General features: G+C 31.9%; 9 protein-coding genes across 44 annotated transcripts; 5 read left to right on the top strand and 4 right to left on the bottom strand.

Annotated features, from left to right (window-relative positions):
- Window positions 1–11,039: 11,039 nt before the first annotated feature.
- LOC139490705 (putative uncharacterized protein DDB_G0285119) lies at window positions 11,040–18,430 on the bottom strand. Of its 2 annotated transcripts, none has more exons than XM_071277633.1 (4): window positions 18,394–18,430; window positions 12,509–15,090; window positions 11,756–11,802; window positions 11,040–11,251 (listed from the first exon to the last, which is right to left on the bottom strand). In XM_071277633.1, exons 2-4 carry the CDS (start codon window positions 15,083–15,085, stop codon window positions 11,170–11,172), a joined length of 2,706 nt encoding a protein of 901 aa, XP_071133734.1. In that variant the 5' UTR covers window positions 15,086–15,090; window positions 18,394–18,430; the 3' UTR covers window positions 11,040–11,169. The 2 variants fall into 2 exon arrangements, with proteins under 2 accessions (XP_071133734.1, XP_071133733.1); XM_071277632.1 differs by lacking the exon at window positions 18,394–18,430 and adding an exon at window positions 16,830–17,036.
- LOC139490706 (BTB/POZ domain-containing protein 17-like) lies at window positions 18,431–27,322 on the top strand. Of its 3 annotated transcripts, none has more exons than XM_071277634.1 (4): window positions 18,431–18,548; window positions 22,654–22,915; window positions 24,063–24,161; window positions 26,133–27,322. In XM_071277634.1, the coding sequence occupies exons 1-4, from the start codon at window positions 18,524–18,526 to the stop codon at window positions 27,241–27,243; spliced, it is 1,497 nt and encodes a 498-aa protein (XP_071133735.1). In that variant the 5' UTR covers window positions 18,431–18,523; the 3' UTR covers window positions 27,244–27,322. The 3 variants fall into 3 exon arrangements, with proteins under 3 accessions (XP_071133735.1, XP_071133736.1, XP_071133737.1); XM_071277635.1 differs by lacking the exon at window positions 18,431–18,548 and adding an exon at window positions 21,995–22,077 and having other exon boundaries at window positions 22,658–22,915; XM_071277636.1 differs by lacking the exon at window positions 18,431–18,548 and adding an exon at window positions 21,995–22,077.
- A 2,875-nt stretch (window positions 27,323–30,197) lies between these two features.
- Window positions 30,198–40,102, top strand: LOC139490693 (uncharacterized). The gene is made up of 9 exons (XM_071277618.1): window positions 30,198–30,380; window positions 32,044–32,181; window positions 32,637–32,716; window positions 33,851–33,922; window positions 36,137–36,269; window positions 37,120–37,299; window positions 37,823–37,896; window positions 38,788–38,859; window positions 39,911–40,102. Exons 1-9 carry the CDS (start codon window positions 30,341–30,343, stop codon window positions 40,058–40,060), a joined length of 939 nt encoding a protein of 312 aa, XP_071133719.1. The 5' UTR covers window positions 30,198–30,340; the 3' UTR covers window positions 40,061–40,102.
- Window positions 40,103–50,080: 9,978 nt separating this feature from the next.
- Window positions 50,081–52,456, bottom strand: LOC139492388 (piggyBac transposable element-derived protein 4-like). The gene is made up of 2 exons (XM_071280594.1): window positions 52,035–52,456; window positions 50,081–51,449 (listed from the first exon to the last, which is right to left on the bottom strand). The coding sequence occupies exons 1-2, from the start codon at window positions 52,328–52,330 to the stop codon at window positions 50,129–50,131; spliced, it is 1,617 nt and encodes a 538-aa protein (XP_071136695.1). The 5' UTR covers window positions 52,331–52,456; the 3' UTR covers window positions 50,081–50,128.
- A 1,830-nt stretch (window positions 52,457–54,286) lies between these two features.
- LOC139490704 (uncharacterized) lies at window positions 54,287–63,672 on the top strand. The gene is made up of 9 exons (XM_071277631.1): window positions 54,287–54,356; window positions 55,228–55,365; window positions 56,445–56,524; window positions 57,746–57,817; window positions 58,465–58,606; window positions 60,263–60,451; window positions 61,018–61,091; window positions 62,810–62,881; window positions 63,474–63,672. The coding sequence occupies exons 1-9, from the start codon at window positions 54,317–54,319 to the stop codon at window positions 63,612–63,614; spliced, it is 948 nt and encodes a 315-aa protein (XP_071133732.1). The 5' UTR covers window positions 54,287–54,316; the 3' UTR covers window positions 63,615–63,672.
- A 4,455-nt stretch (window positions 63,673–68,127) lies between these two features.
- LOC139490703 (interferon-induced helicase C domain-containing protein 1-like) lies at window positions 68,128–108,748 on the bottom strand. Its single transcript, XM_071277630.1, has 15 exons — window positions 108,634–108,748; window positions 107,152–107,488; window positions 106,624–106,770; window positions 96,433–96,566; window positions 94,329–94,428; window positions 91,275–91,469; window positions 89,192–89,274; window positions 88,212–88,484; window positions 87,049–87,211; window positions 86,446–86,541; window positions 73,739–73,938; window positions 73,369–73,513; window positions 71,491–71,706; window positions 70,208–70,375; window positions 68,128–68,793 (listed from the first exon to the last, which is right to left on the bottom strand). The coding sequence occupies exons 2-15, from the start codon at window positions 107,480–107,482 to the stop codon at window positions 68,174–68,176; spliced, it is 2,871 nt and encodes a 956-aa protein (XP_071133731.1). The 5' UTR covers window positions 107,483–107,488; window positions 108,634–108,748; the 3' UTR covers window positions 68,128–68,173.
- Window positions 108,749–119,495: 10,747 nt separating this feature from the next.
- On the top strand, window positions 119,496–141,871 carry LOC139490692 (uncharacterized). 4 transcript variants are annotated; one of them, XM_071277614.1, is made up of 12 exons: window positions 119,496–119,568; window positions 123,628–123,764; window positions 124,615–124,752; window positions 125,621–125,761; window positions 128,118–128,215; window positions 130,615–130,756; window positions 131,938–132,002; window positions 132,508–132,542; window positions 133,664–133,708; window positions 134,569–134,673; window positions 135,687–136,152; window positions 136,238–137,441. In XM_071277614.1, the coding sequence occupies exons 2-11, from the start codon at window positions 123,649–123,651 to the stop codon at window positions 135,972–135,974; spliced, it is 1,173 nt and encodes a 390-aa protein (XP_071133715.1). In that variant the 5' UTR covers window positions 119,496–119,568; window positions 123,628–123,648; the 3' UTR covers window positions 135,975–136,152; window positions 136,238–137,441. The 4 variants fall into 4 exon arrangements, with proteins under 4 accessions (XP_071133715.1, XP_071133713.1, XP_071133714.1 ...); XM_071277612.1 differs by adding an exon at window positions 139,628–141,871 and having other exon boundaries at window positions 119,518–119,579; window positions 135,687–139,185; XM_071277613.1 differs by adding an exon at window positions 139,628–141,871 and having other exon boundaries at window positions 119,518–119,729; window positions 135,687–139,185.
- Window positions 141,872–147,265: 5,394 nt separating this feature from the next.
- On the bottom strand, window positions 147,266–249,997 carry LOC139490725 (transcription initiation protein SPT3 homolog). 25 transcript variants are annotated; one of them, XM_071277674.1, is made up of 18 exons: window positions 247,362–247,436; window positions 240,817–240,905; window positions 232,529–232,628; window positions 230,334–230,395; window positions 229,903–229,952; window positions 188,673–188,757; window positions 181,689–181,775; window positions 181,004–181,100; window positions 178,048–178,116; window positions 172,973–173,037; window positions 172,095–172,170; window positions 164,912–165,033; window positions 159,407–159,580; window positions 152,617–152,679; window positions 151,902–151,964; window positions 148,839–148,940; window positions 148,338–148,451; window positions 147,266–147,750 (listed from the first exon to the last, which is right to left on the bottom strand). In XM_071277674.1, exons 4-18 carry the CDS (start codon window positions 230,376–230,378, stop codon window positions 147,706–147,708), a joined length of 1,257 nt encoding a protein of 418 aa, XP_071133775.1. In that variant the 5' UTR covers window positions 230,379–230,395; window positions 232,529–232,628; window positions 240,817–240,905; window positions 247,362–247,436; the 3' UTR covers window positions 147,266–147,705. The 25 variants fall into 25 exon arrangements, with proteins under 25 accessions (XP_071133775.1, XP_071133784.1, XP_071133779.1 ...); XM_071277683.1 differs by lacking the exons at window positions 151,902–151,964; window positions 232,529–232,628 and adding an exon at window positions 249,904–249,997 and having other exon boundaries at window positions 247,362–247,430; XM_071277678.1 differs by lacking the exons at window positions 151,902–151,964; window positions 229,903–229,952; window positions 232,529–232,628 and adding exons at window positions 228,002–228,051; window positions 249,904–249,997 and having other exon boundaries at window positions 247,362–247,430.
- LOC139490723 (runt-related transcription factor 1-like) lies at window positions 205,353–257,838 on the top strand. 6 transcript variants are annotated; one of them, XM_071277660.1, is made up of 6 exons: window positions 205,353–206,043; window positions 249,317–249,664; window positions 251,817–251,930; window positions 253,685–253,894; window positions 255,407–255,511; window positions 255,823–257,838. In XM_071277660.1, the coding sequence occupies exons 1-6, from the start codon at window positions 206,004–206,006 to the stop codon at window positions 256,671–256,673; spliced, it is 1,668 nt and encodes a 555-aa protein (XP_071133761.1). In that variant the 5' UTR covers window positions 205,353–206,003; the 3' UTR covers window positions 256,674–257,838. The 6 variants fall into 6 exon arrangements, with proteins under 6 accessions (XP_071133761.1, XP_071133764.1, XP_071133763.1 ...); XM_071277663.1 differs by having other exon boundaries at window positions 205,409–206,043; window positions 251,817–251,921; XM_071277662.1 differs by lacking the exon at window positions 205,353–206,043 and adding an exon at window positions 241,121–241,239.
- Window positions 257,839–267,560: the final 9,722 nt, after the last annotated feature.

Raw genomic sequence — 267,560 nt, 5'->3', positions numbered from 1 at the left:
AAATGAGCATCCGCGCTTCATACAAAATATACTTCGGTCAACGCTTTTTCATCCCAATAAATTAACAGAAAGAAGCATTCAATTCGTAATATATTATCCCCTAGTCCAATTTTGTAATTAGATGTAGCTTTACCAAATTTTGTAAGCTGTAGATACAAACAATACATTATATTAATATCATGGTTTTGGGGTTTGAGTGATCCAAATGGAGGTGAACCTAAAACAAAACAGCATCAGAGGCACCAAATTTATATAGTTTTATTTTTCATTTTTAAGTTATTAATCCAGCATAATATCTTGTTTTTAATTATGGATTTGGAACTAGTGTTTTTCCTTAGGGAAAAAAATGAGGAAATTTGTTTTGATGTTTTATGTTTATAGTTATAACTATTTTGACATTTAAGCCTCTTCGTATTACATTGGAAGCCTTTATTTGTTTATCCCGAAATCGTCACATTTTCAAATTTGTCTTTCTGGATGATTCACATAAAACTGAGTCTTAAAAGCGTAGGCTTACTTTTTGTTTTATAAATTAAAAGATTTAATGTGATCAAATCCCATAATGCTATAACTGAAGCGAAAGTTTCTATTAAAGCATAGAGAACCCACAATCTACTTGAACATCTTTTTAAAATGAATTTGCATCTGCTTGGAATCTTTTCGTGTAGTGCATCCTAAATTTTGATATTGATGATATCTTTTCGATGAATGTTTGCAAATTTGCTTGAGTTGGTTTTCCAAGTTACAAATTTGATTTATTTTCAAAACGGCAAATAGATAAACAAAAATTGAGTTTGTCAAAATTCATTTTGTCAATTCAAATAGCATGCAGCTTGCTTTGTAAGCTATCATGATAACTGATTTGATAAATACGCTTTTATCTACCAAATGTTCTAAAAATTACTTTAAAATGTAATGTCACGGAATAAAAAAACATTAAAAAGACATTTGGATACATTTTTTACAAAATATTTTATTATGTGATCAAATGCAATAAGATAGGCCTTTATTTTTATTCATTAGACATATCAACTATTTTTAACTACATCAAAGAATTTACAATGGCGTTTATTTTATCACCATAGAAATTTATATTAAAATATAGTTTAAAAGACCACTCCAGGAATTGTTTTATAATGAATTTAAATTTTTCCAAACTTCATATTTATTGGTTACATGTAGCTCTTACTTATTTTGATCTGAGCGTCACTGTTGAGTCTGATGTGGACAAAACGCGCGTCTAGCGTATCAAATTATTTATGAGTTTGACTGTCCCTCTGGTATCTTTCGCCCCTCCTTTTTAAGCCTGGTACCTTTGCTTATTTACTTAAAAGTTGTTGATGCAAAACTGTAGTATTTGTATCATGATATTACGTAGTAATATAACACGTAATAATCCCCATTAATCCTTCAAAAACTGTTATTTATTGTATGATTAATAAAAAATATACATCACATAATTCTACAATAATAGCTCCTTGTAGAGTATTTTTACATTAAATAAATGGTATAAACCGTCAGATTATTAACAGAACTATTGACGCCTTGATCTGATGTTGTTCTCATACATACCTCAAACGAACTTGATGTAGTTCATTTGGTATAAAGGAACAAAAAATAAATGAACAAAAAATGTAAATTTTACATTCTGAATGATGTCTTTCTAACTTCTTCGAATTATTCACGTGTTAAGTTAAGAATAACTATATGCAAATTGCTCAGGAATTCTAAAATAACATATCCTGTTGTAGTAATTTGTTTTCATTTTTTTCGCTGTTTATTTTTTAATAAGTGATACATCGACATTCACTCCCTGAATGTGATTTTAATGACAAAGAAGTTATGCAAATTGTTTCAATAGGTTTTCGTGTGATTTTTTTTTTTTTTTTTTTTTGTTATTTGGGTATCGTAACTCAGAATAAATTATAGTTTTATAATTTTGTATGTTCACTCTGTTAAAAGAAAAGAAATGGCGAAAGTTGAGAGAACCAGACAACGCTTTGGCAATAAACGAAAAACGACGCATAAACAAACAAGTTTACACAATACTACATAATTGAATGCTGAGCAACACCAATCCCACCAAATGTTGGTTGATCTGAGCTTTTGATTTCGCAATTTGAATAGGGACATTTCTTTTTGAAAATTTCTCTGAGTTCAGTATTTTTGTGACTTTACTTTTTTTTTTAAAGTGATGGTAGATATTGCTCAGCAACTGATGAGCAAAGACAGATACAAATCAAACAACATAGTGGTAAACTTTTATTTAAAGGGTTACACTATATCTTTAAAACTTCACTTGAGAATTTGAAAAACAAACTAGGTAGTAGGTCGTCAGATGGGACAAACGTCTGATCATTTTGGATATAATATGGAAGAATACCTATTTTTCATTTTATACAAAAAGTCTTACAAGAGAACAAATGACGGGGTCGTTATACCAACAAACAGAAAATAACCAAAGTCAACCAAGATATTCCGTAAAGGTCACAATGTCGTGATGCGAATACCTTTGATAGATATGCAATGTGTTTGAAACTGGATAATTTATTTTCATGTATTGGTGTTAATTGTTAACCCCTATTTGCCAAAGGACAAGGTTCACTTATGGCACAATATGGCCTAAAATATCAACTTTTATCATAAAACCCCAAAAAGGTAACAATTTGATGCGTAAATGGGTCTATTTCAAAGACCTAATGCTAAATAAATCAGTTCTTTTCATAAAAGTACATGATATTCTCTAAAGTAGGCCCATTTTTTGACATTTTGTTAAAATATGGCAACTTTGTTCAATTTCCAGACCTAAAAGCTTTAGGAAAACATTGGCCGCCACCTACGATCCAAAATGTTTTGAAGCCAAAAGATTTGAATTTTGATGTAGAATTCATCAGTATAAAGACTTTTTGGATCGTGGATGGAGGCCAAGATTAATTATTCCAAAAACAATTAAAATTGTGGAAAAATTTGACCAAAATTGACCAAAAATACAAATAATGTATATTTCAGGGGTCATAGCTTCATAAATTTTAAAGGAAGGTACCAATAAAATATATTTTTATATTGATATTATTGTCACAAGTATTTCTATGCAAAATTTGTAATTTATTGACCCGATTTTAAAAACGTCAAAAATTTAGGGCCAATTTTAACCCTTCGTGAACCTTCTCCTTTATTTATAATTTATCTATAGTAGTATTCGTCCGTTTAATGACTTAGTTCTTTAACCTCATATTTATTTATAATGTCATGTCGCACAAAAAATTAAATTTTACCGAGTCTTTGTATCTCAAATATCCCAATATACCTGACATAATGGATACTTTGTATTTAATCAAGTTGAACTTCATATTTAGATTTTTTTTATTATTAAATTGACACATACTAACTATTTCAAAGAAGAAACTATGGAAAGGAAAACTGATTGAAGAATGTCTTTATTAATTTAATCAGCCAAGAAAGGCTGTTCTAAATGAAGCTCCTCAAGGAATTTAAAAGATTGCATGGAAAAAAACGAATGCATTATTTAAACCAAAATGAAACAGAAGCTTGATTTGCTTGTACTATCTTATTAAGCAATTAAAAAACGCATGAAAATACAAATAAAACACGGTTTGATTAATGTTTTATCATTTGATTGTGAATATAGCTTCTGCATTGTTATGAAGTTCAAATTGCAATTATGTGTTCCGAACTTCCAATACTAAGATATCTCGATAAACAAGTGTTCCAAGTAAAATGTGTTTGCATTTTTCCTCATATGCAAAAAATTGTGAACTGAGAAAAGTTTTTAAGAAGACATTTGTATTTAATCTTAAAATGGAAGGCCAAATTAACAGTAATTTACTTAAGTCAATTCACATAAATTGATTTGGACAAAAACAAATTTGAAAAGAAAATATTACCAACAAGACTGTATGCATTCGGTCCTCTTTTTTTTTTTTTTTATCAATTTCAATTGAAAATTCAATTTCCTTAGAATAATCATTCTGCAACAAAACAAGTGAATGATTGTTATGACAATACCAAATTAAAATTTAAAAAAAATCTTGACATAATTGACTGATTTATATGTGTGACCTTTTTGATTGACAAGCTATATATATTCCAACAAGTTTTGTATTTTGAAACATTTTGGCATAGTGCATCACTGAACAGATTTTTGTCGTCAAAATACATATCTGTGGCAGAAAATATTGTATTGTTAATTTTAGTAGAAATATCAAATTTCAGCCTTCAAGGTTCTGTGTCTATTTATAGAAGCTTTCCATCTGTTTGTCCCACATTGCTGTCTAACCTAAATTTAATGTGTCTATGACGTGTAGTAAACATCTTTTTATTCGGTCTTATTGGCAGGAATATAAAAAAAAACTAGTATGTGATAGTTTTCAACATCCTTGTCTCTCATAACTACTGACAAAAAAAGGCTTCGTGGGTTTTCAAGATGAATTAATCCAATTCTGCTAATATATTCAATACTATCTTGTCAAAATTACGATAACTGTTAGAAAACCGTTGATTTTTAGCGTGATTTGATCTGAAAGCCATACTAAAGTACATATTGAATTACATAACATCTACTTTGTGCGGCTTTTCTAGAAATAAAAATTATATTTGTAGATTGTGCATATTTTTGATTACTTTAGTATATTGCAGTTTATAATATTCGATTCACTTTAACTGTATTGATATCATCAGTATATCTTTCCATATATCCCATGGCTTATACAATATTCATGAACATTTAATATAAATAAAATGTTGTTTTAATTAATTCAACGTTTTTCTCTTTGGTCTCATTTGTTTCTGCAATTTGTTAGTCCTTTTATGAAAGGTTTAAAACAGAAAATTGCTATTGTCATAGAAAGTCATCAATTGACTATTTCAATATTTTATCAAATATTTCGGAATTTCCATATTTGTGGTGGTATGTAATGCACTAAATTAAATCTTTTAAACCCAAATGGTTTTAAGTCTTATTCTGTTTGGTGTTTCTGCATTTATTAGTTTTCAGGTAGAACGGAAGTCTCCAGCAATTGTTAAAAAAGCAAAGTACATTTGATGTAAATCTTAAATCAAAAATGCTAATGTTTTGAGAAGAACTTAATTCATTCGCTAGGCCTGTCAACTAAAAAGTTAACATGTGTTTAATTATATTTTTTCCAAATGAGTACGAAATAGTTTTCATTTGATCTACTTTGTTTCATCTCTGCCATATAACAAGGGACGATAAGTCTAGTATTGTAACTTTGATAAAGGAATGTTTTATAAATTAACCTTCTTTGTTTTGTTGCATGAAAACCAGTCCCAATAACCCAATTTTTGTTCTCCATGTTCTGAAAGCACATGATGAGAGCTATCTTTTCAATCTCCTCTTGAAATTCTATCATTCAAATTTCTTTTCATCACAACGAATTGGGTGGTCCTTTTTTTGAAAATATATGATTGTTCATACATAAGTGCGTCACTGTTTGTGGTGTCCTGTGGTATCTGTAATTGATGGAAGATGTTCTGTCATTCTGTCGTTGTATTTGTGTCGACTTTTATATCATTTGTTTATGCGTTTTTTTGTGATGAATGTTCTTGTGTGTGTTTTTGTTGTACTTCTGTCACGTAATGTTGTCATTTTATCGATATTTCTTAACATTGTCAAATCAGCGCGAGGTTTGGGAAGCCATAAAACCAGGTTCAACCTATCGTGGTTTTTTATTAAATGTCATGAACCACGTCAGGAATATTGCAAATGTTATAAATTTGTTCGTATCTATGTATGTTGGCATTTGTTGTTGTTGAACTTCGTTGTTCCTGATGTTCCTCTGTTTCCCCCTTAAATTTTTCTAGGGTTTTAGTTTGTAAATCGGATTTGTATTTATATTATAATGATTGACATATGTTTAATTAACACGGAGAAATGAACTACCTCAATCGACTTATTGTTAATAGACAACAACAAAAAAATATACATATGCGACCAATTGTTCTTATTATCTTCACTAAATGTATTTTTTTAGTCGAGTTTTTAAATTTTTTTACTCTATTTCAGTGTTTTTCGTACATGCAAGAATGTAATCCAGATAAAAACGAATGCTGTGGAGACCTTAAATGCCTCAACTATTTACAAGGCTACTGTTTATACCCTCTTGAAAACTGTTGGTGTACTACAGGACGAATGTATAACACAGATAACGCTTAACAACATGCGCCTGCCATAATGCAAAAACAAGTTCACACATTAAATCAATTTCATCATTATGGTTTTATGGTTTCAGAGATTAAGTTGAATTTTAAATTTTGAAATGATGGATATTAGAAACATTTTAGTACTTGCTATCATGCAAATGTTTTTTTATTGCTGTAATGCCTATCATGGGATTAAAATTCATTTAATATTTTATGATAAAATTACTGTGGAATTCTTGGATCAAATCATTGTAAAGTGCTAAGCTTACTTCGGGAATGTCAATATATTTCGTTACTTTAATCGGATAGTGAAATTAGAAAATATTTAGAAGCCATCAAAATTATATCTTACAAATATGTTTGAATAAATGATCATACGATTTTCGTTGACCGTACATTCTTAAGTTATCATCGTCTTATTACGTTTGTAAACAATAATCCATTTGCTTGTTTTAACTTAAAAGGGATTATAACAGATAGAAAATTGAGATAGGGCATAGGCCATAGAAAGGTTCACACTTGTGAAAAATGTTAATTAAAATGATAAAACTAATTAATTGTTCTTTATCGAAATAAAAACCAGAGTGATTCTTGTCATATTCCTTACTTGGCACAGGCATTTTCTTATGTAGAAAATGTTGAATTTAACCTGGTTTTATAGCTAGCTTAATAACCTCTCACTTGTATGACAGTCGCATCAAATTCATTTATATTTACAACGATGCGTGAACAAAATAAACATTCACCATATGTAAAAATGTCAAAAATAGGGGTACAGCAGTCAACATTGTGCTATAATCATAATCGCTATAAAAACAAACAAATTACAAAGAAACACAAAAAAGGCATACATCAAAATAAGTACTGAGACCGAATCCTTACCATGACACCCACGTGGTTAGATTAACATTAACTCTGACGTGGAATCGCACGTTTGACGTCACAAAGAGACCATGTGTGAACATTACTTCATATATTTTATAGAGTCTAACAATTCAATCTAAACAAACAACTAACTTCATATATGTACAACACCAGGAGATCGTTTATCGCACGTTAAGTGGTATTGAAGAGGCAAAGTTCCAAAAAAGACAATGAAAATCATAAGTCGAAGAATAACTCCACAACACCATGACAAAATGTATAAACGACGTAGATACATAAAACAGTAAACAAAACGTTACATTGAATGCTAAACACTGCAAAATACGAACACCATAAAAAAATGTAACTGTTCTTTATACGCTTTTTGCGCTGTTTTGAATATTGCTGGATAGATAGGTAGAATAAGTATGTTGTATTAATATAGTAATGTTTTCTGGTTGAAAATAACTGGATCCTTTTGTTGGACGTCGCTCCCTTATATGCATAAAAATCCCTATGTTATCTAGAAAGGAGGAACGGTTTACATTTATAAGCTATACATTGTTTTTCAGGGCTACAAATTGTCATTGTTGCTTTAATCTTAAATAAAAAAAATCATTGGCACATTAATCTGTAATATCTGTTTCAGTTTTATATCAAATATTGACAATACAATGGAATTATAAACAACTGTCATCTATAAACTGTAGGTTTAACTATATTAAAATCACAAAAATACTAAACTCCAAGGAAAATTCAAAAAGAAAAGTCCCTAATCAAATCCCAATATCGTTTCTACAGCGTAATGCTCTTCAACTGCGTACTTTATTATGGTCTTCATCCCTCTCTTTTATTCGAGTGTCACTGATGAGTCTTTTGTACACGAAACGTGCGTCTGGTGCAAATACTTAATGTCAAATCTGCCATCTATGCTGGTTTTATTCAAAACCAGTTGCAACTTAGTGTATCACAAATTAATTGGTGAAAATTGACAGTACCGAGTCAAGAATATGACGTCGTTTTCCATTCGTTCAAGTTTTGGTTAATTCCTACCTTTGATTTTCTCAGTTATATGGGCTTCCATGAGTTTGGATTTACATAAAGAATTAGATATTTTGGTGTCTGTTTTACTTTTTCATATGAGTTTATGTAATTGATTTCATTTTATTTCTTGGATTACGTTTATTGAAATTTTATAAGTATAATGTTCAATCTTTTTTTATTAATAATTTAACTGACATCAACGCATTTCAAAATGTCTGATCAATTTTTAAAATAGAACATGTAACCATATCATACGTCAAATACATAAAATCAAAAGTATTTTCTTTATACATTGGATTAATTGGATTCAAAAATATCCATTACCATTCCTCATCTAATAAATAGTTTACTGAATATAATGGCATTTAACTGACAGTACACGACAACACATCTACGCATTAAGACATTTGCTTTAAATAATTAGTCAACTGAGTCTCAAATTACTACTAAAAGTTCCTGATAAATGTTATCACAAGAGGCAGATGTCATTGCTGCAATAACGTTGTTTTGTGAAAATTATATTATTTTTTAAAACATTTTGACAGTGCAGTTTTCCTTAACAAATATATTGTTAACAAAAAAAAAGCATTTGTGAGATTACTCATAATATTTTTTTTATAATTAATAAATATGGCTAGTGCAGATTGTTGTTTTATTTTATATGTTACTGAAGAATTTTTTTTTGGTAAACTCCAAAACAAATGCATAAATTCCTATGGATGCACAATACAACTTCACAGGAATTAATTAGACTACATTGATACTAAGAGCATGAGCACTCGTCATTGAAAAAACAAGATCAAAGTCTGATAGTTATGCACTAATAAATGCAACACAAACAATGCTACCATTTAGTATCATCAGTGGCAATAACCCTTGGTATATCGAATGATAAAACATTTATAGACAGTAAATTTACGAATATGATGAATCAAGGACATTTCATGTAAGCACCATAGGAAACGCAACATCCATCACCATCTGAATCAACCAATTGGCTGTGCAAAAACTCATTTAAACTCACAGGTGTATATTATTTTGATCAACACACAGTACCTAGATGTCAAATCTTTGTCTGACTTTTATGGGAAAAAGAATGAATGTGCCTAATAGTATACACATACACAATATATAAGAATTATGTTTGCTTTAGTCATTGTGAATAAAATAGTAAATTTATAACACGTGAATGTATTCCTATTCATCTCTGTTTGTTTTGCGATGCATTTTCGTCCCCATTTATTTCATTTACGACTTGAAAACATCCGAAGTTGTTCCACTTGCAAATACTTCCACATTCAACATTCTACATTGGAAATTGGATGACCCCTAGTGACTAAAACACTTGGTTTTGATCGTTATGTGTTTTCCAGCTTTTCGAAAAATATGAAGAAAGATAAAACTGTACAGGGCAAAATTAATTAGCCATATAAGATATACTCAAATGCCAAACAACTATAACCCTGTGTTGATATACTAAGGGGTTATTGTACTTTACAAAAATAACTCGTTTTATTAATTTTCATGTTTGTGTATGTTATCTCTGAAAACTCCAATAGGTTAAAACTATAAACAAAATATATATCAGCAATACAAAGATAATTCTTATAAACAATGGAGTTGGAGCCATCACATGACATTTTCATACAATTTTGTATATACTTGCCAATTATTTTAAAAGTATGATAGATAAAGTATGATAGATAGGTAGAAACTGTAAAGAGCAAAGTTGATCTGCCATACAAAAGCCAGAAACATGACAAACAACTGCAACCATTGAGAGATATCATCATACTTTGATGAGTGATATTCCTTAGATGACTTTTTTTTTTGTCAATATCAATTTTCCAATTGTCTGTACAATTATAGGATGAAACGGTTAAAAGAATTCAAAATAATCAATATCTACAAAAAGCCTAAAATGGTCTTATCCAATGGATGACTACTTTTAAAAAACAATACGATAAAATTCCGATTTTGTCCCCCAAAAAAAATATCGAAGTATTTCCAAAAGGATTTGCTTGCATCATTTAAACTAATTGTCAATGAAATAATCTAAAAATATATTTCGCTTACATTTGTACATCTTCCTGTGTAACTTAAACACTGCATGATTCACGCCACTTAAATGTATAATTGCATTATAAATATTTGGATTTGGCCTGTCTTTTTTAGATGAAATTTAATTAAAGTAAATTATAAATAACCACCGTTTTTTTTTTGTGGGGTTCGTGTTCCTCAGTCTTAATTTGTCTTTGTTGATTTTTTTGTATACTGTTTGCCTTTTGTTTTTTTGGGTTTTTTTTCCTTGGCGTTTTCACTTTATTATGATCGTATTTAAATAAGTTAATGAGTTTGAATGAATTTCACCTCTCTTTATGACAAAAGAAAATATGGTATGATTGCCAATGAAACAACTCTCCACAAGAAACCAAATGACATAGAAACAAAACATTTATATAATGGAGTATGTAGACAGCTTTCTCACAAGCTAAAGTCCCTAACTGTATAATATAAAGGACGCGCACAACATTCACGGGGAAACATTCTTATGCGTCCACACAAAACGAGTAACGGACCCTGCAGTATATATGAAAACAAGAATGTGTCCAAAGTACACGGATGCCTCACTCGCACTATCCTTTTCCATGTTCCATCGACCATGAAATTGGGTAATAATCTAATTTGGCATTAAAATTAGAACGGTTATACTATAGAGAAGATATGTACTAAGTTTCAAGTTGATTGGACTTCAGCTTCATCAAAAACTACCTTGACCAAAAACTTTAACCTGAACGGACGCACGGACGGACGAAAGGATGGACGGACGAACGAACGGAAGCACAGACCAGAAAACATAATGCCCCTCTACTATCGTAGGTGGGGCATAAAAATAATAAAGATAAAATAAAAAAATAAGCATTTGTTTTTACCTTATGTAAAACCAGTAAACCAATAGATTTTTATTCTGATATACTTATGTTTATTTTTAATATTTCTAGTTGTCCATAGCATTTTCCTGCTACTCATTAATCTTAAATTCCTGAATACTCATAAATCCTCTATGCTATCCATAATCCTTTATTTCGTCATTTTTCCGGTTGTAAGTAAACCTAAACATCCTGCTACAATAATATTTGACACACCTTTTATATTGAAGACGCTGAAACGAGAAAAAAATAATATGATTAGAATTTCAAATAAACACAACGTGCATACAAAGTTATTTATTAACTTGCAACATTACCTATCAAAAAGTTGTTTATGGAAATATTATTAATATCTTGACGTAGATTGAATCGTTACTTTTGATAATTTCATAATTATTTTATCTAAAAGTCAAACTATTAAAGGGAAAAACTGTTAAATGGAATTGTTTGTTTCCAAAAAAAAAAAACGAAAAAAGCTTAAGTCTGACGTATCGACCATTATCCTTTTTGGCGAATGTTACCATAAAATTTACACATGTTTAGTTTTGAGAGAATGCCACGTGTTTGGTATATAACTTCTACGTCATACCGATCGATAAAACGACCCTCGACACTACATTTACACTTTCAAAAGCAGCGCAAAGGTTTTCTATAAATTCAAACGATTGACAGACAAAGAGACAATTTGTTTCTACAACATGACAACTTTAATGCTAGATAGTGTGTACAAAACTTACTTCAGTTCACTGTCTTGTGTCATATCTGTCGTCGCTTTTCTTTCATTCTGCAATGAAAATTTAAACTCAACAAGTAAATCTATAGTTATCAAAATCTTAACTGACTTTCTCCATTCCGGATGTTTGTTCTTTTTAGTAAGAAGAGGGACATATAATGTATATTGTAAGTTCAGAAATTATTGCGTCAGTCTATTATTGCGATTTTCTCATTTAAAACTCAAATTCGATGTTAATTTTTGCGATGTAAGAAAAATCCGGTTTAATTCACACAAAAAATCAAAATGGAAGTTTATAACCCTGTCGCATTTTTCGCAACAATAAAAACAGCGCAATGATGTCTGAATTTACATTATATGTACTCCAAACAAGTGGCAACTCTACGACAGATCCATCCATAAGATCACCATTGAAGGTGACACAAATGTTTGTTCTTTCCTCGCCAGGACTGTACAAGATATATAAGGCATTAAGATGGAATTGATTGCCGATTTCTGCGAATCTACGATACTAGTAGATAATTTGGCTAATCTCCAATCAGTTTTGTGGCTTTTGAGTTTGTCCAATATTTTGAATTCATTGTGATGTTTTTTAATTGTTTTTTTTATTAGTTTCAGGTTTGGCATTGTGTATTCATTGGAGTTATGGTTTTTGACGAACACCGTATCTAGTATCTTCTCTCATTTTTTAAAACTGTAAGAAATTATATAGTAAAGTGCGTTACTACAAGATTATTTGTTCTCATTAGAGATGTACCTGCTTATTTATGTCGATATCGGCCATTTTCCACCATGTCCATTTGTTAATTCCGTCCGCTGTATCCTCGTATGTTTCATCTAGTTTCCCTTTAGAAGGAAAATCACTGTTAGATAGTGCGTCATTGGTTAACATACATGTATATGTGTTCTTAGACAAAACTATTGCTGGAGAAAACATAAAACTGCTTGTGCTGTTTCTGCTGAATATTGGCTGGATAAACGTTCTGTTATTGTGAGATTTGACATTTCTTTGCTGACAAACATTTACTTCTTCCATCTTGTCATTTCGTCTAATCGGTCGCGACATCAGCTTGTTTTGTCTTTCTAATTTGTCGTTTTTTCTTGTGTTTAATGTGTTCGGTCTGTTCTGTAATCTGTTTTGCTTGATGTTTAATGTGTTCTTTCTATTAGGTATGTTGTTTTGTCTGATGTTCTGTCTGGTATGTAAGCTTTTCTGTTTAAAGGTCTGTCTGGTATGTACGTTCTTTTGTCTTGTGTTCTGTCTTGTACTTAAGGGCCTTTGTCTAGTGTGCTGTCTTGTACTTAATAAGTTTTGTTTTGTGTTCTGTCTTGTACTTACGATGTTAAGTCCAGTGTTCTGTCTTGTACTTACGATGTTAAGTCCAGTGTTCTGTCTTGTTATAGCGTTGTTTTGTCTGGTGTTATGTCTTGTGCTAGATGTGTTTTGTCTTGTTTTGCGTCCGATAAGCGAGTTGTTTCGTATGGTGTTCTGTCTTGTGCCTAATGTGTTTTGTCTAGTGTTATGCATTGTACTTAATGTGTTCTGTCTGGTGTTCTGTCTGGTGTTCTGTCTTAAACTTAATGTGTTCTGTCTGGTGTTCTGTTTTTTACTTACTTTGATTTGTCTGGTGTTCCGTCTAGTATGCAAGTTGTTTTTTTCGGTGTTCTGCCTTGAGCTAAATGTGTTTTGTCTAGTGTTCCGCCTGGTATGCAAGTTGCTTTTTCTGATGCTCTGTCTTGAGCTTAATGTGTTTTGTCTAGAGATTCTTCTTGTATCTAAGTTGTTTTGTTTGGTGTTTTGTCTTGTACTCCAGAGGTGTTGTCTGATGTTCTGTGTTGTACTTACTGTGTTCTGTCTGGTGTTTTGTCTTGTACTTAACGTGTTCTGTCTTGTGTTTTGTCTTGTACTTAATGTGTTCTGTCTAGTGTTTTGTCTTGTACTTAAGATGTTTTGTCGGGTGTTCTGTCTTGTACTTAATTTTTTCTGTCTGGTATTCTGTCTTGTACTTAACGTGTTCTGTCTTGTGTTCTGTCTTGTACTTAATGTGTTCCGTATAGTGTTCTGTCTTGTACTTAATGTGTTCTGGCTGGTGTTTTGTCTTGTACTTAATTTTTTCTGTCTGGTATTCTGTCTTGTACTTAAGAGGTTTTGTCTTGTGTTCTGTCTTGTACTTAATGTGTTCTGTCTGGTGTTTTGTCTTATACTAAATGTGTTCTGTCTGGTGTTCTGTCTTGTACTTACTTTGTTTTGTCTGGTGTTCCGCCTGGTATCCAAGTTGTTTTGCGTGCTTAATGTGTTCTGTTTGTTATTCTGTCTTGTGCTTTTCTTCCTGCTATCTAAGCTGCTGTGTCTGGTTTGTAAAGTGTTTTGTCTGGTATTTAATTTGTTCTGACTTACTGCATTCGCTGTAGATAAACGTTTAGATTGTGTTCGTCCTTGGTGTCGGTTTGTTTGCCTGTTTAATTGCCTAATTGTTTTAATTGGCCTGATATTCCGTTTATTTAGAGTATTGCGCTGTCTGTTTTGTCTTTTCACATTTGATATCGCATCTCTTGATGTCACCGTTAGCCGATCTTCATGTCTGACTTCTCTTGCTAATTGTCTTGTATTTCTCCTGTTGTCGACTTTCCCTTTTATTCTATATGTCACTCTACCTTGTCTGTCATGCAGTCTTGGTTGAATATTCCGTCTTCTAATAGATGTGTCCAATCTTGCAAACTTGTCTTGTCCGTCTTTTTTTATGATTTGCTGTCCCGTTTGTCGTATTGTAACTCTTCCTATATATCTCTTACTTCTGTTGAGTAGTCTTACTTGTCTACCTGACGGTGTTTCACGAACAGAAAGCCTACTTTCTCGTGTTTCAAGTCTTGTTTCTCGTGATGCTCTGTTTTGTCGGTCAGTTATTCTTACTCCCCTTGTTAATTGTCTATTAGCTCTTCTGTCGCTGTTTATGTTTTCCGGAATATCACTAGCCTCAATCTGGTGTACAGTTATTAATTGTGATTCACATTGGCTTTTTATACTTCGGCAATGAGATTGCCCTTCTGATGATACGGGAAATGTTTTCGTGGCGATAGTTACCTTTTCATTTCGAACTACATTTTGTTGAATATCATCCTTTAATGAAAATTGATTGTTTGCCTTACAAGTGGTTAATGTTTTGTTTCCTAGTAAACAATCCCTATCTATGACAATATTTATATTTGTTTCATCTTGTGTAATACCAGGAATGTCTTGAACTGAACTACAAAATGTGTGTTCTGAGCTGTTCCCTTGTAGTAGTATTAGAGTCGATGACGCCAACAATATGAAAAAGTGAGTTGTTTTTCTCATTTTGTCTGTAATAAATAAGCATATTCACTAAACTAGTACACAATTTTAGTAAGGGGCCAGCTGAGGATCACCTTCGGATACGGGATTTTCTTGCTGCGTTGAAGATCCCTTGGTGCATGGCCTTCAGCTGCTGTCTGCTATTTGGTCGGGTTGTTGTCTCTTTGACATTTTCCCAATTTTAATTCTCAATTTTATTTTTAAAAAATGGTTTTTTTTATGGACAAAGGTTCAAGTTCTTTTTGTTTTTGCAAGTATTCTAAACTTATAAGTAAAATAGAAAGCATTTGTAAAAATGGTTGTCACACTTCTAAGTTTGTAAAATACAAGAGGAGCATGCAGATACCGTGATTTACGATACGAGAATCAGCTCTTACTATAATACGCTTACAAATTGTTATGTGATTTGAAGAATAGTTTTGGAGACCTAACTATGGGAAGCCACAGAGGCGGAGTAAGAGTGAGACCAAAGGTGTCCGTGCTCCTCTTTGTTGGGAAAATTTGCTTAATTATAAAGGAATCACTTAAGCGTGTATGGGTCGGGCCTCCTCGTACGCAGTCATTATGCACCCCTTATGTAAGTCAGCCATTCGGGCAAAGCTAAACAAAATTTAGCTTTTAAAAACTAAGGCTTTTCTACTTCAGGAATAGATTACCTTAGCTGTATTTGGCAAAACTTTTAGGATTTTTTTGTTCTCACTGCTCTTCAACTTCGTACTTTATTTGGCCTATTTAATTAAACATTTTTTGATTCGAGTGTTACTGATGAGTCTTTTGTAGACGAAACGCGCGTCTGGCGTAAATATAAATGTTTTATCCTGGTATATCCATGATGAGTGTATTTTCAGCCATAAACAGAGTTCTAATGCGAAAACAGAATTTTTAATCATAAAATTTAAAACGTTCAAAAGCAATAAAACAAAAACAGATAAAATACAAGAACTTACAGGTGTCGCCATTGCAAATGCGGGACAACTCGGCCAAAAAGGCCAATGGGTCTCATTGGGGTCTAAGCGTGACGCGGGATTGCCGATTTTTCGTAAGCGTGACACGGGAAAGTCAAATTATTGTGCCGTGAAAACGGGAATTAAGGTCTAGCAGGACACGGGAAATTACAAAAAGATGAGAATTGCTTAGATACATAGTATAAGCGGGATACGAAAATCTGACAAAACAGTAAGCGGCATCCGGGATCAGAACCCCCCCCCCCCCCCCCCCCCCTTCCCCCATTGAGACCCCAGGCAACTCTGACCGTGCGTAATGATAGCTCAGATAAAGTACTTAAAGTGGATTTTAACTGTTTATCTTTGAACCACGTATAATAAAAATTAATTCAAGCCAAAAATCTTTTGTTAATTTTTCATCTTTTTATCCTAAAAGCTAAAATATTAGCAAAAACAAACAAATCAAACATTTTTTTAACTGTTTTCGTTTTATTTGTCGCACTCATGAGTTGGTCAATTTACATTATTTCTTAATTTGTGTGTCAATGGTCATCTGTGTCCTCAAAGAATACTTTTTAAAAAAAAAGTATATGCAGTTTGCAATAGGTGTATATTTGAAATATCTCCGATGCTTCTTTTTTTTTTTAATTTTCAAATAATTTCGAACAACGAAAGTCGAAATTGTCAAACACTATTTCATAATCTGAACAATGAAACTACCATACAATATACAGTGCATTCTTTTGTCGATAAAATATGAAGATTTTAACTGTATATATAATATATGCAAATAACAAACTTACCTTGAAAATAGCTGCTGCATTAGAGAAAGCGGTTGAGTTTTGAAATAGTTCGGCAATGTAATTGTTTTATACCAGTGTGAGAGGTTTATCTAAGTAATGGTCGAATTGTCATATAAATGACAATTTCCTCATTCCATTTATTTTAGTCCATTCAATCAGAAATTCAATTAATTATGTGCATGAAGTGAAAAATCTGTAATACCTGATTATATTTTTCGATGATGATTTTGGAAAATGAATTAATGATAAACAACTGCGGTGTAAAGATGTGATTTAAAATGTATTTATTCTTATTTGGCATTTTTATGCGGAAAGATTATGGTAGTATGGGTAGTTCTGACGTTGGTGACGTCTGGCTTATCGCATTCAGTTTCGACTTTTGTTCTCAAAAAGCTTTCAAATCCTTCAATTTCATAAATATGTTGTAACAAAAGACAAAAAGAATAAGGCTAAGCCCATTTATCTATGTAAAAGAGAGGCGAAAGATACCACTGGGTCATTCAGACTCATAAGTCGTAAATGAATTGACAACGGCTCAAAATGAGAAGAAGAAAAGAAACGGACAAATAAAAGTACATAAAATATAACATAAAAAACTATAGTATAAGCCACACGAACCCCATCAAAAACTGGGGTGGTCACATGTGCTCCTGAAGGGTTAGCAGATCCTGTTCCACATGTGGCACCTGTCGTGTTGCTAATGGTAGTAAAAACCAGCTTATAATTATAACTTTCAATGAGTCATGTTTAGGAAAAGAGGACGGGATTGTAGTATCGACAATAGGAACTTGTCCGTTGCCTTCTGCGAAATTGATATTCCATAACGGTCAACCAACTCGTGACTGGATCCGTAGAACTTACGATTTTAACTTCGCTCCTCGGAACTTTGGCTTAATATCTTCCTTGTCAGCAGCAAGCCTCTATCAAGGAAATACAAGCCCTGGAATATTGTATCAACTTGGATATATATACTCCGTAATCAGGCGCTGCTGGAATGCTGCTACATAGAAATGAAAAGTTAACAATTGAGACTTTGTATGTTAAGAATACTCAAGTCCGTGCTCACCAATATTGTCAACGCCATGATAGTGTTTTGTTTATATCCAGCAGAACATTGTTAATAGTAGAGTTTCGTCACATTATTTTGTTAATTGCTTTAATTTGACACTACAAATCAGTACATTGTTTTCCATTGTGATAATAATTGGCCATCTACATGTAGATGATAAACAAATACAGTCTTTTATATGCAGTGTCGTTGGATTGCTGTCTCATTTACGTTTTCCTTACATCTTCTTTTATCCATGTGTTTCAATAATCAAATGTATTCTGTTTTCTTCGAAGGTTGCCCACATAATGTAAAGCAACTAGAAAAGAAAATGAGTAGTCGAAAACAGAAAATATTTTCACATAAACAGAATATCATATATAATTTTGAAAGCCTTGATGTTCAACATGGAATTTAGATAATTTGAATTACAACACTAATTTGGATTCATCTAAAAAATAAAGTGATTTCTTACTTATGTACGTACTCCCGGCGTTTTTTAGTACTTGTACTTACCTTCTCATTCGTTTGATGTTGTACGTGTGTTTGTTTATTGTGACGTCTAGTGTATCGAGGTAACGCTGTTGACGTTAACTGTTATAACAGACAAAATATTTCACGGACTTCGTAGAAACATTGAGATAAAATGTCTATAACCAATTCACATAGAGGTAAGATATCTTAATTTGTGTTCATTTCATCGACTTAAGCAGTTGGTTTAAAGTTTTCATGCAACATGTATTATTTAATTGTAATGATACGCTTATACTCCCAAACGCGGAGTTCTTGCAACATTAAAGAATGCAATTATTGTTCAAAGTTCATACAAAGACTGCATGCATTGGGAATTCTTCTTCTTTGGTTAAATAAAGTTCTCTCTTTTAAGTACCAAGTTTTATTGATTTACATTACTAAAACGATTAACACACATTTCATATATATTCTTCGTATTTCTGAAAGCTCGGTGTAATTTATGGAATATGTGCATGCTAGTCGAATACCATGGCTTCATTTAGACGATGCGTTTTCCGTAATTCCCCCCTGATGAATTCTTTCAATCGTATGGGTATAGAGTTCGTGTCAGAAATCACGTCAAGTAATTAACAATAAAAAAAGAGGTAAAAGCAAACGTATAAGGTACAGCAAAGTTTCAAACTGACCATTCAGCTTTGAAATAATTCATCTGTCAATGTTAAGACTGTCACGGAATAGAAGTTCCTTCATAAAATAAGTTCCAAAAGGAATAGATATATTATGACAATGTTTATAACAAAGTTTCCATTGGACTTCTGTTAGGCGGAACAAATATACGTTGACAAGACAACAAACCGTTTTAAATGGCTTAATATACGTGGGTTCATAGAAAAATCCAGTCTATTATACTTTTTAAAAGTAGTTCCCGTACTGTTGTGATTATTAAAAAAACAGTTCTTATATTGGTCGGTGGTTTTCCAGTTGTTGCCATAACTTTTGTCTTCCCATCGGAATGAAATATATTTCTTGTTTTAAAAATTATTTGTGTCTAATTTGGTCGATTATCGTTTGGTAAAGAAATCAAAGAATTATTTAGCTAGCAATACAACCATAATTACTCAAAGTTACTAAACACAAAACTGGCCTAGTCTAAGAGTGGATCGAGAAATTGATTTTCAGTTATCAACCGTTATAATGTAAAAAGACCTACTAGATAAAAAATGATATGGGGGTCATACTTCAAAGATTCCGCTGCAATTCTATTAACACGGTCCTTACCAAACTGTGTTGATTTTACATGGGCAATATCTAGTATATATATGTCGTGTACAAGTTGTAATTTTGTACATGTTATAACATGTACAAAAATGTTGTACATGGTATAACTTGTATAATGCAAAAATACAAGTTAAGACATGTACAATTGTACCTCATACATGTTATAACCTGTACAAAATAATGCTTAAAAATTGTTTTAACTTGTACAAAATTTAAGATAAATCTTTATGAAGTAAAATATACATTTAAATTCACCAATGCATAAAGAACGACAATAAATAGGCCAGAACGTGTCTTTTTCTGTAGAGGACACTGATCACAAAGTTTCAGAAATATATGTTTCATGACTTATGTTGGCAAAATGTGTTTTCATGTAGTTGTATGTTTTATGCAGTCCATCATGGCTTAAGGTGGTACCTAACACTACAGGGAGATAACTCTGTAAAGTCAGCTAAACGCTTTAATTACGTTGTGTTGTAAAAGGAATATTAAGCTTCTCAATGATCAAAATTGGTGGTTGTCAAATTGCTATATAACCAGTGTAATATTTCTGACAAAACGGTTGGTTCAAAATTTTTGAACTTTTTATATTTTTGTAAAAGGGTCAAAGTAAATACTTTGTCAAAATTTTAAGAAAATTAAACGAGCCAAATTAATTTTAGTTGAAGTGTTGGGTACCACCTTAAATAAGTGTGACACTATTTACTAAAAGCTTGCATTTCCCCAATGACAATTACGTTAGATACTAGATACTTAATTCTTCCAAAAAATTTAAGAACAATGCCTAATGATTTTGGGTAATACTTCTCCCTCTAATTTTAAAGCATGCAAAGACTAAAACAATTTCTCATATGCTTACTCTATAAAAGCAAGAGAGAGCTGAAATAGTGTTCATTGGACCACGCTTCATTATCAATATCTTTGGATCTACTCTTCAACATTTTTGGCCTTCAGCATGACTTATAAAACTTATAAACTATAAGATCATTGCATGAGGCGAATGTCATTTTGATGTTTTAAATATATATCCTCTACTTTCAAAGCATGTATGTGTGGCCTTTGGACGTTGTCTGCTCCATGGGCGGGTTGTTGTCTTTAAGACACAAACCCCATTTCCATTCCCAATTTTATTTGTAGCCACATCTATCCTGGCTATCCTTTTATGTCTTGTAGTGTCAACTAGAATGAAAGTATTTTACTATTGCCTTCAAAGTGGACACTCACAATTATAATTCATCAAATAAAGATATGTCTATAGATAGTCATAAGATATGTCCTAAGATATATCTTATGACAGGTCTTAGGAATGCTTCGTAATACCGACCCCTGGACATTAACTGTATCAAAAAAGGACAAAACACACTAACATGAAGGAATAATAAAAAAGTTATGAAAATATTATTGAGGTAAATAATATCTGTTGCGATGATAGAAACATAATTATCCTTATTGTACGATTTGTACAAGTTGAAACCATTTTTATGCAATATTTTGTACAGGATATAACATGTATGAGGTACTTTTGTACATGTTATAACTTGTATTTTTGCATTATGCAAGTTATAACATGTACAATATTTTTGTACATGTTATAACCTTACAAAATCGCAAATGTACACAACATATATCATGATTACTAAATATGTTATATCCAGAAGTCATGCCATGATTATTTTGTCTTTTATAATCTAAAAAAAAACACCTTTTCTTCCACATGTTACAATATTAATTTTCAATATAATTTGCTTATGTCCTATTGAACTTGTATCGTTTGTGATAATTTCACTGGACTCAAAAATATCGCTCTGGAAAATGTGCATTAAAAGTTAGTAAAATATTTCAATGTTTCAGTCAAGTTGAAAAGGAGGATGTAAAATAATAAAATAGATTGCTTTTGAATTAAGAATCATATCCAAAATCTGGGACTTGTATAGCTAACGTAACTAAAGTATAATAGTCCCAGCTAAATGAGGGCCCTCATGGGGTTTTTGATTATGTGATTACTTGGCCGTTTTTTTAATGATTATTTGATTATTAAGCCAAATATTTCATGATTATTTGATTACCTAGGACAGAGACATATATATGTCTCTGCCTAGGACTGTATTTTTAGTTTATGATTATTTGATTACTAAAGATAAGCAAATATTTAATGATTATGTGATTATATTGGCAAAAAAATGGTGATTATGTGATTACTAGGACCCCCCCCCCCCCATGAGGGGCCTCCTAAATCAAGGATTTGTAGTCTTACTATATAATACAAATCCTTGGCTAAATCAATCAGACCGTGAATGCACAGAGTTGCCGTTCTTGATTCTACATGATATTTAGATCATAGGTGCGCTTATAAAAAATGTAAACAATGCAGGACTTCACCTGTTTACCTCGCATGCATCTTTAGTTTATGCCCTTTAGCATGTTTAGCTTTGATAAAGTACTGTAAACGTAAGTAAAGCTAACACACTTAAATTACAGAGAATACACGGGATGCTTATTGTTTATAATCAGAAAAGCTTCTAAACACTTGGGGTGAACGGATCATAATCGATTAACAATAACACTTATACATTGTAGATCAATCAGCTGTTAATCTGTTGTAAACATTAGACTTAGCCAAACAAATGATTTATATATGTACATTTGTATCCCAGTTTCCTGATTTGTCATTAATAGCAACAAGATTAATCAATTATTATTTGAACATCTGCTTGCAAATTAGATTTGTATGTGTATTGTTTATGACTCAGTGGACCTACCATTGGCCTACAAAATGTGAATGAGTGGCTTATACATGTATATGGTGAATTTGAACATTTTTTTTGGCATGTATTATTGTATATGCACAACTGATATGATTATTATAGAAAATCATTGACTAAAAAAACTGAAATGATACATTGTTGTCACAATTTCTATCTGTCTAATTTTGTGCAAGTTTTATTTACTTAAAATAGCCAAAAAATACTGTTAGATTATTCAGGCTGCACAAAGAATTTAAAACATGTATCATGTTTATCATAGACAGTTTTCTGAAAGTTTGGTCATCTTGGAAGAACCAAAGAAAGATGGCTGAAAAGTTGATGCGTACACCAGGAAGTGGAGATACATCCACATCCCTGTCTAAGAATGCTTCGACAGAATCCATCAATGACAAAGAGTACTTCATCAACAGATTCAAAAACTTATACAACAATCAGATGTTAAGTGATGTTATTCTTAAAGTTGGAGATATAACTTACTATGCACACAAAATTATGTTGGTGACAGCCAGTGAAGTATTTGAGTAAGTAAAAATGTACAGCAGACAGCTGTAGTAATATATGTATCTCATTCATACATTTTTTAAGGATTTTTGTATTAAATGAAAAGGATCATAAGAAGAACCTCAAAATATTGGATTGACCAGCATATCTTTTCAGATACATGTATTACAATGTACATGTAAAACATAAAAAAAAAAAGGATTTATAGATAAAATGATAATACATCTGTATACCCTTTCAGATTAAATTATACATGTAACTTAATTCCTGCAAAATATAGTACATGTGATTTAGTGCAGATACCTGTTAAAGAAATATATGAAAGATTTAACATTTGATTAAAATTCTGTGAAGGATGTTTATTTATGTACAGTTTAGTAAGCTCTCAGTCAAGCAATACATGTATACATGTACATCCTTGATTTTGTGCATTACAATGCAAATAACAATATATCATACATGTAGTTGACTGCAAAAACTTTTATAAGGATGTTGAATGTGAGGCTTGTCAAATGATATACCGGACTCAATGTCATTTTACCATCTCAGAAAAAATAAAACTTGCAATTGGTATATGTATATTTGAAAAATGGAATCAGTTAACGTTCAAGATTAAATTTTGGATACAATTTGAAAAAAAATAGAGCAAAACCCTTGATATAAACATTCCAGTGGCAGATCCATAACTTTTGATAAGGGGCAGGTGAGGGCGGGGGAGGGGGGAGGCAACTGACTGCTATTAGAGTGGATACGCTACAGTTATGCTTCAATGATGCCATATATAATCAACTAATTTTTTTCCCACAAAAGAGTCATTTTAGCTATCACTGTCAAAATAAGAGTACACTGTATATATATTGGGTAAACATCTCACCAATTTTAAAAGAAAGCAACCAGACATAGCGAAAAAGATAAGTCGTCATTTTAACACTTCTCAGATAAAAAATTTACTAAAAAAATGATTAAATTATATACATGTATGAAGAATGATTATGCAGTTAGAGCTGCCGACCATACAGTACAAAATGTATGTGTTTTTCTCATTGTTGAAGGCTGTACATGTATGTTGCATATAATTGCTAACATCCATGCCACTTCATTTGAACTTTGTTGGATAGTTATCTCATCATACAAAATTTCCTTATTTTTATACTATTTATTTCACAGAGCCATGTTAAGTGAAGACAGATGGAAGGAAGCCACTGAATCTGTAGTTTCTCTAACAGAAGAAGAGTGTTGTGTTCCTGTTTTTGATATGTTCCTTAAGTATGACTAATAATACTCTAAAATATATAGTTGTGAGATGTGTCAATTCTTAAATGCTACACTTGAATCCATGATATCTCGGCCTATAACAAAATCGGACTATAACAAACTCAGACTATATATATAACAAACTCGGCCTCCCAAAATCGGACTATAACAAACTCAGACTATACCAAACTCGGACTACTATAAGAATATAAGTATAATGTTGATTGTTGCTGTCATTTGAAATTAATTTTCAATTCTTAATTTAAAATGAATTTTTATCTACAATTAATTAAATAATTTATTTTTGAACATTTTTGAAGGGGATAAAAAAAAAATACGTTAACAAGATATATATATCGTCTAAACATCAACCCAACAATGTTAGATCTGTAAATTTATTTCCGCAAATTTTTGGTTCTTCCCTCGCCGGGATTCGAACCCATGCTACTGTGATATCGTGACACCAAATCGCCTGCACTGCAGCCGTCCCGCTAGACCAAATATATATAAAGAAAAGTACAAAAAAACTTCTATTTGAAGTTGATATATTGAAAATTTACCGCTGATTTGTCATTCCAGTATTATTATTTGTAATCAATACACACAATACATCACAATGATATTTCAAATGAAAGTTGATTATCCTCATTTAAACATATCAAATTCAACTCATATAACAAATATTTAATACATTTCTATATATGGTCTTTTTTTCAAAAATATTCATTATAATCTCATAAATTCGTATATAATTTTAATATGTAAAGTGTTTTTTTTTATTAAAGTAAAAAAAAAACCATCTACTAATCGTAGTCCGAGTTTGTTCAATATATTTCTTCATATAAATAATGGTAGGCCGAGTTTGTTATAGTCCGAGTTTGTTATAGTCCGATTTTGTTTTAGTCCGAGTTATCCAGCAGCGCTACACTTGGTAGTAAATAAATTACTACATGTATGTTTCTATTTGGGTTTTTACTTACAGCATTTATCCTGTGAGTGTCACCTTTGTGATATCACATTAGCAATGGCTAAAAAACAAGTGTTTAACTATTATTTTTTAAATCTATTTATGATGAATGTTTTCATGTTTAAGTTAGACCTACTAAATTAGTGACTCATATTATAGTAAGTCATTACTTTGTTTGAAATTCATGACAAAGACATCATCTAACTGGAACTGTGTAGTAAATATTAATTCTTATTTCACAGTACTCACTTCATACTAACAACCTTTCACTTGAGCAATCTGCTAAAATATTTTACCAGTTGATCAGTTTGTTGGAGAAGATTTCCAACTGCAATTTGGTAAACTGTTTTAGCCATTGCTATTGTGATACCACAAAGGTGACAGGATAAGCACAGTAACAACTACAACATCTATACATTATTTGCTAAAGGGGTGTTTAAAGGCAAAGAATTGATAATATATCTACATGTAATTTGGTTAAATGCATATATATATATATGGATGTCATTGTAAAATGAATGTCACATGTTAAGAAATTACTTGGATCACCACAGCCTATTTTTAAGGTCAAGTCTTTTCACCTTTGATATTCTAGCACAATGCATTAATGATTTCATCTGGTCTTTGGTCTATTTTGACTGAAAAATCCAGTGGAAAGAGGATTCATAATCTTCTTAAATGACAAAATTTTATTTCTTGAATATTTTTGGAAAGTCACAGCAGTAAAATTAATTAGGGTTTGTTAGAACTACTGGGGAGGCACAAACATATATATGATATATATTGGTTTGCTGTGTAAAATATTGTCTGATATGATTAAAGTGACTGAGTACTGGCTTGTTTTTTAGAAATTTAAAATGGTTTGTAAAAGTCAAATTTTGAAAGTACTAGTATTTTCTAAGTGTGTAGCATCTACATTTATATAAAAGAAAAAGAAAAAAAAAATCATGTTTACTTTTGTTCTCTGATCATATTTTGCTTGATCTAGCTAAGTTATATTTAATATTATTTTGCAGGTATTTATACTGTGGATCAGTTGAGGTTAACACAGAAACAGTACTCCCTGTGCTATTACTGGCAGATAAATATGGCATTAAAAGACTATGTGATTCCTGTGTTGACTACATGATGCAGCATATTGTTGAGTCACCTGACTCTAATAGAACACTCTCCTGGTACCAGTATGCAAAGATGACTGGTAACCAGGTCTTGCAAGAGAAGTGTCAAGCTTTTATTTTGTCGAATTTCTCTATTGTCCAAAAGGCATCTGATTGGATGGCAGTATCGGTAAATGAATTAACAGAGTTTCTATCCAGTTCAGAAATTGTGGTGACCTCAGAATATGAACTTTGGCAGGAAGTGGAAAGATGGCTTTTATGCAAACATAACAGAGATCATTTGGTAGAGAATTTAAAAGGAGTTATGCCTCTGATACGATTTTCTCTAATGACACCATGTCAGCTTTCACTCGTTGAAGAATCTCCTCTGTATCATGAATACAAAGACATATTTGGGGATAAAATTTGGTCAGCTTATAGAAGGCACTCTCTAATGTATGAGGACATTATTGCTTCCCGTGAACCATACAGGAACTACAACTGCAAGAACCAGTATGCTGTATATTGTGATCTGACCTTAAAGAAATATACATCTAAACAGAAAGTGGATAGTAAAATAACGGTGGAAAATTTAAAGATTCCTGCCAATTTTATGCCTGTACCTTTACAGTCACAATCCAAACAATTCACTTTTTTGGTTGACTTTTTTCCAATGGGATTTTTTATTCCACATGTTCTCTATGCCCAGTACATAGGTCGACATAATGATGACACTACCCTGAAAATAAGACGTTGTAATCCTTCAACCCCAACACAGCAGAGTACACCCTTACCAGACATGAGAGCTGAAATTACATTGATTATTTATGGAATGAAAGGGACCATCAGATATGCTGCACACACATTCAGGGCCAAGCATACATTTTCAGCAGAAGCCAGCAAGTTTGAAGTGCCCAGTGTTATACATATATCAAAACTGAAGGAAGCTAAATCAAATTATCTAGTCAATGGAGACTTTGAAGCAAGACTTTTCTTGAAAATACAGGAAATAATAGATAAAAAAAGTTGAAAGAATAATTGATTTCTATCTATATGTTAAATTTTATGTTGTTCCAGATTTAGATCTCTTTATAAAATGTTTACCAATAGTTTATATATCAATAATTTAATATATAATAGATATACACCTTTCAGTATATAAATTCACAAAAAACCAATGTTTCTATATTTATTTATGTATAGTTATGGATAAAATTTAGAATGGAGATGGGAGAAGAGACAACAACCCAATCAAAAAGGTGATAAAATGTTTTGTGTTGGTATTGAATGAAAAAGGTGTACTAGACCCTTTTTTTAACCCTGAAATTATATGAATTATTTAATCTATTTGTACGGATAAATAAATGGGAAGAATTTATCTGAACTTTTGAAATCAGAAAAGTTAGTTGTGATGGCACATACTGTAATATATAAAACAAATAATAAGTTGTATCATGATGCCAATGAGAGTCATCAGTGAAGTGTCTGTGGATGCAAGCAACTACTATGTACATGTAAAGGTCACCTTCTGCCTTCAACAATGAGCAAAACCTGCACAGTGTAGTGATCAATATTAAAAGGCTCCTGCATCAAAAATGTGAAAATCAACAACTGAATTTATACTAAAACAAAGACCACCACTAATTTATAGGCTATTAACTTGGGACAGGCATATAAATAGCAGAGTGGAACATGTTTGTAAGCATTCACCCTCCCTTAACCCAGAACATTGGTTTAACCGGAGATTACTATAACACATATGCTATAGTAATCTCATGTTTACAGTACGTTCTAGAAATCAGTTGAAAAGGACCTATCTCATTTACCATAGGCACAAATATTTATATAATAAAAAGATAAAATGACACAAAGTCCGGTTCTAAGAGCACTCATCCTTACTAAAATTGAAAGCTTCATGTAGCTATATATGTAGTTTGTCCAGAATGACCAATAAGATCTGACCATAAAGGTAAACAAGGTGTTACAATTATTTACCGATTAGTTGAGCAGGTGGATGTAGTTAATGCCAACCATGCCCGATTGTCCCACTTTTTTAAATTTTAGAGTTCTGATTGTCCCACATGAAAAGTTCTGATTATCCCACATTATTTTATGAAGTAAAATGTTCTTAGATAAAATAACTGTTGTTTGTTTTGCTAAATAAACAAGAATTAATTATTGCACATTAAATATTTATTTTATAAAAGTATTAAAAAAAAAGGTCTATTGCATCAGGGACTTTCTATACGTTAGTATAGTCCCTGATTGCATCATTAGATTTATGAAATACATAACACTGTTACGTTATTTATAGAAAAAAATGTCAATACCTTAATTTTATTTACATTTTCTATATAGTTTTGAAATAAATTTAGAAATAATGCATGCTATTTTAAAAAAAAGGTATTAACTCATTTACATTCTACACTACACGAACTTGTTGATGGAGAGATGTTTCCATGTACTAAATTTGCAATTTTATATATACAAAAAGAAGATGTGATATGATTGCCAATGAGACAACTCTCCAGTGTCTCCACAGGAAACCAAATGACACAGAAATTAACAACTATAGGTCTCTGTACGGGATTCAACAATGAGCTAAGTCCATACCCAAATGATAAATGTAAAACAATTCAAACGAGAAAAATTAACGGCCTGATTTATGTACAAAATATGAACGAACCACTCTCCTGACTTGGGACAGGCACATGTATACAGAATGTGGCGGGGTTAAACATGTTAGCAGAATCCCAACCCTCCAACTAACATGGAACAGTGGTGTAACAGTACAACATAAGAACAAACTATAAAGATCAGTTGAAAAGACTCATCAGATGAATACATATAGATATACATCTAGCAAAAACACAAGAGTGGACGTGGCTGGGTACTTGTATCCAAACAAGAACAAAAACACAAGTACTGCATGATCTGAGAGTACTCGCAGTTACTGACAGCTAGTTCAAAGCCACTAATAACTACTAGTAATAAACAATCATGAATCTAAGACTAAATTATCAATCACTACACATTTAATGGATTTAGTTTAAAGACGTCATAAACAGTTAGAGAAAATCATGACCTTGTGCAATGCCAAAATACAGGTATCGACAGATTTTAGATACATAAATGTGTGTATGTATATAACAATAATATTTAGTTTGCTTTTGATTTACTGATAACAAAATCGATATTAATGCCAATAAAACGATGTTCAATGATCTAATGACAGTATTGAATGTACGACTTGCTAGAACTTTCATACAATTTAAAGTGTGAAGACTTTAAATCGAAAGATCAGTTATTCAAAGTGAATTAGTATAAAATACCTGTCACGTAATAAAATATCAAATACTTATAAACAAAATTTGTGAAAAGTTTTATGCTAAGTCACAATATATATAAGCTTATCCACATTACAAATCTGTAAAACAAGTCCCTTAATAGATAAGATTTTTGTTTACCGGTTTAGAATAACTAAATGTCAGTAAAAAAATCACAAAATGATTAAGTCATTTTGCAGTTATGCATTATTCAAACCCATGATGGGGCAATTGAGCACCCAAAATTCCGAAAGGTTTCGCCAAATACAACTAAGCTAATATGTTTCTGGGGAAGAAAATCCTTAATAACTCGAAATCAAAGTTTTGTTAACAGTTAATTCATATAGTCAGGCCATATCAATGATAATCCATGTCTAGGCAGTGAGCTGGATTGAATGTGAAAGTTTGGAGCCCTAAAGCAAAATATCATAAGACAAACTCCCGGATTATAAATTCTGATACATGACCGACTTACATGTACGTCTGCCCACGCGAAGAATGGCACTTGATAGATTTGCAAAAATTTCAATTTCAAAAGGTCAAAACCCTTTTTATTATGCAGTCTTTTACTTCAGAACAGCATATTTTTGATTGTTCTTGCGTCATTAGTTTTCCCTGTACTATGTATTTAATGTTAAACTGTACATTATTTATTTGCTTTATTGTCATTCATTTCATTTAAGCTGGCACTGTCTAATCGTGATAAAGAGAAAGGCCAGATATCATTCTAGGTACATGTAGGCTTATCATATCTGAGCCAAGGTTCATGATCAGTATTATCTGGAACAAACCACTTTTATAATGGAAAACATTTTAGGATTAGTAATTTTATTTGGGACCGGTAAGGAATTTTCTTGATTCACTCTTTTGATTTGCATTATATTTTGTTATTTGTTGTTTACATATTTCAGGACATTATTTATATCCCGTCTAAAACAATGTGGTTGTTTCAATAATATCAAAGGCATATAATACATTTGTATTAACGAGGAAGATAATGTGTACTGACTGACTACTTCCGTAATAATATAAACTGTAACTTCCAATCGGTAATATCTAATCTACATGTAGGCCTAAGCATGCAAGACATTGCAAGTGCCAGAACACATAACTGTACAGACTCAGTACTATACGAGTAATGAAGCTCGCAAATTAAAGGTGCACTGACTGAGTGAAATATAGTTTATATATACTTTATTACCTTAAGCTTTACATCATCGGTGTAAACAAGATTTAACAAATTATAATTGCAATAAAACATGTAGACATAGAATCTTGACTATTTTGTAAAATACTGTCCCTCATTGTATTCATAGCTTATAAGGTAAATAATTTCGAGTATACAAAATTGTGATTTCTGATTTATATACCAATATTCATAATGCACATTAATTCTATCTACTGTATGGGGTAGGACCTAACCTTGATAACATAGGCTTTGATAAAGGAGTAGGTCCGGTAAGGATCAATTTTGGCCCCAAATTTCAAGTTCATCTGACGAATGAATTTGACCTCTTTCTAAACACTTAAGTGTCTATTTCATTTGAATCAATTAGTTTATGTGAAAGATTTTAACTGATTTAGTCACTGAAAACGATCCGATTCACTTTTTTAGATATTTTTTGTCAAAAATGAAAGTGGCCGCATCCGTGTTCATCCAAAATCTTTATATATGTTATGTATTATCATAAAAAACAACTTACATTTCAATATTAAGGATGAACACGAATGCGGCCACTATCGTTTTACACGAAGACCGTCTAAAATTTAGCTAAAATGATAGAATTGTGAAGATTTCAGTAATTTAGCGTGACTTAATGGTGCTAGTACTCGATATATGTGCATTGTATTGCCAAAACAACCAATATTTATGTAGCAGAAGCATTCTACTGTCCAATATATATTTAAAAGTTTACATTTTAACAATTTTGTAAAACTGCTATATTTTGGGGCCAAAAAGGGTTCTTACTGGACCTACTCCTTTGTTGGTTTAATCGGAATTCCAGAAATCACCAAACTACAAATCACACAAATATCGAACAATGCAACGACAACAAAGTTTACTACCATCCAAATCCTACGAAAATTTACAGCGGGAAAGCAAGTTTTATGTGCAAATAAATATTTCTCTTTGGTTTTTGTCGTTTTTAAACAGTAAAACCCACCATCAAAAACACACCTGTCCAGTAATCAGTATGAGTAGAAAGTTAGTTTTGAAAAATCGTCAGACCATCGGAAAAAGAACCATTTTTTTTTAGTTAGCATGTCACACCCCGAGCTTTTAATTTTCAATGTCTAACCTCATACACGACATTACAATATAGGAAGCATAGTGACAGGGATATACTATCATCTCGAAAAAAATATATATTTAGAGACGTGATGCACTTTATATTTATTTATGTGTAACGATATTTACTTCAAGATACCAAAAAGGGGGCGTCATTTTAGTTGCCTATTATGCATCTTTATCTATATATGTTGTATATTTAATCTCGACTTAGTGTTCCTAGGAGGAAATGCACAGAATTACTGCCAAGATGTAGATCAAACAGCATGTGGAGTATTCAAAACTGCAGACCCTAAAATGTGCGACAATCCGTGTTTGGCAGATCTCTGTAAAGACACATGTGGATTCTGTCGTAAGATTATTAATACTTCATCGGATTAAAATATACGACTACACATTTAGCTGCACGTACAGTAATATAATTTAGTTTGTTTTACAAAATTATGCGTTTGTGTAGTAAACATAATAAATATCAAGGAATGAAGTTAATCCCCCTCCCCGCAAAAAAATAATGGGTTGATAGTTGATACCAAGGGAAAAATCATACACTAAGTTTAGGAAAGACAGACAACTCAATAACCAAAAGAAAGAAAGTACAACATTTTAATACATCAGAAATAGTTAACAACGGTATGAAAATACAAGTTTTCTCACCATTTAGTAATTAATCTCTTAATAGGTGCATTTCATATCATTTAACTTAAAGACCAGCTACACTTTTCTATACTTTTTTGTACTTTTAAAACAAAAAAACAAGTAAAAAAAAACAAGTAACATTCATCCGCTTTATGTGTTTATTTCTCTTAGCATTAATGTGTTACCACTGTGATAGTGTTGCCAAACCAGAAGACTGCAGTATCAAAGTCCAATGCAGTTCAACTACAGAGGTATCTACCATTTCAGTTTTTGTTTTTTTGTTTTTTTAAAGTTTTTTTTTAAATGAATCTAAAAATTGAGAATGGTAATGGGGAATGTATCGAGACAATAACCCTACCATAGAGCAGAAAACCACTAATGGGTCTTCAACACAGCGAGAAAATTTTAAAATATTTCGTATTGCATTTTCTTATTGATTATTTTGTCTTTTTCATGCCGAAGTTCATTATCCTATTATATGACATGCTATCGTACTAAGATCAGTTTATCTCCAAAGGTTGTACGTACATCCGGGGTAGTGTAAAGATAAGCTATGTAAGATATTAGGCTAGAGTACGTTGTATACTAAAATAAAACTGCAAAAAATCTCTGTCACATATACAGAATAAATATTTTTCTTAAATTTTATTTATAAATTTGCTAATGTACATTTCTACTCTTAAGTTTTATCAGGAACATATAATGTTAGATATACTGTTCCCAGGTTTTATAGTTTCATACGGAAAAGTCATTTAAGATTTTTAATTCTGTAGTATCTCATGTGGTGTATATATGAGTATGTTTTGATGTTTGACCGTGTGCACAGTGACAGCCAACATGTACCAAACACTAAACATAGCAGCGTATTTTATTCAATATTGAGTTTTAATGTTCAAGACTGTCACAAAGGAGACACTACTTTAAATCAGTGCCGACCGTTCATAGATTTTATACATAAAATAAAATCCTCATCTCTTCCATTTCTTATTGATAGTGATATGGGGATAAGCTTCATAATATGCGATCAGACTGGAATGGCTATCATGGTTGTTTTTGAAACGATAAACAAGTTATTTGCTAGGCTTTATGACTTTTGAAAGGCAGTTTGAATTCATCAATTCAAATATTAGACGCACTCTCAATTAATCTTAAATATATTTATAATATTATTAAAATACTGTTAATAACAAGCTTTAAGAAATTTCCCATTGTCCGGAAAAAAAAACACCAAAAAAAAAAAAACAAGAACGGACTAAACGAAACCAACACACATGAGTTAATAAAATCTTTAAATGTTAACAGGAAATCTGCAAATACGTTTTGTCTATTTCATTGCTTCATACACTAACAGATACCTTCTAAATGTCAGTTATTCTTTCCTTCAGATATGCATTGCAACCCAGAGATTTAACACCCAACTTCAGCCAGTCTTTTCTTCTGGGTGTGTTAACAAAGCGGTAAGAATATATAAAGCTGTTTAATATTATTAGTCTAGTAGTTAAAGAGGTTCGGGAAATGTTAGCCAGCCCAATTTGCCAACAAAATCGGATTTCCTGCTGGTGCTCTAATTTTGGATTTTAGCTGACAAATATGCTGAAATCGTTCGGATTTATTCTCCAACTAATATTGCATCTAAAAGATGATATAGGGTAAGAGAAGATATGTATATTCAAAATTATTGTCCCGTGATAAACAAAGTAATTGAAGTTTTTGCGTTTATTTTGACATCCCTGAACCAAATGGCTGCTTATTACTTATCATTATTCAATATTCAGATCCTTTAAATGTTGGAAGATCTTTTCTTATTTTCATTTTCTACTGTCAAAATGGTTGCTTATATTTAATCATTTTATATTTGAGTGATGAAAAGACAACTATTTCTTTGTCTTTTATTCAACTCTACGGCTGAATTGCTATTGGAAAAACATATCAAAGATACAAGGCTTATAATTTTGTATACCAGACGCGCGTTTCATCAAAATAATACTCATCAGTGACGAAAATTCCGAAAAGTTGTGACAAATACGGCAAAGAAAATCTATTTCTGTGAGTAGAAAAAACCTTATGGTTTCCAATAGCTCAACATCTCTGGGACACCATCGGGGACGAAATTCCAACAATAGTTGCATCAACACAGTCGAATTAAACTTGGTCTTCTTGGAAAATCTGTTTTTCACTATAAAAATTATCATGTATCTAAATGTATTTTTTTTTTCGTATTTTTCAAAAGAATCACTGTATTTAAGTTTTCTTTTAATGCTTGATATACAAATAAGAAGATATTGTATGATTGCAAAGGGGTCAACTATCGACTAGAGACTAATACACTCGTATGAAACATTGAAACATTGAAACATTGAAACATTTTATTTCACTAAAGGCCTCACATGAGGCATGATAGTACAACAATATAACAAACATATTTACAAATGCATGAATAAATGGGAAGGTAAATATCATTTGTAAATTGACATTACAATTTTACAGAACTTGGCTAAGCCAATAAGAACAAATTTATCTTTGCTATTCATTAAATTAGAGAAGCTCATAGTATTTTTAATTTTACAAATATCTGCAGGCAAAAATTTCAGCCTTTCAGCATTAAAGAAAGTACAATCATATATATAATGAAATTCATCTCCTAACACATTGCTGTTACATAAATCACATATTCTTTCTGATCTATCAATGCTATAAAATCTACCACATTCAATAGGTAACCTATGACTACTGCATCTATATTTACACAAATTTATTCAAAGATCAAAAGGCAATGTAGTTAAATAATCTTCAAAACCAAACTCAGACTTATACATTCTATAATTTAAACATTTTGAGGTATTAAATATCTGAGCCTTCCATTCATTTACAAACAAATTGTGGTAATAGTGTTTCACATTTTTAGACAACTGACAATTTGTATCTATATATTGATTATTCCAGGCATTAATAAAACCACATTCAGATATAATATCTTTTACACAATTCAACCACTTAGAGTGGTAAACATTACCAGAATCAAGTTTATATAGCATTTCATACAATGTACGAGAAATTTTCTCTTTTTTGCCAGTAACAATACGTTTCCAAAAACCAACAATTCTTGCTTTAATATTAACAGACATTGGTACTCTACCTAGTTCACCATATACAATGCAATTAGGTGTACATTTTTTAACTTTCATTATATATTTACAAAATTCTAAGTGCAGTGATTCAATAACATCATTTTTCTCATACCCCCAAACTTCTGCACCGTACATTAATATAGGGGCAACCATAGCATCAAAAAGTTGTAATAATACATCTATAGGTAAATACAATTTTCTTGCCTTACGTAATACATAAAACATTGCTTTTCTGGCTTGTTGAACCAGTCTAGATTTATTAACATGAAAAGTACCTTTTCTAGAAAATACAATACCTAAATATTGAAATTCATCAATAACAGATAAACGGTCATTATTATATGTAAAATGAACATTATCAGCCTGTCGGCTTTTAGAAAATATAACAACATTGGTTTTTTCAGTATTAACTTTGAGATTCCATGTTTCACAATATAAATACATTGCATTCAATTAGGACCTTTACTTGAATTTGAAAGTGTATTATCGCCCTTTTCTCCATGATCAAATGCTAAAGTTGTAACACACAATAATATTTTACAGGTTTGTGCGACATTATTTAACTACGGTGGTACAACGGGGAAACGTGCTTACACATTACACGGTGGATGTTGCGCTACAGATCTGTGTAACGTGCATGATCCCGATGGTAACTTTACATCATCTGATACAGAATGTAAGTGTATAAAACTGTCCCTTTTGGTCAGATAGTTCTCAACATGTATACGTATTAAACACCGTTGACTTTTAAATGTTAAAGTTTGCGCACTCTCGATTGAGTTTAATTTTAAAATGCTTCGGACCCACGGAATTAATAATGTATTATTTTTTGTTAACATCACATATGGAAATGTACATATAACATATGGAATTAAAGTATTATGACATATTACAATGGAATACCATTTTCTGCATTACAATCCCTGTGGACAGCTAAATAGACTGACAAATACAGTAAATGGTACGCCGCCGCCACTGTACCCATATAAAGGTAACGTTAAAGTGTAATACCAAAAGTTCCTATCTACCAAATTACTAGAAACCGGGAACACACACACACTAAATAGTGAGCAGATGGATGAATTATGTAATTCTGACATTGTACTAACCTGATTAAGATACCAGACAGGGGCTTCAGTAATCACAAAAACTATGTATTCCCACATAGTAATGGTCAGTGAGACTTGCTAGAGTCTATCGTTGTAAGCAGTAAGCAGATTATATGTAGCAAATGTAGCCTACTTTTTTTAATCATTCAATACTTATCTAGAAACGAGACAAATTAGAATTTGGTAGTTGTTGTTTTGATGTCTAAATGTTGCCCCTTTTTTGTTTTGTTTTGTTTTGTTTTGTTTTGATTCATGATATTGTATTTCATTAGCGTATGCAAGTTACCTTACATCTGCATTTATTCATTTTAAATGAAAACCTATTCAGATTTTTGGAAATCAGCCTTTTTCTATCAAAGATGAATCTGGTAAACTGACCAAGACCTTGCGGTAAATATGATGATTGTTTAATTTAAGTTGATGCTGATGATGAACTAGACCATGTTGTCCAAGAAGATGCCAATAGTGACCCAGATACATGTGAAGATTTTGACCGTAACAATATTGCTTGTGGTATACTTCATAAACAAGATCCTGCTATTTGTAAGAAAGACTGTATCGCTAGAAAGATATGTCCAGAAACATGTGGTACATGTGGTGAGTTGGTTATTTATTTATTTTTTTCATTATTTTTGAGTTTATACGATTCCCCCAATTTTTCTTTTTGCACTTCGATTTTTATCTTTATAGTGGATCTTAAGATTTGAACATCTGCAAACTTCTGCGGACCCTTAATAACGCTAGTCAAATTCATAAGATTCTTTACATTTGATGTTTTTCAAAGAATATAATACATTGATTTATATCATATTACAAATTTTAATGAAAAATGTATACATTGCAACGTAATTATTCTTTATAAGAGTTTTGGTTCTTGTAAGCATGTTACCATTTACAAAACCTCTAACCATGTACGAGAAAGCATGCAAAGAATCAAACTCATTGTTATAATGCAGCTTACGTATTATTTTTTGTTTTTTTGTTTTTAAAACCACGTGTTTCTATATGAATTTAACATTCATCTTTAGTCATATTCAGAACTCATCTTTTAATTAATGGTATGATCTGATGTTTGAATGTCCAATGCATTATATAATTATGTTTGTAATGAACATTTTAGTTCGCTGCAAAACGTGTCCAGAAGTTGATGATCCAGCCCAATGTAATAACATAACAATTTGTAAGAAATCACAGGTCAGTGTTTTTCCTTTGTTTTTTTTTGTGTTTTTTTTTTGGTTTTTTTTACTTATGTTTGACAATGTTTTTCATAGGCTGTTTTGCTATGGATTTTATGTCCCTTTATTAAGTTCTTAATTCATATTTGAAAACTTTTTTTTTCATTATATGATTATTCCCTGTTGACATGAGTCTAAGAACCTACAAAACTTCTTTAAAAAGCAAAATTTTCTATATCTACGTATTGTTGATTTAAATGTCACAAGTCGTCTTGTAATATTAATATTATAGACAGTTAACTAGCATATTAAGAAATGATATATATTTGTACAATTATGTGTTCATATTGGATGTATAAGAAACTGCTTATATTACTTTTTGATTAATTTAGAAATCATGCTGTATCATTTTGGAAGACTCTTGAACGACAAAGATACATTGAAATGATTTGAAAGTTTTGGTTTGGTATAAATAAGAAGATGTGGTATGCATGCCAATGAGACAACTCTCCGTCCAAGTCGCAATGTATAAAAAGTTAACAATTATAGGTCTAAGTACGGCCTTCAACACAGAGCCTTTGGTTCACACCGAACAGCAAATTATAAACGACCTCAAAGTAACTATTATAAAACAATTCAAGCAGGACAACCAACGGTTGGATCTACATAAAAAGAAAACGAGAATCGAGAAACATTCCTGAACAACAACAGACGACTGAACAGCAGGTTTTGACATGGTTTATATCTTCTTAATCAATCTACAAGATATGAACATCGTAAAATTCTTATTGCTTTAATTTATAATTTGTTTTATATATATAAACTAGATATTACTCTTTTTTAGTTTTTTCTTTCTTTTTGACACATTCCCCCATTTTCCATTCTCAATTTTATTACTTTATAATTGCAGTCCTGTTTTTCTCGTAACAAATTGCGAAGCGATTTTACCTTGGCACACGAACTTGCCTGTATGGATGATTTTGTAAGTACAGTAATTTAGGTTGTAGGTACAAATATTTGCTCTTTTTGTGCGTGCACATCGATTTCGAATGATTATACTATGATTCACTCTAAGCATAATAAGAAATTGTATATTTAAGGACAATATATACACATAGAAACAAATATCAATAAGAAGACAGTTGCAATGCTGTTATGTTGTAGATTATTTTTTCTATTAACGTTTTATGATAATCATGTTTTACTCTAGGGCTTCTTTTCCATTTTTTTTTATTTCTAATCATACTGCTCAAACAGATAATTCGTCATTTTTCATTTTCTTCCTATAGCTCCTGTATTGTATGAACTTCAAAATGATTAATTATGTCATATCTTGAAATTCTAAAGCTATTAGTAAGGTATGATTATTGATCAGTTAACGGCATTTTCGAAATTTTCTAAATTTCAAAAGATATATCAAATTGGTGTTGAAAGGTAGCTATCTGCATCAACCACTAGACTCTTCACATTGGTTGAATATGAAGTCAGGCATCCAATTTTCCCCACTTTTTTCTATAGTGTATTTTGGTTGTAAGTTACAACGAGCAAAACTACCATAGTAGTGAACTCATGACAAGTTAGGTCTGAGGTATAATGCTTTGTTCGACAAAAAACTATTATACAACCAACACTTTTACAAGCTTAACTTATGAGAAAAGGAAAAGAAAACATCCTCTCAACCAATTTCATTCTAAACGTAAGACACTGTTCGTACATCTGACAAACATGATGCCTTCTGTTTAAGAAGAAAATAAGAGCAAAACAAAATGAATTACTCCAAACACATAGACGTATTTGGTAAAAGAGAGGCAACAGATACCAGAGGGACCTTTAAACTCCTAAGTCGAAAATAAACAGACAACGCCATCTCCAAAAAATAAAAAAGACCAACAGGCAAACAATAGTACACAAATCACAACATATTAAAATGAGACTAAACAACACTAACCCCACCAAAAACTGGGATTGACATGTTTAATAAATCTGGAATGCTTACAATTGATATAGTATCCTTTTGATGTTTCTCATTTCAGATATGTCATGCCTATTTCGGTGGAATAGTTGATGTTAAAATGGGTAGAAGACAGCTTGGTGGAAATATTAGGATTGGAGGGCAGTGTTGTAAATCTAATGTATGTAATGCTAATGGGATGGTATCGCCAACAGGACCGACAATTGGTTAAAATCTACAAACTCGGATAATATTGATAATAAATTTGTAAATTGAAATTTAATGTTATCATTATGTGTACAAGCCAGCCAAAGTATAATAAGCATTGTAAGAAAACAATCGTCCAGACATTTTCCAAAAAAAAGACAGGAGTTTTTTAGTTAAAATATCGAAGATGAGAAGGCATTTTTTTCTTCATTTTCTAAGTAAATGTGAAATTGTAAGAAAATCTAGTTGCAGGTAATTTAAAAAGTAATTATTTTTTTGTTAGGAAAATTAATATAAGACAGGTTTCTATTCAATCCAAAAGTGATTTATTAATATTTTAAAGATCATATGTTTGAAACTGAAAACGCATGAGCATTGATATTAAAACAAAACAGTCAAATTCCCCAATGGTCACCTTAACATGAGAGACTCCAACCTAAGCTCTATATCAATTGAAAATTTAACTAGAACTTCAAAAACGGAATGTATAATTAAATCATAAGGATGCGAAAATACTGTCTACTAGACAGATACTAAACTCCAATCGTCGAAAGATATTTCTGAAATAAACTTCACCTAACTCGCTACAACGAAAATTTTAGAAAAGTGAAAATAGAATTTCGAGAAGCCAAGTCCGTCAAAGTTTGAATCCGTATAAGGGAGTTCTAACTTTATTTGTAGGACGATAACATAAAGTGGCGGAAGAGCTTTAGCAAAAAGCACAAAATGAAGAAGAGCGGTTTGAAAATTGTTAGAGTATAAAAATAAAGGGCTAAACAACCTGAATGCTTAAAATTGTCACCTCTGGTCACATTATTGAATTGAATACGGGTGTTGCAGGTACAAATTATCATGTCTACATTATCATGATTTAACCACACTTACCATTTTCTATTCGTTTATTTAGTTTATATGGTTATCCTTGAATAAAAAGTAAAGTCACAAATATACTGAACTCCGAGGAATATTAAAAAAAGGAAAGTCCCTAATCAGATGGCAAAATCAAAATCTCAAACACATCAAACGAATAGACAACAACTGTCATATTCTTGACTTGTTGCAGAATAGACATTTTCTTACGAAGAAAATGAAAGATACACGTCATATGTATCAAAAAATCACAAAAAGGCATATATAAAAATTATATAAGGAAAAATGAAATAGCAATACAAAAAATATCATAGAACAATAACTTATTGACGGGATGTATACATAGAGGGCCATGTCATATGCAAAAAAGAATAATATAATAAAACAATACGAATATAAACACGAATAAACGTTCGATTGGTAATTCATATTTTGAAATACTGAGATTGCTTTATGTTCGTAATTGATGGACTTATACTTTAAATATTGAAATATTTAATTTGTATCTGTAATAAATTTATAACATTTGAATATAATTGGCAAAAAAAATCAGTGCAAGGTAAAGTCACAAAAAAATCGAATTCCGAGGAAAATTAAAAAAGGGAAGTCCCTAATCAAATGGCAAAATCAAAAGGTCAAACACATCAAACGAATGCATAACTACTATCGTATTCCTGACTTGGTACAAGCATTTCTTAAAGACCAAACAGCCTATTCATTTCTACCAGTGATTTTTCCTTAAAATTTTGTGTGAAGGTATTTCATGATTTGAGGAACAAAATATGATGAAAAAAATTGGGGGTCACCGACTTAGTTTTGTCGCTATAGCAACCTAAGTTTCGTGTTTTCCCGAATATTAACATAATGTGTGCTTGTTATATAAACTCTCCAAAAAATACTTTATATCAAACCTACAAGCATAATTCTTGTTTCACGTTAAACAGTAGATTTGTATCTATCAAATACAGGTTCAAGAGTTTTAGACTCGTATTGTTTTGATCTTTAAAAATATGATTTATTTCATTCCCGCCAAAAATAAAACGTAAAAATGAAAAACGTTTCCAGTATTAAAAAATATCTACCAGTGATTTCTTCATAATAATTTCAAGAAGGAAAGTGCCATGTATACTCTTCAAAATAAAGCAATAAAAAGCGTATGTCACCGACCTTTCAAAAAAGTTATAAGTAATTTTCATGTTTTTTTCTCGTTCATTTTGGAGAAAAGAGGTGTCTTTCTTCAGACCATTGCATCTGACGTCATAGTACAAACTTTCCTTGCTGGCGCACTATTTGAAAAAAAATCGCAAATTGGACGTTTGAAACCCACATTTAAATTTCCAAGAATGACAACTATATTCACCTACTTTATTATCCAGTAATACAATAGATTAAATGCATGTGTCAGTATCAGATCTTACGATGTTTCCGCACAATATTAACCTTCAGAAACACCATCCGTCGGAATGGAAAATTGTTTAAAATAACCTTTCACGCCGCTTTTGTTAGGAAAGTCTGTCTTTGTCCTCTGTCCCACATAAGCAAAATGATTGAAAATAAAAAAAGAAATGAAAGATGACACTGGTTAACTTACAGAGTATTTGTCTATACCAGACTAGATTTGCTTGTTTCTTTTTCGCGTCAATTTCAGAAGATTGCCGTAACGAACTCATTCGGTACTGTTGAAAGACGGACATACAAAAGCATGGGCGGAGTTCTTTATACCATTATTTTTGCCGACCTAGGACGAACGTTTAGAAATTATTGCATCGAGTTTGTCAATTCATTATTTTAGAATATTTAAGATATTAGGGAATTAAAATTATAGGTATAATATATGAATGAAAGTTTTGATTCTAAAACGTTATACATCTATCTTAAAATACAATCCTTTTATTACTACCTCATGTGTTTTCAATAAACGAGACAGTAAATATAAAATACAAAAAGTTTTTGATTCAAAAATTAATTTAGAAATAATTTAACGTTGAAAACTACAAAGTAAGATTTCTCCAACAGGATAAAATATAATAAATCTAAATTGCTCATTTTGGAAATTAAAACAAAGAAAAGGTTGTTGCCGGCATTGAAAATCGAAACTTGTTTTAAATCTTCACGGTCACAGTTGTAGCTAAATGAAAGGGAGCGATTTTATTTCAGATATTATTCTTGGAGCAATTGTTTTTGTCATAAGTTAAACTTACAACAATTTAGTTTTAAACACCGAAAATTTTGATTTTAATTCACATTCACATTCGCTGAGTATTAGTTTTATTAATACTTTTTGCCTTACAGCTAATTTCCTAATGCATGTAGGGTGAAACTTTGGTTGGCTTCCTTAATCAATGTTTACTCAAGTTCTGTTATTAAGATTGACATCTTTATATATAGGTTTGTAAACCTGTATACATGCTATTTAATTGAATTGGACGTTATCAAAATATAATTATACAAAATATACAAACAAAGCAAGCAGGCAAACCAAAGTGCTGACAAGGCCGTAGCTAGGCAAATTTATTTTAGTGAGGCAAAATAAATGAGCCGAGCGAAGCGAGGCGAAAATTTTTTTTGGAGGGTTTGAAATGAATGGTGCAAAATCCTGCATTCTAGGCATTTTTAGAGAGTTTGATAATGTTTTGAATTTGGACACTATTAATTTTTTTTCACAAATGATATCGGATATGTTCCTTACGTCGTAACTACAATCCCCTTCCCTTTCATGAATATGACCTACCGAATTAGACTATTTACCGGATTTGTAATCACATAAGCAACACGACGGGTGCCACATGTGGAGCAGGATCTGCTTACCCTTCCGGAGCACCTGAGATCACCCCTTGTTTTTGGTGGGGTTCGTGTTGTTTATTCTTTAGTTTTCTATGTTGTGTCGTGTGTACTATTGTTTTTCTGTTTGTCTTTTTCATTTTTAGCCATGGAGTTGTCAGTTTGTTTTAGATTTATGAGTTTGACTGTCCCTTTGGTATCTTTCGTCCCTCTTTTATATAAATTTTTCATATTTTAAGACTTTTACTAACACCAAATTTTTAACAACTTTATTTAAATTTATATGTAAGATAATCATCCAAATATCATTGATTTGAGTCTGCTGCCAGAACATAGAACAAATATTGATTCAGTAAAGTTTTCCAAATTTTTCTATGGCCGGTTCAGTCAAATCGTTTCAGAATCATAATTTGGTCTGCTGATATCCTTATCGCGATGAACATGGAGCATGACAAGACCGTACAATCTTTCGCCACTCATGCATGCTCTTTTCCAAGTTTTCAGTTTGTGTCAGGACAGTCTGTGTTTCTAAAGGTAGCACATCATCATCAACACAATGATCAATGTCTTCTTCCAATTCCTTCTCCATCAGCAATTCGATAGCAGCATCGGTAGTAACAGTTTTATTTGCAAAAGGGAATTAAGCTTTCCTGTGAGCACCATTATACAGTCGCAGTTACAAAATATTAAACTCGCTTTTATGCTGACAAAGAGTAGACAAACTAGGGATAGAATGAGATAAGATACATGTATATGATTCTATCTATAGAGTAAGTATATATGGGTACAGGGGAATTGGAATGGAGTTTTTGACGTTTGAACATGTAGTTCCGTAATTTCAAATTATTTCTGGAAATAGTTGGTGGTATTTTAGTTCCAGAATCTATAAAGTTAGGGGTTAGGGTTTGGAGGTGTCCGATTCCGAAACCCCGAATATAAAGAAACGAAATTCCGTAGTCCCGAATAATTAAAGACAAAATCCTGTGTTAAAGGTTCAACCATTCCTCAATAATATCAAATTGGAATATGGGATATTCTTTCAATTTTTAAGGTTAAAGAAACATGGATAAAAACTAATCCATGCATTCATGTTTAATATTATTCATATTTCATTTATCTGTAAAGAGAAAGTTTAAAGTTCGTGAAATGAATACGCAGACACGACTGCCCCCTTGCGATGCCCAGTACTTGATATGTCAAAAGTTGGTGAAACGGAGAAATGAGTACGCAGACAGGACTGCCCCCTTCCGAAGACCAGTACTTTATTTGTCAGTCTACTTATCGTTTTTTTATTGTTCTAATGAAGTTATATGCAATACTCAGACTCTGTTCACAAAAAAACTAGTTTACTAGAATTATTCCTTCTTTACCTTCAGTGTCGCTTTTCCTTTTTTTGCAAGAGCCTGTTTTTAACTAAAGATCCATGATGATTATTGTTACTAGGTTAATGTAATCGAGAAACATCACCCGTTGAGATGCTGAGTTATATTCAGGAAGATTAGTTTAAAAGGAAGGATGACAAGTTATAGAAATTAAGGTTGAGACAGAACAACAAATGACTATTATATTTATATATATGTATAAAAAAAAATTAATCAGTGTCGAAATTTTAGTGAGGCAATTGCCTCACTTGCTTCAAGGGTAGCTACGGCCTTGGCTGATCTACATACATTAGAAAATTAGCTGTAAGCTTCAGTGAGATTAGACAATATGTTTATCATTTCTCCTTAAGACAATTTGAAATGAAACAAATGACAAGCAAAAATGACCCTTTGTTATCATTTTATTTTTACTATAAGATTTTGTCAAATAAGCAGTATAAATAAATTTTAACTTCATTGCAAGATCGGACATTATTTTACGAGAATCATCCAGACATCAGTTACATGCACATGTTGCCAGTATGTCAAAACTTTTAGGAATATTTGATTATGGGCCTAACCTTGTGAATAATCTTTTTTTTTTAATTTTTGAAAAATTGACACTAAAATTAAAAGGATCATTGCATAAGGAACATGTTTACTAAGTTGTAAGTTGATAGGACTTCAACTTCGTCAAAAACTACCTTGACCAAAAACTGTAACCAAAAACTTTAACCTGAAGTGGGACAGACGGACGGACGAACGAACGGACGCACAGACCAGAAAACATAATGCCCATAAATCGGGGAAAAAAAAACTTACCTGTACACAATCGGCGCAAACGAAAGACAAAATCTACGCAAGTGAAGAAGAAAAAAAATGAAATAAAATTGAGAAAGGAAATGGTGAATATGTCAAAGCGACAACCACCCGACCATAGAGCAAACAACAGCCGAAGGCAACCAATGGGTCTTCAATGTAGCGAGAATTCCCGCACCCGTAGGTGTCCTTCAGCTGGCCCCTAAAATATGCATAATAGTACAGTGATAATGGACGTCATACTAAACTCCGAATTATACACAAGAAACTAAAATTTAAAATCATACAAGACTAACAAAGGCCAGAGGCTCCTGACTTGGGACAGGCGCAAAATTGCGGCGGGGTTAAACATGTTTATGAGATCTCAACCCTCCCCCTATACCTCTAGCCAATGTAGAAAAGTAAAAGAATAACAATACGCACATTAAAATTCAGTTCAAGAGAAGTCCGAGTCTGATGTCAAAAGATGTAACAAAAGAAAATAAATAAAATGACAATAATACATAAATAACAACAGACTACTAGCAGTTAACTAACATGCCAGCTCCAGACCTCAATTAAACTGATTGAAAGATTATGTCTTCATCATATGAATATCAGGTACAATCCCTCCCGTTAGGGGTTTAGTATCATACTATCATAAAATATATGAGAAGAACATAACCCGTGTCATGCCAACAACTGTTTTTTTAGAAATAAATGTGTTTAGTTCCGATGCAAAGACCCTATCAGTGAATCAATGTTAAATCCAAAATATGCAATCTTTAATGACCTGACAACAGTATCGTAACTATATCCCCTTTTAATAAGTCTATTTAAAGGTTTTGTTAGTTTCTGAGGAGAATACTGACATTTTTGTGCTTTATAAAGAATATTTCCATAAAATTTTGGATGTGAAATACCTGAACGTATAAGATGTCTGCATGTTGAGTTATATTTACGAATTATTTCCTTATACCGGTGGTAAAATTTAGTAAATGTTTTGACCAGTTTGTGATATCGAAAACCCTGGTGTAATAATTTTTCAGTAATACATAAATTTCTCTCGCTAAAATCTAATACATTGTTACATACACGAGCGAATCGTACAAGTTGAGATATATAAACACCATAAGATGGTGACAAGGGAACGTCACCATCTAAAAATGGATAATTAACAATAGGAAATGAAAAATCATCTCTTTTATCATAAATTTTTGTATTAAGCTTCCCGTTTATGATATAGATATCAAGATCGAGGAAAGGGCAGTGGTCATTGTTATCATTAGCTTTATTTAAAGTAAGTTCTACAGGATAAATTTCTTTAGTATACATACTGAAGTCGTCATTATTTAGAGCCAATATATCATCCAAATATCTAAAAGTATTGTTAAATTTTTGTATCAAATGTTGTTTTGATGGGTCTTTGCTAATTTTAGTCATAAATTGTAACTCATAACAATACAAAAACAGGTCCGCAATAAGTGGTGCACAGTTGGTCCCCATTGGAATTCCAATAACTTGACGATATACGGAATCTCCAAAGCGAACAAAAATGTTATCAAGTAAAAATTCAAGTGCATAAATAGTATCAAAGCATGTCCAATTGACATAGTTCTTTTGTTTATTGCTACTAAAAAATGATCTAAAAGAGTTTGAACATATGTACTCGCATTCCGACTTTTTAAATGCCCAGTTAATTAGGGATGTGAATTTTTTCTTAATAAGAATATGAGGCAAAGTGGTATATAGGGTAGAAAAATCAAAACTTTGAACAGATTCAAAATCACCAATATATGCATGCAATTTATCAAGTACTTCCAACGAGTTTTTGACACTCCAAAAGTAATTAATTCCACTATTTTCAAAGGCCTTATTTGAACAATTTATTATCAGGTTTTTTATTGTACCAAGTGTACTAGTAAGTAAAACAGACAATTTAGTAGTTGAATGCAGATCGACGCAAATATAAGACAAAATCTACGCATGTGAAAGAATAAAAAAAAGGAAATGCAGAACGGCGCAAATGCGATCAAAATTTATATTTTATTATTTTTATTAGAACGAAGGTTAAATATAGTGTAGTATCTTATGTGTCCATTTGTGTTAAATCTCCACAGGATATTAAAGTAGCGCGACGCATAATAGTTCCTCTTTTCTTGGGAGACGTAGCGTACCTACGTAGCGTACACCATGTTGGAATCCGTTGGAAAACGCGAAATAGGACGTTATAATTTGACGTTTTTTCATTGCAAGAAACAACGTCATAGAGCTTTTATGTCACTACCAAGTTGCGTTAGCTGATGCGCATAAACAATAGGCTGTTTGGTCTTTAAGAAAAAAATGGTGGATTAAACCTGGTTTTAAAGCTAACTAAACGTCTCACTTGCATCACAGTCGCATCAAATTCCATTATTTTGACAACGATGTGTGACATAATAGGTAAAAATGTCACAAATAGGGCTACAGCAGTCAACATTGTGTTATAATCTTTAATAACTATTAAAAACAAACAATTATGTAATAAAGATGCACAAAATGGCATTTAGACCATGCATAATCCCCTTCCCTTTCATGAATGTGACCTACCGAATTAGACTATCTACCGGATTTGTTATCACATAAGCAACACGACGGGTGCCGCATGTGGAGCAGGATCTGCTTACCCTTCCGGAGCACCTGAGATCACCCCTAGTTTTTTGGTGGGGTTCGTGTTGTTTATTCTTTAGTTTTCTATGTTGTGTCGTGTGTGCTGTTGTTTGTTTGTCTTTTTCATTTTTAGCCATGGCGTTGTCAGTTTGTTTTAGATTTATGAGTTTGACTGTCCCTTTGGTATCTTTCGTCCCTCTTTTAGCAATATTTAAAGACGAGAATACACAAATTTACCACAGTACAATAACACAATGACTGGATGTAAAAGTACAGAGCCACGTCATATATGTATCAGTGAAACATAAATGTGTAAAAGTGTTATAAGCCTTGAGAATTTTGATAGAAAGAACTTTCTTCGAAGATGAATATGTGTTGTCCTTTTAACCATCATTGTGCCATGGGCCACTTTTGGGCCATTTTTTTCGTACTACGTTCAGTGCCAAGGGGCCACTTTTGGGCCATTGTTTTTTTTTACTCTGATGCTGTAAAATGTACTGTGACGTAACGTCATTGTTCTGGCTCCTTTAAAATACACAAAGCGCGCCAAATTGTTTAATTTTTTAAAAATTATGATAGTGCGTGTAAATCATAATTTATTACTAAATACGCATTTGATGACTAGTGTTTCCCTAAAATAGTATATTTTTATAATAAATCCATTAATTGAAGATTAAGGGATTTCTTTACAAGTTGTTACAGTATAGACATGATTTTTTGACAGCTACCTTTGAATTTTTCGGGTCACATCTATCTCTGAATTGGTAGGTTACACTCCCATGCATATTGACGATGATATGTGAATATATACCTGATTTTGTACTAGCGGAAAAGCAAATACCAATTTTCAAGTTCTGGTTTAACCAGGCCAGATCACTTTTATTTGTATTGTGCCTTTAAACATATTTCTGACATCAGACTCGGACTTCTCTTGAACTGAATTTTAATGTGCGTATTGTTATACGTTTACTTTTCTACATTGGTTAGAGGTATAGGGGGAGGGTTGAGATCTCACAAACATGTTTAACCCCGCCGCATTTTTGCGCCTGTCCCAAGTCAGGAGCCTCTGGCCTTTGTTAGTCTTGTATTATTTTAATTTTAGTTTCTTGTGTACAATTTGGAAATTAGTATGGCGTTCATTATCACTGGACTAGTATATATTTGTTTAGGAGCCAGCTGAAGGACGCCTCCGGGTGCGGGAATTTCTCGCTACATTGAAGACCCGTTGGTGACCTTCTGCTGTTGTTTTTTATTTGGTCGGGTTGTTGTCTCTTTGACACATTCCCCATTTCCATTCTCAATTTTACTTTTTAAAACTTAAAAACTTATCTTATATCAGAATACACGCAACAGCGGGAACATGTATAGCAGTACCTGCTTCCCTTTCTGTGTGTTCTCAGTTCAAGTAAAGATATTGTTACTCAATCTTCAGTTCTATACACATCTTGTAGACTCATAGTTTGACTTTTTATAGCCTGTTTTAAACAATTTTTTGTAATGACGTTACCAGTCAATCTGTGGTATTTTCTGTCATCCTGTAAATTGTTTATTTAGTTATTGACATTAAATAGACAAAACAAAACAAAAACGTTGGCAATATAATAATATTTAAGAGAAAATATGACATGATTGATTTATTCTTCAATACACACATGATTATTCATACAATCTTTGTGTAAGCCTTTGTAACAGTTTCTACACACCGTTTTTGTTCGATGACGACCGCCAAATCCGTCTCTATCCGAACACACGGAGCAATCCTTATACTTGCCAATTTTCCGCAAGCGTGTTGTCTTTGGTCTGCCTGGATTAGCTTGTGCATTCATTTCACGAGATAGCAGATAATCGCATGAAAGATCTTCTATAATTGATTGTATAAACTGTAGTCTACTCTTGACTGGTCGATCAGACGTGTTTTTGCAATACAAGATATATGCATTAATTACAATGCGCTGCAAGAAATTAAATGCAACCTTCTTCCATACCTTAAAAGTTTTCCTATTGTCATTATAATGCGTTACCATCATGTCTGCCAGATCGACCCCGCCCATGTTTTTATTATAGAATTCAAGTATTTTTGGTTTATTGTCATTATTTTGGGTAGCCTTTTCGTACGACGATAAAATACGGACGGATTTCCTTCTAGCCCTTTCACGATAGACACACATGAGAATAGGTCCCTGTCTTGCGTATTTAAATACGCGTTCCGTTAATATGGCATGTTTGATCATGTTTGGCATGTTTCTGTTCTGTCGAATTGTTCCGGTAAAATAAGTATCTAGTTGAAAAAGCTGTTTAGCTAGCGCGATGTAAGTGAAAAAGCTGTCGCACACGACATGATATTTTTTACGAAGTAACCCAGCTCTTTCTAACAAGTTATTTACAACGTAGGAACCCTGGGTTAGTCCTGGTGGTGTTGGGTCATATGTCTTTCCTCTATAAATTATGGCGTGGATGATGTATCCTGTTACTGCCTCAACCAGCATCCAAACTTTTACCCCGAACTTTGAGCTTTTTGATGGTATGTATTGAAGCATGCATGTTCTGCCCCGTGTCCCTATCAAACTTTCATCAATACTTAAATTTTGTTCCGGTTTGTAATGAAATTGCGACTGTCTATTAAATAAATCAATAAGGCACTGAAATTTTGCTGTTGGACTGTAATTTGGGTCGTTTCTGCCGGGTATGTTATTGTTGTTAGTTAGATGAAAAAATTTGAAAACAAGTTGAAATCTGTTTCGACTAAACATTTTCCTAAACCATGATGTGTCTTGACTAGGCAATTTACAATTCCAATATTCAGCAATAGTCGCTTTTCTAACCAAACCCATATTAAGAATGACGGCAAAGAATCCTTTTATTTCAGTTAATGTAGTTTCTCCAACTTTAGGCCAATCATGTAGCCTTGAGAAGCGTCTAATCCTTTCTCGACTGGCTATGAAATCTCTAGCGTACCTACAAGAATATCGAAAATGTTATTCCCTTTAAAAAACGAATTTTCAAAGGTATAGAAAAGAAATAAGTCTGAGATTCGATAATTATATTTTTTGGGGGCTTTTGATATATCTTGCTTTGCATCATGAGCTCTTGCTCAGCGTTGAAAACCTTACGATTATCAGTATTGTTCCTTGTATCAGTCACATTTGTTCTCTAGTAGAAAGTTTTTGGGCAATTAAACCACATCTTTTAATTCTTATTTAATTTTTTTTTTATGAAGAGTTACAATTTAACATCGTTATATAAGAGTTGTATCAAATTTCAGTTTCTGACAGTCGTGTATATAAGATTGATACATTGTTATAAATGCCAAATCAACACTTTCCAAGCTGTTTCTGCTCTTTGGAAGGGTTGCTGTCTCTTTGATATATTCCCAATTCCCGATCCAAATTTAAGTACTATTTATGTATAATGTGCTAACTAACAAGAATAGAGATACCGTAAATTGGCATTGTTATTTTGTTTACTCCATATGTAATTTTGTCTAAAATTCATTTGATATATTTATAAATATCGTTACGACTATAGCTTTTAAATAAATACCTATTAGTTTCCTGGACAATTTGCTGTAAGAAGTTTAATGTCATCAGTAGGTAGAAATAGGCTATAGGTTTCGAATTTCGGTTTGGCATATTCTGTGGTCCAACAGTTTCCTGAAAGTCTGGCTGGCGACGCTCTTCTTCGGGTGGAAATATCCGAAACCAGGGTTGAAGCACCTGCTCGTCATTTCTATCATTTTCTTCTTCTCCTTCTTCACCTTCTTCACCTTCGTCACTATCATATTCAGTTTCTAGGTCACTTTGGTCAGATTCGGAAAAAGATTCATCTGAATCGTCCATGTTTTCGCTGAAGATTTTTTTATGATGACGTCATTGATTTCAATGACGTTGACGTTCCAACACCATAATTCCCGCAAAATTAAGACAAAACTTGTTAGTTTTGATAAAAAAAAAAACAATATTGCACTTACAGTAAGTGCTTTTAGTATGTATCATACAAGTAAAGGAGATACAATTTTCTTTTATTACAAGATTTTACGGACATTCATGCTGAAGCGCTATAATTGGCATTAAAAAGTTATCGTAAAATAACGGAACTCTAGTTTTCGCTGTTAATTATTTGTCCAATTTCTACATCAACTATCATGTAGGTGTATATGATCGGATTATAATAATTTACATTCTCTGTCAGTTGTTTATAATGCCTTTTCAATTGTGATTAAAAAAATCAGTAATTGCATTTCAGCAATGTATGGAAAAGCTGTCGGTCAATTCATATGTTTTTTTTTTTTTTTTTGATACGGGAAGACAATACAATTCATTATAAAGGTTTAAATATAATTGTCTTAGGTCAAACTCAAAAAAACCAAGTCTATGTATGATCAGGTATGCGTCTTTTATTAGAAAAAAAAACAACAGCTACTTAGGCTAAACAAATCCATATACACAAGTTTTAAATAAGAAGAAATAATGTATTTATGCATATAACATGTATAAAATACAATACAAATTATGCTTATTTATATAAAAAAAAATCAATTTTCCAGTAAATTTTCATTTTACCCGCGGTTTTTACCTAACACTTTCTTGCAGTAAGCCTACACTATGACGTTAGGGTACAGTAACGTCATAATGCACAACCAGTCTGGATGGAAAAACAAGCCTTGGCACTGAACGTATATTTCTAAGATTTCGCTATGGCACCGAAAGGGTTAAATTATGTTGATATCGTGTCAACAAATTGCATGCACTTCGAATAAGTAGACATAATTATTTATCATTGCTAGGATATTACATTTTTTATTTTAAAAAGCTACGTGACGTTTTATACAAAAATATGCATGAAAAATTAATTTATAAATGTTTGCTATGGTTATGTCTTTTCTGTTTTAATCTGAACGTAAAGACAGGTGTAAAACCAGTATTTATTGAAATTGGATTAGTTTTTTTTTATTTTGTACTTTTACAATTGAAAATTTTCAAATATTTTTTTAACTGAATATTTCGATTTTTATTCACTATTTAATTTCTAGGAGGTGAAGCATTTCTAATTACTTTTTAAGTATAAAAAAGAAGATGTGGTATGATTGCCAATGAGACAACTATCCACAAAAGACCAAAAATGACATAGACGTTAACAACTATAGGTCACCGTACGGCCTTCAACAATAAGCAAAGCCCATACCGCATAGTCAGCTATAAAAGGCCCTGATAAGACAATGTAAAACAATTCAAACGAGAAAACTAACGGCCTTATTTATGTAAAAAAACAAATGAACGAAAAACAAATATGTTACACATAAACAAACGACAACCACTGAATTACAGGCTCCTGACTTGGGACAGGCACATACATAAATAATGTGGCGGGGTTAAACATGTTAGCGGGATCCCAACCCTCTCCCTAACCTGGGACAGTGGTATAACTGTACAACATAAGGACGAACTATAAAAATCAGTTGAAAAAGGATTAACTCATCAGAATCACCAAAATACAAGTGGACGTGACCCGGTACTTATACATCCCGACACAAAAAGACACAATGAATAGATCTGAGAGTACTCGCAGTTATCTGAAAGCTAGTTAAAAGCCACTAACAACTAATAAAAAATCATGCAACTAAGACTAAAGGTTTAAGGTTTTGGTATTAAATATATTTTTCTTTTATCTGATTTCAAGGACAGTTGATAATCAAAATCATCTTTTTTTGATATAAGACAACTATCAGTCAAATGTCTATTTAAATATATATTTAACTGATATCAGAATGATTATGAATTCATATGTAGTGCTATCTTAGATTATAATAAATCTCGAAGACCATCATGAGAAAAACCTTGGCATTGTTTCTTGCAATAGGGACAGGTAGGAATTTAGTTTAACCCAATTGACATACTCAATATACAATATTTACTATTTACCAGGTGTTTTATAGTGCATTTGTTATGTTGATGTGTAGTTTGTATAGATATAATAGTTTTGTTGTTTACAAGAAGGATAACGACACATCATAATCCTAAATTGTGTTTGTTCAAGAAACTTGTTCGTCAGATGGAAAGTTAAGATTCTAGAAAATTATTCTTTCCGAATGAATTTTCCTCGGGGTTCGATATTTTTGTGATTTTACTTTTTTCTTTATACTGAACAGGTTTATAACATGCATCTTAATCATCAATGACGGGTCAAATTAAGTTGACATACAATTAAAAGTATCTGTCAATGAGACAAAGTTATTTTCAAAAAAAATTATGTTATTAAGTGGTATTTCGGAAAAAGATACTTCGTATATGTAAACACTATTGATGCTGTTAGTTTTGCATAATATCGTATTTGTTTCTTTTGAGTTAAATAGTCGTTTGTGACTTTACTCTCGTACAGCAATTGTAAAATTAAATAGACAAACCACGTGATACAGTCATGTGTCTGAAGCGCTTTTCTGGATTTACATTCGTCAGAAACGATCAACGTTTCCTTCTTTCCAAGTAAGCTTTTCGTTTTGTTCTTTTGAGCTTCACCATCTCTTCAATGTTGTTATAAGATTCGGTTTCTATTTTGTCCTCATTGCTATAACTTGTGCTCAATCCTTTTGCTACTTTTGGACAAACAAATTAAAACTGAACACTAATGAATCATGTATTGTCAAAATGCGTCCCAAGAGAAGTATAGTTAGTAATGTTAACGTTATTATTCATAAAACCAGTATAACAATTGCGTGTGTCTGTTTCTTTATATTTAGCTTTACTTCCACCCGAAGTACATGGACATTGTAATGATGTTGACAAAACAGCCTGTGGCATGTTACTTGCTGCTGACACCAACATGTGCCAAAATCCCTGTCTGGCACAAATCTGTAAAGAAACGTGTCGTGCCTGCTGTAAGTATGTTTGATTTGCAAAATTGTATTCCTGACTGTGATGCACGATAGAAAACAATTGCGAATTTCTGAAACATTTTACGCATGGGTTTTATTTTACCTTGCAATGATCTGTTTGTATGAAATATTTAGAAAAGGTTTATATCAAAAGATGCTATTATAGAATTGCTTTTCAATATTGACACTAATCAAAATTACAGATTTGTTTTAAGTAACTTCTGTATTGATTTTATAATGTTATCTGAATCTTTCCTCCTCTTCATAGTAATCACAATTCAAGTTGGTTTACTGTTTACAAATTCATTTCTGGATACTTTCTCTAAAATGTAAGGCGATAAAGTGTTATTTCAAATTGACACTTGTGAGGTTACTCATTTTTTTGTTCTCTAAAATTCATGCGTTAATTTTTCAGTCACTATATCGAAATCACTACATTTGTATTGGCTTGATTGTCCGAGTAAAAGTAGAATGTAGAATATACAGATTAGATCTAACTTTGGTTTGCTGCTCATAAATGTTAAACTTTCATTTGTTTATGGAACACTGAAAATGCATACAATTTCAATAAAAAGAAAAACTGCCTATTAAAAAACCAGGAAGATTTTCTTTAATAAATGACAATTTTAGGGACGACAACAAAAGTTCAATGTAGGATAAAAAAAAAACATAATTCACATAGTTTTTCACTGACTCCCTTTCCCCCTCCTTAACTGAATTGGGTAAAAAACGATTGACTAATAAGGATACATGTAGAATCGATGCCAATTAAACAGAACTTGCAGCAATTTTGACCCCAACCCCCAAACTATTTGAATTAAGTTTTTTTGTTAATCCTACATTGAACTTTTGATGTCGTCCCTTACTGTCAAAAGAAACCAACTGGTATAGGAACTCCCTGATTTAACGCAAAATTAAAAATATATTATAGCATACTTTTAATATTGATGATTTTAAAGAGATATATATATATAATAGTATACATTGAGTTTTGGAACAATTATATGGTCTTGCGACTGAATTATACTGTTCTTAGTTTTAATGTGTAAGAAAACTTTTCAATCGGTTTTATATAATTTCAGCATTAGATTGTTTCTTTTGTGACAGTGTGTTGCACCAAAAGGAGTGCTATGCAACAGTTGAATGTAAACTACAATCAGAGGTATGGGTGTTTGTTTTTTTTTATCTTATGTTGGATGTTGTGCCCACGACTGCTGGTGAACCGTTTGACTTGTAGACGATATGTCCCTGAACAACAGTCACTCTGATATAGAAGAATAAACTTGAATTGATAAGTCATTCAGTTGATTTCATTGGGTTTATATATAAGATAATATATTATTACTATTGACAACATTAATGGTGAACCCTATGACACCGTTTTTTGGGCTGTATTCTAATGAAGTATGTCGCCTAAATATATAAATATACCTGATAAGAAATATTAGTGAAATTATTATGAAAACAACAAGAGTTAGGAAGCAAAATTTATACTATGAAACGAAAACAAAACATTTTGTTATCGTCAACGGAAATCACCAAGATGACTGATATTCTATTTTAAATTAAAAACATATTTGTAACATTTTGCGGATGAGTTTTATATAATTATATACTTTTTGAATTTTTATGAGGAAGACCTCATGCATGGTCTTTCAAAAAGAAATACCCATATTAATACACTTAAACTTCACAATCAAATATATATATATGCTATCCTTTCATTGAATAGTTGGATCCGATATTCAATGCTAACATATCTGTCAGGAAATCCTTGGTGCATGAAAAACCATATTGAACCAAGGCAATTTACTGCTTAAGTTGGGGTCGTTTGTTACGGATAGATATGTAACTCTTAATTATATTATGATCAAAAATCGGTGTTACTGATTATGATGTGAACATCAGTCTTAATGATGACCACGAACATTTTCCCTTTAATTGATCAGTTTTGTGCTCTTTCTGTACACAACGTATATGACTAATACCTTGGTGTTTACCTGTTATAAGCAGTTCCAACATAGAGTTTATATATATTGCATATGTGATTTATTTCGCCCTGTTGTTTTAATATCATAAAAACCAATCAATTGAAATGACAAACCTTGTTCTTTGGTCTTTGATGATGTGAAGTTCCAATACGATTCACGGATCTCCTTATTTACGTAATAAAAATATATTTCAAACGAGCAAACAAACATACCCACACTTCTTAAAGGACAGAAACTTAAATTGTATTAACTTTTGGTGAAAAAAATGTTATATTCATTTTGGTGAAAATACCATTATGACTTTGTATTGCTCCTGTGACACCTAACTGACGAATATTCAGATCCTTACACAAAACACGTATAACTGATGTTTGCACTTATTGTATTTTTAGCTTTGCATTGCCACCAAAAGGTTATCAATTGATCAGCAATATCTGTTTTCTTCTGGCTGTGCAAGTAAAGAGGTAAGACAGATACTAACATTCAGTAATGTATTCGGGAGTGATGTTAGTTATTAAGAGTTACGTTTGAAAACAATGTTCCATTCTTAGTATTTAAAAGCTTTGCATGTTAATTATACAGAAAAGTCTTTAAAAGTCGAGTCTTCATAGACGACCTTGTAGTGTGTTTTTTCATATTGTTATGAACGATGTGTTAACATTAACCTTAATCTGTTAAAGTGTTGTTAGTGTGGGGTATTGAATATGAGGCCGATTGTTAACCCAATTTAACTCAAGAAAACACCATTAATAATAAAAAAAAAACATGGTGTCCTTGTACTGATATTGTTTCTGAATCATACTTTTTTGTTTTTGCTAGATTCAGGTCGATGTGGAAATTGGATATAGACTCTAATGATGAAGACCAGAAATATTAATATCTTTTTTAGTTTTGTGAAATTTGGTTGCTTGTTCCTAGATTGTATATCCTATTTCACTTCATTTGAAAAAAATCAATTAGGCTCGGGTCTTTTTATAATTTTACAATCGAAGGACAAAACAGAAAAGAAAAAAAAACAGAATTCGCGGTAGACAGTTTGTTATTTCATTCAAGTAAATATCTTAGTTTTAATATTTATCATAAAACTATGTAAATCATTTTTGAATTACAGATTTGCAACACGTTGTTCAGTGACAACAGTAGTATCTCACTGAATCATGGTCATACAGTTACAGTATTTAATGGTGTGTGTTGTGGTACAGACCAGTGCAATAAAGACCCAGATGCTAATAAACCAGTTTCTGATGTAGTGGGTGAGTATTTTGTTTTGTTTATGTATAAATAAGGCAACAGTAGTATACTGCTGTTCGCTGTTCGAAATTCATAAATCGATTGAGAAAAAAACAAATGTAGGTTACCAACTAAAACAGAAAAATATAAGAGAAGAACTACGACACAACAGAAACACAACACTAAAATGTATCACACACAGGAACGAACTATAATATAACAATGGTCAATAATAATTGCATTACATTATGCAAAGCTTATTTTTGTCTTCAGTACACATTATCAGAAAAGTAAATTATTCACAACTATATTTAAATTTAAGCAGGTAGCCACTATTAACTATTAAAATTTTTATAAATATTTACTATTAGGTAAATTAAACTATGGCATTGATCAAATAATTTATCATATACTTAGACTAAATAACATATGATTTTTACCGTATGATAGTAGCATTAAATTAACGTATATTCCATATTTTTCGAATTGGTGCTTAGCGGGCTGATATGAAAAGTTTATCACATGCTTCGATTGTTATCACATGCCTTTCCGTAACGTTATTGCATGGCATTCCGGTGATACTCGGCAAATTCCGGAAAATACACATCAATGCTACGTTTTCAGTGAAAAACATTACGAAGTAGTGTACTAAACAATTATTTGGATACTGGAAAGTATATTGTGTACAATAATAAAAAAAAATAAAAATAAAAAAATTATCAAATAAATGCATTTTTTTAAAGTTTCAAACATAATTTAGAAAGTTTCCTTAAAAAAAAATTGACTTTTTCAAACAATGTTCATTAAGTTTATATTGTTGAATTATTTTTTTGTCGATTCGTCCATATTAAAATGTGTTTTTCTCTGTTGAGGCATATGATAGAAAGATTTTATTTCAAATGCATCAAATTTGGGGTCCGACGTCCGTGAACTTTTCACTCTTTGAACTTCTTTTCGGGAACCACGTAAAAGGATCAATATATGAATCTGTTATTTTTCTCTACTGTTGAAGCATATGATAAAAAGATCATAACATGTCATTTTTCATATCGCATGTATTATCAGCCCTCGGTCAATATCAGCCCTCGAGCCATGCGGCTCTTGAGCTGATTTTGAACCTAGGGCTGATAATACATGCGATATGAACAATTCCATGTAATAATCTGATAATATAAGTTACAGTCAATTACTCCGATAAACTGCGACTACAAAGGTAAGTCTTAGGTTAACACGCTCATAGATAATAGATATCATAGACAGAGATATCTTCAAAAGAGGCACTATATCATAATCAAAAAATCAAACAGTAGTATATCGCTGTTCGGAAGTTATAAATTGATTGAGAGAAAACAAAGCCGGGTAACAAGTAAAACTGAGAGAAACACGTCAACAATAAGATGAAAACAAAGGAATTACAGAAATACAGAAGTGCAACAAAAACAAATGCAATCATACATAGAAACGAATTATTTGATAACAACAGTCCACTTCCTAAGTATGTTGGTGGTTTCAATCCTGGTATCTATGATGAGTTTATTAATATATAAAAAAAATACATTATTCATCAACTGCATTATTTAGAAAAAGCAATAATTGCAATTATGTACCTTCAGTGCAGACACAGTAACATTAAATCTTACTGAAAATGAAAGTAACAATGTCAAAATTTATTATTCTAGATCGTTCTGTAGATGATCAAATCAACGACAAGATTGTTGTTCGAAAAGCCGATAATCTGTTAGAAGGCTATTGCTCTGATTTCGATGTAAATTCAGTGGCTTGTTCAAGACTGTATAATGCTGATCCTGCAATTTGCCAGAAAGATTGCATCGGAAGAGAGCTTTGTCCCGAAACTTGTGGAACATGTGGTGAGTTCTACGGACAAAAGATGACCGACTGATATTCATCTATTTATGAGAAACGTAACATGTGTGTTGTGACTTTGAAGTAGCTGTCTGTGTATACACTTACGGATTAAAAGGAATAAAACAGAAGAGATAAATATATATATGCATCATGTCAGATTTTGTTTTATCTATTTAAAATGCACAATTAATTCAAGTCAGAAAAATTACATTACAAGAACTATGTTAACTGCACAATCAAGGTAGGAAATTCGAATATATTTTTGTGATTTAAATTTACATAACGCTAACCATTGTCTCTTTATTTTCCAACTGCTTTTTTTACAAATACATGAAAAACACGTAGTCAGTAAACAAATAGCTATCAATAGAACAGTTAGATTGTTTGAGTTGTTAATATTTGAAAAATTGAATAATGAATGGAATATATACTATAATATAAAGGATTTGTACACAACTCTTTGCACTCAATAGTATATTGCATACCTTCGATTGGGATGATGTTGACTTTGTAAATATAAAGAATACATTTTCTGACAACTCCTCATTTGTCGTTCATTTATTTGAAGTTCGCTGCAAAACCTGTAAACACATTGCTGATCCAGCCCTGTGTAACAATATAACTCTTTGTGCGAAATCAGAGGTAAGTATTTTGTGGTAGTGAACGAAATATATTTATAAAAAGGTTAATTAGATAATAGTAGAAGAACTAAAAAATCAGGAATTTATTATTTAAATAATCAGCAGATATACATGTCATAAAAAGCCTAAACAAGCAAGAAAAACCATTTGAAATAGGTTTATCATATAAAAAGTAAATATACTGTGAATGATTAGACACTTCACACTTATACATGTTATATAAGAGAGTGCAAAATTAACCAAATTGTCATATACGTTGGCATGTGACAGAATATAAGTTCCCCCTATAATATGTGTTCCAAAGAACTCTCAACATATACCAAAAGTTCCATAGAGAACATACCTTATGTAATATTTTATCCAATGATATAAGAAAATTTCCTTCACAATAGATAAAATATTACATAAGGAAAGTTCCCATTTAAACTTTTGTTAAATCCTAAAAGCTCTCTGGAATAAATGGTATAGACAATGTTTTATATACGTGTATTATAATAAAAGTTCCAGAAATATATGTTATATGATAAAAGTTCCAGGAAAATTTGTTATATTATAAAAAGTTACAAGAATATTTGTTTTGTAATAAAATTTCTAGGAATATTTGTTATATTATAAAAAGATTCAAAGAATATTTGTTTTATAATAAAAGTTCCAGGAATAGTTATCATGGTTATTAGACAATTGAAGTTCCAGAAATATTTATTATATGGTCAAAGCTCTAGGAATATATACTACAATATCCAAATTTTTTTTTTTTTTTTTGTAATGTGTTTATTGACAAAGAACTACATATATATTTATCATATGGTCAAAGCTCTAGGAATATATTCTACAATATCCAAAATTATTAATTTTTTTTTTGTAATGTGTTAATTCCAAAGATTAGATGTGATAAAATCATATTCGTTCTTAATAACTACTTTGGTTTGTAGTTCAGTCCAAGCATTAAAAACCTCCTGCCAAAAAGGATTTCTTACTTGTGTTCTTGGACCTACCAAGAATAATTCATTTAATTCAATTTTTTCAGCACAAGTTAGTAACTTACAATAATTATTAGTTTGTTTGATTATTCTTCTTATCCAAGTTAGTTTTAATCCTTTGATGTATTGTTTTAGATTTAACATGTTAAGTCCACCCAGTTCATATATTTGAGCAATTGTTTCTCTTTTAATTTTGTCTGGTTTACCATCCCAAATAAAATCAAATAATTTTTTTATGAATTGATTTAGTAATCCATTATTAAGATTTGGTAAGTTAGAAATAGGTGATTGAGCTTTGAAATTATAAGACTTTTAATTATAGTAATTTTTCCAATTGGGGATAAGCATTTGTTAGACCAGCTTTTCATCCAAAATTATATTGCTTTGAACTTTAATTCTGTAACTGCGAATACTGTTTGATAGGTATTTTTGGGGGTTGTCTCTTTGTAATTAGTTTTGCGCTCTGTATCGAACTAGTGAATCAAGTCATTGCAAGCAGATTTTGTTCGGGGCCTATGTGGCTGAATTTTCTAAGTAGTCGAACTACTGTATATCTAGCCTGTCAACACTGAGGTTGTGAGTTCGAGTTCCGAACTTTACAAAACTATCTATGAACAAAAGTGTATCTGGTATTAAACATTGAACTGATTTTGATATAATCATTGTTAAATATTACTTTCATTTTCTACTTACATTTGATAACTCATGCATACTTTAAACTATAATTACTACATTTCAGTCCTGTTTTTCTAAAGCGAGTCTAAATGCTGCTTTTACGATATCATATGACTTGGGCTGTATGAATGATGTAGTAAGTTAATATTTATCTTATATAAATCAAATATTCCTGCAACATACATCATGTACATACACCTTTAATTTACAGGGAATCCGAAAGATACATTACAATATACGTTATATATATATATATATATATATATAAATCATATCGGGTAGAGAATCGTATAGTCATAAAAACATAAAAATATCTTGAAAGTCCTGTGAAGGATGAAAACGTTTAAAAAATGATGCTAGAATTTAGGTTCTACTTACCCCTTTTTTTCGATTTTTATGCATATAAATATCTATCAAATATTTTTTGCTGCTGGGTCTAAATTATTGGGAAAGTTTGTCTAAAATGTATGTACTGTCAGACATATTGCAGTTGTTCTCTTTGTTCTATTGGTTGTTAAAGTCATATTTTATTTCCATTGCTGGTATGTAGTCTAATTTGAAAATTCAGCAGCTGTACTTATGATATAATTAACTTAATGTCCTATTTTTCAACCTCATAAAAGCGTTTCGCGATATTGAACTAAGTTTTAATTTTTAGTATTTGTTTTAGTAAAATGGTTTGTCACAAACAAATCTGTATTTTTTGTATCTTGCATATTTGCTTTCAGATCTGTCATGTCTATTTTGGTGGAATACCCGATAGTGACATAACAAAGACACAAGTGTCATTCGGCGGAAGCGGGAAATGCTGTAAAAGTAATTTATGTAATGCTAAAGGACTTGTATTGAAAACCCCGGCAGTTGGATGATTTAGAAAAAAAAAATTATTTAAATCTGAATAATATTATCTGCTTTGCTTAATAAAATTAACGGTACCAATTTTCTTGCACCAGATGCGCATTTCGACAATACATGTCTCTTCAGTGATGCTCGTGGCCAAAATATTTGAAATCCAAAGCTTATATAAAAGATGAAAAGCTATAATCCAAAAGGTCCAAAAAGTATAGCCAAATCCGTGAAAGGAATCAGAGCTTTGCATTCCTTAATTTATAGTAATTTCTATCATTTTGTAACAGCAAATTTTTATAACACAATAAATCCGTATTTAAAGTGTATGTATATGGAATTTGCATGGCCTAAAGTGTATGTTTATGTATCCACAATTGGTTTTGTATCGGTATTTTTTAATTGATAAATAGAAGGTTATGATGCCTAACAAAATTGTCCCAAAGCAGAAACTTGGTTAAAAATTTAACACGTGCTTGTCATCTAATATGGATAGTAAGAGGATAATGTCACTTCCACGATTATGTTAATGCATCTCATAATTATATTCAAACTGCCTTAAATACATTGTATATTGTACATGAAAGTTAAACTCACATAAATCACGCCCAACATTATTAATATGTATCGCTGTTAGATATAACTATGAAAACTAACAGATATCCTATTTGTTTTGTTATCGAATTAACTTTTGATAAAAAATGAATAGGGTCTGTTAAATAAAGGCGACAGTAGTTTACCGCTGTTCAAACTCGTAAATCAAAAAAACAAAATCTGGGTAACAAACCAAAACTGAAGAAAACGCATTAAATATAAGAGGAGAACAACGACATAACAATTAAAATGTAACACACACAGAAACGGACTAAGCATTAGACAAAATCCGATGAGAATAACAAATTTAACATCAAAACCATATACATGAATTTGGGGTAGAAAAGTACCGTGACACACAAATTGAATAGTTTATGGTGAAAATTGAAGGCAACAATTCATATGGAAAATATTTACAAGTCCCCTTCACGACAAACTTCTCAACCCTATTTTATATTTGAATGATTAATGAACTAGTGGAAAGGAGTAAATTCGGTAAGGGTCATATTTGGCCCCAATTATAAAGTTCATTACTAAATGTTTATGTTGACTTAAAGACATAAGAGAAAGTTCTAGAAAACATTTTTTGTCATAGTTTTATTCTACAGTTTGCCCATTTTCATTGTTTTTTAGTGGAAAATCAAAATAAGAACTATTTGCGACGTCATGAACAAACGCTGGAACGTAAATTTACAACAAAAAGACTTATTTCCTATCTAGTCAACGTATTACCTATTATTCGTTGTTATATTGGTCATTTAATTCCAATTTAATATTTAGACTTAAAAAGGAGGCCATTAAAGGACCTTATCGAACCTACTACTTTGTTTCAAATTTGACGGAATCTATTGAAAAAGAGATGGCGTTAATTTGGTAAATGGAAATAATATGTGTTATTTTTTATTATTGTCGAACTCACATTTTGTTATTGGTATTGGAATGCGTCATTCAAATTTCAACCGGAGAATTTCGGAAAGTTACTTCTGACTAAGAATGCTGAAAGGGTAACAGAAAGACAGACTATATATACTCAAAAGGAACTTTAAAACTCAATATTCGAAAATTAACTAAACGCCATTGCAAAAAAAGAACAACTACCAAACGTTTAACAACGCTACACAAAACGCAACATAGAAAAACTATAGACTAAACAACACGAACCCCACCAATGATATAGACAAACAAAATGTTCATAGCTGTATAACAATACATATAATCAGTTCTGTTTTATATTTTTTGGAAACTAAGAAAATGTTAGTAAGTATAACTCATGCTCTAACATAACATAGATCGGATTTATTTTCTTCTCCAAGACTACTATGTATTTCTCATCAAAGATAAATTTCATTGACCATAGCGTTGCAAAAATACTTATTGTTTGTCTTTTTCGTTTATAGCCATGGCATTGTCATTTTATTTTCGACTTATGTGTTTAAAAGTTTCTCTGGTACCTTTCGAATCTCTTTAATTCTCACATCTTTAAATACAGTTTCAGGATTCTAACGTTTAATTCGATTTATTATTTTTGTTTTAATGCTGTTTTTATCTTTTTGCAATTTAACTATTCATTCATAGATTATCATGTGTTACATGTTGTTTTATTCGATAACGGATTCGTGTATAGTGATTTCTTCAAACGTATGTACTTCTCCTGGATTGCAGTTAAACATTTCAAATGATAATTTTTGCAAATATAAACCAAATCGGTGAGGCTTGTCTACTTGGTCGACAATAAATTTGTATTGAAAAGAGGATAAGTATGCTAAAGGGAGCCAGAAAATTTTGTGCTTTTTGCAAATCGTAAATTTTGAATAGGCTTCTGAATGCAAGATCGAAAAGCTATGCTCAATTCAGACAGAGTGTGCAGTGTTGATTCATCGGTCTTACTCTTTTGTTTGCCAACGTCCTCAAAATTTAGAACTGCTCTCTATTTCGGTAGGTTGCTTAGTTTTATTCAATGGATCGTGGAAATGTATGCACGATTTTATGCCATCGATGGACATTTTCATTTCTTCAAAGAGAAAAGTGTATCAATTTTATAGTTTATATTTGTGTTCGTTTTCTCTACAGTAATATTTAGTGACTAATTCTTAATACATTGTATATTATAAGTGAAAACAAATATCATCAGAAATTACAGACATATTGACAAATATACATTCGTTCAATATGACATGCACTGTTGTCTACGTTCTTGAATGTAATTAAATTTAATACAAAGTGATAATAAATAAAGGCAACAGTAGTATACTACTGTTCGAAAGTGATACATCGATTGACAGAAAACAAATCCGGATTACAAACTTAAACTGAGGGAAACACATCAAATATAAGAAGAAAACAGCAAAAAAACAGAAACACAAAAGTGCAATAAAAAAAACCAAACAACAATGCAACACAAACAGAAACGAACTATAAGATAACAATTTCTATTTTCCTGACTTGGTACAGGACATTTTAAGAAGAAATAGTGGGTTGAACCTGTGTGTGTGGCTAGCCAAATCCCCCGTTGTTATGGCATTGTTAAAAATGACAACATTACATGACAGGACTACAATAAAAATAAATTGAAGAACATTCAGGACAGAGAAATACAAAAATTAACAATACAAAAGAACATTACGGCATGCTACTAGTTATTAAAGGTACCAGGTTAAATTGAGAATGGAAATGGGGAATGTATCAATGAGACAACAACTCGACCAAAGAAAATAAAAACAGTCCAAGGCAACGAATGGGTCCTCAAATCAAAACTGTGTGATGGTCAGTAAAAATTGACGTTTTACTAAACTCCAAAAGATATCAATGAAATGAAATAAAACAAAACATACAAGACTAATAAAGGTCAGAGTTTCCTGCCTAGGGACAGGCGCAAAAAGCGTCGGGGTTAATTATGTTTTGTGAAATCTCAAACCTCCCATATACATGTATCTCTGGCCATTGTAAAATAAACAATCACATAGCAATAAGTCTTTTTAATATACCAATGCTACACTAGTTTACAAATGTTTGAACCTCGTAAATTGATTCAGAGGAGACAAATCAAGGTGGCCAACAGAAACCGAGGGAGTCACATAATCTTTATACGACTCTTCCATCATAAGAATTAACAAATTAAAATATGAATATTCGGGAATTGGACACGATCTGTTAACCCCTAGTTTTTGGTGGGGTTCGTGTTGTTTTTCTGTTAGTTTTCTATGTTGTGTCATGTGTAATATTGTTTGTCTGTTTGTCTTTTTCATTTGTAGCCATGGCGTTGCCACTTTATTTTCGATTTCTGAGTTTGACTGTCCCTCTGGTATCTTCGTCCCTCTTTTACAGATTAAAACGGAATTTAAAAAGACTACGAAAACTTGTCGTCAGTGAGTTGAGACATAGAAATGTCGTATCTGACAAACAATTTGTGGTGGTGATTGTAAAAATTATCTATGATGTATTATATACAAGACGGATTATACGTGCCGGTAACAGCAATTCGTGTATCAATAAAATATCATGTCAAAATGTACACACAACTGACCTTACTTTCACTTTAACAATTGATGTTTCACGAAATGAAGGTGACAGACCAACATTTTAATATCCTTCATATTTCAGACGTACTTTACCACCGGAATAGCTTAATTTTGAAGAGAATACGTATTTAAAAAAAATAATCTTAGAACAGTTCTTCAACACGTTTTGTCTGCCCAGTTTTCATTTATTTGGTCAGATAAACTGAAAATGAAACAATATTCATATTACATACAGGTATGACTGCCGTCTCACTCATGACCAATAAAATGTTTATAGATATAGGAAGATGTGGTGTGAGTGCCAATGAGACAACTCTCCATACAAATAACAATTTAAAAAGTAAACCATTATAGGTTAAAGTACGGCCTTCAACACGGCTTTATATTTGTTTCGATAATATTGATTTGTTTCCACATTTTTGTGTAAGTTCAAAATCATAATAACTACACCATGAAAAGTTTTCCGTAGTCTAGATTAATTTTACCGATTTTTTATAGTTCAGAAATTCTTCCTCTGTCATTTCATCGACCTCAAAGGGAAATTCTATCCATTTGCGGAAGTTTTTTTCATATTTATTTTCTGTTGTGTTGTAAACTTTGATATCATCTTGTGAAAGACATAACATGTCCACATCATCTTTGGCTAGAATAACTCCCCAGTCGTGGCAACATGGACCTTCCACTTTGTATTTCTTTACAAGACCATCAAAGAACCTGGCTTTCTTTTTTAAAGGTTTTTTTTTTATCCTATCCATTAATTCAATGTCAATAACAACACGATGACATTCAAGTAATGTCCGTAGAAAATTTCCTTTGCATATAAACATAAAACATTTACGACAATGCAAATCAAATTGTGCATTTTTTTTGGATATTACATTCCTTGTAATTCGTTTCATTTCTTCCTTTTTCAGAGTATCTGTTTGGAGTTTGTCAAGTTCTTTAGCAAGAGCTTGGTTGTCGTTATTGTTAACTATCATTTCTACAGATTTATTCATTATGTATTGTCGTTCGATATTAAGTGTTTCCTTGTGATATTGCTTAAAAGTGCCCATAATCAACTCTTTCCCTTCTTTCCTTCGTATCCTTCCTGCAATAAAAAAACACATGTTTCAACTATACAAAATACCATATGAGCACACACACATCGGGATTCTCTATAAATGTGAAACTGAAAACTAAAAAATGCTATATTGAATATTGATATTGTTATGTTTAAATTAAAAATATACCAGCGAGAAATTACAACGGTAAGGTCAAATGTAAAAAATGAATGTATTTTCTGTAGAATGGAAATAATCCCATAAGTGATGCGATTAAGTATTTGCAATTATATTCAATAAAGTGCACCGCATTTGCAAAAATATCAATCACACTGTGTACTGTGGAATACAGTCACTCGATGTTGGTAAGCTTCGGTAAATTGTCTGAGAGGTTTAACTTTCGCAAAGTATCATTGTGTTGTGATAGTAAGAAGAAATATCAACATCCCAATAATTCATGCAAGAATTGTCTGATTAATATGACAGTTTAAAATGGTAAAATACACATAAAGAGACACAATCCTACCAAGTTTGAATAATTTCTTGGTATCTCTCTCACAGAAGTTGTATTTACAATATATCACTATATAAAAGTAAAAGAAATCGTCCAATCCCCTTTTCCTGACTATAGTGAAAGCCTAAAACTATGATATTAACTTAGGAAATGAATGATGAAAAAGAGTGGTGTAGTCTATAGCTAAGCTAGTATCGCCTTTGTGCAAGGTTGCCCACATAAACTAAAAGTATGTTTATACATGATAGGTGTTTTGTCGTGGAGCTTGAATAGTTTTGTTTAAAAAAATATTTAGTCTACAGTGTACATGAAATTCCATCAAAAGTCCAACTATCATACGTTTTCTTTTCTAACTTCAAATATTACATGTACAGAAGCATGCACTGTTTGTGATATACTTAAAATTGCATGTTTTAGTTCTCTATTTGATTAGCAGTATTGTGTCTTCGATAGTTCATCAACAGGATAAAGTGCTTGATAAATAGTCCTTAAAGGTAAAGACAGTACTGACGCAGACAACTGAACTCCCGAGAGCCTCAGAAACTCACAGTTTAGGTTAAGGCACAATTCAATTCGTTGATCCTTATAAAATTGAAAGAAGAGAAAAACTATGAAGTGCTCTGGTACATGGAATATCCGCATTTGAAGACTATGTGCTGTTTTTATCTTCTTGACGTTAAGTACCATATGATATATATTATAATTGTAAAAAAAAAACGCTTATGATATATATTCGCAATGGAAGGATAAAATTGATTGAACTGGAGTTCCAATGGAAGGATAAAATCGATTGAAGTGGGACTGTTAACTTGTTACTTATTTTACTAATTATCTGAATCTATAAATATTTTGATCTATTTTTTGTTGTATTTTAATCCAGAAAGTTTGTTTTAATTTTGTCCATGTATACTACATGAACTTTATATAAATAAAACTGATGTAATTACCTCTCATTTGTAGACTTGTGATAACGTTAGCATCTAACTTATAACGAATTGTCATGTTACAATCTGGAATATCTATTCCTTCAAATGCAACAGAAGTGGCTACGATGCACTTGTGCATTCCAATACGAAATCTCTCAATTATGTCGTTTTGTTCATCAACTGACAATCCTGAAATATATAGAAATCACAATGTCAAAATGTTCTTATCCATACTGAATCATTTTGATGGTATAACAAAAAAATGTACATTTTGATATTGATCGGACAACTTGATATTTTTAGATCATGGACCGGACTTGATACTCGAGAATATAATGCAATGATGTTATGCATCATGCAGGTTAGTAACGCCATATACTCAAGTCTTTCCGCGTCAATTTATCAATGGAATGTGTGCGATTGCATTGATACAACAAAACAACCATCCAAACGTTTTGACGCGCAAAAGTAGCTTTACCTACTTTTTCATTTCACTTTATATTCTCAACCAAAACACATTCAGTTAGGGATTTGTCATGATTTGTAATTTTTGTCAGATTTTTCGAAATCCTCTTATTTTAATCCATTTGAATGCCTTAAAATATTTGCCTATTGATCCCCATTTTTCTTTTTATATATCGTTTACATGTATGTTTATAAGATAGCTGTAAAAAACCTTATCAAATCTTTCTTATTTTTTAATGGTTTTTGGGAACTCAAACTGGTCCATGATAAAGCTATGAACAAAAAAGAAAGAACATTTTCCTGTAAAATTTAAATTGCTAAAATCTCGAAAACAAGCACATTGATCTATGTATTTTGTTGGCTTTTTGGTTCCTTTAATAATTCATTATTAAGATATACTAGTGTTATGAAAAGCTTGTTATTTGAATCTGAGTAGTGAACCTCCTTAATTCAACTTGTGTTGTTTATGATAAAGAAAAATAGTTGAATATCAAATATAAACTGACAAATCTGCTTTCCTCGTTTCTTAATGGTTGTGAACAATTGCAAATTTCGATGTGAGAGAATCATGCAAGACTTCAAATTAAATTTTAAATCATTCTCAGTGTAGACTTTTATATATGAGCCTCTGCAACGGGTTATATATAAATAAAAATGTTAAAAAGCTTATAAAGTATACAATAATTTAGGAAAATATATCAATCAATTTTCAGGTTTATTTTATAACCAAGTGATTTACGTTGTAATTGCATGTGTAGACTTTTTGTGATTTGTGATTACTGTTGAGATTGATACCACACACACGTATTCTAAACTGTCTTAATCTTTAATGTGTGTACCTCCCTGTTCTTCTGAAATATAACTTCCAGTTAAATGGTGACTATGTAAAAAATCTGGTAGTTTGTCCGCAAGTTTTATTGCTGTCATTCTCCGTTTCACAAAAATAAGAAATCTTGACTTGCTGCCTCGTTCTTCGTACTCATGTTCCAACACTTTTATCACTTTGTTAATATCAGGATTCGATTTTTGATCTTCAGGAATTCCGTTTATTACTTCTAAATACAGTAAAAACAATATTTGCAAAGCGGTATACTACTGCAGTTTTTATTTATGGTATACATTCCTTTCTTTATTGACAATTTTTACATACTTGTAACTTGGGATAGATATTGTGTGTTACTTCCAGCAGATCAACAGAAATAAACACTTAAGACATATAGATTGATACAACTGTTATGTTAGGGTTGCTTTGATTACTGTATATTGTTATTAATGGTTTCGTATGTTATGCTCCTTGTATATTGAACACTATTTCTAGTACATCAGAAAAACTTTGCATCGATACAAAGCCATACTTTGCCTGTAGTAATTTAATTACTAGTATAAAATTGAGAATGGAAATGGGGAATGTGTCAAAGAGACAACAACCCGACCAAATAAAAAACAACAGCAGAGGGTCACCAACAGGTCATCAATGTAGCGAGAAATTCTCGCACCCGGAGGCGTCCTTCAGCTGGCTCCTAAACAAATATATACTAGTCCAGTGATAATGAACGCCATACCAATTTCCAAATTGTACACAAGAAACTAAAATTAAAATAATACAAGACTAACAAAGGCCTGAGGCTCCTAACTTGGGACAGGCGCAAAAATGCGGCGGGGTTAAACATGTTTGTGAGATCTCAACCCTCCCCCTATACCTCTAACCAATGTAGAAAAGTAAACGTATAACAATACGCACATTAAAATTCAGTTCAAGAGAAGTCCCAGTCTGATGTCAGAAGATGTAACCAAAGAAAATAAACAAAATGACAATAATACATAAATAACAACAGACTACTAGCAGTTAACTGACATGCCAGCTCCAGACTTCAATTAAACTGACTGAAAGATTATGATTTCATCATATGAACATCAGGCACAATCCTTCCCGTTAGGGGTTTAGTATCATACCATCATAACATATATGAGAAGAACATAACCCGTGTCATGCCAACAACTGTTCTTAGAATAAATGTGTTTAGTTCCGATGCAAAGACCTTATCAGTGACTCAATATTAACGCCAAAATATGCAATCTTTAATGACTTGACAACAGTATCGTAATTATATCCCTTCTTAATAAGTCTATTCAAAGGTTTTGTAAGTTTCTGAGGTGAATATTGACACCTTTGTGCTTTATAAAGAATATTTCCATAAAAAATTGGATGTGAAATACCTGAACGTATTAGAAGTTGAGCTATATTTACGAAGGATGTCTTTATATCGATGATAAAATTTAGTAATTTAGTATGTCTGTTTAGTCAAAATACAATTTTTTTAGATACACTCAGAGGTAATCCATTTTTGTACTTAAATGTGCAACACATCGTGTGCCAAATTTGGAGAAGGATTTGATTACTTTTCCAGAGCACATTAGATCACCCCCGTTTTTAAGGGGTTCGTGTCGGTCAGTCTTGAGTATTCCAGTTTGTTTAACAGCAATGTTCCATTTCAGGGAGCTTGGGAGCTCTCACTGCTAAAATATAACAAGATTTTGTATGGGAGATGCTTATGATGGATTTAATTAGACTATGAAAAAGGGAAAAGTAGGTAAACAAAATATACTTATTCTATCAAAAGAAAAGGGCCAGCGGAGTTCAAATAATGTGCTCACACAGTAAATTCGGAAGTCTTAATACTTAATTGATGTTTAAAATATACAAAAGATATATTTACCTTGCATAATTGTTACTAATTCTTTCTCCTGCTCATGACAATCTGTTTGGCTTTCATGCTCAAACGATTCGCATTCTTTTTGCAATTCTTCCTTCACATCTTTATATTCGAGAGTTTCGTTTGTAGCATAGGCTTCCAAATAAACCTGTCAGTAAACAAATAAGACCTTAATATTGGTGAAAATTAGCGGTATCCCTAGCACACTGCATGGTCATGTAAACTTCCAATCATCCTTCCTTTTTCATCATCTTTGAACTTCATAATGTCGTATCTGGGTTTATAGGTCAGGTAATTAATTTATAAAGGAACCATCTTACCTTCTCTAATTCAGTACAAAGTTTTATTCCTTTTCCTAAATAAAGGTACTAACCTCTATATTCCTAAAACAGGCATGAAGGAAACGTTTTATTTTATAAGCCGTGCTTTCAGTCTCCATAGAGGAATAATTAGTGTCTTCTAGTTTCTGTTTAGTTCTGTGCAACCAACTTGAGTACCTCATTGACGAACGATCTGGTGGTGGGGTGTTTATATCTTTCCATACAGTGTCCTTTATATTAAAATGATGTTTTACTGAAAATTAAGTAAATACTTGTATTTGTTATAAATATATATTTATGGTATAATAAATATAAAGATTTGTGTGGATTTAAACATATACAAACTAGAGGATTCAAAGAGCCTGTGTCGCTCACCTCGGTCTATGTGCATAGTAAACAAAGGACACAGATGGATTTATGACAGAATTGTGTTTTGGTGTTGGTGATGTGTTTGTAGACTTTACTTTACTAAACAATATTGCTGCTTACAATTATCTTTACTTATAATGAACTTGGCCCAGAAGTAACAGAGGAAAATATTTTGAAAAAATTACAAAAATTTACAAACTTTATGAAAATTGTAAAAAAATTGACTATAAAGGGCAATAACTACTTAAAGGGTCATGTTCACTTAGTTGTAGCTCTTATTTTGCTGTACATTATTGCTGTATACAGTTTATCTCTACATATGATAATATTCAAGATAATAACCAAAAGCTTCAAAATTTTTCTTAAATTACCAATTCAGGGGCAGCAACCCAAAAAAAGAATGCCCGATTGGTCTGAAAATTTCAAGGCAGATAAATCTTGACATAATAAAAATTTTATTTGCAGCAGATTTGCTCTAAATGCTTTGGTTTCAGAGAAGATATTAGCCAAAAACTGCATTTTACCCTATGTACTATTTTTAGACATGTTCGCCATCTTGGTTCGCGGGCGGGGTGATCGGACACATTTTTTAAACTAAGATACATTAATGATGATTGAGGACAAGTTTGGTTAAATTTGTCCTTGTTGTTTCAAAGAAGATTTTTGTAAATGATTACAAAAAATTACAAAAAAATGTTAAAAATTGACTATAAAGGGCAATTACTTCTTTAGGGGTCAACTGACCATTTTGATTTATTCGTAGATCTTACTTTGCTGTACATTATTGCTGTATACAGTTTATCTCTACATATGACAATATTCAAGATAATAACCATAGCTGCAAAATTTTCTTAAAATTACCAATTCAGGGGCAGCAACCCAAAAAAAGGTTGCCCGATTGGTCTGAAAATTTCAGGGCAGATGAGTCTTGACCTAATAAAAATTTTAACGGCAGCAGTTTTTCTCAAATGCTTTGGTTTCAAAGAAGATATTAGCCAAAAACTGCATTTTACCCTATGTACTATTTTTAGACATGTCCGCCATCTTGGTTGAGGACAAGTTTGGTTAAATTTGTCCTTGTTGTTTCAGAGAAGAGTTTTGTAAAAGATTACAAAAAATTACAAAAAAATGTTAAATATTGACTATAAAAGGCAATTACTCCTTTAGGGGTCAACTGACCATTTTGATTTATTTGTAGATCTTACTTTTCTGAACATTATTGCTGTTTACAGTTTTTCTCTATCTATAATAATATTCAAGATAACCAAAAACGGCAAAATTTCCTTAAAATTACCAATTTATGGGCAGCAACCCAACAACGGTTTATCCGATTCATCTGAAAATTTCAGGACAGATACATATAGACCTGAGTAACAATTTTACCCCATGTCAGATTTGCTCTAAATGCTTTGGTTTCAGAAATATAAGGCAAAATCTACATTTTACCCTTATGTTCTATTTTTAGCCATGGTGGCATTCTTGGTTGGTTGGCCGGGTCACCGGACACGATTACTTCATGCCACATCTTTATGGCGTATCAAAAGGGTCAAAAGTATATTTTGTTGCAAAAGCTATATCTTCAATTGCAAATGCTATATTAAATACTGCAAATGCTATATAATTAGTGCAAATGCTATAATAAATACTGCAAATGCTGTAATTGTTATAGCCAAAGGTATTTTACCTGTATTTGTAGCAAATGCTGTATACTTACGTATCAAAAGGCTCAAAAGTATATAATGGTGCATTTGCCATCACAAATGTAGCATTTGGACTTATGAGTATAGCATTTGCACTAATAGTTTTAGCATTTGCCATCATAGATGTAGCATTTGGACTAATAAGTATAGCATTTGCACTAATATTTATAGCATTTGCACTAATTAAAATACCATTTGCACTAATATTCAGTTACCATTTGCAGTTTATAAATATAGCATTTGCAATAGTTCAAATTATTTCAATTTTCAAGAATTATGGAAACGCCTTGTTATTTCTTTTTACTTGAGACTCCACCTATTTCTAAATTTACCTCAGCCTCTTTTAATTACATGTTTGACATGGCAGAATAAGAACTCTTCTGACATTATTCCTGTAAAATTGGTAAACTTCTACAACATGTGCAGCGTTTTTTCGTTAATGGCGTATACAAATAATTTGCACGGATTTCTGAGCGTATTTCAAAACATTGTTAATGACGTGACAATGACGATGCTTCCTTTAATTTTCTGGATGATGCATTGAACTGGGTAATTGCATTGTAAATAAAATTTTCAAAACATCTTTTTGAACAAGTAAAATACATACAAACTACTCATTGAAGTATAATTACTTCGAAAAGGAGTTATAACAGCTTGAATTTTAAAATTAAAAGGTCTATAGTAGAGGGTTAAGTATGTTTTTATTTTTTAAATATAACGTCCATAGTAGGGGTTTCAATGTAAAATACGGGGGTCGCCCCGATATTCCGACACCTCATTAGTCCGACACTCCAAATTAGTCCGACAAAGTTTAATAACTATACAGTAATAGAAAATCTTCTTCATGAGGGTGTGGATGGTGTTAACGGAACAGAGAATAATGGGTGAACAGATACAGAATAGAGAAAAAAGGACAAAGAAATAAAGAAAAGCATTTATTAAGATGCTAAAATATAAATAAAAATGTACATACAAATTAAAGTATACAGAAATGTATGACCCCCCTTCAAATCAAGACCCTCCTTCGTAGAATCGTTGTTGACATGGTATTTGAACTACTCTTTTTTATATTAGTATACCACAACAGATACATGTAATACCATACCATCTATCTGGTATTACTATGAAAGATATACCATGACTCGAGAACCTTGCAAGTTTTGATAAACCATAGGCGGATTTAGGAGGGGGGCCCAGGGGGCCCGGGCCCCCCCTTTTTGGGAAAAAAATTGGTTGCTTATATAGGGAATCACTGAAGCGTGACTGGAGCGGGCCCCCTCTTAGGTCAGTCAGTGGGCCCCCACTTATGAAAATTTCTGGATCCGCCACTGTAAACATATACAAAATGTGATCTATATGGGAACACGTTGTACTAATCTAAGGATATGTCATCAGATGTGGAGTTAATTAATAATACGCTCAAAAATAGGCAAGTTTAAGTTTAAACTGTGACATCGATAGTAAAATTATCAGTCGGTGACAATTTTTCTATACAAACAAGTGTGGACACAGATCAGTGTGAATAGTACGTTTGGATGTTTGACAGTGTTTTCTGACAAAAAGAGTTTTCTGGTTGTCCGCATTGGGTTCTATGTTGAACTGTTGTGCCCAGTGACAGTCAACCTGTACCAAACACTAAAAATGATAGTCGTACATTCAATATTGTGTTTTACCGTGATCAATATATATAAGAAGATGTGGTATGAGTGTCAATGAGACAACTGTTACTCTCCATCCAAGTCACACTTTGTAAAAGTAAACCATTATCAGGTAAAGCAAGCCTGTCACGAAGGAGACACTACTTTAATCAGTGCTGACCGTTCATATATTTTATTTAGCTAGACATTGCTTTTAAATCTACATATTTGGAAGAGATATATAGCTGCGTTTTTTCATGTTAGTTATTCGACAAAACTTCACAAATAGATATAGGAAAATGTGGTATGAGTGCCAATGAGACAACTTTCCATACAACTAAAAATGTATAACAGTTATAGCTCAAGGGACGACCTTCAACACGGAGCCTTGGCTCACACCGAACAGCAAGCTATAAAGGGTCCCCAAAATTACTGGTGTAAAAACCAACGGTCTAATCTATATAAAAACCAGAAACGAGAAACAATTATGAACCACATAAACAGACGACAACCATTGATTCACAAAGTGTGTTCGCTACTCCGCATCTCAATTATTCTATATCATGTATTAAACGTTGTTTGAGTAAATATATCCCACTATTTTCACTAATACATATCTACCAACCAACATTGATAATATCAGATTATTACATGGCATTTTTCATATCGCATGTATTATCAGCCCTAGGTTCAATATCAGCCCAAGAGCCGCATGGCTCGAGGGCTGATATTGACCGAGGGCTGATAATACATGCGATATGAAAAATGACATGTTATGATCTTTTTATCATATGCTTCAACAGTAGAGAAAAATAACAGATTCATATATTGATCTTTCTACGTGGTTCCCGAAAAGAAGTTGAAAGAGTAAAAAGTTCACGGACGTCGGACCAAAAATTTGATACATTCAATATGAAATCTTTCTATCAAATGCCTCAACAGAGAAAAAATCATTTAAATATTGACGAATTGACAAAAAATAATTCAACAATATGCATCATGAACATTGTTTGGAAAAGTCAACTTTTTTAAAGTAACTTTCTAAATTATGTTTCAGAAAAACTTAAAAACTGCATTTATTTAATATATATTTTTTTTTAATTTAATTTAATCATTTTACACAATATACTTTCCACTATTCAAATAATTGTTTTGTACACTACTTTGTAATGTTTTTCACTGAAAACGTAGCATTGAGGTGTATTTTCCGGAATTTGCCGAGTATCACCAGAATGCCATGTGATAACGTTACGGAAAGGCATGTGATAACAATCGAAGCATGTGATAAACTTTTCATATCAGCCCGCTAAGCACCAATTCGGAAAATATGGAAAATACTTTAATTAAATGCTATTATCATACGGTAAAAATCATATGTTATTTAGTCTAAGTATATGATAAATTGCATTATCTGTTCTTAGTCATTCGATGGACAAGTTCAAGTGATTTTAATATATATTTACAATGCAAGTGGATATAGAAATATGATCATTTGGTCTTCTTCCGAATGGCAGTAAACCCTTGCCAAAGTTGGACGTCCGTTTGGTTGTGCGAGATGCAACAACAAATGTCATGCAGAGTGGTGTATATAGAGAGTAACACGCTCTCTGCAGGTTTAGAACCATTGCAACAACTTCTTGAGGGGCTGTCGGTGATTTTTGTCTGAGTATATTGGAGTTGATACACATACTTATTGCAACTGCTCAGTTATCCTTGTTCTTCTTTCGTTGTTTGTGTGTCCACTGTCCTTCTGTGGAGTTCTAGTTCGATGGGTTTTTTTTTTTTGTCTTGATCTATTTTCTTTTTACTAGATCTTCGGTTTCCACCTTTCGTTTCAAGGGATTGATTCATCACTATTAACTACACAAATAAAAATATTCGAGTTGGATAACTCTATGTACCCGCCTTCTTTGGTCGTATCATTTTCTACCCCTTGTACATGTATCACTCATCTGAGTTTTATCTAATTTTGTGGCGAACATTAGCGACTAATGTAGCGTGAGCGAAAAATGATAAAATCAGGAGACAAATTCAAACCCAGGACCTTAAAAATTAGAGTGGACGAAATATGTGCTCCAAAAAGATGAGCGATTCCAGATTATGTCAATTTATTAAGACACCCAACCGTGCGATTTGATGAATATCGTGGTGACCAATCAGACATAAATGACGATACTCATAGGGGTTCCGATTTTATATCGCGAGCTTATTTTAAAATTCCCCAAAACATGCTACTTTTATACTGGTTGGGGGAGGGGCAAGGCTGATAAAATATAATAAAACAAGTTACAAAATACAAGTATGACAGACATGAACCAACGACAACCACTTAACTACCAGCTATACTGACTTGGGACAGGCGCTTTAAGAATGTGGCGGGGTAAGTTATTTGAAGGCACCCTACCCAAACCTGGGAAAATGGTGTAACAGCACAACATCCTGAAAACAAACTATATCAAGAATGTGTCCATAGTACACGGATGCCGAAATCACACTATCATTTTCAACTTAATAAAAAAAACTACCTTCACCAAAAACTTCAACCTGAAGCGGGACAGACGGACGGACGGACAGACAGAGGTAAAACAGTATACCCACACAGAGGGTATAGATTGGGTCAACATTAAGATCAATCTAATTAAATTGCATTAAGATATTACAATACTAGTATAATATAGTCATTATTATATCACCATAAGCCTCAGTCAGAGTCGGAGCCAAAACAAAATAGAAATAACAACTAACATATTCGTGTATCAAAGACAGTGACGAAATGTCATCATTTCTTAATTGCGATAATGGAGTTCGGCAAGGAGAAAACCTTTCACCTTGCAGTGTATTTATAAAAAAGAAGATGTGGTATGATTGCCAATGAGACAAGTGTCAACAAGAGACCAAAATGCTACAGACATTTTACAACTGTAGGTCACCGCACGGCCGTCAATGATCTTGGAGACTTATTTTTAGAGAACGATGTTACCCACTTGCAATGTCATAAGACAATTGTCTATGATCTATCAAAGCTCTGTTAGCATTTAAATTTTTTTGTCTAAATGTTGTGCCATACAATGTTCAAATCGAACGAATCCGAATTGCATAAGTTTAAATGGATTGAACATGTTTAATCCATAGTTGACAATACTGGATTTAGCTTCATATGAAACACTCAATCATTTTTGTAAGGTTTTGACGGTCGTTGTTCTTATTACTTAAAAAAAAAAAACATAATTTTTAGCTGAAAACTATCCCCTTTTTATCTCACCTGCCCCAAAGGGCCAATTTAGCTTTTCTCTTGGCCACAATCATCATTTGGGTATCTAGTTTAAAGAAGTGTCCGGTGACCCGGCCAACCACCCAAGATGGCCGCCATGGCAAAAAAAAAGAACATAGTGGTAAATGCAGTTTTTGGCTTATAACTCAAAAACTAAAGCATTTAGAGCAAATCTGACAAGGGGTAAAATTATTAATCAGGTCAAAATCTATCTGCCCTAACATTGTCAGATGAATAGGTCAACCCGTTGTTGGGTTGCTGCCCCTAAATTGGTAATTTTAAGGAAATTTTGCTGCTTTTGATTATTATCTCGAATACTATTATAGATAGAGATGAACTGTAAACAGCAATAATGTTCAGCAAAGTAAGATCTACAAATAAGTTAACATGACCGAAATAGTCAGTTGACCCCTTTAGGAGTTATTGGCCTTTATAGTCAAATTTAAACAATTTTTCGTAAATCTTAGTTATCTTTTACAAAAATCTTCTTCTCTAAAACAACCGGGCCAAATTAATCCAAACTTAGCCACAATCATTTTTGGGATATCTAGTTTAAAAAATGTGTCCGGTGACCCGGACATCCAACCAAGATGTTCGCCACAGCTAAAAATAGAACAAAGGGGTAAAATGCAGTTTTTGGCCTATAACTCGAAGACCAAAGCATTTAGAGCAAATCTGACTGAGGTTTAATTGTTTATCACGACAAGATCTATCTGCACTGAAATTTACAGATTGATCGGACAACCTGTTGCTGGGTTGCTGCACCTGAATTGGTAATTTTAAGGAAATTTTGCAGTTTTTGGTTATTATTTTGAATATTATTATAGATAGAGATAAGCTGTAAACAGCAATAATGTACAGCAAAGTAAGACCTAAAAATAGGTGAACATGACCAAAATAGTCAATCGATCCCTTAAGTAGTTATTGTCCTTTATAGTCAATTTTTTTACAATTTTCATAAAATTTGTTAATTTTCACTAATATTTTCCACTAAAACTACTGGACCAAGTTCATTATAGATAGAGATAATTGTAAGCAGCAAGAATGTTCCGTAAAGTAAGTTGTAGAAACACATCACCATCACCAAAACACAATTTTGCCTTGAATCCATAGATGCATCCTTTGTTAATATTCACATAGACCAAGGTGAGCGACACAGGCTCTTTAGAGCTTCAAGTTGTAAAGTCGCATACGCGTAGTCGAAAAAATCATTTACTGATATAGATTTCCACTTTTTGGATGAAAAAGGAGGAAAACAGATTCAATTTGTCAATCGTTCTTCAGTAAAAAGGGTATTTATTCAAATTGGAATTAGATATTCAATTTTGTTTTTCCTTGAAAACGGCATGCGACCTTTTATCTTGATTTTTGAAGTACTGCACCATATTATCTATTGACGACCAAAATAATCTCACAGTGTTGTTTTTTTTATTATTATCAGATGTAAATGCTGTATGTGTGTGCACCAAAACCGGTCATATGATTTTTAAAAGGCGTAAAACTTCTATATATTAATTGAAGTTGCGAAATTAAGGTTCACATTAGCCATAATTATATATATTGATATATCCATGGCTATATGTATCAAAATTATATGATCTATAAGATATTTATTCAGTCATTTTTTTATATATATATATATCTTCATTATTATTATCAACTTTTATAATCATATATATTGTGTGTTTCTCGTCATTAAAGATTTTCTTTATATACTGTAAATAGTATTTTATTTCATATCATTTAGGGGACGACCATTTGATATTCTGGGGGGGGGGTGGGGGCAGGATGATTTGTTTTTGATCATTTATTTATATTCTTAAACTAAGAGGGAAGACTATTCATTTTCTGCACTGTTGAAGCCAGATTTTTCAGTTTCATTAAAGCAAGGGACTGATTATTCATTTTCACAACTATATTTATGATATGCAAAATCATACAACTTTTAAAAGATTTGTTTATTATAAATAATACATGTATAGTCAAGTCATTATGTATCATTTAATCAGAATTAATCATCATTCTCTGCAGAAATGAATCTTTCATATCCCCAACTGCATATTACATGTACTGCATACATACATAGTATTAAAGTTTGGTGTAACTAGCCTCTTGTAAAAGTCTTGGAAAACATATTTTGCCGTGCGGAGCGAGGACATTTTTTTAAGGGTTTTGGAGTCACTGAAGGCCCAAGAAGCTTTTAGAACAAATGATGCAAAATCCTGCTTTCTGAGTGTTCAGAAGAAATATTCATAACTTTGAAAATGCAAAGTTTTGTTTTAATCATTTTTTTTTACAATATTTTGGTCTCAAAGCAAAATGTATAAATTTAGTTTAAGACTTAAGTTTCTAGGGACAACATCAAAAGACCAATGTGCATGATAAAGTAAAGAAGGAAATTCACATAGTTAAGTCTGTGGCTGCTGGTTTTTTTTAAACTCATGATCAAGTTTATAACAAAATTACTAGATTACAAAAAGAATGCGACATTAACAGAATACAGAAGGTCAATGAACAAAAGACAAATAAATAAGAAACATTGATCCCGAAAAATCAGGGTTACATCTGAGGGAAAAGAATTGCTTCTTGCAAGGCACTCACTTTGAACACAATTTGATATGGAGACAATTAGCATTTGGTTTTGAAATTTCCTACATGAGGCATTTGCCTCAATGTAGTTACGGCCCTGTTAAAATAAAAGCGAGGTAAGGTTTCCTGAGACAATATATCTCAAGTTAAATGAAACCAATTTTAAGACATTTCAAGTATTTTTAAATAATATTTTTACTTTCATTATAAAATAAAATTGTGATGTGTTTCCCGATTTGTTTTGGAAAAAAAATGAATTGATGAAGGAATCTGGTGCCTTCTCATACTTCGATTAGACCTGCTGAGTTATTTATTTTCAATACATTGCAAGTCAAGTAATTTATTTTCAAATTACCACATAACAAACCATTTATTTTTGTTGTTATCAAGGCTGAGTTATTTATTTTCAGAATCCCCCCCCCCCCCCGAAATATCAAATGGTCGTCCCCTTAGTATATTTTTTTTTATTAAAAAATGTTTAAAAGTGAGTTCTCACTCAAAAAATGTCTTATCATCTCAACTAAAATCAATATTTGTCAAAAGAATAATTTGAAATACCTGCATGACTGATTTATAATATCTTGTGGTACTTATTTTATATATTATGAAATGAATAACATAATATGTAGAAATGTTTGAAGTTTAATTGACCTGACGGGTTAAAATGCACACATAATATACACATGTTACAAGAAACATAAATACATGCACTTGTTAAAATAATTATATCATTAAAGGGCAACTAAAAAAATCACTAAAGACTGCGATTGGGCATCTTTGTTAATACATGTATTACATAAATAAGGCCGTTAGTTTTCTCGTTTCACATACCGCATAGTCAGCTATAAAAAGGTTGAATTGTTTTACATTGTCTTATCGGGGCCTTTTATAGCTGACTATGCGGTTGAATTGTTTTACATTGTTTTATCGGGGCCTTTTATAGCTGACTATGCGGTATGGGCTTTGCTCATTGTTGAAGGCCGTATGGTGACCTATAGTTGTTAAAAAAAGAGGGACGAAAGATACCAAAGGGACAGTCAAACTCACAAATCCAAAACAAACCGACAACGCCATGGCTAAAAATGAAAAAGACAAACAGAAAAACAATAGTACACATGACACAACATAGAAAACTAAAGAATAAACAACACGAACCCCATCAAAAACTAGGGGTGATCTCAGGTGCTCCGGAAGGGTAAGCAGATCCTGCTCCACATGCGGCACCCGTCGTGTTGCTTATGTGATTACAAATCCGGTAAATAGTCTAATTCGGTAGGTCAAATTCATGAAAGGGAAGGGGATTGTAGTTACGACGTGAGGAACATATCCGATATCATTTGTGAAATGGTTATTCCATAACGGTCAACCAACTCGTGATGGCGTCCGTAAAATTTACGAAGGGATGATTTCAACTTCACCATTTGGAACTCTTGATTTAATAGCTTCCTTGTGAGCAGTAACCCTCTATCAAGAAAATCATGATAGGAAATGCAAGCACGGGAATATCGTATCAATTGAGAGATATATACCCCGTATGCAGGTGCTGCTGGAATGTTGCTACTTAGAAATGGAAAGTTCACAATTGGAAAGCTGAAATCATCTCTTTTGTCGTAAAGTTTTGTCTTCAACCGACCCTCATTGTCAATTTCTAGATGTAAGTCAAGATATGAAGCTGACTTAACTGTATCTGTAGTATCCTTTATCTCCAATTCGATGGGATAGATGCGTTCCACATAGTCACCAAATTTTGAATTGTTTAGTGAAAGAACGTCATCTATATAGCGGAAAGTAGAGTTAAAGGATATTGCTAACTTCTGTTAATGTTTGTTTCATTTTGGTCTTTTGTGGATAGTTGTCTCATTGGCAATCATACCTCATCTTCTTTTTTTTTTATATTATCTTAAGATTGTCTTAAGATACCTTGAAGGCTTCGATGCACATGCAGTCTGAGATATATCATAAGACTGTCTTAGGTTTGTCCTATAAGTTGTTCTAAGATAATTTTATGACAAATCTTAGGACACTTTTGATGTCACAGCCCGGACCCCATTTCTCAGTCCCAGTATAACTGTATATTATGTTTCATAAATAAAAATTGTGTTTATTAGTTTTATTACTGAAATATTTTTCCTTCACCAATAACTAGATTCCAAATTTATTGAATCGAGAAAAGGGTTAAAAGCCGACCCCCCCCCCCCCCCCCCCCAAACCAACCCGGTAAAAAGGAAAACATAAATGGTCGGTGTCTGATATTAACAAAGTGTTAAAAAAAGTTCTTGAATCTCTTGAACTTTGGCTAGTTTCGGGTATCATTCTGCAATTATTGACACTGCAAAGATGACTGACTAACACACCTGCATTATAGAATTTTATAATTGGCATGAATGTATAATAAAACTAATTCATTGTAATATGTATTATTCATTCATGCCATATTTCACCATTTCATAAAATAAGGTGGATTATATATTCAAATTTATTCTAATAAGATATAATCATTTAGCAAAAAGTAGGAGGACCTATTGAAGATTAACCCATTTATTCTGAATGCATTTGCGAAATGCAATTGCGAATGGTGCAAATGCTACAATTTGTTGCTTTTGCAGTAATTTACTTTTGACCCTTTTGATACGTGAGATAATAGCAAATGCTACATTTAAAACAAAAATGGCATTTGCAGTTTTAATTTTTGCATTTGGACTTACAATTGTCGCATTTGCATTTACAATTGTCGCATTTGCTGTTACAATTTGTCGCATTTGCAGTTACAATTACCGCATTTGCAGTATAATTTATAGCATTTGCTATATCTATTAGAGCATTTGCAGTATTTAATATAGCATTTGCAACAAAATATACTTTTGACCCTAATGATACGCCATACATCTTAGCTTATAAGGAAATGTGGCATGAAGTATTAGTAAGTAATTATACACAACTGTACGATATGGTAAATGAAGTATTGATAAGCAGTAACAGGCCACCGCATATGCTTTTTGTACCATAAACAGTCCATTTTGCAGTAATATGTTACAATTATCGTCTTGATTGTTTGGGTTTTTCTTTTGTTAGCTCCAAATGGAATTTTGTTTTATAATTGTTCTTCCCTGGCCGGAATTCGAACTCATGCATGAACTTGAGTCCCCGCCAGGGCTGCCAAAAAGACAGGCTTATATCATAAAGAAAAGACTAACCACTGTCAGCTTGCATTTTCCTTTCTACCTGCTTTATTGCAGAGATGATATTTTGCTGTACAGGGTCATCATCTCTCGAAGCTACTGGAAGATTTTCTAAAAGGATATAGTATATCAACGAAACAAAAAGTTATGATATGAAAACTTAGAAAGATAGCACAAATTGTCACAAGCTTTCTTTTGCTACTCTATGAAAGAATGATCATTATTGACTATCGTATTTTTTGTTTAATATGAACTTGTTTTTGTAGAATACTCTTCTTGCACTGGTCTAATACAGTTGTTGGTTGACTTTTAGTCAACAGAGGTGTCATCAGATTGGCAGTAAGTGTTTCTGTACTTTTCTCAAATTCTTTTTTGATGAACTAACAAATTTTGATAAAATTAAGGTTCCAACACTCTCGGGTTAGTTAACTTTGGATGAATTTCGCTATGATTTGTTATGATTTCTCTAATCGTTTTGTCACAAAGCTGTACTTTCGTTGTATTCAGACATCCTGACTTTCATAATTTGAGTTAGAGAGTTCCTGTTGAAGTTTATTTCAGAAAAGCGCAATGTTATAGTTAGGTTATCCGATATAAATACATAGAAAAGAAACTTACCATTTGTTGGTGTGTCAAAACGTTGTTCATAATCCTCTTTTTCTTTTATTACAGTAGACAGTTTAACTACATCGAGGTTTGCCATTAGCATTTTTACATGTTCCACAGCGTCAGCTTCTGTTCTTGATATATAAATATTTGGAGAAGCTGTCAATCCGAGGGTCTGATTGAAAGATTAGAATGATTTTTTTTTACCAAACAATTATTCTAAAACATAAGTTTGTTTTCAACTTATCAGTTTACAAAATATCTTTTTGAGCATCTTTCTTCTTTCTGCTTTAACAACAAAAGACAACCACTAAATAACAATCTCTTGGGCAATAGTGTAAGAACAAACCTTAACAATCAGTTGAACTATGTTTCATATATGGCATATTCTTAAACTATGAATTAACTTTATGTTCTGGGAATTGTATCATAAAGAATATACATCCTAAATCAAAGATTTTGTAAAATGAGATATTGCCGGTAGCAGAAATGATATTTTAATTTATTTTTAAATAGCTTTTAAACCTGATGCCTTTTGTTATCTGTTGTTCCTGTGTTTCTGATACGTTCTCTTATTTGTTTGTATTGTGGTCCTGTATTATTATGTTGTCATTTTGATGTTATATTTAACAATGCCATGAAAGTGCGAGGTTTGGCATGCCACAAAACCAGATTCAACCCACCATTTTTTTCTTTAAAAGTGTCATGTACCAAGTCAGGAAAATGGCCATTGTTATATCATAGTTCGTTTCTGTGTGTGTAACATTTTTACGTTGTGTTTTCGTTATGTCGTTTGTTTTCTCCTATATTTGAGTGTGAATTCACATTACTATAAGACGTGTAACGGTACTTTTCTATCCCAAATTCATGTATTTGGTTTTGATGTTATATTGGTTATTCTAATCGGATTTTGTCTAATGCTTAGTCCGTTGCTGTGTGTGTTACATTTTAATGTTGTGTCATTGTTCTCCTCTAATATTTAATGCGTTTCCCTCAGTTTAAGTTTGTTACCCCGATTTTGTTTTTTGTCCATAGATTTATGAGTTTTGAACAGCGGTATACTACTGTTGCCTTTATTTACGAACCCCTGTAAGTCAGACTTTCATTAGGGGGGAAAGTATTTGTTAAAATGAAATTTCTCAAAAGTTGATCATGAATGTTACATCATTACTTACTTGAGGCAGGACCGGATTTGATGTGGCACTGTGGAACTTTTTAAGGCGATAAAATGCCATAACACTGTTGTATGCATCAAATCCCATTGTATGATGACACTCATCGAATACAAGAAGAGTAAAATCGTCAATATTGACTTTCAAATCATCATTTCTCCTAAGGTTATTCACAAATAACTGTGGAGTCATAAAGAACACATTGTATACTTTCATTACATTAGAAAATGTGTAATCTGTTCTATCTTCATAGGCTGTCAAACAAAATACGTCTATCTGAAATTAGAAATTGATAAAAAAAAAAAAAAAAAAACATGATTTGTTTATGTAAGCGTCTGTTGTTCAAGTACAATTATGTTCAACTTGAAATACCATATTTTTCTTATATCAATAGTTGCGTTGACTTAGTTGTGTTTATACCTTACGAGTTTGAGCATATTTCAAACTGAAACTTGTACCATTTAATAAATCCATATGGCTTGGCTAATATAACTGTGATTTTTATCTATTACCGTAGTTTTTGTTTTACTAATCCAATTGTCATATAAAAATCAAAAATACTTCACTCCGAAAAGACAACTATAGTGAAAACTATACATTTGTCACTGTCCTTTGAGTTGTTAATTTTTAATATACTAACATAAAATATTACGAATATCCTTCACCAGTCGTCGTAACTACAATTCTATCCTCGTGTGTGACATCACCGACTACTAATCGTCGGAATTGTATTATTATTAAGAACACGACGGTTGTCATATGTGAAGCACAATCTGTTTATAAAAAATGATGATCTTAATGAGTCCTTTCGTTACATTAACCTGAACATATCGCAAATATAATGGTTTTCATATTTCACTTCGTCTGTTCATGTTACAGGGCTTAATATTCAGTTTACCTTATTGAATCATGAGTGAATTGGCAAGTGCTTTCATTGAATGGTCATGATTCATAATGCAATAATCAATTTAAAAGTTACGTACCTTTTTATTACTAAAACGTTCTTGTGCTCTTTCAAACTGTTGATGGAGCAACAAATTCGTTCTTGCAGTAAATAAAACTTTACCTAAAACGACATGTTTATGACAGCAAAATAAAATGATTTTTTTACAATTGTAAAGGTTGCACTAGAGCTGTTTCTCAAACCACAAATCTTTTGGGGAGATATGTAATATTTATAGACAACTTGATTTGTTTACGTACTGGTTTTCGAATATAATCTGTATGTTTCATCTCATTGGGACATAACTATGGACTGTAACCACTATAAAAACATACTATTGCGGTGAAAATTTAGTTCTGAAGTAGGCAAAAGTGGAGGTGGGCGTAGTACAGAATTTTAGTATAAGTTTTAACTCTTACAAGATCAGGGCATATATATGTTGAAAATATGCAGCACTGCCCTGTGTTTTGATCTTTAAATAAGGTGTAATGCATATCAGCTTTCCATTCAAGGATATATATTTTTTAAGAAACTTTATAGTAAAAGTGGCACAGTTTTAGCCGCAAATGGAGTATCTTTAGGGAAATTGCATTGTCTTTTTTTACAGAAATGCAATCTATCAAAACTCGAATGTGGCTTGGTAGTGCTCAGCGATATTAATATGTAGATTTAAAATATTCTTCTATTCCAACAAAAAAATACTTCAGTAGAAGGTAAAGATAAAGTCTATGGAAATATTAACGATGCACCAAAGAACTGTACGAATGCTTTTTATCTTTTTTATTATAATAATATTTATCAGTGTGTTGGGTTTTTGTAAAAATGCGTTCATTCTGTACATGCATATTACCTATTTGCGTATGGAGTGAATTCGTAATTATTCGCGGGATACCAATTTTCGTAAAAAAATAATCTTGATATACGTAAATTGCAAATTTAAGTGTTCAACGAAGTATTCACAAAATGGAATTTAAGTAAATAGACTTAAATTCAGTTATCGCTGGGGCCACTGACGGTTTGTGTTTCATGCTTTTAGATTTACCTAACATGAATGACGTTATATATTGTGACGTAATTTAGTCCTTTTTAGAATTTCATCGCAGCAAGCTGTTTAAATTTCGTAAGCAGAAAAATTCAAAACCCGCCCTCCCACTCCTTTTTTTTTTTTTTTTTTTTTTTTTTGTACGAGATACTGCTCTCTTGTATTTATTTTTCAGGTTTGTGTCGGTGACAGTGGTGATACAGATTTGACTGATGGTGTTAACTTGTTCGCGATTGAGAAAAGTGACTTTTATTTGAACTTTGAGCATCATAAATAGATTCCCGTAAATGGCAGAATTCGCTGCATAGAATCTTAATGTTAACTATGAAATTTTAGGCTTTTGGATAATACAGACTACACTTGTGTATCCCACGGTGTTTTCTAAATTTAAAGCACCAGTGTTTCCAACGGTGCATCTTTACATTTTCATATATATCTATCTACATCTTTACATTTTCATATATATCTATCTATCTACCTGGTTGCCATATTATCTTCGGGTAACCGACCATAGATCTATCTACATACATGTATACATCATTCTATGGTCTATCTATATATATATATATATTATATATCATATGAATCTATCATATTATGAATAAAAGCTGTGGCCAGATATCGCCAAACCATATATGTATTTTGTTTTAATTGCACCATCTGAGATAATCAGATATCATCAAAGGTACAACTGTTTTTGCTCTCTCCTTCATACACACGCACACACAAAAGAATATAGTTATGAATGATTTGTTATTGTTCCAGTTTGTACTTGCTGCCAATTTTATGTTTTTTAATAACAAAAATCCGTTATCCATATTTGTAATAGTAGAGTCGAAGTATGTCTTCGAAAATTTTATATAGACCAACATGACTTCGACAAGGATGAAATTGTTCTACTTTCAATCCTCACAATCTGATCTTACTTTGTTGTTTATGACGTATCATCTTTGACATATGATTGCTTAACACCTACTTTGCATCTTCTTATTTTGTGTGGTTTAAATAATGACCTCAATTTGTACAATATTGAGACGTGCTTATTTTTATCAGTACATTAATTAAAATTCAATTATTTTACCTTTAGGGTTTTTTTCAAGATGGTCTGCAATTACATTAAATGCTATCAAAGTTTTCCCAGCGTTGGTTCGTGCATATACTATTGTATTTTTCCCCGAAAGAGGTATTTCCAATAGTTCTCGTTGGAACGGATAGAGCTGCTGTGAATTCAAAACCGTCGTTGATTGATTTGAAAAAATAGAGGATTTTGCATTTTCTGAAAAAAAATCAATGATAATACGTTCAAGGCTCTATTTTTCTGTATATATTTGTAGGACTCTATAAAGTGCAATGTTACTCTAAAGTGCGATGGTCATGCTAAAGAACGATGGTCTACTCTTAAGTACGATGGTGTCTCACGCTAAAGTGCGATGGTATATCACGCTAAAGTGCGATGGTTGTTAGTTCGCGTAAGTACGATGGTATATCACGTTAAAGTGCGATGGTTGTGAGTTCGCTAATATAAGTTATATGGTTCGCTACTGACCCCCTACGGATCCATAGAGGGTTAGTAAAATCCATAGGGGGTGAGGTCGGAGGCCAAGTCCCCTATGAATTTTATTCACCCTCTATGGATCCGTAGGGGGTCAGTAGTTAACCGTATAACGAATTTATCGGACGCTGGACATTTTCTGCGGCGTTTTGTTGAAAATTAAACAATGAAACACAACAACATTAATAGATGACGTCGCCATTAACGCGTCATGAACCACATATGAAACTTACTAACCCCATACGGTCTCATAGGGGGTCACCACGTGACGGCGTTTAACCAATCACAACGTGATAATTCATCTGTGGTCCGATAATATTAGTTACACAGTGTGCAATTGTCCTAATACGAGAATTTATCGGGTCAATAAAATTCATATCGGGTGAGGCGAAGCCAAACCCGATATGAATTTTATTGGCCCGATAAATTTCGTATTCGTATTAGGACAATTGAACACTGTGTAACGAATTTATCCTGATTTTGTTATTTTACATATAATTATATTTAAATTCAATTTTAGGACAATATCAACCAAATTTGTTATAGATTTTTAATCTGAAACTGAAAAATTTAAAACATTTGGACTATAAAACAACTCATTTTTTTTAGGTCAATGGTATAAGGGAGATAATTCCAATTGACATAATAAGAAATTGTACTGAAATTTATTAGGACAATATCAGCCAATCAAATCGAGAGAAATTACTCTGAATCAGGAAAAAGTACGATGGTATATCACGCTAAAGTTCGATGGTTGTAAGTTCACTAAAGTACGATGGTACATCACGCTAAAGTGCGATGGTTGTTAGTTCACTAAAGTACGATGGTATATCACGCTAAAGTGCGATAGACCAAAAGTGTAACATAAAAGGGCTGAAAAACGTGAAAGTTCATGGATTTATAATTTCTTTTTGCAAAAGTTAGTAGCTAAAGTATTAATATGTGATATGATTTATAATTAACCGGTAGGCTTCAGTGATTGTTTTTAAATTTTTGAAGATCGACTAAATTTTTTTTTATTGCTAATATGGTCATTTAGGTGTAACTAATTACTATATTTCCTGGAAATGATTTTTTAACAACCCGGACGTATCAAATATTTGAATCATTGATGTAGCTTACCGTTCATACAGTCTATTAATAATGTGAGCACCTCCCCTTTGAGTCGTTATTGTGAATTACAAATACAAAAGTCGTTTCGGAATGTGTAACATTCTTTGTATAAGCTTTAATTCAAATGTGAGAGAAGGGACATGGTGTCAGAGTTTTCTCCATTTTCGTAGCGAGTACAATTACATGTTCTATTTTCTTACAATGTAGTGTTTTAGCGGACAATCTTATAATTTACTGCTGAGAACATGTACCTTTATTTTACAGACGTAACTTTTCCATAAAATCCACAACATATTAACCGCGGGGACCGCAAAGTAATTTATAAAACTTCAATTAACGTAAAAATTATTTAAATGTATCAGTTTGCTTCGAATAAAAGTCGGATACAAGATACTTATGAGTACATGTATAAAATAACTGCAGATTCTAGCACCCGAAAAAAAAACCACACATATGCTTCAGCTGACAAAGCACTCTTTGGTTTTAATTTATTTAAGTCATGGACACTTGCTTTCCGACTGCTTGGTTTATAAGTTGTTAATGAATCATATCTTTCAACATTTACATTTTTAGTTTGTATAAATGACTGTTAACGTCATAATCCAACTACGTTTCGTACATCTATACTTTCGCAGACCATCGCACTTTAGCGTATGGAGGCATCGGACTATAGCGCATACCATCGCACTTTAGTGTGACCATCGTACTTTAGCGTGACCATCGTACTTTAGCGTCCCCATCGCACTATAGGGTCCTACATATTTACGTCAGGTCAATTTTTTTAAATATCTGTCAATCTTTTCAAATTAGCGGTATATTAGCTTCTTTATGTTGTTTTGATGTTCTAAAACATAAATCAAGTGTTTTAGTAACACAATTTTAAGGCAATAATTGAAAAACAAAGAAAACAAACAGAAGATGCAAGGTTTTCACTTTACCAGTATAGTTATAAAATAAACTCATATATCATGCTACAAGTCTTTACATTATACTTATTTTTCAAACTAGTGTTCCTGGTATCGACTTTTGATTGGTTCATCAGGTTCACTTTGTAAGGGAACGTTTAACATATGGTACTTATGTAACACATTTTACTTATGATATCTGTTCTACGATTGTAAACAATAGTTTTCCATATCAACCTTTAGACGATTTTTTATAACTGTTGTGTGGTTTTCAATTTTCTATAAAACTTGAATGCAGAGTAAGATAAAAAAAAAATATTACAAAACGTCGTTTTCAAAAGCCAAAGTGAATAGAAATTATATGCACATTGTAATTAAGGTTTGTAATTTTTATATTGCATGTATCTTGTTGCTATATATGCCATTGTCAGTTTGTTTTCGACTAATGACTGAATATTTCGTTGGTATCTTTCGCCTCTCTAGTAAAATTGATATAAAATAACAGCAAATAGTTCCATGTGTTCGATCTAATAAATTTGCATGTAGTACAAAGACATATAGTTACCTTCAATGTACTTCATAATTTTTGACTTAGGACCTATTTTGTTAATCCCCATTTGCTCTAAATCCTCCGCCTTCAATGTCCAAAAACTATCTATGTCAATCTTCAAGTATTATACAACATATTGTTTAACTATTTGGTGTCTTTGTGCTAGACAGAATATAATAAGACTAATACAAGACCTCAAAAATACACAATGTTGTCAATTAAGGATGTACTTAGGTAAGGTTAGGTGAAAATTAATAAATCAAGAATTTAAAATTGATACTATAAACTGGTTACAACAGCATTCTTTAAGGATAAAAATAAGCCAAAAATATTGATAGGTCATGGACCTCCTTTTCGAGATATTTGAGATTTAAAATATGGCGGAAAAAAGGCTGACTCGGACTTTTACCTTATGTTTGCATTGGTGTTATTTGTGTCCCAAACAAAGAAAGAAAATTAAGAATCTTGTAAAATTTTGGTAAATGACCTTTCATGAGCTATTTAGTCTTATATGAAAAAATAAATGGGTGTTATGAGGCAAAATATTTTACCTTCTTTTATATGGAAAAACACCAAGGAGTCCGAAAATTTGACACGAATTCCAAAACCTCATCTAAGTAAATCCTTAAAGAACAATATTCATGTCTTATACAAATATAATATAATATGTATAATTGACACAAACATTGCAATTACAGAAATAACATTTAAGGTGGTATAGGATTCTGAATTAGAATGATAGAATTTGTGCATACTTTGCAAACACGTATAGTATATATTGATATATGATCAAAATTATAATAAAAATGATAGGTCACCGCGCATTTTTTCAAGCTACAGGTTGTTACAAAATGACACAATTTCTACCTCAGGCATAGATTACCTTAGATGTATTTGGCAAAACATTCAGGAATTTTGGTTCTCAAAGCTCTTAATAGTCGTACTTTATTTGGCCTTTTTAACTTTTTTGGATTCGAGCGTCACTGATGAGTCTTTTGTAGAAGAAACGCGCGTCTAGCGTATATACTAAATTTATTCCTGGTATCTATGATGAGTTTATTTGTATGGGTTATACAGGAAAAAACATTATCATGTTATAAGAATCTGAACTAAATGATAGAATTGTAAAATAAATTTAAAGGAGATAGATTTTAGAAAAAGCTTGCAGAATATCAAAAGAAAAGATAGGGTCACCGTAGGTTTTTTTTCCCGGCTAAAATAGAAAATAGAAAAATCCCATGTAGATTTCCTCAGAACATGCAATATTTCAGAGTTACCTGCCCTTAAAATGCTAATTTGAAAAAAAATGAAAATGAAGCAAAATTATCTTCAATTGTAAAAATAATAATATCCAAAGTTATAAGCTTATAAATATGTTCTTTTAAATGAAAATTCACATTAGCTAACTGGATTCCTGCATAAAATTTTGCTAACTTAATTGAAATATGAACCTGAGGTTCTGTTTATTACAATCCAAGATGGCGAAAGACACCCATACCACCTTAAAGCATTCATATTGTTGCAACAGCCAGGGAAACAGATGTATGCGTAACTTAAGTTACCAGCATCTTAACATAGAATATGAGGGAATCTGTGAATAATATGATATATGAAAGATAAGCTTATCTGGACTTTTGAGATGCTCAGGACTGTAGTTGGTTGTTAAAAACTGTTGTGTCCTTTCTAATCAGAGTTCGTAAATGACTTTACATTTTCTCTGTTAAATTGTATTTTTAAACAGAATTTGATATATATGCATTTGTGAATAATGTAAAACATTAAAATCATTACTGTTAATGACATGCTGTGTATTTCTGTTTCAGTTGTAACCTCAAAGATGCGCAAAAATGCAAAGAATGCAGAAGTAAGCAGATAGTGGACAAGGAATGTATCATTTTAAAGTAGTACATCTCCGAAGAACATTAGAACCAAAACATTCAACAGGTTATTTAAGAAAAGTAAATTAGTTTAAACATATTTTATTTTTGCACGTATATCTTACTTGACACGAGACTATTTCCAAATATGTATGAATTCAGTTTCAAACACAGATGGGCTTAACACGGATGAAAGCCAACAAAGAACTTATAAATAAATAAAATTAAAAAATTTTACAAACCTCCTGATCTTCAAATTCCTTTATGTATTTCTCAACTCCTAAAAATCGCAAAATCGCCCCAACACTATTTATTTCGTTGGGTGTTTTTGAATCACTTTTACAAGACGGAACCTGTTTGGTGGATGTCGATTCACCTAAATCATAAAAAAATAAAATGCTTCGTAAAATGATACGACGGCAGCGGTAGAACCCCGAACAGTTGGTGCCAGTTTGGACACAGTATTCAAGCTTGATACTGTCTGAATTTGGATTGACGTGATTAAATTTTTGACATAACATAGGTTTCTGACACAAAATGAATGTGGTGAAAGATCTTAAAATTTTAAAATGGGTTTCTATTTATTTTCTATAGAAGATCTCTTGCTATTGCACAATACTGTGCAATAAAAGATTTCTTGCTTTGGTGTAATATTGTGCTATTGCACAATACTGTGAAATTGAAGATGTCTTGCAATTGCGCAATACTTTGCAATTGATTTGAGGATTTCTTGCTGTATATTAATTTACAAATCATATTTGGAGCTTATCTCCTGTCATATCAGTATTTTTTCCTTTAATATACAAATAACAACTATATATCAATGGAAAAATGAAAAATTTTAATTAAAAAAAAGAAAGATCAATACACTAACAAACAAGTTATTGTCTGGAAAATAGAAACATTCTTATTTTGACCCCTTTTGGGCCCCTTGTTCCTAAACTGTTGGGACTATAACCCCCAAAATCGATCCCGACCTTTCTTTAGTAGTTATAATAAACTTTGTAATAAACTTTTATTGATTTCTATTTACATATACTAAAGTTATTATCCGGAAACCATTTGTCTTCGGACGACGTCAACGACGACAACGTGATAAAAATATACGACCAATTTGTTTTTAATTTTTGTGGTCGTATAAAAATGTGTTCACATATCAAATAAAGGCAACAGTAGTATACCGCTGTTCAAAACTGGTAAATCTATGGACAAAAAAACAAAATCGGGGCAACAAACCAAAATCAAGGGAACGCATTAAATACAAGAGGAGAACAACGACACAACATTAAAATGTAACACACACAGAAACGGAATAAGCACTAGACAAAATCCTATGAGAATAACAAATATAACATCAAAACCAAATACATGAACCAGGGATAGAAAAGTACCATGACACGTCTTATAGTAATGTGAATTCACACTAAAATATAAGAGAAAACAAACGACACAAGGGAAACACAACGTAAAAATGTTACACACACAGAAACGAACTATGATATAACAATGGCTATTTTCCTGACTTAGTACAGGACATTTTGAAAGACAAAAATGGTGGGTTGAACCTGGTTTTGTGTCATGCCAAACCTCCCTCTTTTATGGCCATGTGGAATATAACCTTAAAATGACAACACAACATTACAGGACTACAATATAAATAAATAGAAGAACACAATTGACAAAGAAACACACGAATAATAGCTACCGAAAGGCAACAAGTTTAGATTTTTTTAATACGCCAGAAGTGCATTTTGTCCACACAAGACTTGCTAATGACGACCAGATACAAAAGTTTGAAAGCCGAAACAAGTACAAAGTTGAACAGCATGGAGGACCAAAAGTTCAAAAAAGGTTTGCCAAAAAGGGCCAGGGTTTTCTGTTAGGTACCAGAGCATCCCTATTATTTAAAATAATTTATACTTTTGCAACACAGTAAATTTTATAAAATGATTATACATAAAAGCAACAGTAGTATACCGCTGTTCAAAACTCATAAATCCATGGACAAAAAACAAAATCGGGGTAACAAACTAAAACTGAGGGAAACGCATTCAATATAAGAGGAGAACAACGACACAACATTAAAATGTACCACACACACAGAAACGGACTAATCAAAATCCTATGAGAATATCAAATATAACATCAAAACCAAATACATGAATTTGGGATAGATAAGTACCGTGACACGTCTTAAAGTAAAGTGAAATCACACTCACAAATATGAGAAAACAAACGAAACAACGGAAACACACTATAATATAACAATGGCCATATTCCTGACTTGGTACAGGACATTTGTAAAGGAAAAAATGGTGGGTTGAACCTGGTTTTGTGGCATGCTCTTTAATGGCAATGTTAAATATAACATTAAAATGACAACATAATATTACAGGACTACAATACAAATAAAAGGAGATTGTATAAGGCAAAGAAACACATGAATAATAGATAACAAAAGGCATCAGATTTAAAATACAATACGCCAAAAAAGCGCCTCGTCCACAAAAGACTTACCAGTGACGCTTATATATAAAAGTTCGAAAGTCAAAGAAAGAACAAAATTGTACAGCACTGAGGATCAAAAGTTGAAAATGGCTGTGCCAAATACGGCTAGGGTTTTCTGCTTTGGATAAGAACATCCTTATTATTTGGAACAATTTATGCTATTGCAAACAGTAAATTTTATCAAATGAATATTAAAGATTTACATGATAAAACTGATAACACTGAAGTCTTAATTAATTACAGATAACAAAACCCGAATGCATAATACAAAGACAAAAAAATACAGAAAAAAGACACACCCGACTTAGGCCTCAACGTAAAAAATTATAAAAATGACGTCACATACGAAGTGGTGAAAAGGCACAAAAATTACGTCACATTTAAATTTCTGAAACAGCACAACAATGACGTTACATTTGAAAAACTATATCTCAAATAAGATAGAAGTAAGGTTGATTTAAGATTATAATAGAACTAGATACTGATATTACATTTAAACACAATGCACATTGCAATACTTTTTAATAGCAATTAACTATATTATATATATGTCCGGTTTGTTTTGAATCTAACTTCAAACGTAAAACATCGTTCAGATTATGTTGAACAAAATCAAATCTAATAAATGAAGGCGGTGATTAATTTTCTTTACCATAACACATGAATATAATAGAAAAGACGTCAACAAATTTGACAAAATCCGATGAGAATTACAAATATAACATCAAACTAAATACATAAATTTGATATAGATAAGTACCGTAACACGTCTTATAGTAATGCGAATTCACACTCAGCAAAACAGTCACAATCGGGAATAAGTCACGTTCGGTAATAAAAAGAGATTATACGACGTAATGACAAACCAGAATCTACCATGTGGTAAAAATGTCCTTAGCTAGTTTGGCCAAAGACACATCGTATGGATCAACTAATTCGTGATGGTGTCCATAAAATTTACGGAGTGTCAATTTTAATCTGTCCTCCTTATAACTTTGTTGGTGCAGTTTCTGTGTAAGGAGCACACTTATGTATATGAAGTCCGTATAGTGTGAACAAGCACGAGAATAACGTATCAATTGTGATATGTAAACACCATACGAAGGGGCAGAGGGTACTGCTGAGAAATGGGAAATTGATAATTGGGAAGTTGAAATCGTCCCGTTTATCATAGATTTTCGTGTGAAGTCATCCGTCTGCGTCAATATTAAGGAAAAGATCAAGGTATGAAGCAGTCCTTCTAGTATCAGTAGTATCCTCAATTTTCAAGTTCGCTGGGATATATGAGATGTATGTTTTGGCTGAAATATGGGGTATTCAATGATACAACATCATCATTATATCGGAAATTAAAATCAAAGAATTTCGCAAGGTGCTTTTTTTCTTTTTGTCTTTTAGAAGGTTCTGAATGAATTCTACTTCATACGAGTACAAAAACAAATCGGCCAGCAGGGGTGCACAATTAGTACCCATTGGAATACCGACCGTCTGTTGAAATATAAATCCTCCAAACTCAACAAATATATTGTCGATCAAAAAGTCCAGCATTTTGATAATATCATCTTCAGTATATTTTCTGGAAGATTCACAAAATATGAATTATTGTAACCCAAAACAAGAAATTTGTATCTACGATTACCATTGTTATGATATTGTAATTATTGTATTTATTTATGTTGGCCTGATTTGCATTGTGTGGCCTGATAGTTGTTTACAGAATAATTTTAGAATTGTGCAGTTTAGAAATCTCTGGAACAATTACAGAATGATTGGAACTTTCCAGAATGATCCTAATAAAAGATGCATTATATAAACTTCTACATTTTACTAGAAACTTCTGTTGTAACTTTCTAGGATGTTCCATTATAGACTGTTCTAGAATCTTCCATGACAAATATATATATATATATACAGACACTAAAGTTAAACTCACTCTAGGACTTACTCTTGAACTTGGACTTAGACATCGATAGACATTAATATTCATAGCATTTGGATTGACACTTTTTTCTACAAACAACATCATACTGGATTGTGACCGTAATATTCAGATTGGATTCCGAAAGATAACTGGATACAGACAAAGATAAAAGATTGGACTCATATTTTGACAGTTAAGTTGACAGTAATATTTGTGTAATACTTCTTGTAAACTTTTGTATAATAAATATTGTTAAATTTTATTATTGATTTGTGTCTTTTGTTGGCTACAATTTAAAGGCGATTTCTGGCCGTAACAGAAATTTGGGGCTCGTCCCGGAGACTGAAAATATATTATTCAAAATTTGTTTAGTAATTTTTATTATAACTAGCCAACAAAATTCTACAAAATGGCATTTGATGCTGGTAATTTTTTGAAAACGCCAGACCTGGAGGGGTTTGATAATTTAAAGAAAGAGGAATTAGTGTTGTTTGCTAAACATCTGAAATTAAATATTAAAGTATCTATGAGAAAACAAATTATAAAAAATTTAGTTATAGACAAATTAGTTGACGCAGAAATTTTAGGTGAAGAGGCTCTTGAACTTAAGGTCGAAAATGTAGATGCCTTTAAATTAAAACAGCTTGAATTAGAATATGAATTTAAATTAAAACAAGCAGAACTGGAAATGAAGGAAAGTTAGAAATGGAAAAGAAAGAAAAAGAAGATGAATTTAAATTAAAAGAACTTGAAATGAGAGAAAGGCTAGAGATGGAAAAACTGAAAATTGAAATGGTCAAAGAAGAAAGCAACACTAAAGTCCAGTCAAAATCAGATTATTTTGATGCAGCAAAAAATATACGTTTGGTTTCCAGATTTTGTGAAAAAACAGTCGATAAATATTTTCCACAGTTTGAGAAAATTGCTCGTAATTTGAATTGGCCAAAGTCGTATTGGACTACAATGCTACAAAGTGTTTTTGAGGGTAAAGCCGCTGAAATATACTCCGCACTTCCATCAGAAAAAAGTTCCGATTATGACACGGTGAAACAAGAAGTTTTGAAAGCTTATGAGCTAGTACCAGAAGCATATAGACAGAAATTTAGATCTTATAAAAAGTTTGATTCGCAAACCTATGTGGAATTTGCTCGGGAAAAAGAGGATCTATTTGATAAATGGCTCACTTCAAAGAAAACAGATAACAATTTTGATAACCTAAGACAATTGATGTTATTAGAAGAGTTCAAACAATGTGTTCATTTAGACTTAAAAACACATTTAGACGACAAAACTGTTGGGACAATACATGATGCAGCTGTAATTTCAGATAATTATACCCTTTCACATAAAAGAAGTTTCAAGGGTCAAAATGTTAATACTTCAAGTGGAAATTACAAAAATCAAAGTACTGAGCGTACTGATAGTAAGCCTGTTGCACAGAATAAGAGTCAGTCCAATTATAATATGTCTAGTCCAAAATACTTTTGAGAAGAAGTCACTGATTTGTGCTTATTGTAAGAAAATTGGTCACCTGATGGCTGATTGTTTTAGACTCCAGAAAAAGAATGAACCAGATAATAAGCCGAAGTCCAGTGCTTGTACGACACCTTATATTTCCAGTACGTTGGAATGTCCTGCGAGTCAGGCTTTTAAGTCCAGTTTTTGTGATTACATGGAGGAATATAAGCCCTTTATGTCTGATAGGTTTATTTCTATTGTTGATGATACCACTCTTCAGCCTATTAAGATTTTACGGGACACTGGAGCTTCTCAGTCTTTATTGTTAGAAGGTGTGTTGCCTTTGTCCGAGAAGACTTCTGTTGGTGCCTCCGTTTTGTTACAAGGTGTAGAGTTAGGTTGTATAGATGTTCCTCTCCATCGTATTTATCTGAAGTCAGATTTGATCACTGGACCAGTTATTGTGGGTGTTCGTCTTAATCTCCCTGTTGAGGGTGTTACGTTATTGCTAGGAAATGATCTAGCTAGGAACAAAGTGGTTGCTGAACCAATTGTTACCAGTAAACCGGTTGTGGATGTTAAATTACCTGAAGATGATGCTGAATTGTATCCAGCTTGTGTTGTAACAAGAATGTAATTATGCCATGGCCAGACGTAAACAGTCATTCATTAAACAGAAAGAACTTTTTGGAAGAACAAAATAACGACCCTGAGGTTCTTCAGCTCTGCAAGAGGGCTCAACCACAGGAGGAAGCAGACAAAGTGGCTGAATGCTATTTCCATCAGGACGGTATTTTAATGAGGAAATGGAGGCATCCTGATGCTACTCCAGAGGAGGAATGGAGAGTGGTATACCAAGTGGTGGTGCCTAAAGTTTATAGGCAAGAAATTATTGGTCTTGCCCATGACACCCCCTTGGCTGGACACTTAGGTATAAGGAAGACTTGCCTTAAGATCTTGCAGCATTTCTACTGGCCAAGACTTAGAAATGATGTTGCAGAATACTGCAAATCATGTCATATATGCCAGGTTGTTGGTAAGCCTAATCAGAAAATACCAACAGCACCACTTCTGCCTATTCCAGCCTTTGACGAACCTTTCAGCAGAGTTCTAATTGACTGCGTTGGACCTTTACCAAAGACCAAAACTGGAAATGCGTATTTATTGACAATCATGTGTACATCCACTCGCTTTCCTGAGGCTATTCCGCTAAGAAATATCAAGACACCTACTATTGTCAAAGCTCTTATCAAATTCTTCACGTTAGTAGGACTTCCTAAGTCTATACAGTCCGACCAGGGATCAAATTTCATGTCAGGTTTATTTCAGCAAGTCGTGTACCAGTTAGGGATTGCTCAGTATAGACCAAGTGCGTACCATCCAGAATCTCAAGGTGCCTTAGAACGTTTTCATCAAACATTGAAGAACATGATTAGAACTTTTTGTCTTCAATTTTACAGAGACTGGGATGATGGAGTTCACTTTCTACTTTTTGCGGTGCGAGAGGCTGTTCAAGAATCCCTTGGTTTTAGTCCCTTTGAGTTGGTATTTGGCCATACTGAAAGGGGACCGTTAAAATTGATTGAGGAAAAGTGGCTTACTGAACATACTGACTTGAATCTTTTAGACTATGTATCTAGATTTAAAGAAAAATTGTATACTGCTTGTCAAATTGCTCAGAAAAACTTAAAAAATGTACAGAACAAGATGAAAATATGGTATGATAAAGATGCCAGGGATAAAGTTTTTGAGCCTGGTGATAAGGTACTTGTATTTTTGCCAGTCCCTGGACATCCTTTACAGGCTAAATATTGTGGTCCTTATACAATAGAGAGTAAATTCAATGATTTGAATTATATTGTAAAAACTCCAGGTCGGCGCAAACAAAACAGAGTGTGTCATATTAATATGTTAAAACCATATTTTGAGCGTACTAATGAATGTGAGAGTAAACCAGTTGCCACTTTAGGCATGGTTAAATTTGAGAACAATCATGACAAACCAGATGTAATTGAACCACCTTTTAGTTCTTAAACTTTGGAGGAGACAGTTAGATTGAAAAATTCAGAAATTTTGTCAAATTTAGACTCAAAACTTGCACATCTGTCTTTTGATCGTAGAGAAGAAATAAAAACTTTGGTATTTTCTTTTAAAAATCTTTTTCCAGATGTGCCAAACAAAACCACTGCTGTTTGTCATGATGTTGATGTAGGAGATGCTTCTCCCATTAAGCAACATTCTTACCGGCTTAATCCACTCAAACTTGAAGCTATGAGAAAAGAAATTAAATATATGCTTGACAATGATATTATTGAGCCGAGTAACAGTGAATGGAGCTCTCCTTGTCTCCTTGTGCCAAAACCAGATAAAACCTTTCGTTTCGTGACTGATTTCAGAAAAGTAAATTCAGTCTCAAAATCTGATTCCTATCCGATTCCAAGGATAGACGATTGTATTGACAACATTGGCCAAGCAAAATTTGTGAGCAAATTTGATTTGTTGAAAGGTTATTGGCAAGTTCCATTGACACAGAGAGCTCGTGAAATATCAGCTTTTGTTACACCAGATGGTTTATTTCAATATACTGTAATGCCGTTTGGCATGAAAAGTGTACCAGCTACATTTCAAAGAATGACCAATAATGTTATAAAAGATTTAAACTGTTGTTATGCTTATATTGATGATCTAATTGTATGTAGTGATAGCTGGGAACAGCATTTAACACATTTGTATGATACTTTTGATAGATTGTCACAATCAAATTTGACTGTTAATCTTGGTAAAAGTGAATTTTGTCAGGCCACTGTTGATTATTTAGGGCATACAGTTGGCCAAGGTTAAGTGAAACCTATTATGGCTAAAGTGGAAGCCATTTCCAAATTTCCTCCTCCTACAAATAGAAAACAACTTATGAGATATTTAGGCATGATTGGATTTTACAGAAAATTTTGTTCAAATTTTGCTACTATGGTTCAACCACTGACTCATCTTTTACGAAAAGATTCTAAATTTATCTGGAGTGAAAATTGTCAAAACGCTTTTGAAAATAGCAAATCACTTTTAATTAATAGTCCAGTTCTGATTTCTCCAGACTTTGAAAAACAATTTAAACTTGCCGTTGATGCAAGCGATGTAGGAATTGGAGCTGTTTTATACCAAGAGACAGATGATAATGTTGAGAAACCTATATCATATTTTTCCAAGAAATTAGATAAACATCAGAAAAATTATTCAACTATTGAAAAAGAGTGTTTTGCAATGTTGTCAGCACTTCAACATTTTGATGTATATTTGAATCCCACTGTACATCCTATTCTTGTTTGTACTGATCATAATCCTCTCACCTTCATACATAAAATGAGAAACAAGAATCAGAGGTTGACTAGGTGGAGTTTATTGTTACGGGAATATGATGTAATTGTAAAACATATTAAGGGTAAAGATAATGTAATAGCAGATGCTTTATCTAGAGCTTATTAAAACACTTTGTATATACTATGTATTTTTGTTCATTTTATTCATGATAAGTTTTTGTTACACTAAAACTTCTTTTAAGGGGGAGGTGTTATGATATTGTAATTATTGTATTTATTTATGTTGGCCTGATTTGCATTGTGTGGCCTGATAGTTGTTTACAGAATAATTTTAGAATTGTGCAGTTTAGAAATCTCTGGAACAATTACAGAATGATTGGAACTTTCCAGAATGATCCTAATAAAAGATGCATTATATAAACTTCTACATTTTACTAGAAACTTCTGTTGTAACTTTCTAGGATGTTCCATTATAGACTGTTCTAGAATCTTCCATGACAAATATATATATATACAGACACTAAAGTTAAACTCACTCTAGGACTTACTCTTGGACTTGGACTTAGACATCGATAGACATTAATATTCATAGCATTTGGATTGACACTTTTTTCTACAAACAACATCATACTGGATTGTGACCGTAATATTCAGATTGGATTCCGAAAGATAACTGGATACAGACAAAGATAAAAGATTGGACTCATATTTTGACAGTTAAGTTGACAGTAATATTTGTGTAATACTTCTTGTAAACTTTTGTATAATAAATATTGTTAAATTTTATTATTGATTTGTGTCTTTTGTTGGCTACAATTTAAAGGCGATGTCTGGCCGTAACACCATGTTTATAGAAAAAGCTCTGTTTTATGAGATGGTGAAGTCGATCTTTCAACTGCGCATGGGGAATAGTAGTGTATAGCGTAGAAAAATCAAAAGTCTTTATGTTGCTGCACAATTGCAAAGATTGTGATCGAAGATTAAGCTGTAGATCTTTCGAATTTTTGAGAATCCACATCTGGTTAACACCACTGGTAGAATATATCTCATCACAATACTTGTAGAAAGAAAAGTAGTCTCAAAATTTACTTTCTATCAAAAAAAATGTTTTAAAGCAATATTCAAAAACAATATAAAAAGACAAACACATTTGGGACTTTTCTTCACTAGAAATTATAAAATGCTTACATATGATGCTGAACTTTCTTTTTATATATATATAAACCACTTACAATGTTCGAATGCATCCATCGAGTCGCTTTGGATAATCGATTCTGTTTTATTTACCTCCGTAGGGTTTATGGCCATGTCATTGTCATCTTCCGCTATTTTTTCTGAACTTTTGTCTGATGAAACAGAATTTGAACTATCTTCTTCATCTGCAAATTAAAAATATTCAAAATATGATGACCTATATATTGTGTAATTATCATTTATAAAGTATATGTGAGTAAATTATCATTCAAATACATATCGTGAATTTTTACTCAGAACTTTTTAAATTAAATTATCACTTTGACTTGAAATATACATGTTGATTTTTGTTTAAAAATTACGACAACACATTATTATCTGCATGCGTCCGAGGCGCTTTTCAGGATTTACCTTCAACCTGAAAGCTTAAAGTCAAGACTTAAAAAAAGAGGGGCGTAAGATACCAGAGGGACTGGATAATCTTAAATTATTTAACAGACATAACATTGATATTTATAGGAATAAATTGATAAATGTGAAACTTTTTTTGTAATTTTTAAGCTTACCGTTTTTGTGTATGGTATGTTTCATATCAAGTATCCTTTTTATGTTTTCTGCGGCTGGTTGTATTACGTTTTCAACGATTCTAACATCGCATTCTTCAAATATCTGTATAAGGCTGTCGTATTTCCCGACTTTCAAAATATTTTTCTTCTCCAGAATATCCAGAAGACAGTGCATGTCTACTGCATCCTTGAAGTCTTTTGGTGTCATGCGGTGTTTGACTCTGTTTTTCACTTTATCAAATTCAGATTTTTCTATATCATGGTTAATATGTTCACACAATTCTCCTTTCAGCTTTGCATGCAGATCTTTGGGATCATCTTGTTTCTTCATAATGCACTTTAAACAAAAATTGTACAAAAAATATACAAAAGTAAATAATGATTACCAATGAGACAACTAACTATCAGTGACTAAAAAATATGGAAACAAACAAATATAATTTACCGGATTGCCTTCGGTATATGGCGTATGCTATTCATCCATAATATTGCTGAAATCAGATATGAAGTACTGTAGTCCTGTTTTGTTTCGTTTTCTTTTGATTATATTGTTATAGTAACTATATGATCTTTTGATAAAGAATAACGTTGATGAAGATATTGTGTTTCTCTTTTGTCCAGTGACATACTCATACGCATTAAAAAAAAAATAACTGGATTTTCCGTTAAAAGTCGTTTAAGATATAAAAAAAAAATTAAAAAAAATACAAACAGAAAAAAATCAATAAAAAAAAATTTTAAAAGATCGAAACCCATATAATTCATGACTATAGTTCAATGTCAATTTTTTTTTTGTCAAATTGTTTTGAGCATACATTAATATAATTTCAGTACTCGCAAATTAGTTTCGTTTAGTACTTCATCGTGCAAACTCGTTTCCGAATTGGTCCTTTGTTACTAAATCTGATTGTAGTACACAAGTTCTGTTATTTTTTGCAATGTTTTTGTCGTTGTTCATTTTTAAATTATTTAACAGACATAACATTGATTATTTACACATTGACAATCATATTTGCATTATGATATTGACAGGTAAATACTGATTTATTTTGAGAGTTCATGTTTATTCGGATTTATCTGTCAGTTATTCAAAATGTTCGTGGCTGTTAGCCAACAGGGAAATGTAAATATGTATGTACTGTATAACCTCTATTTGTCTTAGATATCTCAGTCAAATGTAAGAACCTGATCTTACATAACACTAAGTTATAAAAATTTGCGAGGCTTTTCCCCTTTACAATGTATAACAAAAAACTAAACCCCATGGATAATTAAAAATAGAGGGAGAGATCCATAAAATCTGACGAAAATCAAACGCAAGACTTTATCAACTAATAAAACAAATAGAAAACAATTTTCATATTCCTGACTTGTTACGGGTACTTTCCATAGTAATGAATGATCCTAATTTCTTTTTTTTTTTCGTTTTTTAATATTATAAGCTGTAAATATTGATACTTGAATGTACAATTAAAAACTTACAGTTTTCGGAAGTGCAATGGTGATCACATATTCTCAAATTTTACGATATTTTCACCTTTTAAATATGTCTGCAATCGACAAATTTCCACCTTTGACCATTGTATTTTTAGACATTGGGAAATCCAAATACCTTTTATTTGTAATTGTATAAATAGGTGAAAGGGTTTCCTCGGAACACTGAATCTAAAGTCATACGTTGTAGTCGATTATCTGTATGTATGAGTATGTTGTTGATAACAATACCGGCTTTTCTATCATCAAAGTATTAGTTAAAAGCAACCATAAATAAGTAAAAGACATAATCTTTCAATCAGTTTAATTGAGGTGTAGTGAGCTGACGTTTCATTAACTGGTAGTTGTCCTTTTTTTAACTAATGTTTATGTTGGTTTGCTTAGTCCTCATGATACATTAGACGAGTTCTCTCAAAACGTGTTTGTTGATCCTGTCGCATTTTTGCGTCTTTTCCAAGTCCGGAGCTGTTCGGACGTTTTTACCTTTTATGACCTAGTACATGTTGAAATAATGGTTTAGTTTAAAAAGTATTTTATTCAAATAAATTGACTGTATTTGGGCAACAGGTATAGCCTATGTAAGCCCTCTCAATAAAGGTCGAAATGATTAGGCGGACTTTCATTTTATTTGAATTCTATTACCAAGTTTACCTAGATATTAAGGAGGTAGACCTAGGTTAAGGGAAATAACTCTTAAAATCATCAGTGCGTTTGTGTAGAACCATTTTCAAAAACATATTCTAAGCTTCTAGGTTACATAGATTATTTTCAATCTGTTTCAGGTAAATGCTTAAAATACATTGATGAACTTGAAGTTTACAAACGCTTGACTGATTTAAAGAGTTATCTCCCTGAACCAAGGTCTACCCTCTTAAGCAAGCTAATACCATATTATAGAGCTTCATTTTCAAATTTTTGGTTCTTCTCACTACTTCTTTTTTAATGCAAGTCCTGCACTTTGTGTTCTTTAAATCGATTAGTATCCTCTAACCGATGTACGATTTGAATCCAACAATAACAAATATAGTTTCATGTACTCGATTGCTATAAACAGTTGACGTTTTTGGAATCTTTTTAAAAAAAAAGTAGTTACTTTTATGATCTCATATTTGTGAGCTACCTTGATTAGTCAATAAAGATGGATTAACGAGATATGAACAACGGCAACTACTGTTGCCTTAACCTATGAATTCAAAAACACAAAAATCTAGATAGAACAAGTACTTCAGATCCTTGACATAAACCTTTACTTCTGAGAGAGATATATAAAGACCACAGTAGTAAACCGCGGTTCAAAAGTCATCAACCGATTAAAAAAAAATCAGAGTTACAAAATAGAACCGATTGAAACACATCAACTATAAGAAAAAACCAACGGAACAAAGAAAACACTAACTGCAACAAAAACAAACGCCAACATACATAGAATTTACTATCTAATAACATCTGCTATATTCCTGACTTGGTACAGGACATTTTTAGAACATATGATGTATTGCTATTACAACTGGTAATGAATTTCAGACTACCATTAATAACATGTATTGTGGAACAGGCCTCTAATCAAACTGATGTTGACATAATCGACAAACATGGAACGATACAATCAAAACAAAATTAAGAAAATGGCCAAACTGAAAATGAAAAATGAAAAATTAACAAGCTAATAAAGTAACTAGGAAGAATCAAAGAATGAAAATGGTGGTAATGCAGTTCGAAAAAGAGCAGGAAAAACGGGAAACTTTAAAATGGAAACTGTATTCGTTTAAACAGAACTTGATTAGCAATTCAAGTGAAAGTGTGGTATTTTAAAAGCTGACATAATGAATGGTACACAGTTTGTGATAAAACTGGCTTGAAAATATCAAGGCTCCTACGAAATAAGAAGAATAGTCCGCATTTGGAGAGAGGTATTGTGTCACCTTATCGAAAAGTCTGTAAAAAAACATTCATTTTAGTTAGGGTAACAAACCTATCAATTCGAGTCGAAATGGAATATTTAGTATTTGAAAACAACTGCCATATTCCTGACATAATACATGACATTTTTTAGAACAAATTGTTGGTTGATGTTATGGCTTTATGCAAAACAAACAAACATGAGAACACTTAGCACAGAGAAATGCATAAATAAATACATGTAGCACATTACAACATGAAAATAACAGAATAACAACGGACACCTCCCATTAACGACAACACAGGACATCACAAAAAGTGACGTATTTTTGTGACGTATATAAAATCTTGAAATTCATACAACTATATGGAACGAGATCCAAAAGTTCATTATTATTTTCACACTAGTCCAAATAATTATCATGCTTATAAGAATCTAGAAAAAACAAATCAATGTTATGATGACGTCATATTTTTTTTTTAGCCTTATACAATACTTATCCATGGAAAATGAAAACTAACTTGACTATATTGGCAAATAAGATATATGTGAAATGTACAGAAATTACGACAATTCATACCACAAACCACAAGACAAAACACATTATCTTACCTTCTATACATTTCTAGGAATGTGATTGGTTAATAGTTATCAAAAGTACCAGGATTATAATTGTATACGCCAGACGCGCGTTTCGTCTACATAAGACTCATCAGTGACGCTCAGATCAAAATAGTTAAAAAGCCAAACAAATACAAAGTTGAAGAGCATTGAGGACCCAAAATTCCAAAAAGTTGTGCCAAATACGGCTAAGGTAATCTACTCCTGGGGTAAGAAAATCCTTAGTTTTTCGAAAAATTCAAAGTTTTGTAAACAGAAAATTTATAAAAATGACCATATAATTGATATTCATGTCAACACCGAAGTGCTGACTACTGGGCTGGTGATACCCTCGGGGACGAAACGTCCACCAGCAGTGGCATCGACCCAGTTGTGTAAATAGTTATCAAAAGTACCAGGATTATAATTTTATACGCCAGACGCGCGTTTCGTCTACATAAGACTCATCAGTGATGTTCAGATCAAAATAGTTAAAAAGCCAAACAAATACAAAGTTGAAGAGCATTGAGGACTCAAAATTCCAAAAAGTTGTGCCAAATACGGCTAAGGTAATCTACTCCTGGGGTAAGAAAATCCTTAGTTTTTCGAAAAATTCAAAGTTTTGTAAACAGAAAATTTATAAAAATGACCATATAATTGATATTCATGTCAACACCGAAGTGCTGACTACTGGGCTGGTGATACCCTCGGGGACGAAACGTCCACCAGCAGTGGCATCGACCCAGTTGTGTAAATAGTTATCAAAAGTACCAGGATTATAATTTTATACGCCAGACGCGCGTTTCGTCTACATAAGACTCATCAGTGATGTTCAGATCAAAATAGTTAAAAAGCCAAACAAATACAAAGTTGAAGAGCATTGAGGACTCAAAATTCCAAAAAGTTGTGCCAAATACGGCTAAGGTAATCTACTCCTGGGGTAAGAAAATCCTTAGTTTTTCGAAAAATTCAAAGTTTTGTAAACAGAAAATTTATAAAAGTGCCCTCGTGAAGACCGTGTATATTTCATATTAGGTTAGTAGGAAGACGGGGCTTATCCAATACACTGTTAGTAGTGGTGTTACGTCCCTTTAAATTCTTATAAGGCAGCAGGGGGCGGGGCTTATTTCATACACGGTCAGTAGTGGTGTTACGTCCCTTTATAAAAACAAAGCAGTACTGAGAAAAAATCGTCCACATCATCAATTCATTCAACAACAGTCACGTCACAGTTATTACACTGAACAGACGTGCTGGGCCAGCTTTCCTTTACCCGCTATCTTCGATGAGGGTTTACTTCTAGATGATCAACGACTTACTACTTCAGATCACAGAAACCAATCCAACGCTGTACATTATGTATATACCAGTACCCCATCATCGAGGTTAGCGGGCTGCCAAGCTGATCAAACTAGCCCTGAAAGCAGCCGTTGTGAAGAAATGACAACAAAATAGTAAACAAACCGAAAAGAACTCACAAAACCAAGATGGCGACCTCCCAAATGGCGTCCACTACCTGTTCCAGACCGATGGCACAAAATTATTTAAGCGCTCACTAATCGCCACCGTGCGAGGGCTGTATAGCCAGTCATTGTCGTTAAAAACTTTCATTTCTTAAAAAATCGTAAAGATTTCAACAGACAAAGATGGTGATGATTAAGATTGAAGACTTGCTCATTTTGATAGGTCATTAGTCTAAATTTTACACGTTAAGATAGTCGGTAAGATAAATTCGTTAAATAATGTGCTGGTATCCTAATTCTGTGTGTGTGTGTGTGTGAGAGAGAGAGAGAGAGAGAGAGAGAGAGAGAGAGAGAGTCTGATACATTGGCAAATAACTTATTTTACTCCATAACCCATAAACGAAGGAGGTTCAAATTCTTGCTTTTATAACTGACAATGAATTTCAGACTAGCATTAATAACATATATTGTGAACCAGAACTCTTCTCAAGCTGATGTTGACATAATTTACAACCATGGAACAACAAAAAATGGCCAAACATTAAAGGAAAACTTGACAAACAAGCTAATAAAGATAACGAAGAAGAATCAAAGAATGAAAATGATGGTAATACAGTTCCAGATTTGATACTGTCATTAAAGACAGAGCATTTAAAAAACGACAAACTTTACAATGAAAACAGTATTCGTTTAAACAAAAGTTGATAAGCGATTCGAGTGAAATTGTGGTTTTTTACAAGCTTACATGTATATGTCCTGTCATGTAATGTTGTCGTTTTAATGTTATATTTAACATTACAATAACAAAACATGTCACAAAACCAGGTTCCTGTACCAAGTCAGGAAAATGGCCAGTTTTATATTAAAGTTCGTTTCTGTGTGTGTGTTACATTTATATAATGTGTTTCTGTTGTGTCGTAGTTCTCTTCTTATATTTGATTCATTTCTCTCAATTTAAGTTTGTAACCCGGATTTGGTTGATTTTTCTAAATCGATTTATGAATTCCGAACAGCGGTATAATACTGTTGCCTTTATTTACATGAAGAATGATACCATTTGGTAGAACATTTTTTCAATTTTTGGTCCTCAATGCTCTCAAACTTCGTTCTTTATTTGGCTTTTAAAAAAATATTCGAGCGTCACTAATGAGTCTTTTGTAGAAGAAACGCGCGTCTGGCGTATTTATATAAAATTTCAATCCTGGTATCTATGATGAATTAATATACACATTTTTTACAAACAAAATAATGGCTTAATAATACCAAGACTCCTACGACAGAATTGCCCGTCTTTGAAAAAGGGGTACTAAAAATGAACATAAAATTGTGTTTCCTTACCAAAAAGTCTGTAAAAAGCATTCCCTTTTGTAACGTTGTCAAAACTATAAGCAGATAAACTCAAATTCGAATCGTTGAAAGTTTTTTACTTTTGGAAACAGGATGTATACTTGGATTTCTTATGTAGATCCTGCTACTATGAACCTGTTCTAGATGTAGATGTGACAGTACATTATTCCCGCATGCTTTATGGGTTCCTTAGACAAGAATAGAAGTCAGAGACTAAACTGCTCGGGGAAAATAAAATGTATATGTCAATACACAAACACAACGTAAATGATATACGTTACAAATAATACAATACATAATGGATTACTCAATGACTCCAGTGGCGGATCCAGAACTTTTCCTAAGGAGGGGCGCTGACTGCCCTAAGGGGGGGGGCCGCTCCAGTGCTTCAATGATTCCCTATATAATCAACCAAAGTTTTCCCACGAAAGGGGGCGGGCCCACCAGACACCCCCCCCCCCCGGGATCCGCCTATGGACTCATTTAACTACGTTCTATTATAGGAAGTTCATACTTTGTTTAATAAGAATTGAAAAGTAAGCATGATTTTGAAATAGAAAAAAAGAAACATGCGTTCCATTACAGATCATTACAAATCACTTAAAAATAAAACAACATCAAACCCACAGGAAAACTTACAATACAAATAAGTTTCGACGTTACAAAAACAGGAAGTAGTCACTAATGAGTATTATGTGGACAAAATGAACGTCTGGCATACCATATTATAACCCATGTATCTTAGACTTTGATGAGTTTCTACTCTGTAAAAGAGACAAATACAAGTGAAATTGGTCCCACTTTTTTGTTCCCGCATGAAAACAGATCTGATTGAGAAAAATATGAATCGGATAAAATTTACAAACACCAAATGTAATGTCATAAAAACAAAAAATAATGTCAACAGTAATTGAGACCTATTGATTCTGGTAAAATGTAAACATATATGTCGGTCGTTGTGGTGAACAATAATCTATAATACTAAAATTACGAGGTCCAATTTGTCAGCCGTCATCGGGTAAAAACGACAAATCAAAGAATTCAACTCTATATAGAAGTAATATAGGACAATGGTGTAGATTAAAAATTACACCACTCCAGACCCTTTTGTTTTCCACATAATTAATATTGCCAATAATTAACAAGTTCCGGGTCGAATCCGATACCGATACCAATAGTATATTCACCTGTTAGCTATAACCTTATCTGTACGTTCCACATTTGACAGGCGCACACCAAACGGTGTATTTAGGATTTTGTTATATACACGGGTCATAATCAAAGGGCTGACACTACTAAATTCAATCATTGTCAAATTGTTCCCTATTGTAGTTTTATTCAGCAATCGGCAAGACTTTCTAAGATAACTAATATAGGACAATGCTGTTGATTAAAAAATACTCCATTCCTGGATAGCCAAGACCTTTTGTTTTCCAAATAATTAACATTACCAATAATTGATAAGTTCCAGGTCGACGGGTTCAAACAGAAATATTTGAAAGCAGAGAAAACTGTGTATCTTATAATCGACATGACTTTATCATGTTTATCAGATGACAATACCAATTACTAAAATTAGGCTTAGGCATAGTTATATACTTTAATTCAGTCACGGACCCGCGATATCACGGGTGTGTACTTGTATGATTAAACTTAACCCAATCTTGCAATTCTATCAGGTTTGAAATGTATTTCACGGTTTCGGTAGTATGAATGCTCTATTAGTTTTGATGACACCAAAAAAAAATTCCAACTAAGGAATCTTATATATTTTAGACACACATTCGGGGTTTTCAGTGCTCATGTTTTCAAGAAAAGGCGTATATTTTATTTTTTTTCTGTATTGATGTCAAATAGAAGGGGAACAGACTGACGCAGACATGATATGGTCCATGTTTACTAATGTTGTATCAATCATATAGCAGTAATAAATTTAACTATTAAAGAACTGTTTAGAATATATGTTTACATTGTAATGAAAACTCGTTATTATAACAAATATTTAATTATCAATATTTAAATCATTTTAGTTAACCTAGGTACGGTACACATCTAATATGCATAATAGAAAGACAAGACAACAGGAAAATGCGAGCTTTATGAATGAAATGTAGTGTAGCAGACACAACCGAGAAACGTACTTACCAGGCAAATGATAAGATCAACGCAACCAGATGTATACGAAATTAAAAAAAAGAGGTTATTAACTATTTAAGAATTCTTCCGAGGTAACATCTTTTATGTAAATGTGTAATTAAATCGCAGCTTTTGTTTCTTTTACAATGATAGGTATGCTTTTCAGTCAGAACTCATCCAATGAACCACAGGAGTTTGAAATCCTATCAATAAGAGGGTAAAAATATATATCAAAGTCGACTATCACAGTAGAGCTTCTCTCGAAGATAGGGAAATGTCGCGTGACATTTATATATAAGATCATAATCACTGACATGGGTCTTATCACTTAAACAAGAGGAGCAGAAGATATACTTGATGAATTTAAGAGTAACGTAATAGTCGGAACACTTTAGTTTTTATTACATATACTTCATACCAGTAGTGCAAAAGTAGTCATCAGTTTTCTCAATTGAATTCTTTCGTATTGTTCTTATCTGGGCCTCTTGTAGTCGACTATACGGTATGGGGGGGGGGGGGGGGGGGTCTTATTGTTGAGGCCGTAAGGTTACCTGTAATTGCTTACATCCACTTCATTTTAACTTTAGTGGATAATCATATCATTTGCAATCATACCACAATGGACAGCAGGTAAAAACGAGCAAATTAGCTTTATATAAATTGTCTGTATTCAATTCTGCATTTCGGTTTATAACATTGAAAGTCTTTAAATGATTACCTTTTTTTCGCATATTAATATGTGTATTGCAACATATGCATTTCTACAATTAACTCCACTTCAGTGATGCTATTATAGGCCAGAATATTTGAAAGTCCTAACACTATTACATATGTTGAAAAATTAAAAACCAAAAAGAACCAAAAGCGTCTTCAAGTGACAAGAAGTCAGAGCCATACATGATGGAGATGAATTCCTTTTTTAAACGATTTCCTAGATTTCATAATTGTAAATTTCAGTATAACAATTTCTGTTGTTTCATGCCAGTGTGCAACCAATTGGCACTATTGGATATCTCATGGCGGTCAGTTTTTATTGTTTGGGGAAGCCGGAGAGAACAGTGGAGACAGCTAGTGATACAGTTATTGAGCGTCTGTTGGGCAAAACGCATAGAATTTTTGTAAACACCAAAAACAATCAGCAAAACACACATCGGGGAAAATATTCCACAGTATATTGGTTAAAAAATACAATAAATGAAGAGAAACTAAAAAAGAAAAAAAAAGATCAGCAATACCAGAACAACAAATCTTGAGTCATGAAAACGAATTATATGAATTACTTTTAGTATTAGTAAATGTTGGCGACTGCATGGTCATTGTTGAAAGTGCACACATATCTAGATAAAAGCAGCATGCTTCCTTGTGTGTATGGGTGTGTTTAAATGTTCAGTAATAAAAAAAGTTCTAAGTGAAATAGAACTTTTCCTTAACAATTTTAAAATCATTAATTTGGAGTATTTCACTGGTTCTTTAAGAATCAATAATTAATATATAGCTGACTGTGTGCGTTTTTTATGCTCCATTTACCATTTATGGGCATTATGTTTTCTGGTCTGTGCGTCTGTTCGTCCGTTCGTATGGCACGTCTGTCCCGCTTCTGGTTAAAGTTTTTGGTCAAGGTAGTTTTTGATGAAGTTGAAGTCCAATCAACTTGAGACTTAGTATACATGTTCCTTATGATATGATCTTTCTAATGTTTTTATCCCATTTTCACGGTCCACTGAACATAGAAATTGATAATGTGGATGGGGCATTCGTGTACTAGGCGGATACATTCTTGTTTTAAATTCTTTCGAAGCGATTTTCGGTTCTCGCTGCCTAGCGGTGTCGGCGGTGGCCAAATTTCTAACGAGAGTTTTCCCATTCATTCGGAAATATATAAAGGCGATTAAGAGTATGTGAAGACAATTATATATTTATGAAGTGTTTGAAAATATGACGGATTTTCTTTTACAAGAAGGTTTATGTACACTTGTTTAAAAGTAAACCGTGCAAGTACATAAAACATGCTACTCAGTTTGTTAATTGATGTTTTATATATGACTTTAATAGATTAAGAAATATTTACCATGCTTGAACTAGAAAGTAAACATCAGTATGATTGGTAATTTTTTATGTAATCGAAAAAGAAAATAGTAATCCCAGCTCACAGGGACTCGGTTTGCGGTTATAATTTTTGTTTTTCGTTTTTTAACCATTGTCACGGCAGACTCAATTATACAATTTCATTTGATTTTTGTATTTATGTTAACTTGTTTTTTTTTTCTATATCATGAAGGCCGTGAAGTGGATAATAATCTGCACATCGCTAGAAAATAATTGATAAGTCATTTTTACATACATAACCAGGGACAGTCTATACTACCCAGTGAAGAAAGTCCCTGATAACCGAATGGACCTCAGGTTGTTTTAGTCCAAATTAAAAATCATCTTAAATTTATATCTTGGTAACCAACAATGGTTAACAATAAGTGGGACGAAAAAGGGTCTTGAGGTGTTTACAGAATAGAGAAAAAAGAACAGATTGGTGGGCAAAACAAAGAATAGAAAAAAAACAAGCAAAAAGAATAATGTGGTCAGTGCTAATTTTAAATCTGAGACTACTATGTGTTATAGTAGTCTCAATTTTAAATATATCATATCAAGGATTTGTATAATCCTTGATCATATATATCACGATTAAGAGATTGAGAGGGGAAGGTACAAAAATCTGACAGTGTCAGAACGTATCTGTAAATTGTGCGGTACTGAGGTTGAGGATGAAATTCATTTTCTTCTTCAGTGCCACAAACTTTCAAATATTCGTTTCAACTTTTTAAATGAAATAAAACAACGGTTTAAAAATTTTAGTGGTTTAGATATTAAATCACAATTTATTATGCTAATGTCCTCTGAAGATACTTTCATACTCCAGAAACTCGGAGAATTATTGGAAAATTTATCCTCATATAGGAAAGTTTCCTTAAATGATATATAGATATAGAAATGCCCAGTGACCCCCCTTATATTATTAAACACTGTGCTTGTTGTTTTCTTGTACTTGTCTTAATAAATATTTTTTGGTTCGGTTATTTTTTTGTTTGTTTTTTTATAACATTGTGTCTTAATCATATTGAATCACTTGTAATCATTTGTATGTAATTAATGTTGATTGTTCTGCTCCTTATGGGCGCTTTGATTAGCAATAAAATATATTTGAATTTGAATTTATATATAAGTAACTAAGAGAGAATAATTGGCCAAATAAGCCTTTTAGAATACAGAAAAATGCTATAAAAAGGTCAAAGAATAAAGAACATTTAAACATCCAGATCCCAAAACTGTAGGTATATAATTTTAAAACTGGTATGCGATAACCCCACTTATTAATCGCACCCCCTTATCGCACCTCACATGCACATTTTCAGGAAAGATAACTCGGTTAGCATTTCCGGAAATTATAGTTGAAAGTTGGCCTGTCTATATTTTGAAGATTTGGTACAGTTTATGTTTTTACACACACAGATTATTTAAAATATTTTGATTTTAAGTATATTTTGACCTTCATATATTGCGTACGTGCTATTCGATAACCTTAAAACAACCAGAAAAATCTGTAAATAAAACCATGAAAACACACCATGTCTATTTACAAAAAAGTAAACATGTTTTTATAATCGGCACATGTACATGTACTACTTTAGTAGTTTATTACAAGACAGTTTTTGTGTTCAAGTTTAGTTATTTGTCATGGGCTTGCTGGTACATTTGTTATTTTAGAGGATACATTATTAATTCTTCTATAAATTTGTCAATGCAAAATCATGAATATAAAAGGGTTTTAAGAATATAGCTGTGGTCTGTCATTAGTAATATATAAATAAAATCATACTGATGATCTGGAGGATGGGGGATTGGTAGCAGTGCTTCTCTCATTGACCTTACAAATTTAAACTGCCCCTATAGATGTACTGGGGAATTAGACTCCCCTGACCAGTGCTCGATAACACGCTACAGAAATGATTTTTTTAATGAAAATAAAACACTTTTGAGTTGAACCATTTTTTGTTTTTATACCGTAAAAGGGGCCTTACAGGAAATGTACATTTCGCATGATCTTAACTTAACTGAAAATAAATAGCCAGGGCCGTAACTAGGGTTCGAATTCAGGGGAGGCAGGGGTTTGGGGACCACCAATTGAGGCCCCCAAGAGAGAGGGGGTTTGGGGGCGCAGCCACCAGTCGTTTTTTTCTCGCAGTAAAATGGCTAAAAATGACCTGTTTTCCTTCGATTTACTTACTTAAAGAAACATCAGTATTGCTTGAACCTGGAAGCAATTTTTATGCAAAAACAAACTGAGATTGCTGTTCGGGGTAAGCCAAGGCTACGATTTGAAGGCCGTACTTTCACCTATAATTATTAACATTAAATACATTGTGACCACGGATTTTGTTCTCAATATGAAAAAAATCACCTGTTTTCCTTCGATTTCCTTACTTTAAGAAACATCAATATTGCTGGATCCTTGAAGCAATTTTTTATACAAACAACTATTATCTGTATTTAAAGATATTTTTGTTAGAAATCAAATTGGCAAGTTAAAAAAAAACATATAAAGCAAGATCATAGAAAGCAAGATATTTTTTTTGTTGAGGACCTTGAATTTTAATATGGTTGAAAGCTGAACAGACATGTATATAACTACAACCAGGGACTTTCAAGTATATACTTAGTTTAGAAAGTCTCTGCTTCAACGAATGGGAGTGTTTAACTACTAAGGCATTGACCATAATGTTCTCATACGATCGGCCAGGAGACGTTAAAAAAATGACACAACAGCTGATTCAGCCGGTAACGAATTTCAAATATCATAAAAGATTCACAATACAAAGGGAACTTCCTCTGCTTAATGGAGCCCCTAAATAAATTGAAAAGTTTTATTCAAAATTGTCAAAAGCAAAGTTTCATATGTATTCTCTTACGAATACTGAATAACAGACGGACGGCCACACGAAAAATAAAATACTGAAACGGTTCACTTTCGGTAAAAAATCCAGAAAATGACAGATATATCAGGTATCATGATAACACTGTTAAAACTGTAAACTTGTGTTGTTTATCATTGAATATAAATTCAAGTTCTTCGTGTACATATTGTCAATATTTCATTTTATTACTTCAAAAAAAAAATTTCTGTAGAAAATTCCCCTGCCTCATAGGTAGTTACGGCCCTGATAGCAGACAATGAATCGACAGTGGTGAATCAAAGTTGAAAAGATCGCTCTTGGAATTTTGTTTAAAAAACACTTTAATTAAATATTTAGTAGTTTGAAATAAGATGGATCGATTATAAATTCATTTACAATTCAAATGATGTGATTCCTACCGTAATATTCAATCAAGGGCGTTTGTATCATCATGTTTTGTCCCCCTAGAGCCCTTTCATCTTTTCACTTGACCGCCGCCATTTTTATGTAAACAATATATTTTGGGTAAACTTGCTTGTCCTTTCACGTATATTCCAGTTTGGGAGTTTCATATGTCACTAATGAGCCGTGGTACTGCAATGTTTGTGTGCAGTGTGAGAAATAATGAACAACATGTATGAACATTTTTTTACGGAAAAAAATGTTTTCCAAACAATACACATTTAGATCAAATTTAGAATCTCTGAATTTCTGTAAATATATTACCATTTCAGTAAAATTTAAATGCCAATTATCAGTAAAATGTTCATTTTATCAAATAGACAACATAGTTCATATTTTATTTTTATTCTGAAGTTTTTATAACATTATCGAGAACTGGTCAAAATGTATTCAAATTTGGAATATTTGTAGCATGTGAATCAAGCATGCCCCAAGGTGACGTCATAATAGGAATTAAACAACCAATCATGTACTTTTATTTCAAGTAAGGTCAACTTTGATCAAACAAAAGGTCATGAATTAGTTTGCACGATTATGTCGGTAAACAGTAAAAACCAGTGTTAAATAATCGAGCACTGGTCAGGAGAGTCTACATTGTACAAGTACCTGTATACAACTTTGTTTATTAGTTAGTACTGTAATAACTGTATACAATTACTGCAGTTGAAAGCAAACACTGCCTTTTGACCACACAACAGTTGAACACCATTTAACATGTGTACTACTACCATGACTACCACAATATATCCTAGAATATTCAAACTACCACAAAATGCAATCTTAAATGCACTATAGACTGTGTCTGCATATTATAACCAGATGTCTATAACATAACGGTAACCAGATTGCACCAAGTACCTAAATTGCACCTACTGTATTTAACAAGAATAAAAGGGAAAATCTTACAAGATTTCTAAGAGACTAAACAATTTGTATTTTTATGATTTGATACTATGCATGTCTTTCAACACAATTAAAAATATTTAGATATACACAAAACGTTCACAATATTTATCAACCGATGAAGTGTTTACTGAAAAAACAAAATGAAAGGAAACGTCGCCAAGCGATGTCATCAAAATTCATCTTTTTAAAATAAGCAAATACAATTTGTGACAAGTATCCATTTCTTAAAAAAATAAAAAGTAAGCATGGACTAATATCAAATTTTTCAAAATATTTAAAGAAATTAAACAAAAGCTCTGTTGTTCCACTTTTGACGATGCGAATTTAAGCATGGATGCAATTTGTGTACTCCTCATTACAGAATCATTGATGGTTTGGAGGTCAGTTCAGACCAATTTTTCTATGATTCCATATGGATTTAAAATTAAATTGGTGAAACCATATAGTAAATAATGATACATCTACAAAATAAACATGATGAAAACTTTTGTCTGAAGCATAAAAAAACATGGGTGAAAAAACTGTCAAAATAGGTGCAATTTGGGTACCCTCACGTTAGACATTGAAATAACGAAGGGAAATGGAATGGGTATCTTCAGCTTTATCTAGATATAAAACATGCAGTATGTCACTTGAGAGTAAGACAAATATATATGCTATTTAACCTGTACAAGTAAACCAAAAGCATTCCATTCTCCAATTCCTATACTTTGGATCAACAATAATGACCTGGGTTTGCAGTCATAAAACTTTTCAGTATGAATATTGTAACAGTTAAACTAATGGTATTATGTCTTCTTCCCACAACAAAATCATAGGAAAACAGTAAATTTTCCCCCACATATGGTAAATGATTTGTCTGTTTTTCCTTCCATCCATCCCAAAAATATATTTTTAACACATATATATAGAAGCAAGCTTGAGCAGTGACATTGTTGTCCATAGACACATCTTTATTTTTTTTGCTCAATTAAATATAATTTATAGGTTTAAATAAATTTGATTTTGTAACAAGCTTAATCAGTGTACATGAACACTGGTTCGAACTACTAAACTATGTAGCTGATGACAGCCCAGGGGTTAAGTCACTATAAACCAATTATCTTTGATAAAGCAAACTTTAATATGTAATCATTAAGGACAATACTAGACTGTCCATGCTGTTTGTACTATATTAAACTATTATAAAAGACATTTATTTCTTAATATGTGATATTTGTAGGTTGTAACCAAGTGATTAAAGATGAGTGTCTACAGCTTAGCTCCTGGGAACCGGAGCATTCCAATGTCTAACACAACACACAGCGATATGATAATGGCTAGTTGTTTTAATAACTTCATGGTTGCTGCATGTGTCAGGTAATAAATGTGACATGTTTGTATAAAAGAAAACTTGATTCTTGATTATTGTTATAAAAGGGTAAAATAAAAAAAATACTGAACTGAAAATTCAAAAAGGAAAGTCCTAATCAATCAAATGGCAACATCAAAAGCTCAAACACATCAAACCTATGGATAGCAACTGTCATATTACTGACTCGAATAAATGTAAGGAATTATCAAATATGTTTATTCAATGATGATTTGATCATTTTTGAATTGTCTACATTGAACAATTTTGAGATTTGATCCTTCCCTTCAGTTATGGTCCATGGATTTTGAAAATATGATTTGGTTAGCATCCACCATAGTTCAAATGATTGGAGATAACAAATGGTCCAATAATTTTGTAATTATGTCTGTGATAGACTGATAGTTTGAAATTATTTATATTGCACAGCACATTGATTTCACTGCAGTCAAAACTAAAACAAATTATTTCACATTGTTGCTCATCAATTGTCATTAATATTCATCCTTAATATCATAACTCATGAGAATGTCTACGTTAGAAACCTTCATGTATTAAGAATTTATTACAGTGTTCTCCACAGATATTTCATTTAGCATCCTGGTCAACAGGGGAAATAAGAATACCATTTTGTTTCTAAAAAATATAGCATTACACCCATAACATAATCTATAAGAAAACCACTTCAGATAGCATCACTTTTAAGATTATAGCATCACATTACCATGATGCTTAAAGGCCATGGGGAGAACACTGTAATTACATACACATGAACTACAATATTATTTGCTATTTTATGCCAATCATATGTATACATTTATTATATTGATAAACTAAGTTGGAATTTGTGTTTTTCAGGAGTTCTGTGTTGACATTTCTAGCTGTCATCACAGCATTACTATGTATTATGAAGATAGTTAAACTACATTCTAGACAACACCCATCTTGGCACCAGTATATGATATTTTATACAGCCTCGTTGGAGTGCACTATTGGGTAAGAAATAACGTAATTTTTGGGGCCCTTTATAACTTGCTGTTCAGTGCGAGCCTAGGCTCTGTGTTGAAGACTGTACCTTAACCTATAATGGTTTACTTTTATAAATTGTGACTTGGATGGAGAGTTGACTCATTGGCACTCTGAGCATACCATATCTTCCTATATCTATTGACATACATTTTTTGATTTCATACAATATTAAAAATGAAAGTAAAAATATCCCAAATGGACTATCAAAAACATAAATCAAAGTACATGTATGATAGATGACAACATTACCGTCAATAGAAAACAGATGACAATACAAAAAAAAATACACTTAAAACTTAAGTAAACAACTACCCAAAATCTTTTGGTGCTTTGGAAAATTAACTAGGAGAAAGTCATAAAATTGATATGACAAACAAGACAGTCAATTAACAAAACTCTAATTTTTTTGATAATAAAATCATTATAATTTTTTAACGTTAGTTTTGTTCACAAAGTTGTTTCATATATACTATTTTAAGAAAATTTCAATAACTATTTTCAAAAATAAATTTGAAATTGAATATTCTAAAATGCATAAATTTAGCTATGGTTGCTTTTTATTCACTCGTTAATAAAGTTTTTGTAGGGTCTATTATACAGTTCTTAAAACTTACACATAAAACTGACAAATTCCACAACTGTTGGCTTGTAACTTCATGCTCTTAAACAATATTTTCTAGCTTAAGAAATTGTCATGTGTTTATGTTTGTCTTTAGTAGTGTCTGCATATAACAATTGTTTAATATCCATGAGGATATTGAATTTGAATTTTATTGAAACTATTCTATATATCTCATTGTAAATTGTATATGTTATTTACTACATGTATTTACAGAGGAGTCCATTGGGTGATAGTAGCCTATGCACAGATGGATTTTGTATTACAGTATTTAAAGTTGATACAGTTCTTAGTGATGTGTCACTACTACTGGACTTTAGCCACTAGAGCTCTCAGGAGGGAAAGATTAACTAAATGGTATATATATGCGTGAGAGAGAGGCTAAATAAGTGGTTTTATATGTGAATATATTATAACTTTATAGTTTTAATATAAAAAATACTTGTAACACACTTAGAAATAAATCATGCATGGAAGCAAAAAGTATTTTGAAATAGGTACGTTTACAGACCATACACAAAAAATACTACTTCATCATGTAATGAATCCATGTAGTAAACTATTGCTTGAAAAAAACAAACCAAAAAAACAATTCAATAAAAATATTAAGAAGCATAAAATAGATATTAAGACATGTAATGTTTTAGTTGTACATTTTCTACAATAATAGAAGAGTTTTACTATGTACAGAAAAAATACATTTAAGTAATAGAATAATTCTTAGTGTATTGTCTAATCTAACAAACAAAATTAAAGGAGTGAGGTTTAATATAAAAATTTGCAAAACAATCAGCACCACAAAGGGGTAACTAGTATTTCCATATTAAAATTCTAATTAAAGAACTGGCAATTTCTATTTCACCAGATGAGTGATACAGGAACAGATGTGCCTTTTGTTTCTGGCTTTAAAATGAGTTTATGTGATTTGGCATCTCTCTTTTTTGTCGATAGTATTCTTGATAAAAAATACAGAAATTTGTTGTAACAAATAAAATTAAATCATATGTATACTATTTATTTATATGTATATTGATGCCTCCATATTCATACAAAAGTACTGATTGTTTATGTACAGGGCTCTTTTAATAAATTTGTGACACTATTTATTTTCCAAGGTATTACTACCAATGTTGATATGTGTGTATATACTTTACTATTATAGCCATACTTTTGTGACATTACTGTGGATTCATTTTTATTCGTGGTATACCAATTTTCGTGGATTTCGTGGGTAACAGCGAACCATGAATTTAAGAATTCAACGAAGAATAATCCAGAGAAATGTGTATTGAGTCGGATGTTTATTTCCGGTTATGTTATACAGTTCTAGTATAGTGTTGACTAGCGATAAATATTGTAACATAAGACATATTTTTTATTGAAAGAAGATACAAGTATTTTGATTAAATCTATAATAAATATATCTAATATCAGTGATAATTTACTTTTTAAAATTGATTAAAACTGTTCATAGAAAATAACTGCAAGTTGTTAATTACTGTGTCATAGTTTGGTTTACAAGTGATTAAACATCACTAGGATTAAGTACAGGGATATACGTAATTTCATGCTTGCATCACAGCTGAAGATTGACCAATCAGATAATTAGATTGTGTTTATCTATTTGAATATTGGAGTTGAAGCAGTGGCAAATCCTCGGGTTTTACCATATATAGCTACACAAACTTAAAACTCAATTCAATTTTTGTTGAATCATTAAAATTAAATTTGAGATCGTTTTTTCAAATCTCCTTATCATATCAGACATGTGTTATAAAAATCTTTGTGATATCTTTTACGGTTTGGTTTTAAATTGGAATTAAAAATTGTATTTTCCCATAGAGTTTGAGGTAAAATCCCAAAAATTTCACTTCCCAGAAATTTAAAGTGCCAGGATGTTTGAAAATATGTATTGCCCGTAGGTAATATTTTTTATGACAGGAACATTTATTTTCACACCTTATACTTATATCACTGTTTATTATATCGTGATTATGGAAATGAGCTTTCAATCATAAAGGTTTGAATGCCTTATAGGATTCAGACAAGAATTTATAAATTGTAAAACAAACAAATAATTAGTTGTCTCTGTCCATTATTGTAATGGAAGTTATCAATGAACACTTTAACCTAGAATGACCAAGCGAGCTTTTTCAATGAATTACTTCTTTTTTGTTTTTTTTTATTATTGATCAAACCTAGAAGGTTATATGATCTCCTAAATCAAAAAGAAATCAACGAATTACGTATCTAATTTTTTGTTGTTGTAATCAGCGATCCACGAATTTACGTTTACCACGAAACGTCTTTTTTTCTCTACCCACGAAAATTGATACCCACGAAAATAAATGAATCCACAGTATTTATTATTTTTCCAGGGTATTACTACCAATGTTGATATGTGTGTATATACTTTACTATTATAGCCATACTTTTGTGACATTATTTATTATTTTTCCAGGGTATTACTACCAATGTTGATATGTGTGTGTATATACTTTACTATTATAGCCATACTTTTGTGACATTATTTATTATTTTCCAGGGTATTACTACCAATGTTGATATGTGTGTATATACTTTACTATTATAGCCATTCTTCTGTGACATTATTTGTTAATTTTCCAGGGTATTACTACCAATGCTGATATGTGTGTGTATATACTTTACTATTATAGCCATAATTTTGTGACATTATTTGTTATTTTTCCAGGGTATTACTACCAATGTTGATATGTGTGTGTATATACTTTACTATTATAGCCATACTTGGCATAGTCCATACACAGCCTGCTTTTACAGAATGTCTACGTGAGTATAAAAATGAGATTAATTATTTTAAATTTTGATTGTTGTTGCCATAAATGTTGATTTTTCTGTTACTAAATTTAGTTTGGTTAAGAATGGCCTTTTTTAGCTCACCTGGCCCGAAGGGCCAAGTGAGCTATTCCCATCACTTTGCGTCCGGCGTCCGGCGTCGTCGTCCGTCGTCCGTCGTCGTTAACTTTTACAAAAATCTTCTCCTCTGAAACTACTGGGCCAAATCAAACCAAACTTAGCCACAATCATCATTGGGGTATCTAGTTTAAAAAATGTGTGGCGTGACCCGGTCAACCAACCAAGATGGCCGCCACGGCTAAAAATAGAACATAGGGGTAAAATGCAGTTTTTGGCTTATAACTCAAAAACCAAAGCATTTAGAGCAAATCTGACATGGGGTAAAAATGTTTATCAGGTCAAGATCTATCTGCCCTGAAATTTTCAGATGAATCGGTCAATCGGTTGTTGGGTTGCTGCCCCTGAATTGGTAATTTTGAGGAAATTTTGCTGTTTTTGGTTATTATCTTGAATATTATTATAGATAGAGGTAAACTGTAAACAGCAATAATGTTCAACAAAGTAAGATCTACAAATAAGTCAACATGACCAAAATGGTCAGTTGACCCGTTTAGGAGTTATTGCCCTTTATAGTCAATTTTTAACCATTTTTCTTTAATTAAAGTAATCTTTTACAAAAATCTTCTCCTCTGAAACTACTGGGCCAAATTAATCCAAACTTGGCCACAATCATCTTTGGGGTATCTAGTTTAAAAAATGTGTGGCATGACCTGGTCAACCAACCAAGATGGCCGCCACGGCTAAAAATAGAACAAAGGGGTAAAATGCAGTTTTTGGCTTATAACTCAAAAACCAAAGCATTTTGAGGAATCTGACATGGGATAAAAATGTTTATCAGGTCAAGATCTATCTGCCCTGAAATTTTCAGATGAATCGGTCAATCGGTTGTTGGGTTGCTGCCCCTGAATTGGTAATTTTGAGGAAATTTTGCTGTTTTTGGTTATTATCTTGAATATTATTATAGATAGAGATAAACTGTAAACAGCAATAATGTTCAGCAAAGTAAGATCTACAAATAAGTCAACATGACCAAAATGGTCAGTTGACCCGTTTAGGAGTTATTGCCCTTTATAGTCAATTTTTAACCATTTTTCGTAAATTAAAGTAATCTTTTACAAAAATCTTCTCCTCTGAAACTACTGGGCCAAATTAATCCAAACTTGGCCACAATCATCTTTGGGGTATTTAGTTTAAAAAATGTGTGGCATGACCTGGTCAACCAACCAAGATGGCCGCCACCGCTAAAAATAGAACATAGGGGTAAAATGCAGTTTTTGGCTTATAACTCAAAAACCAAAGCATTTCGAGGAAATCTGACATAGAATAAAAATGTTTATCAGGTCAAGATCTATCTGCCCTGAAATTTTCAGATGAATCGGTCAATCGGTTGTTGGGTTGCTGCCCCTGAGTTGGTAATTTTGAGGAAATTTTGCTGTTTTTGGTTATTATCTTGAATATTATTATAGATAGAGATAAATTGTAAACAGCAATAATGTTCAGCAAAGTAAGATCTACAAATAAGTCAACATGACCAAAATGGTCAGTTGACCCCTTAAGGAGTTATTGCCCTTTATAGTCAATTTTTAACAATTTTCATTAATTTGGTAAATTTATGTAAATTTTTACCAAATATAGTTCTCTGTTACTAATGGGCAAAGTTCATTATAGATATAATTGTAAGAAGCAAAATCGTTCAGTAAAGAAAGAACTTCAAACACATCACCATCACCAAAATACAATTTTGTCATGAATCCATTTGTGTCCTTTGTTTAATATGCACATAGACCAAGGTGAGCGACACAGGCTCTTTAGAGCCTCTAGTTACATATCTTCTGTTGTTTATTTAGTGATTTTATAACAAGGCAATGATATGTCAAATGCTATATATATATTACATATAAATTTAAATGTTCCTTGGAAATATTAATAATTTGGAAAATGTCATTGTAAGTGCTCTCAGGTGTACAATTTTTGCCTGATTTTTAGTAAACTTGTATCAAAGCTTTGTATCAGCAATGTCTAAGACCCTTTTTAAAAAAAAAGAAAGAGTTATTCCTCCTGAAAATATTCATTATTTGGAAAATTGCATTGTAAGTCATGTCAAGCATTCATTTCTTAAAAATATCTATAACATGTTTTAAAGAGCAAACACATTCATTTTTAGATTTATTCCCCTTGGGTCAATAAAGTATGAGGGACGGCTTTGGAGCTCTGTTCTTTTATTACATTACAAGTATGCGTTTTAATCAGATGTCCATATGGACAAATGATGAAGTAAATTCATATTTATTTAAGGTCATGTTGTTTTGCAGAGCCGTACTGGTTAGAATTATCAGCAGCAGAATTTGTCACTGTACAGTTATTTGCTATAGCAGGATTTTATATCACAAAGAGACTTAATGAAATCAGCACCCTTGATTCTGTCAGGTGGTCACAGAAAAGAGATTTATGGTGGTAGGTATTTGCATATAAGTTCATATACATATATTGCTTTTAGTTTAAACATATTTATTTATAGTTGATTGGGAAACAAGTTTTGCAACATATATTAATCCCTTTCCACTTTTTGGGTGCTAGTGCTTTCTTGTAGCGTCATTAGCCTACTCTTTTTCGAAATCTACAAGGGTGTCTTTAATGTGCAAGAGATATGGCTCTCTCTTAACACGGGTCAGCCATTTATCGTCCCCTTCCAACAGACCATCATCGTTTCCTCAAGACCATATTCTCAAATGGTATATGCTTTAAAACCAGACACTTGAAACTTTAGTTGGTAAAATCAAAATCATTGTCTCCAATTTTTCAAAGAAATTAACATAGTTGAAACATGGATTGTGAAGAGGACCCCAAAATAAACTGGTACGTGAAAATGAATACCCACATAATGATAACCACTTGCTCAACATGGTAGAGGTGTGGCAGGAGACCCCTACAAATAAAATAAATAAACCCAAAATTTATTTGTGTACAGGCTATTCATACAATAGTTGGCTGACTGTAATTAATGTATATATTACTCCACTGTATTCACTTGATTGATGTGATATTATGCTTCCATTTCTGAGAGCTATTATTTGAATTAAAAAACAAATACAATTGAAAATTACAATTTCTCTCAATTTCAAGAAATAGCCAGGGCGAAGTTAGTCACACAATATACCATATAAAAATATAGGGGAAGTGGTATGATTGCTAATGAGACCACTGTCCACCATAGCGCAAATGAAGAGAGTCTGAAGATACCAAAAGTATATACAAACTCATTAGTCAAAAAAACAAAGAGACGATGTCATAGCAAAAAACAAAAACAACCAAAAGAATCTATACTCTAATATTGTCAGAGAAGATAGTAATTAATAAAAGATCAATCAATATTATGCTGTGACTAGTTTTGTTTATGGGTGATCTTGCAATTACAGAATCTTATCACAGGACTAAAAATCTGAAAAACTGATCATTGCTCAAAATTACCATTAAATAATAATCACTAATTATTTTGTGTAAAATATGAATTTTTTGTTTGTTTATATATTGCACTCTATTTTATTTCTCTTCATTAAAGAATAAGTAATGAAAAACATCAAGTCTTGTTTTATGATTGTACAGATTAATACAAACATGTATATTTTTACTTTCAGTATTGTGGTTGTGTTTGAAGTTTCTGCATTTGTGGGATTTTTGTATGATGCATTACTTAAGATATGTAAGCAAAAGACTCACTACAATTCGCTGTTCAGAATCTAATGCATTCTAAGTAATATTTTCAAAAGCTTACATCAAAATGTTGTGATTGGTTTAAAACGTAGAAACAATGGAAATTGAGCCAATGATGTAACCTTATTTTCATTTTGGTGTACGAACAATGAGATTACCCATAGTCCTTTAGATTCTGAAAAGGAGAATTGTTTTCTGATAGCCTTGACCGTGAAAATACATAGACAAAGTCATTTCATTCCCAATGATTAAATAACATATGTTATTGTAAAGTTTTCCACTTAGTCCAATTAAAATAAGATACATAATAGAATATTTAATGAGTTTTAAAAACCTTAAACCAGATAGTCTCTAAACCATGGTTACTAGAAAACCTTATACAGTTGAAAAGTTAACAGTGATATTTCCTTGCTTGATATACTATACTTCCTATTTTTGCTCTGACAGCTTTTGTTTTTTAAAAACAACTAAATACTCTTTTTTTCTATTTTTAGTGGGCAATGAAGATTCTGGCTGTAGCCATATATTTGTAAGTGTTTAGAACTAAACTTTAGCAAAATCAAGGGCCAAGTACTACTATACATTGCATTCAAATGTTCTACAATAAATCGCTAAGGCAGACACTGTAAAATGAAGAAATTATTGTGACGTTTTGATTAATGCAAACAATACAACTAAATGAGTATCACAATGATAAGAACTCCCATTCTTATATCTGATGCATATAATTATTGTATGCAGATTTTCCTGAAATTCCAATAATTGATCTCACATTTTAGTTCATTCTGCATCCTTGTTTCACTTACACCTTACATCACCCCAATATGCATGTTATAGATGCTATAACTGATGGAAGCAAGGTTTTCATATAAGAAATCACAAAAAAATATGAGAAAATCAGAAAATCCTCCTACTTTGTTATAACTATCACTAGTACAATGTATACTTGAAATTCTGTCAAATGCAAAGTGAGCACTTCTGTAACTAGGGATTAGATTTCCATGGCAAGCGTTGCTAAGAAAAAATTGTTAAACATTTTTTTTCATTTTCTTTGGTCATTATAAGATATTGAACAGAGTTTCATTAAAATCTGTGACATACTGTGACCAAAGAATTTTGACAGTTCCATAGAACTGATATTAAGACTTCAATTTAGCTCTTTATACTGTAGATAGAACACTTTCTGTTGTCTTTGTCTGCCAAATATAGTTACAAAATGTTATTTCATGTAATGAAGATTTCATGTCACATCCATTTTCTTCACAATTTGGGGTTCAATTAGGAATGGAAAGTGTGTTTATAACTATAAGTATATCCATTTATTTAGCTACAACATGAAAATAATAAATGGAAAAAAAACAAGAAGATGTTGTATAATTGCCAATGAGACAACTATCCACAAAAGTTCAAGTGAAGTGGATTTAAGCAATTGCAGACAACCATACAACCTTCAACAATAAGAAAAACCTTGACATGAAATATAAATCAATGCAATTGAAAAAGCAAATGGTGTAATTTATATAATTATAACAAAACAATAGAATAGGTTAATATCAATACATTTGGCCTTCTTAAGTTTCTGTGCCTCGTAGTTAATTACTCATACTTTTCTGACATTAACCTGATATGGTATATGTATTTGTTTTCCAGAGAGACCAGCAGGAGTTATACTCAACAGTATTTGTCGTCTTTATGGTAGGTTCTACTAAAGAAAAAAATAATTAATTAGCACAAAAAAAATACTTAGTTTCAATATGCATTTGATGTATTAATGAAATCTCATTAAAATATTGTAAAAGAGGAAAACCATCAAATTTTACATGATAAGATATTTTTTATTTACCAATCATGGTAGCCAAAATTTGAGCATTACAATCAAATGAATTATTACACAATAAAGCAAAGTAAATGATTAGAGTGATTGAAGTACCTTGAAAAAAAAACATGTATACACATTAAATGAAAGTAAAATATAAACAATATCATTGACAAAACATTAAGTCTTTTGGCAGCCCCTGTGACCTGTAGATTTTTTTTTGTAATTTAAATTAATGATCTAGGCCTATGGGAGACAACTCCTGATATATTTTTCTTTTTCTTTATCGAACTACATCAATATTTTCGAGAAATTTCTTTTATTCTTCAAATAGGGATGTGTAATAATTAAGATACATTTGAAATAAAAAACAAATCTTCAGATAAAAAAAATCAAAAAGATTTCATCCCATTGGATAACGTTGAAAATTACATATGTTGAGATTTTGTATTGTTCAGAATATGACATTTTAAAAGAAATGTAGTTCTTTGTTCAGAATATGACATATTAAAAGAAATGTGGTTCTTCGACTGTGTTCTTACATAGCTTACGCTTTCTGGTACAGCTTTTATTCTAATATTTTGTTATACATATGTATTTCTAAAGTTAATGATGATCATGTACTTTTCAAAAATTTATTGTCATATTTTCTACTGCAATCACAAATTACACAAAGCTACTACTACCATTCAAGGTAATTTTGCAGCATGGTGATGATAAATGATTGTTTATATTTTAGGTGATGAAGCTACTACTACCAATCTGGGTGATGTTGTTTGTGTTCCAGCCAGCCCCTCCTATAAATGATAGTGACGATTTGATACCAGCACTCAGTGATGATGGGGTAAGATGTGAATAAAATAAAACACTTAATGATCACTGATTAGACTGTTCCATTAAAACATACAATGGAACATATGGAATGCACTTTGTAACCATTTATAGATTCAATTTCAGAATCCATTGCTGTTTGTTTAGAAAGATCATTGGCTCATCCAAATTAGGTATTTAAAGGATTCATTATAAAAGAAATATCACAAATTATTAGGACAACAAACAATCATAATCCAGACATCACAAATTGAACACTTCTGATGTTAACTCTTGCAAGGAGGATACACTGAAAGTGGAATAGACATAATAATGATGAAAGCAAAGCAAAAAATCACCAAGACTGCACAAAAAAAAGTATTTAACTCCAACCTACAGTTAAGATTTTAAAGAGCCTTCCCAGTGTTCAATATATGGTTTTATTGAACAGCCTTTACTATTTTGTAAAATTGATTTATAAAACCCTTTTCCAATTCTTAATTATCAAATATCAGTTTGACCCTAATGAATTTATCATTTTAGTAAATTATGGAATAGCACAACTGATAATCCCTTTAAACAGGCAAGCTGTTTTCTTGTATTAGTTTTCATCCTCTTTCCTGGTTGGCCAATCTATTGTAACAATGGTTAATGTTTTCTCATCCTGAACAGGCATGTAGTATTTTCCACTGGATATTAAACCATCCACTATGAATCAATTTTGTATCAGATTCAATTAGGAATTTGAACAAACATATGAAATCTGTATTAATTCTATCAGTTTAAATAGATTTGATTTGTTACACGACATGTGAGGCCTCAATCATTTTTTTCTTTAAAATTTCTTTGTGATTTTAACCATAATGGTCATATAATATAGAAGCTCAAATAACATATTTTCATACATTGATCATGTCTTTAATGAAATGATTCAAAGATTTCCTGACTTAAAACACAAAAATCTTGTCTTTGATCAAATAAAATTATGTTTTATCACATTTTACCAAATTAAATATCCTAATATTTTTCTTTTTATATATTGTTTAGAATTCGGCCTTCAACTCCAGTGTAGATGATCACCAGTATAGACAACTCTACCATCCTACAGATGATTATGGTGGTTTCCGTGACAACAGTCCTTCTCCGGTAACACCAGGACGATCAGCAAGTAATGCCAATCTCATGAAACGAAGTGCTTCCAATTTAGACCCTATCTCGGAGGAAGCATCTCATACAGCAGTTACGAAAAAATCACAAGAAAATCAAAAAGAACCACCACAAACTGCTGCTCTTCCACAAGAAACCCCACCCACCAGAGGAAAATTCTATATATGATTTTGTAGTCTTGATCTTTCAGTTTATAATATTTGTTACAATTTATTCTTTGTTTTTGCGTATATTTGAATATTTTAATGCTCTGTTGTTTTGCAATATTAGCCAAGGTTAATAGAAATATTACCCTGTAATTTTTCATGTCAATTTACATTTCAAAAGTATGCAACTTTTTAATTCAGTATGTTTGAGATAGTGTTGGTGTTTTTTAAAGATCATTAACTGCTAAAATGAACATTTTACAATTTCTTTTTTCCTCAAAGTAGTTCAAAAGTTATGAGATGTAAAGATCTATGGAAAATTTAAATGACTTTGATTTTTTAGATGAAAATTATATTTTTCAGTTATTTTTAAATATTTATTAAGTTTTAATCATATTTTTTTTTTACTTTTTCTCCAATAGTTCTATACTTTTGTCAGTAAAGTAATAAGGAATCTTGAATGAAATGTTATTGCCAGAAAAGCATGATGTGGTGTAATGTGATATATATTTCAGAGTAGCTGTGTTTGTTATTTAAATGTCCCATTTACTTAATAATGAATAAATAGTATGTGTTGGTATTTTAAATGTCCCATTTGCTTAATTATTTATGTATAAAAAGCATGTATGAATGTGATGTTAAGATATCGACTTTGAATGAAGGGGAAATGAAATTTGCATTATGTATACCCCTGACCTCATTTATTGTACATAATCCTAGTTTTAGAGATATTTATGATTAATTATTTTTTTTTACCCCAATTTATGGGTTTTGTATATTATAAGACTGAATGAGAAAATGAAATATATACATGTATATACTAGTGCTATAAAAAGGTAAATTTAGAGCTTTATCATATACTATTTATGAATTATACCTGTTAGATTTTTTCTACCATATGTATAAGTATAATTAATTTTATATCACATTGTAAAAAAGTAAATTAACTGCATTAGTGTCCATATTATCTAGCATGCCATTAATGTACCAGTTACAGAAGAGTTGGTGCCTGTAATGTTGTAATGTTTCATTTCTAATCAATTATTTAAAGTCAAAGTAAAACCAACATGTGTATATGTCCGTTTAGGCAATAATTAAGTCTTAGCCTTGACTCAAATTTTATGAAACTCATACACAATGCTAAGGATCACAACACTCGGACAGAGTTAGAGTTTGGGGTGTGAATCATTTCTCAAAACTTCTAAAGTTATGCTCCTTTTAAACTTGGGAAATTGGAAAGGTAGAGAGGGGTATTCGTGTCCTTGCACACCATCTTCTTTATTTACTAGTATTTCCCATGAAACAAGATTCCATATCAATGATAGGATTCTGAATAAAGATTTTAAAAAACTTTTTTGGCTCTTTTTGGAAGTTCAACTATCTCAGTGGTTAGGGTTAAATTAGAGTACATGGGCCATGTCACAGATTTTCATCAAATTTTACATAAACATGCTGTATGTTAAACTTTAACTGAAAATTGAAAAATAAATTACATCTTTTATTTTCTAAAAGATTTTTGAATATTATTCTTTCATAACAAAGGTTTATTTGTATGGAAGGCACATATGATATATAAATAAATGTTGAAATCATAGGTAACATTTCCTATGATATATTTATGAAATATCTACGATTGGATAATTCTAAGACAAATTTAAGAATGTTTATTTTTTGTTGATGATTTTCATGTGCCTTCTATACAAATATATAGGAGATTGCTTTTAACCATGCCACATATGTATCTTTGGTTTAAATCAAAGTTATATGTTCTTTTGATCAGAATTACCGTTAACATTTATTGTGCCGTGCTTATGAAACATTTTATTTTAACTGTATGTCAAAAATCAACTAGAGAAAGTGTTAAATGTGAGATATTGATCACAGGTATTAAAAGCAGATTTGTAGAAAGCATTTGTTTTTATAACATAAACCCTAAGTTTTAGCTGTAAACTACAAATTATTTTTTTACAGCAGAGCCATAAACATTTATTTTATACATATTATTGGAAATTGTAATCTGAATTTGTTTCATTGTACCTGTCTAATTTTTGTATGATGACAATTATATGCAGTTAAGATCAATTTTATTGGTGATTATAGTTTATCTACTTTTGGAAGGAACAAGAATTTGGCCACTTACTTTAAATTCAGAAATTACTGCATGCATGTAATATTTCGATTTTGAAGAATGAACAAAAACACATAATTTATTACTGCAATTTCAGAAAAGACTGCATACAGATGTTTGTAGCTTATATCATAATGCACTTTCTTATCATTGTGATACCTATCAAGTTCTATTAATCTCATTGATAAAAACCTATCAGTAATTTCTCAATTTACTGTAGTATTTAGGGTAGATAAAGTGAAGTTGAATTTTGATTCCAAAAATAAAGTCTTGTAGTAACAAAGTCTCTAAATTAAAGGATGAAGATTGGAACCTTTCTGTTGAAATTGATATTGAATTGGTTGTGGTTAAACATATAAGCTTATGTCCATTGACACTTTAAAATAGGGCTAATTTACAAGTACTGAAAATGGCACCAAAATGCAAAACTAGTCATTGTCATATTTAAAATTAAAAGTTTTCATTATTTTTCAACTGAAATTAAATGTTATTTCATCTCAGAAAACCCTTTTCTCAGGAGTTACTGGACAGATTGACTTCATATATGGTCAGCAGCTTAACAGTGATGAGTTGTAATGTGTCAGCACTCTTCATATCTGTCTGACATTTTACTTCCTGCTTCCTATACTTTGAATTGTTTAAATATGTCAAATAAACTTTAAACTTTTGGTCACACTTTTCTCAGGTTCTACTGAACAGAATGAGTGGGTTATTCACACAATTTAAGCATTTTTATTTTATTGGACTTTTTTTTTTGTATAAACGTGTCACATGTAAAGATTTTTTCTGAAACTCTATTTCTTAGTACATATGTATTATCATGAATAAGCTGTTTCACTGCCATAAATGTATTTTGTATTTTTGTATATAAATTTCATTTTCTATGACTTGTATTTCATTTAAAGACTAAGCTTAGCAATTTTGAAATGTTTATTTCTGTCTTCCATATGTAATATATTCCTTTTTGAAAAGTTTGCTTTCTCTTTATTTCTTCGAAAAAAAATCACTTAACTTTATAATAAGGTGGTACATAACACTACAGGGAGATAACTCTGAAAAAATCAGCTGAAGGTTTTAATCACATTCTAATGTTCAGGAAATATAGGTGGCACGGTAGTATTTGCATTCCAGAATTTAGGTTGCTCTTTTGTGTACCCTACTTAGGTTAATGTATCTAAACAGTGTGATTGGACAAAAAATTAAGTATCAACTGAACATACTTTCCCAAACTGAGGGATGAATCAGGTGTAGAAAAATATGAAATAATTTTACATACAGATGAAAATGAATTTTTGAGAATTTTTTTTAATTTTTTATTCACTGCACCATAAAAGACCTAAAAGTACTAGTGGCCTTAGGTTTTCAAAAATAGCAAAAAAAGTAAACGGTCATGATACATATTCAAATTCATTTCTGAATAGTAAAATGAAAGTACTTCAGTTAACTGTGAATGTAGAATTTTTTGCAGTGTTAGAAAGTGTTGAAAATTCTAAAAAGGCTATCATTATCCCTATGGGCCAGGAAATACTACCGTGCCACCTTAAAAGCTTCTCTATGATCAAAATAAATCTTTTTTTGTCAGGTGAAAGTAAATATGGGGTCAAATTTTTCAATTTTTCTGATAAAATTTAAACATATTTAAGAAAATTAAAATAGCCTAATTAAGTTTAGCCAAGGAGTTTTGTACCACTTTAAGTTATAAATGAAGGTTATGATCTCACTATATGCATCCATTTTCCTGTGAATTTCAGAGAGAAAAAATTGAACCCATTGTATTTAATCATAAGGATTTAAATTTTACTATGTACCTGTATATTATACTAGATAATAATATGTAAAACATTTATAATTGTATTTTTAAATGTTGTCTTTTATATGTAGGTGTATTTGCATTTTACATTGAACCTTTATCTTAAACAGCTGCTTTTAATTGTATATATATATATGTTTTTGTATTCAAAGTTTGCACCTGCAAATATTTTACATTTTTGTCATGTGTAGATTTTTGTCCCATTTTACATCTGTTTTGTTATTGCTTGAAATGAGAAACCTTTTTTTTAATGGAAGCTTTAGTATTAGTATAACCAGATAATACATGTCTTGTTGCTGAGAAAACCTATCAGTCATGACATCATATTGATGTCAAAAACATGTCTTGCAATATTTTAATTGACCGAGAATAATATATATTGTGTACAGATTAAAATCGTAAAATGTAAATATTTACATATAATCTTAACTATCATAACATAAAAACACTCAACTATTGAAAGCATGTGCCGGAAACAATCTGAAGCTGTAAGTACCTATTTATTCTAATGGTATCCACATCATTTTTTCAACTTTTACATTGTCATTTCTATTATTATTAGTAGAAAAATGTATTCTAGAAGAAAGATATTAAGTATTACACAGATGCTGTTTTTAGCATCATTGGTGATACTTTAATGAATGGTTTAAAGGTTAAAATTATAATATATAATTGCCTGGTAGTGGAAATATATTATTTTCTATTAGACATGCATGTGATATCTGTATATACACTCAGTTAAATGTTGTTGAAGTCTTTGTTCTTCCATATTTTTGTATGAGATTTTACTCTGATATTATATATCTGGAAATGAAAAATCAGAGTTTTCTGAGGTAATGGATTTATAAATGAACATTTAGTCCAGTGGACATTCCTTTATACTATCTGTCAAACAAAATTTCTTTGTACACTTAGTGACTTTAGGAATAATTATAAAAAAAAAATTGTCAATTAGAAACAACATCAAGAATATGGTGCACACTGAATAACGTGCATTAAGGGTTACTCTGAAGTGTGCACCAAAATTTTATATGTTATTTCAAATGGACAGAAAAATTTTGCAATCCTTCCTCATAATTTAATTCTAAATTGCATTTTAAACCTGAGTAAAACATAAAAAAATGTTGATGACGTCACAGTCACAAGACAAACTGATATCTATGAGCTGATAGATAAAACACTGTCAGCCAATTAGAAGATGTGCTACATCCTAAATCAGATTATTATAAAATTAAAAATTCAAATCAAATTATCAGATATTTAGTACAGTAAAGATTTTATTTAACTGGTAATGACCATAGCAATCTTTGAGAGTTATAAAATAAAGTTTCAATGTGAAAGGACCAGAGTGACTTGTTTGTAATTTTAATCGGAGATTTCTTTTGTAAATTTTAACAGTTAGCACAATGTCAACAGTCAAAGCTTTTCTGCTATATTCAGTGAGGCTTTGGTCTAAAATATAGATTACAATGAGAACAAGTAGGACGCTAAATCTGACCAACTGAAGTTAAATACTTCCTTTAAGAAAGAGGCAAGATATTTTCCTTTGGACAGCCAGTTGTGTTTAGAAGTTTTGTTGCAGAAGAAATAAATGTGAAAAATAGTTTGGTAGTTAATAAAGACCAAGATATTTTACATGGCATACAACCTTAAATTGTTTACTCCATAAGATTAAGTAAAAAATACTAAAAAGTAATTTAAAGATTTTAAAAGGTGTTCTACCAACATTATCAGATAAGAGAAGACCAGATTATGTAAACTCAAAAAAATGCCATAATTTATTGACCAAATAAATATGATTAGAAGCTTGTTGATAATTATCTATTGCAAGATGTACTGGAATAATATTATTTAATGTGTAGGAAACAATTACAGTTTTAATAAATCTGTGTTCTGTATTCGCAAGTTTTATGGTTGAATTTTTGTTTTTGTCGTATATGTGCAAATGTATCCTGTTGAATAAAATTTTAATGATATGAAAGATTCTTGTTTTTGAGCGGCCATGTAATAATATTGACATGTTTTCTATTCTATATGACAAAAAAATATGCTTACTGTGTGTAAAAAGGAATGACTGTAATATATTTTCTGTCTATGATGAAATAACATCAAAAATGTTGTGCACACTGAATAACCTGCATAGAGTGTTATTTTAAAGTGTGCACCAAATTTTTGATGTTGTTTCAAATAGACAGAAAAAATATTACAGTTATTTCTTATAATTTAATTCTGAATTCCATTTTAATTCAGAGTAAATCATGAAAAACGCTGATGTAGTCACAATCACATGACAAAATTATGAAATTGATAAAGTAAATGGGGAATGTGTGAAAGCATCAACAACCCGACCATAGAGCAGACAACAGCCGAAGGCCACCAATGGGTTTAGAATGTAGCGAGAAACTCCCGCACCCAGAGGCATCCTTCAGCTGGCCCCTTAAAAAATATGTATGCTAGTACAGTGATAATGGACATCATAATAAACTCTGAATTATACACAAGAAACTAAAATTAAAAATCATACAAGACTAAAAAAGGCCATAGGCTCCTGACTTGGGATAACAACCCAACCATGGAAGAACAGACATCAGCAGAAGGTCACCAACAGGTCTTCAATGCAGCCAAAAATTCCCGCACCCGGATGCGTCCATCAGCTGCCCCCCAAACAATATATATACTAGTTCACTGATAATGAACGCCATACTAAACTCCAAATTGTACACAAGAAACTAAAATTAATAATAATACAAGACTAACAAAGGCAAGAGGCTCCTGACTTGGGACAGGCGCAAAAATGCGGCAGGGTTAAACATGTTTACGAGATCTTAACCCTCCCCTTGCACCTCTAGCCAATGTAGAAAAGTAAACGCATAACAATACGCACATTAAAATTCAGTTCAAGAGAAGTCCAAGTCTGATGTCAGAAGGTGTAACCAAAGAAAATAAACAAAATGACAATAATACATAAATAACAACAGACTACTAGTAGTTAACTGACATGCCAGCTCCAGACTTTAATTAAACTGATTGAAAGATTATGTCTTCATCATATGAATATCAGGTACAACCCTTCCTGTTAGGGGTTTAGTATCATACCATCATAACATATATGAGAAGAACATAACCCGTGTCATGCCAACAACCGGTTTTTATATGACCGCAAAAATTGAAAATTTTTTGGTCGTATATTGGTATGCTGTTGGCGTCGTCATCTGCGTCGTCGTCGTCTGAATACTTTTAGTTTTTCGCACTTTAACTTTAGTAAATGTGAATAGAAATCTATGAAATTATAACACAAGGTTTATTACCACAAAAGGAAGGTTGGGATTGATTTTGGAAGTTTTGGTCCCAACATTTTAGGAATTAGGGGCCAAAAAGGGCCCAAATAAGCATTTTCTTGGTTTTCGCACTATAACTTTAGTTTAAGTAAATAGAAATCTATGAAATTTTGACACAAGGTTTATGACCACAAAAGGAAGGTTGGGATTGATTTTGGGAGTTTTGGTTTCAACAGTTTAGGAATTAGGGGCCAAAAAAGGGCCCAAATAAGCATTATTCTTGGTTTTCGCACAATAACTTTAGTATAAGTGAATAGAAATCAATGAAATTTTGACACAAGGTTTATGACCACAAAAGGAAGGTTGGGATTGATTTTGGGAGTTGAGGTCCGAACAGTTTAGGAATTAGGGGCCAAAAAGGGGCCCAAATAAGCATTTTTCTTGGTTTTCGCACCATAACTTTAGTATAAGTAAATAGAAATCTATGAAATTTAAACACAAGGTTTATGACCATAAAAGGAAGGTTGGGATTGATTTTGGAAGTTTTGGTCCCAACAGTTTAGGAATAAGGGGCCCAAAGGGTCCAAAATTAAACTTTGTTTGATTTCATCAAAAATTGAATAATTGGAGTTCCTTGATATGCCCAATCTAACTGTGTATGTAGATTCTTAATTTTTGGTCCCGTTTTAAAATTGGTCTACATTAAGGTCCAAAGGGTCCAAAATTAAACTTAGTTTGATTTTAACAAAAATTGAATCCTTGGGGTTCTTTTATATGCTGAATCTAAAAATGTACTTAGATTTTTGATTATTGGCCCAGTTTTCAAGTTGGTCCAAATCGGGGTCCAAAATTAAACTTTGTTTGATTTCATCAATAATTGAATAATTGGGGTTCTTTGATATGCCAAATCTAACTGTGTATGTAGATTCTTAATTTTTGGTCCCGTTTTCAAATTGGTCTACATTAAAGTCCAAAGGGTCCAAAATTAAACTAAGTTTGATTTTAACAAAAATTGAATTCTTGGGCTTCTTTGATATGCTGAATCTAAACATGTACTTAGATATTTGATTATGGGCCTAGTTTTCAAGTTGGTCCAAATCAGGATCCAAAATTATTATATTAAGTATTGTGCAATAGCAAGAAATTTTCAATTGGACAGTATTCAGCAATAGCAAATCTTCAATTGCACAGTATTGTGCAATAGCAAGAAATTTTCAATTGCACAGTATTGCGCAATAGCAAGAAATCTTCAATTGCACAGTATTGTGCAATAGCAAATATTTTCAATTGCACAGTATTGCGCAATAGCAAGAAATATCTAATTGCACAATATTGTGCAATAGCAAGAAATTTTCATATTTTCAATTGGAGTTATCTTTCTTTGTCCAGAATAGTAGTTGAATCAACTTAAATCATTGCTTTATACAATATACAATGTATATTCACTTTTACTACCAACTGATAAATTAAAACAATCTTTACCATTCAGTGATAACAAGCACTTTTTTTACATTTTAATATGTATTTAAATGAGTAGTTATTGTTGCAAACTCCATTAGAAATTTGAATTGAGATCAGTTTTGGAATAAGGGAAAGGGGGATGTGAAAAAAAAATTGGGGGGGGGGGGGGGGGTTCAATTTTTTTCATTTCAGATTTCATAGATAAAAAGAAAATTTCTTCAAACATTTTTTTGGGAGGATTAATATTCAACAGCATAGTGAATTGCTCAAAGGCAAAAAAAATTTTAAGTTCATTAGACCACATTCATTATGTGTCAGAAACCTATGCTGTGTCAACTATTTAATCACAATCCAAATTTAGAGCTGAATCCAGCTTGAATGTTGTGTCCATACTTGCCCCAACCGTTCAGGGTTCAACCTCTGCGGTCGTATAAAGCTGCACCCTGCGGAGCATCTGGTTAAATGAATGTGTTTAGTTCTGATGCAAAGACCCTATAAGTTAATCAATATTAATGCCAAAATATGCAATCTTTAATGACCTGACAACAGTATCAAAACTATATCCCTTCTTAATAAGTCTATTTAAAGATTTTGTTAGCTCTGAGATGAATACTGACATTTTTGTGCTTTATAAAGAATATTTCCATAAAAAATTGGATGTGAAATACCTGAAGTCTGCATGTTGAGCTATATTTACGAATGATGGTCTTATACCGATGATAAAATTTAGTAAATATTTTGACTAGTTTGTGACATCGAAAACCCTGGTGTAATAATTTTTCAGTAATACATAAATTTCTCTCATTAAAATCTAAAACATTGTTACATACACAAGCGAATCGTACAAGTTATGTTAATGATATAGATATCAAGATCGAGGAAAGGGCAGTGGTCATTGTTAGTATTCAAAGTAAGTTCAACAGGGTAGAAGACTACATAACAAACAATTTTTAACAATTTACTTAAGTACCTACAGTTTTAGACACTTCTTAATGGTCTAGTTGTCAATACAGGGTCAGAATTCTGTGTTCGCCCTGTCTTTATCAAGTACTGTCCATCCTTTCTATTATTGAGGACCATTTTCAGTTCTATCATAGTAAAGCCAATCAAACATTTGCCCAGAAGTACTTGGAGTTCACCTGTCCATTTATTTTTTTGTAAAATGAACTGTCCAATTGAATAAACACTATAAAAAAAAAAAAATTGTTCCCTGTGGAGTTCATTCAATTTGGAATTAAAATTCTGCATGATAAACCAAACATTTATTGATCAATTTCTCATGCAACAAATCAACATTATCAAGCTACATATACCAAATATACCATCATTCCCTTTCATAGCAGCCAAGAAAACTTTGTTGCAAGTTTTTATCTAAGGTCTTTCAAGGAAGTCAAGCAGTTACTTTACCTTATTTCACTGTTGGCATTACAGGTTAAAATATAATGATTCAGTTGTTTCAGGTTCATCTACTTCATATTGTTTTTCAACGGTTTAGTACATTTATACAAGTATGTATCCAACCAGACATGAGAGCATTAATTTCAACATTATTTAGACAAATAAAGTAACAAAAGCACCAAATTTTGAATTGTCCAATCAAATTAAAAATGTCTTCTTAATAGATGGATGAAAATGTTAAATTACTAAAGTAAAGAAATGAAACCTAAAGGAATGATTTGCTAATTTGAATTAAAAGGTCCCATTGAATAAAAACTACAGAGAACAATCACAATTGTAAAATGTATGAACATTTTTAAATAGTCCGACAAAGAAGGACTCATACTGGGGGAATGTTTCATTTCTTTTGCAATAACATATTTTGTGTAAGGTTTTGCTTAAAACATTGCAAGTCAAAGACACATACATGTGTAAAAGACTATTGTTAATTCTGAATTTAATTGATGTGTTTATTAAAGTGAATCTTTAAAAACAGACAATAATGCAGGTGTGATACAATGCCTGTACATGTTATAGTAGAATGTTACTAACACTCTCAAATATTCAGTTCTTATTATTGGGACATTCATTCTGTCAAGTTGTATTGTAAATATGAAATCCAGACATCAACATTTGAACCGCTGCATTTGTTTGCACCTGTCCTAAGTTAGGATAAGTTAGGAAACTAATGTTCAGTTGTATTTATTGATGTGGTTCATAAGTGTTTCTCATTGCTTGCCTTTGATCTAGATTAGACCAATTTGTTTCCTGTTTGAATGGTTTTACACAAGTCATTTTTTGCAGGCCCTTTATAGCTTGCTGTTTGGTGTGAGGTTGAAGGCCGTACTTTGACCTATAATGGTTTACTTTTGCAAATTGATACTTGGATGGAGAGTTGTCACATTGGCTCTCATACCACATCTTCTTATATCTATTAATCTCAAAACTTACAATAACTTTTCACTATAAGTTAAAGAGTTGGAAAAGATACCAAAGGGATAGTCAAACTCATAAATCAAAAAAAAATTGGTAAAAAACAATAGCAACCAAACGCCAGACAGCAAGACAGAAAAAAGCACAACAAGAAAACTGGACAACAAGAACCCCACCAAACAACTAGGGTTGATCACCTTACCATAATGTTAAATGATTATGCCCTGGTCTATGCCTTTTTCAGTAAGCAAATGCATTAAATCAAAAACATTTGTTATATCTTTATTATTACGTAACAATAACAACTGCTTCAATACAGCTTCAAAATAAAACATCAACTTTGGTTTGTTTTTTTAAAATGCAAATGAATAAAAGCTCCAAAACATTTTCTAACAAATAACCATCTTACAACACTATCAGTTCTCCATCAATATTTATATGAAATTTATACTTCATGTAAAATGATATGATAATTCCAGAAAAATGTTCAATAAGAAGCCTTCATGTTCCATATTTTGTTCATGATTTGGTCTTCAAGTCATTGTGTTACAGTTGTCATTATTGGTCAGACCTCCGTGTTTATTCCATCATCAATACTTTAATCCATCTTGAATGTTACTATTGGTCCATACTTGAGCATCCTGATACCATACATATATGATATACCTCAATGATGTAGAAAATGATCTTGTAAATAATGGTTCAACTACACACAAAGTATCCTTGATAGAGGTGTAGGACAAACTGACTTCTGAAAGACAAATAAGGTTAACCAATTATCAAATATTCATTTCATATTATTGACAAATATTGAAATATTTATAGATTATTGTTTATCATCTCAACGAGATTGATTTTCTCGCTTGAGCCGGTACGGCGAAAGCGAGAAAAGCAATAGAGTTGAGGTGACCAATGATAATCTGTTTATCGCTATTTTACCTATAGCGAGGTTGTCAATTTCATTAGCAACACCACATGCCTCCTTAGTTTCTAGCGATAATTTTCCATCTCAAGCGAAAAAATAGCGATAAAAATATATTATCTAACAGATATCTACCCAAAAGTCTTTGCCAACTTTGCAAATTGGGTATTGAAAGGCTAAAGTATAATTTGGCATAAATATGGCAATCTGAGGATTAATTGTTATTGATTGCATACCAATTTTCATTAATTTCTTGGGAAAAGTTGAACCACAATTTTAAATGCTTGGTTCAAGCAAATATGCAGCCTGTGACGAACAAAAATGAAACTCCTTAGCAATAAAAAAAAAATTAAATTGGTATTTATGAAAATATAACATAAATAAAATCCACACTATTCTACATCTGATCTCCTTACATGTTGTGAAGCAAATGGTCCAATATTCTGTCCAAATCTCCTCATCACCTCCTGTACATCTTTTGGCTGTATAGCTTTAAATGTTATCAAATCTATATAGCCTCCATAACCACTCTGAAATAAATTCATTGTATTATATTGTAGGTTATGCCGTTGTTTGATGATAACTTCTGCCTGAGGCCAAAAAAAGTGTGTTTAGGGTTTCCTTCCAAGAAATTAAAGGGTGGTAGGTTAGGATTTTTTCAGTTACAACATTGAAAATATTTTGTTTTCACTATCAGAGATTAGTACTAGTTTTATACATACCAATTTACCAAAAGAGTCAGCTTTTTGCAATTTGTTAATTATCAAAGTGACCATATTAAAAAAATAAATCAGATACAGATATTTTAAGTTTCAACAACTGATATTTTAGTGACATTTTGAAGAAATCTTGATGGTTATTTCTTTAACTTGAAACATCTTTATTTTCATTGATTAATAACTTTTTTATTTATATACCTTCTTCCTCTTCTTAGCCTTGGCTTTATTAGCCTGTGATCCAGAGCTGTTATTATTGGTAGGAGTCTGTGGCTCAGAGTTACAAGTTTCTGTTGGGCTGGACTAAAATAAAGCAAAAACTTCTTATACTGTCTATTAATATATTGATAATGGAACAAACAGAAGGGACTACACAGTAGGATAATCTGGTTATATAATAAAAACATTATAAAGGTTGATTTTGTTACTATAAAAAGTAACTTTAAGGTGTTGTATCAAAAATTTCTTTAGTTCAACTAACAAATATGCTTCAAACAAAATATTTCAAGTTTTTCATAAGAATAATGATAACCAGATGCTCCGCAGGGCGCAGCTTTATACGACCGCAGAGGTTGAACCCTGAACGGTTGGGGCAAGTATGGACACAACATTCAAGCTGGATTCAGCTCTAAATTTGGATTGTGATTAAATAGTTGACACAGCATAGGTTTCTGACACAGAATGAATGTGTTCTAATGAACTTAAAATTTTTGTTTTCTCTTAGAGCAATTCACTATGCTGTTGAATATTAATCCTCTCAAAAAAATGTTTGAAGAAATTTTCTTTTTTATTTATGAAATTTCAAATGAGAAAAATTGAACCCAATTTTTTTAATCACATCCCCCTTTCCCTTATTCCAAAACTAATCTCAATTAAAATTTCTAATGGAGTTTGCAACAATAACTACTCATTTAAATACATCATAAAATATTAAGATGTAAAAAAACTGCTTGTTATCACTGAATGGTAAAGATTATTTTAATTTATCAGTTGGTAGTAAAAAGTGAATATACATTGTATATTGTATATAACAAAGATTTAAGTTGATTCTGGACAAAGAAAGATAACTCCAATTAAAAAAAAATCTTGCTATTGCACAATATTTTGCAATTAGATATTTCTTGCTTACTATTCTGGACAAAGAAAGATAACTCTAATTAAAAAAAAATTTGCTATTTCACAATATTGTGCAATTAGATATTTCTTGCCATTGAGCAATACTGTGCAATTGAAAAGACTTGCTATTGCACAATACTTAATATAATAATTTTAGATCCTGATTTGGACCAACTTGAAAACTGGGCCCATAATAAAAAATCTAAGTACATTTTTGGATTCAGCATATCAAAGAACCCCAAGATTTCAATTTTTGTTAAAATCAGACTAAGTTTAATTTTGGACCCTTTGGACTTTAATGTAGACCAATTTGAAAACAGGACCAAAAATGAAGAATCTACATACACAGATAGATTTGGTATATCAAAGAACCCCATTTATTCAATTTTTGATGAAATCAAACAAAGTTTAATTTTGGACCCCGATTTGGACCAACTTGAAAACTGGGCCAATAATCAAGAATCTAAGTACATTTTTAGATTCAGCATATCAAAGAACCTAACTGATTCATTTTTTGTCAAAATCAAACTAAGTTTAATTTTGGACCCTTTGGACCTTAATGTAGACCAATTTGAAAACGGGACCAAAAGTTAAGAATCTACATACACAGTCATGACAGTTAGATTCGGCATATCAAAGAACCCCAATTATTCAATTTTGATGAAATCAAACAAAGTTTAATTTTGGACCCTTTGGGCCCCTTATTCTGTTGGGACCAAAACTCCCAAAATCAATACCAACCTTCCTTTTATGGTCATAAACCTTGTGTTTAAATTTCATAGATTTCTATTTACTTATACTAACGTTATGGTGCGAAAACCAAGAAAAATGCTTATTTGGGTCCCTTTTTGGCCCCTAATTCCTAAACTGTTGGGACCTAACTCCCAAAATCAATACCAACCTTCCTTTTGTAGTCATTAACATTGTGTTTAAATTTCATTGATTTCTATTTACTTAAACTAAAGTTATTGTGCGAAAACCAAGAATAATGCTTATTTGGGCCCTTTTTTGGCCCCTAATTCCTAAACTGTTGAAACCAAAACTCCCAAAATCAATCCCAACCGTTCTTTTGTGGTCATAAACCTTGTGTCAAAATTTCATAGATTTCTATTAACTTAAACTAAAGTTATAGTGCGAAAACCAAGAAAATGCTTATTTGGGCCCTTTTTGGCCCCTAATTCCTAAAATGTTGGGACCAAAACTCCCAAAATCAATACCAACCTTCCTTTTGTGGTCATAAACCTTGTGTTAAAATTTCATAGATTTCCATTCACTTTTACTAAAGTTAGAGTGCGAAAACTAAAAGTATTCGGACGACGACGACGACGACGACGACGACGACGCCGACGACGCCAACGTGATAGCAATATACGACGAAAATTTTTTCAAATTTTGCGGTCGTATAAAAACAGGAGAAAAATGTACCCCAAAAGACCAGAAACCTTTCCCGAACCATTAAATAAAGTATCTAGAAATCAAAGGAAACCAATGTAACTAAAAACATGCTTGGTGTATCCTGGTGAATGAAGTGTAACATGACCATATCAAATCACACTAAACCACCTGAAAACTTGTCATAATTTCTGTTGGTTTTTTTAAGAATTAACTAAAAATAATCATTATACTGATTTGCATAAAATTTCTTAATTTAAATTTTGTTCTGAAGAAACAGATTTTTTTCACATGTCCTATGATAAATTATTTGTATGATTGGATATTTTTTTAACTTAAGTGATTTCATGCATATCAGCCCTGATCTATTCGCACATTTCTTCGACTCATTCAATTCATCACCAAATAAGATTTTATAACTAACTGGATCATAAAATAACTTGACTCTACGTTATTCCAATAAAATATCATTTGAATTATGGAAACACTTGAAAATTACACCTACATATATCAGCAGACTATTTCAATAATATGAACCATGTAGTCCATTTTATCCCAACTTATTTTATGATTATCTTATCTTATAATGATTAACAGGTTTGTCAATATAAGAATGGGTTCATTGTAAATAAATTGATATAAGAAAATCTTCATGAGTAATGTTAAAGTGTAAGGCTTTTCTAAGTCCTAGCTGTAAAGCATATATGGGCTAGAAGAAGGTAATGAATGACAAAAGGGATATAAAATGTGTTAAACCTTAGTTTCAGATGTACACAATAGTTTTCTAAGACTTGAAGAATCAGTTTCTGTTAGAGTTGTCTGAAAAAACAAAACTGAAAATCTAAAAACAAATAGTTTTTTATTTTTCTCAGTTTAAAACTGACATGTGCTGTACGTACATATTAATGTTATATTCTCATTTATATTTTTACATATAATCTCATGTGAATTGCCATGGATTTTTTTCGTCAATATATATGATATCAAAATTGGTCAATATCATGAACATAATATAGGAATATGTCTTGTAGTCATTAACAAATAATTAAATTCTTTACTAAAAACAGATTTCCACAAAAAGGATATTCACAGTCAGGGTAACAAAGCAAAACTTTTTTTCTAAATTGAACCCTTACTCTAGAAAACTTTGAGTAGGATAAATGTTATGGTACTATTTCTAACCTGAGCTAGACGTAAAAGTTGTCTAAGGCTCTCAGACTGTTGTGATAATGTTATGGTACTATTTCTTACCTGAGCTGGACGTAAAAGTTGTCTAAGGCTCTCAGACTGTTGTGATAATTAATGTTATGGTACTATTTCTTACCTGAGCTGGACGTAAACAGTTGTCTAAGGCTCTCAGACTGTTGTGATAATTAATGTTATGGTACTATTTCTTACCTGAGCTGGACGTAAAAGTTGTCTAAGGCTCTCAGACTGTTGTGATAATTAATGTTATGGTACTATTTCTTACCTGAGCTGGACGTAAAAGTTGTCTAAGGCTCTCAGACTGCTGTGATGTTTCTGACTGACTTGTCTACAACATAAATCCTTGTGTTAGTAAATCAAACCTTATTTATAAAGAATTTACAGACAAATGGATTTCCTTTCTATTTTTAGACTTCTTTTTTTACTTGCTATGGCATTGGAACACTGTTCTTTCAAATCATCTTAGTATTTGGCAAATAAAGCAATTTATAGCAAGAACAAGATATAATAAATCATTTAAGCAATATATGAACTTGTGTGATGATGGGACTGCAGAAATTGGATGTTCAGTAGTTGTCACTTGTTGATGTGGTTCATAAGTGTTTCTCATTTCTCATTTTTTTTTAAATAGATTAGACTGTTGGTTTTCCTGTTTGAATGGTTTTACACTAGTAATTTTTGGGGCCCTTTAAAGCTTGCTGTTTGGTGTGATCCAAGGCTCTGTGCTGAAGACCATACTTCGACCTATAATGGTTTTCTTTTACAACTTGTGACTTGGATGGAGAGTTGTCTCATTGGCACTCATACAGGGGTTGAATTTAAGTTTTTATGTGTACTGGCCAGCCAGACCAGTGGACTGAAAATCTACTGGACCAGCTCCAAATCTACTGGTCCTGCAAAAAATGACATTCCCTTAGATTTTTTGTGCAATTCTAATTGTTCATGAACCAGTACAGAATCTATAACTTAAAATTTAAAGATCCCATTACAAAAATACATTTCTGTTATATGTCGGTCACTGCAAAATTTTCACATGTTATACAATTCATGTATATATTTGTTTAGGGGCCAGTTGAAGGACACCTCCGGGTGCGAGAATTTCTTGTTGCATTGAAACCTGTTGGTGACCTTCTGCTGTTGTCTGCTCTATGGTCGGGTTGTTGTCTCTTTGGCTTATTCCCCATTTCCATTCTCAATTTTATGACTTGCAATCGGCCATATAATTAATAATTTAAGGGACGACATCAAAAGTTCAATGAAATACTTAATTCATATAGTTTTTTCACTAACCCCCTACCCTCCTCTTAACTTAATTTTGGAACAAGAATGTGTCCATAGTACATGGATGCCCCACTTGCACTATCATTTTCTGTGTTTAGTGGACCGTGAAATTGAGGTAAAAACTCTAATTTGACATTTAAATTAGAAAGATCATATCACAGAGAACATGTATACTAAGTTTCAAGCTGATTCAAAAACTACCTTGACCAAAAACTTTAACCTGAAATTTGCACTATCATTTTCTATGTTCAGTGAACCTTGAAATTGGGGTCAAAACACTAATTTGGCATTAATATTAGAAAGATCATATCATAGGGCACATGTGTACTGAGTGTCAAGTTGATTAGACTTCAACTTCATCAAAAATACTTTGACCAAAAACTTTAACCTGAAATGGGACGAATGGACAGAAGGACAGACGGATGGAAGGACGAACAGCATCTTCGCTAGCCAAGGGTTACGATCCACTCCCGCCCTCTTCACCCTTGGCGGATTGAGATAAAATTTCGGAGACACAAGGTAAGGATTTTTATTGGTTGCAGTCGAAACTCGCTGCATCCAATCAAAAAGCGCCTATAACATGATCACGTGTAAATGTTTGTAAACAATTGCCACGTGTTTATTGTGCAACAAGTCTTTACATTCTATAAACATACGACTATATTTAGTGACAACTTGAATGTTTTTAATCAATTAGTAGAAGTTCCTGTGTATGTTTCGTGCACAAATGCATGAATGTTGACGTATATTTTCATTTCCGGCTTTATCAAGGTGTAGAATCCAGACGCTACCATGTTTTTACCTCCAAATTAAAGAGTTCAAGTGCTACCATTGGTCAAGAATAATGTATTCGGAATGAGCCTGACTTTAATCTTCCGATAGATGGCACAACATTGTTTTCACGAATGTTGGCTTAATCTGCCAAGGGTGAAGAGAACGGGAGTGGATTGGTACCCTTGGCTAGCAAAGATGGACAAACGGACGCACAGACCAGAAAACATAATGTCCCTCTACTATTGTAGGTGGGGCATAAAAATTGATTGACCAATAAGGATATATGTAAAATCGATGTCAATTTAAACAAAACTTGCAGCAGTGTGACCCCCCCCCCCCCCACCCCATTAAATAATTGTAGCACTTAGTATCTCCAAGTACCATGTACAGTTGTCATTGATTTCATGGGTAATTTGTTTTGTAATCAAACTGAGATTGCAATGCAATCAGCGATTTTTATTGTTAAATTACTACTGGTCCTTCAGACCACCAGCTGACAAAATCTACTGGTCTCAGACCACTGGACTAGTGCTAATTTCAACCCTTGCACTCATACCACATCTTCTTATATCTATAATTTCAGTTGCAATTCTCTTACCACAGGTGGTGATAGGACCCCTTGTGTTGGTGTTGTGGCGATAACAGGGGCTGCTGGTCCACTAACCACAGTTGGTGATAGAACTTTGTGTTGGTGTTACAGGGGCTGCTGATCCACTTACCACAGGTGGTGATAGGACCCCTTGTGTAGTTGTTGTGGGGATTACAGAGGCTGCTGGTCCACTGACAGGAGACAGGTCATACAGATTAACTTACCACAGGTGGTGATAGGACTCCTTGTGTTGGTGTTGCGGGGACTACAGGGGCTGCTAGTCTACTGACAGGAGACAGGTCATACAGATGTACTTACCACAGGTGGTGATAGGACCCCTTGTGTTGGTGTTGTTGGGACAACTGGGGCTGCTGGTCCACTGACAGGAGACAGGTCATACAGATTTACTTACCACAGGTGGTGATAGGACCCCTTGTGTTGGTGTTGTTGGGACTTCATGGGCTGCTGGTCCACTGACAGGAGACGGTTATACAGATTAACTTACCGCAGGTGGTGATAGGACTCCTTGTGTTGGTGTTGTGGGGACTACAGGGCTGCTGGTCCACTTACCACAGGTGGTGATAGGACTCCTTGTGTTGGTGTTGTAGGGACTACAGGGGCTGCTGGTCCACTGACAGGAGACAAGTCATACAGATTTACTTAACACAGGTGGTGATAGGACCCCTTGTGTTGGTGTTGTAGGGACTACAGGGGCTGCTGGTCCACTTACAGGAGATTGGTCATACAGATTTACTTACCACAGGTGGTGATAGGACCCCTTGTGTTGGTGTTGTTGGGACAACTGGGGCTGCTGGTCCACTGACAGGAGACAGGTCATAAAGATTTACTTACCACAGGTGGTGATAGGACCCCTTGTGTTAGTGTTGTAGGGACTACATGGGCTGTTGCAGTGTTCTCCCAAGAAATTTTGGATAGCATCACATTTGGCGTAAAAAATAAATCGTATTTTTTTCAATGTAATTTGTCGCGTCGCGGTAATGCTCTATTTCCTTTATGTTATATACGTTATTGTTTATTACAAAATGTATTATATTGTTTGTATGCTATAGGCCCTTTTTTGGTGAATAAAATATTCTATTCCACCCTATGCTTTGTATCTATATTGTTGAATTCATAACTGAGAATACAATTAAACTAAAACCATGATGACAGTATTTTCAGTTTATGTTTTCTATATTCATTTATAGTTCCAGAATTATTTTTTTCCTCTTGGGCCAAATAAAAATATATGTGTATAGATACAATTGCACTAAATGTGTAGGAAAAAACACTGGTTCTTATAATAAAAAAAAGGAAAGAGAAAGTATCATATAGCAATAAAATTTAAATTAAAAAACTTTCTTTATCATGTCTATCAAATATATTGTTTCTTTTTATCAAATTGGTATATTTTTTTAACAAAGTTATCTAATTAATAGTCTGTTAATGCTTAGTTTTCTCTTTAGGTATTGTTTTCTATCTACTGTGCCATTTGTGGATATGTCGTTATTATCTTAAAATGCGGATTTTTGTCATATCTGGTCCGATTCCGATCAATAGTTTACACTAAAATATTAAATGGCCGCCGAAAGCAATGAAAAATACGAAAATAAAACAATGTTTGACAAGAGATTGGGAATGAATATGGCGTTTTTAATGCATTAAATGGTTGAAACATAAACTTAAGCCAATTATGATCCCTTTCTAAAGAAAGTACAAAACTTATATAGTTCAAAATCAAAATTTTCACTCTCGATTTACAACTAGTAATAGATAGAGAAAGAAAGTAATACTAATATTTTGAAAGTCATAAAAAGATAAGACTCAATCTCTTTTTAAAAGAGAAAAAATGTTTGTTTCTTTGAATTTTCATTTTGCAAACATATATTTTGATTTATTTTATGATTTTCTGATTACATTTTCTCCTTGTCGAAATTGTCGATTGCATACCACGTGGTATTAATCATGTCACAAGTGACAGCTTGGGGTATTAGTATCCAACCAGTTATCTCCCAAAGGGCAATTAACACCTATTTGTACGACTTTGCCCCCCCCCGCAGAGCTATAGAAAAACAGTACATTAACGGGTGTTACACAGACTCTTTTTAGATGATACACGGACTCTTTTTAGTTGTTACACGGACAATTTTTATGAATAAAATCACTCGTGCATGATCAGTGAGTTCATGGGCACTTTAACTTTCAATTAGATCTGAACTTTTTGGTTCACCGACTTATTTCCTGTCTTTTTATTGAACAAAATATTTACGTTAGCATCAATATCTATTTTCAAACATTTCCAGTAAAATACTATTCATATCAGTACACTAAGGGATTAGACATTTAACTTCAAAAGGGGCGGGGGTATGGTTTTTTTCTAAAAAAAGATATTTTGATCACAAATTTTATCAGAAAAAAATTGTTATGGTCAAGCAGATGACAAATTAATGTTTTGCATGATTCCGGATTTTCCGAATACCGTAAATAGTGCTAATTTAAACAAAAACATTTGGGCGATGGCGTTGAAAAGTAAATATTTATTTAATGTACTCAAAAAAAAAGAACATATCCGCCTCCTTTATGAAGCAAAATATTCGGTCAATAAACGTTTTCTTCAATATATGGATATGAATAGTATTTTGGACAATGCTGAAAGTAAAGAAAGGATGATACTGACGTGTATATTTCAATAAAAATAAGACAGGAAATAAATAAATAAAAATCAAATCTTATCAAAAGATAAAATCCCTATCAACTCACCAATGCACGATTGATCCTATAAACAAAAAGTGTTTATGTAATACACGTCCAAATAAGCAGCAAATCTAGAAGAAAATCATTCAACTTATGTCATCAATTTTGGGCGGTAAGCTGCGATTGGATCATATAGTAACACGTGTTTATTCCCGATCAACACTTGCAGATCTAGAGACCAGCATGAATTTAAAAAAATAAATAAAGTATATGCCTGAATATATCTAATATTAAGACAAAATTCATTTTTTCATAAACATTTCATTTACTAATGAAGTAGGAAATTCATTCTTTTGATACATTTATATTGTTATCGAATTTATATCAGTGACAGATTCAGGTCCAAATTCAGGACAAAACAGGGGGGTCCAACTTTATGTCCCCATTTAAATGCATTGATCATCCAAAACAAGGTTGTTCCAACCCCCGGCACCCCACCACTGAATATTAAATTCATGAATTTGGCAACAGACGTATTTTTTTAAGGGGGTGGGGATGGAATGGAACATCCTGCATTTTTCATCAGAAATAAAGATTACAGCCTGTTTATCTTAAAATAAATTAGCCCCCCCCCCTTTCTTCCCCGCTTTCCGTTTCATCCACAAAGATCATACGTAATCCTACTTACCACTAAAATACATGTATTTCTTTAATATATTACTTTTTTACGAAGTTGCCTTTAAAAAGTCTTAAATGTGTACAACATTCATCTTTTACTTGAAATGGCTCTTTTTTTATCAAATAATTAGATTCCTGATTTTTTTTCTTTAAAAAAAAATCTCGGTTGAAGGGAAATGAAAAATGTTTATACTATAACTTACATTTACTGCTTTATGGCTATCTAAGTATTTAAAATGTTTAGTCTTGCAAAATGTATTATAACTTTCTTGAAACGTCGTACAAGTCAGATAAAAAAACAAAAGTAACAAAGGAAACAGGCCGGTAACAACCAGCCGAATAGTTTTTCTGCACTTGTAGTCAGGTCAAGACTCGTGCAGAAAAACTATCCGGCAACGGTTGTTACCGGCCTGTTTCTTTGTTACCTTTGTATTTTATCTAATACGTAATCACTTTAAATTGCCTCTATTGTCCGACTTGAAGGGATAACAATTAACGGTGATATATTTTTTTTGTGACCATAAGCGGTAATTAGATGAAAGTTCACAATTTAGGACATGGCTTTGCCATACAGAAACGAGGAAAATAACATCCTGAAAATAATAATAGCGTCGCGGAAATTATTATAGCGTCGCGGATATTATTATAGCGTCACAGGAAGAAAATATAGCGACGCGGTACCGCGACGCTAAAACGGCCTGGGGAGAACACTGGCTGTTGGTCCACTTACAGGAGAAAGGTTATACAGATTAACTTACCGCAGGTGGTGATAGGACTCCTTGTGTTTGTGTTGTGGGGACTACAGGGGCTGCTGGTCCACTGACAGGAGACAGGTCATACAGATTTACTTACCACAGGTGGTGATAGGACCCCTTGTGTTGGTGTTGTTGGGACTACAGGGCTGCTGGTCCACTGACAAGGGACAGGTCATACAGATTTACTTACCACAGGTGGTGATAGGACCCCTTGTGTTGGTGTTGTTGGGACTACAGGGGCTGCTTGTCCACTGACAGGAGATTGGTCATACAGATTTACTTACCACAGGTGGTGATAGGACCCCTTGTGTTGGTGTTGTTGGGACTACAGGGGCTGCTGGTCCACTGACTGGAGACAGGTCATACAGATTTACACATACATTTGGTGTGTTTCTAACCAATGGATCACCAGAGGATGCTCTCATGTCCTGTTTGACCAACAATGCTAAATCTACAATCTGTAAAATAATTTAACTAGATGTTTAAAATTTGTTTTAAGAAAGAGAAATGTGTAACGAATATTAAAATCAATATTAAAAGCATTATTATTTTAGTTGGATTATCATTGTCAATTTTTTTTTTCTTCAAATGGATGTGTATAATGAATGTCTCAAAAAAATTGTTTCTTAAATCAAATACAATCATTTGAGTAATCTTTTATTGAATTGTGTATGTTGACCTCTAGCAGTCTTTTGGTGTTCTGTGTTGTTGGCAGGCTATCCTATTGAGATATAGCAAATATAATCTTTTAAACTATATAAATCATTCTCATTAATTCTTTTAAATTATTTTTGGTGTTTTAGCACCACTTTTAAGCACTGCATTTAGGCTTTTTTGTGATGGTCAGTTTTTATTGGTGAAGAAAGCTAAGAGTGCCCAGAGAAAAAATCATTCTTAGTAACAAACGTTCCATTAAAACAAGTTTGTCAGATAAGATGGTTTAACAGGATAAAAAAGCAGATTTTGTACTAATTGAGTGAATTCAGTATTATTGATATTGTTGATCCATTAAAACATATGTGAGATTAATAAATGCAATTTCTGAAATAATATATAAAGAATACAAGAGTGCACACGCTGAAATGTCTCGCCTTCTATACTAATCATTGATATTATGTTGATAGTCCTAAGTATAAAGCTAAGCTTTATTACAACTGTCACATAAACTTAACATTAACCAAGATAACTAAACAAAGTCCAATGATCCTTGAAAAAGAGGTCCAGGTCAGATGAACCATGCCAGGCAGACAGGTACAGCTAACAATGCTTCTATACAACATATATAGTTGACACATTACTTATAGTTTAAGAAAAATAGACCAAAATACAAAAACTTAACACTGTGCAATGAACCGTGAAAATGAGGTCACGGTTAAATAAAACCTGCTCGACTTACATAAAGATCATAAAATATTTCCATACACCAAATATAGTTGACCTATGGCATATAGCATTAGATAAAAAGACCAAAACTCAAAAACTTAACTTTGACCACTGAACCATGAAAATGAGGTCAAGGTCACATGACATCTGCCCGCTAGACATGTACACTTAACAATCATTCCATACAACAAATATAGTAGACCTATTGCATATGGTATGAGAAAAACAGACCAAAACACAACCAGGTGCTCCGCAGGGCGCAGCTTTATACGACCGCAGAGGTCGAACCCTGAACAGTTGGGGCAAGTATGGACAAAACATTCAAGCGTGATACAGCTCTGAATTTGGATTGTGATCAAATTTTTGACATTACATGTTTTTTTTTACACAAAACAAATGTCAAGATTTTACAAATCAATTAAAGATTTCTTCTTCAAACTTTTTAAATCTAAAATTAAATAGTTGACACAGCATAGGTTTCTGACACAGAATGAATGTGGTCTAATGAACTTAAAATATTTTTTTTGCCTTTGAGCAATTCACTATGCTGTTGAATATTAATCCTCTCAAAAAAATGTTTGAAGAAATTTTCTTTTTATTTATGAAATCTGAAATGAGAAAAATTTAAACCCCCCCCTTTTTTTTTTCACATCCCCGTTTCCCTTTTTCCAAAACTGATATCAATTCAAATTTCTAATGGAGTTTGCAACAATAACTACTCTTTTAAATACATCATAAAATATTAAAATGTAAAATAAAGTGCTTGTTATCACTGAATGGTAAAGATTGGTTGGTAGTAAAAGTGAATATACATTGTTTATTGTATAAAACAATAAAAAAAACTTCATCAGCAACATTTTATATTGGCAAATTTCCAATGAAGTTATTTACATAAAGTTATTGGCAAATAAAAATAGAAAATGACATCATAGTCATGTCTGGCAAATGTCCAACATACATTATCTAAAAACATTTTAGATAACATAAGGAAAAAAAGCTTCATCAGCAACATTTTATATTGGCAAATTTCCAATGAAGTTATTTACATAAAGTTATTGGCAAATAAAAATAGAAAATGACATCATAGTCATGTCTGGCAAATTTCCAACATATATTATCAACTTCTATTCTATACAAAGAAAGATAACTCCAATTGAAAATTAATTGCTATTGCACAATATTGTGCAATTAGATATTTCTTGCTATTGTGCAATACTGTGCAATTGAAAATTTCTTGCTATTGCACAATACTTGATATGGAATCCTGATTTGGACCAACTTGAAAACTGGGCCCATAATCAAAAATCAAAGTACATATTTAGATAAAGCATATCAAATAAGCCCAAGAATTTAATTTTTGTTAAAATCAAACTTAGTTTAATTTTGGACCCTTTGGACCTTAATGTAGACCATTTGAAAACTGGACCAAAAATTAAGAATCTACATACACAGTTAGATTTGGCATATCAAAGAACCCATTTATTCAATTTTTGATGAACAAAGTTTAATTTTGGACCCCCATTTGGACCAACTTGAAAACTAGGCCAATAATTAAAAATCTAAGTACATTTCTAAATTCAGCATATCAAACAACCCCCAGGATTCAATTTTTGTTAAAATCAAACTAAGTTTAATTTTGGACCCTTTGGACCTTAATGTAGACCAATTTGAAAACGGGACCAAAAATTAAGAATCTGCATACACAGTTAGATTCGGCATACCAAAGAACCCCAATTATTCAATTTTTGATGAAATCAAACAAAGTTTAATTTGGACCCTTTGGGCCCTTTATTCCTAAACTGTTGGGACCAAAACTCCCAAAATCAATACCAACCTTCCTTTTATGGTCATAAAACTTGTGTTTAAATTTCATAGATTTCTATTTACTTAAACTAAAGTTATTGTGCGAAAACCAAGAATAATGCTTATTTGGGCCCTTTTTTTGCCCCTAATTCCTAAACTGTTGGAACCAAAACTCCCAAAATCAATCCCAACCTTTCTTTTGTGGTCATAAACCTTGTGTCAAAATTTCATAGATTTCTATTGACTTAAACTAAAGTTATAGTGCGAAAACCAAGAAAATGCTTATTTGGGCCCTTTTTGGCCCCTTATTCCTAAAATGTTGGGACCAAAACTCCCAAAATCAATCCCAACCTTCCTTTTGTGGTCATAAACCTTATGTTAAAATTTCAAAGATTTCTATTCACTTTTACTAAAGTTAGAGTGCGAAAACTAAAAGTATTCGGACGACGACGACGACGACGCAGACGACGACGCCAACGTGATAGCAATATACGACGAAAAATTTTTCAAATTTTGCGGTCGTATAAAAATTAAACTACAACCACTGAACCATGAAAATGAGGTCAAGGTCAGATGACACCTGCCAGTTGGACATGTACACCTTACAGTCCTTCCATACACCGAATATACTAGCCCTATTGCTTATAGTATCTGAGATATGGACTTGACCACCAAAACTTAACCTTGTTCACTGATCCATGAAATGAGGTCGAGGTCAAGTGAAAACTGTCTGACAGACACGAGGACCTTGCAAGGAACGCACATATCAAATATAGTTATCCTATTACTTATAATAAGAGAGAATTCAACATTACAAAAAATTTGAACTTTTTTTTCAAGTGGTCACTGAACCATGAAAATGAGGTCAAGGACATTGGACATGTGACTGACGGAAACTTCGTTACATGAAGCATCTATATACAAAGTATGAAGCATCCAGGTCTTCCACCTTCTAAAATATAAAGCTTTTAAGAAGTGAGCTAACGCCGCCGCCGTAGCCGCCGTAGCCGCCGCAGCCGCCGGATCACTATCCCTATGTCGAGCTTTCTGCAACAAAAGTTGCAGGCTCGACAATAAAATGTATCATTTATTATTGTAATAAGTGGTAATGGTTATTCATATGACAGTTATAACATATTATTGTAATAAGTGGTAAGGGTTATTCATATGACAGTTATTACATATTATTGTAATAAGTGGTAATGGTTATTCATATGACAGTTATTACATATTATTGTAATAAGTGGTAAGGGTTATTCATATGACAGTTATTACATATTATTGTAATAAGTGGTAAGGGTTATTCATATGACAGTTATTACATATTATTGTAATAAGTGGTAAGGGTTATTCATATGACAGTTATTACATATTATTGTAATAAGTGGTAAGGGTTATTCATATGACAGTTATTACATATTATTGTAATAAGTGGTAAGGGTTATTCATATGACAGTTATTACATATTATTGTAATAAGTGGTAATGGTTATTCATATGACAGTTATTACATATTATTGTAATAAGTGGTAAGGGTTATTCATATGACAGTTATTACATATTATTGTAATAAGTGGTAAGGGTTATTCATATGACAGTTATTACATATTATTGTAATAAGTGGTAAGGGTTACTCATATGACAGTTATTACATATTATTGTAATAAGTGGTAAGGGTTATTCATATGACAGTTATTACATATTATTGTAATAAGTGGTAAGGGTTATTCATATGACAGTTATTACATATTATTGTAATAAGTGGTAAGGGTTATTCATATGACAGTTATTACATATTATTGTAATAAGTGGTAATGGTTATTCATATGACAGTTATTACATATTATTGTAATAAGTGGTAAGGGTTATTCATATGACAGTTATTACATATTATTGTAATAAGTGGTAAGGGTTATTCATATGACAGTTATTACATATTATTGTAATAAGTGGTAAGGGTTATTCATATGACAGTTATTACATATTATTGTAATAAGTGGTAAGGGTTATTCATATGACAGTTATTACATATTATTGTAATAAGTGGTAAGGGTTATTCATATGACAGTTATTACATATTATTGTAATAAGTGGTAAGGGTTATTCATATGACAGTTATTACATATTATTGTAATAAGTGGTAAGGGTTATTCATATGACAGTTATTACATATTATTGTAATAAGTGGTAAGGGTTATTCATATGACAGTTATTACATATTATTGTAATAAGTGGTAATGGTTATTTATATGACAGTTATTACATATTATTGTAATAAGTGGTAAGGGTTATTCATATGACAGTTATTACATATTATTGTAATAAGTGGTAAGGGTTATTCATATGACAGTTATTACATATTATTGTAATAAGTGGTAATGGTTATTTATATGACAGTTATTACATCATAACATGAACACCCACAAACAAGAATTATAGTTGGTCTTTCTGACAGGGGAAATGAAACTGTTGAAACTTACAAGTTTTATATTTTGATCTCTTATTCTGAAATTAATTAGATAAATGACAGCCCATATAAAATTACTTCTGACCATAAGCTCTAACATATGCAGTTAGTAAGGTCTAGTAACATTATATTCACACCTGTGCAACAGTTTCATAAGAGAAATATGACAGGACTTCTAGAGCATGTGGATTTGGTTTGACTTCTAAGTTTATACCAGTCAACAGCCATTCTTTAAATCTTTGGGTTTTATATCTTCTGTCTGTAAAGAGAGAGAGAGAGAGAACATATGATAAAAGTCGTTAACAGTCAGATAACTACGGTGACCCACCTTTCAATCATATAGTACTGTAAATAAGGAATTGATTACAAGGTTTTTATTAATTTCAATAAGTGAGTATCATGATCATTAGAAGAACTCACATTCTTATATCTTATACATATTCATTGTACCTTCATGCAAATTTTGCTAAAATCGCAAGAATTAACCTCACTTTTTCGTCCATTCTTAATAAATCACAATAATAAATGCATGCAATAATTTCTGAATTTACAGTTTAAAATTTAACATGTTCTGTATGATGTTCAATGTACTTCCTGTTCCAACCTCATTACTCCTATTTCATGATCGCAATAAGTAAATTGGCTACATTTATTGGAACAAAAGTGCAGTGTCAAGATTCTTACTTCTAACATCTTAAAGTTATATAAACACCTTCCTTGTCTGTAATTGTAGTTACTAGACTTAATTGATTACAGCATGCAACATCATTTACTTAGCATTAGTTTATCAGCCTACACAAGCTCTGGTTGATAAAAAACCCTTGTAAATACTGATAAACATGCAATATTCATTCAATAAACTAGATAGAGGATAGGTACTAACTAACCTTTTTTCATCCTCATAAAATACAATTTTGAAAAAAAGCAGTAAATATATGAATTCTGATTACAATTTAAGCAACATGCAAGCTTAAAGCAAATATATACATATAAAACAATAATGTGTCCATTTATAGTACATGGATGCCTCACTCGCATAATTCTAATTTGTCATAAAATCAGAAATATCAAGTCATAGGGAACATGTGTAGAAAGTTTCAACTTGATTTGACTTCCTACTTCATAAAAATCTACCTTAACCAAAAACTATAACTTGAAGCAGAACAGACGAATGAACAAACAGACAAATAGACAGAATAAACAATAATATACAATTAAAGCCTTTGTATGAGGTCGATACAAGGATATATATTAACCTGAAAGAAGTATATTGACTGAGGACAAAGTCCGAGGTCAACATACTTCTTTGGGTCGATATATCCTGTATTGACCTCATACATAGGCTATAATTGTAATACAGTCGAAACCTCGTTGTGTCGAACTCGGTTGTGTCGAAAACTTGGATGAGTCGAAGTAATTTCTCGGTCCCGGTAAAATTCCCGTTTGATCAATGCATAATTACCACTGATGAGTCGGAACTCGGTTGATTTGAATACTCGGTTAAGTCGAGTAAATTGTATAGTCCCGTCGAAAAAAAATAATGTAAATTGACCCCGATGTCTCAACTTCGAAAGTAAGAATTTTCAAAAGATGCAGACCTAATCATAAAAATTCAAATCGGTAGTATTTCTTATGTCAACTAATCATTTTCAAAAGAGATTAAAGCTGAGTAAACATACTTGTTTATAACAGTATAACAGTTAAAATGACATGTTTATGGTGACCGCTAATTAACACCTTTGTTGATCGTTCAAGCGGAATGTTAGTGTGTTGAACATTTTTCACCTGAGACAAAACGAAACAAATTTAATTGACCCAAGCCGAGATAAAATGAATCGTTTGATTTAAAACTCATTAATTACCATAAATAAAAGGATAAGGACAATTATAATAAATTCATGATAATTTAATGTTAAGCAGACGACCTCATCAGAGACAGTTCAGAACTTATTTCGTGCCGCGAGTGATTTCATAATTTATAGCGACTGACCTTTGTAAATATTTGTGTAGACTATTGATTTTATTTGTGCATGATTTGTATCTGTACTTGTGTTTTTAATTATTACGAAGGACCAAAACTGGAGATGGAATACACAATCATACAGTGTCTTATGGAGCACACTGTTCATTGTATCTAGTTTACACAAATCTCATACCATATTTCATGCATTCAAAATTTATGACAACACACTCGACCTCGGATGAGTCGAACCTCGGATGAGTCGAATACTTTGGTTTGGTCCCTTCGACTTTGACACAACGAGGTTGACTGTATTATTAATTCGACCATATTTGTATCAAAATCCTCATTTTCTTTTGTTGGAATTTTATAGATATCATATTGTCTCCTAGACATTAACAACATATAAGCTGTTATTTCATTTATTTATTTATTTATTTATTTTTTATTTTTTTTTACATCTTATGTATTTAAAGATATTTTTCTTCACATACTCGATCATAGATATTTTTTTTATAAAACTTTCAACAATATCATGAAATTCATTACATGACGTCACAAAATATGTCAGTTTTCAGATATTCTTAAATTCTTACATGACGTCCTTCAATTGCTTTGAGTACACACCCGTGGTAAAATATGAATATATTGTTTGGGCTGTTCCAATCATTCTCCACGTCATATGCTTTTTTATGAAAGAGCTACCCGACGTCATAGAATGATGACGTCAGAAAATAAGCATTTTACGGGAAAATACACACTTGTGAAGCCAAAAATCATCACATCAAGGAAACGTAAACAAACAATGTTAAAATGTGTTATATTAGCCATTTTTTGTATACATATACGATGGATAAGTACAATTATCGTTTAGATTCATCCAAACCTATATAAATATGTTATTGTAAATAGTTAAATCATGTCACTTATTTAGTTTGCTTCGTTCTTTTACGTCAATTTGATAGTGCATTTATTAATTGGAATGGCAAATAATGCATTCACCTAGAGCGCTTCGATCCAGAACAATTGCCGTATGTGTCCTATTAGAATCGAAATAATTCATGGGGGCTTGAATATATCGTGATTTTACCACGGGTTGTCCCTTTATGTCGATATTTTACCTCTCGCTATCGCTCAGGGTAAAATGTTGGTCATAAAGGGCCAACCCGTGGTAAAATCACGATATATTCAAGCCCCCGTGAATTATTTCTTAAATAACCATACAAGATGCTTTTTGCTATCCGCCGTTTTCTATCTACCTTCGAAAATATAGTTTAACATATGACTATCCCTGAACGAATCAAATTAGTTAAAATATACGAATAAATTATATCAATGTTGATTGTTTTTTAATGAAAGAATGATGGACATACTCAAGTAAATAATAGATGAGTTATAAAGATCCTTCTCATTACCACACACACTGATTATAGACAAATGGATAAATAACAATAGAATGTCATAATTTTTGAGAATATAATGTTATGATCCTTTCCATAAAATTTTGCTATACATATATTTTCATGCCTGACCAATCCCATTAATATATATGTAATAAAAGAAAGCAAAGTGCATTTGTTACCACTTCTCTCTTCAATACTATGAAATACTCTATCTGAGAAAATTTTGTAATGATAACAAGAGTGCACACGCTGAAATGTCTCGCCTTCTTTACTAATCATTGATATGTTGATAGTCCTAAGAATAAAGCTTTATTTCAACTGTCACATAAGCTTAACATTAACCAAGAAAACTAAACATTAATTAATGAACAATATGAAAATGAGGTCAAGGTCAGATGGACAATGCAAGGCAGACATGAATAGCTAATAATTCTTCCATACAACAAATGTATTGCTTATAGATTAAAAAACCCAGACCAAAACACAAAAAGTTAACACTGTCAGTGACTGAGCAATGAACCATGAAAAGGAGGTCAAGGTCAAATAAAACTTGTGCGAATGACATATAGATCATAAAATATCTCCATACATCAAATATAGTTGACCTATGGCTTATAGAACTAGAAAAACAGACCAAAACTCAAAAACTTTACTTTGACCACTGAACCATGAAAATGAGGTAAAGGTCAGATGACATCTACCAGTTGGACAGGTACACCTTACAATCATTCCATACATCACATATAGTAAACCTATTGGATACAGTATAAGAAAAACAGACCAAAACACAAAAGCTTAACTATAACCACTGAACCATGAAAATGAGGTCAAGGTCAGATGACATCTGCCAGTTGGACAGGTACACCTTACAATCATTCTGTACACCACATATAGTGCACCTATTGGATACAGTATAAGAAAAACAGACCAAAACACAAAAACTTAACTATTACCATTGAACCATGAAAATGAGGTCAAGGTCAGATGACACCTGCCAGTTGGACATGTACACTTTACAGTCCTTCCATACACCGAATATAAAAGACCTATTGCTTTTAGTATCTGAGTTATGGACTTGACCACCAAAACTTAACCTTGTTCACTGATCCATGAAATGAGGTCGAGGTCAAGTGAAAACTGTCTGACGGGCATGAGGAAACTGTCTGAGGGGCATGAGGACCTTGCAAGGTACGCACACACCAAATATAGTTATCCTATTACTTATAATAAGAGAGAATTTAATATTACAGAAAATCTTAACTTTTTTTTCAAGTAGTCACTGAACCATGAAAATGAGGTCAAGGTCATTGAACATGTGACTTACGGAAACTTCGTAACATGAGGCATCTATATACAAAGTATGAAGCTTCCAGGTCTTACACCTTCTAAAATATAAAGCTTTTAAGAAGTGAGCTAACACCGCCGCCGCTGCCGCCAACGGATCACTATCCCTATGTCGAGCTTTCTGCAACTAAAGTTGCAGGCTCGACAAAAACTAATTGTTCAAATTTTTTTCTCCTAGAGGTGGAAATAAGTTTTACCATTAAAAGTGCAATGATATGCCTATCACATGCATATCTATTGAAAGTGTTGCAGAAGAACTTAGGAATATTGTAGGCAGCTTTAAATCAGCAGCAGAATTTCTTTAAAGAGAAACAGTTTGTGTTTTACATATGACATACAGTGAAGGCATAAAATTTGATGGTTATTGTTACTTTTGTTAAAATAGACCATGCATTGGTATCCAAATACCATATCACCATCATCTCAACCTAGAACTATTTATAAACTATCAAAATACCATATCACCATCATCTCAACCTAGAACTATTTATAAACTATCAAAATACCATATCACCATCATCTCAACCTAGAACTATTTATAAACTTAAACACCATATCACCATCATCTCAACCTAGAACTATTTATAAACTATCAAAATACCATATCACCATCATCTCAACCGAGAACTATTTATAAACTATCAAAATACCATATCACCATTATCTCAACCTAGAACTATTTATAAACTTAAACACCATATCACCATCATCTCAACCTAGAACTATTTATAAACTACCAAAATACCATATCACCATCATCTCAACCTAGAACTATTTATAAACTATCAAAATACCATATCACCATCATCTCAACCTAGAACTATTTATAAACTTAAACACCATATCACCATCATCTCAACCTAGAACTATTTATAAACTATCAAAATACCATATAACCATCATCTCAACCTAGAACTATTTATAAACTTAAACACCATATCACCATCATCTCAACCTAGAACTATTTATAAACTATCAAAATACCATATCACCATCATCTCAACCTAGAACTATTTATAAACTTAAACACCATATCACCATCATCTCAACCTAGAACTATTTATAAACTATCAAAATACCATATCACCATCATCTCAACCTAGAACTTTTTATAAACTATCAAAATACCATATCACCATCATCTCAACCTAGAACTATTTATAAACTTAAACACCATATCACCATCATCTCAACCTAGAACTATTTATAAACTATCAAAATACCATATCACCATCATCTCAACCTAGAACTATTTATAAACTATCAAAATACCATATCACCATCATCTCAACCTAGAAATATTTATAAACTATCAAAATACCATATCACCATCATCTCAACCTAGAACTATTTATAAACTTAAACACCATATCACCATCATCTCAACCTAGAACTATTTATAAACTATCAAAATACCATATCACCATCATCTCAACCTAGAACTCAGACTACACGAAATACGTCGGACCGTCGGACAAATCCGGTGAATAATGGATCGGTCTGGTAAAATTTTGTTGAATTCCGGTCCGAATGTCCGGTGTTTTTTTTCATGGAACATTCTAGCAAAATTGCCAAACGATCTCAAATTCATTTTCATCTTTATTATTCATCACAGCGACGTTTATTTTGTTCAACCGCTAGCTTTATGCCGAACATCGACAACCAGTAATGTGTAAATCCGGGTAAAAACATATCTGACTGTCAAAAACAACAATGGATGCCATCATTGGCACAACCGGAAATGTAAATAAAACCGGATCAGATTCTGGGAACGGATAAGGATAATTCCGGGTTTGCCGATTTAAATAGAATACATGAATAAAAATCCAAGCAGATCACAAAATTTAGCTATGAAAGATAACCACAAGAATTGAAAACCAAAAGATATATGAAAAAGAAAGAAGAAACAGGAAATAATATTTTATACAGAAACTCTAAATTATGTTTAGTTCACAAACATTGTCAAAATCCAATAAAATGGGACATTACTCTTCACTGAAATGCATTCAAGCAATTGTGCACAATATCCCCTCTTGTTACATCATTTTGTTTTAATTTGTGCATTTTGGGGAGGAGTAGGGCACAACAAAGTCATATGGTTGTTGTTTTTTGTCGGATAATATACAATTAGATGTAAAAAAATTGGTCTGGTAAAATTTCATTCGGTCTGGTAAAGCTAGGATGCTTACCAGACCGAATGTCCTGTAAAAATAAAATTCATTCGCGTAGACTGAGAACTATTTATAAACTATCAAAATACCATATCACCATCATCTCAACCTAGAACTATTTATAAACTTAAACACCATATCACCATCATCTCAACCTAGAACTATTTATAAACTATCAAAATACCATATCACCATCATCTCAACCTAGAACTATTTATAAACTATCAAAATACCATATCACCATCATCTCAACCTAGAACTATTTATAAACTATTTATAAACTTAAACCTGTTCGCTCTAGATGGCTACATTTATTCTTTGAACATATAGCTCTAACCCCTGTCAATTAATTTCTTTTAATGATATTTCTATATTGCTAAAACATTTTTTTTTCTTGCAGAATGTACTTATGCATGTCCAACAATGTACATATTTTACTTACTAAAGCTGGCCTGTCTAGCTTCAAAATATTCCATATATTGCTTCTGATCCATTCCTCTTGTTCTTAATTCTGCTCTCTGTAAAAGATATTTGTGATATACAGATCATAATCCTACATGTGTGGGTATGACATAAATGATTTTGTCTGTTAGACACAGATGTCCCTGTTGTTCATATGCAAGAGTCAATATACGTTCTACATCCTATTGACCTTTTGAGTTCTTTGAAACTTAATGACATTTGTTTCTATATAAGTTGATTGTGCAAAACAAGATATTTGTAAAGGACATTTACATTTAAAAAGTAAAACTTATGCCACCCAAATTCCAACTTAATCTGTATTTGGGTGTTATAAGCATTGTGCATATTTGATTGTGGCAGGGTAAAGGTACAGTCAAGAAACAGATCTGTGTTGGGTGTTATAAGCATTGTGCATATTTGATTGTGGCAGGGTAAAGGTACAGTCAAGAAACAGATCTGTGTTGGGTGTTATAAGCATTGTGCATATTTGATTGTGGCAGGGTAAAGGTACAGTCAAGAAACAGATCTGTGTTGGGTGTTATAAGCATTGTGCATATTTGATTGTGGCAGGGTAAAGGTACAGTCAAGAAACAGATCTGTGTTGGGTGTTATAAGCATTGTGCATATTTGATTGTGGCAGGGTAAAGGTACAGTCAAGAAACAGATCTGTGTTGGGTGTTATAAGCATTGTGCATATTTGATTGTGGCAGGGTAAAGGTACAGTCAAGAAACAGATCTGTGTTGGGTGTTATAAGCATTGTGCATATTTGATTGTGGCAGGGTAAAGGTACAGTCAAGAAACAGCAAATGCATCAATTTTATGTAAATTTATAAATACTCAATGTAACAGTATCATACCAGCAATCTTTCATGTTTTATTTCATCTTTTTCATCGATATCTTCAAACAAGCTGATCAGTTCTCCTGAAAATACACAACGATCATTTGAAATATGCATGCCAAAAAACAAGATTTTTTGGTATGCCATAGCAAAATTATCCTTTTTCATTTATAAGAGCAACATCATTGAAACAAAAATTCCAGTTGTGAAATACTTATTCCAAAAATCTGACTCAAAATACATAGATGGCTATGCTTTATATCAGCAGACATTACAAAAAATAAATGCATCCATACAAATTTAATGAAAAGTCAACCTTAGTTCAAAGACATATTCTGTCAGATAATAGGTCAAGTCCTCTCATCGAAAATTTTTCTCCATGATCCTTTATTTTTACCTATTTTTGCCCCTGTATTTATATGAGTGAACTATCATTTTTTTATTACTTTGTTTGGACCAAACAAATTTAGTTGCATTGGAAACCAAGCAGTGGACACTTGAACAGTTAAGACATAACTCATATAAAATTAACAAATATGCGATTGCTGCCATCTTTCATTGACATCTCAGATATAGTGAAGATTTAACTCTTATCACAGAGATAGGTCTCACCTTTTTGTAATTTTGATTATGCAAATGTTGAAATCAAAATAGCAATACTTTAACATCTTACACAAGTTACGCAAATATTGAAAGTCAATGTCAGAATAATGACTGAGTTACATGGCTAAACAATCTCCATGTAAATGAGATGTCCCAATGCTAATACAACTGCATACCAAATACCATTGACTTATTATAAGTCATTCCCAAATCTAAATACAAAAATTAACTTGTAAACTATGTAAAAGTTTTAAAGTCAATGAAGCATGAAAAGGGGGTGGGGCTATATAATCTCTATGGAAACAATACTTGCAAATGTTAATAAATGTGCATACCAAATATCATTGATTTAACATTAGCAGTTCATCTTAAACTAATCTAATGACAAACTAATACAATGTAAACTAAGATAAGTTTCAAAGTCATTAGACTGTGACTGAGGGGCGAGGCCAAATATTCTCCATGGAAACTAGATATCATTGAGATGGGAGCCATCTCTGTGGGCCCCGCTGTGAATAATGTGCATTAAAAAATTGTATCTTTACCATAGGACATGGGTTTGTCAACTGAAATCAAAGTTTTTGACCTTGACCTTTGACCTATGAAGTTGTAAATAAATTATGACACACCCTTTGGTGTTGGTTTATAAACATGTCAAGTATAAACTTTGAAATGATAAAGGTTCTCAAGATATAGAGCGGACATGATCTTTACCATAGGACATGGGGTTGTCAACTGAAACCAGTTTTTGACCTTGACCTTTGACCTAGGAAGTTGCACATAAATTATGACACACCCTTTGGTGTTGGTTTATATACATGTCAAGTATAAACTTTGAAATGATAACGGTTCTCAAGATATAGAGCGGACACAATCTTTACCATAGGACATGGGGTTGTCAACTGAAACCAAAGTTTTTGACCTTGAACTATGCCCTAGGCAGTCGTTCATAAATTATGACACACCCTCTGGTGTTGGTTCATATACATGTCAAGTATAAACTTTGAAATCATAACGGTTCTCAAGATATAGAGCGGACACGATCTTCACCACAGGACACAGGGTTGTCAACTGAAACCAAAGTTTTTTGACCTTGACCTTTGACCTAGGAAGTTATACATACATCATGACACGCCCTCTGGTGGTGGTTAATAAACATGTAAAGTATAAAGTATGAAATCATAATGGTTCTCTAGATATGGAGCGGACACAAAGTGTTACGGACGGACGGACGGACAGACTGATCACTATAGGGGACCGCCTTTGGCGGGACCCTAATGAGATGTGTCAATGCTTATACAACTGAATACCAATTAACATTGGCCTATCACTAATGGTTCCCCTTGAACTGACGTAATCACAAACTAATACATGATAACTTACAAAAATTTTCAAAGTCAATAGACCATGAGTAAGGGGGCAGAGCCAAATTATCTCCATGGAAATGAGATATGCCAATGCTTATACAACTGCTTACCAAATATCATTGACCTACCACTTGTGATTCCCCATAAACTGACCTCATCACAAACTAACACATTGTTGACGTTGCCTTCGCCAACACCAGAAACAGCATACCTAATACATGTAAAATAATCAAAAGATTTAAGTCAATAGACCATGACTGAGGGGGCAGGGACAAATAATCACCATGGAAATGAGATGTGCCAATGTTTATACAACTGCATACCAAATATGATTGACCTACCCTTGTGGTTCACCATAAACTAGACTAATCACAAACTAATACATTGTTGACGTCGCTGTCGCCAACACCAGAAACAGCATACCTATGTCTCGCTTTTGACTCTGTCAAGCCAAGACAAAAATAGATGCGCTAAACAAGGTTAAAATTTAGGATTCATTCCTTTTATATGTCAATCTTCACTAGATCTAATGAGCTATGCATCTTAAAATTACTATCCCTAATTAGTTGTTGTAAGCTGATAAACTTGATACTGATACTGGTTAAGGAGCTTGATATAAAGGAGTTAGGATGGATGCGTATGACAATACATTGTAGCTATACAAAAAGATAATGGTCCATTGCGAAACAAATAGGTCCACCTTGGAGGTACAAAGGACCCTTTAATACAATGTCCATCTATTTAGTGATTTAAAGTCAGTCTTTGAAAGCTATCCGTTAATCTATTCATTAAGAATAACCACAAACGTGTTTTCTCAAGTAAATATTTAACATTAACAAAAAATCTCCATATATAATTGGCAAACGGGTTTATTCAAACATATATTCTATAACATCCAATATACAATGCTAAAACATCTAAATCTAAAACCATTTGAAAATACAGATATATATATTATTGATAGCTCTCAGTCCATTAAGTTTTTGTTTATAAGCTATTGTAATATTTTTTGACATTTCATCTATAGTAGATGGGATGGTGTAAATGTATTATGAATATACTAGTGTAATTAGCTGTGGTTACTCCTTAAAATTAACCCTTCTAGAAACCTTAGAACTCAGGAGATATAGTTTTATTGCTGATTCTACATTTCTGGGAAGGGCAACCTTTAAGAAGTGTAAAATAAAAAAAACAATTATGTCATTGTCAATTTAAAATGATAAAATTATATCAACAAATAGTGACACCCATGTTTTACAACAGCACAGAGTGTATCAACCTATAAAATATATTAGATTGCTTTTCATTGATTGCCACAGATAATTACATCAAAAATATAAAATTAAAAATCCATATCATAATAATGTTGCATTTCAGCACTTGCTTCAGAAGTTTTAAAAGGATTTTAATCACTGAAAAATGCAAACATTTTTTTCTCTCTATAATTACACAATGATGATGGAGTAAAAAATCTTAAGGAAGTATAGTTGGTCTTTTTGGGATCTTAGCGTGACGCAGGATTGCCAATTTTTTGTAAGCTTGACAGTCAAATTATTGTGCCCTGAAAACAGGATAAGAAGTTTAGCGGGACACAGGAAATTACAATATGAGAAATGCTTACATACATGGTGTAAATGGGATCTGACAAAGAGTAAGCAGGATCCAGGATCAGAACCCCCCAATGAGACCCTCTGTATAGTTCCCTATAATTGCTTACATCCGTTTCATCTGAACTTTGGTTGGAGTTTTCTCATTGGCAATCATATCACATTTTCTTATTCTTATATTAAACATGATGACAATGAAAAAATAAAACACAATATCTGGTTTAAATTAACCTTGAATACCTGAAGACTAACGTAACGGTACCCAAATTGCACCTATTTATCAAAAATAGCAGAGAAAATCTAACAAGATTTCCTAGAGACTAAAAAAATGGTATTTTTAGAATTTGATACTATGCACGTCTTTCAACATAGGTAAAAATATTTAGATATACACAAAACGTTCACAATATTTATCAACAGATGAAGTGTTTACTGAAAAAGCAAAATGTACTGAAACGTCATCTTTTTAAAATTAACAAATACAATACATTTCAAGTATCCATTTCTTAAAAAATGAAGAGTAAGCATGGACAAATATCCAATTGTTCAAAATATTTGAAAAAAAATAATCAAAAGCTCTGTTATTCGACTTTTGACGATGCGAATTTAAGCATGGATGCAATTTGGGTACTCCTCATTACAGAATCTGGGATAGTTTGGAGGTAAGTTCAGACCAATTTTTCTATGATTCCTTATGGATTGAAAATCAAACTGGTGTACCTTTATAATAAAGAAGGATACGGCTACAAAATGAACACAAAATGGAAATTTTTGTCTTGATCATAAAAAAACTTAGTTAAAAAAACTGTCAAAATAGGTGCAATTTGGGTACCGTTACGTTAGATTCAATTAATAATTTTCCCTTAAATATAAATGAACCATCCTGTTCTGTTTCCCATGCAATATTCTAAACTTTTCGGGTATATGATATAACTTAACTGTATACCTGGGTCGTATAGATTTTAGACCTGTATTAAAATTCTTTGTGGTTATAAGATTTACCCTTACTTGTACCCTGTCTACACAACCAGCCTTGTTCCTTATGGAGTTTATGCAAATCCCTCAGTTTTGTTTTTACATTGAAATGCATCATCTTAATAGATTTATGAAATTTGACTATGATCAGTAAACAGTACATTGCCTCTAATTTAGTAACAATGAGGAAAATTGTAGTGAGCTTCTGCAGCAAAACTGGCACTTCCTGTTGATCATATTCTTGTCACTATATTGAAGAGCTACTCATCTTTTATCAGGACAATAGGTTCTTTAAGATTCAAGAAATCTACTTGTATCATTCCTTGGCCCCCTTATAATGATTAATTTATGATTGAGTTTAATTTTCCCTTATGACTTGAAACAATTTAAAAAGGTGTGACTGTCTACATGTTTTGTTTAATAATGCAGGCACAAACAGAAATGTGCCTCGTGAAACTTTTCACCCAACAGAATAACGGGATGAATTTCTAAATAAGTACAATACTAATTTTGTCATTGAAACCCAGTAATGAAAACGTACCTGTCTGATCTATTGATGATAAGAAATCATGACACATTCTACTTCTCTTCTTAGCAGATGGAGGCTTGTCTTAAATAAAATATAAAATTATATTAGGCCAAGAACTTTTTTTGAACTTAGTACCATAATCAGGACACAGGGATAAAGTATAAATTAAAAGAGCCATGATATGATCATAATATTAAAACTTTCTCTTGGAACATAATTTTGACTAAACCCTAATGACATTGCAGGTTTTTCAAGATTACAGCATAAAATACAACATTAGATAAAAAGGGTTAAAAAAAACAAGTGTTATTCAAGTGATGCATTTTAAAAAACCAACCTCCAGAATAACACTTGGAGAACAATGTTCCATGAATGTCTCATTTACCACTTACTTTTTTCCATTTCACTTTACAAACTTTCATATAATTTCAATGATAGTAGAGAATGACACTTGTAAGTGTAGTTAATCACTAACCAAAGGAGCTAAGGTATTTTCATGAATTTAATAAAGGCACGTCTTATAAAAATTATCTTTCATTTCAAATATTTACTATTGGGGTGTATAACGACCTTGACAATCAGTTAGGGTCGCTAACTCTGTATGATTATCTTAGTTTCCTAGAACCTTACCCTTTTCTATGAAATCGATAAAGAAATTAAGAATCTGTGATCACCTTAAAGTACTTATAACAATTCTCATAGGACTTTATGACACTAAATGACTGATAAACATTCAATAAAATTACACAATTCTTGGTAAATCTGATAAAAAACGGAAAATAATTTTTTTTATTTCGATCTTAAACTAATTGAACCTGCTGTAGTGGAATCATAAGGAGATGTAAAATAAGTATAATGATTCTATTATTGTTCTATATAACATGTCTTGGGACCTAATAATAAAGAAATTATCAACCATGGATTTCCTGGAAATACAAACCGTATGTAATAATCAGGTCAACTGTTGTTTTATCTTTTGTTCAGCGATTTGATTGAAAGTGTTTTTTCTCTATCTATATATATAATTGTTTATTGAAAATTATGTCCAATTATCATTGGTTTCATCTAATCAAACTGTTCAACTGGACGAAGATTTTACCGAACTACTGTTACAGTAGAAGAAACACAGTCAAGGTAAAGTATGGTAACTTTAAGTAATATGACAACTGAAACAATCCTATTTGAAAAGAATGAAATTTATTCTGCAAGCAGTCACTCCATTTATAGTGTGATAATTAACAGAAACATCTTGACATTTATATATAACTGGCAACAATCATAAGAGACTCATTTCTATCAAATTTAAGAAGAGTTATGGAATATGTTTTTAGATAAGTGCTAGCTGGGTGTGAGTTTGCCTGTGTCAGCTTTTTACAACCTTTTTGCCAGAATCTAATTAATACCAAATAGCAAAATGTATGATTTTCTTAAAAGGTCCCATGCAACTATGCTGTATTTTTTTTTTTTTTTTTTCATTCAATTTTTTATTGATTTTGTTTTTAATCTAAACACCCACCTTTTGTTTCATTAATAGTAACATCAATACTTTTTTATGGTTTATGGGAGCAACATAGGAACTTTTGAAACTTCTTTTTAAGACTTTACACTCAGAATGATTTTGGACAAGCTTGATTCCATTTAATTATGTTCTTCAACATTTTTATTAATTTCTTGGCAAAATGAAGATTTGAGAGCAAATGCAATGTAATTTCTGATAAAATTTATGTTTCCATGGGGCATAACTCTTAGAAATAAAAGAGGAATGTGTCTTTTGATAAACATGGCTTGCTCAAGCTTTGCAACCAAAAAAGGACGACCAGAATGACAGAAAGATGCAAATACAAAGGACAGACAATCAAGGGTAAAATTTATGCCTCTGTCCCATACAGCAGGGGTATAAAAAGCCTCACTTTTAACTTATTCAGTATAGTTAGTTAAATAATTCTATCTAAAACACAATATGTAACATATAGGAATTTTCAATTTCTTCCTACAAGAATGAAACAATCAATCATGCAACTTAATTTTTCTGTATGTATTTAACTTAATATTATTTTAAGAACTGCATCAAGAGTTTTAAATTTCAGACGCCAGTAACAACAATTTAATATAAATTATTAATTCAAAGTAACAGGATACATCTGTCAAATGATATTCCATAGCAGTCTCAAATTTCTAGTAATAAATATTTATATGATCTAAATTTTATTTTAACTTCCAAGAACATTTTTATCACAAATGAAATCAGGTTGGTTTTTATAATTCTTTTTAGTTCATAATACACAAAATTTAGATTTCAGCTGTATAACTGTAACCATTTCAAATTATAACAATCAATTCCAATGACATTTTTTTAAAACTCTTTCTTAAAAATTTAAAAGTGTTTAAAAAAAACCAACATGAACACAACAGATACCATTCATCCTAAAACATGGACATACATGTTACAACAATATTAAGAGTTGTGCTTGTCATTCATATCTAATTAGGAACATTATCTCCACTGTTAATTTTTGATTTTTTTTGCATATTTGTCTATGGAATTTCTCTTAGTTATCAAGGTAGAACATTTTCATTTTTATAATATAAAAAAGATGAGGTGTGATTGTCCATGAGACAACTATCCACCAGAGACCAAATGACACAGAAATTAACAAATATAGGTCACCATACGTCCTTCAACAATGACCAAATCCCATACAAGTATTCTTCATATACATAGAGGCATGTTCAATTTTCAAATAACTAAATGGCCAGGTAATCACTAACTTATTCTGTAGAAAAGTTAAGTTCATTTTCTTACTATAACAACTGCTGAGTTTTATAGATTTTGACATTTCTCTTTTTTAAATCACAATGTGCCTGTAACTTAGCTTCACTCTGCTCTGAGTGTAGTTTTCTGTTTCACAGAAGTATAAAGTCATCATGGTACTTGTGAAACTGGAGATATTACAATGTTTATCCATACCTGGGGTTTCTGGACTTTCTTCTTCTTCTCCACCTTTCAATGCTATAGCCTTTAGATCTTTCAGTCCCATATACTGAAGAAATCTTTTCAGTTTTATCTGTAATGTTTACAATTATGAAGTTCTTTCCAATTTCAAAGCAACATATTTTATCTAATCTAAAATCTTGATATTTTAAACTAAGATAAAAGACAGGTTATTATTTTTAGAAGCAAATCAAATATTTTATTGTTAAAAGACCATAACTGGCATAATTTGTACTATAAAACAAAATACTCTGATAAAACTAAGACCTTTAAATTAGGTTGACTGTCTATTTTGTTTGTATTGTGTTGTTGGGTTGCTGTTTCATTGAAGTTTGCATATTATCCTATACCTACTTTCATGAAATCAGGTACCTGCATTTAACATGCTGATAGAATTATTATCATGAAGCAATTTCTAAAATCATCTTTATATTTCTCACAATTGTGTTCATTTTTCAACCACTATCTTAACTCTTCCAAAGCATCCAGATCAAGGGTTTCATATTCCTCAGTTTTTAGTTTTCTACGTTGTGCTTTATCAAATCTTGTCTTTCATTTTTTTTTTTTCATTTTTTTTGCCATGGCCTTGCTTCTTTGTTTTTGGTAGAATTTGCCTCTCTTTTAATACTATTCAATCATTTCTAAATTTACAGGTTAATACCTTATCTTTCCTTAATAAAAACAAAAACTCTTCTAATCCTATAAATCTGGCATTCCTCATAATGGCTACATCCATTGCTTGATACAACTGTAAATACAATATATCTGTTAGTGATGTTTGTCATAATTACTGACATTTATATGTACTGTGAATTCATTATTATTTGTTGGCTACCAGTGTTCGTGGATTTCGTGGGTACTGCCATGATGAACCATCAAATTGAATGTACAACGAATAACAAATGTTCCTTAGGCTTGAATGTAGAATTCAACAAAACCATGAATTAGATATCCAGGGACATACAGACTTTGCTCAATCCACGAAAAATAGTACACATGAAAATACAGGGGTGGATCCAGTCATTTTAAAAAGGGGGTTCCCAACCAGAGTAAAGGGGGCTTTCAACTATATGCTCCCATTCAAATGCATTGATCGGTCCAAAAAAAGGAGGGGTTCCAACCCCCGGAACCCCCCCCCCCCCCCCTCTGGATTCGCCACTGAAAATAAATGTATGTTCAATTCTTCATTTTATACCATTCGACCAATATCATGAATGGATTGTGAAATGTCAGATTAACTCTTTCCATTCAATTCCAAAAAGATTGAACTTATTTGGTAATTTTTCAGTGAGACTGTCATCTAGATTTGAGAACCTTGAATGTTGAAAAAAACACTAATGAGAATAACATGATCCTTGTTATAATGTCAATAATACTCATTAGTTTCAGGATTTAGGATTGTCAATATCAGTGGTCAGAGATTCTTACTAACAAGAGTACACTGATTACCAATCATAATTCTTTAATTGTTGTACTTTAATATTAAAAGTAGCCAAATTGTTTTGAATATCATAACCCCTCAGGAATATTTATTAAAGTAGGGAGGCCAACAACATAACTTTATTGGCGCTTTGAATTTGAATAAAAAGTGATATATATCTTTTAGCTATCAATTTTCAGATGCATAGAAGTCATTTGTTTATCAGTTACAAAATTTTCAAATTAAGCTTATAGCCTGGTGCACTAATCTTAATTGCCTTGTTTTTCAAGTCATCCTGCAGCATTCACTATCTAACATGTCTACAATTGTTTTCAAAACATGTTGAAGAACTGATTCAATTATTATTTTGGGTAGAGCATTTGGGTGGAATCAGAAAAAATGAAGATTTTAAAATATTGGGGCATATTGTTTCCCCCATTATATTTAGAAAAGTAAATTAAATGTCAAACCAACAAGTTCAATACCAGCTAACTTGCAGCCAAATTTCATTTAGATATCTTGTACCAGCCAAAAGTTTTATTAAAAAAACATGTCAAATTTGTCAGGAGTGTGACGCTTTTTGTGTGACAGGATTTTTTTTTAATAATTTACATGTTGAGTAAAAATTATTATGATGAATGCATGTATATGAAGATGGTTTATAATCATTCTTCAATACTAGGTTTTGTAGATTATAGATTGGTATTATCATTGCACAAATATTATGTAAATAAATATACATTGTGAAAAGGTATGTACCAAAAATTAATATTGGCAAAATTTGATAATTTCTAAATTAAAGTGTTATGGTTGTATTTTAAAGGAGTATTTGTGTGTAAAACTGGTAAGTATTTATTGTATACATGTATAAGCTATCCATAAAAGGCTATACAGACATCCTGAGGTGCATAATTCACATATTGGATTAACTTCTATACAAGCACCCAAAAATGTCAGGAGTGTGACAACTGTCTTTAAACATGTACCAAAGAATACATAGGACTTAAATATGTTCTTCTTCTTTATTTTTCAGTAGTGGCTATTCCAAAGAGAAGAAAAAAATTTATTACAACTGTGATATGTTTATATCATAGATGTGGGAGTGCATTATATATGTCAGGAGTGTGACGCTTTTTTTAAGGCATTTTCTGTCAATTCATAATTTCACAAGGACAAGTTCAACAGGTTTCTTTGTGTTAGAAATGTTAAAACAAAGTTATATTCCTATCATTTACCTCTTAAATGTGTTATTTATCATGATTGTTTTGACACAATAAGTTTTAATTAGTCATTTTTCTATTTTTTGTGCACAGTAATGCAAATTTATCAAAAGAAATAAGTGTGTACAACTATAAAATCATATAGGAAAGTGAGCAAATGAATTTTGTACAAAATAGAACAATCATTTTGAATTTAAATGGTATATTTAAAGATGTTTCAAGGATTAACCATTCAGATGTAATTTGTCACACTCCTGACATGAATTTAACAATTTAAGAAAAATATGAAAATTAGCTTTATTTTTAGGACAGATAGTTGAAAGACAGCTAGTAATTTAGAAACTTTTGGTAAATCTTCCATTCCTTAAAACATCCACTAGACTTGCTGACATAAGCCAGGCAAAATTATCTGGAAGAAATGATTCAAAGAAAGAGACTTGGAAAGAGAAAACCCGCAAATATTGCCTGAATATAAAATTAAAAAATTATCAGAGGAAGTTGGACAATCTTAAACAAAATAAAAAACTACAAAACCATGCTAACAAAAAAAGGCTTAAAGAAAGAAGAACTTTGAATTCCAAATTTGATAAACAATATAAAGAAAAACAAAGGCAGTAGCAGAAAAACAGTAGAAAAAAAGGAAGAAAGATAAAAAGAAGTTGGGTTGAATAAGGACTTAGAATCGAACAAAAACAGCTCAAAAATTCAAATGAGAACAGATCTGTAACTGTGTCAGATTCCAGATCTACAGTGAGAAAACCTGCACAACACATAAGAAAACAACTGCCACAAAACCCAAATGCTTGGACGAGTTCTTTGAAACACATCATAAAAAATGCTACACCCAGAAGGGCCTTCTAGAAGGGATCATTTATAAGCATTTTTGTTTTGTGGCAATTGTTTTCTTGTTTGTTGTGCAGGTTTTCTCACTGAGATCTGGAATCTGACACAGTCACAGATCTGTTCTCATTTTAATTTTTGAGCTGTTTTTGTTCGATTCTAAGTCCTTATTCAACCCAACTTCTTTTTTATCTTTCTTCCTTTTTTTCTACTGTTTCTCTGCCACTGCCTTTGTTTTTCTTTATATTGTTTATAAAATTTGGAATTTGAAGTTCTTCTTTCTTTAAGCTTTTTTTTGTTAGCTTGGTTTTATAGGTTTTTATTTTAAGATGGTCCAACTTCCGCTGATCAATTTTTAATTTCAGATTCAGCCAGTATTTGCGAGTTCTCTCATTCGAAGTCTCTTTCTTTGAATCATTTCTTCTAGAAAATTTTGCCCTGCTTATTTCAGCAAATCTGGTAGATGTTTTAAGGAATGGAAGGTTTACCAAAAGTTTCTTCATTTTACTAGCTGTCTTTCAATTATCTGTCCTAAAAATAAAGCTAATTTTCATATTTTTCTTAAATTGTTAAATTCATGTCAGGAGTGTGACGAATTAAATCTGAATGGTTAATCCTTGAAACATCTTTAAATATACCATTTTAAATCAAAATAATTGTTCTATTTTGTACAAAATTCATTTCCTCACTTTCCTATATGATATTATAGTTGTACACACTTATTTCCTTTGATAAATTTGCATTACTCAGTGCACAAAAAATAGAAAAATGACTAATTAAAACTGATTGTGCCAAAACAATCATGATAAATAACACATTTAAGAGGTAAATGATATGAATATTACTTGGTTTTAACATTTCTTACACAAAGAAACTTGTGGAACTTGTTCTTGTGAAATTATGAATTAACAGAAAATGCCTTAAAAAAGCGTCACACTCCTGACATATATAATGCACTCCCACATCTATGATATAAACATATCACAGTGGTAATGATTTTTTTTCTTCTCTTTGGAATAGCCACTTCTGAAAAATAAAAAAAATAAAACATTTAAGTCCTTTGTATTCTTTGGTAGATGTTTAAAGACAGTTGTCACACTCCTGACATTTTGGGGTGCCTCTCTTTGTGTTTTTTTTAAATGGTCCTAAAAAGAAAGTCCTGTTCTATGGGTAAAGATATCAGAAATTGAAATCAATGATATAGCAATGTGTTTAGTGATTTTTTGTGAAAGTTTAAAGCATTTTTCAATCTTTATAAAATATGTCAGGAGTGTGACAAAATACTGAAAATAGAAGGCTTTTTCTACATACAATTACATTAAAACGGTACAATGAAATGACATTTTGTTTTTTGCAAATGATCACAAAATCTCAGGGCTTTCAAAGTTTACTATTGTAACTGAAATATATTAAGATTCTTTTTATTGGCAAAAACTTCAATCACTAGTTACTATTATTTTTTTCAAATTAAGCTATTCAATTTGATTGTTATTATATGATTTAGCAGAAAAGATGGAAATTTTGGTTTTAAAATTTTCCTTTTTATATTGACTTTCATTTGGAAAAGGTCTGAGCAATGTTTTCTTGACTGTTTTATTACCAAACTTGTTTTTAAGTAGTATGGTTTCTGTTAAATATTTTTGAGATGTATGCTATTAAAATTTAAGATTATTCAATGTGTCTGTTTCGTTGGGCCTGAAACTTTGGAATTATAAAATTTAAAGTATTGGTAATAGGGCAAGACAAAAAGAAATACAAAATATTAAGTTTGAAATTGGCCCCCCCCATGTCACACTTTTGCTTCATTTTTTCTGATTCCACCCATTTGATAAATCATTAGTTTTTAACCAACAGTTATAACTTGTTTCCTTATATAGGTATTAGTAATAGTACATTTGGATCCTACGTTTCAAATAATGTACTATTTCTTTCTCCTTATAAAGATAAGGAAATGGGGTAGGACTGACAATGAAACAACTTTTCACATTTATACAAAGAAAGGGGATGTACACAACCAAAAATTCATCAATATGTAGGAAGTAATATATCTGTCAAAATAAAAACCATAATTTTTTAAAGAATTTAAATAGTTTCAGATTCTTAATTTTTTGCTTACATAAATGGCTCTTATCGTAACTTCTTCAATATGGAGGATTGGTCAAATGTAATCAAAGTGCTGGGTAGCACCTGTGGAAAGATTGGAAGAGTAGTTTGAATAATTTCATATTAAGGTATGGTGGTGACAAAAGAACATTAATAAAACAGTATTGCTGAAAATTGAATAAACAGCAGGATTCTGACAAGAATAAAAGTGCTTTTCCAGTATGAAGATAAAATGAGCTCAAATTAAATAATATGGGTCTCTTAATTTGCACATTTTATTTAAACTGCAGTTTATATCTTTTCCAAATAATGTTGTCTGTTTTGAAAATGTTTAAAAAAAAAAAAAAAAATGCGAATCATAAATTCTTCTAGTAATTACCAATTCCTTGTAAGACATATGTTCTAGACCAACAGCTAAGAACTTTAAAGTGTCAACAAATATAATCTAAAAATGTTGTTTTGGGGCATTTTGTTAGTTGAAACATAGGTTATATGACATTGAAGATTAAAAGTTGTAGAGTGCCTTTTGATCAATTTATAAAGTATTTATTCGATCAGCACAGGGCATTGAAAATGTACTTTTTTACCGTAAACAAATTAAAACTTATTTTATTGAAATAATGCAGATTTTTCTTGATAGCAATAATATATATTCACTTCTTATAAAATTTCAAATGACTAAAGTAGACATAATGATTGATGGGGAATAAATTAATAAAAAATGGTTTGTTATAAATAAAAGTTTTAAAATTTTAAAACAGTTTCAAGCCAATTTCTGATAAATAAAAAAAGTGAACTAACCTAAATTGTTGATTTATTACAGATGATTATTGGAAAATTATCAAGTAAATTATAGGCCTAACTTTTTATATATTCATATTTATATTTATAATTACTTTTTTTTTTAACAATTGTGTTAATCCTTAATTCATCATTTATCTTTCAGACATAATTTACAGAATCACTTTGTGTAATGTAGATCAAAAGTAATAGTTAATAAATAAATCTATCATCCTTATGTATCAAACATCTAATATATACATTTGTGTATTCAATTATGAGGTCAAATATTTGTGTATTGAGATGTTAATTGGGTCTGTACAATTATGTAACACTGATGTTGATAAGTAATGTGGTCAATTTGATTGACGGTTTAGGAGGTGGGGCATAATGTAATTTAGGGTTCACCTTGTCCCTGATTGTTTGGTGATAATGACAGTTGTCAATCATACTAGTATTGTATCAATACTCAACTTAATCAAAATGCTTAAAAAGCCTGCACATCAACACACCTTAATTACATACATTCTTGAATGAACTGCTCCAAAAATATACCCATTTTTCACAGTTTATATGTGTATTATGTGCACATACATAAGAACTATGGGGAACTATATTTCAGTGTGAATACATGCAGTAATAGTAGCTAACCTGTCGTGTTGTTAGGGAGGCCAGTGCCTAAGGAAAGATTTAGAACAAGTTCCAATCTTTCCAAAAACAGAATGGCATCTTGTAAATCAAAGTGTTCATACATGAACAACACCAAAGATAGATCAATGCAATTACATGAAAGCAGACATTTCTCGGTTGGAAAAAATATAGATTCTAACAACACTGCATCGGGTGTGATACAAAATTTATCAACTCGAGAGGTAATTTTTCAAATTTAAAACATAATGCTTGCTGAGAGTTTTAAATATTCAATATTTAACTGTTGAGAGTGGACAAAAAATGTATAGCATAAGATCTGGTGGTGGAATCTATTTCTCTAATGATTCACTTTAGTTTAGACAATACTCCACACAATCTTCATCCTTCTTTTTGAATGACCTGCAAAAAGATTTGTTCTTTCTAAAGGACACTTGATCAAGCATGGTTACATTTTTTCATGATGTCACAATAGGAATTTCAGAGGAAAGTAATATATTTTGACGTCATAATCAAATTATGACCAATGAAGAACTGATATAAAAAAAAAAACACAAGTTGATTAAATGAAAATAATCAAAAAGTCAGGAAAGTAATTAATTAAGGAAGAATTAGAGAAGTCAGGGTAAATTACCAAAGAAATCATCTGTTGTTTGACAATCTCCTCTACCAGGACTGCTGTATCATACAATGGCTTCCTACAGTCTCCAAACCCATACCTAGAAGTAGACAAAATATATACAATGGCTTCCTACAGTCTCCAAACCTATACCTAGAAATATACAAAATATATACAATTCATTACAAGTAACATGGTTAAATGTATTTTGATTAATGTCCAGTGGGAAATATCTCATCATATTCAGGATAATATTGACCTTTTGTTAATTCTTAGCAATGACACAATTTGAAAGTTTAATTATGCTTTAAAACTTCTTAAATTAAATAAAACTTTGTTTGCATGACATTCAATTCTGTTCTGTTCAACATATATTTTTCAGTGAAAATAATTGTGAAGATACTATACAATTTGTATCCAGCTAATATGTTTGTTTTGTTTTTTTCTGTTTTTTTTTTTTCCTTTTCTAATTTGATAATAATAAAAAAAAAATTAAAGCACTCTCTTAACAAATGATTTTCTCTTTTTCTTCTCATTTCAAACTAAAATCTAACACCTAAAAAAGTTTGAGATAAAGTTCAATTCCAATGAAATACAATTCCTATTTTTATTAGAACATATGATATTCCAATGCCACATTTATAGTGTGATTTTTCTTTATTTGGCATGTTGCTTACACAGTGTTATATTCCTATTAAGAATTAATGAAGACAAATAATTGTCAAATGGAATCCTAGAAATAAAATTGTTGTGACATTTTTTTTTTTTTTATCTCAAAATGAAATATCATCAAGATAGGAATATTATAATTTAAGAAATTAAAAAAATATAAATTACAGTACATGCAATTAACCTTTTCAATGGTTTAATATGAACCTTTTGCTGACAAGAGGAAGGGAGGGTTGAGATTTCACAAAACAAAACCCACCCCGAATTTTGGTACATGTCCCAAGTCATGAGCCTCTGTTCTTTGTTAGTCTTGTATGTGTTTTAATTTTAGTTCATTTGTATATTCTGAGTTAGGAGTTTAGTATGACATCCATTTTAACGGAACTGGTACACATTTATGTGTAGGGGCCAGCTGAAGCCCACATACAGGTACTGAATTTTTAATTGCTGTGTTGAAGACCCATTTATGGCCTTTGGCTTTTTTCTTCTCTTTGGTCCAATTGTTGTCTCTTTGACACATTACCAATTTCCATTCTCAATCTTACTTAGAAACTTATGGCAAAACGATGTTTCATTCACATCTAATCATCTTATTTTGGATAATGAATGGCTAGCTTGCAAGAGAGATAAGATGAATGACTAGCTTGCAAGAGAGATAAGATGAATGTCATCAGTGGAGAAGTAAAGGGTAATTCATAATATCTGTTTAGGGGGTGGGGATAAGATTCTGTCTCTGCAGATATTAAGATACTTAAATACCAAAATATTCATATGAGCTTTTGTATGCTCTTTTTTATTTCTTCTCTTTCTCTTTTCCCTCAATTCTTTCTTATTTCTGTTTCTTCTTTTTTTCTTTACATCTTTCTTATATATACTTAAATATATTGATGATGACAAGGGAGACAAATCTTCCCCCAAACCAATGTATTACTATGGACCGGAGGAGTTGAAAATTGTACTATTAGTTCAGGTAGAATGGATTCAGTGTGGGCCAGGTAATAGTGTTGTATATTGTGTCACTTGTTTCAGAAGGCCATCTATAAGTACATGTAATTGGTCAATCTGTTAGCAAATAAATACACCACATCGATTGACATTTATGCTCAACTTTCTGGTATACTGTAATGGATATGAACAGAACACCCAGCAAAACATTTTGACTCAAAATTATGACAAAATACCATACCAGATCTGTCTATATACTATTAAACGAGAAGACCTCATTTTTTGTGTGGCTTCTCTTCTTTCCACAATACATTATTCATCATGCCCTTGTTTCCTATAGGTACCATGCATAGTTGCATTTGTCATCCATTCTTATGATTATTCAGTCTGGGTTATTTTGGGAGAAAAACAGAAAAAAAGACGTCCGGATATTGTTCCGTCATTGGACGTAATTTTAAGTCAGAATAGACTTACAGTTTGTGTTTTTTCTGTACACTTTGATACATGAATAAAGTGTATTTTCTATCTGCTATCATTTTCAAGTTTACTATCCATGACGGTCACAGAGTTTATTAAATGGAGAGGGTCTATGTAATATATCAATGACCGCAGTGGATTGATATTAATAAACTGAGAATTGATAGTAAAAAGCAAATACACTTTATTTATAGTAATGAATGTTCATTATGTACAGATAAACGCTAACATTATTGAAATTGATAGAAAAAAATGGGAATTTTTGGGGGGAAAGGAGGACCGGGCTTGAAAAACAATTGTCCTGTCCCAAAGTACCTAAGACTTTTAATACCTTTTCTGAAATCTCCAGTTATAAAATGTTTTACAAAAATTCTTTGGGTCACAAATTTTATAGAAAGAAAAAAAACAAATGGGAAAATTTTGGGAAAAAAGAGGAGGTGTAGAAAAACAATCGTCCTGTCCCCAAGTACCTATGACTTTTGTTACCTTTCCTGAATAGAAAACCAAAAAAAATGGGAATTTTGGAAAAACAGGAGGCGGATAGATTAAGTACAATTGTCCGGTCCCAAAGTACCTATGACTTTTGATACCTTTCATTATTATTTTTTTTACAAAAACTCATCTTTCAACACTTAACATACTTACAACCACGCTCTGAATACCCACGCCCGCGATTTCGCAGGTGTCATCTAGTATATTCTATACTGTACAATCCAAAAGGAAGCGAATTGAAGAATAATGCTTGGCTTTCATTGTACAGAATATATTATTTAAATGTCTCTATATCTGTGTTTGGCAATAGAGAAATGTCAAATTCTGATATAGGAGACGGGTAAAATTGACTTTTGATTTTTTTTTTCTGAATAAATGAGACTATTTGACATTTTAGCTCTTTATATTCGTAGCGCATGCACAAAGTGTCCCATTAGCATCATGGGGTCTTCTTTGAAATATTATCCTTATTTAACAAACATCAAAAGGTACCATCATGACATATATATAAGACAGTCTTTTGATGAAATGTGAATACATTTCTTTTTAACATCGCCTTAGTTTCTGAGATGACCTTTAAACACAATGATTTTTTGAAACTCAATTCTTCTAATCTTTTTTACCATATACTGACAGTTAATACAGACAAATACAACCCTTAATATAACAACTAATCTTAAATGTAGGTAGAATTTTCATTCTTCTATTCATAATCCTGTTCTAGTTTTCAGACAAATTATGACAATGTATTTCAGAGCAATAAAACAGACAAAATACACTGAAATCTGCTTCAAGTAAAAATCAATGTACTTAATAATTACAGTGGTGGAAACTTAAACGCTGAGTAAATCAAACCAGTACAACTGTACTTCACTACTAAAAATACTTCACTCTTTTAGTACTGAAGCAATATTCAACGAGGAGGCGGGATTCAGTTTTATTGTGTGGCAACAATATATTTCAAACAAAAATCAGCTTGTAATGATATATAAAATTGCAATATATAAAGTTTCAAAGTTAGGTGACTTCATCATTTGTAATGATATATAAAATTGCAATATATAAAGTTTCAAAGTAAGGTGACTTCATCATTGACACAAAATATGCTTTAAAGTCTTCTGACATTTTTGGTCTAAACAGACAGTGTAGTCTAAACATTATTGTCCTGTTATATTATCTCTATAATGGTTCAAAGATGTTGGACAATTTTGTGCAAGTGAGCTGAATTATAGAGCTTGTGATGCTCACCTTGGTCTATATATACATATTCAACAACCAGATGCTCAGCAGGGCACAGCTTTATACGACCGCAGTGGTCGAACCCTGAACAGTTGGGGCAAGTATGGACACAACATTCAAGCTTGATACAGCTCTGAATTTGGATTGTAATTTAGTAGTTGAAACATCAGGTTTCTGACACAGAATTAATGTGGTCTAAATGAACTTAAAAATATTTTTTTTGCTATTGAGCAATACACTATACTGTTGAATATTTATCCCCTCAAAAAAAAATATTTGCAGAAAAATTCTTTTTAATTTCTAAAATCTGAAATGAGAAAAATTTTACACCCCAACCAGCCACTCCCCTCCCACATTTTTTTCACCTCCCTTGTTTCCTTATTAGAAAAATAATCTCAATTCAAATTTCTAATGGAGTTGGCATCAATAACTACTCATAAAATATTAAAATATAAAATGACATACAGTCATGGTTAAAATAAATATTAATAAACAGTCACTTCTAAAAATAAATTTACAGCTACGTATCCATCTCAAAATAATCATCAGTTCTTAATACATAATTTTCAGGCAGTGTAAGGGGGTAATCAAGTAATCATACATATACATATACATAACAGTGGTTTTTTTTTAATTGGATTACCTCCCCTTTACTGCTTTTAAATTTTCTAAATTGTCCTTTAACCAGAAAACCCCTTGTTTCCCCCTTTTTTGTCCCTAATTGCTTGATGATTTGAACCATACCTCCCTCCCCCTAACCATCCCTTTGTAGTATGGAAACTTGTGGTATAATATCTGAGATATGTATACACTTAAACACTGTTATTGACTGAAAACTAAAAAAAAATACTTATTTTGGCACCTTTTTTGGCCCCAAATTCCTACACATTAGGGACCATAACCCCCAAAATCAATCCAAACCTTCTACCTGTGGTATTAAACATTGTGATACAATTTCAGAGCAATTTTAAAAAATTCGTAAGGGTTCCACGGAACCCAGTGTCTCGCCTACTTTTGCTGTTAATCGCAGACTCAACAAAAATGAGGAAAAACATCAATAAAAATTTCCCTCTCGATACTGTCTTTTGATTGAAAGAAGCTTCCAAGTTTGGTAAAAAATCCAGGATAGTTTATGAATCTAATAAATGTTTTATAAACTTTAACTGCAGACTGTATGTAATGTTAACTGGAAGAAAAACTAAGTCCATTTATAAGTAAAATACGGAAAAAGTGATTTTTTTTTTTACAAAATTTACTTCTGAATAATATCTTATGATCAGAAACAAGCTTTTGTCTAAGTTTGGTAGAAATCCAGGATAGTTTAAGAACATTATAAAAAATTTAAAAACTTAAACCACAGAGTGAATGTTTTGTTTCTGGCAAAAAAACTAAGTCCATTTATAAGTAAAAAACGGAAAAGTTGAAATTTATTTTTACAAAATTTTCTTCTTGATACTATCTTATGATAATAAACAAGCTTCTGTCCAAGTTTGGTACAAATCAAGGATAGTTTATGAAAGTTATTAAAATTTTAAAAACTTTAACCACAGAGTGAATGTAATGTTTCCTCGCAGAAAAACTAAGTCCATTTATAAGTAAAATACGGAAAAGTGGAAATTTATTTTTACAAAATTTACTTCTTGATACTATCTTATGATCATAAACAAGCTTCTGTCCAAGTTTGGTACAAATCAAGGATAGTTTATGAAAATTATTAAAATTTTAAAAACTTTAACCACAGAGTGAATGTAATGTTTCCTCGCAGAAAAACTAAGTCCATTTATAAGTAAAATATGGAAAAAATGGAATTTTATTTTCACAAAATTTACTTCTTGATACTTTCTTATGATCATAAACAAGCTTCTGTCCAAGTTTGGTAGAAATTCAGTATAGTTTAAGAAAGTTATTAAAATTTCAAAAACTTTAACCACAGAGTGAATATTTGTGGACACCGCCGACGACGACGACGCCGACGACGACGGAATGTAGGATCGCTTAGTCTCGCTTTTTCGACTAAAGTCGAAGGCTCGACAAAAATGCTTATACACAAGTTGATATCCTGAAAGTAGAAAAATACTTGTTTTGGGCCCCTTTTTCCAAAACAGTAGAAACCATCATTCCCAAAATCAATCCCAACCTTCCTTTTGAGGTATTGAATCTTCTTATAAAATTGCAAAAAGATCCATTCACGTAAACTAAAGTTATTGTCCGGACACCAAATGTGTTTTCGGACGACGCAGACGCCGCCGACGACATCATACCATTATACAATGCAAAAAATTTTTTTGTGGTTGTATAAAAATGAAAAAATAGTAAAATTTGTCATTTAAGGGCAATAACATCTATATAAAAATTGTTGGAGAGGTTTGTTGTATTAGGAATGTCAAATATTCTCTATTTATAACTGTTTTCAAAATAGCAGACAAAACATGCATTTTACGTCTATGTTTAGTTTTAAGCCATGTCTGCCATCTTGGTTAGTGTCTGTCACACAGTGACATACTTATTAAACTTAAAAGACCCCATTGATGATTGTGGCCAATTTTGCTTAAATTTTGCCCAGTATTTTCAGATGAGAAGATTTTTGTAAAAATTTAAAGACAACGGCAGAAGACAGACGCCAAGTGATGAGAAAAGCTCACTTGGCTCTTCGGACAGGTGAGTTAACTAGAGGCTCTCAAGAGCCTGTGTCGCTCACCTTGGTCTATGTGCATATTAAACAATGGACACAGATAAATTCATGACAAAATTGTGTTTTGGTGATCATGATGTGTTTGTAGATCTTACTTTACTGGACATTCTTCTTGCTACAGTTATCTCTATCTATAATGAACTTGGCCCAGTAATTACAGTGGAAAATATATTCTACAAATTTACAAAAATTTACAAAAATTTATGAAAATTGTTAAAAAATTACTATAAAGGGCAATAACTCCTTAAGGGGTAACTTGACAATTTTGGTCATGTTGACTTATTTGTAGATCTTACTTTGCTGAACATTATTGCTGTTTACAGTTTATCTCTATCTATTATAATATTCAAGATAATAACCAAAAACTGCAAAATTTCCTTAAAATTACTAATTCTGGGGCAGCAACCCAACAACAGGGTGTCTGTTTTGTCTTAAAATTTCAGGGTAGATAGATCTTGACCTGATAAACAATTTATTCCTGTCAGATTTGCTCTAAATACTTTGGTTTCAGAGATATAAGCCAAAATCTACATTTTACCCCTATGTTCTATTTTTAGCCATGGCGGCCACTTTGGTTGGTTGGCAGGGTCACGCCACACATTTTTTAAACTAGATACCCCAATGATGATTTTGGCCAAGTTTGGATTAATTTGGCCCAGTAGTTTCAGAGAAGAAGATTTTTGTAAAAGATAACTAAGATTTACGAAAAATGGTTAAAAATTGACTATAAAGGGCAATAACTGCTAAAGGGGTCAACTGACCATTTCGGTCATGTTGACCTTTTTGTAAATCTTACTTTGCTGAACATTATTGCTGTTTACAGTTTATCTCCATCTATAATAATATTCAAGATAATAACCAAAAACAATAAAATTTCCTTAAAATTGTCAATTTAGGGGCAGCAACCCAACAACGGGTTGTCCGATTCATCTGAAAAATGCAGGGCAGATTATAAGGTCTTGACCTGAATAACAATTTAACCCCATGTCAGATTTGCTCTAAATGCTTTGGTTTTTGAGTTATAAGCCAAAAACTGCATTTTACCCCTATGTTCTATTTTTCGCCATGGCGGCCATCTTGGTTGGTTGGCCAGGTCACCGGACACATTTTTTAAACTAGATACCCCAATGATGATTGTGGCCAAGTTTGGTTTGATCTGGCCCAGTAGTTTCAGAGGAGAAGATTTTTGTAAAAGTTAACGACGACGGACGACAACGACGGACGACGACGACAGATGTCGGACGCCAAGTGATGAGAAAAGCTCACTTGGCCTTTTAGGCCAGGTGAGCTAAAAAGGGTCATAAAAACCTTGAAAAGTCCAATATTTTTTATTGTAATTCAGAGCACCATCAAAGTTTGCCATCAGACCTGAGACATAAGAGATATTAAATGCACAGGTCTGTATTAGAATTGGTTACTTAAATTATAGTGATAATTTTATTTATTTGTGAAGAATTCTCATAGAAAGTAACAGCCTTTTATGTCTCATTATAAAAGCAGCAGACAATTCTCCCTTGGGGTATATTATCAGGAAATATCTACAAATATTACACAGAACACTGCAATGAATAAATCAATCTTATTAATATCAGATCTAATGGTTAAAATTTACTAAAAAATATTCATTAATTTCAATAAAGAATCTGCAGTTTTCTCTCCCTAAATGGCAGCTGCATTTCCAATGCTAAATTGAAAAAAACAAATTAATGCGCAAAATTTAAAAAAAAAGAATAGTTAAAATTAACAAAGGTGGTGCATCATAAAGGATTCATGATATAACATCTTTATAGTACCATATAATATAAAATTCGATAGTTTATGAAAGTTATTAAAATTTTAAAAACTTTAACCACAGAGTGAATGTAATGTTTCCTCGCAGAAAAACTAAGTCCATTTATAAGTAAAATACAGAAAAAATGGAATTTTATTTTTACAAAATTTACTTCTGGATACTTTCTTATGATCATAAACAAGCTTCTGTCCAAGTTTGGTAGAAATTCAGTATAGTTTAAGAAAGTTATTAAAATTTCAAAAACTTTAACCACAGAGTGAATATTTGTGGACGCCGCCGACGACGACGACGATGGAATGTAGGATCGCTTAGTCTCGCTTTTTCGACTAAAGTCGAAGGCTCGACAAAAATCATTTAGGGGACTGTTGTTAGTGTAAACAGTATTGTATTATAAATTATACAATTACTATTTGACTGTCCCTATTGGTATCTTTCACCCCTCCTTCACAACATATATTTGTATTTACAAATAGGATTCAGATGTCCCTTTTGGTATCCTTCGCCCCTCCTTTACAACATATATTTGTATTTACAAATAGGATTCAGATGTTCCTTTTGGTCTCCTTTGCCCCTCCTTTACAACATATATTTGTATTTACAAATAGGATTCAGATGTCCCTTTTGGTATCCTTCGCCCCTCCTTTACAACATATATTTGTATTTATAAATAGGATTCAGATGTCCCTTTTGGTATCCTTCGCCCCTCCTTCACAACATATATTTGTATTTACAAATAGGATTCAGATGTCCCTTTTGGTATCCTTCGCCTCTCCTTTACAACATATATTTGTATTCCCTTTTGGTATCCTTTGCCCCTCCTTTACAACATATATTTGTATTTACAAATAGGATTCAGATGTCCCTTTTGGTATCCTTCGCCCCTCCTTTACAACATATATTTGTATTTACAAATAGGATTCAGATGTCCCTTTTGGTATCCTTCGCCCCTCCTTTACAACATATATTTGTATTTACAAATAGGATTCAGATGTCCCTTTTGGTATCCTTTGCCCCTCCTTTACAACATATATTTGTATTTACAAATAGGATTCAGATGTCCCTTTTGGTCTCCTTTGCCCCTCCTTTACAACATATATTTGTATTTACAAATAGGATTCAGATGTCCCTTTTGGTCTCCTTTGCCCCTCCTTTACAACATATATTTGTATTTACAAATAGGATTCAGATGTCCCTTTTGGTATCCTTCGCCTCTCCTTTACAACATATATTTGTATTCCCTTTTGGTATCCTTTGCCCCTCCTTTACAACATATATTTGTATTTACAAATAGGATTCAGATGACCCTTTTGGTATCCTTCGCCCCTCCTTTACAACATATATTTGTATTTACAAATAGGATTCAGATGTCCCTTTTGGTCTCCTTTGCCCCTCCTTTACAACATATATTTGTATTTACAAATAGGATTCAGATGTCCCTTTTGGTATCCTTCGCCCCTCCTTTACAACATATATTTGTATTTACAAATAGGATTCAGATGTCCCTTTTGGTCTCCTTTGTCCCTCCTTTACAACATATATTTGTACTTACAAATAGGATTCAGATGTCCCTTTTGGTATCCTTCGCCCCTCCTTTACAACATATATTTGTATTTACAAATAGGATTCAGATGTCCCTTTTGGTATCCTTAGCCCCTCCTTTACAACATATATTTGTATTTACAAATAGGATTCAGATGTCCCTTTTGGTATCCTTTGCCCCTCCTTTACAACATATATTTGTATTTACAAATAGGATTCAGATGTCCCTTTTTGTATCCTTCGCCCCTCCTTTACAACATATATTTGTATTTACAAATAGGATTCAGATGACCCTTTTGGTATCCTTCGCCCCTCCTTTACAACATATATTTGTATTTACAAATAGGATTCAGATGTCCCTTTTGGTATCTTTCGCCCCTCCTTTACAACATATATTTGTATTTACAAATAGGATTCAGATGTCCCTTTTTGTATCCTTCGCCCCTCCTTTACAACATATATTTGTATTTACAAATAGGATTCAGATGTCCCTTTTTGTATCCTTCACCCCTCCTTTACAACATATATTTGAATTTACAAATAGGATTCACATGTCCCTTTTGGTATCCTTCGCCCCTCCTTTACAACATATATTTGTATTTACAAATAGGATTCAGATGTCCCTTTTGGTATCCTTCGCCCCTCCTTTACAACATATATTTGTATTTACAAATAGGATTCAGATGTCCCTTTTGGTATCCTTCGCCCCTCCTTTACAACATATATTTGTATTTACAAATAGGATTCAGATGTCCCTTTTGGTATCCTTCGCCCCTCCTTAACAACATATATTTGTATTTATAAATAGGATTCAGATGTCCCTTTTGGTATCCTTTGCCCCTCCTTTACAACATATATTTGTATTTACAAATAGGATTCAGATGTCCCTTTTGGTATCCTTTGCCCCTCCTTTACAACATATATTTGTATTTACAAATAGGATTCAGATGTCCCTTTTTGTATCCTTCACCCCTCCTTTACAACATATATTTGTATTTACAAATAGGATTCAGATGTCCCTTTTTGTATCCTTCACCCCTCCTTTACAACATATATTTGTATTTACAAATAGGATTCAGATGTCCCTTTTGGTATCTTTCGCCCCTCCTTTACAACATATATTTGTATTTACAAATAGGATTCAGATGTCCCTTTTGGTATCCTTCGCCCCTCCTTCACAACATATATTTGTATTTACAAATAGGATTCAGATGTCCCTTTTGGTATCCTTTGCCCCTCCTTTACAACATATATTTGTATTTACAAATAGGATTCAGAAACATGAACTAGACTTGTGCTTATGTTAATCTGAATCATTGGCCTTGGGACGGTTGTTGACGAGCTATAACTTATCTATCCCCTTCAACTTTCTCTGGTAAAGCAATAGGTCCAAATCAACGTTTTAATGGACATTTCTTGTCATGGTTTAGAGGTAGAAATCTAAATAGCAGTTGAGAAAATTTGTAACATAATGATATCAGGTGCTTGGGCATGATCCAAGGAAACACAAGAGTGTACACTCTCAAATGTATAGCTGATTTAATGATCCTGATTGAATTTACCTTGAAAGTCTTGAAACCAAAGTAACATAAAATTCACATAATTAATTTTATCATTTTTAATAATGAGGATGAGGGGTGGGGCATCAGACACCCATGGACAAAACCACAGGCTAACTTTCTAGGTCTTGTCATCAAATTATGTCTTACTTTTGTACATTTATAATGAAGATCCCAGGATGAATATTTCTGTAATGCAGTAGGTCAATTATAGACCCATTCTGACCCTTCAGTTGTAAACCCATACTGACCAATATCTAAACTTTATCAAGTTTCAGACCAAATATGAAACCATTTTCTTGCATGCAGAAGGAGATTGAGAATACTTTTCCTTGTACCACAAGTTGATAAATTTTCAACCATTAGCAAATTAGCATTAGGATGTGGCTGCTCTGCAAAGGTAAAAGTGGTTTACAGGCTTAGAACATCATCAAGCTGCAGATCATATACAAAATCATTCCCTTTCAAAGAAGCTAAGAAATCATAAACAAAAATTTTCTTCTCAAAGGTTTTTCAGATGCATTGAGTCCAGCAGTTACTATAGACCTGTTTTCACTGTGATGAAGATTAAACTTATCATTGCAACTCTTTGTAATGTTATAATTGCCAAGATAAAATTGTAATGTTATAAGTATCAAGATAAAATTTCCCCAAAATCTAACATTGTCTTATAAGTAGCATAAATTCAGAAAATTCCTTTTCTAGTTTTTTCAGGTATCTATCTGTTGCACTTAATTTCTTGTGCAGCCAATGAACATGGTCCTTCATAATTCATTAAAACAGAATATCAAGAATAACACTGAATAGTAAAATAATTTATTTAACCTTAACTCATTCGCCCCCAAGACATTTTTGGAAAATCAGGCATTTTCGAAAATTTGCAAACATATGCAAATTATATGCAAATGAGCAAACTCCTGATGCTGTAACTGATGCTCATCTATTAAACTACTTATTGGGATTTGGGGGCGAATGGCATGGGTGGGGGGTGGGGTGGGAGGTGGAATATTTTTTCGTGGGTTTGAACCCACCCCCAGTGAAAAATGCTAATTTTCCGTCTATTTTCCGATTTCAAAACGACCTTGAGAGGTGAACACTGACACGACTGTGTTTTTTTGTCATTCAAGTATTACCCTATAGTTACAGTAGTCCATTCATGCTAGCTGGGAGTATATTGGACTTCAGTGTCTTGCTTGGGAATTATCATTGTCAAGTCAGGTCTGCCTAAATGTCCGTTTTTATGGATTTTTGACAAAACGGTGACCTAGATTTTACAGACTAGATTCCTATTGGCCATATTATACCTCGTTGTGTTCCTATACCACCTATGCATGCATATATGATAATAGTTTTTACCAACAGTCACTTCCAGTTACGTAGTGGCCATCAAAAGATGCCCACCCCCACCGGATTTTGGCTACTTTTCATGTTTTTCTGATTTTGAACTCTTAAACAGCTTTCAAAGTGCCATATGTTCATGAACAGACATCTGAGAAGAGTTGATGGACCATGAACTGCTTGGTTGAAGTCCCTGCTATCATGACAGTTCAGCTGGGGCAGTTCAAAAAAAGTATGGAGGGTCATACGGGCCATCAAAGAATGGTTGTCGCCATCACGCCTACAGGCGGGATTGGGGGTTAAAGGGTTAATTCATTATCAATGTGTTCGAAAGTTAAAGTTGCTTTCAGCTGGGAATTATGATTTTTCCTTTCAATTCCAGATTTGTAAGGTATACATGGTACTGAACTCCATAAATTTCGTGACTTAAAGGGGAAATGATTTGGTGTATAGATATAAGATCTAGAAGATGTGGGAGGTATCAGTACCCATGAGACAACTCACCATCCAAGTGAAAATTTATGAAAGTAAACCATTATAGGTCAAAGTACGGTCTTCAACAGGGAGCCTGAAATATCTTCTTGGTAAGAACTCTACACAGTACAATTAACGAGCAGAAATATCTTCTAGGCAGTAGAATTTATTAGCAGAAATATACTCTTGAGGCTCTTGACTAAGACATAAATCTTCAGGATTATTCAACACCTTTACTAAAACAAAACATACTGCAGCAAACTCTAATTGATGAACTGTATACCTGTACCACCTATATACCTAAATGATGTACAGCTCTAACTAAAATCAATAAGGCTGAGAAATGAAAACCTAATTATTCTGTCAAAAGTACAAATTCATTGACAAAGAAAAGCCTTTAAGAACTAATTTCCCACAATAGATTTCACGCCATTATCTGGCCTTCAGTGTCCGACACAATAACATTATCTATGTCAGTGGCAGCTTAAACAAACAGTTATTAGGTATTGCCTATAGTCATCATTAATTCTAGCCCTTTCATTTTTTTATCAATTAAACATTTCCTTCATGGGTTATATATATATATATATATATTAATAAAAAATATGTATGCTATTTATCTACATGCAGAATCAATTATTAAATTGAAATGTAGCTTAGCAAATTACATATAGATTTTAAATCAATACTATTCCGTAATCTTAACTTTGGCTGTTGGGAGCGACTGACACAGTTTCTACCCTGATTCCAGCCCACACTGTAACAATAATACAGTCAACTCCACTCCTTAATGCATCTTTCCTTTGAACCAGAGACTTCAACAGCTACAAGACACATATCATTGCATTGTGCGTAAAAGGGAGTCAATGTGGAGAGAATGCATCTATATATACTGCACCCACTGCACCAATGCATCATGCATCTAAACATTTGGTAAGTTAAAACTTTTTTCATCATCATATGTCACTTAGCTCCAAATTTTCCATTGCATTGAATGATTTATTTGCAACATGAATTTTTTATACTTTTTTCTACCAGTTTAAATTGATATGTACTAACATATACAATACTGTTGGGGGAATATTATTGTTTGAATAGGGCAAACGTAATGAGTGAAGATTTATACTGGATAGAAATCAATATATACACTGATACTTTCAAATGTCACAGGTCTTTTCTGAAGCTTATTTGTGGGCGAGGACATTTTACACTTTGTCTTCATTTACTGCTATTTATTGAAATAAGCCAACAGGCTTCAGATTTTGATTGTCTGAAAATCATCACAACATGAACAAAAACATGTGGCTATTAAATTGACTCAGTTGTATATATGCATTATATAAAAACATGGTTTCAATATAAAAAAGAATATATAGTATGATTGCCAATGAGACAACTCTCCACGTAAGACTAAATGACACAGAAAATATCAACTATACCTCATAGTATGGCCTTCATCAATGAGTAAAGCCCTTTTTATATGAACTTTTAGGTCACCTTTAAAACACAATATAAATTTTAACAAAGATTGAATTTCTGAATGCAGCAGATCTATTGGTACTTGGTAAACAGTGTTATATGGCTCAAATTGGTCAATGGTGGAACCAGATGAACACAATAATGTATTGAGCAAAAGCCAAAAGGTCTTGTCCATATTGTAAGGGTACAAAACTAATGTTTGTTCTGGAATAATTATCAACCTATAAATCTTGGAAACATCAAATCTCTGCACAGAGATTGATTAATTGTTGGTTGCTAAATGTCCAGTGGCAAATATTTCATGCATGTTCAGGACGATACACAGAGAAGTTTGCATACACTCACGACAGTTCTGATTCAATTATTACTGCCTGTTTGCACATTTTGCTAAATTCTTCATCAATTAGATATAGCTATATTACTGTAGAACTATCTTACCTGTTTGCACATTTTGCTAAATTCTTCTTCAATTAGATATAGTACTGTAGAACTATCTTCAAATATCAATGGAGATTTATCTTAAGGGAGAAAAATAGAGTAGGCAATTCATCTTGACCTCAATGCAAAGCAAAAAAGAAACTGATGAAATTTTTGTTGGTCAAAATTGTTTGGTCAATCCTAAGGAGAAAAAAGCAATGAAAATCTCAGTAACCTAACATCCCATTTTTAAATACAATGAAGTTTGATTCTCTGACAAAAATATTTCCTGTCTCAGTTTCAGAACAGATTCTACATTTTAGGTGCTCTTTCAGATGGAAATGCTAATCTAAAATGTATTTTTGTAAGCATTTAAATAAGTTAAATATAAATAGCTGATGTATGTTTGGGGTTTTTCTTTAAATCTTAAAAAAATAAACAAAAGGTTTCTCAGTTTGGACACTTTTAATTTCTTTTTTTCCTCTACCAATAATTTGCATACCATCTCTGGTGTATTATCGCAAATGACGAAATGCTAATCTAAAATGTACTTTTGTGAGCATTTAAATAATTTTAATATAAATAGCTGATGTATGTTTGGGGTTTTTCTTTAAATCTTAAAAAAATAAAAGGTTTCTCAGTTTGCACACTTTTAATCTCCTTTTTCCTCTACCAATAATTTGCATACCATCTCTGGTGTATTATCGCAAATGACTATTTACAAATGCAAAAGGAAACATGTTTCCAACATACTACACCAATCAGGTAACACTTTTATTGCAGCATTTCAAGGTATGCAAAAACCTTCATATTCTTGTGCTAAGGGAGGTAAATCCTTGTTATTTTTAACACTTTCTGAACTTATATGACCCTGGATTAATATTGTTTGATATTACATAACAAGTGTGTTTTTAATGAACTGAAATTTGACATTAGACTAACATAAACGTATCACTCATACAAATTTAATGCATAAGAAATCTATTTTCTTCGAAATGACGAAAACAAAAGGTGATCAATCATTAATTATTACAGTAATTTGAATCAATTAGACAGAAGGCCTTTTATTGAAAACTTGTTTCTACGATGACAGTTCATTAAATATAGAAACAATGAGCAATATGTTTAACTATTATAGTACTGAATAAAGAATAGAACACTTCATTAATAACGTTTAAAAAAAAGACGTAACAATAATATTGTTTCAGGCATTTCATTTAATAATGAACATATTAATTACTTCTTAATTGATTGATTATGGAATTAATTATTATTATATAATTTTCATTTAATTCAACAGTAATAAAGAGTCATGAAATATATATTCATAGTCATAAATATTTGTAACAGACATAAACAAAAAGTTTGAAATATGAATTTAAATCTTTCCCACTGTTTAAGTTATAAGTACATGTATATGTTTCTTTTTGTTAATTGACTGCATGATTTATAGAAATTTAATGATTCTAATATATACATCAACAACAAGTCTACAGCAATGTAAAATAAAATGATAAAACCTGGAGATATATAGTATCCTAACTACCTGTTAGCCAATGACTAAGCCCCATATAAAAACCACAAGGCAGTTTTGGACACTCCTAGAACATATTATACAGTAAATACTCCTACCCTTTCTGACCCTTATTTCATCCAGCAAATCACTGAACCTCATACCGATTAAATCATATTGTGTGATCAACTTTTTTCAAATTTTAACACAAAAAGAGGAGTGAAGAAGACAAATTTGCAAAAATGGCGGGATGATTTGTAAATTGTAAAACAGGAAAACCACAGGAATCTGTTTGCATCATATTTACATCGAACATACAACAGAACTTTATTGTGAACCTAATCCATGATTATTCATCTTAGAGAAATTGTGTATCTATGTTGTAAAACTTGAGGACCACATTTTTAACTTCTGACTTTTCAATCACTCTACGAGCCTCCATATTGTTTGGACAAAAAATTACTGGATGATTACACAGGCAAAAGTGCAAATTGCATGGGATGAGCTGTCCCTTTTTGCCAGTAGGATTATAACAAAATGGAGTCATCTTTCTCAAACTGATAACAAGGATATCAAAGTCCATAAACAATTTCTAACAAGAATATACTTGCTTTTCCTGCTTTGTGTGTCCAGGAGGTTCTCTCACTAAGTAAATAACTTTTTTTGAAAAGTGAAAATTTGAAAATTTTGGAATAACTCCTTTGTTCAACTGTAAATAAAAATGATGGAAGATTTATCCCTTCTGGACCCTGACGAAACAGGTAAGCTTTTAATGATAAATATAATTCTAAATAAAAATATTCTTCTTTTTTACTTGATTATGTAACACAAATATAATTCTAAATAACAGCGAATTGTGATACATGTACATGTACGTTCTAAAGTTTGATATTTTATCATAGTGATCGTCTAGATCGACAAATTCTTCCATTTTAAACCATTCTGCATTGTCAGCAAAACTCTGCATTATCTGTTTACCAATGTTGCCACAAATTAGAAAGACATTATTTTTTTTCAATTTTTTTCTTTGATTTTCCTTTGCCAATAATTTTTTTTTTCAATTTTATATATTTATTGATAATTTTGAAAACACTAAATATTTTTTTTTTAAATAGATAGTAAGCTTTATTCTAATGTAGTTGTTAATTTTAAAACACATGAACCCACATAACAGAAATAAACCACAAATTCCAACTTTTACATGCTTGCTTTAATGCTATGATGGAACTCAGATCTTGCTAGTTCATTTGTGGCTAACCATTTTATAATAGTGCTTTAGAAAAATTTAAAAGCAAAGCATGATGGACCACAAATAATTACTGAAAAGTGGGGTGCAAAATCCAAATCAGTTTCAACAAAGACTAAAATTTTAGCGTATTTGACTAAATATTGCAATTATATAAAATAAACATTTATTGTTATATGTTCTAATATTTAGAAATAAATTAATGAATTTCACTCATTATTCACAGATTTTATTGATTTTTTTTTATCATAAAACAATCAATATAGAATAACACAATAAAATAACAAATAAGTCTTCAAATAAATTAATGTTATTGATTTAAACTAAATTAAATAATACAAATTTTAGTAATATGTTAATAAATAAATTAATTTATATTTTCAAAAGTTTTTTTTGTTCCACCAATGAAAACTTGCCACCATGATATATAGGAAATGTAGTTGTGGAAAGATGTTGTTAACACAAACCAGCGTAAAACTTTTCTGGTTTAAAACAGGAAAAGCCATTTTTTATTTTTTCTCAGCAAATAAAAAAATTTAAGGACATACAAAATTATGTAAATATAACTTCCAGAACAAAATCTGGTAAAAAAATTACCTTTCTTTTTTTTGTTGTATAATTTTTTTTTCCTTCTTTCCTCAGACGACACATAAAAATAGCAGAAACAAAGCTTTGGGTGAATGAATTTAAATATCAAAGCAATTTTTTGAAATTGATGTTTAATCTTGAAATTATCTTTTTAGAATTCTACATGCTTTATTAATATTCAAAAAATAAATAGAAATTAATACAAAGCCACAAAGAAGTTAGTTAAAACAAATAACCCTCTAGATCTGCATTTACTTTCTAAACATGCAAGCATTATACAGGAAGATTTAGAGGTCTTTGAATAATATAGAGCTGATTCCTCCCAAATATGGACATTTGATATCTGAGTTCATATTGACTTACAGTAATGCATCATGTTAACTGCAATGCATGTTTAAAAATATCTGTGCAATTCTTCAGCATAATCTTGATAATAAGGTGATAAACTGACAGAAATGAATTTCCTTTCAGACTGGAATATGTATGAGTCATGCATGTTTTTCAAAATCCATGAACATATTGAATTTCTTTTATGCAAATTTTATCTCATTGTTTGTTTATACATTTCAAAATTACGAAGCTAATCTCCAAAAATTTTCAACTTGTAATCTCAAATTTACTTAGTGTACATATAATTTTTAAAAAAATGTTAACTTAAGGCTCAGAGGTCTACTACACATAGTCTTTCCCTTTGCATGCTAAACTAATTAATGTTCATCATTGTTCATATAAGATTTAAAAAGTGAGTGGTAATTTGGCAGATGTTTTCAGGACAAAAAGATGCCATCCTAAGTTTGTCATGTTTTGTAAACACATATCACTAAAAACAGATTTATTCTTTTTAGGCAGCCTTACTCTGGGGTTTCATTTTGCAACAAAATAAGCAGAGCTCATGTTTTGGGCCAACCCATATAAACCCAGCTATTTTAGTTAACTTCTGAGCAACATAACAGCATTAAGTTTTTGAAATGACATACAAGAATAGTCTTTAGCTGGTCCTGTATTTTTAAGTCACTCTCAGAAATTTACAAAGCAATTAATGAAAAGGGAAAATAATTTATTTGATGTCAATATGGTCACTCAAGCAATTTAGATCACAATGTTTTTTTTCTCTCCCACAATTAAATCCATGTTTTCTCTCCAAGTTCTAAATATCAAACATTTCGCATTACCGGTACATCAAGTCTTAATGCTAACTCAACATCATATCACATATGAGCACATAAAACAACACAATTGTGTCATATCTGAGCAATTAACCATTAAACAATGTATATTAAACTAGAAATAGCACCAAGAATTCATAGCAGCTCATTGTGAGATTAGTACAAGGCTGATTGTGGTATGTTAGCATTTCGCATTCACGTCATTTCACCTAACTTAATGCTAATTTTAGTCCCTTCAAAACTAGGACGACAAAATAAATCAGTTACTACTCATTTTTTTATTGGTTGTTCTGGCATGCATTTCTGGCAAGAAAAATCTTTTAGTGTGCAACAATATTTCCACAAAACTCTTCTTCCCTATTTTTTTTACCATGCTCATTATGTTATATTTTTTATTAAACAAATTGCAATATTTTAGTGTCCATACATCTCTAATATTTAATTTGTATATAAGAATTATTATATAATTATCTCCCCTTCTATTATTATCAAATAATTATCCATGTTTACCTGTTCTTCATCGAACTGATTGCAACAATGTCAATATGCCATACAGTTATCCTTTATTCCCTATCGTATAATTTTATTTTTTTTATTACAAATGAAAAAAAAACCGTTGAACTTTCACATTTGATTAGAGATTTGTTTATTCTCAAGAAGGTACACTAGTTAGCTCCCTTGTTTAGGCCAAGTTTGTGGAAATTTTAATTCTCCCATGCTTAGATGGCACACATTTCGGTAAATCATTAAAAAATTATCTTTAAAAACAAACATGGAAATTTTGTGTATTTTTAACTGTACAAAGGCACCATATCTCCCAGTTTGCTTACAGCCTTGTTCTACAATTATTTGTATCAAAGTGCATAATGTGATAACAGCTTCAAGGATGTATATAATACTGAATAACAACCCAAACTGAACCCTACGCCATAACGTGATAACAGCTTCAAGGATGTATATAATACTTAATAAAAACCCAAACTGAACCCCACACCATTATATATTAAATGTAACAGTAATAAACAAAGATATTGAATTAACATTTGATTTAGCTCAGGAATCTCATCTGGATCGGTACTTTGAGTAAATAACTCCCTTTTTTTCATAGATAAAGAGTTCCTTTAGACTTTTCACCACATCTTAAATTTAGGAGTAATATACACAACTGTTATCTCTTCTATCACTTTTTTACAAATTGGCTAGGATTCCAACTTGTTGCACTTAGACTATGCACTTTCAACTTACATTTAACTACAGAGAAAGAATTATTTCTAAAAATAACTTTCATACTTGAAAGATGGTTTTCCCCTTGCATTATTGTTTAAAATGAAAGCTGCACCTACACATTCAAGGTCACACAATAATTGTCAGACTGCACTAACAGTTCAGGCACCTACTTCCAGAATTCTACCTCCTACCAAAAGACCTTGAATGCATTTTATAAAAAGATAAATATCTTCTCCAAGCTAAGTACATTGTGACAATCCCCCAAATACATTACATGCATCATTAACACAATCCAAGTATGAATCAACAAAATAAACCACACTTAAATAAAACAATTTACTAATATATCTACCACATACTTAGATCTGCATAAATTGACCAAAATATCAATGCACTTACAAAAGGTTAAAGGTCCTCTACGGGATATTCAAATAAAATCTTTTCAGTTCAGTAAGGGAGACGCTCCCTTATTTTGACATTCTCAAGGGTAGTATAAAGTAATCATATTACCTGAGAAATTTACAAACAAATTACAAGGATATCAAACAAAATAAATTGTTTGGAAAAAGTGGACAAATCATCCATATCAGTTGGAATAGAATGAAATATGAGTAGCATTAATTTAATGTAGGCTATTGTTAACTTACAATCCTAAACTTAGCTCAATTAAATTAAAAATACTTTTGGAATGTTATTTTCCTGCTCTGCATATTTCCACTATGTATTGGTCCCCTTTCTTATAACACAAAATATCATCTTTGCCATGTTTGCAAACTCAGCATACTCATTAACACTGTTTATATTATAGAATGGACATGGCTTCTATTGAATAAAACTTTCTTATTGATAATGATTATTCTGTCACTGTTATATATCATACTTTGTGCTCCTACTCAAAATTCAAGATTCTTATCTTATTCAAATATACTCAGCTAATACTTAGTCCTAGCCTTGTGCTGTATAAGCAGTACAAAATATAAAAATTTACTTCCATTTTGTAAAAGTTATCACAAAGAATAATTGTTTACTAGTAGTGACTGACTTAAACATTTCATTGTTTCTCAGAAGCAGCACTGTAAAGTGTTTGAACCTAGACATAGTGCAAATAGCATAATATGCATGACATCCCACAATCCAAGTCAAATGTACAGAAAACAGTGGCTGACTGTCCTAATGAACTTGGTAACCTTCTTAAGAGACACACCAATCTGTTATGAACACAACCTTATCCCTGTCCTGAACCTCTATCTGGTTCCCAGTACAGAATGACACTGTTATACAACAGACACTCACTGAACTTGTTTTGTATCTCATAAATCACATGCAACATCTATTTAACAAATCCTTGTTTACAACCTTTTAATTACTTTAACTTATGCAAACTTTCCCTGTTTTGTAAGTATTTTTTCTAGGGCCATCTTTTCTCTGTTTTCACTGTCAAATTATATAAATTAACAAATAAATTTATGTCTTCTTTCAAAGGTCATCACCGTTACCAGTAATTAATATTATGCATATCATAAATTTAATGCAAATTAAATAAAAAAAGTGTTTTCCCTGATTAAATAACATCTGAACATCTAAATATAGCTATGTCATGTTATATTATAATATATATACCATACATTATCTCATATTTTATACAAAAACTGCATGTGGCTTCCAAAAATAAACCACAGACCAGACAAACAAAATACTGTTATAAAACATGTTCAACAGGATCTACCATGTTACTATAACTAGAAATCTTTTTTTTTTTAATTTATTATATAGTTGGACAGATTTTTATATTTTGACAATCTGCTTCTAAAATTTACTTGTACACTAGAACACACCCGTATATCGCGGGTCCGTGACTAAATTAAAGTATATAACTATGCGCAAGTTTTATTTTAGTATTAGTATTGTCATCTGATAAAGTCATGCTGATTATAAGATACACAGTTTTCTCTGCTTTCAAATCTTTCTGTTTGAACCCGTCGAACTGGAACTCAATTATTGATAATATTAATTATTTGGAAAACAAAAGGTCCTGGAATGGAGTATTTTTTAATCAACAGCATTGTCCTATATTAGTTATAAATATTGAATTCTTTGATTCGCTGTTTTACGTCATGCCCGCTAACAAATTGAAAACTGTACCTATACGCCTTATTTTAGTCCAGATTTTTAGTATTCGTATTGTTATCTTAGAAAGTCTAACTGATTAAAAAACTACAATAGGTAACAATTTGACAATTAAGTAGTGTCAACCCTGTGATTATGACCCGTGTAATACTATATAGCATATTAATCCTGAATACACGGTTTGGTGGTGCGCCTGTCAGATGCGGAACGTACAGATAAGGTAATCGGTAACAGGTGAATATACTATTGGTATCGGTATCGGACTCGACCCGGAAATTCTTAATTATTGGCAATATTAATTACATGGAAAACAAAAGGGCCTGGAGTGGTGTAATTTTTAATCTACACCTTTGTACTATATTAGTTATATATAAAGTTGAATTCTTTGATTCGTCGTTTTTACGTGATGACGGCTGACAAATTGGACCTCATAATTTTAGAATTATAGATGCAATGTATGTACTTATTCAGTCTATTACAGAAATCAAATTAGTAGTATTGTATCACAATCTTAATGGTCAAGTAACTATTGGCTTTTTACTCTCTTCTAAAATAGAATAAAATGATTATGATTTGATTTTAGACATGTCAAGCAAACCAAAAGAGAAATAGTGTTCCCTTACCCCATTATATTGTTTATCAGATCTTGTAAAATCAAGTGCAGTTTGATATTGGTTTTGTCAGTAATAAGCCACTATCAAGTGGACTAAAGTCCTATTACATCTAGCAGTAAATTTCTAGAATTTCTTTTTTACTGAGTGAATAAAATATCTAAAATTGATTAGCTGCATGTATAATTAATATTGCCAAATTGTCAAGTTTTTTAGTGTATTTAAAATTCAGCAAATTGAAAACTCAAAAACATATGACACTTCCAAGTAATGCCTGAAGCAAGACATAGCCCAGGGCTTGGAGTGGGAAAATAATTCCCAGATCTAAACTAAAATAGAAGTTGCACAACTTAACCTCCTTTTGAAGAATCTGTACAAGTTTGTTGAAATTCTGTATAGTTGTTTTCAAGGAGTTATGTGAATTAACACAAAATGAGAGATGGGTGACATGGATGACAATGCAGACTGATGACAATTCAGACTGACAATGTAGGAGGCATTGAAGTTATTCCAATAAATCCCTGACTGCTTTGCTCCTGGACAACACAATTAGTAACAAGACCAAATTATTTCACATTCAAAGTGGTGATTTTAGTGCTTCTACTCTTTTATCTTGATACTTTATATAATACTGTCCCATGAGCCTTATTTTCAAGTTAGTGAATTTCATTAAAAAAATCAAGCTTCAATACAATATGATATAAGACATATATACATTATATAAAACTATTAATACAACACATTAATCCTGTTCCCAGAGACCTGATTCCAAGAAAGAGAGAAATGAATTCCATGTCCTTGACTAATTAGAGTAAGTCAGTCAACATAACATTTATATATCTGGAGTGTGATTGGGACTGATGTCTTTCATTCCCTGGTGGGTACAAACATACAAACCTATCCCTTGCACCTACATAGCTTTTTATAACTTCCATTGTTGATGACACGAAATTGTGTTTTTTTTAATTTTTTGTGACTTTTGTTGTGAAATGACACGAACTCTGTGTCAGAACCATCTGTATAATTTTTTGGTGTGGGAGTTTGCTATATATCCAATATCTAAGTCTAATCAAACTAGTATTGATATATTCAGTTATCTTGTCCAAATTATATTCAATTCACTTTTAATTGAAATGCATGGAAAAATAACATGTACTTTATGGAATTAATAACAAAATAAGTAATTCTCTGCAGATATTTGTAATAACATAAGTTAGAGTTTTGCACTTTCTAGAAAGCTTGCAGTATTTCTCTTGTAGAAAATCAAAGCAAGTTTTGGTCTTGCAAAAAAATGAGGGGAAAACCCAAATGCAACCTATTTGCTTTTAGTATAAATTAAATCCATTTTCTGTGTATATCATGAAGGCTTTGTCTTGCACAAAATGGTAAATGTTTTACCAAATTGCAATCGAATCCACCTTAACAAACTGATCAACTAGTAAAGCTTCAATGCTATAATGGCTTGAAGGAAAGTTTTTTTAATATGAGGCAAGTGTAGTGAAATATGATTGATTGATTGATTGTTGATGTTTAATACCACTTTCAACACTCTTGGCTTATCAAGGCAGCCAGCTTTTATTAGTGAAAGAAACCAGAGAGACTGCCAGAATATAGCAGTGGAAAAAAAAATATATGAACTAGTATACATATTTTTAAGGGGCCAGCTGAAGAACGCCCCCGGGTGTGGGAGTTTCTCGCTTCATTGAAGACCCATTGGTAGCCTTCTGCTGTTGTCTGCTCCATTATCGGGTTGTTGTCGCTTTGACACATTCCCCTTTTCCATTCTCAATTTTATATCAGATGGAAAACAAAGCAATTACTCATTTACCAACAATAATTGTATTTAGAATAAAAATTCTGTTTAGAACAAATTACTTGTTAAATGTTATTATGATAAAACAAGTCCTAATTTGTCTATTTTTATTCAGTCCTCTAATATATCTAAGTACAAAAATGTAGTTGTTCAAATTTTTCCAGTTTCACAAAACACTGGAATTGAATGGTATTATAAAAGAGCAATGTTTTATTTTTACTGCACAAATTATCTTCATTATATGATTATGCTACCAACCTTTAGAATTTATTATTATTATTATTATTACCTTTCACTTAAGCAATGACCTAAAAAGCTAGTTGATCAGTTTGAAGTAAATTTTAACTGCAACTGGGTAAAACTTTTCAGCAGTTGGTGTTGTAAAATGACACTCACGTTACCTTTATAGGATCAAGTAAAACACCCTCATCAATAATATATATATATTTCTTACAGTTAAAGTGCACCAATGCAACTTCAAACATGAATAGAATATAAGAGTTGGTTTATATGACTGGTGATATTCTTATTCTAAAAAAAAGAATTTACAAACTTTCCAATTGATATTTTTGTGTCCAGTGGTAAATATTTCAAACACATACATGCATTTTTTTCTTAGTTTCAGTATCATGATTCAAAGCAGGTTTTATTTTTAGTCAGACATGTCCTGGTTACATACATTCCATTTGCTTGGCCATTTGAATCGATCGATTTTTGTTATCTTTAAAAATGCTGATATCAGCTTTATGTTGTAACCATCTTACGTTCTACAGTTTCCCATTATTCAAAGTTTAAAAAAGCTACATTCATTCAGTACTATAAGAATAATCAACCTATTACTAGACTTCCATATCCCTTTCTATGAAAAATAAAGAAAACTAGTAGCTTGACCACTGGACAACATCCTGCCTTGTATTTAAACTGAAATAAATGTAATTCTTAATCATGTTCAAATTTCCTTACTTTTACATGTAAGGCATTCTAAACATAAATAAACAGGGAATGTGTCCATGAGACCATAGATGTAATAATGGGTATTACATCTACGATAGACAAAGATGATGCCCCCGCTTGCATATCATATAAAGTTATATACAGGCTTAACTCTACAACGTTTAAATTGACACCACCAAAAACCAAACTTGAACTGTAGTAAGTGGTAATAAGCATTGTGTACAAGTTTCATAACATTTGGTTGAAGTTTGAGAACAGAAACCAACTTTGGGACAGACATACGTACAGAGGTACAGATGGACAAGGATAAAACTAAATGCCCCCTCTCAGCTATGACATGGGCATAAAAAAAATCTGTTTTCTTTGTTTTTCATCTACCAACAAAGAACAAAGTGTAAATAGGTTTGCGTGTTTACTAGTTAAATTATTCATACCAAGTGTTAAGGTCAGATGGTAACTAGACCAAAAGTCTAACCACAATTTTATCACATTATACTTATGCTTCAATTAGGTAAATGTTACCAATGCCGACTTTTCCAGAATTTCATTTTCAAATGTCTTTAAAACTAATTACTAATTCATGTACATGCTATTTACTTCTGACATTTCCATTCCATCAAAAGAAATTTGTGTTTTACATAATCAAGACTTTAAGAGGGCGTAATTGGAGAAAAACAGAAAATAAAGATACAAAAGCTTTATGATATTACATCCTCTGACATTTACACTGTATCTAATCGATTTTAAATAAATAATCTAACATTTAATGAATCTGTGGTGTTATATACAAACGGAGACATAGTTCTCAAATACCATCATTCAATGTAAGTTCTGACCGACCACAAGATTCACACTTTACAGGATTTTAACAGCTATACACAATTATATAAAAGGTTATTACATCCCGTTAGGTCTGTATTACACACATTGTCAGCGGCAATAATCTTAAGTAATTACAAGATAATTATTTCAAATCCCACTTATATCCTTTTGACTTTTACCTGTTGCTTGTGGGTTGGTTATCACATGAATTTAAACTAATGAGAAAGTTTTTAACAAATCGATACGGGAAAGAATTTAAAGTACAAATCTGTACACAAAAGTTAATTCATTCATAAATAATTTGTTTATTTCCACAGAATGTAATAAAAGGTATGAGTATCTATGTTTCCTCTTGGGATTGTCATTTTACTTCCTGTATTCACAGAATAATACTTTTTTTGAATGAGACTAACAGAAGATTAAAATATTTAACAATACTAAAATTAATATAGGAAGTGAAAGAGAAACCACTGGTCACTTATAAACTGAGTATTTATTGCATACCTGTGAAACTGAATATGCCATATACAACTTACAGAACTTTTTGTAAACACAAATTCACAACTATCCTAAACACCTACAGCCTGAATTATATATATGAATATCAAAAATTAAAATTTTCACATATGAAAGTTTAAAACATTCATCAAGAGAATACCCAGTGCATTTGTTTTATTTCTAATGAATAATTTCCTGTAGTCTTCATACCCGTAGCCAGGGGGGGTTCGGGGGGTTCGGACGAACCCCCCCTTGAAAACAAATAAGCACTGTTAAAGTCGATGTTCTGTTCGAATTGTGACTGTTAAAGTCGAGTTTGTTAGTCCAACGAACCCCCCTTTGGAAATTCCTGGCTACGGGCCTGGTCTTTTATATGGAGAAGTGGGATTAGGAAACTAAAAAAATAAAATTTTCAAACATTTTTTATTTTCTTTGAACTGCTCTAACTATGAAAGCCCTATCAAATGGTCAATATATAACTAAAAATATTTTGCAACCTTTATCATTGGAAATTGTCCAGTTAGCAAAAGAAGCATATATCAAAGTCAGACATAGTTTCCAAAGTGTTAATTATCAGTCTGACCACTAAGTACCTCACTCTCTTTCTCCTCTAGGTATTTCATTCATTCAATCTGAGGAGTGTCTTATTAACCCTAGCTATATGACCTACTACACAGGATTGTACATTAATTCCTCATGTCAGTCAACATTGGATAGGTTTGACTGTGTGGAGTTATTACAGCTTTTCATTCATGAATTTAAGACAAAAAAGACATACTTATATCAAGTTTTATACATTTGAGGGCCCTCATGGGGTTTTTGATTATGTGATTACTTGGCCGTTTTTTTAATGATTATCTGATTATTAAGCCAAATATTTCATGATTATTTGATTACCTAGGACTGTATTTTTAGTTTATGATTATTTGATTACTAAAGATAAGCAAATATTTAATGATTATGTGATTATATTGGCAAAAAAATGGTGATTATGTGATTACTAGGACCCCCCCATGAGGGGCCTCACATTTGTATCTTAACTGTCTATGGCTTGGAATATATAATACTTGTGCTTGTAAATTTTATCTATAAGTAATAATAAGTCAGTAGCAATTACAGTTTTACTGATTAGCTTAGAGGGTGTTTTAAATTACTTTGCTTAAATATTTGATCTATCAAGCTTCTTAAAAGTTTTTAATGGATAGATGGATTAGTGTGTAAAATCCAGTGGCAGATATTACACACATTTCAAATCAGCACGTTAGTTTTACAAGAATATGAACTCCGATTTGTTCCAGACACTGACATGTTGAACTCTTTATTTAATATAATAAGTCCACAAGGTGATTATCTGTTGATAAAAAACATGTCACACTTTCCTGACAAATTATTCCAACTTCCATCTGACCATGTCTCTGCTCTTACTTACCGGAGTAGCATTAAATACATTTTCCAATTATTTGGTTTTATTATTGAGCTGTACAAGGGGAACCAACCCATGATCTACTGCATTTTAGACATGTGTAATGTTACCAAATGTTTTCAATTATGAGCATTTGTGATGACAACTATTTAAGAATCATGTGTCATGATATTGCACATTTATTTCATTATAATATGTGTATTTGTTAAAATATACAGTGGGGAATTGTTTCATCACAACAAACTGTAAAAATATAATAATGATTCAAATTACCACTTAACCACAAAGGTTGGTAACTTAATTGATTATCTGAGGTTGAAAGGAATGGAACAACTGTTGTTCTTTTTTTTTAAAAAAGACAACTAAAAATTTGAAAAAAAAAGTTGCCATTTAAAACATTATTGTTGAATCAAATATGATAAACTGATTTCAACTGTATAGATGACTTTTAAAATTATCGGAAAAAAAGAGGATTTATTTTAATTTTGATTGCCTTTTGTTACATTAAATTTGCCTGAGGGTATAACACTACTCTTTGTGTGGCCTTCTCGATAGATCATTTTTTTAAATCCTTAATAAAGAAAAACTGCTTTTTCATTCCATGTAAAGCAAACTTAACAAAGAAGACAGTCCTCTGACTCACAAGAAATCAGTTAATAGTAATATCCCATTAACCTAGCTTTGACTATTGTCATATTGTACTAACTACCTCAAGTACTAATCTACTTATCATTAAATACTGATCCAGTGATTCTTTATAACATATGTTTTCTGTTCAAAAGAACATGCTGATTTTTACATATTATAAAAATCAACAAAAGAACATGAATCATTTTCTGACTAATACAAGTTCAACGAGAAATTGTTTACTGTAAAACAGTACGAAAAGTTTTGATCAAGGTTTCAATATATGGCAGTTTACCAGGTCCTAATATTATTTTTATTTGTGTTTGCCAAAAAACAAGTATTCTTGACACAGTAATTAATAAATTACTGCACTCTAATTTTATGTAAATGCCAGGATGTGATGCATTATTATGAGTGAAGAGTCAAATATAAGTAAGTCTAGTAAACTCATCAGAGCTTTACATAGAAATGTACAAATGAGTTTCACTTGAATATTCTGGAAGAACAGTGTCCCCTCATCTCCCACCCAACCCCCAGTGTAAAATTTTACAGGAAATAAGAAATAAGATGAATGTGATTTTCAAAATCAATTAAATTATGTAATAACCTAAACTGTGAGCTTTAAGATTATAACTTCAAGGTGTTTAACAACAATGACTCTAATCCCTGAGGGTGTTAAAAATTTAAAGTCACTTTTTTCTACAACTTTATTAACAGGGTCCATGTTTGTGAAAGCCTAAGCAAAAAGGCAGTGACAGCTTTTCTTGCTGTTTTGGGGGGAAGGTTGGTGTGCAGAGTATATATCATGTATATAATTGCCATTTTTCAAAATACTCAAAAATACATTCTTTTTGATAAATATATACTTAGGCCAGGAGTTTTTAATTTATTGGTTTACGGATCCGCCGACCCGATTTTGCTGATTTCCAGAATAAAAATAAAATTCACTTTTCACGCTTTTTTATTCCCGCCGACCTTAACAAATGCATTATCCCTGAAAAATTATTAAAATATTTTTTTTCCTGAAATGAAATGCATTAATCACTAACAAAATTGACAACACTTTCTGGTGTGAAAAAAAACCCCTTCCAGTTCACGTTTCTAAATATAGACAAATCAATTATAACTGACCTTGAAATGTCGTTTGCGCAAATAATTTTGCGGAACGAAACTTGTGTTTAAAACCAATTACACAATAAGTTCGTTTACCTTATTTGTCATCAGTCCGTAAGATGCATCATCTCATAGAAATAGACTTGTCCAAATGTGGACAGGGTGAAGGCATCAAATTAAAGAACTGAATATTAACAAATCATTAGGAATTTTCTTGTTTTTATAGGTAATAAAAAAAATGTCGTTCATTTGGATAAAAAAACGGGAATGCAAGACAACAGATTAACCCGATATCGTTTTTCCAGTGGACGATTCTATTAGGTTTTTGACACGTGTGTTGAAACTTATTTTCGTACGACGTTTATGCATTTTTTCTTTATCAGTTTTCGTGCTTGAAGATCATTATTTACCAAGTTTTCTGGAATTGATTAAGAGCTACGCGAATCTATTTTTCTTGTTTCTGAAATGATGATTTAATTTCGTCTTTGTCGGTGCATCCCCTTTTTTTTACTGTAAATTACTAGACAATGTCATGCAAAAGGCTCAAACATATCAACATTGCAATTTGAAGACAATGACATCAATATAACCAATGAAACCAAACATCTAGGTATCAAAAGAAACGAGCAAAACCGTGCAAATATCTCAGAAAGAATAAGAACCGGAAGGGCAACAATATACAGCCTTCTTGGAGCTGGGTTACATGTCAGAAGGGGATTCTCACCCATGGTTGCATACAAGCTATGGAGAACATATGCAGTACCAAGAAGCATATACGGACTTGAGGTGATGAACTTACTTGCAAAAGAAAAGGATATGCTAGAACTTGCAGAGAGAAAAATCCTCCGACAAATTCAAGGACTTCCAAATAATACAGCAAATATGGCTGTATATACCCTGGTAGGAGCAGAACCTATTGCCATCACATTAGACAAAAATGTACTTACCTTCTTCATGAATATTGTTCGAAATCCAGGAACCATAGAATGTGAAATTCTGCGCCGACAAATAGTATTCTCAGACCAAAGAGGAAAAGACTTTATCAACAGAGTAGAAAAAACTCTATCAAAATACAATTTGAAATCCAGTAGCTACTACATAGAAAATCCACTGAATAAAATGGAATGGAAAAGACTAGTAGGAATAAAGATCAAGGAATACTGGAAAAATGAATGTCATAATGAAAAAATGGAAAAAACATCACTTAAATACATAGAGATACAGAACAATCCATTAAATGAAGCTCACAATATATGGAAAAGTGTAAAAAACAATAGTAAAGATGTAAAGGCAGGAGAAATAAAAGCAAGAATAAGTACTCAAACGTACATATTCCAAGCCAAAAGAGCTAAGTTCGATCCAAAAGTTAACCATATGTGTACAATTTGCGAACAGGAAAATGAAGATCTAGAACATTTTATTCTACACTGCAAAGAACTAGAGCAAATAAGATCTAAATACTGCTCAAAAATCGAACAGACAATGGATGAAATTGATACGTCAACATACAAGAAGATCAAACAACAAGGGAATTTACTGCAGCTCATAATAGACTGTACTAGCAAGGACATAAACTGTTACCCAACTGTGTATGAAAACATTGAAACTCTTGCTAGAAATATGTGTTATGAGATGCACTTGCTGCGCACAAAAAGGATAAAAAACCTGATCACAAGTACAGTATAAGTAAACTTCTTAAAATTGTTACTTACAAATAGTATACCATCCAACTATTTTACGGCTTATAAGTTTTTAAAAAATAAATCCTCACTTTAAAATTGTAAGATATCAGTTATAATTTAAAAAGAGTAATGACAAGATCTCCATATAGAAATTAAACTGTAAAGAAATTTTTTGTATATATTATACCTTAAATTTTGTCCAAACCCCAACCACTTTACATAAGTCTTACAGGAAATTTTCATTATTATTCCTGATATATGTATAGCACACTCAGCTATGATTATAAGTAATTTTTAACTTTTGACCATTTAAATTCTTGTAAATACATGTATATGCAGTTGTTGTTTTTTTTAACACTTTCCTACACCTTAGCACATATAAATTATTATATATTTTTTAAAAACTTTATGATGACAATCCTATGAATTAATTATGATATCTATTATTTAGTGATCATTATAACCAAATTCAGTCATCTGTATATAATGTAATAAATTGTTTCCATATGTTTTAAGGTGTAAATAGTTGCTCAAACTATACCCTTTGGGTAGTGCTCCACATTTAATGGAGGAATATACAAGAAACTGAACATGCGTAGTTTATAACAGCTGAGCAATAATATTTCATCGAACTAAAATTTTAGAAATGATGATAAAATAGCATAACAAACATATTGCTAGAAAGGTGAAATATATATTGATTTTGCATATTTTTTTGTCTTCAAAGATGATTTTTTTTTCTTTTTTTTTCCCGACCGACCGACCCGACTTTTTCATGGGGAAAATCCGTAAACCAACAAATTAAAAAACCGTGGCCTTATGTAACAACCAGTTAATTTTGCTTATAACATAACCTGGTAATCGAAGAAATCACTCTAGAAAGTTGTGGACGATTTAGCAAAGCATTAATCCAATGATACAGAATATCATAGTCAATAAAAAAAAACTTAATCTACTTAAGGAATGACTGTAATATTTTTTCTGTCTATGAAGAAAATAACATCAAAAATGTGGTGCACACCAAATAACCTATGCGGGTGCAACACACTTTTATGTTATTTCATATATCAGAAAATATAAAATATAGGCAAGTGTTGGAAGTGGCATTAAAAACCAATAACCAATCAATCAATCAATCAATCAAAGATCTGACAAAAAAAATCAACTTCATAAACCCAAAGGACAAAATCATTATCATATATAAACCACAGTTGTGGTTCCTGCATTGCTTGTGTCTTAATGGATGAAAGCACAATTTGTCACCCAGAATTATGATAATAAACCTTTTCATTCCTTTACAATAAAAAATATTATATTTTACTATATTCAAAATAATTTCTATTGATCATGTTTATTTTCTTACTCTTCAAGTTTTCAAAGTAATCTAAATATCTTGAAACAGGATTTTTTTTTTCCCATGGCTAAATATAAAGATTATTGCCATTGAGAAACAATAAAATATCCCACATACAATTGATAAATATTCTATTATCTATGAATAGGTATGTTATCAATATACAAAGGTATTTAACTAAATCTCAATCAAATTGATTTCACTTTTTATTACACAATTTTCTGTCACTTAAATCACAGGAACATTTATTATCTCCTTTAACCTTGAATTAAATCTGTGAAAAAGAAGTGCCGGTAGGATTTGTAAACATTGACCGCCCCCACATAACTACCTTATTACCTGCTACCCTCATTCACAAAATATCATAGTTTACACACCTACACACATACTCTGATGATCATTCAAGAATGAAAATAGTAAGGGGTACCAAAGGGAGAAATCACTATACCTTATCATTAGACAGCAAATTTCATTCATAAAACTCAATGCAATGTTTACTCTTTTAGACAGTTTTGTTTATCAAGGGAATTACAAATACAAAACCGTCATAAATAATTTCATCAATGATCATTTGAATATTTTAAAAAACTATTTTTCCTTCAAAAACCTCTAAGTCTTGTATTATTTGTATACAAAAGATTATATAATAGATAACTGTTTTGCCATTCATACATCAGAATTGTAATGTTGTATATAAACCACAATGGTATGCTGATCTATGCTGTCAGAATCAATAAAACCATAGTCTGCTTAAGCTTTGTGTACAGTAAAAACAATATTTGATAGCAGGGTAGGACTGTGCTGCTCTTAATACATCAATGAGTCCAATGAGTTGAACTTTCGAAAAAAGAAAAAAAAAAAGACAAAGCTTCTTATATACACTTGGTCCTAAATAGAATGACCACAATTACTTTGTCATAAAATCACAAAAGAATGATTTTGTTTTTGTCTGGAATAGTCATCTGATAACCTTGTTAGGGCTAAAATAACGGGGAAGAAATTGGTAACATCCTCTAATCTTATCATAATGTCCACTGTTAATAGATTTGTTAACTTTTAATACATTGTCAGGGATTTTCTATGTTTACAAACCCAAGAAACCAAATAAATATGTAAATTTCCTTTTATTCGCAATAACAAATGATTCCTCATAATTACAGCAATAAAAATTGTAATAAACATGATTATGACACCATTCTGTAACAATGTATTTCATCCTCCAAAGATTTTTAAAAGCATGATGAAAACTCCGCAAATGGAATTACCATATAAAAAGGACAACATAAATTCACACCTGCAATGACCAATGGTCCCACACAATAGACCAGCGCTTCCAGACAAACTTGCGTGCGTCACGTTGAAGTGACAATATTATTAACTAAATTTAATGCCTTAGGCTCTTACAATGATACAAAGACATCCCTTGTAGCATGATCAAAAATTTCAAAAGTTTTATTACTAATGAATTTAAAAGCAAATTTGTAAACACCCTATATATCTGTACAAGGTTTTAATCACACCATGTAATTACATAATAAAAAGCATTAAATTAAACGCCATTCATTGTTCTTACCCGTCTCTCAGGTTTTAGTTAATGAGTGTTCGTAATGGTAATGCACACAGCAGAGTCTTTATTTCAAGTCATTTCAAGAGCATAAATCTTTAAGTCTTTTAAGTTTAATGTGTTTCTTTGAAGTCTTTATGTGCAGAATAATTATGCAAACAAATTTACATTTCAATAAAAATGTGCAGTGTAACAAATTACATGTAGTTCTTAATTCAACAATAGTTGATAGTATTCTAAATCCGAGCGGAAAAAAATCAGCGAAGTCAGCTTCAAACTAATTCTTTACATTTACATTTTACACATAAGAGTGTATCAAGTTTCTTATTTCATATTTAAACAATGCACAAAATGCCATGAAGAAATGCCTTTCTTACTTTTTTCGTTAGTTTAACCTATACTAGAAAAAAAAGGGAATGTAACAGAAAGGCAGTATATATGTTTTTTTAAAAGAAGACACTATCCCCTTAAAAATGAGCGTTAAACTTTCCTTATTGGATTGAACTGTCTATTATAAATTTATGGATAAATGCATGTTTAAGCAATTCAAAACTAAGTTTTCACAGAATAATATAATATTATAGATCTGTAATGATCCCTATATAAAATATGGTATGTTCTAAACACTAAATTATTCATAGACTAATCATGGAAACATATGTAAGCTGTATTTTATATATTAAAATATGTGCAGCGGTGTTGAATAATTGAATCAAAAAGCAACAAATGCATCCCGTGAAGTCCATCTGTTATAAGCAAAGTCACACCACAAAGGCTGAATACGGTTAATCAATAGCAGTCATTATTCCTCCCAATTCAAACCCTAACTATTATGGTCAATAAACACACCATAATCATCACCATCTAATCTACAGCATTGACAATATTTTTATTTCCATTTCAACTGCTTTTTGTCACAATAGTAGAAATTGGTTTTCATCCCTTGATATCATCAAAATCTTATGATGATCAGCAATAAAAATCTTACGTTTGTCACCAACCACTGGCTATACCTGTCATTGTCACATGCCAGGCATTGTGTCGGAAGACGTTACCAACCTTCATCAGGTGGGCTTCTAAAGAAATATAAAGATTACATTGAACCTGGAGTAAAAATTAAAAGCCTATCATAATCATCAGCTTAATATCAAAATACATCTTATTAAACTATGCCTCATTGCTTTCATAGTTTTTTTACTTTTCTTTTTTGAAGTAACAACAATAGGAAATGTAAATCAGTTTGTTTTTACACATTTGTAGAAAATCTGCCTTCAGTTTAAACAATATGCAGGTGTTTTCGCCAGAAATGATGAATTAAGATTAAGCATAGAAATTATTTTTTCTTCCGTATTTCTTCAATTTTCAAAAGAACAGAGTTTTCTATTCTGTGTTGAAAGAATAGAAATTAATAGCCCAGCAATAATGAAAAGAAAATGCATTAGTATTCAATATATTCATTAGGCACAAAATGCCATATTAATTTCTCAAAGTCTTTTTGAGAATGAAATCACCTGAACTGAATAAATTAGTTTTTTTCAACGTTATATTTATTTTACAATCAGTATGATGATTTTTTACCAAATATTTTCCTTTTAAACAGAACCTTTCAGGCAAGGTCATCAACTTCAAGTGTCATTCATTACCACAAAAGTCTGTCAGTAATTTTGGAGGCTATTTTATAGACTAGAGACTTTTTTAAGCTCTTAATTTTTAACCATCTGCCCAAGAATTAATACAATCAAAATTCACCTCATTTTCCCATTAATATGCTCCTTTTTATGAGCAACTTGACAAGTGTTTATTTGTGTATCCCTTGACCCCAAACGATACTCATGATCGACCCAAAGATGGTTTATTTCTTTGCCGATAATATTCTTTTTTTCGTTTTTGTTCACCTAACAATACTATTACAACATATGGTCTGTTTGTAGATTTATGTTCATCATGAATTTTTTATCCTTACTTGATAAAATTAGTCTCATTTAAATTCAGCTTCAGGCCTTTGATAATCTTTCATATAATTAATTTTGGGAAAAGTATGAAAATGAAAATGAATATTAATTACTCCTAATTTAATCTGAGAAATGAATACATCATAAACTATCTGCTTGCATAATTACTCAATGTGCCTTAACACATTGGTGTCTTGAAATTAAAACAATAACACAGATGGACAAATTTCAGGAGATCTTGTTCTCAGATCAGAGATCTTATCGCTATTGTGTTACCTTTAAATGATTTGATTATTGGTTCAGATAAAGTCCACCATAAAAGCTGAATATAAAAAAAATCAGTACATCTTTAATTGAGAAGAGGATGGGTTGAGAAGGGATAAGAAATAGTCCACTTACAAAAGGGCAATAAAAAATATGAAGACCAGGAAGAAGTTACAACTTTCAAAAATAACCAAATTATAATGAAGAAATTTACTCCTGTCGATTCTAATTCAGATTAAACAAGTGAAACTGCGAGCTACTGCTCACTGATGATACCCCCGCCGCAAGTGGATAATATTAATAGTGTAAAAATATGCAAGTGTTCGGTAAACAGGAAGTTGTCGAGTGATGAATCTGAAAACGCATCACACGGTATAGCTGACTTATATAAATCCTGAAACCAAATTTCAGAAATCCTTGTATTGTAGTTCCTGAGAAAAATGTGACGAAAATTTTCAACTTGGCTATCATGTGTAAAATCATACAAGTGTTCGGTAAACAGGAAGTTGTCGAGTGATGAATCTGAAAACGCATCACACGGTATAGCTGACTTATATAAATCCTGAAACTAAATTTCAGAAATCCTTGTATTGTAGTTCCTGAGAAAAATGTGACGAAAATTTTCAACTTGGCTATCATGTGTAAAATCAGACAAGTGTTCGGTAAACAGGAAGTTGTCAAGTGATGAATCTGAAAACGCATCACACGGTATGGCTGACATATATAAATGTTGATACCAAATTACAGAAAGGGTGGATGTGCAGTTCCTGAGAAAAATGTGACGAAAGTTTCATGGGACGGACTGACTGACGGACGGACTGACGGACTGACGGACTGATGGACGGACTGACGGACTGACGGACGGACGGACTGACGGACGGACGGACTGACGGACGGACGGACAGACAGAGGTAAAACAGTATACCCCCCCTTTTTTAAAGCGGGGGTATAATTATAACACAATGAATTTCTATTGTGACAGGAAATAATTTTCCCTCCAACAATATCATTACTGGAAAAGATTTGATATCCAAACCTCAATGGCATGGAAATGTCGAATTAGCATGAAAATTCTATAACTGTGCCCATATTACTCATTTGAATTATGACAGAGTTGACAAAAACATTTTTGTTCATGCTAACTGTAGCAGTTCTTATATCAAGAACTAGTCAGTGTATATTAAATTTGCAATAAACTGTTCCCTACATTCCAGAGTGAATGCTTTCATTAAGCTGTGCATACATCATTTGTTGTGAAACAGTGCTGTGGATTAGTTTTTGCCTGGTGTGAGCTTTTCTTATACTAACAACCTCTGTTGAATTTCTATTGTGAACCAGTGCTGTGGATTATTTTTGGCCTGGTGTGAACTGTCATTATACTTACATCATCTGTTGTATTTCTGTTGTGAACCAGTGTTGTGGATTAGTTTTGGCCTGGTGTGAACTGTCTTTTTACTTACATCATCTGTTGTATTTCTGTTGTAAACCAGTGTTGTGGAATAGTTTTGGCCTGGTGTGAACTGTCATTATACTTACATCATCTGTGGAATGTCTGTTGTAAACCAGTGTTGTGGATTAGTTTTGGCCTGGTGTGAACTGTTATTATACTTACATCATCTGTTGTATTTCTGTTGTGAACCAGTGTTGTGGATTAGTTTTGGTCTGATGTGAACTGTCATTATACTTACATCATCTGTTGAATTTCTGTTGTGAACCAGTGTTGTGAATTAGTTTTGGCCTGGTGTGAACTGTCTCTATACTTACATCATCTGTTGTATTTCTGTTGTGAACCAGTGCTGTGGATTAGTTTTGGTCTGGTGTGAACTGTCTCTATACTTACATCATCTGTTGTATTTCTGTTGTGAACCAGTGTTGTGGATTAGTTTTGGCCTGGTGTGAACTGTCATTATACTTACATCATCTGTTGAATGTCTGTTGTGAACCAGTGTTGTGGATTAGTTTTGGCCTGGTGTGAACTGTCATTATACTTACATCATCTGTTGAATGTCTGTTGTGAACCAGTGTTGTGGATTAGTTTTGGCCTGGTGTGAACTGTCATTATACTCACATCATCTGTTGTATTTCTGTTGTGAACCAGTGTTGTGGATTAGTTTTGGTCTGATGTGAACTGTCATTATACTTACATCATCTGTTGTATTTCTGTTGTGAACCAGTGTTGTGGATTAGTGTTTGCCTGGTGTGAACTGTCTTTATACTTACATCATCTGTTGAATTTCTGTTGTGAACTAGTGCTGTGCATTAGTTTTGGCCTGGTGTGAACTGTCATTATATTTACATCATCTGTTGTATTTCTGTTGTGAACCACTGCTGTGGATTAGTTTTGGCCTGGTGTGAACTGTGATTATACTTACATCATCTGTTGTATTTCTGTTGTGCACCACTGCTGTGGATTAGTTTTGGCCTGGTGTGAACTGTCATTATACTTACATCATCTGTTGTATTTCTGTTGTGCACCAGTGCTGTGGATTAGTTTTGGCCTGGTGTGAACTGTCTTTATCCTTACATCATCTGTTTTTATTTCTGTTGTGAACCAGTGTTGTGGATTAGTTTTGGCCTGGTGTGAACTGTCTTTAAACTTACATCATCTGTTGTATTTCTGTTGTGAACCAGTGTTGTGGATTAGTTTTGGCCTGGTGTGAGCTTTTCTTATACTAACAACCTCTGTTGAATTTCTATTGTGAACCAGTGCTGTGGATTATTTTTGGCCTGGTGTGAACTGTCATTATACTTACATCATCTGTTGTATTTCTGTTGTGAACCAGTGTTGTGGATTAGTTTTGGCCTGGTGTGAACTGTCTTTTTACTTACATCATCTGTTGTATTTCTGTTGTGAACCAGTGTTGTGGATTAGTTTTGGCCTGGTGTGAACTGTCATTATACTTACATCATCTGTTGAATGTCTGTTGTAAACCAGTGTTGTGGATTAGTTTTGGCCTGGTGTGAACTGTTATTATACTTACATCATCTGTTGTATTTCTGTTGTGAACCAGTGTTGTGGATTAGTTTTGGTCTGATGTGAACTGTCATTATACTTACATCATCTGTTGAATTTCTGTTGTGAACCAGTGTTGTGAATTAGTTTTGGCCTGGTGTGAACTGTCTCTATACTTACATCGTCTGTTGTATTTCTGTTGTGAACCAGTGTTGTGGATTAGTTTTGGTCTGGTGTGAACTGTCTCTATACTTACATCATCTGTTGTATTTCTGTTGTGAACCAGTGTTGTGGATTAGTTTTGGCCTGGTGTGAACTGTCATTATACTTACATCATCTGTGGAATGTCTGTTGTGAACCAGTGTTGTGGATTAGTTTTGGCCTGGTGTGAACTGTCATTATACTTACATCATCTGTTGAATGTCTGTTGTGAACCAGTGTTGTGGATTAGTTTTGGCCTGGTGTGAACTGTCATTATACTCACATCATCTGTTGTATTTCTGTTGTGAACCAGTGTTGTGGATTAGTTTTGGTCTGATGTGAACTGTCATTATACTTACATCATCTGTTGTATTTCTGTTGTGAACCAGTGTTGTGGATTAGTGTTTGCCTGGTGTGAACTGTCTTTATACTTACATCATCTGTTGAATTTCTGTTGTGAACCAGTGCTGTGCATTAGTTTTGGCCTGGTGTGAACTGTCATTATATTTACATCATCTGTTGTATTTCTGTTGTGAACCACTGCTGTGGATTAGTTTTGGCCTGGTGTGAACTGTCATTATACTTACATCATCTGTTGTATTTCTGTTGTGCACCACTGCTGTGGATTAGTTTTGGCCTGGTGTGAACTGTCATTATACTTACATCATCTGTTGTATTTCTGTTGTGCACCAGTGCTGTGGACTAGTTTTGGCCTGGTGTGAACTGTCTTTATACTTACATCATCTGTTTTTATTTCTGTTGTGAACCAGTGTTGTGGATTAGTTTTGGCCTGGTGTGAACTGTCATTATACTTACATCATCTGTTGTATTTCTGTTGTGAACCAGTGTTGTGGATTAGTTTTGGCCTGGTGTGAACTGCCTGGCGCTGTATTTCCATCTTTGTTACTCATCTTCACAAATCAAATGCCTGAAAACATGTGAAATTATAAAGTATAATCAAAAAGCATTTTTAGTCCATTCATTGAACAACAGCTTATAATTATCCAAATAACAATTACAGTAATTGCATAGACATTCAAATATTTAATTTTTCTCAAAGGTCTTTAGGCACAGTTGTTTTTTATTTGTATTTTGCTTTGTTTTGAGTGGTTATCTCAAGTGGTTGAATATATGAAACCTGATACAGAATCTGAAGTGCATCATTGGATGTGTTACGTACGTGTGATGGTGATGCATTGTTATTACGTACATGTGTACTTGTGATGTAATCAGTTAAGTGTGTACGTCACTTAAATATTTCCCTTACACATGGTCACAGAGATGTTTCTTTGACACAGCCACAGAAGACCAATTATAACTAAATATAGATATATGTAAAACTAATAATTTTACGATTGTCTGAAATATTAAACCAACAACTTGATTTAATGGCTTTTTTTAATATCTATAGTCATTTTTGAAGCATAATACTTCTAATTTGTTTGTAATAAAACTATTTGTGAAATGTTAAATGCTGATTCACGTCAAATTATTATTGATAGGAAATACAATTATAAATAATGTAATCCCCTTTTATACATGATTAACATTTCAGCAATAAAATAAAACTTGTAAATACATCATAGGTGAATTCACTATAATGCGCAAAATAAATTTTAACAAGCATCTAGGGGACTTATATTGTTGTAGTAGAAAGCAAAAATTATCCTCACTACTAAATTTTAAAATAGGATGTTAAAACAAAATTAGAAAGGGAAAATTAATATAACATGCTTTCACACCTTTAAAATCTGACATTTATTCAAGGGTCAAAGAGCATGAAACATCCTATTACGTATGATGTACATGATAATGTCAATGCTTGTACCTATGTTCAGGAGGTCCTATTCAGAATTAAATAGAACTGTTTTTGTGGGATGTTTTTTCATCTTACTTTTTTTCCTCCTTGTTGGACTTTGGATTTGATACACTGACATAACTTTACAAATTAATTCAGGAAATTAAAAAGAAATATTTACTATTACCTTTAATTTACATAGCGGTGACGGGAAAGTAATCGCGTATTAAACCACTCATCAATGTGTAATGTGGTTACACCAAGTTACACTTACGTACAAATAAAAACGTCTTTGATGTGGTTTTACATATGATATATTCTGTGTACTTTATGGACTTTAAACAATTAAACAGCATTTGTTTCCTACACAAGATCTTACTGAAACACCTCTTTCAAAATCGGTGAACTTTACAATTATAGTAAATTTTATCATTAAGCCGGATTAATTGTGGTTTTTTAAACCAACAGATGAGGAAAACTCTGATAACGCTATAACAGATCAGATTGTTTATATTGTTTTCTTTTGTTTGTTTACTTCCGATGTACTAGTTGACCTAGAAATTAGTCGCCCATTTCTTATAAATTTAACGCAACAGAAGATCTGCAATGTTATTTTCAGAAGTGTGGCAATCTGGTTAACCGCACCTACCTATTTACAAATATGATCAGTGCAGGTTACATGTCAAAAATATACCAACATGCAATAGTGTTTGTCATTATGATGAGGAAACTTTGTTGGTCTATTTTTTACTCGTTTTAAGATAGTCAAAGTTTCAACAAAATTATACGCACAATCAAATCCTACATTAGTTGTTAGTTATATCATGGAAGTATTATAGTGAATATAATACTTCCATGTATAAATCTAAAAGTACTCTTAAAACATGCAGGAAGTTAATTCTTATTATGCTACTATGTACTTTAACAATATGACACCTCAATCCTGAGAGGATAGCTCTTAACAGTTTGAAACCTTATTCCTAAGAGGACGGCTCTTAACAATTTGACACCTTATTCCTAAGAGGATGGCTAATTACTTGCTTCCTAGCTCAACTACTACAACAATAGACTCAATTTAATGATTTCTGAGAAAACCAATAATTTTCTTTTTTTCATTATTTGTTATTGAATAATTTCAAAACAATCAGTGCTAAACGAAAAAAATTCAAATTGAAAATAATTCCGTTTAAGACCCAAAATTGTATATATAGGTATGTGCTTTAATTAAATGATCTTGTACTTAAATTCCAAAGTTAAACCTACCAGCAGGCAATTACTGTTTTAATATGTCTAAGTACCCTAAGTAATCTTGATCTTCATACATAACCTATTACATAGAGAAATTGATCATTCTTTAATTAGCCTGAAAATAACAATCACAAGCTAAAAATAAATGAGAAATTGAATTATAATGTCCGTATAAGTGACATCTCACTTCTTGTCAGCTATAATATAATCAAGCTAAATTTATTGTATGTTTTTGATCTAAGTGATAAATAATGATATTTTTAGGTAATCAAATAACATGACCCAAGGGTTTCCATAAAGTATTCATTATGTACCCATCTGATATGGCCCTGATTTTTTGGCCACAAGAATGCCAAACATTTGAATTATGTCTTATTCCCAGAGCTGTATTATGGCACCTAAGCTATAATACCTGGGACAAAGACATTCAGGTGACAATTTACCTGTAGAAGCTAATTTGTCTACAATGGAATTCCAAACACTTTAGGATTGTCAATGCATGACTAATACAACATGTTTACAAAATAAATTTGAAGTAATATTGGATCCTTATAACAGTTTACAAATAGCCTATTGCCTTTAATATTAATTTAATGTTACACATATTTGTTTCAAGGTGTTTAAATACTTGACCCACCAAATTTTATTTTTTAATTTTACATTATATTTTTCTTCTTATTAATATTTTACCATATATGACTAGATCCTTGTACTTTTCTGTGAAACTGGCCATGTAAAAAATACCTAAAATGTGTTGTCAAAATGATTTATTAATAAAATCCTGCATTGTGGTTTTGTCAAAATTTGCACTTAGAAGGTAGTTTAGTCTCCAACTTTAATCTAATACACTATTTATATTATTGCAAATTTGATAATTGTTTACAATACATATTTGAACCGCTTTTCCAGGCTTCTGTAAAACTTAGGTATGATGCATGTGCCCTTTTATTCACAATATATATTTCCTATTCTTTTATAACAAAACTATGAATTAACTAAAATAGATTTATTTTCTAAATGTGTCAATTATTTCAAAATCTCTTCTGGCTTAAAGCATGCTTCCAATATTTTAGAAATATTATCTTTTGTTTTTCTTTTGCAAAAAAATAAGTGTTTTCAAGAATTAATGCTGTTATGTCTTTTATTTAATTCTCAATAACATTAAGATTTACACCAGACATAGCTTACACAATCTCTATCAGATGGAGGCAAATTAGTATAGTACACTCAAATAAACCAAAAATATACACAAGATCTCGTAACCATTTTTCCCTCAACTCTTATCATATACTTTCAGCTATTCATTCACAAAAATTAAACATTTGGTGGTGCCAAGGATTTGTATAGGTGTCATACCACCAATTACTCCCTCAAATTTAGAACGTATGTGAAAGTAGGCCTACTCGGACAAAAAAAAGTGCATTTGATGTCATTGTTCACCTAAACTAACTAACAAATTTGCAGAAATGAAAGTTTTGTTGAAAGAGAAATATATTAAGACCATTTTGGGCCAAAATTTACCTGTCTATGAGTTTGCATTAAAAATTGAGGATTAATGCGCTCCATAGTATACTAATTTAAGATTTCCAGAAAACCAGGGGTTATTTTTAGTGGTACCTCCTTTCGGAAGCTCTCTGCTTTCTTATATGATTTTGAATGTATGTTGAAAATTGGCATGCAGAAAGGTGACACCTGTACAATTCAGGATATACCTAGTTTCTATGAAGTTAAACTTAAGGTAAAATATTTAGAAAGCTGTGAAAATTGCAAAATTTGGTTGAACAGATAGGGACTTTTAATTGGTGGTATGACACCTTTAAGCAAAATGCGGTGAAACATCAAAATCAGAAAACAATTGTTTTTTTTTGTCTTAACTGATCATTTGAGATAATAGTAGCCACATTTCAATCTTTTTGCGGGTAAAATGTCACATATTGCAAATTTAGAGCATAAATCTTGAGTTTGTCCTATTTTTAGCTTTTCCCATCCTGACAATATGCTTTTATATAAAAAATGTCCTAAATAATGTTATAAATGCACAGAAAGTTATTCTGTGGTGTTAAACATTGAAACATAAGTTGTTTACTACCCCCAAAAAAATTTTGTCATGCAGATTTAATGAAATTATTTGATTTTTACCCCCTATAGCATTGCGTCATACTATGTACTTGACAGATAGCATAGCCTAATGTAAGCACTGCAGAAACTCACAAAAGCACCATTTATTATTCCAAATGAAATTTTTATATCTTAAATTTTATTAACTGATGTAAATAAACACAGTTAAATGACCATGACTGCACTTTTGATCAATTTGTAGTACTTTACTGACACCAGATGAAAAAAAGGGGGGTCAATATTCCTTGACACTTCAATACCTTGGATTTTTTACTAAATTCATTGCAAAAATTGTTGGAAGTCTTTAAAGAAGTAGAACAAACAAGAAAAAATCAGCAAACAATGATCTTGATATTGAAAGTTTATGTTCCTGTAGCCCAAAATGAAATTTTCAAGTATTTTCTATCAAAGTCATACATTACAGTCAGTTTAAATTGAGCTGTGAAATTTTTATTATAAGTCGCATAATGCTCAGATAGGCTGTTTTAAACTACAAATTGACTAAGGATTAAGAATAAAGCAAAATAAAAGATTTCTAATCAATTTTTTTGTCTCTTTAGGTGTCATACCACCAATTACTCCCTCAAATTTAGAACGTATGTGAAAGTAGGCCTACTCGGACAAAAAAAAGTGCATTTGATGTCATTGTTCACCTAAACTAACTAACAAATTTGCAGAAATGAAAGTTTTGTTGAAAGAGAAATATATTAAGACCATTTTGGGCCAAAATTTACCTGTCTATGAGTTTGCATTAAAAATTGAGGATTAATGCGCTCCATAGTATACTAATTTAAGATTTCCAGAAAACCAGGGGTTATTTTTAGTGGTACCTCCTTTCGGAAGCTCTCTGCTTTCTTATATGATTTTGAATGTATGTTGAAAATTGGCATGCAGAAAGGTGACACCTGTACAATTCAGGATATACCTAGTTTCTATGAAGTTAAACTTAAGGTAAAATATTTAGAAAGCTGTGAAAATTGCAAAATTTGGTTGAACAGATAGGGACTTTTAATTGGTGGTATGACACCTGTATAGTGATACAAATCCTTGATGGTATACACTGTATAGTGTTATAAACAGGGAGACAACTCCTGTCGTACAAGTACATGTACTTTTTATAAAATATTTATAAAGAGACTCAATGATTCTTAAATGTTTATTGATTGTTAAAGATAGTCTGAGTTAGTGCAAAGTAAAATTATTTAAAACAGTGGTGGTCCCTTCATTTTGGACGATCAATGAATTGAATGGGGACATATAGTTGGAACCACCCCTTATCCTTAGTTGGGAACACTCCATCTCTTTTAAAAATGACTGGATCAGCCCCTGCTTTAAAATAACAAATAGCAGAAGACCAAATAGACAATTTTCCCTCAAAAAGCTCAGTCAGAAAACCAAATAATACAGAATGGAGAAAGGGGATATTGAGACTCAATATTAAACTGCTGCATTGTGAATGTACATTGTTGTTAAGCCACACCTTAATCCAATGCTCATTTATAATCTTAGTCAGAGACCTTGTAACTTCCAGCTATCTTCCACTTTTATAATCTCTTTTTTAGAGGGGGATTTTACTTACAATAAAGGATGTAATTTGACCCTTTACCCTTTAGATGTTAATGTCTGAAGTTTGACAAACTAGCAAATATCAATGAGTTTTGTTTTGCTTTAAAATAATACATCTCAAGTAGACTAAATTACATCAAAGATATTTTTATTCATCATCGCTAGAATAACTGTAGTAATTCCAATGGTTCCAAATTTAATGTTTCAATATTAAAACAATTATTTTTTTCTCTGGATTTTTACAGATGTAATTCTTACACTATACATTTTCTTTTACATGTTTTTTAGGAAACAAATTTAATTTTTTTACTGAACCAAAAAAGCATTAACAAATTTACAGACCCCAAAAGGAGGGGAAATACATAAACCTGACAAAAGCGAAAGCTTGCATGCATGACTCTGTCTCCAAAGGAACTTATAGAAAACAACTGTCGCATTCCTGACCAATTGCTACAAGGCTTTTGTCACAACAGTAAATGAATCAATACATGTCATTAAAGTAAGATACAAAAACTTTCTTCTTTCTCTTTAATATTACTGCATCCCACACAACTACTTCCTTCTGTAATATGATACAATGTCTTCTGGTGAAATTATATCGTCCAGAAATAGCTGGTGCATAGCGAATATTACTATTTCCCCTACACAAATGTCCAATGGCTATTAACTTTCTGTAATCTGGTGCTGAAACAGCTTCAATATCCTGTACCACAAATGTTAATCGCTGATTCAAAATAAAATCTTAAGTCCTCTAATTAATTAGTCCTTTGATTCAAGTTCTTTGAAATTCGAAATTCAAATAACATTTGAAATCAAATATTCATTTTAATCAAGCATGTTTAAAACATAATTTCCTTACTATTTTTTTATTATAGAAATAATGCATGAGCAGTTTTTATCATTGCTTAAAATGAAAAGTATATAAAGTAAGTACAAAAGTCACTGTCAGTTTATTTCAAGATTAGGACAATGAAAGGTAACAGTTCTTTTTAAGGTTGTTCGTTCCTCGTGTTTTTTTATTTGCCAGATTTTCTGAATTATTTCTAGCTTGCTGTTCAGTGTGAGCCAATGCTCTGTGTTGAAGACCGTACTTTGACCTATAATGGTTTACTTTTATAAATTGTGACTTGGATAGAGAGTTCATTGGCACTCATACCACATCTTCTTATGTCTATCAATTTATAACAGCTTTTCAAAAAGCTTGATATTTTGAAACAGAACAGGGAACATCCTTAATAGTCCTTGATATGTTTGACATTATTAGAATATCTGCATCACAGATGACCAAAGATATGTTCATAGCCATCTGCAACATAAGGGGTTCCCCTAGTGGAGCAGGATCTGCTACTTTTCCAGAGCACAAAACTTCAGCTCACCCCAAGTTTTTGTTGGTATTTGTGCCGCTTAGTCTATAGTTTTGTGGACTGTTGTGTGTCTTTTTTCCTTCTTTTTTTTGGCAATGGTGTTGCTTATTTATTTGAAAAATGATTTTTAATTTTCTCTGACCTCTGGACATAATTCCTTGCCATAACTAAGATAGAATAATGTCAAACCATCTACTATCAAAGCTAAATGCATTTTTATTTTTATCATGTTTATCAACATATTTACATCTAAGGGTACTTTCTGCTTTTTCCCATTAATAATACAATCAAGATCACGATTACATTCAGCAGAGAATTTCTCTTTCATAATATCAATATTTTTAGCTTTTAAAAAATCAATATCAGGATGCAAAAATCTAGAAGGATTAACCAAAGACATTTTGACCTTTACGTTTAACGGCTTTCTGTGATTTTTTCCGTTTATTTCCTTATTTTCTGTGTGGGAAGACAAAATACCAGAGGACGTTTTCTGTAAAAATGACATTTTTACTTGATTTTCATCTCTTTGGAGAATTATTTTTATTTCTATATTAAAAAAACAACGTGTATTACAATTAGGTGAAAACAATAATGCATTCGTTAAATACATATTAAATCAAATATCAAATTAAATCCCCTAAGAAATAAGTTAATTGTAATTGTATCATCAATGACAACAGTCAGGTAGCAGAATCTATTTATGGCACTACAATCCTACCATACATGGTCTTTCTCTAAACCAAGAAGATTTTTTATGAAAATCTTCATACATATGAACATAATGATGGTTGCTAACATTGTGACAGAAAAGCTTAAGAATAGGTCCTTATTAAGACTAATAAGAATAAAATGATCTCTTTCACCTTAATTGCTGAATCAATAAAAAGGTTGATATTGAAATTACTGCTTGGGTGATTAGAATGCATAAGACATACTATATTTGCATGCAAAAAATTCTGGGTTATTTTTTAGTAATAATAGAGTATACATAACTCTTTATAAGGTAGCAATAGGGTTAGTTGAGGTAAAAAATAATAATGTTTTGATTTTATCCAGTCAGTAAGATTTTTACATAAGAGTACAAAAACTCAATTTTAACTGTGCTTTTATGTCAACCTAGAGTCTTAACAAAGTGTTTTGGGAGGTGTATAACATTATGATAGTAACAACCTAACTAATACTGATTATTATGATTTTGTATGTGCAATATTACCAACTGCTTATCCAGCAGTTATATTTTTAATCTGACCTTAATGTGTAGGGATTTTATTGGTAAAGAACATCTAAACAATATCTTTAAACTAACATTTCAGATTGCCAATTTTTTTTTAGAGAATATCAAACATGTGATTTTCTTCTAGGTGTAATTGGAATCTGTGTGGCTCCACTGTGGTGGCTACTGCAAATCATCAGCATAAAATGAGAAAAAAAAATGTCTTTGGAATCCAAGTGAACAATCATTTTTTTATGAAGCCTTCTAAGATTTGGTCATACTTTTCATAGATGAAAGATAGAAATCAAGTTTTTTTTTAAATAGGGCATAATTCCAGAAATGTATGATACAAGAATTTTTTGAAATATCTATACTTAAAGTCATATAATTCTTTAGAAAAAATAGTTTATTTGGTTAATAAGGAAGCACACCCTCTATGGATCCAAAACTAATTTACCCTATGGATAGGCAGTTATAACCTTATCATTGCCCCATACCTTCTACACATACTTCATACATGTACTAATGAAGATTGTTAAAAAGATTAAATCCTCCATTCTAATGCAACAACGTTTGTAACGTTCATTTTGATTGGAAAACGTCACTTTCTTACATGGCAATTGACAATTGATGCTATGGGACGCAAGCGCAGACGGCATATGACAGATTTTAAATACATGTTTTAACGTTGTTTTCTGTCAGTTTCATTAGAATGGAGATAACAATATTGTATTTTAAGCTCCGACGGCATCAATTGGGGATTTGATGGTCGCAAATACCCGTTTACTGTCTCCGCTTAGGCGTCGCCAGTAAACTTAATTTGCGACCATCAAATCCCCAACTGATGCCGTCGGAGCTTAAAATACAATACAGTTATCTCCTAAATACTGCATGTGCAATTGAAGATTTCTAGCTTTTAAACAGTTTATGCAGTATTGTGCTTTTGTGCTATTGAAGATTTCTTGCTTTTACATAATACTGTGCAATAAAAGATTTCTTCTTGAGGATTTTCAAAAACATTTGAAATTTCAAAAAATTTGAAGAAAAAAAAAATAAACCCCCAAAATAAATTGGAAAAAAAATCCCCCCTCCCCCAACTTTTTGACCCCCTTTGCAGTAAGTACCCCCAAACTCAATCACAGACTTCCCTTTGTAGTATAAAACCTTGTACATATGTAGTACAATTTTAAAAAGATCCATACACTTAAACACAAGTTATTGTCTCGAAACAAGAAAAATGTGTTTTTGGCTCCTTTTTTGCACCTAATTCCAGAATGTTTGAGGCAATTACCCCCAAAACTCAATCCCAGCCTTCCCTTTGAGATATGGAACCTCATGGTACAACTTCAGAGAGATCCATACACTTACACCTACAAAAGTTTTGTTCAAAAACTACAAACATGACAAATATGCTTATGTTTGCCCCTTTTTTGCATTTTTTCCCCCTTTTTCCTAAACTGTTGGTACCATAACCCCCAATATCAATCCCAACCTTCATTTTGTGTGTTTAACCTTCTGGTAAAATTTTATACAGATCCATTCACTTAAACTAAAGATTTTGTCTGTAAACCAAATGTGTCTTCCAACGACGACATGATAGCATTTATACAAACACAAAATATTTTGCAGTCATATAAAAATGGATATAGATGATATAGCTTGTAGTTTCACAAGAATAGAAATCTGTAAACTCCCCAATCAGATTTGTTTTTAAACTGTCTCCAGCAGCTGTCTGATTGTATGTCAGATGATTTTTTTTATACATCTTTCTTCAAAGATACACTTCAATAAACTCTTGTACATGCCAAAAAACTTTATCTTTGTTCCAAATGCAGATGCAATAATCTATTTAGTTTTAACATAAATACAAAATCATTCCTTAAATGGGATTGCTAGAATCTAATTATCAACCAAGTCTGCAATTTCATAACAGGCCGTAAATAACATGTTCATGATATTTTCATGTGATGATCTGCTGGACTATTCTATTTTCGCTATCTTTGATAAAATGTCATGGAACTAATTCCCAGATAATCACTTACCTATTATGGTAAAAAGTAAGTGGCTCACTAACCGCAGATATTCACCACACACCCACAGAACTTTCCAACTTCATCACGACTTATACTCCCTAAAGACAAGTAAAAAGAGACAGATATAAGATATAGAAATATTTCTTAAAATTTGAAGTTAAGCCTTTTTATTAATAAATGTCATGTTTTCTACATTTAGAACTAGGTATTGTACCAAAAAGCCAAGAATATTTATTTTATAGTTCTGAGCTTTACATTTATCTGAACTTTAAATAATTTTTCCAAATTTTTGTATAAATTGATTCAATCACAGTAGTCCAGATCTACAGATTTGTTGTTAAGGAAGGAAAAAGGAAGTGATCATTAATTGCCTGTTGTTACAGATTAAAACTGTGTAGGCCATGATGCTTGAATCAGCTTTTGCTAAACAAGGTAATGAAACTGTATTATAAATTGCTGGACAATTTGAAAAAGCTTTTCAAGGATATTTTAACAGAGAATTCTGGTATGTTAAATATTAGCATGACAAATCTTCCAAAATAATGATTGAACATCTTAATGCACCAACCATACAATGTATATTTATAGAAATACTAACTCAAACTTCTTTTTTAAAAGGTCCTGTTAGAAGCCTTTAATTTTTGTATTTCAAACTAAAACTTTTAAAACCTTAACATCATTACAGCAACCAGATCTAACTAAGGCATAAACAATATTGATTTTTTTTTTAATCTATTGTTCTATTGTTATTATATTGTTTTTTTAACTTCTAACTTCAACTGCAGTAATTTTCTCTGAAAATCAAATATTTGGTTTAGTTCTAGTAATGGATGTATGATATTTTTTTGGATCAAACATACTAATATCATTTAAATGTCTGGTATATGTGACGACTTTCTTCAGATAAAAAGTAATGAAAGTTCTTGATTGCCAAAAATCAGCATGTTATATGTTGTGCTCTTATACCACTGTCCAGGCTAGGGTGGGTTGAGAGCTCACAGCCTCACAGACATGTTTAACCCCACCATGCACATTCTTAAGGTTCCTGACCATAGTCAGGAGTGTGTAGTTCAGTGGTTGTTGTTTGGTCATGTCTGTCATATTTGCATTTCAAAAATTATTTTGTAACAAATTAGACTTGGTTTTCTCAATTGAATTGTTTCATATTTTGAATGTCAGGCCTTTCATAGCCAACTATATGTTGTTTTTTCTCAATGTTGAAGGTCATATGGTTGCCTATAATTGCTTACATCCACTTTATTTGAACATTGTTTGAGAGGTGTCATACAACATCTCCTTATTTTTATATTACAAATAGTCATCTTGACTGTGACTAACTAAAGCATTTAAATTGTAAAATGCTAGAACTTTTAACTCATGAAAATGATACCATGTAGATGTATTAATAGACCTGTACAACATTATGTTCAAATACTTTTTACAAGCATCAGTCCAAACATTGGTCAACAAGGAGTCCAAGGTTAGGGCAAGAATGGGACCCCGCTAACATGTTAAACACCGCACATTCTGTATCTATGTATGTGCCTGTTCCAAGTGAGGAGCCTGTAATTTCGTGGTTGTCGTTTGTTGATGTTTTACATATATTTGTTTTTCATTCATTTTTTTTTTACATAAAATAGGTTGTTTGTTTTCTTGTTTGAATTGTTTTACATATGTCATTTTGGGGCCTATTCTAGCTGACTATGTGGTATGGGCTTTGCTCTTTGTTGTAAGCCGTACATTGGCCTAAAGTTGTTAATTTCTGTGTCATTTGGTCTATTTATGGAGAGCAATCATACCACATCTTTTTTACAATCCCCTTTTTCAAAATCTTGGATCCGCACAAGGTAATGGACCCTTAAAAAAAGGATATACTTTACTTTATGTCCTGAATGAGATAAAAAAAAATTAGGACCCATGCAATGCATCTAGTTGAATAATATGCAGGGGCGGATGCAGCAATTTCTCAAAATGTAGTTCCCAACCCAGGATAAAAGGGGGGTCCAACCATATGGAGTCCACATTCAAATGTATTGATTGTCCAAATGAAGGGGGTTCCAATCTCCCCTCTAGATCCGCCACTGATTTTAATGTAGGGTTGTTATGTTATATATATTGTAATACTGAAATTTTCAGTTTTTGCTATTAACATTTCATAGAAGTATGACCAGACCAGATTGCATGTCAATAAGTGGGGGAACTAGCTGACATTCTGCGACCCAGTTCCAATCATATTATTTTGTAGGGGAACTAACTCTGAATAGTGATGGTAGAGCATAGGTATCTCATTGTCTGGTTTTCTTCATATAACGCACAAGAAGTCAATAAAACACTAAGTTCAATGATGGTATATTAATTATTCTCGAATAGATAAAGCATTCTTATTTTACAACACAAGAAATACATGTATAAGAATATGCAACATTGCTGCCGATCTCGAGGCAGGCCGGGATCGACTGACACCTATCATAACAAGAAATTCGCTATTGATTTCATAGCGGCTTAATAAGTTTAAATACTAAGTTCTGAATGTCCTAGCAAGTAACAAACAAAAGAATGTATGATTTATGAGTTATCGACAAAATGTATAATACACAAATAAAGTTGCAGATGTCGCTTGACCGTTGTCCGAACTTTTAAGATGCTCTTTATAACTTTACTAGACATATATATAATTTGGTAACTGCTGCAGTCTCATTGTCCAGACAAGATCAATAGTTTATAAAAGTGCTTATTTGACATTGGTTGAAGTATCCTACGCTTGAAATGTATAGAACATTTAAACAATAATTTTATGTAAAATAGTTTACAAAGTAGAACCCGCATACATTAACTAATAAACCATATGAAATAAAATAAACTACATTTTTCTATTACAATACAAAACTATTCAAAAATATTGCTAAGGAAAAATACCTCATTTTTCCTTGGTGATAGAAGTACAAATGTTTTATTTAAAAGCACATTTGAAACTATATATTCATGATATTAGAATGAATTTCAAAAAACCTGATAAGTATAGTAATTTTATGCATTTGAAATCTGATTGTTGGTACCAACACTAAAAAAACTTTATTTGCAAAAGGTCCTTTCAAGTTGCTTTTCTTTCACAATTCTTACACATATTTTTATCAGATCCCAAATGAACTTGGAACCAATTAGTCAACATGCATGTTAAATACAGTCAGTTTATTCTTTTTATTAAATAGTTTTAATCTGAGTTTTAGCATAAGCCGATATAACTGAAGAATAAATTATATAAAGAAAAATATTAATGAGTCATAGTTTTTCTTTAATTAACAAATTAACGATCAAGATTAAATATATTACTGCACTGCCTTGAGCTGCAGTAAGTCAGTTTCTCAGGAAGCTTTATGTTAGCAACTTTTCATGTTGTAAGATCATTACATTAATACTCATTCAAGATTAGAGACATAAGCAGCTTGTGGTCACTTATCCCGACAAATTTGGTTGACCATAAAAACCTGAGTAAGGGAAACAAAGTAAAGCGGTTAAAATCATAAACAAACCAAAATATATTCTCTCCTTTGTGGCTAATTGATTTCCTTATATTTTCATGATATTAACAAATGTTCCAGGTTTTGATGATTACCTACCACACAATATAGTAGTACAAACAGAGTATGTTCCTCTATAGCAGCTAACTTTTTTAAACTACTACATGTAGGATACAAGTTGATAACTTGAATAAATGTTTTTGCAAATCTGCCAATATGTTATAGATTTCTAATGTGTTCACATTTATTATTTTTTTTAAACTATTTTACATGTACATTTACTAAATAATAGCCTTACATATCTGTCTAACATGATTAAGAACATTCAAAATAATTTCTGAAATGTTTGCAGATAAAAAAAACATATTTCAGACTGAGAGGTCAAGTACTTTTATTCATATGCCATAAGTTTTCAAAATTGTAAACAATAATAATTTTAAATCATTTAAACATGTTTTTTTTAAATGTGAAACATTGTTTAAAGTAAGAAATCTTTAATGGTTTCACAAATCTGCATCCATTTTTGCATTTAACATTAAAGAACAAAATTCCCTCTGAATTTGTTCCCCTCAAAACAATAGTTTACCATGTAACAGCAAATTTATCCCTTTTGTTTTTGGGGATCACCAAGGGTGACACATGTACATCTGCTTCCACAACTAATCCTTTACCTGTTGTGTTATTTTGTAAACCTGTTTGCTTACACCAATATTTGTAATAAAATTACAAATTTGTTAAATAATTACATAATATAAATAAGAGATGCATGTGTTATGATTACAAATGAGACAGAGACCAAAGGTCAAGGATGTTATTTAAGTATTATAATTCAAAAGCAATTTTTTTAGTGAAGTTTATACAAAAGGAGCGAAATTTCACTAAAACACAATTTGTTTACTCTGGAGGAACCATAACATATGTTCTTAAACATAAATTCTTCTGAAAGTTACTTTTTTTTAAATGGATCAACTTATAAAAAAGAAATATTCTAATACCACATTTTTTTCTCTTCTGACATGTTCAATGTCATTTCTACTTCCATGACTGTGCACCTTGTAAACTGTCATTCATTTTGAATAATTAACAAGAGGAATAAATCATTTCCTTCCTTTTTTTCCATGAAAATGCTTACAAGCCATTTTTGATTTAATTCTCACATTTGGGAGACTTATGAATTATATTCAAAGGAATGTCTCTTGATTTGGGATATTTTCCACAGAGTGTTCCAACTTATAACACAGAATCACTTGCCAAAAGGGTTTTATTATTAATAATAATCTTTATTTGTCATATAAGTAACATTATACTTGTGACATAAACAAAAGTAACAACAACAATAAAATAACTGAGTTAAACACACACATATCTATATATATACACAAGTAAAACTAACTAAGAGTCCCCTGTCCTCAGCTCTAAAGACTGTTTTATAAAGGAACCTGTTTTTTCACTTGTTTTATTAGAAGGATTTAGTAGGACTACTAGTTTTTCAGTATCAGATAGATTTGGAAACATAGGATTATCTATTGCCATGTCATTAAAAAGTTTTATACGTAAAACATTATTAATTTGACAGTGGAGGAGAAAGTGATTTTCATAAATGTCAGATCTATCATGTCTATGGGATTTGTAAAACTAAAGTTTAAAAATGAAAAATTTGGATTTCAAAAGTACATTTGTTTTCATCAATAGTGAATACACAAATTATTTGGTGAAACCCTTTTCTAGAATCGAAATATTTTTTTTAATTTAACCCCTGAATGATAACCTCCATTTTCCAAGGGATCAATCTTGTTACATCATCATGATCATGTATAAGTGTTAATTGTTTTTGTAAATTTATTCACAACTTTCATAGATTTATGAAGAACCTTGCATATTGGATGAACACCCTATCTATCCTGAAAACTATGGTCTCTTAGTAGCTGCAAAACCGTAGCTGTTAAGTCTTTATGATATTTTTTTTTACTTTTTGTTGACCATAGTCCAAAAATATCATCAGAACTTTAGAGCTGTGGTTCCGCTGCTTGTCTCTTGCTGGTTATTATTGTTGTTGAGTTGCCATCTCTTTCAACTAGTATACCATGATTTCTGTTGATGTTGATGAACAAAGGTGTAACATAAAGGGATAGCTTACACTTTTTTTTAAATCGCAATCAAGATATTATATTGTATTATTATTCCAAGGGGTTATAATTATTATGGGGACGAAGTCCCCAATAACAGTAGAAAATTCAATACAAAAAAAAAAAAATATCGGGAAAATTTTCGTTGTACTAATGAACTCAAAACGTTCAATTTTTTTATGTCATATTGTGAATTCTCGCATCTGAGCAGAAATCTACAATGTACTTCCTTTTCCCGGTCTCGTTTGCATGTAATTTATCAGTCTAGTATAAAATAGGAAGGAACGCAATATCAATTTCATTTTTAATAATTCCCTGATATGAAAAAAACGTTACCTAATGATAGCGTTTCTTTGTTTACATTGCATATGACGTCATAACTTAAATAACGTCACAACTAAAATCCATAACAACAGAACGAAAATCGGAAACGTTACGGTATTTCCGTTTTGAAATAAAAATATGTTTAAATTTGAAAAAAAAATCATAGACTTTGTTCCCTTTCACAGGTAATGCCTGCCTCATATTAATATTAATTATTCTTCAATTTGGTCAAGTGCCGGTTAATAAAGCACCGCTTTACACAATTTAAACTAACTGACCATGAATAGCCCATCCTTGACCCAGTTTGCATCCCACTCATCAGCATTTGAGAAGCATTTATTAACACTGTTGTTACATTTATAGATATTCCTTTCGGTGTTAAATCAACTCCCACACAAAGTGAAAGTTGTGTTTTAAACAGATAAACACGTGGTACTCTTTCGTTTAAATAACGTAGAAAGACAACTGTGTCTGGGTGTTTGGATTGAAATTATTAAATAATGCTAACTGATTTCCAGAAATAATACTGCTTGAAAGCCATTAGTTCATTAATGTTTAAAGATAAATAAATGTTTGATAATCTTACCACTGTTTACATTTATTGCTTCCGCTCATGCGCAATTGGAAGGTGCGTTAACAGATTGTGATAGGTCCACTGAAATGAAACGAATGAGATGACATAATTACAATTTTTTTTTTTAAAGTTTAACGGGTTCAAAAAGTTCGCGGTCACACCAAATATATATAATAGAATGATCTTATACATCTTTGGTGACAATTTGTGGTTTCTTGTTTTCAACCAGCACGCAAAAAACCTCAGCAAAAGACCAATATTGATGCACCCGCTTTTTGGGGACAGTAATTACTTAGATAGACAATATTTCCCTGAATATATGCATGAGTGCCATTTTTTTAATTTAAAAACAGTGATTAGTATATTTTTATACAATCTTTATTATATATAACTGTCTCTGATTTCAACGATATAACTAAGCAAAGGTACATTTTGTTTGCCCCTCCCCCTTTTTGATAAAAAAAAACCACTTGTTTTTCGTTTTCCCTCAATTTCATTTATTTTTGCGTTTTTCAGTATTGCAAGAACACAAAAGATCCAGTGTATCCTAAAAAAGAAAATAAACGTTATAAAGGACAAAGTAAAATCCCCTTCCCCCTTTCCATCGCCAATCCATGCCTTGATCCGTGTAAACACCAAATAGATAAAAGAAAAATTGGGGGAAATATGTATTTATATGTGTATATGTAAATATTGTTAAATACTAGAAATTTACCTTTTCCGTTATTTTCAATATCACATGCGCAATGTGCGGGTCGAGATCAACCGTAACTGACGTCTATTGCGTATGAAACTTTTCTTTTACTTTCGCGAAATTATTGCCAGGTTATTATCTTTACTTTTTTCTCTCAAAAAGGATAACTACATACTTTTCTTATTCCCTCTTTATTTAAAGAAATACATGACATACATGAAACGTCTTTGCCTATAGATTCAGTCTAAGTTATGCAGTAGACCAGCCTTGACACCATTTATCGCCGTCGGTGCCAACTGTAATACGTACATCCTGATTATTGGTTGGTGATGGTGACGTTATTGATGAAAAAAAGTTCTGACGTTGGGCCAAACGGGACAGGGTGACGAGTCCTCAAGGGAACATATTAACCCATTTTATTTTATAAGTTATAAGAACTTGAAGTAATATGTACTTTTAACCGAAAAAAATGTGGGTTTTAAAATTGACCAAATAAATTAGAAAAAAATATCAACAAAAACAAATAAATATATTTTTTTTATTCATGTAGATACTGATATCAAATTGAAAGCATCTAATAATAATTTTCCTTTTTGTGTGCGCATAATTTCCCAAATAGATAACTGCACATTGCAAAGTAGAACTTGACTAATTGCTAATTAGTCTGCATAAACATTCAATACACATTTTGTTTTAAATCTCATGTTGCATTTAACAGTTAAATTGTTTATTCCTTTTTGTCAAATACAGCTTATTAGAAAACAAATTTTTTACTGTCTTTTGTCAACCATGTAATACTGAAAATTACTTCAATCCTTCAACAAACTCCTTCGCACTATTTGAAAAGTTTTATGTGTATTAGTTTAGTCATTACTTTTACAGGTGCGAAAATATGATTGACAGGTAGAATTATTATTCCGCACGCAATATAGTTCCATACCGGTATCTTATTTTTTTGTCTGTTTAAGAAAGTGTCATTTAATTATGATATATACATAAGTTGCAATAATTATATATAGATATATTGTGATATAACAAATATTCAAATACTTCTTATTTCTTACATGTAAACATGCTACTATGGCGTAGTAATTTTAATGCTAATGAGTCACATCGTAGGAGTGGCTTATTGACTAAAACCGCTAACAAACCAAATGTTCATTCATAAACCACAAGAGTGGTCGATAGTGCAGGAGATCTCGATATTTTAAATTTGTATTTTATCTATGTTATTTGTGTTCTTCATATATTAACCACATGCATTTACCCGCAGATTTAAACGGATTAACTCCGTTCCCGGACTCCCCTCACAAAATGGCAGAGGTTCTACCAGGGGAAAGGAGTCTGGGTTCGGTATCCAATGACCACAATGAGCCCCTGGTTAGAACTGGGAGCCCAAACTTTGTGTGTACAGCATTGCCACCGCATTGGAGATCAAACAAAACTCTTCCAGGAGGATTTAAAGTTGTTTCACTTGGGGATATTAAAGATGGAACCAAAGTGACAATTTCAGCTGGAAATGACGAAAATTATTGTGCGGAATTAAGAAATTGTACTGCCTTTATGAAAAACAAAGTGGCTAAATTTAATGATGTTCGATTTGTTGGACGAAGTGGCCGAGGTATGTATAGTTTTAATGCTTAAGACATTTTAATTCAAACTTTTTTACTACTATAGTATTTCTTTTTCTATCTTCGGCATGATAGATGATTATTATATATCAGTTGTCTTAAGTTTGCTTTAAGGTTTTGTTTCATGTCGAAAGAGTTTTCATGCTTATCATTAGTATTGTTGTAAGATCGTTTTTGACTCCATACTCATAATTTTATATATTTTGACGAGATTACATAATATTTCTACCTGTAAGATATTAGTACATCGTTTTGTATTAATTTTGTGTAATGTTGTACCATTGTCCGACGTCAAACATTTTCGGTATGTCGCTGGGTTTTTCCAGGTTAACATGTTTAGCGGATATCATTTCCGTATATCATATATATTCATTATGTACTTGGTTGAACTCCCAAAAATAACGGAAACGTCAGTTACCGTTTGGAGTGGCAACAATAAAACTGTTATACAATATACATCGGAGCATTGTACCACGACAGAAAAGAACTTAAAGAAAAAAAATAATATTAATTTGTGTTTTCATGAGTTTTATTTGTGATATGATTTATGGTTTAACTTGTAACAGGTACGAGTTGATTCACGATATTATTATTCAACCGGTGTACAGGTATACAATATGTCTATATCATTATCTACGTCAGTAGGCGGAGCTACTGTGGGAAAATTTACACTATTTCATAGTACGTTGTAGTAAACATTGCCATATAAGGAAAAACAGTAGTAAAATTGACCTATTTCCGATGTCGTAATACTTCACAACCATTCTAAATTATATAGACCTTTATTATCACTAAAGATCACTAAATTTAACCAATAAAATGTAAAGGCTGAGTTAGAATCAATGACAGTCGCATATTTTGCAATTGTATATTAATTGTAACTACGATTTCTAAGGATTACTAATGATAACTGAGATAACAACAAATATGATAAAAAAAAGCCGTTCTAATGGAATCAGTGGAGAATTGAAAACCTAAAAAAACCTAGTCATTGTTTCTGTTTCACATATTTAATACCTAATAAAAGAAACTAAGTCGTATGCGTGTTACAAGAGGTCACTTGAAATGTTGTAATTATCCCTCCGTGATGAAGTTGACAGATAATTTAATCTTTAAGATGTCGGAGACCTCGAGTTCACGACAAATAAACCCAGCAAATCATCCATTGTATTCACAGATCATAAAGGCAGGGTTAACGATGCCGTAAAAATGACCCACGACCCCTTACACGAGCCAGAAAGTAACAACAATGTCTCTCATATTTCATGATTTTCCCTATTACAGATCGTTAAATTTCTGTCATAATCGTATTTTCCTTTTAATATGACAGTCTGAAGAAATGGCTTTATATTGCCTATTTTACACTAAATTAACCCTATAGAAATTGACGCTTTTTTGTTCATATTTATTGTTACACATGCTTGTTTAAGGGCAATAAAACAACTTCATAAAATCATAAATCAGATTTCTTTAATTCGGAAAATAATTATATTCCATGAAAAGATGAAATCTGATAAGGATACCGAATTCTCCAATCTAATCCTATCAGCTGGCACAAAAAGGAAACAAAACCATCACAGTTGTCCAATGGTGTATTTAATCAATTTAATTTGTGTTTTAGGCATCTCTTTATTGAGGTATGCTATTTTCCATTTGAGGTTAACCGTTCTCTGATTTCTGCGGTAATATGTTTACTGTTACATAAAGTATAGATTCTAAAATAGAAACTATAAAAAAAATACTGATGAAGAGACGGGTCAAGTAGTTTTGGGGACAAAGGGACAATTCCTTTATATATCATTGGAGATACGAACTACTAGGCCTATATATGAATACATGATTAAAATTTCCTTGGACCTGAAACATATTTTTTCATGAGGTAAAAGTTTATGTTTATGTGGAATACTGAGAAACAAAGAAACACGGACTACGTGACAAAAATTAAGGTTATAGAGACTTAGGCGTTATTTGAAGAAAAACATTGAAATCAACAGCAAAACAATCTGTTCTCTCCCATGTACGCTCTTGTGAAGAGTTGTCTTATTTGCAGTCATACCACATCTTCATTTTTATATTAAATGTTTTTAAGTAGTATAGTATCCATTATGTTTGATTAAATAACATGCTTTTTCCTTTTTTTAGGTAAAAGTTTCACCATTACCATAGCTGTATATACATGTCCACCACAGATTACTTTGTACCAGAAAGCCATTAAAGTTACCGTAGATGGACCACGTGATCCAAGAAGTAAGACAAGTAAGACACATTTCTTCCCTAGAATTGAAAAAAAAACAATTTAATCAAATAACAAATTTTATCCAACAAGACAAACTATCTATACGAAAATATTCAACAGATCCTGGCTTAAAAGTATTATAAAAGCAAAACACACAATTTTTTTTTTTTTAATTTCTGATTTAGATGCACTTAAATGTTTATTTATCCAGATCTTCGATGCCATTTTGTTATTTTGTTATTTGATACACAATAATAAGACAATAGAGATTGAGGGTATAGAGATACTGCAACTGTGGTATGAACAAAATGAGATGTATCATGGTGGGATTAAGAAATTGGGCCATTATCACATATGGCTGTTATCGGAAACGCTTATTTGGGTACCATTTTCAGAATTATCAAATTATTTAATACACCTAAATCGAGAATGATAGATAATTTATGACAGTATTGTTTCTGCTGTTGGAAAATTATTTATCTCATTGTATCATAGTCCCAGATTTGATTCAAATTTATATGCAAATTATTTAGCTTTATCATGAACATACTTATTAGATATCGATGAGAGCCATTTAAAACATAAATATAGGTTTCTTTGTAAATATGTAGTTAGACAGATGGCAAATAAAAAGTGTGTACTTGATCTCACATCTGTAACTATTCTTCTGTCCATCCATCTATCACTTTATAACATTCTTTTTTTTCCATATAAAGTGTTTTGCAATTATTACAACATTTGTTTGATATCGCGAGTTTTAATGTTTTAAGTGAGTTTCAGATAAATACTTGAGAATTCGGGAGTATAAATGGGACTTTGTTGACACATTCTGGGAAATGTAAATAAATCATTAATTTGCTTAAACGAGTTAGATAATGCTTTAAAGTGAAGTGCTGATATGATAGCCCATATGCGTGCAGAATCTGCCTTATTTTTTTCCGATAGAAAATTAGCCCTTTTTGTCATTTGATTTATCTTTAAAGTTTGAAAATGGAATATCATTCTATAAGGGGTGATAAATTTTCTTTTCTTTTTGTTAGTCATTGTGGTTCTTTGTGGTGTAAGAAACGAAATGAAATTATCATAACAAAGGGCAAACAATTCGCCCTCTTTGTTACGTAACGGTTTTTTTCTGAGAGTTGATTTTAATCTAAAGTGCAGTGCAGCTCTGCAGTTTGCAAACATCTGCTGTTCCAATTTTCTTGAATAATTTGAAGTTTCTCTATTGTGGTTTGAAGTAGACTGATTGCAAGAGGCTCTTATTGTTATGCCGAGATATCGTTTGTTTCTATGTGTAATTGGTTTCTTTTTAGACAAAATCAGTGGGTTCTTAAAGCATGCCATTAGCAAGAAATGGTTATCCACAATTACCAGGTTTCCTGTCATTTAAATAGGGGTTTAACCGATGTTTTGTTCTTTTTTTTAATAGGTTATCCTTGGAAAGCTTTACAAAGTGTCTCTTTTAGATGTGCAAAGCAATAAAATGTGCAAAACCAATATGAAATCACAAAAAGCTTCAAGCAATTTATATTTTCCGGTATTGTCAAATGCTCTCTATACACGTGTTGAAAAATTGTTCATGTTTACAGTTTAAAGCTTATGCTTTATTTTACTGTAAAACTACTGATTCTCTCAGTGCCCTTCGAAATTCGATACCGTGTAAAGAAAAGTCCCATGAAAAAGCAAGAATTTCATTTTATTCTTATGGTTTTAAATATGTATGTATATAATTATTTGTCATAACACCAATTATAGCTATTTATGTTCTTTTCAGAACTCCGAACTGATGATCGCAGAATTCACCGACCAAGTCCCATAGATTTTCCAGACAGAAATCCATATTCAGAACGTCAGTTAGAAAGCCATAGATTTTCATCACAATTACCCGACTGGAATACAATCAGAAGGCCATTATCACAGCAATCAGACAACGCACGGCGCGTGCTTGAACCGTCGTCTGACACCAATGGATATCACCCAACAGGTACATATATACTTACTTACTTATTTAAATGTCTAAGAATATAACTAAAACACACTAATTGATACATTAAAAAGTTCTATTAGATGTTAAATAGAAATACGCAATATTTCGCTAAACAAATTAGCTTCATCAGGCGTGTGCATCTCTCAAGGTGAAATCGGATGCATGACAGAAAAATATTTTTGTAGCTTAATCTATACAAGATTTGAGGGATGGGTGTAACATATTAATTCGGTCATAAAATATGTTTGTAGCTACAACTACATGAAGTTGGAATAAAAGTTTAACACATTTATAGATGTTCGATTAATTGTATGAATTTTTATAAATTAATTTGTATGATTTCAAGATAACTATGGTTTTGATTTGCTTTGAAATCTTTTTTCGTCTCTCTCATTGAGTCCATCAGGTTCAAGAGTTCGTAACTGGTGCATCCAAAATCTCTCTCTTTTTTGTCTTCCTTGTGTATCCCAATTTTGATTTTTCTCAATGATTTGAAATGTGATGTTTTCAAAATCATGTCCTGCTCTTAAAAGGTGTCTTGTAATTGGGCAGTTCCTTTCTTTTGTATAAAATGACCGATGGTTATTTAGTCGGATGTTAAATGGGGTTTCTGTTTCACCAACATATTGTAATTTGCAAGTTCCACACGTTAGAACATAAATGCAATTTTGCGTTTTGCAATTTGATGTTATAAATATGTTGTAATTTTTCTTTGTGACTGTGCTGATGAACTGGGTTTCTATATTGGCGACTTTGCAGCACTTACAATTGCCCCTTCCGCATTGTTTATAACCTCCGATTGTTGATATCTCCCGTTTAGATACTTTGGATGATACTAGAATATCTTACTTATTTATATACATATTTTTAGAAGAACTTATGTTTATGCGGGTACTCTGTGGTTTGTATGGATATTTGTGGCAATTTATTCAATTTAGTGGACTACAACCACAAAACCAGTTTATAAAATCGTAAGCCAAACGGAAATATTGGTTACCCCCATTATTAACCACAATAGATCAGCTTACCAGATATTGTAGGAAAGAATATCTACCACCACATAATACAACTAAAGGAAAACATGGTATTGTGAGTTACTGATGTATATGTTCCAAACAAAACAATCCGTTTGAAAAAAACATCAGTTGAAAGTACAGTACTACTTTATCAACATATATTTGTCCCTGACAGCAGAAGCTTATTTGGAAACTTTCTTGTAAACATTGCTATAATATATGTTTCTGTTTGAACAAATATACCATACCAATTATTCTGTCAAGAACAAATGCTGTAATATTTTCTCGAGTGGCAGAATTTACTTCAGAATGCTTCTTTTTGTAACTTCATTGGGGTGTAAAAGCGTTGACCGAAGTACAGTTTGTACTAAGCGCAGATGCCAATGAAATAAGGCAACACATTGGTTTACATGTTAAACATTTAGTTAACGTGGTAAAGATCTGCAAAAAAATTTCCGTCACCTATCAAATAACATTACTATTTGTTTTTCAGATATAAAAAGAAGTCCATGGGGCACATATGATCCAGTTTATACTACTAATTCTTCTGTTGCACAATTCACACAACAACAACCTATCAACACAGCATCTTTACCAGGTATGATGATATCAATATACAGTTAAATTTATTGCTCAGAGAACTAGTCAACTTTTTGACATTATGCAGTATTTACTTAAAAAAACAGGGTTACAATGGCATGGACACCTCTCTATCATTATATACATGAAATAGCTATTAAAACAGTTGAGATCTATATTTAGATAGGAAATATAAGAACAATATTAAGAATCAGTTAGCAAGTGGAATGTGTTGTAAAATTTCATTAGCACTACATTGAGCGATGCATAAACTAGTTATAATTAATAAATGATAACCTTTTAAAATTGATATACTTTTTTTCTTTTTAGGTCACGATATGACACCACCACCTCCATCTCAATCTATAGATTCTATAAATGTAGATCAAAAATTCTCAAAGGACAATTCATCTCACTTAGACTTAGTCCCTGTATCAAACAGTAGATCACTACCAATTACAATTCCCGACCCACAACGGATGGATCATATGACACCGTTTAATTCTCGGTCGATTGACTCACGTATGCCAGACCTTCCATTAATGTTAGGCCCTAGATATACAGCTGATGTAAGAATAACGGAACATAGAATGACCGAACGTTATTCTGGCGAATCTAGTCTTGCTACTATGTTTGGCAACCCACCATATTCTGCGTCATCGAATCTTGATATTTTACGAGAAAGCAGACATATTCAGTCATTTAGAGACAGCAGAGGTGATATGTCAACTTTATCATTGGGACCACCATCAATGATGACCCACGATCTTTTATCAGGGCTGACGCCAGCAACGACGATGTCGCCATCTTTTCTCAGTGGTTCACCATCCGCAGTTGTTCCACCTAGCTTTCTCTACCCACATTTATCATTAGCCTCTCCACCACAGTATCAAACTAGTCTCTACGTTCCATCCGGAGAGGTCCGAACATACGAAGTACTAGGAGGACGATCGTCTGATGTTCCAATGCGAATAGAAAGACCTTTACCACCATCACCTCCATCTCGTTTGATTCCTGATACAGTTACACAAGATCATAGATTTTCAAGTTCGATTAATGACAGATCTCGTGTGATTTCGAGGAGAAATATTACTCAAATGGACACCACAGCTGATTCAACTAGGACCCCACCTAGACCAAATGATGCGGTTACAGATTCGTCCGTTTGGAGACCATACTGACTTTGCTAGACGAATTTACCAGTAGCAATGTTTAACCGTTGCAATGATTTTTAGCGACGTTGGTACAATACCTTGGGGTATGTGCATTTTTTGTAGGAGAGCCATGTTTGGCATCCGAATGGAGTTGGTGTCATGTGATGGCATACAATAGTGCGCAAGAGAGAGGCATTATGTGTTGGTGCATTTATATTATCGATGGTTGTCTCTTCAGTGATCTCAGACTTTGAAAGACGATTGAGCGGCGATTTTGGAGAAAGTTTTCGGTATACGGGGAAAAGACATTATAATGCTAGTCATGGAGATATTTTGGTCACATTGGAAGAACATTTGATCTGTTTACATATAAGTTGTTTTGTTGTAAACGTTTGTAAAGCATTTTCCATAATAAGCTTTAAAAAGAAAACCTTTGTGAGATTGTTAACTTTTCTGAGATGTTGTACATTTCCAAACGCAATTTGTTGATCTCGATATTTATACTTATAGTTCTAATTATGGATTTTTCTTGGAGATAAAAAGAAGCAGGATTGGGTATATGAAACGGATATGATGGGATGTATTAATTAACTTTTAAAAGTGTTATGTTATTTTAACATCGAAGACATTGTTACTAGTTAATCAGTGATAAACCAAAGATTGGCGATGAAACTTATGAAAGGAAAGCTATTTTTCCATTGTCGATTGTAGTTCTATTTATTTATTCCATTTCACGTCAATTTTTTTGACGTTTTGTTAGCTTATTTATATTTGTATGCCCTTGAAATCATATCAGTGCTAAGTCATTTTACGAGCTGTATTATAGAAAACTGACGCATTTATTTTACTTTTTTACTTTTACCATGAAAATTCCACATTTGTGTCTTGCAAGTATTTTCCATTTCGTTGTTTATTAAAAGTTGTGAGTAGGGTCATTTTCGTGGAAACAGGTCTTCTTAATTTGATGACATAATGTATGTTAAAGTTTCATTTCCATGAACAAATATTGATTAATTCGGATTCAAGCTTTTTTTTAAACGAATGTCAAAATCAATTCCACGAAAATGGATCTATTTACAATGTCATGTTATTCCATGGTCCTTCATTAAATTATTCTTATTAAAGCTTTTGTACTTTTATCGCACTATTGTGTGGTTGACATGTCTATTTGTAATAAAATCAAATGTTTATACTTAAGATGTCATTTATTTCCTATCAGTGTATTTCGTTTTAATTCATTTCCTCATTTACTTGTCTTTTATTTGACTACTATACATTCAACAAAAAATTGAAACAATAATCATACAAAAAAAATAATGGGAAAAAATATGAAGACTAACGGTATCTTTTGATTATAAGGGGAAGACCATTCATATTCTGACGTGGACTGTTAATGAGTGTAGTGGAAGGACAGTTACAGATTTCATCTAATGCTATATTTTCCACATTTTCCTGTCTAGTGCAAAGTTATTCATTTTCTGGGCCAGATAATATTTTCAACTCCCCACTCTAAGATTAGCAAATTGTCGTCGATCCTCCAAGGATCACAGTTCCTACAACTTCTTTGATTGCTAACAATGCCAGTCAATGAATTGCACATACGAAATTCAGAACTTGAATTTTGTATATTATAATTCGTAATCTAATCTAGAATGGGACGTAGATCATAGCGATATATATTTTTTTAACTTTATGGAATGACACTGAGAACACGTTTGTCAATATAAATAAAGGTTTTGAGATTTAATATTTTAACATAATGGGCGTAATTATTGTAAAATATGATCTGTCAAATTTAATAAGATTACTTTAGTGTATCACAAAGTTATGTCTAGACACAATTTCTGATGTACCTTCAGTAATTTGAAAAAAAGACACACAAGTGAATTTCGGTTTTGTATAGATTACAGATTCTTAAATCAGTTTACTTAAAAGGATGGGTATACATTACTTGTGACCAGCATAAATAATGTGTTTTACAGAAACAAGTAAAAAAGGAATTCAAATATTAACAAACTGGTGTTACAAAACATTACAGAATGGCAACCTAAAAAGATTGACGAATACATAAACACTATTTATTTTTGCCTCAGATGAACATGATTCGTTTTATTTTTGGATATTGTTCTGATGATTAACTCCAAGGTTGAATATCACATATGTAACATATTTTACGAGTAAACAACACTGTTATGAATATTTAGTTATTTGATCCGGATGCATCTGTCTTTTCCGTCAGTCATCCGTCTTTTTAGGACATTATTTGACGTCAAGGAACAAGTGGTCTTCCGACTGCTTATCATTTCAAAGTTTTATTTTCGTCATAGTAATGATACATAAGTGATTCACAATAAACTAGATACACGTCTATTGATCACTTTTATAAGGATATTTGGGGATAGGATAGTTCTTGATAAGTTAATGAGGGTTCTTATCACAAACATAACCATGTTCGAATAGGTATTGAAATTAAAATAATTAATCCATGAAAATGTTTAACAGATGAGAACGTTACACATGTTGATAGAAAAATTGGACATCAGTGGAAAACACAATACGTTTCAATATGCAGAGCAATACCTTTCTAGTATAAAAGCATTAACTTTTGGACAAAATATATCAACTACGATCCTCAAAGCAGTCAAATTAAGTTTCCAATTTATAAACAAATTTAAAATGCAGGAAACGATGTATGAAAAACCCTAGACTGATATCGGCCAAAATTTCACTAAGTTAAGGGTATGCAATACGGGTAAGTGTAAAGGTGTCCAATACCGTTAGAAAAGGAATGTATTTGCAATGTGCTGTGGCGTAAACTTGTTTGTTGAGTTGAGAAGTGTATTATATTATCCCCAGTCGCTTAACTATTCGTTATAATAGACACGTGATTGCAAACTTGCGTGCAATTGAATTGAACCAAAATATCTCTTTTTTCCAACCCCTAAAAATGCCATGATAAATTTTATAAAACACCGGTACCACACGTATACTTACATGTATGTATATACGTTGGTTTCAGACATATTATAGCCAGAATTATGCATATCAATATAATTAATGTCATGCATTTTTGAAACAGTCACAGATCATGGCTAAAATTTAGAAGAAAAAAAACAAACCTAGTATAGCTTCTTGTTCGGTGTGATCCAAGGCTCCGTGTTGAAGGCCGTACATTGACTTATAATGGTTTACTTTGATAAATTGTTATTTGGATGGAGAGTTGTCTCGTTGGCACTCACACCACATCTTCCTATATCTAGTAAATGCATGGCTGGGCTGCATAATGTTTCATACATTTTCATCAAGAATTTACTAGTGGAAATCATACACAATAAGATATTCTGCACAGAACAGAGACATATATACACATATGTGTATATATGTCTCTGGCACAGAACGATGTTATGATGTAAGTTAGAGTATGTATGCAGCTGACTGGTCCATGTAAATTTCATTATGTATCTTGCAGAAAAAAAATGTTTTAAAAAACAAGCTCTTATGGGAATTCAAAAAGGAAAAGGTCCACAAAAACTGACATTAGACGATCATCAAATCAAGCATTCTTCTATAAAAAGGTAGATGAAGATATCTTCTGAACTCGTTTAAAATGGTCGCAGTTCAACTGTTGTTAAAATGATACGGTACAAATAGCTTTGTAAAACAACTATTTTGTTCTCGTCGGACTCAATAAGTACATCTTGATTACCAGATGATGTCTTAATTCGTTTTGTAACTAGCAATAATTTTACATAATTTACCAGAATAGTTTACTTACGGTAATATAAACATGCCACAATAAAAATGAAATGAAATGAATTAATAACCGTAACATTTAGTCACAGGATAAACATCCATATAATTATTTGTTTTACCATTACGAATTCATTAACTGATTTATATATTAAATTATACATTATAAAGTTGTAGCTTGTTATTGCGATGGCTCTAAACCATAACAGGTTCCAGCAGTGGCGGGAGAGATGAAGCATTAACAACATGTTACTAAATATATACATATTCAAAAGACGTCAAGGACTTTTCAGATCATAGTTTCAATGGCTAATGTTTCTTCAAACGAACCATTATTAAAACTATATGTCTATCAACTACAGGAATGCTATGGGAAATATCAACCTTTCAGTTATTTTTATCAAGCATCTTTGTTACATAACAAGAGTAAACATAGTTCACCTGTTCTTATTTTCTCTAAAGTGCACTAAGTTAACATTTCAGTACGAAACAATTAAACGAGTGCAAGTATAACAACTATCATTCCAATACAACCGAACACAGCAGTTAACCATCTATTACATCAAACATTCATCTTAAACCAATAAATGTCCCTTATCAAAGAGAATGATTGTTTTTGCCTTTTATTTTAAAACACACATTCTAACCTTTGACATTTTTACAAAAAGTACTATTATATGTACTCATAACGAGGGGGAAAAAGACTAGTGTGCTCTATAGAAAATACTTGTTGAAAAAAATGTAAATAATTCAGAGCATTCTTAGGACTATACAGGAACAAAATGTTAATGAGTGTTACGAAAAATTGAGACGCGGCATGATTGCCAATACGACTATATTCAAATGAAATGGCCATCGTACGGCCTTCAATAATGATAAAACCTCATATCATATAGTCAGATTGAAAGACACAATATGCCAAAACGTCAAAGAATTCAAACGAAAAATTCCAACGGCATGAAGGGAAAACTAGAGACACACATGCAGCAACCAATAATAAGCTAGCTTAGGACAGGAATATATTGCGTGGTTAAATATGTTGTTTAGCGTTCATCCTTTCCCCAACCTGGGACAGTGATGTAACAACACAACAAAAACTGGGACAGTGATGTAACAACACAAGAAAAGAATAACTTGTAAATCAGTTAGAAAGGTTCAGCTTATCAGATCTGAACGAAGCACAAAACAATAACTACAATACAGAAAAAAGACGCAAATGCAGAGGCGGATCAAGGGGAATTGTTCCCCTTTTTTGGGGACGATCGATGCATTTGAATGGGGACAGATGCTTTGAATCTCCCCTTTATCCTGGGTTGGGAATCCACCCCTTTTTTTTTTGGAAAATGGCTGGGTCTGCCCCTGAAGTAGCGATCTTAAAGTACTCGCAATTACAGAAATAAGTCATGATCTCCAAGACTAAAGTCATGTACAAGTCACGAACATTTTAATATAAATTACCATAATTCAACGAAAAATAAAAACATAAAGAGGCTAAACAGGTGCAAGTCTACGGAATTAGACTTAAGATGTCCAAAGATGGAATATTAGAACATTTCAGACCTTACGTTTTTTTTTGTGCCAGCGCTCAAATAATTCCTGCAACACAATGCTGACTTAAATAATCAAGGCTAAAAGCATGAAACAAAATCTAAGTTTTTCAGTTTCCAGAGCATGATCCGTTAAGGAGCTCGTTTCAAATAGGATGAAACGTTTAGAGAGATATTTTGTTTTAGTGTATATAAAACTTCGTGTTTACTTACTTACGATAAGATACAAGTTTAGAAAGACAACTGAAATAATTATAATCCAGTTTTAATGTAGTAAATTGATTTATATTCGTTATACGTGGTGATGCTCTTTCATTTGTATTATCGCTTGATTTTTCGGGACATTATATTATTCATTATCAAAGATATCACCAATATGCAAATATAAAGTTGGTCACGATTTTCTCTGCTTTAGTTTGAAGAGTTGTAGATCAAAGACAACTTCAAAAAGATTGGCTAATTATCATTAAGCATGTATGAGTTAGATAATAGCATTACCCAACAGTTTATAAATAATTATTAATGCAATTTGACACACATGCATGTCAGCTGGTGCTAAGACAAAACATCACATTCAAAGAAATATTTGCGTTCTTGTTTTCAATGTATATATCAAGTGGCATAACTGAAGGATCGTTAACATTATGTATTCAGGCTTTATTTTAGTTCCTCAACCTAGTTTCAGATCCAAGCTTTATGATTTCATTAACAGTCTTCGAGTAAGGAGATATAAGAGGATGTGGTATGAGTCCCATTGAGACAACTTTCCATCCAAGTCACAATTTGTAAAAGTTAACCAATATAGGTCAAAGTACGGCCGTCAACACGGAGCCTTGAATCACAGCGAATAAGAGTCAGTTTCAGACATGACATTCTTAGTTACGAACATTGTTTGGTTCATTCTACTGAATATTAGAAGAAATATATGTTCACGTACAGAAAAATATATCTACACACGCAAGTTAAAAAAAATATACATTGACAATTTATAGGATTGACGTAAAAAGTAAAATAACAAAAATAGTGATCTTCGAGGAAACTTTGTTCACTTATTTACTTTATTTTTTTGGACGGAAATTTGATTTTTACCCCTTCCTACATTCGCTATTAAGATTCAATGAACGTTATTTAATCTATATGTAAGTGGTAAATTATTATTATATCGTCACCACAAATTGTAAAATTAACTGGAACTAAATTCTTTCATACAAATACACATATTTGGTCTGAAAGTATTGCGTTACCTGTTGAAACCTCATTATAGAAATGATAATGTATGCAAATGTTTACGGCGATGTTGTTTATAAAGCAAGTAGATATGGATAAGATTAATGTTTTACTTATTGATCCTGTGAAGAAACCTCTTCTTTAAGGTTGTGCACATTACATACTGTAGTAACATTCTGAATAGTTTTTTAATCGGTGCTAACAGTTATAAAAAGAATATATAATTTAAAACTTGACAAAATATGTATTGCTATGAAGTTATTAACACTTAAGGATTATATCCTATCGATACTTAAATCTTGACATCGCACTAGGTCGTGCTTTTCTCAAGACGATTTACACATAATTCGTTGATTTGCATTTATCTATATTTAAGTCTTGCAAAACACGACTCATCTATAAGTTTAAATTGGCCATTAACACTAAGTGTCAATCACTTTTTGTTCTCTCAGATTGATGCTTCAACTTTTTTTTGATTGTTTGTTTGCTTTCCAATAGAATCCTGTCAAACTGATTTATATAGTGTGTTATTAATTTATTCTGCAACACAATGTCTTAAGTTATATTAGAGGAGGATTGGACGTTGGTATTGTTTTTGTGCCTGTACCAACAGTAACCAAGCCTGTATTCTGTAGTTGCTGTTGTTTGCTGTCTACCTTTTTATATATTTATATTCTAATTTTTAGTTTTAGCATTCACGGCTGGTAATCTACACACGCAGAACATTTGGTTCTGCAATGAAAACCGTGAGAGGATTTTCCGGTTGTGCTTGAGTGGAGTAATTGTCACCGCTTCAAAAGGTATGTACATTTCTAAATCTCAATTTTCTTATTCAACTGATCAAAATATTGAAAATCAGAGAATGCTATGCTGTGGTGAATACCTTAGCGAAGAAATACATATATCATTTACTGTTGTACGTAGAATTGAACTCTTACAAAATCAGTTGTCTCACGAGAAATTGCCTAAAAAAGTGACATTTCAATTTTGAAATGGTTCTATTTACAGACCTACAAGTTCAAATTTAGTTTTTTTTAGGGCAATGGGTATGAATGTTGTTTTTGACGGCGTGTACGCTGTCCGAGATTGTCAGACGTCTTAATTATTCCAAAAACTACATTTTTTCATTAAGTCTTGCGTGAGGGGATCGGTTCTGATTGAGGACATTGTGAATGCGTGAGGGGAAGTACAAATCATATCTTTATATTCAAGCTATGAGTCGTTGAAACTTACCTAAATAAGGCTACATTGTTCATGAAAAAACACATAATGTGTGCTAAAAAAATCACTGAGATTGATATTGAAATAAATTGTTGGAACCTAGGGTTTAATAATATGTTTCACGAAGAATAAAAACAAAAAATGTTGTCAACGATAACCAAAAATACTGCAGAGATGTTGGGGAGTATCTCATTCGTCTTGATTCGTCCTTTTCAAACCACTCAACAATGTCCAAAAACAGGTCGAATGCAATGTTGTTTTAAAGGAAAACGTCCACTAATGAAAAAAAAATCAAAAATCTTTCCCTTTTCCCTTCGTCTGAGAGTTTATCTAAAACACTTTGAAAAACTTTATGTTCTTCCTCAATGTCTTCCATGTGGTCTTTCTCGTGGTCTACTACGTAGTCTTCTTTAGTGACTTCTTCTATGTCTTCTTCGTTGTCTAATACATGCTCTTCCTTATGGTCTTCCTCGAAATTATCTTGGCTTACATCGATGTTCGTGAATAATAAATTCTGTAAAATTTCGTGATTTTGGGTGAACAGATTACGTCTAATATATATAGGTGTTGAAGTTTTGATCGGCGATATACTTTTCTTTAATATATGTGGTGATCTCTGTGACGTATATTTGACGACAGGACTTCTCCCACAGGGTTAGGTTCGCTTCGAGGGCGGGGATAACTTTTATCTCCATGGCTTTTTGTAGAGAGTCAATTTTAGTCCTCTTTTCCTTTTACCTTTGAATAATGGCATTTTCTGAATTCGAGCAAACAATTTTAAACAGTTTGATTTCATTGAATCAGTGATCAGTTTACATCTGTTAAAGTATAAGGACAAATCTGTGATGATTTTTAATCAGCATTGATCACATTTATCGAGTCAACAAAAGTCACAAAGCCAAAGATTAAAAAAAATTTCTGTACTTCCCCTCACGCATTCACGATGTCCTTAATCAGAACCGATCCCCTCACGCAAGACTTAATGAAAAAATGTAGTTTTTGGAATTATTAAGACGTCTATCAACACCGGACAGCGTACACGCCGCCAAAAACAACATTTATACCCATTGCCCTAAAAAAAACTAAATTTAAACTTGTAGGTCTGTAAATAGAACCATTTTAAAATTGAAATGTCACTTTTTTAGGCGATTTTTCGTGGGGCAACTGATTTTGTAAGAGTTCAACTCTACGTACAACAGTAAATGATACCTGTATTTCTTCGTTAAAGTATTCACCACAGCATAGCATTCTCTGATTTTCAATATTTTGATCAGTTGAATAAGAAAATTGAGATTTAGAAATGTACATACCTTTTGAAGCGGTGACAATTACTCCACTCAAGCACAACCGGAAAATCCTCTCACGGTTTTCATTGCAGAACCAAATGTTCTGCGTGTGTAGATTACCAGCCGTGCATTTATTATGCCATTGTTATGCCCCACCTACGATAGTAGAGGGGCATTATGTTTTCTGGTCTGTGCCTCCGTCCGTCCGTCCGTCCGTGCGTCCGTTCGCTTCAGGTTAATGTTTTTTGTCAAGGTAGTTTTTGATGAAGTTAAAGTTACATCAACTTGAAACTTAGTACACATGTTCCCTATGAAATGATCTTTCTAATTTAAATCCAAATTAAAGTTTTGACCTCAATTTCACGGTCGACTAAACATAAAAAATGATAGTGCAAGTGGGGCATTCGTGTACTATGGACACATTCTTGTTTTTCTATTTGTAATTGTTTCACATTTTGACCTGCTAGAGCTTTTTATACCTAACTATACCTGATTTTACTTATTATTGTCATACAGTTATCAGAGTGTTCCCGTTCTGGTCTTTTGGTTTATGTGGATATTGATCTCATCAGTAACCATACCACATCAAGTTATATATATATTTTAGAGGTTTAAAAGGAGACATGAAACCAGAAACAATACTGTGTTGGCAAACCACAAGTTGTAGGAGGAACACTAATACTTCATTTGACTGATGAATAAGTTAATTCGCGGTTTAAACCTTTGTGAAGCAGATATCTCGTTTAAGCAAATTTTGAGTTATGATCCGATGTCTATTGATACATAAAAAAAACTAAAATTCAGCAATGACCATTGGTCATGCATGTTGAAAACTTCCTTGTTTCGTGTAAGTGTCATGAATATAAACAAAAGATTGACTTTGTTTGATAAATGTCGTGGTCATGTTGTACCACGAGGATCCGTCACATGACCATGTTTTACTATTGTTCTAATTGTCACATGAGTATGTTGTCATGATAGACAAGCAGGCGGGGAAATAAACGTGATTAAGGATTTTCTTATCATTTTTCAAAGAATATGTTGTTATTGTCACAAGACTTGAAAGTGACTTTTAGAACCGGAACAATCATTCTTCATTTGGAGATCAAAGACTTCAAAATACAAATAATATCAAACAATTTTACACGAAGAGTGAGAAAACGTTAGAGATAACAGTCATAAACTACAACTGATTGGTATCATGCATATGCTGGCCAACAGTCTAATATCGGCTGCTGTACGTCTGAGTAGATTTAAGACAGTAATGAACACATTCGAAATAAAAAAAATATATATACGGCGACTCCTCACGAAAGTCCCTTAGTGAAATAGTGTTATACATACAAAGTTTCAAAATTAATCGCATTGTAAATTTTGTTAGAAAACTGACTAGATATATCTTAACTAGGACAGGGATTTATTTAGAATTATCCTTTGGATCCAAACAGTTTTGTTGTGCAACGATGACTTTAAATGGTCGTATATATGTGTTAAGCTTGTTGTCGAAGGTCTGTGGTTATTAATAACCCTGTTCTTTTTGGCATTGAAAATAACCACTAAAAAGTTTTAAAGGAACTATGTAGATAACATGAATGTTGAAATGAGGAAAACAGAACACGAGAAGTAAATATTCCCTAGAAAGGGTTATCTATCCTGTAGTATGCATTAAATCACGTGGCTACAGATAAGTATACACAACATTAAACACAAGTTTGAATTTTTGCAAGATATTCCAGACCATGCATGTAAACTTGTATACTGTGGAGTTTTCCTAAGTCGTGTTATTATGATTTCATTAGTTTGATATTTTCATGCCATTGTTTTACCCTGAAAAAACCTTTTCTGTCCTGTATATACTTTACCCTGAAATAACCTTTTCTGTC

Source organism: Mytilus edulis, chromosome 10 (genome assembly GCF_963676685.1).
Source record: "Mytilus edulis chromosome 10, xbMytEdul2.2, whole genome shotgun sequence".
NCBI lineage: Eukaryota > Metazoa > Mollusca > Bivalvia > Mytilida > Mytilidae > Mytilus > Mytilus edulis.
This window is presented reverse-complemented; position numbering and strand designations above follow the sequence as displayed.

Excerpts from the sequence above, each read along its gene's own strand:
- LOC139490723 (XM_071277658.1), top strand. The coding sequence starts at position 241,243 with ATGAAACTGTATTATAAATTGCTGGACAATTTGAAAAAGCTTTTCAAG. Across the intron at positions 251,931-253,684 it reads TGATCCAAGAAGTAAGACAA|AACTCCGAACTGATGATCGC; the intron begins GTAAGACACATT and ends TGTTCTTTTCAG. Across the intron at positions 255,512-255,822 it reads CAACACAGCATCTTTACCAG|GTCACGATATGACACCACCA; the intron begins GTATGATGATAT and ends TTTTCTTTTTAG.
- LOC139490705 (XM_071277633.1), bottom strand. The coding sequence starts at position 15,085 with ATGAGAAAAACAACTCACTTTTTCATATTGTTGGCGTCATCGACTCTA. Across the intron at positions 11,803-12,508 it reads ATATCGACATAAATAAGCAG|AATGAAAGAAAAGCGACGAC; the intron begins GTACATCTCTAA and ends TTTTCATTGCAG. Across the intron at positions 11,252-11,755 it reads ACACAAGACAGTGAACTGAA|CGTCTTCAATATAAAAGGTG; the intron begins GTAAGTTTTGTA and ends TTCTCGTTTCAG.
- LOC139490692 (XM_071277612.1), top strand. The coding sequence starts at position 123,649 with ATGAGTGTCTACAGCTTAGCTCCTGGGAACCGGAGCATTCCAATGTCT. Across the intron at positions 124,753-125,620 it reads TCGTTGGAGTGCACTATTGG|AGGAGTCCATTGGGTGATAG; the intron begins GTAAGAAATAAC and ends ATGTATTTACAG. Across the intron at positions 133,709-134,568 it reads CAGTATTTGTCGTCTTTATG|GTGATGAAGCTACTACTACC; the intron begins GTAGGTTCTACT and ends TTTATATTTTAG.
- LOC139492388 (XM_071280594.1), bottom strand. The coding sequence starts at position 52,330 with ATGGACGATTCAGATGAATCTTTTTCCGAATCTGACCAAAGTGACCTA. Across the intron at positions 51,450-52,034 it reads ATTGTCCAGGAAACTAATAG|GTACGCTAGAGATTTCATAG; the intron begins GTATTTATTTAA and ends ATATTCTTGTAG.
- LOC139490704 (XM_071277631.1), top strand. The coding sequence starts at position 54,317 with ATGAGAAAAACCTTGGCATTGTTTCTTGCAATAGGGACAG. Across the intron at positions 58,607-60,262 it reads ACCAGTTTCTGATGTAGTGG|ATCGTTCTGTAGATGATCAA; the intron begins GTGAGTATTTTG and ends TTATTATTCTAG. Across the intron at positions 60,452-61,017 it reads CGAAACTTGTGGAACATGTG|TTCGCTGCAAAACCTGTAAA; the intron begins GTGAGTTCTACG and ends ATTTATTTGAAG.
- LOC139490725 (XM_071277671.1), bottom strand. The coding sequence starts at position 230,378 with ATGAGTAACAAAGATGGAAATACAGCGCCAGGCAGTTCACACCAGGCC. Across the intron at positions 178,117-181,003 it reads AGAAAGTCCAGAAACCCCAG|ACAAGCCTCCATCTGCTAAG; the intron begins GTATGGATAAAC and ends ATTTTATTTAAG. Across the intron at positions 151,965-152,616 it reads AACTTTTACGTCCAGCTCAG|ACAACTCTAACAGAAACTGA; the intron begins GTAAGAAATAGT and ends TTGTTTTTTCAG.
- LOC139490706 (XM_071277634.1), top strand. The coding sequence starts at position 18,524 with ATGTCTATAACCAATTCACATAGAG. Across the intron at positions 18,549-22,653 it reads TATAACCAATTCACATAGAG|ACAGTTTTCTGAAAGTTTGG; the intron begins GTAAGATATCTT and ends TGTTTATCATAG. Across the intron at positions 24,162-26,132 it reads GTTTTTGATATGTTCCTTAA|GTATTTATACTGTGGATCAG; the intron begins GTATGACTAATA and ends ATTATTTTGCAG.
- LOC139490703 (XM_071277630.1), bottom strand. The coding sequence starts at position 107,482 with ATGAAGAAACAAGATGATCCCAAAGATCTGCATGCAAAGCTGAAAGGA. Across the intron at positions 91,470-94,328 it reads AATTATGAAGTACATTGAAG|AAAATGCAAAATCCTCTATT; the intron begins GTAACTATATGT and ends ATTTTTTTTCAG. Across the intron at positions 71,707-73,368 it reads ATTAGTAACAATTATGCAAG|AAGTAATAAACGGAATTCCT; the intron begins GTAAATATATCT and ends TACTGTATTTAG.
- LOC139490693 (XM_071277618.1), top strand. The coding sequence starts at position 30,341 with ATGGAAAACATTTTAGGATTAGTAATTTTATTTGGGACCG. Across the intron at positions 30,381-32,043 it reads AGTAATTTTATTTGGGACCG|TGTTCCTAGGAGGAAATGCA; the intron begins GTAAGGAATTTT and ends ATCTCGACTTAG. Across the intron at positions 33,923-36,136 it reads CTGGGTGTGTTAACAAAGCG|GTTTGTGCGACATTATTTAA; the intron begins GTAAGAATATAT and ends AATATTTTACAG.